The sequence below is a fragment of the Gasterosteus aculeatus genome, chromosome 14, assembly GCF_964276395.1.
Source record: "Gasterosteus aculeatus chromosome 14, fGasAcu3.hap1.1, whole genome shotgun sequence".
Classification (NCBI taxonomy): domain Eukaryota; kingdom Metazoa; phylum Chordata; class Actinopteri; order Perciformes; family Gasterosteidae; genus Gasterosteus; species Gasterosteus aculeatus.
The window spans coordinates 8,630,803-8,860,469 of record NC_135702.1 but is presented as its reverse complement, the minus strand read 5'-3'; the positions used below and the strand labels follow the sequence as shown (position 1 = coordinate 8,860,469).

At 43.4% G+C, this 229,667-nt stretch overlaps 18 protein-coding genes across 30 annotated transcripts; 9 read left to right on the top strand and 9 right to left on the bottom strand.

The window, feature by feature from the left end:
- Window positions 1–3,588: 3,588 nt before the first annotated feature.
- On the bottom strand, window positions 3,589–7,871 carry LOC120832255 (zinc finger and BTB domain-containing protein 6-like). Its single transcript, XM_040198412.2, has 3 exons — window positions 6,116–7,871; window positions 5,478–5,802; window positions 3,589–5,231 (listed from the first exon to the last, which is right to left on the bottom strand). Exons 2-3 carry the CDS (start codon window positions 5,784–5,786, stop codon window positions 4,215–4,217), a joined length of 1,326 nt encoding a protein of 441 aa, XP_040054346.2. The 5' UTR covers window positions 5,787–5,802; window positions 6,116–7,871; the 3' UTR covers window positions 3,589–4,214.
- An 11-nt stretch (window positions 7,872–7,882) lies between these two features.
- jak2a (Janus kinase 2a) lies at window positions 7,883–26,834 on the top strand. Of its 2 annotated transcripts, none has more exons than XM_040198324.2 (24): window positions 7,883–8,092; window positions 12,219–12,477; window positions 15,758–15,881; window positions 16,000–16,120; window positions 16,724–16,869; window positions 17,163–17,457; window positions 17,680–17,799; window positions 18,179–18,336; window positions 18,424–18,535; window positions 19,115–19,301; window positions 19,541–19,665; window positions 20,357–20,491; window positions 20,588–20,675; window positions 21,266–21,393; window positions 21,521–21,659; window positions 21,860–22,011; window positions 22,378–22,528; window positions 22,629–22,762; window positions 23,171–23,360; window positions 23,764–23,888; window positions 24,620–24,792; window positions 24,908–25,025; window positions 25,245–25,358; window positions 25,489–26,834. In XM_040198324.2, exons 2-24 carry the CDS (start codon window positions 12,243–12,245, stop codon window positions 25,594–25,596), a joined length of 3,378 nt encoding a protein of 1,125 aa, XP_040054258.2. In that variant the 5' UTR covers window positions 7,883–8,092; window positions 12,219–12,242; the 3' UTR covers window positions 25,597–26,834. The 2 variants fall into 2 exon arrangements, with proteins under 2 accessions (XP_040054258.2, XP_040054259.2); XM_040198325.2 differs by lacking the exon at window positions 7,883–8,092 and adding an exon at window positions 8,129–8,247.
- Window positions 26,835–27,248: 414 nt separating this feature from the next.
- On the bottom strand, window positions 27,249–28,865 carry rln1 (relaxin 1). The gene is made up of 2 exons (XM_040198467.2): window positions 28,183–28,865; window positions 27,249–27,783 (listed from the first exon to the last, which is right to left on the bottom strand). Exons 1-2 carry the CDS (start codon window positions 28,376–28,378, stop codon window positions 27,434–27,436), a joined length of 546 nt encoding a protein of 181 aa, XP_040054401.2. The 5' UTR covers window positions 28,379–28,865; the 3' UTR covers window positions 27,249–27,433.
- A 793-nt stretch (window positions 28,866–29,658) lies between these two features.
- Window positions 29,659–35,739, top strand: LOC144388215 (uncharacterized). The gene has a single exon (XM_078087885.1). The coding sequence runs from the start codon at window positions 30,475–30,477 to the stop codon at window positions 34,978–34,980; it is 4,506 nt and encodes a 1,501-aa protein (XP_077944011.1). The 5' UTR covers window positions 29,659–30,474; the 3' UTR covers window positions 34,981–35,739.
- Window positions 35,740–37,264: 1,525 nt separating this feature from the next.
- On the bottom strand, window positions 37,265–44,889 carry plgrkt (plasminogen receptor, C-terminal lysine transmembrane protein). The gene is made up of 5 exons (XM_040198480.2): window positions 44,757–44,889; window positions 44,286–44,384; window positions 38,756–38,886; window positions 38,126–38,235; window positions 37,265–37,881 (listed from the first exon to the last, which is right to left on the bottom strand). Exons 2-5 carry the CDS (start codon window positions 44,364–44,366, stop codon window positions 37,754–37,756), a joined length of 450 nt encoding a protein of 149 aa, XP_040054414.2. The 5' UTR covers window positions 44,367–44,384; window positions 44,757–44,889; the 3' UTR covers window positions 37,265–37,753.
- Window positions 44,890–47,192: 2,303 nt separating this feature from the next.
- On the top strand, window positions 47,193–53,525 carry LOC120832246 (uncharacterized). 4 transcript variants are annotated; one of them, XM_040198398.2, is made up of 10 exons: window positions 47,193–47,523; window positions 48,327–48,387; window positions 48,595–48,857; window positions 48,992–49,088; window positions 49,342–49,611; window positions 50,548–50,658; window positions 51,641–51,706; window positions 52,017–52,067; window positions 52,515–52,635; window positions 52,861–53,525. In XM_040198398.2, the coding sequence occupies exons 1-10, from the start codon at window positions 47,287–47,289 to the stop codon at window positions 53,336–53,338; spliced, it is 1,755 nt and encodes a 584-aa protein (XP_040054332.2). In that variant the 5' UTR covers window positions 47,193–47,286; the 3' UTR covers window positions 53,339–53,525. The 4 variants fall into 4 exon arrangements, with proteins under 4 accessions (XP_040054332.2, XP_077944010.1, XP_040054330.2 ...); XM_040198396.2 differs by having other exon boundaries at window positions 47,272–47,544; XM_078087884.1 differs by lacking the exon at window positions 51,641–51,706.
- Window positions 53,526–60,831: 7,306 nt separating this feature from the next.
- mrrf (mitochondrial ribosome recycling factor) lies at window positions 60,832–73,533 on the bottom strand. Of its 4 annotated transcripts, none has more exons than XM_040198450.2 (7): window positions 73,204–73,533; window positions 70,448–70,621; window positions 70,161–70,313; window positions 66,175–66,293; window positions 63,035–63,126; window positions 61,683–61,842; window positions 60,832–61,467 (listed from the first exon to the last, which is right to left on the bottom strand). In XM_040198450.2, the coding sequence occupies exons 2-7, from the start codon at window positions 70,617–70,619 to the stop codon at window positions 61,390–61,392; spliced, it is 774 nt and encodes a 257-aa protein (XP_040054384.1). In that variant the 5' UTR covers window positions 70,620–70,621; window positions 73,204–73,533; the 3' UTR covers window positions 60,832–61,389. The 4 variants fall into 4 exon arrangements, with proteins under 4 accessions (XP_040054384.1, XP_040054385.1, XP_040054383.1 ...); XM_040198451.2 differs by having other exon boundaries at window positions 73,196–73,330; XM_040198449.2 differs by lacking the exon at window positions 73,204–73,533 and adding an exon at window positions 72,377–72,636.
- Window positions 73,426–84,584, top strand: rbm18 (RNA binding motif protein 18). Its single transcript, XM_040198462.2, has 6 exons — window positions 73,426–73,668; window positions 74,376–74,489; window positions 78,665–78,791; window positions 79,391–79,471; window positions 82,011–82,111; window positions 82,633–84,584. Exons 2-6 carry the CDS (start codon window positions 74,383–74,385, stop codon window positions 82,814–82,816), a joined length of 600 nt encoding a protein of 199 aa, XP_040054396.1. The 5' UTR covers window positions 73,426–73,668; window positions 74,376–74,382; the 3' UTR covers window positions 82,817–84,584.
- A 613-nt stretch (window positions 84,585–85,197) lies between these two features.
- lhx6a (LIM homeobox 6a) lies at window positions 85,198–98,297 on the top strand. 3 transcript variants are annotated; one of them, XR_013452495.1, is made up of 9 exons: window positions 85,198–85,593; window positions 86,514–86,585; window positions 86,785–86,967; window positions 88,684–88,805; window positions 95,385–95,605; window positions 95,873–95,973; window positions 96,130–96,225; window positions 96,533–96,687; window positions 96,789–98,297. XR_013452495.1 is itself a non-coding variant. In XM_078087882.1 (9 exons), the coding sequence occupies exons 1-9, from the start codon at window positions 85,516–85,518 to the stop codon at window positions 96,866–96,868; spliced, it is 1,125 nt and encodes a 374-aa protein (XP_077944008.1). In that variant the 5' UTR covers window positions 85,198–85,515; the 3' UTR covers window positions 96,869–98,297. The 3 variants fall into 3 exon arrangements, 2 of the variants coding, with proteins under 2 accessions (XP_077944008.1, XP_040054362.2); XM_078087882.1 differs by having other exon boundaries at window positions 95,388–95,605; window positions 96,513–96,687; XM_040198428.2 differs by having other exon boundaries at window positions 96,513–96,687.
- Window positions 98,298–99,112: 815 nt separating this feature from the next.
- morn5 (MORN repeat containing 5) lies at window positions 99,113–107,568 on the bottom strand. Its single transcript, XM_040198466.2, has 5 exons — window positions 107,226–107,568; window positions 106,991–107,138; window positions 106,340–106,451; window positions 105,247–105,378; window positions 99,113–99,533 (listed from the first exon to the last, which is right to left on the bottom strand). Exons 1-5 carry the CDS (start codon window positions 107,270–107,272, stop codon window positions 99,427–99,429), a joined length of 546 nt encoding a protein of 181 aa, XP_040054400.2. The 5' UTR covers window positions 107,273–107,568; the 3' UTR covers window positions 99,113–99,426.
- Window positions 107,535–112,971, top strand: ndufa8 (NADH:ubiquinone oxidoreductase subunit A8). The gene is made up of 4 exons (XM_040198472.2): window positions 107,535–107,760; window positions 109,378–109,541; window positions 111,316–111,481; window positions 112,481–112,971. The coding sequence occupies exons 1-4, from the start codon at window positions 107,713–107,715 to the stop codon at window positions 112,616–112,618; spliced, it is 516 nt and encodes a 171-aa protein (XP_040054406.1). The 5' UTR covers window positions 107,535–107,712; the 3' UTR covers window positions 112,619–112,971.
- Window positions 112,972–133,922: 20,951 nt separating this feature from the next.
- LOC120832259 (keratin, type I cytoskeletal 18) lies at window positions 133,923–141,237 on the top strand. The gene is made up of 10 exons (XM_040198419.2): window positions 133,923–134,060; window positions 135,399–135,673; window positions 135,803–135,928; window positions 136,402–136,484; window positions 136,715–136,871; window positions 137,992–138,156; window positions 138,259–138,384; window positions 138,944–139,161; window positions 139,559–139,587; window positions 140,662–141,237. Exons 2-10 carry the CDS (start codon window positions 135,410–135,412, stop codon window positions 140,775–140,777), a joined length of 1,284 nt encoding a protein of 427 aa, XP_040054353.1. The 5' UTR covers window positions 133,923–134,060; window positions 135,399–135,409; the 3' UTR covers window positions 140,778–141,237.
- A 1,707-nt stretch (window positions 141,238–142,944) lies between these two features.
- rbp4l (retinol binding protein 4, like) lies at window positions 142,945–144,833 on the bottom strand. Its single transcript, XM_040198463.2, has 5 exons — window positions 144,673–144,833; window positions 144,317–144,434; window positions 144,095–144,231; window positions 143,557–143,669; window positions 142,945–143,468 (listed from the first exon to the last, which is right to left on the bottom strand). Exons 2-5 carry the CDS (start codon window positions 144,431–144,433, stop codon window positions 143,245–143,247), a joined length of 591 nt encoding a protein of 196 aa, XP_040054397.1. The 5' UTR covers window position 144,434; window positions 144,673–144,833; the 3' UTR covers window positions 142,945–143,244.
- A 3,677-nt stretch (window positions 144,834–148,510) lies between these two features.
- Window positions 148,511–158,001, top strand: LOC120832225 (rod cGMP-specific 3',5'-cyclic phosphodiesterase subunit beta). Its single transcript, XM_040198356.2, has 23 exons — window positions 148,511–149,060; window positions 149,145–149,456; window positions 150,635–150,787; window positions 151,623–151,712; window positions 151,810–151,950; window positions 152,034–152,108; window positions 152,211–152,275; window positions 152,467–152,533; window positions 152,637–152,684; window positions 152,769–152,918; window positions 153,011–153,154; window positions 153,308–153,373; window positions 153,467–153,616; window positions 153,711–153,818; window positions 153,953–154,062; window positions 154,350–154,437; window positions 154,522–154,622; window positions 154,751–154,858; window positions 154,943–155,006; window positions 155,099–155,173; window positions 155,544–155,627; window positions 155,847–156,000; window positions 156,278–158,001. Exons 1-23 carry the CDS (start codon window positions 148,902–148,904, stop codon window positions 156,322–156,324), a joined length of 2,559 nt encoding a protein of 852 aa, XP_040054290.1. The 5' UTR covers window positions 148,511–148,901; the 3' UTR covers window positions 156,325–158,001.
- A 523-nt stretch (window positions 158,002–158,524) lies between these two features.
- Window positions 158,525–160,434, bottom strand: atp5mea (ATP synthase membrane subunit ea). Its single transcript, XM_040198490.2, has 4 exons — window positions 159,843–160,434; window positions 159,136–159,190; window positions 158,721–158,819; window positions 158,525–158,617 (listed from the first exon to the last, which is right to left on the bottom strand). The coding sequence occupies exons 1-4, from the start codon at window positions 159,876–159,878 to the stop codon at window positions 158,592–158,594; spliced, it is 216 nt and encodes a 71-aa protein (XP_040054424.1). The 5' UTR covers window positions 159,879–160,434; the 3' UTR covers window positions 158,525–158,591.
- Window positions 160,435–160,660: 226 nt separating this feature from the next.
- Window positions 160,661–171,115, bottom strand: fyb1b (FYN binding protein 1 b). Of its 4 annotated transcripts, none has more exons than XM_040198376.2 (19): window positions 170,635–171,115; window positions 167,593–168,478; window positions 165,551–165,668; window positions 165,367–165,425; window positions 164,897–164,916; window positions 164,326–164,387; window positions 164,067–164,199; window positions 163,785–163,944; window positions 163,544–163,664; window positions 163,405–163,418; window positions 163,210–163,258; window positions 162,963–163,049; window positions 162,518–162,549; window positions 162,107–162,185; window positions 161,881–161,977; window positions 161,619–161,781; window positions 161,495–161,528; window positions 161,381–161,412; window positions 160,661–161,271 (listed from the first exon to the last, which is right to left on the bottom strand). In XM_040198376.2, the coding sequence occupies exons 1-19, from the start codon at window positions 170,635–170,637 to the stop codon at window positions 161,249–161,251; spliced, it is 2,172 nt and encodes a 723-aa protein (XP_040054310.2). In that variant the 5' UTR covers window positions 170,638–171,115; the 3' UTR covers window positions 160,661–161,248. The 4 variants fall into 4 exon arrangements, with proteins under 4 accessions (XP_040054310.2, XP_040054311.2, XP_040054312.2 ...); XM_040198377.2 differs by having other exon boundaries at window positions 163,210–163,255; XM_040198378.2 differs by lacking the exon at window positions 162,963–163,049.
- Window positions 171,116–173,029: 1,914 nt separating this feature from the next.
- Window positions 173,030–178,400, bottom strand: ccdc80l2 (coiled-coil domain containing 80 like 2). Its single transcript, XM_078087881.1, has 12 exons — window positions 177,808–178,400; window positions 177,638–177,726; window positions 177,368–177,541; window positions 177,131–177,282; window positions 176,644–176,964; window positions 176,241–176,481; window positions 175,915–176,071; window positions 174,817–174,953; window positions 174,502–174,653; window positions 174,229–174,332; window positions 173,705–173,785; window positions 173,030–173,504 (listed from the first exon to the last, which is right to left on the bottom strand). Exons 1-12 carry the CDS (start codon window positions 178,079–178,081, stop codon window positions 173,170–173,172), a joined length of 2,217 nt encoding a protein of 738 aa, XP_077944007.1. The 5' UTR covers window positions 178,082–178,400; the 3' UTR covers window positions 173,030–173,169.
- Window positions 178,401–180,435: 2,035 nt separating this feature from the next.
- Window positions 180,436–202,401, top strand: nnt (nicotinamide nucleotide transhydrogenase). Its single transcript, XM_040198331.2, has 22 exons — window positions 180,436–180,550; window positions 182,249–182,465; window positions 183,724–183,956; window positions 184,174–184,391; window positions 184,629–184,716; window positions 184,808–184,896; window positions 185,094–185,281; window positions 185,486–185,619; window positions 185,705–185,896; window positions 186,997–187,150; window positions 188,106–188,267; window positions 190,414–190,524; window positions 192,587–192,732; window positions 192,897–193,092; window positions 193,653–193,886; window positions 194,707–194,867; window positions 195,069–195,248; window positions 195,505–195,664; window positions 197,558–197,639; window positions 198,651–198,769; window positions 199,200–199,315; window positions 200,160–202,401. The coding sequence occupies exons 2-22, from the start codon at window positions 182,312–182,314 to the stop codon at window positions 200,307–200,309; spliced, it is 3,267 nt and encodes a 1,088-aa protein (XP_040054265.2). The 5' UTR covers window positions 180,436–180,550; window positions 182,249–182,311; the 3' UTR covers window positions 200,310–202,401.
- Window positions 202,402–229,667: the final 27,266 nt, after the last annotated feature.

Below are 229,667 nucleotides of genomic sequence, written 5' to 3'. Positions count from 1 at the left end.
AAATAGGAACTAATAAACACATGGACACATACACACGCACACACATGAGTGGAATCTGGTGGGAATGAATCTGCAGTAATATGAGGACTCTTTCTCCCTGAATTAGAATATTCTTTGTAGCGTGTGTGTGTGTGTGTGTGTGTGTGTGTGTGTGTGTGTGTGTGTGTGTGTGTGTGTGTGTGTGTAGGCATGTGAGAGACTGTATAAGAACGTGCATGTAACTCTGATGTCAGTAGATCAGTAAACCCAGTGTGAGACACAGACTTATGAAATATAGACGTAGACTGGAGGCCTTCATGCGCAGATTGTACCTTAAGGTCCCAAAAGTCAACATTTACTGTTTCATTCAGTAATTGAATGTGCCGTGGAAACAAGCTAATTCACTACCAGGTGATAGCGATCACCCCCCCCCCCTTCGGGGAGTACCTCCATCAGTCTTCCATGTTTGTATTTACAGAGGGACTCCTGCCAGCGTAGGATTGTTACTAATGTTGCTTTAGACTGACGTAAAGGCCGCTAGAGTTTAGATACTTCTGTTTGGATGATCTGATTCCAGGTAACTTGTTGTGTTCAAAAGGATTTGAGTTGCATATGCACAAATAAATCAAATTTGGGCAAAAACAACAACAAGTGAAAGCGATGAAAAACAAACCCCCCGTAGGAGGCAGCGTGCGTGGGCTTCAGAGTGAAAGCACTAACACTAACCACAGCGAGCGGAGAAATGACGAAGGTTCAACTTACTCACTCACTCACAATGTTCTTTTATCTTCCAGAAGAAAAGCTACTCCGGCGGGCAGCACACTGGAAGTGACACAACACTAGTGCACACGCAGTGTGCAGCGATGAATCATATCATGTTTGGCGTTATCACACACGTAGAAATTTGAATCGCGTTTTTTGAGTGGAAGCTCAAGGTTACGATGGTGCAAGACCAGCTCTTTTTGTTGTTGTTGTTGTTGAATGTTTTGTTTCATTATTCATTACAGGGTTACTAAAGTTGTTTTTGAGTCCACTCGCCTGTTTTGAGCGTAGTGGGTCTGTGATTATTTATTCATTAGGACTGTCATCACAGTGTGTGGATGGTGGGGGCAGCTCACAGGCTCCTGTATTATACCAAATACATAACAGAGGCCCTACTTTTTTACCCCTCCGAGATGTGGCTGCCGCAATAGGAGCTTCGAGTCGAGAAGTTGTAGTTTGTAGCAGCCGTGGATGGTATTGTTAAGAGTATCAGGTTGCTTCCAATTGCAAATCAGCAGGTTCCAGTAGTAACTCCAGTAGTAACTCAGAAGGCAATATGCAACAACCTGAACTTGAAAACTAGCTGTGCTGTAACTCAGGAGTCACTCAGAGGGCAAACCTGATCCTTCATAAATATCACGTCTCCACCATTGCGCCATCTTCTACAATCCCATGTTGCTTTACAACACGCAGGGTCAACTTTTTACGGAAAACCCTTGTTTGCACAATCCAGCCATGACCTGCGGGCCCATCGTTTTAATACAAGCAGCCTTCTTATGGAATTGATGATGAACTGGTAGACAAACAGTTCCAGGTCTTACAACTGCATTTTGTGTATTTCTGCAAATCCTTTTTTCAAATGAGCTCATATTTTCAAAAAAATGTAAAAAAAAACGCAGCAAGTCTGACATTGAAATGTCAAAAGCTTTGCGCACAAGAAAACACACAAATCTCGATTGGAGGAGCAGGCGAAAGTAGCGCGCACCTCTGGATAAGTCACTTACCTCACGCACTACACCACGAGCACCAGGATAAACACATCCATCCAGCGAAGCGCATCAATATAAGAATTCAGAAAAAAAAAAAAATCTTCATCAGCTGCAAAACAACTGCAGCAGCCAGCCCGGGGAAATAAATGGCTTTGCATTTCAGCGCATTAAAGGCCGGTCTGTGGGTCCAGTTTGGATCCTCTGCCCCGCTTCTCGGTGGCGCGTGACGGTGGACGTTCACTCAGGTGCGGTGCGGCGCGCGCTCTCGCTTAGACGAACCGGGCTCTGGGAGGAGATGCTGATATCGCTCCGCCGGGTGACGGGCGCCCGAACTGCGCCTCATCCGACTCACGACGGGGGCCGCACGGGAGGAGAGCTGCCGCACCGCCTATATGCGCATCTCGCGCGCACTCCGAGCGACTGCGAGGGATCAATTAAAAAAAAAATTAAATAGAAGGGTAAAAAAAAAAAAAAAAGCTTGCGCGCGACGGTCGGCGTCGGGCACTATTTTGATGGCGTGAGCAGTGATAAATGAAAAAGACGTGAAGGGGCAAGCCGGAACAAGCCGCTTTTCGAGGCGTGGGCGGTGTGGTTTTAAAGCAACACACCGGCAGAGGATGCCCTTCGACAAGTGCGCCCGGCGAGAGGAAGTTCCGCACGCACGCACATCCCCCGCGTTTAGTCTGTCTTCCTCGTTATTTGCAGTTTATTCCTAACCCATATCCATTGCCTCCAACTAATTACAACACGCCGAAAAATGGCTTTAAATGTAATTATTAGCATGAGGTTGTTACTACATTTGATGGTAACTATAGTAATTTATCTATTAAAATCTATTTTTATGTCATGTAATTTCGCATTGAGAGTGGGTGATAAATCTCTGGGCCATGTTAGGATCGTGGCCTACTGAGATTAATCCTGTTAGTTGGATACCTAAGAATAGATTCAATCGTTCATCTCAGTAGCGTTAAAGAGATTTTGGCGACTTGTGTGTGTTGTTGTAGAAATAATTATATATATATATACTATATATTGGGCCATTGTCCGCTAGGGGAGCCACACAGTGAGAGGGAGATATGGTGTTCTTCTGCACAGATGGAGACTTTTAGTCCCTTTTGCCTCTGATCGGCTCATTTTCCAATTGATTTGGGACTACTCTTCATCTTCAGAGAGATATCAAATAAGCACATTTTTTTCACTGTAATACTGTACCTTACATACTGTTTTGCTGACATGACGTATGTTCAAGGAATCGCCTCACACGGTTACGCTCATGCTCCCTTAGACGCATTTGGGATGCAAACGGCCTTGCTCAAGGGCATTTACGCAGCGGTGATAGAGGAGGAGGGACAGTTGCACAATAAGCAATCAACTACTGTGAGAACCAATATTCAAATGACATCCATCCCTCTTTTCATCACTGTCTTTGTATCTAGCACTGCTCCCCCATCTTCCCCATTTCCCTCACCCCCCCTCAGACACTCATTCATAATGGAGGTGCCCAGAATGCCACAAATACTGTTTGTCTGTCTGTGAGGATGTGGACTGCAAGTCCACACAGACGTGCGCGTAGCTAACTATTCTGATGAAGGTCTGTGTGGGGGATGCTATGGTGTGTCTTTGACCATATTTACGTGCATTCTCTGTCTTCATTAGTCAACACAAACAACATGTCTGAAGGAGAAAAGAAAGAGTGGATGGAAACCCTCTCAGCTATGCGGGAGCACCTACTCACTTGCAGCTAACTGCTCAGCACGCTGCAGAAAATTTCAGTCGGGTCAAATTTTAAGTGATTGTTGTCTGTGGACCCCAGCAGGAGTCGGGACTCAGTCTGTGCAGAAGATCCAGCAAAGACATGTTCACGCCACAAAGGCATTTTATTTCTTTTTATCAAGTCAACCGTTTTCTCTGCATTGTTTTGCATTAATTAAAGCAGCGTTAACTTCACTGTATAACTTCCAGTCTTAAAACTCATTCTAATAGTTTATTCTGGAACATCTTCTTGGTAAAGCAGAAAAATCAGACGGCACAGAGACACACACTTAGTTGTCAGTACAACCTATAAATTATAATAACATTCTAAAATCAGTTTGAAACGATTACCAACTCAGCCAGTTCAAGCATAACAGAACTTATTCATTTCATGCTACAGCACTTAATTCAATGTTTTGTGCCGGCAGTTATCGGGAGAACACCGCAGATGGCACAGAAGGAAATTTACTTGTAAATCTACTTGTCCATTAGCCAAACGTTACAGGGGAAGTGCATTAACTCATAGATTTGAAAACACTTATGTAGCACTCTGTGATCACCTCTATTTTGCCATTTCTTTAAATCCTCTTATGAGTTATTTCGCTGAAAGTTCCGGACGATAGACTTTGTTTGACATGCTCCTAAAGTTATTTAGATCTCTGAACTACAAGTAACCCCATGATAATGACAATAGTGTCGCGACTGCGGCTCTATCGTCAGTGCACAGCCTCCTCAATCATTGTTCTGCGGGCCACTACCATGAATGTCCTTCAGGTGGCGCCTCAGGCCGACCTTGTGTTGGAAGAGCACGCCACAGTATCTGCACTTATGGGATTGATCCCCTGTGTGCAGATTGAAGTGGTCTTGCAGCGTAGCCTTTTGGGAAAATGTCTTGTGGCACAGCGGGCATCGGAAAGGCTTGACCCCGGTGTGCGCACGTATGTGGCGGACCAGGTTGATCCTTTGGGAAAAACCCTTCCCACAGACCAAACACAGGTACTGTCTGTGCGGCTTCAGGTGGCCCAGGTAGCTCTCCAGGTGCTGGAAGACTCTGTCACACCTCCTGCACAAGTACGGCCTCTGACTCGATGTGCGGTCCGAGCGTTCCTCCAGCTCATCTCCAGACAAACAAAAGCTCTTTGGCAGATTTTCTCCAGGGATGGAAAACAGATGGGTGTCCCTCGGCTCGCCACATTCTTGCGGTTGAGCTTCGAGCAAGAACAATTTTCCCTCTTCGCGTTGTCCTTCCTCGGCGTCCTTCTCTTGGTTCTGGATATTGGGCACCGTTTTTTTGCATCGAGCAGAGCTTAAATCAGTTGTTGGGGATATATGATCTTCAAAGGCTGTGGGAGAGTAGCATCTCAGAGCACCTGTAACCTGCTGAGCTTGATAGGGTGGCTGGTTTGTGTTCGCAGGCTTCATGTCTCCACCTTCTTCTGACATCAGGCTACCAATCATTGCTCCCTTACCAAACCTTGACTTGGACTTGACTTCTTCCTCCGTACTGGCTTCCCGGACGCTAATGCTGGCCAGCGCCGCATCCTTCTCCTCCTGATTTCCGGAGCTGGTACCTGGCTGGTCGCTGTCTTGCTGCTGGTTGTCCTTCTCCTCTGAGTGTCTCTCTGCAGGTTTCAAAGCCAGTGTGGGGCCGAGGTACTGCGAGATGGCCTGGGAACACCTCTCCACCACCTGACTCATCTGGAGCGCACTGGCGGCAGTCAGGTAGCTCACCAGGTCTCTCAGAGGGACCTACAATCAGCCATGTTTGATGAAATGCATGGGAAAAAAATAGAAAAAACACTTTAAATACCAAACGCCCGCTATAAATGCACATAAAATACACAAACACAGAAGTACAACCAATAACCACAGTCCTACCAATCATCTTTTATCACTCCATTTTCTTGTTGCAACAACAAATGTTCCCTATGTCTGTTCATGTACTACAACCCTTGATGTTACACTGCATTCACAGACGCTCTAATCATATCGCACCTCTAGGAGCCCCGTGTAGCATGACAGCAGAAGCCTCTTGCCAACCTCCGCACGGCAAACCACACCCACGCACAGCTTGGCCCGGCTTCCGTGGAGCAGAAATTGGTCCCGTAAGAAGTCCGAGGAGACGGCAAGCACGGCTCTGTGAGCGTGGAAGTGGAGCGGCTGACCGGTGGCGTCGCGTGGATCCCCAAGGAGGAGCGTGATATCACAGAAGCGCTGCTCCTCCCTTAGAGCGTTGATTTTGCTGAGGATGGAGTCCCCGTGGGCGGGGAAACGAAACCGCAGGGTGTCACGGGAGCTCGACATGATAGTCTGCGTGGACCTATGGAACATTATGGAGTTTTGAGAGGTCAAATACAGGAATCGTGTGAGCTGCATGAAATGCTTTTTCACTACGCTGCCTTTTCGAAAAGGTTCTGGACCTTTTTCTGCTGCTTTTGGTTGAACAGTGTGATTACATATCACATTGGAAATGTGATAAAGGTTTTGGAAACCCTGGTAGAACTATGTATTAGGCCCATTGATTCACAGCCAAATCACAATTTTCACATCCTATTAACATATGGACTGCACTCATGTGCCACAGTCAGTACAACACAGAGCGATCACAGATGGACGTGCAGAGCCACCCTCACCTTTTACTGTAGACGCGTCGCGTGATGACGGATCCGGCGGGTTGAAAAAATAAAAATGAACTTTCAAGAGAGCAGGAGTCTCTGTTGGCCAGATGTCCGACAGTCTGACCACAACCACTGACACATGCAGAGGGATGCGGTCATCCTCCGTCTTCCCCGGGTTTTCTACTGAGACAGCAGTGTGTGTGTGTGTGTATGTGGGGGGGGGGTTGCGCAGGAGCTTGTAAACTAATTAACCCCTTGAGCGGCTCAATTCCACCAGCAGAGGGCCCAGATATGGAACTGTGAACATTGGGCATGCAACACACTGAAGTAATGTAATTTAGTTGCCAAAATACACTTTATTTTCTACTGTGGATGGATGGTCCATTTGGTACGTAGGCCTAAATATGTTGGAAAACTTTTTATTGTTACGTATTATAGCTTAAGAGGAATTTTGTGCTACAGAGAACGAATGGACTGAACGAGACAGATGGATGGATTGTATAAAAGAGGGAGAGAGTGAGGAGTGATCAGGTGATTTATTAATTTCTCTCTTGAGTAAAATATTATATCTATTATGGCCTCCTTTTTTTCAAACCACACCATAGTTGGCTCTGTCAAACAGATCTTGACAGATTACGTACTGTAATCAAATGTTTGGTTGAGGCTGGTTGGAATGTGAGGTCTCCATAAATGTTCTAAAAAGCTAAACATGACGCGAGTTTGACACGTCTGTTTTCCCAGCTGAAGGGGAAGCTCTGCTCTCAACAGAGGCTTTTATTGGAGCAGAACAGAAAACCTTGTCCAAGAAATAAGACAAACTAATCCAGTAACGCTATCTTGTATCAAAACCTTTTGGAAGACAATACTGTACTTTTCATGTAATGTGCTCTGAGTGGATTATTCATGTGGATATTAAAAGATATGCACACAATAATAGAAGGAAAATGCAATTTGTGCTAAGTTGTAGTCAAACAAAAAGTCAAAATAACAGGCATTTCACAGATCTCTGGGTTATCCAGAGGCTTTTGCATAAAAAATGCACAAATATAGAATATTTACAGCATAAATAAGAAAGTGAGAGCTTCAAACTATTTTATGGTAAGAATCCAAAAATAGGTTTGATCTCCAGTCCACATTTTATATTGAAGCAATATGTTTGCATGTGTCATGACTTTAAGGGACTTCATTATCTGTCATATTGGTCTGTCTTGTTGCTTAGTGCTGTGTACAATTAAAGGGTCATGTTTGCAAGTGTTATTGTTGAAATTCTCATTTCTGCAGAATAGTTCCCGAAAGTCATTTTATTACTGTTTCATTAGATATTATATGTGCTAGTATTTGTCTTCACATGCCTTATTGCTTATTGCACGTTGTGCTTTTTACCTTTAAAAGTCAATATAACTGTCATACAAAAGCGGATTGAAGACTATAGCACACTTCCACATTAAATATTGCGTGACCATAAAGTAAAAGTACAGATAAGAAGAAGAAAAGAAGCCAGCACCTCTCCGGCGGCCCCCGGGGCCCCTCTTCACGGCTCCAACACTAATGACGCTTCCGCATGAAACACGGAAGAGACCGAGTCGCTCGGGCAGAAGAGACCCGTTAAGAGGCGCCCCGCCCCGCCCGCCCGCGCGCTCATCTCTCGGTGCCGCGTACACGTTTCCACTTGGACGAGACCGTCGAGCGTTTGGGGAGAGGAGGAGGAGGAGGAGGAGAAGGAGGAGAAGGAGGAGTCCGGCGCCATGTGAGCTGGCAGAGGGGTTCGGTCAACGAATACGATCGTTCGCGGGAACGGAAGGTCAGGGGTTCGGTCGCCACCTACCGAAGCGACGGTGACGTGAAGTCCGGGGACGCGCGTCCAACCCGCGGGGAGGTGGGGCGGAGGGAGGGGGGAGGGGGGGGGTTTCCATCCGCGCTGCTGTCGGAGGCACGGAGGACTTCTTGGACAAGTCCGCGCAGCAACAGCACAACGGAAGACGATCACACGGGGTAAGTTGTGTGTGTGCGTGCGTGTGCGTGTAGATGTTGAAAGCGATCGCTGTGTCTTGAGGTCCCTGAAGAACAATAACGGTCCAGTTCAGCAGAGAATCAGCTGGTCTCTGTGGCGCGCTTGTGTTTCATTCGGGCAGAGGAGCCGATCTGAGGTATGAAGTTCAGGTTTGGATGTACAGCTGCTTTATAAAGGAAGGCCTACAGCGACCTGAAGCCATGTGATGTTTTTCCCTGCAATAAAGGTTCTGGTTGAGGAGAGTTCTCCATAGTGGACATCTGAGGGCAATGGATATTTAGGAGTTTGAAATGACAATATGTTACTCATGTTTTTAAGTGTAACGCGTAACATAAGAGAATCGCCAATTTACTCGAGCTAGAATTAAGATGAGGTCACACAAGAGAATCCTGTTCAGACACCTGATGCAGTGGGACACACACTTAAATTCACACCTGTCAGTTGGGAGAAATGGAAAATTGTGGGTTTATTTGCACACTCTCCAATGAAGCTGCATTCGTCCAATTAAGTGTACATAGTAATAAACTGGTAACTGCTGCCTCATCGTTTATACAGATATTTCAAAATAATCCATTTGAAAAGCCAAGCAAAGTATTTCTCTGCACAGCCGTCATGTCATTTTCCCGTTAAAGCTCAGTAACGCGGCCAGTGTTCTCTGGTTAAGAGAAGGGAGGCAGTGTTGTTCGAAACGTTTGAGTCACGCCACAACCGGCAGTACTAATATTGGTTTTTTAATCAGGCGCGTTTATCACAACAAGGTGAGACTCACGGGCGTCTCTATTTCGGGAAAGTCGAGCTGCGCATCTGTTTTTCTAACACTTTTTTTTTACACACACAAATACATGTGTGATTAATTAGGGTGCTTGCCGAAGCACAGCAACGTGGAAAGCACATCATTCTGGTGCTGATATTCAGGTCACATACAAAGAACTGCACAGTCAGCTGCTGAAATGGAGAGGAAAGCAGACGGAGTTGGCCCATTTAAAAAGGGAACACGCAGCAACAATAGAAAAGTTACAGCTTCACATCATCACACGTTGGCTAAATAACGCGCGGCGCTCGTCTTTGAAGTACCGGATCTTAGAGTGACTCCCGGGCCAGATCTCAACCCAAATAATAAAAAAAAACATGCCACGCTGTGACGATGTGAGCCTCGTGCTTCTCTTTCCATCTAGTCGTTAAAGTGAACTTCACCATGAGAGCCGTGTCGGAGCGATTCACAGTTTACCACCGTCCAGAGCCGCCTCGGATGAATCGCTTGAGAAGAAGCATTAGTAGTGTTGCCTTTCCAGATAGAAAGCGCACTTTACCTACTCGCGTGTTTTTGGCAGAGCGTTTTGGGGAAGTGTTACCCCACTCAAACCACTCCAACTGCTGCATCAGTGTATGGGAAGTGGGTGAGCAGAAACACAATGGATTTTACACACAACCGTACTGTTATTCAGAGAAACAAACCTCCCACGGACAAACAGTTTCGGCAGTCCTTCCCTGCCTGCGGTCTTCTAAATCAATTATTTTTAATAGCGTCGGACAAAGAAATCATCAAAGATCAAGAATGGCAAAGAGGGAGAACTGGTGACTTCAACTGGAACAACCAGCAGGCAAGAGATGCTCCTCTTCACCATGTTTCTTTACACAAGAAACATGGTGAGTTATGCGGGTTCCTCAGAACCTGTAGTCATCGGCGGAGTTTGTCACCCTCAGCTTTGCGCAGCTGGGCACCATGCGAGGAATCTCAACACAGCGTGGTGATGCTAGAAACAGGTTTCATGCTTAGGGGTCGATGCGTCTGTAACATCTGTCGTCTCCCGTCACGCTTTAATTAAGCGTTTATTCCTGTGTGGAATGGCTCCACTGTTGACTGTTCGGACTGCGCTCTTGTCCAACTAAGACATTAGGCGTATTTCTTTCACTTAGTACATCCGTCCGGTGTCTGGAGGGATGTATCACTCTGTGGTTTAGCTGACGCTTTTATCCAAAGCAACACATACGTTACATTTCGAAGCCGTGCCACACAGCGGGAGTAGTGTGCAGCCGCGAGGTCGCCCGGGGAGCAGTTAGGGTTCCCAGGGCGCGTTCTCTGTACTCCGTGGCTTAGTGAGCCGCTCCTATTTTTGGGAACTTGAAGGGAGGCCAGAGAGCTGTTCGGCAAACAAACTGCTTGAAGGCATCGGCAGCCAGCGTTGGAGCTCAGCCGCCACCGAGGCCGGAATGTGTCCCAGTTGATAACTGTGATCACAACCGGCAGCAAGTGCCTGATAAGGAGCTGGTCGAAGTCTCTGCTACATGATAATAGTGATGGGCGTGTAAACACGCTGACAGAAAGCACGCGGGCAACGTTCCCGCCGTCCCGCTTGTTTATATGAAAGAACTAACTGCCTTCAAGAATGTTCTGCCAGCCTGCGCAGGCCTCTCCTGTCCATCCTGGGTTGCCTGTCTTGCCAAATACATCCACATGTCGTGAGATTTCCTGAGTGAATATACAGATGGTGTTTGTTTTTTTTGGTTGTGTTGACGTTGGACCAGCGGCCGTCACGCTGATCCTTGAGGAAATCTGTGGATACTGAATGTGCTGCAGGTCCAGAAATGACCAAATAAGAATAAAACATTCAGGGGAACCCAGTTTAAGTTCAGTTGTTGCAGAAATGGCCCTGACGCATGAAAGTTGCAGTTACCCAATAGTAGTGGTGACGGTGGAGTATGTTGTTGGTGGCGCTTCCATACTTTTGACTCTTATCAGCTGATAGAAATAACAAAACAAAAAAAAGGAAACAAAAACAATAAATTATACTGAGACCAGAAAGGAGAAAATAAGAAATAAATGAATACACACTTCACAAAATATTGTCATTGTTATATTGTATAATATATATTGTAATGTATAATATAACACACAAACATGTTTTCAGTCAGGTCAATCTCATATTTTATGTTGTATGTAGACTTTGATCAAGGGTTATATGCATAAGTAAGGTGTGTTTTACAGAAAGTGAACAACTCTGTAGACAAAAATACAAAAATGATATGAGATGTATGAGACCGTTCAACCATAACACACAGTCTGTTTCAGAAGGGAACAAGGACACGTCTGACTGGTTGCGTTAAACACAAAGCACATGACATATTGAAAATGATGCTGCAGAAAATCTGCCTCCCAAACTGTTGTGACTCTCCGGTCAGCCTGTCATCAATAACTGACCAGCGGCCCAGAACCACACGCCAGAGGAGTCGATGTCAGTATTTGTGTGGATGGTGGATTTAGTGCACTGCAGTCTTGTGATGTGTATGATGTGTTCTCATGAGTAACGGTGAATTGACAAAGCATCTCAGCCACTGTTCAAAGCGGATGTGTCCTGGAAGTTAAGAGTGTGCTGTGATTGCCGAGCTTCACACTGGATCTCATTCACACGAGCTGCTTTGTTCTACACGTCAACTGGTTTTCATTGAAGCTTCCAAGAACCACGGCACAGCGCTGATTGCATGCCAGATAAACGGAAATAAACTCTCACACATTTCAGAGAATGCACAAGCTTTGTTTTTGTTCAAACACTAAAACACGAGTGGAGACAAACCGTTCCTGTGATCACTGATGGAAACCTCTGATTGTGCATTAAAGTAAATGTGGTGATTTTGACATGTGTGCAGATTTCAAGCATGAAGTCGTTTTCTCATCCTCTGAATCCCCAACTATATCTTGTTCGACTCTTATCTGTCACACAGGTGGAAATACGTCGTAGATGAGAAAACAACAAATACAATTCTTAGTTTTTGTGGTTGATAGTGGCTGAACTTGCTGATGGATTGATTATTATCTTATCATATTCACTCACATTCACAAAGCAAGCTGCTGTTTCCTGTAGCTGCCCTTGGTCCTTTATCTTCATAGGTTTTGTGCATGAGGCTCACAAGCAACTATTGAATAAAAAGCCTTAACATTTGGTTCAGACCATCAAGCGCTCCTCGCAATTTGCTAAACATCAGCATGTTTATTTTATCATCATCGGCAATCGTCACGTACGAGGTCCGGCTGCCGGTACGCGCTGTACAACATCCTCTCACCAATCCCTTCCCCTGATGGTACTTTCTATCTCCTGTCTATCTGTACAGGCGGATGTTTGTTTCACGCAGCACATGGCCTGTATCCTGCTGACCAACATGGACCCACCCGTCCACGGCCCCGCGGCGCATCTCCACCCGGCCACTGGAGTGGACTCCAAGCAGGACGCGGACGCCACCTGCCTCACTGTCCACCTTTACTACGTGGGGAAGGATGGAGGAGGGGGCAACGGTTCAGAGAGCGTGCTCACGTTCCCGCCCGGGGAGTACGTAGCAGAGGAACTGTGCATAAGTGCAGCGAAAGCATGTGGTAAGTCAAAAGAGGATTTCAGTCTTCCTGTATGCAAATTATAGTTTGGTCAACTCATATGAACTGTAGAGCAGTTTTTATTCTGAACATCAGTCTAATAAGGGCTTTACATGATGCGAAAAAAACTGAGGGGAGAAAAGAAACAGCATTAAAAATACAGTGTGATATTGTATCATATGGTTAACATGGTCTTGCAACACCAAGTATGATTTGAACAATTCTTAAATTCTTTGTTGCATGTTGAACCCCTTCAGTGGGGCACTGGATGACAAGGATGAACTTGTTTTTATTGCCACATATGTGGTTGCTTGAGCAACCGTGTGAAGTTCTGGTCCGCATTGTGACCATCTCTAAATGGGTCCGGCTAAATAAACATTGTTTGTTAGAAACATTTGGATGTGAAATCCACATGTGTTGAACATGTCTTTACATGCGTGAAGTGAAATAGAGAACGGGAATGAATACTGTCATGTGTATGTGAAAAAATAAATAAAAATAGAATACTTTTAAGTACCAGAATTCCAAAATGGTCAATTAAAGGCAGCAGCAAACAGAAAAAAAGAGTTTTTTCTGTGCTGATGTGAGGGTTTCGAGACCGAGGACGTCACACGTGTAAAGACTGTAAAGTCCTCTGAGGCAAATTTTGGGCTATGGAAAATAAAATTAATTTAAAATAAACAAACAGAACTTTATCAAGAGCACGACATGCAGCGGCTTTCCCGATATTCTCTGCAGAGCAACACCGTGTGAGAGACAGTCTGAGAGACAGTGTGAGAGACAGTGTGAGACAGTATGAGAGAGTGTTTGAGACAGTGTGTGAGACAGTGTGAGACAGTATGAGACAGTGTGTGAGACAGTGTGAGAGACAATGTGAGAGAGTGTGTAAGACAGTGTGTGAGACAGTATGAGACAGTGTGAGAGACAGTATGAGACAGTGTGTGAGACAGTATGAGAGAGTGTTTGAGACATTGTGTGAGACAGTATGAGACAGTGTATGAGACAGTATGAGACTGTGTGTGAGACAGTATGTGAGACAGTATGAGAGAGTGTTTGAGACATTGTGTGAGACAGTGTGTGAGACAGTATGAGACAGTGTGTGAGACAGTATGTGAGACAGTATGAGAGAGTGTTTGAGACATTGTGTGAGACAGTGTGAGACAGTATGAGACAGTGTGTAGGACAGTATGAGACAGTGTGTGAGACAGTATGTGAGACAGTATGAGAGAGTGTTTGAGACATTGTGTGAGACAGTATGAGACAGTGTGTGAGACAGTATGTGAGACAGTATGAGAGAGTGTTTGAGACAGTGTGTGAGACAGTGTGAGACATTGTGTGAGACATTGTGTGAGACAGTATGAGACAGTGTGTGAGACAGTATGAGACAGTGAATGATCGGCTGCGGCGTGTGGTGTCCACCGGCTCGAGAAGGTCTCCCTGTAAATAAATGATTCTTGTCTTCAGCATCGATGGCGCTCGTAGGACGTCATCGTGACGTCATAACGGATCTTTGTGATCTCGGAGAACTCTCCCTTCATAAATCTGATCTCGCTCCTTCATCGACGAGGAAGACAGGTGCCTTTGTTCCGTTGGAGTTGATCCAGCCGGGTTCAATGAGCCTCAGCAGGTCACGTTCCTGCGTGTGTTGCTACGGTGTTTCTTATGGACGCACTGTTACACCGTGTAAACACGTCCGCAAATCACTTTCCCACACTCAGGAAACACATGGGAGGGCGTCTTCAACCGACATGTGCGTGTACTTCCTTCTCACGCTTTTTGTTTACTCTAAGACAAGTTTTTGAACCAAACATCCATCAGCCATCAAGTGGCTGTGAGCTTTAATTTGCTTAGTTTAAGATAGTACATTATCAAGTGGAATTTGCTGTTTATTTCCAAGGCATCGTCCAAGTTAATCCAAGTTAATCCACCTTCATTCCTCACCAAGAATTTCCTGTTGAAGGAATTGCAATGGGCGACTTCGCTATCACAGCCGACGCAGTGTTTATTTTGTGGAAACAGAACTACTGGCTTTTCTCTTTCTGGCAAACACAAATCAGGAAGTTGTTCGACTGTTGTGTCTATTTTCCTCTGAACCCAAACTCTATCTCTCTATGACACACTCTGTTCCCCAAGTGCCCCCGTGAGCCGATAAGGAACAACCTCTCTTCTCAATTCTTCTGCGTATGGCCCCCCAAATCCCCCCCGTGTTTCTTTGTCTGTCTTTACACTGGCTTTCTTTATGTGGCTTGGTACTAAGATCATAACAGCCAGTCAGACGTTGCTGTGTCGATCTGTCGGGATGAAGTCAAACGTTTCCTGTCTTCCGTCACAGACGATCGGCCTTCGAATGGCAGGAGAAGTTCTACGCGTATTCAATCATAACTTGTACCGTATTCAATCAAGAGAAAGTTTGAAGTTCACATCATTGTTTGAAGAATTGCCCCAGGGAACGCGCTTGTAGATCCACCCTGTTGTGGTTGGGCGTGTTTCCTCTGACGCGCCCTCGTAGCGTTGCCTCGCCCCGAGTGCTTCCTGCTGCACGGTGTCTGCCAATGACTGATGAAACACCTCGTTCCAAGAACACGTGACTTAGCAGGAGGTCTCCGGTCTTTAAATATGGTTGGAAACGTGGTGAAGCTTAATCCCATATATGATGAAACAACACGTTGTCAAGCAAACAAAAAAATGTTAATGTGAACCGAATGAACAACAACAAACAGAATGTCGCCGAGGAAAAGTCGGATTACTTCCACCAAAAGACCATAACTCAACTTTTATACAGCCAGTACAGAAGTTTGTATGAGACCGTTAGAAGAGCTGGACGGGACATCGTCCTCCCATTCCTCCGGCCATTTGGAAAGGAAGTCTCTCAAAGACTCATTCCTTCTCACGTTCAAATTGATAACAACTGTTGGAACAAAAACACATACAGATGTTCGGAAAAAACAGAAATTAATAAAGTTATTTTTATAACTTGTAAAAGTAATTCACTATAAACAGTCATATAACTGTTCATGGGAACTTCCCTTTTTCCTCTGCAGTGTGACTTATTATATTATTATAGTTTGTTGTAATCCTGAATCATTGTCAAAGCGCAACTGCTTCCAGTCTACGCGGCTACAACTATACGAGTTGTGTGTGTTTGGCTATTCAGAAAATGTATGCAAAACTTTTTTTTATTGTCAAATATTGACCAGCCGCCGTTGTTTAGTGGCAGCTAATCAGTAACGTGATGCAAAACTCAGTAATGCATTACAGTACTGATCTGATTCTTCTTTCGTAGGGATCGCTCCAGTGTACTGCAGCATGTTAGGCCTGATGAGGGAGAGTGACAGGATATGGTTTCCTCCCAATCACATCTTTAAAATGCAGCAGCCAGCCCGTGAGGTCCTGCACCTCAGAGTCAGGTAGAACTTTGTGTTTTATTCTCTTCTGCTTGACCGGTTTCCCACTTTCTGCGTGCCGTTTACGGCCGTGTTCACTCTCTTACTGTAACCGAGTCTCCGATTCTCTTATTCTACCCAGATACTATTTTACCGGCTGGTACAACAACGGCAATGCGTTGAACGCCCACCGCTACGGCGTGTCCAAGGGGGCCGAGAGCCCCGTGATGGATGACTGCATCATGGCGTACCAGTTCCTCCAGGTTAGTCTTTACCGCTTGTATGACTTCCTATGACATGATCACTCTCCCTCTTACCTGCTCTGCTCTTTTAAAACACAACTACTCACATTAATGTTGGACTTCCCTCTGTGTGTGTGTGTGTGTGTGTGTGTCCATCTGTGTCAGCAAACAGGAAGTGGGGTAGTATGAGTGTAAGAAATACAAATGGGGTTCGATTTTTTCTTGCCTGTGCGTGTGTGCGTGTGTAGGTTTGCATGTGCGTGTTAAATAGTTTTTCAACGCACGCCGCTCTGTCCTGCTCTGTTCAGCTTTGTTTTTATCTCCACTGTCACATTTAAATGATGTGGCGTGTGTCAACAGATTGACCTACGGGCTGTTTCTAACAGACGCCTGTAGTCGTAAAGCTCGACTTGTGAACAACGTCTTGCAGCACTGAGTAAAATCAAATGAAGTTCCGCCTTTAAAAAGCCTTTTTTTGTAATTCCGGCGCACATTTCCATGTCACATAAAGAGACTTAATCCTGACCGATCGCCTGCTCCTTCCCCGTCTCTCACCTTATTCTTCTGCTCCTCAAAGATCTGATTCATTTCGTTTGCCTCGTGTGTTTCTCTTTCCTCCTCCAGAGTCGTAGTGACTTCTTGAATGGACGGGTCGATATCCCGGTGAGCCACGAGGCCCAGGAGGAGTGCCTGGGCATGGCGGTGCTGGACATGATGAGGCTCGCCAAGGAGAACGCTCAGTCACCGCTGGACATCTACAACAGCACCAGGTAGGAGGAGGCGACCCGGTCCAATCGTCACTTAGACAAAAATGATGGACGGTTTGAGTGTCATATCTGCTGCACACTCTCTTAGCCAAACAAAATGTTGGGCTGCTGTGCATGTTGTGCAGCACATGAATAACAGTTCAGCTCAGAACACAGAGAGCATCTACATAGTTTCATTATGCGTGTTTGTGAATTAGTTATCTCTTTGTAAGAGATTATGTTTCAGTTGATTAGGTGTGTTGCACTTATTGCAAATAATAATTCTCCTGAATTGTATGCGCTGTTTCGTCTTTCAGCTACAAATCCTTCCTGCCAAGATGCATGCAAAGCCGCATCCAGGAGTACAACATCTTGACTCGGAAGAGGATCCGCTACCGTTTCAGGAAGTTCATCCAGCAGTTCAGCGAGTGCAAGGCCACGGTGTGCAACCTCAAGCTGAAGTACCTGATGAGCCTGGAGATGCTGCTGCCCTCCCTCTACGCCGAGCGCTTCCAAGTCGCCGACCTCTCGGCGCGCCAAGTCACCATCGTCGTCACGGGCGACACGGGCATCCAGTGGTCAAAAGGGAAAGAGGAGGCGGGAGCGGAGGAGGTGAGGGCTAAGAGACGGGGGGGGTTCGTGTTGCCGTGGTGACGCCACGGCATCCACAGTCTGCCACAGTGTGAAGCAGCCACGGCTGGGGGTTTTTACCAATAGATGGAGCTCTAGGAGTTGGTTAAAATTGCCAATAACGACAAGAGCGCATGAGTGTGCACGCTTTCTTCGTGGAATATAAATGTAAATCACTATTTTGTCCTGTTGTTGTGCCTCCAGGAGCTACAAACATACTGCGACTTCGCCGAGGTGATCGACGTCAGCATCAAACAGGCCAACAAGGAGGGCTCAGCGGAGAGCCGCATAGTCACCCTCACCAGACAGGACAACCAGATCCTGGTAGAGAACTCGCTCAAGTCCTCTTCACGCTCTGCCCTGCATTACTATCGTCACTTTAATAGTGATCATTTATTCCCTCTGCTTCATTCCAATTTAGTACAGTCTGTAAGTCAGATTTTGGCAACATTAAACCCTGCGATGTGTTTAAATGAAAACACTTGTGGCCGAGGGCAAATTAGTTACAGAAAAAAGGTTATAAATGTTGTCAAATTATTATTTTAATCGATATAGTTCATAGTATTAAATTAAATGGATTCGCCCAATGTCCGTGTTGCCTATTTGATCCTTTCATGAAGCGTGGCTGAAGTTGTACTGTTTACTTTGTGTCTAAAGTGAAGAGAGAGGCACTGAATGATGTATTTCTCTCTTGCCGCAAAAGGAACTGGAGTTCCAGTCGCTCGCCGAGGCTCTCTCCTTCGTCTCATTGGTCGACGGCTATTACAGGCTGGTCGCGGACGCCCACCACTATCTGTGCAAAGAGGTGGCTCCACCGAGACTTCTCGAGTGCATCCAGAGCCACTGCCACGGCCCCGTGTCGTGAGTATTGCACGGAGATAACGCACGTCATCCGTGCGCCCGCAACCGCAGAACCATTCACACACATCTCTGCCTCCTTGTTCACAGGATGGAGTTTACCATCGCTAAGCTGCGTCGCTCTGGTAACCACCAAGGTCTGTACATCCTTCGCTGCAGCCCCAAGGACTACGACAAATACTTCATTTCCTTTGTGGTCGGGGTAGGTTGTTGTTGTTGGGTCACAATCAACGCGAGGTGCTGCGTTTCGCACACGTCAGGCTCCTTCGACGCAGCCTATTTTCTAACCCATCGCAGTCACGTTCAGCCCGCGACCAAATGCATCACTGCAGACCGCCAAAGCATCTCTTCAGCTGGTGCAATGCGTCGCCACATCCAAGGCCGTTACACTACAAGTTAGAGATAAATAATTGCGTGAAATTGATGGTGGACTAAATAGACGAACGTCTGCATCCATATTAATACGTTTTTCTGGAAAATAGTGAGACGCTTCAACAGTTACAGTGTATTTCCCACCAAATTCCCTTTCTGTGTTCGCTCCACTGCAGAGCAGTGAACACCTTTCCCCGAGAAAACAAGTGTAACTCTTTACTCTGACTAATAATTAACACCTCTGGAATGAAGTTATGCGGACGTCCTCTAACCAAGTCATGAATGGGTATTTTTATGGCCAGTATTGAGGACTGAGAGGGAAACTCATTGTTCAATGTGTAAACAATATAAAATAATGTCTAGAGAACCTACTTCTTAGTGCTTTTAATGATGCTGATACGTTTTTCAGCATGAAACCATGGTGGACTATAAGCACTGCCAGATAGTGAAGACGGAGTCCGGAGAGCACATCCTGAGTGGTGCCAAGAGGAGCTTCGACTCGCTAAGGGAACTTCTGCACTGCTACCAAAAGGAGGCGCTCCGCACCGACGGATACACATTCCAGCTGTCCAGGTGCTGCTCACCCGGCCTCAAGGGTAAAAGAATACATATACACTGTATGTAAACATGCACACATGGTATCACACTCAAAAGAACATATATAAGTAAAAATGCTGACGTTCAATGGACCCAAAATGTATTGTGGATCTTTCGCAATTTCTTTCTTTGTACATAAGGTTGGAAGAATGGGCAACAGCATCCTTAATTATATATGGATTAACTGTTTATTGAACTGGATAAATGACAAGAGTTTTCTCAATTTCTAACTCTTCAGATAAATCCAACCTTGTGGTGTGTAGAAATAATCAAGGAGCCGATGTCCCACTGACTCCATCGCTGCACAAACACAACATCAGCCAGATGGTCTTCCACAAGATCCGAAAAGAGGACCTCGTCATCGTGAGAAAACCCTCCTCGCTTTCTTCTCATCTGAAGAAGGCGTACAAACAATCATAATCAGTTCACTTCCAGTTCTTTCAGCGGTATTAGTGTACATGAAGCGCTGTGGAAGCTTCTTATTAAACAGTATCCAAAGGCTTTGCATTACGAGTTACTTAGCAAATGAGATTATAGACCCGTAAAGAGGATCTGAGTTGGTGACAGATGTTCAGGCCCTTTTGTAGAAAGGGTAACAAACATGACATCACAATGAGACTTCCTCTATTGATCCCCCCCCCCAGCATCCTTAGCAGTCCCGGCGGACATGTGAGAGTACCTAATTGTGTCTGCCATGCTCTCCCCTCGTCGCTGCATTGCTGTCTCACCATCTTTTAGTTGAGCAACCAGGAAAAAAAAAACACCTCGCTGTTTCACTCATCAGAGAGTTCAGAGGTTTTTTTATGCAGTATTGTCTCCTCACTCATCCCGTAATAAATCAGTTGTTTTGGTTTGTGGGATAAAATTGTGGAAGCTTGTTTTGTTCACCAAGTCTTTGATATGTCATGTTAAGCATCGTACGCAATAGAGGCCTTTCCAATTATAGAAATATGCTGCTTCAGGTTAGAGAATATTGCCAATAGTCAATGTACTGCATCTTTAACTCAGAGAAAGCAGCATAATTCAACACAAAACACCACTCTTGTGTTTTTAGAAAGAGAGCCTGGGACAAGGAACTTTCACCAAGATCTTCTGCGGCGTGAGGAAGGAGCTGGGAGACTACGGAGAAATACACACGATAGATGTCGTCATCAAGATCCTGGACAAGGCTCACCGCGACTATTCGGAGGTCGGCTTGCTGAGCGGCTGGATGGATACGGATACGCTCTGGGGTCGAAAGGGGGAAATGATAATCGGACCTCTTCCCTTATTCTTTTCCTCACAGTCCTTCTTTGAAGCAGCCAGTATGATGAGCCAGCTCTCCCACAAGCACCTGCTCCTCAACTTTGGCGTGTGTGTTTGTGGCAATGAAAGTAAGTCTGCAAAACGCACACACACACACACGCACACACACACTCTCTCTACCAGACACTGGAGGGAAGGCAAAAGAGCGAGCTTTCACGGGACAAACAGCGTGAGGTCAAAGGTTGTCCCCGTTGGGAACTGAAGCGATTGAATAGAGGCGCATTAAGGCTTCTGGGCGGCGGCCTTCTGTCCCACGTCAACTGAGCCCTCGGGAGCCGCTAATGCTCTTTACCGATCCTTACGTATTGTCATTCGGTGCCATTTTTTGGGCCATTGAGACGTCACACATGACAGCAATGGCCCCGTGAAATCAAATTTGAAAAAACATGTGAATTAAAATAGCTTCGTCTGTGGGAACTTGACTTCTGGTGCGAACCAACGAGTCGCCAGTTTAGCCCCCTGGCAGCCGGGTAAGTGGACTGGGTTTTATGACTACAAGATTTTTAATGTGGGCCAATAAAAAAACGCACGGCAAAATGACGAGGAAGACTTTAATGGAGGCCAAAGGTTTTCTGCCCAGAAACTACAGGAACCACAAGAAAGAGTTTTGATTTTCTGTATGGATAGTAGTGTATAAAATGTCACATCTCCCTGTCAGACATGATGGTGCAGGAATATGGTAAATTTGGTTCACTGGACACCTACCTGAAAAAGAATAAAAGCCGTGTTAACATCACCTGGAAGCTAGAAGTGGCCAAGCAGCTGTCCTGGGCGATGCACTACCTGGTAAGACTATCGACACAAGGCATTACCAACTAACACACATATACAGGAGATAAAGAGAAATATCCCATGTGCAAATGAAACTAGTAGGAAAAAAAAAGTAATTTCACTTTGTCGTGTCTGCACGCAGGAGGATAAGAACCTCGTTCATGGAAATGTTTGTGCCAAGAATGTCCTTCTGATCAGAGAGGAGGATCGGATGACGGGCAGCCTGCCCTTCATCAAACTCAGTGACCCGGGCATCAGCATCACCGTGCTGCCCAGAGAAGGTGAGAGAAACGCAGGGCACTGACCCCCGATGGGAGACGACTTCCACCTCACGCCCGCGTGGGTCACCACGTCGCGTCCACACAGTTCTGCGTTGGTGTGAATCCCTTCTTGTTTTTCCCACCTCAACTCAACGTATTAATCCGTTCACACGTTTCCTTCTCCCCGCGCTTCTGTGCCGCTGTCCACGTCCGCTCATCAGTTCTGGTGGAGCGCATCCCGTGGGTTCCCCCCGAGTGCATCGGAAAACCCCAGAACCTGAGTTTAGCCACGGACAAGTGGGGCTTTGGGACCACGCTGTGGGAGATCTGCAGCGGCGGAGACAAACCGCTCAGCACGCTGGACTGCTCAAAGGTCAGAGACAAAGATCCATTGAAAACTCTGTCTTTTTGGGAAATGTTGAAATCATTTGGTCGCGCTGAAGTCACCTGGAAGTCGCCTCGCCCCAGCGAGAAATAGTTCCGGCGTCATTTTTACACCGTGGTGTTCAGGCCAGCTGTTTTAACCTGTTTCCAGTCATTATGCTAAGCTAAGCTAACCAGCGGCAGCTTAATATATGGTGTACAGACGTGAGAGTAGTATCAATCATCTCATCTAACTCTTGTCAATTGTCATTGATTACTTTAAGAACGTCTGCCAACGTCGTCGTTATGGTTTCTGTGCGTATCTGACTCCGTTTGAAAGCAGGCAGGTTCTGACTCTGGTTCTCGTGTTCTGCAGAAGAACCTGTTCTATGAGGACAGGCACCAGCTGCCGGCTCCCAAGTGGACCGAGCTGGCCAATCTGATTAACAGCTGCATGGACTACGAGCCCTCCCACCGGCCCTCCTTCAGGGCGATTATCAGAGACCTCAACAGCCTCTTCACGCCAGGTAGGAGGAGAAAGGCAGCGCGCAGGCCACGAGGAGACGCGACGCACCTGCACGCTGCATCGCAGTGTTTGATCACGCTGTTTTTCTACCACCGTCGCAGACTACGAGCTGCTGGTGGAGAGCGACATGGTGCCCAACAGGACAAGAGGCGTCGGGTTCCCGTGGGCCACGGAGAGCCAGGAGCCCGCCCAGTTTGAGGAGAGGCACCTCATCTTTCTCAAGCTGCTGGGCAAAGTGAGACACGCGGACATGAGGATTTGGTTTAAGCAAAGACTGTTTGCTTTCACCTCCTTCACAGTATTCAGACATTGTCTTTAAGTGTGCATGTTTTTAATAACTAATTTGCTTGATATTTCTTCATTATATCGCCTTTAAGACATTTAAATACTAATATCTGTTTAGCATCTGACCAGAAGTGTAACCAAAATATTATACCAAAGTATAAAATTTCATTAAAAATAAAAAAAATAAAATGCAAAGCATATATAATATACAGTGGATACGTATAAATACATATATACATTCTGTATAAACAGTAAATATATAAACATTAAAGGTTAATGGAGCAATGCAGATATAATGAGAATTAGGAAAAGCTCATTTGATGTCTCTAATGGGCTCCCCTCTGACCCCACATTGCAGGGGAACTTTGGCAGCGTGGAGATGTGCAGGTACGACCCCCTGCAGGACAGCACGGGGGAGGTGGTGGCCGTGAAGAAACTGCAGCAAAGCACCGCCGAGCACCTCCGGGAATTTGAGCGCGAGATCGAGATCCTCAAATCCCTCCAGCACGAAAACATTGTTAAATACAAAGGGGTTTGCTACAGTGCAGGTACAGACGACACGTGATTAAGTGTGCTTTTGCTCAGATGATAAACGGAAAAAGAAGAAAACATCACATTTTCGAAGAGAGAGAAGCAAATTGTGATAAAATATTTAAAATATGCCTTGTTTTGGCATAAAGCATAATTTTCTTTGCCTGATTAATCTCAATTCTTATGTTAGACCCAGGAATCGTTGACCAATGACCAGTGTTTTTCTTGCACTCTCCTGCAGATTTACCTGTGCTATTATCCTCTGGGCACATTGTATAAATACACAATGATGTCGTTATGGTTCCAACATTCGCCGCCTGGTGCGCCTGTGACCATAACCGTTAAACAAACGGATCTGGATTTTCTCCAGAGGCCTCATATTTCCTCTCTTAAGTATCACACTTAACTCTGTTTATGCAGGTCGAAAGAACATGCGGCTGATCATGGAGTATCTCCCCTTCGGCAGCTTGAGAGATTATCTCGTCAAACACAAGGAGCGCTTTGATCTGAACAAACTGCTGCACTATGCGTCACAGATCTGCAAGGTAATGCAATGCAGTAGGTGCCGCTGACTCTAAGGACATTGTTTAACCCCCAGCTTTTCATACATACATAAAAATGCTACTTTTGTTCATATTTCTGGGTATTTCCTGTCTTGTAAACCATAGAAATGTTTTGTTTTTAAAAGTGGACGGACTGCATAAGGACGGATTTTATAGGCAGACAAATGACTGTGAGCCGTCGGCAATCACAGGAGGTCTTTTTTTTACAGCACTCGGCAAGTCGGCTGCACGTGAATAGTTAATGTACGGAATAAGAGATCGACCCCCGAAAAATATCATTTTAAACCAGGCCTATAGAAATGGAGACAACCTGTTTGATAGTGTATAAAAACATGCTCGCCAAAGAGCAATATGATTATTAGGAGGTTGTCGGGCTGAATACGGTGGCTGGAGGTTATGATTAGAGGCGCATTTATCATGGCGGGGTATGTATTGTGGACCCGGCCTCTCATTAGGACATATTATACTTGCGGGCTCATATTGCAGAGCTCACACTGTGTAAGTGTGGCTGCGCAGCGGATGCCCGAGACGGGTGGGTACACATTCAAAAACACAAATTGAATCAACTTTACTTTAGAAAACAACAAAAGGTAAATTAAGCCAAGAAATCGAATGAAATGACTTTTTATTTGAAGAATTTATTTACCCCTTTGACTTTTCTTTTACCCTTTTAAAGAAGACATAATCAATGAAACAGTGACGTCACATTTCAGGGTATGGACTACCTCGCCACCAAGCGATACATCCACAGAGACCTGGCCACCAGGAACATTCTGGTGGAGAGCGAGACCAGGGTGAAGATCGGGGACTTTGGCCTGACCAAGGTGCTGCCGCAGGACAAGGAGTACTACACCGTCAGAGAGCCCGGGGAGAGCCCCATCTTTTGGTGAGGAAGACACGCGTGGCCGCGCGCTGCAGGATCAGTGTTAACTCTTTAAAGGCGCACGCATGCTTGTGTGTACGCTGACGCACTGTTTGTATCTGCCGTGGTGTTTTTCCAGGTATGCTCCGGAGTCGCTGACGGAGAGCAAGTTCTCTGTGGCGTCGGACGTTTGGAGCTTCGGCGTCGTCCTCTACGAACTCTTCACTTACACCGACAAGAACTGCAGCCCTCCTGCGGTGCTGCGCGCTATTTATTATTTTAGTTTGACAGTTTTTTTCTTATTCTACCCTTAATTGCTCTGTTGGCCTAATTAGGCTACAACAATTGGCCAATATAATGACTTGGTAGTGTTTATTTAAATAAGTCCGTTGACGTATAGTGGAGCAAAGGACACAAAAACACTTGTTGTAATTGCTTTTGGGGTCATTTTTTACCAATTTGTTTTTGTGTTCCAGGTGTTTATGGACAAGATAGGGAATGAGAAGCAAGGCCAGATGATCGTCTACCATCTGATAGACCTGTTGAAACAGGGATATAGGCTGCCAGCTCCTGATGATTGTCCAAAGGAGGTCAGTAACTTTTTACAAGCCATTTAAAATAAAAACTGCAAAACAAGTTTTCATTATTTAAATAGAAAGAAAACAACAATTGTAATTGAAATGAACTTCATTTGTTAGTTAATGCTCACGTGTCCTTCAGGTTCTCAGGATCATGGCAGAGTGTTGGAGCAGTGAACCGGGACTACGTCCTTCTTTCAAGACATTATTCCACAGCGTGGACACCGTACGAGACAGCAAGGACAGATGAGCCACGTCGACCCTTTGACCTTTGACCTTTGGCTGTTGACTGCTGGGAGTCTGTCCTCAAAGATCCGCTATGTCCGGGTCTCCAGCAGCGATGCACTCACCAGTCAAGACATATTGTTGTTGTCTTCGGCTCCGTGTGCCTGTCAGACTTTCATTTGTATTCAAATAAGGATGATTAAGAGTGACATCCACCTGGCAGGGGAATACACATTATTTGATTATTTGTACACTACCTCTTGACTCAAGGGACCAAAGGGCCAGATGTCTCTGAGAACATTGTCGTCAACATTATTGTGAGATTTCTTCCCCATTTTTTTCTCTTGTGTATTTTGTACAAACCGAATGTGACGAGTGAAAGAAATGTGATTCTGTGATTCCAAAGAGCAGCATTTCATCAGTTAATGCTCGGCTCTTTGATTTTGTACTTTTGTATATTAAACAAAAGGAGCCGGCGGATTCTTTGCGGCCATCGGGCCGCACACCCGCACCTCACTGCTCGTGCTGCGGCACTTTTAGGGACTTGTTGAGCCGAGCCGGGTTCCTCCAGCCGACACCCGGGCGGGACTTCTGCTCAATAGTTCCACAGACAGCCGTGGCACATCGAGGAGGAATGTGTGGAGGACACATCGGGGACCGGACTTGAAACAAGTATACGGTTATTTGTCTATATTAATTATGGAGATGGAGGAGCAATAACTGCTCCGGAATCTTTTTTAAAAAGCCAAATCTTGTTTGTCATTTCATTGATTCATTCAGTGTAATTCTTGTTTTTGATAAAATTGATGTTTGTCTCGGTGGAGAAAATAATAATGAAGGGAGATTTTCTGCGGTAGCTTGTTGTGGCAACTTTAGTTCATATCTTTGCTTCTCGACCGGCTTGTGTAAATGTTGGTGTGCGTGTGTTCTATGATGTGCATTAAATGGATGGATACTAAGTAAGTGTCCTTGTAAAAAGAAAATCTGTGACCAAAATGCTCTTCAAGCTCCAAAACATGTTATGTTAAACCAATAATGTGATATATTTATGTATATTGCTGTGTACGACCAAATATGATTATTTTGTAAAACATGAATCATTTTTTATCCAAAGATTTTCAGAAAAAACGATTAAGCCCGTGATTTGTTCTATTTATTTTAAGTCAGTATGTATGCCCAGTTCTGTCATCTCATGCAAAATGCAGCTACCTTTAATACACATGTGTGTACAGATGTGAAAATAAAGTATAAGCATAAAATGGATATTTAGTTTGAGTGTGTATACGTTTATTAAACCAAACAAATTGCAACATTATGGATTTGAAGGTTGTACTCAACATCTAAATGTGTATTAAGAAATATTATATTGTATCTCTAATCAAACAGCTTACAGGTATTTCAAAGGTTGTGGGCCTATTATACAGGAAGGATGATTTAAAGATGAAAGATGAGGACGGGTTTAGATCAAGGGGATACATTTATTTATTTGTTTGTTTTATGTGCATTATTAGGAGCTAATAATCCTGCTCTTGCAGTAGTGCCCTCGGGTGTTAACAGAAAATGATCAGGCAGCCGTAATGTCTCTGCCACAAGTCCACAGCAGCCTAAATGACATTACGTGTAATCTTGGCTGGAGTTTAATGCGGCATAAAAACAAGCGTGGAAGACAACATTTCATATCAACAGTATTTCAAATTTATTTGCAATGATGCTGAGGGAGTGAAACACACGGGACATGAAATAATTTTTGAAAACAAAATAATCAAAGTAAAGGGAACATTTTAAATTGTAAACTCTCCTTCTACGTCCCTCCACACATGTCCATCACACCGTCTTCATGCCCCCCCCATCCCCGCCCCCCCTTAGCACAAGCGTCCGATATCGTTCTTGGTGCAGCCTTGGTTGCAGCACTTTCCCGCCACACCCAGAGAAAAGTTCCTCTTCTGCTTGCTGGTGATGCCGCCGCCGTCGGCTGCCGCCGCCGCCCAGTTCCCGTCCCTCTGGCCTAAAACCGCGGTCTGCTGAAGGGCCAAGTCAGTGAGCGACGGCGTGTCCCCCGGGGCCCCGTAAAGAGCCAGGAGGTCTGCCAGGGAGAGGGAGCGGCCCTTTTGGGGAGGGGAAAGGTCGTTGGCCGCAAACTCGGCGCCCGATTGCCAGGTGTGCTGGTTGTCCTCCACTGTGACGTCACTGAGGGAACTCCACTGGAAGGGATCTGGAGAAACAGGAGGGACGCGACAGGATTTAACGGGGGGCGACGATAAAGATTACAACAAAGTATTTGTCGCATAATATTCAATGACATTCTTACTCGCTAAAAGAGTTTGTGGGAATATCAATGAGCGGCAGCTGACTGCGATCGTGTGGCTGCAATAAAGGCAAAAACCTACAGTCCGTCCCCTGGGGACCCTTTTGTCTTCCCTTCAATCATCCTCGGCCTCAATGAGAAAAAGATTTCTCAACCTATAATCAGAGTCCAGAGTTTAAAGACCTTCTTTCAACGTGTAGGAAGAAGTCTTTTTTTTTTTTTTTACAAGAAGTCTTTTTTAAATAAACTAATTTTGCACAAATGAAGCGATTAGCGAAAATAAAAAGCCAGTGTTCCTGAACTCACCTCTGCCCCCCCCCGTGGATCGTCTCCACCGGGAGCCGCCGCAGGTGAAAATGACCGCTCTGATGAACTCTCTGCCGCACAGCTTCACCCCGTAGTCCCTCGGCATCATCAGCCGGCTCATCAGGTCCGTCTTCATGCAGCTGCATATGCCGCCGACGCTCACCACGGCCACGGCCAGAGTCAACCGCCACAGCATCTTTCACTTGGGGACGAGCAGAGCCGAGTCGGGTCGGGTCGAGGTCCACCTCGGATCTGAGACGGGCGTTTCAAGTCCGGTCCACTTCTTCCTCGTAGTTGTTGTTTGTCCTTCTGTTGGAGCCCGGAGTTGCCAAAGGTGCTTCCTGTGTGTCGGTCTCGTGCTGCAGAGGCTCGGCTTTCCTCTTTTTGTTCCCTGTATGAAACCTCGTCACTGGTTCACTTCTCAACCTGTGCATTCGACCCTAAGCCCTCTCCCTCTCTATCCCCTCCCTCCTTCCCCCTACCTCCCCCTCCCTCGCCCTCCCTCTCACGCACGTCACTTAGATTGATGACAATGACGTACGTGCAGTTATTTCTTTATTGTAATACTACCTTTATTTCAATGCTGATTTGAGGACAAACGATATGAAGGCATGTGTGACGTCTTGCACACGTCCCCTGTGACGTCTTGCACACGTCACTGGGGGGAAAAAAGTACTCCAGGTTTTAATGCAATATCTTTGTCAAAAAAATAAAAGTTAGTGGTTTTCTAAATGTTCATTGGATGTCAAAAAAAGATGGTTGTCGACGAGTGTTGGCAATATTTATTTTGTCCAAATATCATTTCCATGATGTTGAACACGAGTCAAAATGATAAACAATGCATAAATATAATATTTTACATAATGAGTAAGAAGGTGCACCAATGCTTAAGCCATGAAGCTCCTGAGCGAGAATCAACGCTTTACGAAACGATGACCGAAAGCTTCAGCGACAGTTTTGGAGCAACAACAATCTTCCGCTCTCATGACAAATGTCTGCAGTGTTTAATACTTTTCATATTAACAATTTCATCGCTCTGTAGCCACTTTTGAGTACAAGTTACCAGGTGGCAAGAATATATACACAACAACACTTCAAGTGGTTCTGTTTCTCCCTGATGTGAAAGCAGGCAAATCGATCGAGCCTCGATCAGACTCTGGAGAGGTTGTGCTACTTGGACAGCGTTTTAAACCCTTTGTGCCCTCTGCTGGGCAGAATCTCAATGCGTCTTTCATTTTTCCCCGATCTGTTAACTGTTATCACACTGTGGAGGTTTACTGGCCTGTAGAGGTCAAACCAGCAGCGTGAGTACAGAACACGGCTCGTTGGCAAATGAGAGGTACTCAAAGGACACCGCCGGGGCAGCTGGGTAAAATGCACCGTGGGAGGCGGCAGGTACAGCTCAAATTTTGGAAAACTGACAAGTATCAAATCCTTTAACACTGAGAAGCGGTTACACACCAGGGGTCTACTTTTGCTGCCGATTCATTCACATGTCGGTATATTTTATGCGATGAGTACTTTCATACTGAAGGCAGACAGGATGAAAAAGAATTATTGTTATTATTAATTGTTGCGTCAATCTCCGGTCACAAGCCGCACAGAAAACTCAAGGCCCATATCCACCCCGGACAGTCGGAGCGCACCCAGACTGCAGGGGGCGACGATGCGGCTAATGGAGATTCCACTCACAGGAAGTGCCTGCGTACGAACAGGAAGCGCATGGCATAAAATGTTTGTGGAGAGCTCGGATGGCCCTCTCACTCGGCCCTGAGGAAAAAGACACTGTGGCCACGGCTCCTAATCTCCCAGAGACGCAACTGGTAGGACAGTATGATTTATTGTTTGTTCATGCTTTGCTGTACTTAGTGAAATGTGTCATTTAAATTAAGTAATGGGGACTTATCCTAGGTTTATCTGAATAATTTGGGTTTGGTTTGGGAATTCAGTCGCATTTATTTATTATTACTTTAAGAAAGTGATTATCGAAATGTACTCGACTAATTCATGGGTTTTGCTTTGTTTGAAAGGTTATCAACCTGCTCTGTTCTTTGTCTGATCCACCAAACCACCCTTAAGAGGAATAAAGGATCATAAAATAAACAGTTCTCGAGTTGTCCTTTGTGTCCACCGGAGAGAAAGCTCTTTTCAAGTTTGGGCAGAGCCGTGATTAATCAGAAAAAACACACGAAACTTGACAGTTGATAACCACCGTGGCAGCAAGAACAAGGATCAAAGGCCTGAAGTCAAGCTGTCGACGCAAAGGAAGAATTGACTGGAAACGTTTTCACCATGGCAAAGGAAACTCTTGGGGAAACGGTCAAGCAACTGAAGCAAGAGCGAACCTTGGCTAAATCTGCTTTCACTAAGCAAGCAAACTACCTGAACAAAGCTTCAGATGGGATGATTAAACATGAACTTCTAGAAGAGTTCAGCAAGCTCAGTTCCTTGGCAAGGCATGTCAGCGATGCTAATGAAGACTACAGGGCTAGACTACTGGCTGAAGTAGGAACTGAAGAGGACGAGGAAGTAAAGCTCAACGAGCACCAGCAGGCTGAGCTTGAAAGGACAATGGAAGAGTGCGACATGAGACTGGGGAACATCCGTGAAGCAGTCCAATCCAACCTCTGGCTAAGATATGGTAAAGAGGAGGTAGACTTTGCAATCCAAGAAGCGGAAAAAGCCTGTGACAGAGCCCAAGCAAGCCCCATCACTGCTATCAATCGGGACGGCTATGAACTACAGCTGGAGAGAGCGAGGAGGCTGATCCATAATACAACTATAAGCCTGAAAGACTGGGAAAAATGGATCCCACATGTTCAGGCAGCAGACCTGAAGGGCAGATTGAAAGACCTGAGAATATTTGGGAGCAACCTTGAGGCCAGGAGAGCAGAATTCCTCACCGCACAAAGAATTGCAGAAGACGAAAGAAGAGGTCCGGACCAACCGCTTCAACCAACAGCAGTCCCACAGCCTGTGGTGAGAATAAAGCCAACATGTCTACCCAAATTCACTGGGATTAGGAGAAATTTCCATAGATGGCAGAGAGACTGGGAAAGTCTGCAAAAGCAGGGAGAGCCGACTGGATCGGTGGAAGTGAAGAAGTTCCAACTCCTTGACAGTGTGGAGGAGAGGATATGTAAAGACCTGGGTTTGTCAACATACAACAGTGCTGAAGACATTTTTAGAGTACTTCAAAACAGGTATGGAAATAAGCAAACGATTGCTTTGGAGGTAATTGAGGACCTAGAGAGGATCCCTCCCTTAAAGTCACACCAGCCAAGGAAGGTAATTGACCTAATTCAGGCTGTGGAAAAGGCCCTGAATGACCTCACGGAGCTCCAAAGCACAGGAGCCATAAAGAATCCCCTTGTGATCAGATCCATAGAGAGCAAGCTCCCGGATAATATAAAGAGGGACTGGCTGGCGTTCATGGTCAATCCAAGAAATGGAGTCACCCATGATAATCACTTCGACAGCCTTCTAACATTCTTAAAGACACAAGAGGAGATTCTAGAGAGGCTAGACCAATTGGGCGTAGGTGAAAAACCTGAAAAGAAAGTTACGTACCTGGAGAAGAGGTATGCCTTCACAAAGTCAACAAGGAAAGGAGGATGTGTTGTCTGTGGAGAGGAGAAGCATCGTGACAAGATCTTCTTTTGTAAGCAGTTTAAAGAACTGGAACCTAATGAAAAGCTGAATGTTATTGAAAGGCTGGGAGCATGCAGAAGATGCCTCCGATGTCACGCAGATGATGGTGAATGCACCGACACTTACCTGTGCAGGAACAGAGACTGCATAAGAGGAGGCTCTTCAGATCACCATTTCTTTCTCTGCCTGAAAGGAGGATTCAAGGGGAAAAATCCTGCGAAAGTGGGAAAACCCAGCACCAGGAGGCAAAGATTCACGGAGGAACAAGAGAAATTGATATCCGAGCTGACCCCAGACATGGCAGGAAAAGTCAGGAGAGCCTTCTCCAACATGGCTGCAAAATCACAATGCACTGGAAGAAGCCTCCCTGTAGTGATGGACTCAAGGACATGTGAGTTACCAGTTATTCTTATGCTTCTCGAAGTAACTACCAACGCAGGACAGAAAATTGGAACTCTCATTGACTTGGCATCAGATACCAACTACACCACTCATGTTGCCGCCAAGAGACTGAAGCTTCAAAGTGAAAATATCACGCTTGTCGTCCATGGAGTTGGAGGCATGGCCATGAAGGTGGAGACCAAAAGATACTTACTCAAGGTAAGAGTCAAGACACCCAGAGGCACGGATAGAGCTCATGAGTTAATCTGTTATGGGTTGGATGAAATTGCAAATGTTCACAGAGTAATCAAAGCACAGCAACTCAAGAAGTTCTTCCCTGAGACCAACCTGGAAGATCTTCACAGACCGGAACATGTTGAGCTTCTCATAAGCCACCGTGAAGGAAGACTTGCTCCACAGAGAATAAAAGTAGTAGGAGATCTCGTCCTGTGGGAAGGCCCCTTAGGAAAAACTGTTGGCGGAGCACATCCAGACCTCTGTGAAGTAGTGGGTATGGCCCTGCACAATTCTGAGACTCACTTTGCACGGTCAATGAGGGTCACAGCAGTGAAGTACCAGGAAATTGCCAAGATGCAAGAATCCAGAGCTCAAACCAAAGCCACTGTTATTGGCAGGGAATTCTTGGACTGGTGGAAGTGGGACAGCATTGGTGCGGCTTGCGAACCCATGTGTGGAGGATGCCGGTGTGGTAACTGTCAGCCAGGAGGCAAAGACATGACTCTGAGTGAAGGAAGAGAGCTTGAGATGATCAGGCAGGGCCTCAGCTATGTGAAGTCAGATGCGCATAGTCGAGAGCCTCACTGGGATGCAAAATACCCGTGGATTGAAGATCCAAGTTCCCTGCCCAACAACAGAAGCGCAGTGGAAGCCACGTTTCTGAGGACTGAGAAACGGCTCAAGAAAGAACCAGAGTGGCGTACAGCATACTCAACTCAAGTCCATGAGATGGTCGAAAGGAGGGCAGCGAAGAAACTCACTAGAGAGACCATTGCTGACTGGAAAGGACCAGTATGGTACGTCAGTCACTTGGTGGCGCCAAACCCGAACTCTGTAACGACACCTGTCCGACTGGTATGGAACAGCAGCCAAAAGTTTAGAGGAATCAGCATGAATGACCTTCTCCTGAAAGGGCCTGATGTGCTTAATCCCATTCGAGCAGTGCTACTAAGGTTCAGGAGAGGAGTCCATGCTGCCCTCGGCGACATCAAAAAGATGTACAATTCTGTGTGGCTCGAAAACCTGGAGATGCACCTCCATAGATTTCTCTGGAGAAACAGCGAAGATGAAGAAATTGAGGAATTTGCCATCACCAGGGTCAACATGGGCGATCGACCGGCAGGGTGCATCGCACAACTGGCCATGAGAGAGACAGCAAGGCTGCCCATGTTCACTCACCTGGAAGAGGAACGGAGAGTCCTTGAGGAGGATTCCTATGTAGATGACATTCTGACATCCCACAATGACCTGGAAAAGCTAGACAGAATCACCAAAAAGGTCGAAGAAATTCTGAAGGCAGGTGGATTCTTCCTAAAGCCATGGGTCCGATCAGGCCAAAGTGGGAGGCAGACGTCCACATCAGAACGTCCAGCATCGTTCGAGGAAGTCTTCATTCTCCCCAACCAAATGAGGGAAGGGAACAAAGCCCTGGGAGTTGGTTACCTGGTCGAACCAGACAAACTATACCTCACGACCTCGATAAACTTCTCAAAGAGAAAAAAGAAGATGAGAATCGGTCAAAATCTCGTCGAGGAAGAGGTGAGGAGAAAAACTCCAAACCCATTGACTAGAAGACAACTGCTTAGCCAAGTAGCTAGTTTATATGATCCAATAGGCCTTGCAACACCTGCCAAACAGAAAGGAGCCATTCTGGTCAGGAAAGAATTTCAAGAAACGGGAGGCAAGAATCTTCTACGAGACACATGGGACACACCGCTGTCTGAAAGACTCAGGGAAGATGCCATCCACCTGTTTGAGGAATACACACGCCTCAACCAAATTACCTTCCATAGAAGCCTCACACCAGTCAGAAGGATTGGAGAACCCTGGGGAATAACATTCTCAGATGGTAGCGACCAGAGCTATGGAGCTGTTGCATACTTCAGGTGGGAGACCAAGCAAGACATTCTGGTCCGGCTCATTGAGTCCAAAGCCAAGCTCACACCACTTGACCAAAAGGGAGAAGCAGTGAAGGCTGAGGTCTGTGGTGCTGTATTTGCGGCAAGACTGAGAAAATACATTGAAAAGCACAGTCGGATACAAGTCAAACGGTGGCTCCATCTGCTGGACAGTCAAACTGTGCTGGGTGCCATCCAAAGGGACAGTTATGGGTACCAAACCTTTTTTGCGAACAGAGTGGGAGAGATCCAGAAGTCCACATCAGTTGGAGATTGGAGATGGATTCCAGGTGAACAAAACATTGCTGACCTTGTTACAAGAGGAGCAACGCCAGAAGACCTCAAAGAAAACTCTGTGTGGCAGAATGGCCCAGAGTTTCTGAAACAACCTGTGGAAGAGTGGCCGACAAAGTCAGCCAAAGACGTCGCTGCGGATGCTAAAGAAGGTATAAACCGGCTCCAAAGGAAATGTTTTACAGCAGCACTGACCCGAGCGCAGTTGGAAAAAAAAGCGATATGCTCCACCTGCCACTGCAATGCCCCCACCGTCAAACCAAAACAAGGACGACTTGCAAATCCAAATCCAAGTCCGGAGGCCACCTTCTGGTTCTTCAGTGAGGAAATTACTTAACATCAGTAAGTTCAGCTGTTTAACCAGGTTGATAAGAGTCATTGCCTGGGTGTGGAGAGCTGCCACAAAGTGGAAAGAAATGCTGGCCAAGACCCCAACCAGAAGCAAGCCAAAGAGGAAGGAGATTCTTTCAACTCTTGAGATCAAGTCCAGAGTCAAGGAAGCTACACTTACCGTCATGGAGTGTGAGGATGCGCTCAGGGATCTCTTCCTTGCAGCTCAAATGGAGGTAGTCTTGCCAGACACCACACTCAGCAGGCTTGCCGTGGTCAGGGAGGAAAACACTGGACTATTGCTCTGTGGAGGAAGATTCCAAATCTTTAATAAAGAAAAAACTGCAGTACCAGTCTTGCCCTGCACATCATGGGTATCCACTCTTCTGGCTCAAGAAGCCCACAAGGCAAACCATGAAGAAATTGCAGGCACACTCCTCCGGATGAGAAGGAAAGCATGGGTGGTGAGAGGCCGGAAACTAGCTCAGAAGATCGTTGATAACTGTGTGATATGCAGGAGACTTAAGGCCCGAAGGTGCCAACAGATCATGAGTGACCTTCCATCGGAGCGAATAACACCAGCCAATCCATTTGAGTACACAACGGTGGACATATGAAGTGAAGGATGAGGTAAGAAAGAAAGTGAAACTCAAGGTGTGGGGAATCGTCTTCTGTTGCATGGCGTCCAGAGCTATGCACACAGACCTAGTCAGTGACCAGTCGGCTGAAGGCTTCCTGCTAGCCTATCAAAGATTTACGGCACTGAGAGGACACCCAAGGAAATTGTGGTCGGATCCTGGGAAGAACTTTATCGGAGCCAAACCTGCCCTCAAAGAGCTCCACACGTTTCTGGACCGAGTGGAAAAATCAGAGCTTGGAAATGACTGTTCCAAGCATGGCACAGAGTGGAGCTGGAAGATCCATCCAGCAGACTCACCTCACAGAAACGGAGCTGCTGAGGCTGCTGTCCGGACTGTGAAGCGGGCTTTGCACAATCTGGGAGGTGGAGTCTTCACATGGGGTGAGTTTCAAACTTTCCTCTACATGGCTTCCAACCTTGCCAATGAACGACCTATCGATGCCAGGACTCAGAGCCGAGAGGACTGTATTGAATACATTAGCTCAAATGCACTTCTGCTTGGAAGAACTGGATCCAGAGGGGATCCAGGGACCTTTGACTTTGAAGGCTACTCTTGCAACAGATTAAGAACCATCCAAACAGAAGTTGACAGGTTCTGGAGGAAATGGAGCCAGTTAGCCGGACCAAACTTGTTTGTCCGGACTAAGTGGCACACAGCTCACAGGAATGTGGCAATTGGAGATGTCGTCTGGCTGGCCGACCAGAATGCCTTGAGGGGTCAGTTCAGGCTTGCCAGGGTCATTGACGTCAGCACTGACAGGAAGGGAATTGTGAGGGATGTATATCTCCGATCCTTTCCCAGCTACCCAGTCGCAACTGTGAAACTCACTAAAAAGGAAAAAAAAACGCTCAAGCAAGATACCTGCAACAATTCTTCACAGGGATGTCCGGCGGATAGTTGTCCTACTCCCAGTTGAAGAGCAGCAGTAGCAACAGGATCAAAAGTGGAGTAATTAAATCTGACACTACATAGGTACTGGTGTGACCTCCTTGGGTTGAGGAACCAGGAGGTCAAGTGGGAGGTGTTGCGTCAATCTCCGGTCACAAGCCGCACAGAAAACTCAAGGCCCATATCCACCCCGGACAGTCGGAGCGCACCCAGACTGCAGGGGGCGACGATGCGGCTAATGGAGATTCCACTCACAGGAAGTGCCTGCGTACGAACAGGAAGCGCATGGCATAAAATGTTTGTGGAGAGCTCGGATGGCCCTCTCACTCGGCCCTGAGGAAAAAGACACTGTGGCCACGGCTCCTAATCTCCCAGAGACGCAACTGGTAGGACAGTATGATTTATTGTTTGTTCATGCTTTGCTGTACTTAGTGAAATGTGTCATTTAAATTAAGTAATGGGGACTTATCCTAGGTTTATCTGAATAATTTGGGTTTGGTTTGGGAATTCAGTCGCATTTATTTATTATTACTTTAAGAAAGTGATTATCGAAATGTACTCGACTAATTCATGGGTTTTGCTTTGTTTGAAAGGTTATCGACCTGCTCTGTTCTTTGTCTGATCCACCAAACCACCCTTAAGAGGAATAAAGGATCATAAAATAAACAGTTCTCGAGTTGTCCTTTGTGTCCACCGGAGAGAAAGCTCTTTTCAAGTTTGGGCAGAGCCGTGATTAATCAGAAAAAACACACGAAACTTGACATTAATAAAATATGGTATATTTCTGAATACTAACCGGTAAAATTATACCTTGTAGATAACTTGTAGATTAGATATGGTACGTAGTATATAATAAGTTTATGGTCTGGATTCGGGGCGCAGCTTTCATGATTTGTCACTATGCAATAATCTTTTTATAAAGGTTCAACTGATTTACTCAATGACTGAATACAGTGATGACAGCGTACTACTTACCAACTTAGATATTTAGTTTGACCTACATTTACCAACCAAATATATTCAATAATAATATCGCCCGAAGTTGGCTGGGATGGACTCCAGCCCCCCCGGGACCCTGTGTGCAGGATAAGCGGTTTGACAATGGATGGATGGATTGAGACTTATTGAGAATATTTGACACATCCCGTGAAAATAAATTTGGGAAAAAAGACGGTTGGCTTCCGCGAGTTTTTTGAAAGCAAAAGCCGAGCGTGTGAACGCATCGACTGGACTTTTGCGACAACCAACACGTCAGTTCTCCAAGAAGGAGGCGAGGCTGCTTCTAGCGCGGCGGGCTTTCTCTATGCTTTCGAAAGTTGGAGTCCCGTGAGGAAGGTCCAGGCGGTCATGTTCAGACGTCATAACGCTCTCAGCCTCCCCTGAGTAGAACGGGGAAAGAAATAATAACAATAATACAATGTCTGATAGTGTGTGAAACCAACTATTTTCATTCTGTTTGTGTCATGCACTTATATTAAATAATTCTGGTAATTTATTACGTTTTCGCTAATTGACAGTTCTTATATATATATATATATACCCTATATATACCCTAACCGATATAATAAAGTCCGTTTTCTTTGCTTTGTGATGACGTTAATGATGAGACGGGTTCAGTCGTACCTCTCATGCGATGAATAAGTGTCCCGTAGGCGCTGTCCACCTGGAAAGCCAATATAAAGCTGAGAGGGATGATGGGAGCCAATAGGGACGGGTTCCTTCTTTTAAGGGCACTGAAAAAAAAAAAGAGATCAACTTTGTATTCCACACTGTAATTATGTGATAAAAGGAGAACATTTTAGCTACATAATTATATTAAATTACAGAAAATTGAAGCCCAGATTGGTATTGCAATACACTCAGTAATACAGAGGGCCATTATGTTGACGTTTTAAAATGTTTGCAATACTTAAATCATGGGAATATTTAATGATAAATTATGAAAATTGTCATATGTATCAAACCTACAACATTTGATTTACAGATATTTAAATGTCATGTTGCCGTGGCGACCACCTATAGGTATTTGTCAAAACTGTCACTGCCGCACAGTTAAACTTTGACTACGTTGGTGAACCCTTACAAAACGTCATACATGAGTAAAGGCTTGTGCACACCGTGAAGACGTACAGCTGTGATAGATCTTGTTGTTAACGGGTCTTTGGTTCTACGTGTTAGAAACAAGTCATCGTCTGTGGGGGACGCTCAACACCTTTGAGCTGACCTTTATGAGCCGTTGTGCACCAAACTCACCCTAATGTGAGTCCGACTGTAGTGACGGCGTAGAAAGACCCAAAGTATTTGAGAAATTCTCTGGACCAGGCGACCTGCATCGCCATCTGTCTCTCCCTCATCTGGTTCTGCATCAGGAGCTGGCGTTCCATCTGCACACACACACACACACACACACACACAAAACACGTTATTCGTCATAATGCACCTTTAAAGTCAAATATGGCAGCTGCCTAGTGGCTTTCAAGGTTTCAGGTTGTAACATGAACTATGTTATAAGGAATACAGATACACAGTAGATATAATAGAAATAATACTTACAATATAGAGCCTGATATATTAACTCTGGGCAGATCTATATATGAGCATTTAAGTTGGTCAGTTAAAAAATAAAATGCTGAATTCTGCAAATGCCAAACACGTTTGATACAATTTAGAAAATGTAGCTCAATTACATACTTGGCTCAGCAAAGCATTGACAACTTAATTTTTATTTCCACTTAGCAGACTATTACTGATGACTCAAAGGTCAAAAGGAAGACATTCCGTGGGTGGACGACCATATGTCTCTGTCCGTCCGCCACCTCTCCCTGTGTTATATGAGCTGATATGAGTTCAACATCTGTGAACAGCAAAGGCATTTTTAACCAAACAGTACAAACAGTTAGTGGTTGTCATTATGGGCCAAAACATTTTCAATGAATCTCCCCCCAGAAAATAAAATAATTGTCAGTATAATTGACTGAAAATGAGAATTAGTTTGAGCCCTACATGTTGGATATAGTTAAACAGCCATCATAAGCTGAAAACCCCAAACAGAACTTGTGTGCACATCCGAGAAGTTGTCGTGTACATTTGACTGACTTTGTAGTGAAACTTGGCAAAAACTTTGGAGTACGTTACTGTAATGTACAAGCTCACGACCACAGCTTCTCCAGGAAGAAGGAGGCTACAGAGCGGCTGTAACACTCATCTGTGTAGAGTGATGGGAAATTACAATGACGTGTGACGAGTTCCTGGCGGCACAGTTCGAAAAACTCGTGTAAAGTCATGGCTTTTCTCATACGAGTCACAAAAACAGGAAGGAAACAAGTCGTACTGGATGTCTCGAGTACCTGGAAAGTACCTCACTCCCGACGATTACATGTCATTCAGCCGGCGCTTTTATCCAAAGCGAATCTCATTTAACCAGAACCCACACAGTGGGAGCAGTTAGTCTCCTGCTTCTAAGTTCATTTTATTTTAATGGAGACTAAAGTCGCTCATGAAACGACCTCCCTCAGAAATTGGCCTGTGAATACAATGGTGTTATTAGTGATGCCCCCCCCACCTCCCCCCCCACACCTAACACTGCTCTAGTATCAGAGCACCAAGCAGCCGGTGCTCCTTCATGGCTGCATCCCTCCATTGCAGACGTGTACACACAGGCCGCTCACATCCAAGTGACCCGATATCTGGCATTATGCATAGATCTTGGATCATTTTAAGGGCAATAATATAATATATATATATGACCTACAATTGAACTTAAATCCAGAACTATTACGTAAAAGAAAAAGTAATGGGATACAAAATCCGACTGTGGACGTTCACGACGGCCTTTGTTGCTTGTTGAGACACATTTTGATTGAAACCAAATAAGTGTTGGCAGTCCCGGAGCAACACAGGGTTCATGTTTATGCTTTAGAAATAGGATGAGCAATACCGTGGATTTGACGGCTAGCTTGGGAAAGCAGGGGGGGAGACAGCGACCGGAAAGAGCAGAGAAGAAAAGAAGTGAAAGAAAGAAACGAGCCGAAATGAGTTCACTCGGAGGGTGACGAGGTAAGAGCTGAAACCCAAGAGGGAAATGCACTGACATTTAGTCAATTCTGCAGCACGAGCATTCAAGGAGCGGAACGAATACCTGGAAAAGTGATACACAGGATGAGCACAGTCTGTGTACCGAAAGAAGTGGAAGTCAAGAAGAAGAACAGTGAGGGAAGAAACAAATTGCTCGGCTCTCGGCCGCCATGGTGATGCAAACCGGGTGAAGTGAAAGATGCTCCAGTTTGACGGCGCCTACGCTTGGCAGTGTACTTGTAATATAATATTTGCGACTGAGAAGCCGTGTACTTTATCAATGCATGTGTGAATATGTAAACAGAAGTAAAACCTGATTCAAAATGAAGGATCAGCAAAAAGCTCCATAAGCTTCACTCAAGATGTTAAATATATCTTAAATAAAAGCACTGGGCCTTTATCCTTACAAAGAATTGTATCATAGCACTTCTAATATAGTATTTGCTTTAATACATTGCAATTAACCTGCGTTTTACTGTACAACTTTCCTTATTTATTTTCCTTTTCATGCATCTACGAAAAAGAAATCTGAAGAGAAAAACAGCTTTTTGTTCAGTATTGTTGTTGCAGGATCTAGAAAGTGAGGATTGCAGCGGTCAAACACAAAATAAAAACCAATCAAAGGCCTGGTAAGAAGCCCTTACCTCACCCCTGCTTCACGCTGAAACCTCCTCAAGTCCAGTGACTCTATGAGGAGCTGAACCCTATCATTAGCAGCCAAGACCCCAATTAAATAGAAAATGAACGAAAGCATCGCCAAGCAGCCATTTAAAACCCGTATCCACAAAATGTTCAAGTGGTGTTAAAGAGACACTGTGATTCGAACACAAAGCCCAATGACTTTGACTTGAGAATCCGCGAGAAAAAGAGCGTAGAAAGGAACAATTAGCTCTGACCGATGAGACTGGGAAAAAAAACTGGAAAGCAATCATCTTTGACATGTTAATGCGCGGGGAGGCGACGGCGTTGCTGCACAGATGTTCTGACATTGCCGGGCTCAATCTCATCCTCATTCATTTGGATGATGGAAAGACGCAAATGCCTTATCAAAGACAGTGAGATTCGACCATTAGCGATGCTGAGGAATTTTGTTTTGACTGTGTGTTTTGTTCAGTCAAATTCTGGGAAGGTTCTATGACACAAAATTGCCGAAAAACTGGAACTGTCTTGTTTATAGGTATTCAAAAGTAAAGAATGAATGCATTGTTAACACAACACTGCATGTGGTAAAGATGCATAAACATTGTGTATCTAATATTTACCTGTGAGTCATGGTCACAACCCAAATTAGGGCTCTCTGAAACTCAATTTCTAAACCGTTAAATAATAATAATAATAATAATAACAATAGTCATCCACTACACAACCAACATTTTGGGGGCAAGTTGGATAATGTCATTGGTGTTATGACAGTCACACATCCCACCTGCTGCTCGGCAGCTTGCAGGCATGAATAAATCACACAGATTGGACCCCCCAAAAAAACAACACTTTGCTTTGTTTAAATGAAATAATATGCAATAAAATATGTGGTCTCTAAATGAAAATGCTGAGATTCTAGCTGAGGTGTTTATCGCTGGTTTATCGCTGGCTTTCTTACTCTTTCTTTCTCTTTCTTATTGTGATTCAAATAAAAAATACAGAGCACCAGGCTGACGACATATGGGACGGATCCACGTGAAGGTCAGATTGATGGCTGCTTTCTTTAAAAAGAACTAAAACTGTTAAATACCTAGTTCATGTCTGCACAGGTGACAGATTACGCTGAAATATCGCACAGCCCCGTATTTTCTGTACAGTAATGTAATTACATTAGAATGATTATTTTCATTTGCATGTTTGCCGAGTATTCCTGGAATATGCACAATATATGCACAGCATCAATGGGGTTTGTGTCTTAGTGCCAGATTCTTACTTTTATTTCTTTATTTTTTAACTAACCCATAGCCTCATATGTTATTTGATGGTATTCCTATTGCATGTTGTCTTTTTGTCCATTGTCGTACAGTCTGCTGTTACGCACCAACCGCCAAGTCAAATTCCTTGTATGTCTGACATATTTTAGTAATAAAGGTTTCCTGATTCCTGAAACACAGTCAAGGCGGGCTGCACGGTATTTCGTGGTACTACACTACGGTAGTGGCGAATAAGAACTGACTGATGTACATCAGCCAACTTCCTTTAAAATCTCATTCACAAGCAACTCAACCTCTGTTGAATTTCAGATGGCATTTAAAAAGAAATGGTGCATAGTTACATAATAATTCCACTTCAGGTAGATAGTAGATGACCTTGAAGTGTCACTCAGGGATAATTACGACATTCTGACGTAGCATAGCAAGTTAAAGCCTGTCAAAATGTAATACATGAGCCAACTTGCTTTAAAATCTCATTCACAAGCCAACTGTGATTCCGATGTAGTGAGTTAAAGCCTGTCAAAATGTCATCCCTGAGTCATACTTTTATGTGGTATACTATCAACCTGAAGTGGAATTACTATGTAAGTATCAATTATTTCCTTTTAAATGGCGTCAGAAATTCAACAGAAGTTGGCTCATGATGAGATTTTGAAGGAAGTTGGCTCTTGTTTTAGATTTTGAAGGGCTTCAATTTTGAAATGCTACATCAAAATGTAGGGGTGTAATGATTAATTTTAACAATTACGATTCGAACCGCGATTCATAGTTGCCGATTCGAGTCATGGACAATCTGGGTTAATTTAGAACGATTCGATTTGATTCAGTGACTTGAAATCGATTCAGTAACTTTACTGGATAGTGCAGGCAAAGTTCCTGAGATCCCTGTTGTTTCTTGTAAGGAAATCAGGTTTAAATTAATTATGGATATCATAAACAAGCAAACAACAATTAATGGCAAATGTATTGACCTTTTATTTGAATCAAGTGCCATTTTCAATGTAAACATTACACACGATAAGTTGGTTTGTAAATGTCTCGCTCGCAGTCGTCTCCTCCACGCTGTGTTTTGTTGTTGTTCAGAGTTTCGCGCGGCTGCCCCTGCGTACTGATGACGTCACAGACAGGCAGACTGAATCGAGTAACGTTTAACGTGCAGTTTCCGAGTATCGATACAATCGATTATGTATTTCAATCGATTTGTAATCGATACATGTCGTCCGGAATGTCGATTTGCGGAGCACAGATCGATTCAGTTGGATCGCAGAAATATAAATCGATTAATCGATTGAGTGAATGAATCGTTACACCCCTATCAAAATGTCATTATTATCACTGAGTGACGCTTTGAAGTTGTGTACTAACAACCTGAAGTGGGGTTATTATGTAACTATGCACCACTTCCTTACAAATCAAATCTGAAATTCAACAGAAGTTGGCTATATATTAGAATAAGTAATTACAGTAATACATGAGTAATTACAGTAGTAATTGAAATTACATTTTTCCTTCAATACTTTGCATGCAGTAATTATTATATTGGGTTTAAAGTTCATCATTTATAGACTGTAGATCCAATACATCGTTTTTTTCCCACTGTTTTTTAATGTATTATGACATTTCTATACGATTTACAGACTTGAAGCGGATGCTGTCGATATTATGCATCTTTTGTGTGTCGCAAATTCACACCAGCAGCTTGCAGACACTTTGGCCCGCGCATAATACACGAGATACAATCCAAGCTGCAGAACACGTTTCTCCATCTTCCATCTGGGTGCAGCTTCACTCACCTGCAGCCGTGAAGTGTGGAGCATGAATTCTTGTTGCTTTTTAAAGTTCGCGTCCATGGATTTAGACAGTAGAAACCCCATGGCGCTGTTGTCGTAGACCTAACGACACGGGGAAAGAAGCTATTAACGTTCAGTCGAAATTAACTACACTACATTACACCTCTACTATTTGGAAGTGACGTTACAACGTCCCCACTTGAGTGACACTTCGACGTGGAACGTTAAAGGCGGTGTCGGTGTTTATAATGCTGGAGAGCAGCGTCAGTAATGGCACCGTGTAGCGCCCCGGGGTGCTGCCAACACGCAGGGTCAACTAACGTTACACGTTAACTTTCTGTCGGTTCAATTAATTAGCTGACGGTGTGTGTGCTAACGTGACGTGGAACATACGAGTAGCTGCTTATTCTCCGCCCTCGGTTATCAACTCCAAGGGGTCGCAGGTCGGAAGTGAAAAGCTTTAACGTCGCATACCTGATGTGTTTTGAAAGCGGTGGGCTAAGCGGAGTAGTGACAACCGTCATCAAAGTAGCTCTGACGGTTTTTTTTTCAAGGGCATGCGTAGTGCGTCACAACCAACTTCCGGTTTACTGTGCGGCCAGTCCTGTAAAACGGAAATGATGTAGTTCCGATTAAACTTTCAAAATAAAATAATACCACATTCACACCCGAGTGATGTTTTCTGGACGTCAAAACGAATATTACAGTACACTACAATGACGCTGTACTCTATAAAGTCTGTAAGATCACTTAGAAAATTAATATTTTCTGTTAAAACCAATCTTAGATTCAAAGAAAGTATTTCCAACCAATGTCTTAACACCATTTGTTGTGAAAAAGTGAAACAGTTTGTTTGAGAAATGAATATTTCAGTCAACCCAATGCCGGTGATCGACAGTGTCCATTTGCAGGTGACACTGCGTGGTTCCAGTTCCATGAGAAATGGCTCCCCCTGTTGGTGTTTGTGGGTTAAAGGCCTTCATTCATTATTTCACTATGAGGCTTGTAATTCATTTAAAATAATATGTCCAGAAAATGAAGGATTTTAACAAATATGCTGAATTTAGGGTCTGGATTACAACCAGCCCTGGGCTGGATACCACATGGTCATTGAATATCATACATTTTCTCTTACCTCAACTTAAATGATACTATTTAGTGCATATACAGATATAGTACATTGATAGATGGGTGGATAAAATGTTAGACCTTGAGTCTAACATTAACGCTTAAAAAGCGGAAGGATACTACTGTAATGTTATGGGAGAGTTAACATCCCACGCTGCTGTTGTTTTGTTCGGACATGAAATCTGCCTCGGTGAACCAGATCAAGCCACGCTATCTTTTCATCAACGCATGAAAACAGTGTTGGACTCTTGGCTAACTTTCCTTTACATGGAAAAATAATACCTGATATTCCACCTCTTTAGGTTAACAACCAACCACAAAATAAAATAGTTGTCGGTTATGTCTTTTTCAATTTTGAACACAATCATTCTCAAATGAAGGTAAGATTTCAAGAGCAATGCTCAAAGCGTGTAAACTCAACATTTAAATTGAACTAACAAAAGTAAACAAATAACAAGCATTGAACAACACCAACCTGACTTAGGCCCATCATACTCAGGGCGCTCAGGGAAAATAAGGTGTTTAAGCAAGATCTGTATCAATGACAATCTGTTTCAACGTAGGTTGTAAAATCCATAGCAAGGTATGATTTCCCAGAACTTTCCGAAAGGAAGAAACGGTGGCAAAAAAGAAACCCTTGTGAAAAAAACATGATGATAAGATCGGCTAATTATTTTAATTTCTGTCCAACAAAACATAAAGTGCGTGCCAACACATACACGTGGAAGCTGGTCAGTAAATTGATGGAAAGCCCATGAAATATTTCTACCCGCTTGTAACCTGAACCAACATGGTATAGGTGAAGCGGTTGGTTTCATCCTCATCTGGGAATTCCACCTAACGTAAGGATGTATGAGTGCTAAACGGCAACCCGATACCTACTTTTCAAACAATCTGTAAAACAACAGAAAATCCCAGTTTACCTGCCGGTAGCCAAGAAGTGGTGGTGGTGTGATATGATCACGGATGTAAAGAAACTCCTGAGCCCTATGTTGTGGAACGTTATGTTATTGTATATTAATATTAATCTGATAGGTTGTGTTATGCTGCATAATGACTATGTTATCTTTTTATACCCTAAATTCATTTGAATGATTTTACGTTGGACTTTAAGTAACATTTTACATTTTTTACTTGTAACATTTCATGCAATACATGGAAATAAAACAGATCTAAATACCACCACACATTTTGCCAAAGTTGATGCAGTTGCATTGAATTCTCAGCCTCACACCGTCCCGACGTCAACTAATCAGAATCAGGACCAGAAGTCTTTTATTGCCACGTATGTCACACATACAGGAATGTGACAAATTCCTGTATGTGTGTGTGTACATTTTTTAAATCTTATTTTCATTGTGATGAAAATACGATTAAAAAATGTACAGATAAGTACGTTAAAACACGCGTTTCCACCGTGAAAACACATATGAACACTGAACCGTTTTGTGTGTGTTGATGTTTTGTGTAGGTGGAAATGATTAAACCTCGTATTGCTTATTGATTTGGTTTGTGTACCGCGTGCAGTGCACGAGACCATGAGAGGAAACTGATCAATGAGAACAGAGACAGAAACAGAGACGGGGGGGAAACAACAAATGATTCACCCTGTCCGATTTACCGATTGTCGCTTGCTTTGATTAAGAAAAGTCCTAACCATAAAGTAACATATCACCGATGCGCAACAACTGCAACATATCTGCCAACAACTGAGAGTTTACCGTCAGTTAGAGCAGTTTTATGACTTATTAGGTTCAGCCATATACGTTTTCCCCTTACAGTAAATTCACTGGTCCACTTCCTCGTCTGTTTCCTTGAGCTGGTATTCGGTTAAACTCACGCGAGGATACTTGTTAATTAGTCGAAGTCATTGAACATGTTTTTTTTTAAACCACATTCGAAGTCATTTCCTCCTTCCAGTAATGGAACTCGAGGAGCACGTGGTGACCCGGCGGTGTTTGCCAGGACTTCTGTGTCAGTGAAAGCGTCGTCTCGTGGGGGCGGTGATCATAACGTGGAGAAGTGCCGAAGCTCAAAACACGGCCGACCTCAGATCAGCCCGAGAGAGCAGGAGAGACGCGCCGCGGGGAACAAGCCGCTTGAAAACCAACAGGTAGGAGGACACGGTTTATCGGTAGGCTACTTTTAAACTTGATATTTATAATACGGATAACACTACAACAACTTAAGCTAATCAGAATCATTATTTGTTTAAATTAAATTCTCATTATTATTATTACTATTATGGTTGGAGTTATTATTAATTGGATGATTGTGGATATTTTTTGATCATTAACACAGTATTATCATTCGCTGTGATGACTTATCTTTTTTTATTTTTGATTAGCATTCATCTTTTTTTTTCATAAATATTAAGTTGTCATGTACCACTTCTGTGTGAATCCAGCTTTGTGGCCTCTCAAGTCATCTCAATCATCTCAATCATAGTAAATATTTCACAACAAGCTTGTCGAAATAAGAGCACGTGTAGGTTATTAGGTTAAGTATACTTAAACATAACTTAATCATGTTCATGTAACACACCTCTGTAGTTAATATTTTACACTAAAACAGGTGTTATCAAAATTGCCAGATATCATTTGTTTACAAAGAGAAATACAGCTTTGTGCGTGTTTGTTTGTTTGTTTGTTTGTGTGAGTGCTGACAAAGCTCCCAAAGGGGTTTCTTCACTAAGAACAAACGAAACAAACAGAGCTGAATCAAGCTGATATAGGAAATAAGATATATTTCTCAACGACATGTGAAATGTTTTTAGTATGAAGTAAATTAGATTAAACTAGAACTAAACTAGTTGGGCATTTGGAATTTACATTGGGCTTTTTTCAGGAAAATGACTCAGACATTGTGAAAAAGAGTTAAAATCTTAACCTCTCCCTTTCCATTTCTGTCTTATAGATCTCGATGGACTGGTCCCTAATTGTATTTTTACAAGTGATGTTTCAGCCATCTCTCTCAGGTGTGTAATAAAAATCTCTTATTTAGTGTAAAGTGTCCAGTAGTGTAAGAATTCCTGAATAAACAAGGGAACAAATTGCATCTGCATTAAACATTTCTATTTTCATACGACACTCATGTGTGTGCAATAACTACAATCATCTAGTGAGAGTCATACGATGTTGATTAATGGTTCACCCTAACATTAATTTGTCTGGTTTTCCCGCAGTGTTGTTCACTGTTTGGGCCGGGAAAAGCACATACGAGGCGCAGTTTGGAGGAGATGTTGTGATGAGCTGCAGGTTTAAGCCTAAACCGTCGAATCCTCAGGCTGACCTGAAGGTGACCTGGAACTGGATCAGCTCCACCTCGGTTCGAGAAGTGTACCGTATGGACAACGGGGAGGAGGTCAGTGCGTCCCGAGATCCGGACTATCGGGGCAGAGTGAAGCTTTTCACTGAGGAGCTGAAGGAAGGCGTGGCCAAGTTGCAGGTCAGTGATGAAGACGATGGTTTGTCTCTTTAATCTAACAGATTTTGGTTTATTTGAACCTCTGAGCTGTTTGGGGCATATTGTGGAATGTGGCTAAAAGCACATCTAAGGACTCTTCTTCTGTCCCCTTATAGGTCTCAAGGCTCCGGATCAATGACTCTGGGACCTACCAGTGTTCGGTGCAGACAGAACAAGGAGCTGATTACAAAGCGATAACTTTGTCCGTTGTAGGTGAGTACAGATTCTGCTAGCGCGCAATTGAGTAATCTCCTTTTTTAGACTAATGCTTTGGAGATTTCCGGGCAGATACAAAACGCGTAAAAATGAAAACGAAACCAAGACCAGTATTACTCAATTTGGTAATAAATGATCTTGGCTCATTTAAACTTTCCCACAGATCTTCCCCCTATCATACAAAATCACTTGAACGTAACATGTTGTATGACGGTATTGATGTATGTTTCCTGTATGTTGTTTTTCTCAGCACCTTACAAAGCTGTGGCTAAACGCATTCAAAAGGCTGCAGATGAGGGATGGTTGCTGCTAACCTGCCAGTCTCAGGGATACCCCGAGTCCTCTGTCACGTGGCACAACGGACACCTGCAAAGACCCCCGGGACCCGACACCACCGCTGTATCAACCGAAGATCTGCTTTACACAGTCACCAGTCAGATACGCGTCCGATCAACAGACAAAAACAACTACACTTGTTCCTTCGCACAGGATGGGAATTCTGCAACGTTTCACATCCCAGGTACATTTTGATCCCCTTTAAGGCTTTTGTTTGTGGCGTGACAGATTTCCACCGGAGAGAATATGCAAACACACTGGGTTTTATGTGTTGACCATTGCAACATCTGCAAGTTAAGCACGGCCATTGAACTTTAGTCCATCACTCCCTTCTCATGTCTACTCAGCTCTCGACTAGAGACAAAGTGATACGAGAAGCAAGCAAACAGATTAATATATTAAAGTACGTTACTTAAAAGTCTAGCATTTAATGCTTTTTTTCATACTATTACTCGACCAAATGACAGAGAAATATTATACTTTGCGTTCTATTTGAAAACTTTTGTACTTACTTTGGGGATTTAGAAATAAAGTTCTATATTATTATAGATATACCGTAAATACTCAGTAATCAGTTGACAAAACCATTTGCCCTCTTATCACTGCAACGGTTTCCTGTGTTCACATATTCTTTCTGATGGAAATACATCTGCTACCAAACTGAAGTTTATCGGCGGTCTACGACCACGAGACATTCTGTCTTGGGTGGGAATGTGTTGCTTCTTTGTGGGTGTTTGTGTAGGCTGCTTGTTTTTCTGCTAACAGTGTGTGTTTCCAAAAGAGCATTCGCTATTTCAAATGAAGTATGTTTGAACTTGACACGCTAAAAAATGATCAGGTTATTTCAATGGTAATTAAAGGAAAAAGGGCAAAAAATAAGTAAGCAGCACAGCTCATCAAAAAAAACATTACACAAGCATGAGTCGGTTGAGCCACATGTTTTTAGTCCTTCACCACTAAAGGGAAGTTTGAAATAGTTTGGTACCTGGTATGTGTGGTTATTTCCATTGCGGTCCAACATTTGAAAAGCATAACTCACTTAATGCCAACACGTGCCTGTGTTGTGTCTACATGTTGTGCTGCAAATCTTAATAGCAATCCTTTTTCACCCTCTCCACAGATGAGATTCCTGTTCTTCATGTCCAAAAGGATGCTCTCATCGTTGTGTTGAGCATCGGACTGATAATGGTTGTCATCATCATCGCAGTGCTCGTGTACAGACGACGAAAAGGTAACCTGCCATTCAATTCCTTATGTGCACGACATATTACAGATCCCCAGCTGATTCGGGGTGTTACAACATGTAGGTGTAGATTGGAGACACATTTTTTATTATTTATCATTCCCTTATTGCAGGTAGACCTTATTTAAGGTACACCCTTTTTAAAAAATATTTTTTTAACTTTATAGTCCTGAATCTCAAACAACTTAGAGTCCTGAAGAATCCATTATTCAGCCCACAATGTGCATCCTTCCTGCGTCCTTCCTGCGTCCTTCTGGTGTCAGCACTGTTGTAGTCTGACTGTGTTAATTTTTTGTTTTTGTCAAATGAGCAGGGAAACAGCTGTGTCATTTTAGTTGGAAGTCTCTCAGGCTGCAGAAGGTGATACGTGGTCGAGTTATTTTTGCCACTGAAATGAGGAAGTATTTGAGAAACAGTATGTCTTTTAGATTTGAGATAGGTCACCTCAATGTGTGTCATTTGACGGGGACAGCATGTGACTCCATGCTTTTAACATGTAAGCATGACACAGCTTTTTGTGTCATCACAAGTTTGGAAACACCCATGCGGGGATTGTAAGTGTGACAGGGGAATTTGAGATTGGTTTGTGCGTCTAGTTTTTTTCGGCACAGCGCGTGTGTTGTTTGTACAATCCACAAAACAAACACGTACATTATTTCAATGAATGTATGAAAATGAAAAGAAGTGTTGATTCAACTACAAGTCTAGAAGTTATCTTTAAGATGGCAGGTCATAACTTAAAAAATGGGTCATGGTCACCAAAAATAAAACGCATTAGAACCAACAGTATGAACCCATACCGACTAATATATTTCGCCGATCAAACATGTAGACATTTTTGAAACAAATACTGTCCTAATTCATTTTAACATAATTAAAAAAATAAAGAGTGTTAAAACAAACATCCAACTGATCACCCTAAAATTCTCGTGCAGCATCAACATAGTCACAGTCTATATTATTTTACTAGGTTTTCGGCTTGGTACCAGGAACCTTCTGGTCTGTTGTCGGGGGAAGTCTATTCCTGCTGTTGACTGTAAGTCTAAACCGTGCTGAACAAGTAACTTCACTCACACAAACCCTTAACCAGTAAGAAATATAACACTCATTACATGATTTATTACAGCCGTTTAATCAGAACAAGTTACAGCCACGTTAACCGACAACAGTCACAGCAACACAAGGAATAAGTAGCCGAGCTCAGGTAGCTCGACACTGGTCGTTGTGTTGTGCATTGGGATGTATTTGAGTGGATTTGTTCAGTGTGGCCACATTAGAAATAATGACTGATTATCAAAGTTATTCTCCTCTGTGTCGTTCTGACAAACCTTGTTCTTCTCCACCAGGCCTCAAAAGAGAAAAGGACAACGAGGAAGAGATAGGAGTTTTTAATGAAGGTACGTGACTCTAAGGACTAAAGTTTACATTATTGCCATTTTTTCAGACGGTGCATAAAATTATTGTTAATAAAATATTATCATCTACAAAATTCAGTATATTAACACATAAAAACATCAAACCTTAAATTAGCTAGTAATTCAATTTCATGTCAATCAACTACTCAAGGAATCAACAGCGTTAGAATCAGTAATTTGGATGTGCATTGAATGACAACCTGCTGGTTTAAGAAGACAATTTCAGTGATACGACTTGTTCCCGTTGTATTTTCTTACTGAACTACATTCATGTGAAAAAGTACTGTAAAAATCATCTTTTTTTAGCACTGAAAGAAGCATCATTCTTACTTAATGTGTCAGACAAAACGACATTTTACATCACGCCTTTGCTTCCATTTCATGAAATAATGTGTCTTTATAATCTGGTATCTTTTCTGTTGTTTGCAGTTTCCGAGGAGGAAAATTTGGGGGTGTTTCTGAAAGCAAGCTATGGTGACTTCAGCCCAGAGGTGAGACACCACTGGAATTCCTTTGTTGTGGAGGAGCTGCCTCACAAGCTGAGTAACAAGTGAGTCACATTTACCATAAAAAGGAACAATAGGATTTATTTTGGTTAACCATTAAGTTGAATTCCCCCCCCCTGCCATTTGTGTTGCTTTTTGTCACACTAATAACTAATAGCCTTTGTTAAATGTCTTCGCTGTACAAGAGCTGAAACTTTGAACTAATCTAGTTGACAATATTTATTTGGGTTTGTGTATCTTACAATCTCAATTGTGCTTGTGGTTATCAGTGAGGGCCAACCTGTCAATCTTCAAGCTTTACTGCCGGAAGCAGGAGAGACACTTTTCCTTGAAGGACCCCCAGGAAGCGGCAAGACGACCGTGGCCCACATCCTGGTCTCTTCTTGGTCTGAGGGGTCCGCACATCCACTCTCCAAATTCCTCGATCTCAGCACTCTTCCACTTCTCTTTTACGTCGACTGCGGAAAAGCGAAGGGTGACCTGTTTCAGGAAATCACGATTCAGCGCTCTCTCACGGAAAGGATGTCCACGGAGGACGAGCTGAGGACGGTGTTGACCAGCTCCCGCGAGGCTCTGCTGCTGTTGGATGGCTACAGAGAGGGGAACCCACTTTTCGACGCGTCCTTGAGGAAGTTCCTAGTGGAAAAAGGAGGGTGCAGGGTGTTGGTCGTGGCCTGCCAAGGACACTGGCCCACAATCAAGGACACAGTTGAGCCAAAGAGGGTGCTGCAGCTGCAAGCAGTATGACGCACAGAGGACTCGCGTGTACGTGAATAACAAAGACGTTGAGCAGGTGTTACATGTAAAACAAACACAAGTTTTTGTATGAACCCAAATATGCTGCGAAATGTGTTGATTTATATGTGCTGTATATACTAATTGTGCATTCTTTACATGGCAGCCCTGATATTTATTAAAACTTTTTACAATAATATGTACCGATTCTTCTTCTCAAGACATTTTAAGAAAGAACATCATTTTGCGCTACAGTAAGAATGGAGAAACTCCACGATATCATCGGTAATCCACTCTAGCTTTGTTTGTGCTTTTCACGAATCCCCGAAAGTGGTTTCAGATGCACCATCAAACTATCTGTTTCCACCATATCCGATATTGCTTAATTAATAATTGCAGTATTTTCAGTTTCTGTTCAGTGTCAGTTCATTGCAAAGCCGGAACGGCTCTATGGGCCATTGGTGAAAAGGGAAGTGACTGTAAGAGTATTCCTGGCAAGAGAGCTTGCTGCTTCCAGTAATGTTTGATTTCAAAAGTGTTTCTTTCGTTTCTGTAAGTACATTGTTCAGTATTTGGAGCATCTAAGTATCTAAGAAGAAATGAGTAATTCTTGAGTCAGCATGTATGAACTCTGGTATGACTAACTCCCCGCTTGGTCTTTGGCATTGTGCAACCAAACAACTGCAGCATCAGCCGTCAGTTTGAGAGGAGAACCTTCACTGAATGCCTGACTGTGTTTTTCTACTGTAGTCAGCAATAATCAGCCTGTTCTTTCCATTGTCACACTTAAATACACAAAACATGTTGATATGTTAGATTTACCTTATAAATCGAGAGGGATGAGCAATTAAAGACTCTCCTTAAAGCAGAAAGGACAGTTATTGTGGTCTTCAAACATTTTACAATAGCACAGGGTCTAATCATGAAAGATTTTTCTCAGAATGATGAATCCAATTCTGAGGCCCTGCATGTCTCATAAAAGTTTCTCTCTTCGCTTAACTCAAATTATCACCCTAAAAACACAAAGGAGTTGTCATTATACTGTGCCGGCCATAATCACAGCTATTCAGACACAATCACAAATGCTATACAGAGTTTAGTTAGGCCAAATCTCTTGTTACTATATTTTGCATAATTTGAGGATCACAGTAAAAAATCTGAATTATGGGAAATACAAATGTGTTGCGATATGCTGGAAGTGAAGACAGTTTGCAATATTCTGATGGAGGGAAGGGAAGTGGTTTGTGATGCAAGATTGTGTAAACTTCAGGAGATGCTTCCAAAAACAATCTGTGGAATCAATTGACACTAACAAACTATTGCTATTATTATTGCTATTGCTATTATGACAGCTGCTAGTTCTTCAAGGAGAAAACAGCCACTTCATAGGCATATTGTAGGGGTGTATTTGCTATTAAAATACTCATTTTGGGTAAAGTATTGGCGTTTTGTTACTTCCCCTTTCAATTGGCAAACAAAAATGTGTTCATTTTGGTTGTTATCCATACATAATATCTTATAGCGCTGAACTTCTCCCGTTACAACACCAACAGAGAAGGGTGTAGTTTCAGTCCCTGCCTACATCCTAGTTTCACTAGATGGTGCCATCCTCCTTTTCCATGTAGTCCCACTGTGAGAGCTGACTCCGTGTCTGATCTCAGCAGACTGTGAATCCATGAAATTACGATTTCTTACTTTGAATTTAAAAGCCACGGGGAAAATGATTTTGAAGCCAAACAAACCAAGAGCTAGTATTTGATAAAAGGGAAGAAGGGAACTTCTGATATTTCACGGCCTATGATTTTAGTCAATCCTACCTTATGACCAACATTGTGAGCTCTCAGTCAGGCTAAGTTGTAATGTGTGTGGTTGTAATTATCACATCCAGGAGTGTCCTTGCCAACGTACCAGGGGACCAGCACATGAACAAGAACATCCTTTTTGTCTCTCAGATTGAGGGAAATGGATAAAAAAAAAAATAGTCCAGCTGTCCAGGATATTCTCATCATCTATTCAATCTGAGGAAAATGCTTCCCCCTGAAACTCAACTCCCCAAAAGCTACTTCTACACCCCCTCACCCACTACCTCCCAACGGCAACACACACACAAACACAGCACACACACTCAAAATGAGGGTTAACCCCATCAAAAAGGACGGTCTCCGACATGCACGGCCCCCATTTCCTCCTTCAACGTCAACCTCCCCAGACCAAAGGGGCGGCTTCGTCCTTTGGTAATTAATATTCTAGGGAAGAGGAGAGCATCGGGAACCAATTATTCAATAATGTATGGATGTAAATGCACGTTGTGTCCACACAAAAAGACAAGCACTCACAGATGCATATACCTCACCGTGATCTACCCTTCCAGATCCGGTTACTCACCAACATGCAACACAACTGGAGTGAATGTGTTGAATGTGCTAGATGGAGGGTGAAATCTTGCACGTTAGAAATACACGTGAAGCACTTCAAAACGCCTTTTAGATGAAAGGTGCACATGTATAAACTTCCCTTACCTAAATTAAACATGCAGCACATCTGTACTGTACAGAGCAAAAAGTATAAATGCATATGTGTATTATCACTATGCACTGAGTCTAATAATTCATCTTAATTACAGAGCAGGGTGGCGAGGTGTTGATCGCTGAAAGGATGCCACACTTGTTGTTTTCACCGGAGTCCAACGCACGAGTCCAGCCTGCGTCCGCGTAGTCTCTGCCGGCCCCCGAACGAGTCTGTCTGGTAATTGGGATCAGATGAGTGGCAGCGAAAGCGAGGCGACCTGGGTTCTCCGGGACCCACGCTAACCTGGAAGCATTTATTTTATGGAAAAGATGTTTAGTTAAAGTGCAGCGCTGCAGCCTGCAGCCCAGCCCCTCTAATGACTCTCCAGCTCTCCTGCTCGGGCCTGGAGACAGAGTCCTGTGATGGATACGACTGGTGAAACAGGGACACACACACACACACACACACACACATGCTTCCATCACCGTGCACTGTGATGGATATGACTGGTGAAAGGTCTGAACACTGCTTCCTGAGTCCTTCACTTCCTTCCTCGCAGGCCTCGGTCAGCCAAGCCGAGCCGGGTTTCGCCAGACTCGGGCCGGATTGGATTGCAGATTAACTGGCTTCCTGTCCAATCCGCTGGCCGCGTTCATCTGCTTTCCTAACGGTCACTTTTATTTATGAGCAAGCGGTGACGTTATTGACGATGAATGAGCCTCTTCAGGATGGATGAGATCCTCGGGGGGGGGGGGGGTTAAGGATTTACTGAGGGACATTGTTGTTTAGAATTGTATTGTGGAAAGAATTTAAGAAGACGATCAGCGATGACTCAATAACCAAATACCAAATACTGCTTTTCCTGTCATGCAACAGCCTCCACCTCTCGTTATGTGCAGCTGAATTTGAATAAAGTCCTTGTTGTCTCCTAATGAGCCCTGAATGTCTTAGTTCTTTTATTTAGATTTATTTAGATTTTACAACCTAGCGAGTCAGCACTGTAGAACTTTAAGAATACAATGCAAGATGCGACATGAAAAAAAAAGGAAAACAGAAAGTGGAGAAAAGAAAAAAAAAGAAAACAGAAAAAAAGCTTAATAACAACAACAACGGGGTATTGTATCTCGTTCGCACAGCAGTCAGACATGAGTACATTTCGATTGTTTCATCAGGTTGAGTCAGTATCATTACAAGTGTTTGTTTTTTAAGTTAAGTCTTATTTTCTTAAAGCAAATGAAAAAAGCCACCAGTTGGCGATTGATTATTGTTTTTATTTTTTCTAATGCAGCCATCTGCATAAGTCTTGTTTCAATAAACTTGTATCTGAAAAGAATTAAAACTGATCTTTACCCAAAAGCCGATTTAAAAGAATACTTTCACCGAATGAAAACTGAATAAAAGAAGGAAATAGTTCTTTGTTAGGGCTCGAGGGGATTTTTTTACTTACACCCTATTCTCTAAAACTAAAACGCTTAACAGTCATTTTTTGGCAAAAAGCGAGGAAAATCATTTTTGAAGACGTTAACAAAAAAGGACACAGGATTTTTTACTTTCTTGTCTGATACCTTCAGTATTTAAGACGTAGAGATATAATCGTGAATTGGGTCCATTGTCATTCGCTTCACCATCCCGTCACCGCGGGGCTCCAACAGCACCCACCACCAAAGCTCTCATCCTCTTCCCTCCCTCGCTCCCGCTGGCAGCCCTTGATTACACTCGTCTCCTGGGGGAAGGTTTTAACTCCTCAGAGATAGTAATATCGAGGGCACTACTGGCTAGTCACTTCAGATCAGGACAGGGGGAGGAAATGGCGACGGACATAAAGCTAAATATATAATTCCTCCCATGCCGGTAATCACGATGTCCAGACGATGTGAATTGACAGTTTAACCACTTTAGACTGAGGAACGCTTTGTTCCGATTTGAGAAGTGTGTGTGTGTGTGTGTGTGTGTGTGTGCTGCAGCGTCTGGTTGCTCCCTTCGATGGTTGGAGAACCACCTCGTGGGTATAGAGGATATCCAAAGGGGCCCGTGTGGTCCTCCCTAAATGCACATTTGCGGGGGAGGGAGTGGGGGGGGGGGGGAAGCGCACGTTCCACCGAGTTAAAATGGCTCGCAGACCAGACAGGAGCAATCGTGCGAATGACTGACGTTTCAAGAGCTCCGGAAGGAAACACTCTCAGCGCTTGGTATTAGTTCACCTGATTATTAGGATATCCAGCTTCCTCCTAAAACGGCCGGCCATTTCCCCGTTATGGGGCAGTGAGAGCGCCCAGCTGGATTAGGCCTAAACACCGCATTACACCAGGTACAATAAGGCCTCCTGCCACACAGCTCAACCAATTACTTCTATAAATATGAATAGGCCAATCTGCACGTATTCTCTTCCCGTGAGCCTGTTGCTGCGTCCCTGAAAGGGTCGGAGATACATCAGAGAGAACATCAAACCCATTAAAAATGTTTCTTCGATTTGCATATGCTGAGATCTTTGCTTCATACAGCCTCTCTCGATGGCTCACCCCCCTCCCCCTCCCTTCTCCCCCATCATCACGCCGCAAGAGGGGAGTGAATTTCGTATTCACGCGCTGATTGGATCTTTGATGAGATCTTCAGGGTGGCTTCTCTCACTCTCGCACTCCAGAGGTGATGAGAAGAGGGAAGAAGGAGGTGTGTGTGTATGTGTGTGTGTGTGTGTGTGGAGGGGGGGGGGATGTCCAACTTGTGTGTGTGCTGAAGTGGTCGGCTCAGTTGCCGCCCGGCTGCACTGCCTCCTCAGCGGTTCAGTCGCCGCACGAGCACCACGGCTTGACGTTTAGAGTGTAATCACAGGCGGAACAATGGGAATATATAATACATATAAAATGTGTGTGTGTGTGTGTGTGTGTGTGTGTGTATGTACGTATTTATTATATATATATATATATATATATATATATATATATGAAAACACATTTTTCATCTTTTGTACACACAGTGGCTATACGATACGATGTAAGATGTAAAACTAGTATTAGATGATTTCTTGAATACAGAAATCTCTCAAGAAAAGCAGAACAATGCAAAGAGGGGCAGAATGAAGTAAGAGAGGGACTGAGTTGGATAGCAACACTCACAGGATTTGCATTATCTATTTTTAAAATTGTACTATTTTGGATATTTGTGCTTTCTGGAAAAGAGGGATGAAACGGATTAAATCGAATTTGGTGCGATGCAATAAATGTTTCTTTCACAGGCAATTCCAATTTGATGAATTCAAGTGGGACCATGCAACTTTTAAAAGAATATATTCAGAAATTCGCTCTTACAAATGAAAACAGTAATCCAAGAAGTACACACAGCAGTTCCTCACTTGGTGCGGTGCAGGACCAGCACTTATTGGTTACGTTATATTTAGCGTTATCACCAACTTTACTGACTCTCTACTCGTCCTAAGGCTGCGTATTCGTCACCTGAAAATCTAACCTTTACAGTCACCTTTGCGGCTGATGAGCAAAATCTTCCAAGTACGGCTCTAATTATTGAGATAAACGGATGCCATCCTGGTTATGTTCCTTGATACGATTACATTCTGATTCGAACATCTCATGTGCTTTTCTGTCCTGAAAGAATCAGACATGGGTGATTTTGTGTGCTTTACAAAGAGCGCGTTGTGAGATAAAGCTGGAAGCTGTAATTGGTGTGTAATCTTTCCTTAAATGCACAAGCAACGTATAAAAGGCCAGACTAACAAATCAAACATTTACTAAGCTAATTCAGACTTGTATATTTTAGTGAGGAAAACGCCAACGGACGCAGCAGAACTTCCGTGAAGATAAAGCTCGATCGCTTTCGTATTACCACAAAGCAGGCATGCACGCACATGTGCACATGCCCACACAAACACACACACTCAGTCAGAAGGAGGTGCTCTTAGTAGTAAACATTTGAAAGGAACAGGGTAATTCACTTGATAAATGTCAACCAAAATGAAGCTATCAGCTGAAAGCAATTTCCTCGTGCTTGCCTGCGTTCTGCGCCAGGGACTTGGGAGATTTTCACCCCTCCATCGATCATGAAGCCTCTGTTTTAGGCCAAGGTACACAATGCCCTCAAATTGCTGACATATGGACCCAGAATCACCGCAAAAAACCTGCCATTTCCACCCCACCCCTCCTCTGCCCCGACTCAGCCACTCCTCCGCTAAACTCTTGTTTATCCAACGACTCTGGTCTGTTTAGGCCATTAAAGTGAAGCCATTCGGGGAGACAGAGGGCCAAGGCAAATGCAATAAAGCCACAATGCGTAGCGTGCGACTCGGAGCGGCTGCCACCCAACGCCGAGGACGACAGATTAGAAACAACAACGGGGAATCTGCATCGTCACAGTCGCTCAGTTCACTTTGTCCATTTGAAAAGAGGTCGGACGCGAGAATCGGAATCAAAAGCCGCGTTTGTTACGCGTGAGACGGAATCGGGAGTTTGTGATGTTACAGCGCTGTGATCATCAGGCGACCGGGTGGTGATGAGAACAAGTGTGTGGGCAAACTTCCTAAATTAAACCTGTCTGCCATATGGGCTTCCTGGGAAGAAACAGAAACACGGTAAAGAGTAAGACAGCGACCACATAAGAGCAGAGTAATGCCTCGGCCTGGTGTAAACAGTGGAGAGATGAAAGCAGAGATGTGTGTGTGTGTGTGTGTGTGTGTGTGCGTGTGCGTGCGGCTCGCTGGGTTTCCCGTTCATACATTTCTTGTTATTGATCCACCTCGAACAAAACTGCTCCGCCTACAGTTCTTGTCCGTGGCTTGAAAATTGCAGTTGTTGAAAGACAAAAAGGGCCAAGTGCACAACATGAAAAGCCTCTTTCCCTAATGGGCAATTGTGGGGCCGGCAGCCAGGACCTGGAGGTCTGTGCACAGGAAAAGTCCATTATCACTCTGACTAATGCAGGAGGGCGCGACTTCAAACCAAAAGTGGAGGAAAAGAAAACAAGAAAAAGGAGAAAGATGACGCATATGGTACAAAGCAGTGTTTCTTTAATGGAGTCCATCAATAATGTTACTTTTCCGGCTTTATTTTCGAGAGTAGCCGTATTATCAATCGTAGACATGGGACAAAATTAAAGCAGCTTTTTTATCAAGCGCATTCTTTAACAGTCTTGGAATCAATGTGAAACAAATGTTTGGCAACACGCTAATCATATCCTCTTTTCTTTGGAACGAACCCTCTCTCCCCTTTCTCCCTCGCCACCAAGTCCAACCCGCAGCCAGTTTACACTCAGACGGGTGCGCTTGTTTTACGTAAACAGACGGTCCTTGTGGCAAAGGGTTTGATTAGGAGGCGGCCTACAAATCCTATTAAAAGTACATTCGTCCCTTGCTCGGTGTTTGTTTGAAGACCGGAAGAGTAACAAGGGAGGAAGGAGATGACTGGCAGTCTGTCGTTGTTGTTTCCATGCCAGTTTCTGTTATTTAACTGCTGAAGGAGTCACTATTATAAAAGACGATGGGGTTGACATGTTGCTGTGTTCACCTGTAGGTTCAACTACAACCGAAATGTCATCACACATCATCACAGTCAGCCTAACAACTCCTTGGTCTTGGCTACCAGCTGCTTGTCAATGTCCACTGCAATGTTGTCCGCCATCTGCTGAATCTGTGAAGGGGAAGACACATTTCCAGCTCACTTATAAAAGACGATGAGAAGTGAAGAGTGACTTTTGCTATTTCGGCTGCAACGTGACAGAACAATGAAGGTCTACTTGTCTCACTTATCATCAGTTACCGATCATCCTTACATGAAACCTCGTCAGTATTATCTTTTAAGATTCTCTACGTGCAGTAGCACCGATGGCCTTTTTTTTATCCCACCTGTTTTTCCACAAGTCGTACGGTGTCCTCCGAGTGTCCCTCCTTTGTCTTTTTGACCTGTGTGACAGCATTAGAGCGCACTTTCCTCAGCGAGTCTTTAGCCTTGTTGGTGAACTGTTTGGCCAGCTTGGCGAGGTTCTCTCTGTGCTCCCGCGTTACTCTGCAGGAGAAGAGGAGGAAACGGTCAGATTCTGCACCCGAAACAAGAAAAGGTAAACTTTTTATAGAGTGTACTATAAATGAAGCACAAAAAAAGGCAAAATAACTACAAACTGCACCAATGAACTAAAAGAAAGGGTTGGTCAGACACACAACTGTGTGTGGACAAAATAATGAAACAAAAAAATCCAATGCTTAAATGAGAACCTTAAGTGCTCTTAGCATGAAGTCTAATTTTGGTTCAGACTCATAAGCAACAAACTAACTGAGGTCTCCGACTGCAGCTGAAACACACATCAACGTCGAATTCACTTTGCAATTGTTAATCACTCAGAAAATCCTACTTCCCATTTCACTTTCCCTCTTTGTCCTTAATTGACCATTTTCCTTTTTGCCGTTTCTGCCTTTGGGACTATTTGCAAACAATCCAAGTGCAGCGTCTATTTACCACAAACAATACGTCCTAATTACTGATTCCAGGGCCAATCAAGGAGCGCCTTCTCCTTGGAAATGCAAATGGAGGCTTGGAGCGTGCCGAGACTGATTGCAGGGGGGAAAGCAGTCTGACTCTTGTGTCCCTCCTCTGCCAGACTAACACCTGCTGCTCAACGCGTGCACACACACGTGCATGCGCGCGCACACACACACGCACGTAAACACGGGCCGGCATTTATACATGCAAGTACACTCGCATGCACATCTGTGTATATGTAAAAAGCACGCAGCGTATACACGCAGAGTGGTTTAGTGAGTGAGGGATGGATAGTTGTTTGTGAGGTTGTTTGACTTGGCAGAGAGAAAAAGAGAGAGTGCGAGTGAGAGAGGTCTAGTCACAATTGAGAGAAGGAGAGAGAGACCCGGCCCTCACATCAACATACTCGGGGCATCCATACATGTAGCAACAATCTACTTTACTAACGGGGACACATTCAAATCCTACTGCGAGGTTTAGCTTTATGCTAAGTTACCGTATGTATGAATAATTTCATTTATTTATTGGTTACGTGGCCTAATCAGAGAGAACCTAATCACCTAATGTTAAGTCCTGTGTTTAATATGAGAGACGGAAAACTGAGGAATGAGAAGAAAGTAAAAGGTATAATGAAAATAACGAAGAGAAGGAAAGTTTTTCTGTTCCTGCCCCCGGGGTGTGTGTGTGTGTGTGTGTGTGTGTGTGTGTGTGTGTGACTCACTTGGGAACAGGCACCTTGATAATGGTACCATCCACCTCTGGGTTAAGGTTCATGCTACTCTCTCTCAGGGCACGGGTGGCAGCCGCTGTAGCCTGGGGCACGCACACACACACACACACACACACACACACACACACACACACACACACACACACACACACACACACACACACACACACACACACACACACACACACACACACACACACACACACACACACACAAAAGATATATGAATGTGTGCCTTTGCAAATCGAAAAGCAGCGCTACAACTGCAGGTAGTGGCCAACTTCCAGCTGGCAATAATTAAGGTGTTGTGTTTTCACTGTGTGTATCTGGGTGGTGTGTGTGTGTGTCTGGGGAAGCCCTTGCAGTGTGGAAGTGCCTTGGGCCACTGTCAGCGCTCGGCCCTGTGGGACGGGACTGAGAGGTTGCAGGGCGTTGACCCACGGCGGTTTCACAGGAGAGATTGCTTGTGCATGACACACACACACACACATACACACAATATTCTTAAATTTAACAGCAGATAATCGATTGTTTATGAAGATGGGAAACCGTAATTGTCTTCTGGTGGGAACATGTATGCATGTTCACTTTAACTAAACTAAAAGGAACACAGATAGAGAAGAGTTTACATGCTCACTTTAACTAAAGTGAGCATGTAAACTCTTTTCAAACACAAGACTTTTACTTTTCAAAAAGGGTATTTATATTTGTTTTGCAGGCCAGCAGGCACAAAAAGAAGCTTGCATTCGTCTTAATGGTAAATATTAAAACCACATTCACTTATGCGAAACACAAAAAGTCATTGCACCGTAGACGACCCAGTCTGGCAAACACTGCATTAGAACCAGATCAAACGGTGCAAACCAACAAGGGGGAGGAAGTCAAACTCCTCAAACAAATTCTGCAACTGCATGACAATTCCCTCGGCTGAACTTCACAAAGTGTGCAAATGTGTAACGCTAGGAAAAAGAGCGTATCATTTTCCTCTTTTTTCTACTCTACTTCCTTGACAGCTCCTTCTGGCCTCGTCCACTGGGGAGAAAATGGCAGCGAGATTAAAGGAATTTATTTGTGCGCGGTACAATTAATTCATGAGGTTTCTCTTCGTTTCCTTTGTCAAACTCATACGCAGCCCAGGCCCTCCGGTTCTCCCTTTGAGTGCGGGGTGATAGATTCAGCCCATACCTATGTTTGATTGTTCTCAGCATCAAATTCATCACCGTTTCCGCCGACCACTCCGGTGGTTGAGGAAAAAAAAAAAAAAAACGAGAGGAATTTGTGTCTGAAAAAAAAAAAAAAAAAAAAAAAAAAAATGCTGGCCCGGTTCTGGTTAATATGTTGGAGGGGAAGAGAAATCACACTGAAGTTCAACATCAAACGCCTGACGGCACCGTTCAAAGCACAGGAGGCGGAGCGCCGAGGAATGTGTGCGTGCTCGTGTTTGAATAGTCCTGAAAGAAAGCACTTTATGGACAAAGTGGCGGGATGCTTAATACGTGCACTTACACATTCATCCTAAAAACACACACACACAAAGCTGCCCCCTGATCTCAGCATGCTGGTGGTTGCCGTTAGTTCCTCAGTGCCTTCCCAGGCTGCTCCTAATGAATGAATGGAAAACAATGGCCGGGCCCCTGGAGGGCCCGGTAATGGATAGGCATCATTATAAGCCTATTAGCTCTAGGTGCTGAGGACTCACCTCTGTGTGGGACACGTTGGGCATAACGGGGTAGTGTGTGTCTGCCAGTGTGTGTGTGTGTGGTCTGTGGTTGGAAATAGACTCCGTGAAAGACCATTCAGCCTTAATTTACAGATTCAGGACACTGATACCTGCTTCGATGGGCTTGACGTTTTGTGATATCAGTTTGAGACGAGAACAAAAGGTGCGTCGTCATGCTTTTCAGGTTCAGAGGGTGACCGGCAGGAAAATAAAAGGTTGGTGGAAGAACGTCTGTCGTAGCAGACAGGTGGTTACAGGTTGGATACAAAAGCAACAAGCTGCCTTTGAATGTCATTTATGTCGAAAACAGGAAACCAAATAATGTCACAATGGCTGGTTTGGACTTCTTTAGAAATCCCTTGTATTGTCCCCAAGATCTTGAATCGTTTGTTTTCCCACGCCTACTTGTTTCCCTTTTAGGCCATGCGGGCAGACTGAAATATCACATCAATCTGTATCTTGTAATGCCAGTGTAATGATAGAGGGCGTCACATCCAGAAAATGGTACGAACAATAACTGCATGTTTCATTCATCGCGTTGAGGTACTGTACTTGCAGGCATCACTAGAAAGCCGGTATCATTGATCATTCCCATTGATCAGAATTTACAGGATTATTAGGTGCAACCTATCACTTCATTCTGCATTTCACTCTTAGACTCTTCTTTATTCATATGGAAACAATGCACTTATTTAACTTTTCTTACGGTTGCATCTCCGGAGAGACGGAGCAGATTTGAATCTCTTTACATTTTAAACAACGTACCACATTATTTCACGTACCCATATTTATATCTATATTTCAGCGAATAATATCTACGAGAACTAAATCTCCAATGAGCACCGTCTGTGCGTTAATTTGATCGCATAATGTTGATTCTCAAGACCACCAGAAAGTCAGGTCTTGAATATGTGAGTTATTCCTGCAGACAATATTTATTTGTGGAGCTCTGATTAGCACAGTGTTGTATCATTCAAGAAGAAATGGAGGGAAAGAAAAAAAAAAAAAAAAAAAAGAAGAAAAATAATCCATTCCTTCCTAACCTGGGGGTGAAATGAGGTAATTTCCTACTCTGCGACAACTCGTACGCAGACATAACCACATCTCAGTGCACGCACAGAGTTTGGGTTCATGTTGCCATCTTTCACCTCAGAACAAAGGGCTCCCCGAGTGATCCATCAATTAGCATCTGAGACACGGCCGGAGAGAAGGAGGCAGGTCGGGTTTCATTTGGACAGAGATGTGGGCTCGAGAGTTCTGGTCTGGCTCACTTTTCCTCCCGCCGAGCACCGTCGACCCGTCGGTGCTTTGGATTATTTTCATAAAGCTTTCGGTTACGCCGTGCTCGTCTTTCACGAGACGCACGCATACAGGTCCGAAGGCCCCGCGTTTGTTTGCGGGGGCGTCTTACCTCTGGGAAGCTGCTCATGTTGACCATAATGAGCTGAGGGGATTTCATGGAGACCTGTCCCAACTGGTTGAGGGGGAACTTTCCATCTTGAGTTGTCACCACAATGTGATCCAGAGCTCCTAAACAGACGTAGAGAAATGTTAACGGCGATTTACTGGATTCAGTTGAGTATTTTAGTAATTCAAGGTGACGATGTAAGCTTTCCTTACTTTCAATACTGTCATACACAATATCTGCCAATATCTAAAATATCAGCCTTCACTCCAGTCAAACGTTTGGACACGTCAAGTTGAAATTTGCTTTTTAGTTTTCCGTGTTTTAAATGTATGAATCCACGTTTTTTAACATTAAAGTTTTTTTCTTAGTGCAAAACATCTCTCTGTGGTCTACGATGTATTTTTCAGACAAAGCTTGTTTATACAGTACCAGTCAAAAGTTTGGACACATGTTCTCATTCAATTCAGGGAGAAAGTGTCCAAACGTTTGACTGGTACGATACGGATGAATGGAAGACAAATGAGTGTTAACCAATATATGGCTATAAAAAATGATTCTCAAAGGACATATTCGGTATCTGCCTCAAACAAGTGGTGAATAAAATCTTTTTCTGTTTTGGTGACAGTTACCATGCCGACGGAAAGCTTACAAACAGACAGACGGAGGTATGGACCGACGTGCAGCGGAAGTCACAAACGACACAAGTAAAAAAAACATAAAGCGAGACCACTGTGGAAGTGTGAAGAGTCTCTACGATGTGCCGTCCCTCCTCGCTGTCAACACCGAGGAACAAACATCGGCGGACTTCTGTCGGGTCTCCCCCCCCCCCCCGCCGCCGCCCTCCTTCTCCCACCCTCTCCCCCCGGACTCCATCCATCCGCCCCTCTCCTCCATCTGGCTAACCTCAGACGCAGTTGTTTCCTCCTTCTCCACCTCTGCCTTGCATCACTCGCTCCCTGCTTACCCGCTGCAGTCCTTGCTGGTGGTGTGTGCAGGAAAAAGGGCGGGACATGGGTTGAAGTGGGGGTGAGCCAATAGTGCAAGTTTAAAAAATCAATTCATCATACAAATTCAAGTGCGTTTTCATGAGGTTATTGGGGTATCAGTCGGAGAATAGACGCCAAACAAGGTTGGGGTGAAATGGAAACCTTTTGTTTGCGGCGCGACTGGATCCATGACATACCGTCTACCTGTCGACCAATTATTCTGTCTCTTAAACGTTTGTTCTTTCTTTGACAACAGAGTGCGAGGAGGGGCGCCGGGGTCCAGAGAAGGCTCAGGGGAGGATGGCTGGATTGTTCTTTAGCAAAGTATGTCTAATACTGATGATCTCAAACATGAAAACGAATGAATGATGAATATGCTTTTGTAGCTACATTGTTTTGCCCTGCAGGCCACATTGTTGTGAACTTCCTACGGGGATGTAGGCAATAAAAACCACACAATATTCTTCAGACTGAGATAAATGCAGTTGTTCCGTCTGCCACAGAGCTTGAAAAGCATTGTAGAAAACTGAACTGATTGTCACATTTTCGGTTGATATGGCAACGAGTTGGTGCGCAGCGGCTGATTGTTACATGCAGCAAACATTTTCATTCACTCCGAGTCGTCTTTCAAGCCACCTGGTAAGCTGCTAGACCAACTCTCACTCGGTGATTAGCGGCTTTTGGTCACCAACTTCTCAGGAAAAATGTCCGTCCTCCTCGCAGTAAAATGCTCAGTTGTGGTCATAGTGTTTGCTAACTTTTAATCGGTTTGGTGCTGAATAGGTAGCGGACAGTTGGATTTTAGTAGCTCAGGAAATAAAAACTAATGCCAAGAGAAGAGTGTGTAATGAGAGTGAATAAAAAAAATAAAAAAAAGATTTACCAAAAGACGGCGGTCCTGTGATTCATCAAACTTTATAGTATCGGCCGAGGAAGTAACCGTTTGAGCAGATATGAGGCACAGGGCCCATCCACAAATTATTATTACCTTCCATTAACATTACCAGATGGAGGTCTGTGCTCCCTTCAGGTTATCAGTGGCTTTGTTTCTACAAATGGCTCTATTTCACAATTGAATCCATTATTAATAAAGGCACATTGATAATAGCAGATTTTGTGTGCTGGGGTGAATTCTAAACAACCATTTTGTTTTAGGATTTGCTCATGGGAGCGGCGACTCTGCGGAGTCTTATTGTGGGCGTTGAAGTTGCCAGGCAACCAGCGGACACTCAAAACACCGGCACAGCAAAGAAAAAAAAAAGCAGTAACGTGTCTTTAATTGTATTTAAGAGGTAAAACAAATCTAATAGAGGTTTGAAATTAACTCTCTGCAAAAAAAGGAGACTAATTGTATGTTATTTATTTTAGGACAACCTGTTAGTACCTGAAGCTATTTTAAAGTAGTTTAATTCCAAGTTGGTATTTCTTTCCCCAGTAATGTTGTTATAGTTAAATGCCTCAGTCCCCCCGGTATTGACAATGTTTCCATGGATACAGAACTTGTTTTGGGGCCATCTTTACCCATCTGTGACAAACCACAAGCTGGTGGTCACAGCATTGATCCATTCTGCCTGCATCCGTGTACAACCTTCTGCTGCACACAAACAACAACATACAACGCGGATTCATGGTAGCACACACACACACACACACACACACACCGGCACATACAGTTATATCCACACACACACACACTCATAAGCTTAATGAGAGCCAGATGAGAGGTTCATGGAACAAACGTACAAGACACATACACACATTTGAAGCGCTGACGTCATCCCATTCCACCATCTCATCTCCCCTGTCAGCCTTTAAGTCCGCTGCCTCCCCGGATTACCGCGCAGCTGGAGCGAAGAGGGGTGGATGCGTGGAGCGCAGGGCGGCAGTGAGGGGGTCGGGAGACGGAGCGAGAATGACGCGACGGAGGGATGGAGGCAGAAAAAAGAAAAAAAAACCAAGAGGAACGGAAGGAGGACTGAGAAGATGGAGGGCGCGGAGGAGGGAAATCTCGCCATGTGAACAAATGTGTCCTTGTGGTCAAAGAATAGTTCTTTCATGGAAAAGCATGAGACCCAGTTTGAAAATATCGCTTAAGGCGAGGTACAAAAAGGTAATGCCGTGTGAAAAAGAGACAGACATAAAAAGGAGGGATCCAAGATAGAAAATGTCTCACAGCAGGACATTTCGGATCGATGAGAGAAGGGACGGTGAAGAATGGACAGATGTATTAACAAAGGATAATGAAAGGTTTTAAGGAGATCTCCCGTTTAACTCTCCTGCATGTTGTGCAAACTTAGAGAGACTGCACATGCTGCGGATCAAATGTCACTTTCATCTGAGGAGGAAAAGCTCAGACAGTTCTGCCTCTTCCCTCGGGAGCCTCCATCACGCACCCCACCTCGGACCACAGCGAGCCCGGCTCCCATTTGTTAGAACCCAGAGGCAAAGGAGTCGTGACCTGGATGTGGTCTGGGAAACCGAGGCCAAACTGGGGTCAAGGTGAGGTCACACCGGGGCTCGCTCTCTGCCCTCAGGCGCTTTTTCAGGCAGATGCAAGTTGGAAACAAAAAGAAAGGGGAAAAAAAAGACTTGACTAATTTTCAAGTAGGAAAATTAAAAAGTAAACAGCTCCATTATGATACATCTGTGTATTTAGAGTCATCTGTTGGATGTCATGGCAGCTTATTCAGATCAAGAACTACATGCTGTTCATTCAGGGCTACGACAGACCACAAAGCCTGTGTAGAGAAGAAGAGAAGCCTTGTTTGTAGATGATTCAGAAACAGATTCTTTGGAAAAAGTGGAATCGTACTTTGGTTTGGCTCTAATCGTTTTATCATTCGGTGTGTCAACTGCGGATATCCATTAGATCACAGAATAAATCTACTGTTTACATACATATCCACCCGTCGGTTTTACATCTAATGAGTACCTTGCACTAAGAAGGAAAGAGAGGACAAAAAGAGAACGGGAGCCCAAGAAAAAACTCAGAGATAAGCTGACCTGGCGAGGTTCGGATGCTGAGGTTGCGTGTGAAGTCCTCTTTGAGCGCGTCGAGAACAGCCGTCATGTCCCCCTTCACCTCATCCAAAACGATGATGTCTTCCACCAGAGCCGAATTAATATTCACCTTAGCAGCCTGGCCCTTGGCCTTGGCTTGAAGGATGAAGAGAGGGAAAGAGGCAAATCACAGAGGGAAGACTCAAATCTTAGATAGATGACATCCAATCCCGTATCCCAACGGCAGATGTACTCATGTGAACTCCAGGCTCCGCAATCTCCTCACTGACCTTTTGCCTTCTTCGTGGCGTAGAGTCTCTTGGGTGCAGCGGGGTAGAAGGTGGTGTTGGGGTGCGGCAGCGGTTCGGGGAGCCCATATGTGGCCACCAGAGGAGACCTGAGCTGTCGCGACAGGGACTGACACAGCAGAGGCCGCAGCAGACGCAGGTGATTCACAGACATATCTGACACCAGAAACAAGGGGGAAGGACATTGTTTCAATAGGAGAAAATTTAGAAAGGCACGTCAGAGTAGATTACAAACACAATGCCGGTAGGTTTGAAATAACTAATAAAAGCATTAAGTTGTACACAAATCAGTGGAAGGCACCACTGGGCCGGGGATCAAAATGAAGTAATAGCTCATTTCAGCCAGTAGGAGGTAGGCATATGTCTAGTACTGACAATAAAGAGCCATCATCTATTTTTTTTCTTGCCAACTAGAAGATGATTTCTGAGTAAAAATAGAAACAAAATGAGAAAACAGTAAATGCACATTTTATTTTGCAATGTTAGCCATATATTTGCTAATGCAGTATAAGTAGTTGTACCCTACAAATTCAAATAACATACAGTACTTTAAAGAATCATCTTACAGGTAATCATCATTGGCCTATTTAACCGTTTAAAAACCTTAAAGACGTTAAGAAAACGGTCAAATGAAACTGAGGGATATGGATATAAATACCTAGAGGAATTTTCTTTTCATAATTGATTAATCTGCCAAAAGATCTAATTCACGGATGCAACAACAATGGCAGCTGTGGTATTGGCCCTTGCCATTTTCAGGTGTAATGGATAAATTCATTATTTCCCTGTTCAAATCCAATGAGCCAATATGGACTAAACCTTGGCCTCTGAAATGGAGCAGGGCCATAATCAGTATTATTAATTACACCCGGGTTCGCCCTTCATCCCACGTGAAAAGGCTGAGGTTTAAAAAGGGGCCATTGTGCTCGCCAATCCGAGCCGCCGGTAACGTCATTTGTTTCACCTGCGCGTCTCCTGCCGTGACAAATAGAGCTCCCCGCTGTCGAAGAACGCTCTGCACTGAGCTGCACAGGTCACGTCGCACGCAGCTACACTCCGCTCACAAACATGCCGGCTGTCCTCCTACTACACATACAAATCTAACTCCAACGCCAAACGTCCACTCCCGTCCACTCCCCACAAACGTGCGTCCGCGCACGTTTGGGGCATTCCTGATGGGAAATCTCACAATGTGAGACCAACCAACTCCTTTTCTATGGAACAAACCGCCTCCCACCGCGCAAACCGGCTGCCGACTGTGAACTGTGCCACTGAACCTCGGAGTGCACAAGCACAGACAAACTGTTGAGGTATCCAAGCGTGCATGCGAGTCTCACAGACACGCACAGTCAGTCAGTCAGTGGCTGTGAGCAGCGTGCGGCGCGCTGCTGCCTGACTGGCATCCCCCATTGTCTGGTGTCTGTGAAGGGAAACAAACTGCTGCATTTAAAGACAATTTGGGCAACATTAGAACTTTCCCAGATTGCATCACAGCACAGTGGATTTTCTCAAATGATGAAGTAGGAACTTTTTAGCCGTTAAATAGTGTTTGCATAATGTAGCAAGTACGCCGCTCACTCCTGGTAACATATGTCCATAAAACACACCCGAAATGTGTTTCATTGATTTGTTCAGATTACTTTTTACATCTGCAAGATCATGCATCACCACTAAATCATTGAATGTAATCCAAATTTAAATGTCCTGTATTTACGTAAATGTGTTTACAAATGTGTCAGAACAAACCTTAAACCGTAATGTTTCTTTTTTGTTTAATTGTAGATTTTAAACTTCTAACACAACACTGATCCCAGTGTCGGCAATGGCTACCAACCAAAATCCAAACATATTTCAATGTCAATATTTAGGCTAGATCGCAGACCACCACCTACAAAACAAACAAACCCATACCAGGCATCCACGGCTGGCAGGTTTCCTGACTGATGTGATAGGGCGCACGGTGGCGGGGCAGATATGCTCCGATGTGGGACGGTGACGGATCTCTTTAGAGTGGAAGTCAAGCAGAAAAGGGGAAGCACAGGTGTTCGGTGGGATACTGTAGCCTCACATCCTGCAGATTTCACACACTGCAGCAGCTGCAGACACGCCGCTCCTCCTTCCAGTGGCAGGAGACAGCTGGTGAAGCCCGCATGATCTCTCCTCTGCACACTCTGAGGCAGAAAAGTATTACCCCAGCACTTGGTTTGGCCTCCTGAAGAAAATTCTTCAGACTTGAAGAATCAGAACTGTCAATTCACGTAAATGTTTATTTGATTATCTGCTATGACGTAAAATGTAGAGGGGGGGGGGGGGGGGGGGGGGATTAACCTCAGCAGCCGTTAGGCAGCCATCGAAGGGAAAAATAAACGGGGCAATTTCCAATGTAACATCCCGAGATGAACGGATACAAGCTCCTGGATCCGACATGCCATTCACTTTATACAGTGTTGATGTTTTTAAGCCGAAAACACAAAGTATAGGCCAAACACTGAAGAATTAACCCAATAGTAGCGTGTGAACATCTTTAGGACAACGGACTAATCCGAGCACTTTGTGTAATTCTGGTCTAAGTGAGGCAGTGTGAAGGTCGATGATGTTATGCAGGCGTACATGCAGCATTGTTATGCACAGGCTAAATACTGAACATTAAAACGTCACCACGTCGTAACGTAACCTTAACGACCCGGCAAACCCCCAAACTTAAACTGAAAACGACACCAAAAGACACACCTACTTACTTTACAGCATTTACAGAAGCATGTTAGCTGGGTGAAAGCCACATTTGGCATCTACGTCGTCATCACCGAGCGCCGACGGTTTAGAATGTTCCATTGTGTGCTCGAAACCACGTACGGCGTGTCCCGAATAGGCGGGGTTCGTTTCTGGAAGACCAAACCAAGGGCTCGGAGTTGGGAGGAGTGAGATTGCGGGACATGAAATAAATAAAAACGAGCCTCTCCTCTCGACTCCGCGGACAGTTAAACAAACTACAGCATCATCCTGCGCCTTTGTTGTGAGGCGTTAGCAAGGCGACTATTTATCCTTCAGGATAGCTAACCCGATACATCTTATTAGAGGAAAACGTACCAATTGCGTGAAATGATTAGCGTTACGTTTTGACGTAACTGAATCGTCCCGAAGTGGGATCCCTAGTAGGTTAAGTTTCAGCCAATATTAGAGAAGAAGTTCGACGGATCCGAGAGGTAAATTGATTCTATTAGCTGTCTTACTGATAGCAACCCACCCTTCTTCCAAAACGGTGTGTTAACCGTTTAGTGGATACGTGTTGCCTTCTCTAATATGTTTAGATTTGAATGGCACAGATTCATTTAAACGTAAAGTAACACAATCAACGTTAACCGGCAAATGATTACAACGCTTGAATAGTAGTTTATCGATCAACCTACAGTTAGCTAAGCTATCGTTAGCTTGTAGCTAGACTTTAGCTAAATGTAACACTAGATAAACTGTGTTGACAGCGGACTGACGGTGTGTAACGTCTCTAATGCGTTTGAGCACAAACCACTGCTTCATACACGTAACGTTAACTATGCATATAAATCATATAAAACAAAACAAATATCAAAACAAATTAACGACAAAATGACGTGAACTGACAAATTAACTGCTTTTATTTTATTGAAGTACAAGTGCATCTACTTGGTAGCAGTTTTGACTCAACCGTCTTGGTGTCATTAACACCTTCCTATGAATCAGTCCCAGAGTTAAATGTGGGACAAATATTTAGGTCATATCTTTTCTGACAACTTTTTCTTAATTTTCTAACTTTTCCGAACAATCATACAGGCCAAGGTGCTAAGACAGCTCCCATGCTGAGTATCCGACACAACTTTGATCTCCCTTCTGGTGTAAACTGGATTTCTCTTCCCTCTGTTGTTGCCTCCCACAGAGTCCACATGTCTTCTGCAGCGGAGTCAGTGAAAAATGCCTCCATCGTTTCGGACAGTGGGGCCCATGATGGAAACCGCCTGTGGATAGGCAACATTGACCCCAAAATTACTGAGTGAGTAAATCCAAACGTGACCTCACCTTTTAATAGATTAAAAGTTGTTCGAATTGAAAAAAACAAACATATGGATTTCACTACAAAGGTACACATTTCTAGAATCAGACACCCAAACGAATAACAAAGTTACTTTGGTATTTTAGTAGCAACAATTGTTGCATTAGAGGTTATTGTAAGCCAGTCCATGTAATGATCCTGAGGTATTACTTTTAAACTTGCCAGGCTCTACCTCATAGAGAGGCAATGCACTGTGTGTGCGTATATGATTGATGAACTGTGTGTGTGTGTGTGTGTGTGTGTGTGTGTCTGTCACAGGCTGAGACTGAGCAGACAGGGCTGGGTGTGTGAAAGAGAGGCAGTGAGCCGTGGCGACCTGCTCTACTAAGGAGCAGCCATCATTCCTTACTCACCTGCCCTGTTTACTCTCTCTGTGTCAACCTGGAAGTGTGTGTGTGTGTGTGTGTGTGTGTGTGTGTGTGTGTGTGTGTGTGTGTGTGTGTGTGTGTGTGTGTGTGTGTGTGATGCTTGGGTGGCAGCTGGTGGCGAGGCAGGCTTCTACACACTGAGGTGTCTGCGTGTACATGCAAACCTTTCATTGTTGCACTTCTGTGTGTAGTCGAGTGTCTACATGTGCAGAACTCATATAGTGACTGTGAAGAACACCCTTACATGTATTATGATGCAGCGGAGTGAGTTTTCTGGGGGGTGAGGGGGTGTGTCAGTGTGCCTGTGGGGGATGCTGGAGAATATATAGGCCGCAGCTCTGGTGGGCGTCTAGACAGGCGTTTCCTTCCCTTTTCCCTGCTCTGCTCTACCTCTTCTTAAGTAGCTCACTGCCCAACAGGAGAGAGGGAAAACAAGAGCGATGGCCGTGGCCCCTGGTGCTGATTGGGAAGATTAATTAGCTCCTGGGTAGCATACTTAGTACTCTCGCTTTGTCCTGGTAAACCAAAGCAAACCTCCTGACTCCAGACCTGAAATGCAAGGTGCTTATTATGAGTACATGAAGTCATAAATATTAGCATTAGTTTTTGTGGGGGGTTCATTAAAACATTCTCTGCCACAAGTTGCTTGCTTTATTTATTTGAAGATTCATGTTTTGAGGCATAAATGTTTCATTTGATTTACAGCAGTATAAATGTTTCACACTCATGTGGGACTCGTGACTTACAAACCTGTGGGACAATCTATTCCAAGTTTTGATTTTAAAAGATGAACTTCTTTTTCTTCCACTTGTTCCACCTTGTTCTGTGCATGCAGAAACTGTTCAGAGAAAACTCGAATCATCTGTCCCTTTTAAAATGCTCGGTAAAAAAGAAAAAAAAGGACCATTTTGTGGTTGAGCACTTTTGACCATTCAGGTCAGATGAGCATCGTACGTAATTCAGATGTCTTCGCCTTGCACACAGCGCAGAGACTCAGCAGGTGCAACTGGAGCTTTCAGCACATATTCATGTTTTGTGCTTTTGGCTGCTCAGAGGGGGGGGGGGGGGGGGGGGATTTCTCATTAGTGGTAATCCATCACCGCGTCTCTTTTTGTTCTCTCTCTGGTCCCCTTGTTACATTTTAAGTTGCGTACCTGGAAGTTGACATTATGTTTTATTAAAGAAGGTTATAACCTCGCGGTGTAGGCCTAGATTTCTTAAAATTGCAGATATTTGCCTTGCCAGATAGTCCAAAATTCTCCTCTCTTGCCTTTCCCCCCTTCTGACCTACTCTGCGTCCAACCTTTTGTCCTGTCTTTTTCTGGACTGGACTCTCGTGCCCTGTTTTCACTTCCTTCCTCCTCTTCGCCGGCCGGCCCTCGCGTCTCCCCTACCTGGGCTGCTCACCTCCTCTCTTCTTTTGGCTTCTCGTCCTCTTCCTTCACCTTTCACCTCGCCTTCAACATCCTCTGTATGAACTTTACTCCCCCAGTCTCCCCCCACCTTTCCCTCCCTTTCCTCCCTCCCTCCCCTCTCCTCCTCTTCCTCCGGTGGTTTTTACAGCCCCCAGGAGGAGCGGTCCATTGTGGTTCAGCTCGCCAGCATCCAAAGTATGTTCTTAGAGTGTCAGCCATTTAATCTCTCTCACATTTGCACGTATGCACACACCCGTGTACATGTGTGTTGTCTGACTCTACAGCAATATGAATATTATTGCATTACAACTGTTTTCACTTGACTTAAGTGACCTTTTCGCTCTCTTTACCGGTGTTTCAGAGGCTCAAATACAAACTATTTGAATATAAGAGTGCAGAATAATGTCATAATAAAGTTTAATATGATATAATCTTTTATTTGTAGATGAGCCTGCGCTGCTGGAGTAGCCACCTTCACATGAGACGCTTGCAGGGTGTTGTCTGGGAAAAACTGAAATTCACATTGGCCAAAAGCCCCTCAGGGAGTCATAGAAGGTGGAAGACATTACAGCAACCTGTTGCTAAGGCGCACAGTTCCCGCTCTGTGTCCCACATTCACTGCCATTCATGCACGGGACTGCGTGTCACACAATCCTCTTTGTGGTTACACACAGACACACACAAACCACTTCAGAATTACCAATAACAATCAACTAAACAATAAAAGGCAGTCACACAAAACACGCCACTGTGAGGATTGAAAAGTCCCGCGTGGCGAAGACTCCGAAAAACCAACAATACGGGAAATTGTTTGTTGGTGTCTTTTGTTTGTGCATTTAGTTTTAGCTTTTTATGGTTTGATAGACTAAACACAATGTTGAACGAGCAAATTGATGCTGACTGACTTTCTTTTGGCGGCTTCAGTTTAAGGGTCCTGGGGGGTTCACGCTGGCTCACCGCCTCAGGAGCCACATGAACAGAACAGAACCATCATCAGGTTCAAATCCTCTACTTAAGTAAAAGTGTAAATAACACTCTAAAGAAAATACTGAGGACAGGTCCTTCATTCAAAAACCTTACGCAAAAGGATGCAACTTTTATCAGCAAAATGTGCTTAAAATATCACGTACAGTAGTAGAAGGTCGCAGTAGTATTCCATTAAAATGGTCCTTGTCAGTGTTTTACCTTTTTAAATATGATGCTTTAGTCTAAATATTGATGTTATATTAAAATAAATGTTGCACTTTACAGATTTTACTGCTGCCGATGTGCAAGCCGTGGTGCTACTTTTAATTCTTGTATATACTGTAGTTTAATCTACAGTAATGTATCATGAAGTCATGTTGCGCTGCTCTCCTGTAATAACCACCACCATGACAAGTCAATTGCACAATGAAAGATGCCTGTTGAGTCAAACTAATGTCCGTCAGTTACATACATCTATCATAAAGCAATATACATGAGCAAATTGTTCAGGACATTTGGTTAAAGAACACGAGGAAAATGAAAGCGTTTTTCTGAAGTCATTTATTGTTTTGAATCCTCAGTAGCTGCTCACAGGCGGTTTCAATACCTAATCAATCAGGAGTACACCGCGTGCTGCTTTTGGACTCGCTGGCTGCAGACTCGCCGTATTGCCTTTCAGAAGAAGAAGAACAGGCCTCATCGTTTATGCTGCACGCTTTTACAATAATGAAAAGAATTTCACCCATATAAATCCTGTCCTGCACGAGAGCTTTGAGAGCTTTTGCTGTTCAATCAGCACTTGGGTGTATACAGCGTTGTTTCCCCCCCCCCCCCCCAGGGTCCGCCTGAGGTCTGCTACACGCGAACCTACAAATCCTCGCGCTCCGCATAGCTCCACAATGACCACATTTCTGCGTACTCCGGTCAGCCTATGCCGGTCCCAGGCAGCTCCACGCGGCGGGTGGATGTTGTTCGTGCAGAGCTCGGTGCTCAGGGGGGGGGAGATTATAGGCTTCCTCTCTTTTATTCCCTCATTGTCCTGCTACTGTATCCTCGGCATTGTCTCAATGAGAGATTTACTGTCGCCGCGTTGCCACACCAGCTGGCCCCGCCGCTAAAAAGGTGTCGGAGCGAGAGAAAGCTGTCGTTCTCATTAGCGGCCCTTGACAGATTCACGGACTGCAGGTTGGCAAATGGAGTGAGCTGCAGATCTTCACAGGGTCCATCTATGAAATACTGTGGAGTGTGTTTTGCAATGAAAGAGTTCTTTTCCCGTGTGATATCTTCGCTAAATAAAAGTTACACTGAATAGAAATAGGAATAGAAATTCCTGCTGTAAGTTGTCGTGACTCCTTTTCTCCGACAGGTATCACCTGGTGAAGTTGTTGGAGAGGTTTGGCAATGTGAAACAGTTTGACTTCCTGTTCCATAAGTCGGGGCCTTTGGAGGGACAGCCGCGGGGCTACTGCTTCGTCAACTTCAACACCAGAGAGGTATGTGCAAGGTTTATGTGCAAGGTTTATATTTATATATCTTGTACAACATTATTTTCCTTTTTCTGCAGTATGTATATTATCCACCACATACACATCCTGTGTTTCCTGTGAAATATTTATATGGGTCATTGTGGGCACAGATATGGCATTTTCAAAAAATCAAGAATATTTCAGTCAATGATGATAGAATGCCAACATATTGCTGAAAAAACCCACACTTCAGAGGCAGTACTTGTTTTGGAGTGAGCAAGTGTCCATCAGCAGGAAATGAAGCCCTCCCGAAAGGAATATACGGAGGATGTGCGTGTTTACGTTCACACTCTCACATGCACTTAGATATCCCATTCTGTCACGCTGCCTCTCAAGCACACGACACAGACACGCATGCATATACACACACACACACACACACACACACACACACACACACACACATGTCAGTTATCCTCCAACTGCAGGCAGGGCGGCAAATCATCATCTCTCAATTGTAAAATTATTTGAGGGTACCGTTGCAATCAAAAAAGGCATGTTTTTTCTTATCTTATTTGCAAAAAAAATTCAGTTTCCCTCTGTTATGTGTGTGCCGCTGTCTGCAGGAGGCAGAGAGGGCGATCCAGTGTTTGAATGGGAAGCTAGCTCTGTCGAAGAAGCTGGTGGTGCGCTGGGCGCACGCACAGGTGAGGGTAAGTAACATACGTCCGTGCATGAGGAAGAGCTCATTGATGACTTTCCGCAAACAGAAATATAGCTGCAAATAATTTCGATTTTATGAATACATTTTAAGTTGAAGGTCATGCTTGATCGCTGAGTGTCCGTCTGAGCTGTTGCAAAACATCACGAGTGTCGTTTAGTTTCCAATATCACGCTGCTGCTGCAGTGGTTAGATCATGGAGAGCAGATCCCAGCACAACCTATGCCTGTCTCTTAACAATGGACCGCCTACTGGCAATGGGTGAAGGGATATCCTGCATCGAGGCGAATCACGCCCTACACACACACACAGACAGCCGAGGGAGGTCAAGGTCGTTGCTGCCGCTACCAAGACAACACGACTAGGCTAAATCCACCACCAACCAAAAATAACTTTGGTTATTTATACCATTTTAAGTTGTTCTCATCTTTATATCTCCCTATTAAAATGAGTCGTTCTGTCTCATCAGGTGACTCAAAAGTAAACACGTTAATACTACTTTACTCGCCGTGTCCGTCGTCTCCACCTTCATGGCCCACCTTCCAGTGCCCTCCTATCATTTATCCTACCAATGCTTCAACAAATGTAATACCTGACTAACACTGCGAGGGTCTGGTGTCCACCGTCCTCAGTGAGAGGACGTTTTGCTCCATTACTGAGCTACGGCACAATTAATGCAAGGGTTCAAATGTGAAAAATATATATTTTTGTATTTCTTTCAAATTTGTCCTTGTGGTGTAATCCTTCTGTTCTCCAAGATATAAAAACATAATTTTACAGTGCAATTATTATTAATCAAGTAGGATTTGAGCATCTCTCTGCCAATCTATATATACCATTCTCAGGTGCGGACGGATGTGATGCGTATATTCCCAGGACAGATTTGACGCGCTGGGGTGAATGAGTCAGAGACAGTCAGCCTTAGAAGTCGTTGTCTCATTTCCAGACTACATCTTGACTTTATTACACGGTTTTAAAAAAGGGGAAGTACATGTCGATGAACGTTTATTGAAATGTTGCCGCAAACTCTTCAAAAACATTCATGGCTTTCCAAATCTGCTTCTTTTTTCCCCCCCCAACAGTTCAACATTATTTCTGTATGTAGCCAAGGTGCGTGTTCGGCATCATAAGTAACATTCCTTTGACTGCATCCACAGGGAACTTACTTCCATCCTTATCGAAGCAGCTGGGTGCTCATTGTAGGCTATTTCAAGCCAGAAGTGCAACTACCTTGAGTAACTGGAACATTTTGACTTTTATTTTATTGCTCCACGCTGGATTTATGAACAGAGTGGGTATGGCTATGTGCTGGATGTGCACTGGAGATCTACATGCATTCCAGCTACACGGGTTAAGGAATAGGTGGAAGGGAAGGGTCCTGGCTGCTGCAATGGGCATTGTTTTAGACCTATTCTTGGCTGCGCATGTTGTGTATTTCTCAGTATGTATGACAGTATGTGAGACCTTGTTTGTGCGTTCATGTAACTTGTTTCAGTCCTGCTTCCAGTTTACTCATGCTCCATCATCTGATTTGTTCCTTTTTGTTTTTTCTCTCTCTTCTTCTTTGCAGGTTTCAAGAATTCTGTGTTGGCTGTGAGATGTTTGTAAGACTGTTTTTTTTTTTTTAGTTGAAAGCAATGACTTCAGCCGCTCCCTCCCATTTTCTCCACATGCCTTAAGGTGTGATCACACTCCTGCTCGGTTACCGTCTGTTTGAGTAAAACCAAACGTACCAATACGTCAGGTTCACAACGTTGGTTCTTTGTGGCAGGAAGCTGGACTCGGCTCCCCAGACGACCGCTGTCAGCGTTTATTCGGTCTGATAGTTTCACACGGGACATTTCTTCTTATTCTCCGTCGGCTACTCTTTCTCCTCATGTCTCGTTCCAACACGGCCACTGAAATGTTTCCTAAATGTAGTTGAGACTGTACCCGAAAAGGAGCCGAGAACACGTGGCTGTCTCCTCCCTTTGACAGTATCGTTTTGAATTTGACACAAGCCCGAGTCTAGTAAGGCACACATGATGCACTATGCACACAACGTGCACTAAGCACACGTGATGCACTATGCACACAACGTGCACTAAGCACACAACATGCACTAAGCACACATAATGCACACAACGTGCACTGAGCACACAACATGCACTAAGCACACATAATGCACACAACGTGCACTGAGCACACAACATGCACTAAGCACACATAATGCACACAACGTGCACTAAGCACACAACATGCACTAAGCACACATAATGCACACAACGTGCACTGAGCACACAACATGCACTAAGCACACATAATGCACACAACGTGCACTGAGCACACAACATGCACTGAGCACACATTTTTTTAGGAGGTTAAGGTGCGACCATCCAAGTTTCTCTGTCTTTGCACGCTTCCACCATTTTTTATTTATTTTTTACCCCTCGTTGTCTCTCTCCGTCTGTCCGTCCACACTCGTTTCCATCACTGTTTGTGTGGCTGATTTTTTGGGGGGTTTTGGCCGCGTGTCTCGTCTGCAGAGGTTTGAAGGTTTTCGCAATGACAAATCGATGCCTCCGAGCCTGGAACCGTCGAGCAGCGGGGGAGCAGAGGATGGAGCCGTGACCTCCAACCACCTCAGGTCGGTACAGCAAAGCCACGCTGCAGCCCCCTCATCACTACGCGTTGCTGTTCTGACCCTTTTTTGTCCAGTTGTTCTAACATGTTGTACTACGTTCACGTACACAAACACACTTTTTAAGCACGTCAGGCCTATAGAGCACGAAGGCATGTCAAGAGGAGGCAATCGAGTGGGTAGCAAGTTATCAGCTGTCAGCGTTCAGCCAAGTCTCCACACTTCAGTTCTAGTGAAATCTCCAAAAAGAGGCGATGCACTTGCACCTTCAAATCCAGTTTAAATGCAAGTTTTCCTCTGCTCTTTATGCAGCACAAATGGTCTCTCTTACTTTTTTTTTTTTTCCTCCTCCCGCATCTGTCCCTCCCATTACAAAGAGTGCTAATATCGCCTCTACTTTTCCCCCTCAGCCAAGGGCTAAGATCTGTCCCATCACTCAGTTCGCACACTCAGCACCAGCACTAGTATTTCCTCCTCAGCCTCGCGCGCTAACATCTCCTCTTTTTATTTCCCCCTCCTGCCTCTAGCACGAGTGCTAAAATCCGCGCCATCGAGGCCAAGCTCCAGATGATGGAGGAGAACCCGGAGGACGACTACTCGGGCCCGTCGGCCTACGTTTACAACAAGCCGCCAGAGAGGAAGCGCTGGGAGCCTTACTCCAAATCACACCACAACAACCAGAGCAGGCCCTTCCGCAGGTTTAGGAGATGACCCATCGTCCAACTCATTCTGGAGAGCCCCCCCCCCCCCCCCCCCCTTCCACCTACACACAAACAGACTCTACACAGGATACTTTAAAGACTATACACATCTGGGATTCAAAGGTTTTGACAATGCTTTCAGAGACCCGACTCTTTGCGAGTACAGCAATCACGGACAAATACCTCAGTTATTTTGGTTTTATGGTTGTCTGTTATTATTTAGTTATAACATATGGCACATACTTGACCGATGTGCAGGTTGGAACCCTTTTGTGTCTGCCTTCTCACTTTTGCAGAGATGTAATATAGGTGGAACAGCTGTCAGTCACATGATGCACAGCTGCAGGGAAAAGAGAAAGGCTGTTATTAAAGAGTCTGGATGCCCATCCTCTTATTGTTGATATTATTCAAAGGTGAACTTAGAGGATGAACACTGAAGAGGATGAAACACACCGATTCATAACTTTTTTGTATTAATGGAGTTAAACTTACCTCCCCTTTCAATTTTGATATGTCTGCTGTCGATGTTTTTACTGGCTTTATTTGTGTTGTGTGGAGTTTTGGGTATTTACCATGCCACCATCTCATTATTTTAGTTTCACAATTAAAGACAACGAAATGTCAAATGCGCGGCATGTTTTATGCAATTTTCTAGGTTTCCTGCGTTGCTCGTAAAATGAAGGCTTTGTTGGAAGCGTCAGAATACTCTGGCCCACGCTGTAAAGCCGATTGTTTCACAATACGTTTGGTAAATCATCTGCAGAACATTGAGGGGAGACGCCACTAATTAAACCTATTAATCTACCATTGGTTAAGAAATGCAGTCCTGAATTATAACAGATTTTCAGGTGTAACAGAGACTAGCACCGTTCTTACTTCTAAAAGTCCAAATGTTTTCTGTAATAACTGTTCCTCCCATTTACTATAACATGCAATGTGTTTCCAACCCCAGTAATATTTTATTTCCCCACGATTGACTGTTTTTTCATATTTTTTTCTGAAGTCTACCAAAAATTTGCCAAAAGTAATTTTAATAGTTTGCAGGCCTTTTGCCTATATGGGTTTAAAGTGGAAGCAAAAATCTTAACATTTGGATTGACTTCTCTGAAGCACTACTGTAATTTGTTTTCCTGCAGGTGAGATAATAAAAGGCAAAAAGAAGAACAGATTTTTTTTTAAATTAAATTTCACCCTGAATGAGTTGGCATTGAGAACGAATTTTCCCGTTGAAGGTTCTCTCCAGAATTGAAGTTGTAGAAGTCCTGGAGATGACGTTGCAGCATGCAGGAGATCGGTGGACTTGATTGTACAAGACGAGACAAGAAGCAGGGGAGCAGAATTGTGTGCGCACGGAACCAATCAAATCCTACCTCTTGACATCTGTCAGCAGTTCTTTAAAATGTCTTCGTTATTGTAAAAGCAATATTTCTGATGGCCATTAGAAGAGTTTGATGTTTTCTTTCAAATGTGCGTATTTATCTGTTTTAAAATTAAAAGGTCGATTCGTGCAAATGTATTTTTTTTACTTTATTAAGAATTGCAAATGCATTTCAAGGTTCTTAATTATTATCTTAGGTCCGGATTATTTTGATGGATTTCTGAACAATATATTTTCTTTTCATTTCTAGATCTTTGGGATCGATGATCCCTTTCGCTAAAGGACTCGTTGAGTTGTTGTTTTCTCTTTCAATGATTTAGCAATATGTCAAATTCACAATTCGTCTGTTTCGGGGTAATTTAGTTTGTCTCAATAAAGTCAAAGCTATCTGGTTTTTAAATGTTTGACTACGTAAATTATATATAAATCCAAAATATGTGGTTATTCTTATAGTTTTTATGCCGTGTAAATTATTGTCGTCTATACATCCACATTTACATTATTATACGCATTTCAAATATATTTGAATGAATATACTGAACGTGTTTTTTAATTTTATATAACAATAAAAAAGGAAAGTTTTAAATGACGAAGATGAGAACGAGCAGATAATATATGATTACACCATCGATGGATTCAATCGCTTTTGTCACAACATCCCCTAGTTTCATCGTGCCTACTTGGTTGTTTATTGTGAGGCAAATAAACGGCAATGAAATCACATTTTGGATGGGATTTTTTTTTTCAATGTTCTGACAGCAGAAGCTCGGTTTCTGTCACAACTTCTTCCAAAGTGTGTCCACTCTTCTCACGCACGTGGAACTCTTCCTTCACCCCCCCCCTTCTCTAAATCCCCCCAGAACCACGCTAGTGAGTGGCGCAAACCCTCTGCGGAGGCGCTCTGCTTCTCCGTCAGCCTCCGCACCTTTATGAAGCCTTGGAGTAAAAGCTGCCAGCCCCTCAATTTGATTCACTTCCTGTAGTCGGACTCCTTCCCTTAAAGTGGGAGAGAGAGGGGGGGGGGGGGGTAGGGGGGGGGTAACAACTCTTTCTGTTCTAAATAAGGCTCTCCGAGGAGCAGCGAGCAAGTCTTCGCCTCTGCTGAGCTTCAATAGTCCTGCAGCTCGTGTCGGGATCGATCGGAGAGGAACAGAGAGAGAGGGGGAGACATAGCGGGAGCATTTCTGCGCTAAAAACAAAGCCGTGCGCCAGTTACGCTACGAGTCCACGCACGGCACGGATGGTACAAGTTTTTGACGCCCATCGGCCAAGTCTCCCGATTCCACGCGCCGAGTTTGGACTCACTGAACGCTGTGAGACTCCAGGGCTTCATGTACTGGAAAAATGAAGTTTTGTCCCCTCTTTCTGAGGGAAACAATATTCTGTCCGAAGGAATTCCCACGAAGAAGGTACACTGACACTTTGGAATCGGCTGAACTTCAACTCGCGTGCGTAAAAAAAAAAAAAAAAAAGGTTCAAATTGGAGAGGTGTCCCCGCTCACGCACCGCGCGGGCCTTCAGCTGAATGAGTTTAAAGTGTCACGACGCAGCGCAAACGTTATCTGGTGTAACGACGCAACACGCGCGTGGTCCTCAATGTGATTTACCCAACTGTTTAATCTCCTTTCGCTGCGCGCTCAGCGGGTCCATCTGCCGAGAAAGAAGAAGGTTCGACGCGCCGTTTATTTGCTCGCGATTTGGTTTTTGTTTTTCTGTCTGCGTGATGTCACCAGAATCCCTTAGCTTGTGTCCCGAGGATCAGCTGCACGCGCCAGCCGCCGTGAAGAGGCACGCGCCTCTCTGTTATGAATAGCGTGATTTGCGGTCCGCGAGCCTCTCGAGCCAGTTCGCCCGAGAAGAATTAGATTTTAATTACAGCCATTAAAAATCAAATTTGCAATTCTTTGGGGTGACCCGCTGCCTCGCTCTGATTGACAGCTGAAATTGACACTCCGGGTCCCTCTTATCCATATAGCGGTAATTACAGGTAGTCCCCCCCCCACCCCCCCACCCCCCCACCCATCCTCCCCCACCAGCCCCAACCTCCACTCTCGTGTCCTGGATTGCGAAGAAAATACTATTATTCCGAGTGGCGCGGGTTAAGGGCAGAGAGAGAGAGAGAAAATCAATCCAAATTGAAATAGCTTCATTAAAACGTGTGCGTAAACGTGCCTTTTGTCGCGAAGGCCCCCTTTTTTACCGGGTTTAACCACTTTATATAGGAGCAGCCTGGAAGAGCTGTCTGCAAATGTCTCCCGGGGACTTGTCATCCGAGGATGAGACGGGAGAAGTGATGAAGACTTGCCGTTTACTGAGCGTTGTCTTGTAGGTGATCTCCACCGAGCATCAGAGTGCGCCGGGAGCCTCGCGCTGCAGTGTGGACTCTAAACGCGCTCCAATGGTGAGAGACTTTTTAATTTTTTAATTTTTTTAGCAAATGCATTGCATGCCGCTTTTCACGTCTAGCTCATGTAGTGCGTCCATCGCATCTGTGCAAGGGGGGCTGTGGTGCGTGTGCGAGTTATGTGCACGCCGCTGCACAGGCGGCGTCTGGCCCCTGTGGGGGATTACTCTGCTGATGCTCCCCTCTCTTGACGCAGTCTCACTCGGACGGAGAATCCCAGCGGTCCAACATGGAGCCGGAGGACACTCGCTCGTCCCCCAGCACTCCGTCCACCCCCTCCGTGTGCTCGCCGATCTCCACCAGCAGCTCGGTGCCGTCAACCGGGAAGAACGTGTGCGCCAGCTGCGGGCAGGAGATCGTGGACAGATACTTGCTGAAGGTGAGAAGCTGCGTGAATCAGGATCGAAGTGACCTCGGTCAGAGTTTAGGGACTATTTGCTTCTGGGGGTGTAGGATTTATTTGTTTAGCCTTTTTCTCCCTCGCTGGCATTCACGTTAACAGCAAGTGACTTGTCTCTACAAGACGCGCAGCAGCGGGTGAAGAGGGGGTGCCATGTTGACTGGGGTCCTGTTTTGGGTTTGGACAGGCCTGCTGTGTTACGCTGGTGCAGCGGAATGAACGGGAGGCCCGGGCAACTTTTAGTGGTTGCAACCCAGGCACATATACATTATAGGAATAAGAGAGAAACAACACCCATAATTATATTTATAGCCTATATATGTGCGTATCGAACCACTGTTCGTCTGCGGAAATATCTTGTTATAAATCATTTTATGATCATTTGTTTGTAAAATGAACATCCGTTTTCGTTGATTCTAAACCTGCATCTGTTTATCTGCAAGGTGACTTGGGCATCAAGATAAAGTGCAGATAGGATACACAGCGAGGATGTTTTCATTTGTTTCCCTCTTTCACAGCTCCACTGTCAATACGCCCTGACTGGTCGCGTGCGCCCGCTTGCTCATACCCAAAACAGACCTCCCCCGCGCGCAAATGGGTGTGTTTGTCAGGAAGTGCAGATTGACTTTTATTGTTATGTCAAAGACTTTCAAATGTTAAAAAAATAGACAATTATAAAAATTATTTCCCTGTAAACAAACACACATCATAATTCAATAATTGAATAAATTAATATGAGACATTAAAAAATATATTTTGTGCAGTATTTTATTTGATCTAAGATTAATTATTTCATTTAATTTTCACTCCTTTTCTTGTGTAAATGTTCGTGCTTATATTTATTTGTGCGACTTGCATATTTCCCACTGGCTGATTCTATAACGTGATGATAAGGGCCATTTTTTATTTAAATATTCCTAAACTGCTTATGAAAATCCATTTTTAGGTAAAGTTGCTATAATAAAAATACTTGTTGAAATGAATATGATTGCATTTAGATTGTAATTTATCTGACAGCTTATTCTAGGCCGGCCTCATGACCTATCCCTGCAAAATAATTGGGTTTATTTGGATAGTAATATTTGGAATATTAGTATTAAGCAGTGGATGTTTTGATATCTGTAACATTTTAAAATGATTCTAATAATTTTCGAACCGTCAGTAAAAATGGGTCAACTGTTTTCATCGCCTGGCAATTGAATTGGACTTATTTATTTTGATAACATTCTATCATAATTGCTGTTGAACGAAATGTTAGCTAAGACCTCCACAGGGGTTTAATATTTCTGTTAAGAATTGATGCAATTGATATCATTTTAGAGGCTAAATATTTCATTTCTAAACCAAACGAGGTCTTATTACGAAACCCACAAAATTAAGCGTCAAAAAGATGAATTATAATATGCCAATCCCACGATAAACTCCTTATTGACCATCACAAGATTTACAATTTCCATATTAATAATAATTATTCATATTTTTAAGTCAGAATGTTATGAAATATTACAAGGCGACATCAGTCGATCAATCGGGAATCGGTCTGTAAATTAATATAGTCATTTATGACCCTCAGCAGCACCACATACACACACACACACACACACACACACAAACACACACACACACACACACGAGGGGGCATTTTAATGCAGTAATCCATCATCAGTTTGACACGGATTCTGTCGCGTTTTGCAGGTGAACAACCTGATCTGGCACCTGCGCTGTCTGGAGTGTTCCGTCTGCAGGACGTCGCTACGTCAGCACAGCAGCTGCTACATCAAAAACAAAGAGATCTTCTGCAAAATGGATTATTTCAGGTAGGGTAAGTTTATGACCGTGTTTTCAAAATAGCACGTCTGCTTTCTGTCTCTCTCTCTGTCTCTCTCTCTCTCTCTCTCTCTGTCTCTCCCTCTTTCTCTTCGAGGTGGATGCGGGTGTCCTTATCTGTTCTTTTAAATACCTTTTGTAAAAACGTCTCAAAGTGTGTAACCAAACAGTTGAGTGAGGCGATCCGCATTTTTATTATGGCTACCCAAAACATAACATTTTGCACAAATGTATGTTGGAACGGAGCAGGCTGGAATATTTGAGCTTTACAGGCCGTTAATGCACCACGTGCCGGGAAGCGTGTTATCACGTCGGGAGGAACGTGTGCAAAACAAACCCAGGTCACCGGAAATGCCCGTTTGAACCGGCAGCTGTCCGACTTTACTCATAAAACACAGAGGAAAAATCCCAAATGATATTCTAATTCTGTACATTGATACGGTGCCTCATCATCCACACATTGTGAAAAAGGAAGTATATGTCCTAATGAAATATATCACATTCGTATATTCATTTTCAAAGGACCAAACAAAGCTACATTTAAATGAAATCACAACATTATTATTAATAGTAATAATACTAATGATAAATCGTATCTTCAGACTCAAGTTAAATACATTTTGCTTTTTTGCTGCATGGTTTTTGCTTGACATTTCCTTTTATTTGAATGTAAGATTTTATGGAGGTGCCGTAAATAAACAAATGGAGATACTGTGACACAGCCTACGAATGCACACATGCAGGGTGAAATTCAGAGAGAGGGACGGAGACAAACATATAGACTGCATTCATTTATTGTAATTTAAAGATACACTTCACATCAGTTTCATTCATTCAATACATTTGAGTTCATTTGATTCACTTCGACCAAAGTGTGTGTGTATTCTACTCTTTGTGTGTGTGTGTATGTGTGTGTGGTACCTGAGGTGAAATGGGGTTCAGCAACAGTATATAGTAGAAATTCTTTGCTGTAGCCTGAAGCTGGTGGATATGTAGTATGGAAACGCATGCACATCAGTTGTGTGTGTGCACATGTGTGACTGCTTGGAGCTGTGTGTGAGCTTTGGTGTTTGTCTGATCGAAACCCGACACCGAGCCCCCGCTCTGAGGTTTATAATCACCAGCAATTAGTCTTCCTCCAGCCTAGACCCTTAGGCCTCCAGACCAGCAATTAGACCGCCCCGAGTGCCTGGTCAGCACGATTCTGTCCTGAATGTAACTCCTATCCAAAGTAAAACACACACACACACACACACACACACACACACACACACACACACACACACACACACACACACACACACACATACAAACATAAAACAAATATGTGAACACACGCCTAAATATGAAGAACCATGAATATGAAACGTTTACGTATCTCAAGAAACTGTACACATTGCCTCCATTTACAACGCTAAAGACCGCACTTCCATACTGAAACAGCCACACACACACACACACACACACACACACACACACACACACACACACACACACACACATATACATTCACTCCAAAACACACACCAAAATCTTGGTTTATTTATACATGTCCAGCAGCTGCCAATCATTTTGCTCATTTCTTTCGCAAAATTGAGTTTTTTGTGTTTGCTCTAGTAATTCCTAATAATATTTTACCTGACCCGTCCTCATCTGAATACTCTTTCGCCGTTTACTCCTTCTGCCCTCAACACAGCTCACTGGAGCCTGAGCCGGTATTCAACCCGAAGAGACGGTTTTAAATATTTCAGATCTTTAGAAAACAGAACTGAGAGGTGCAGGTGTAGATAAGTTAGACACTCTCATTATAAGGAATACAGTTATTGTGATTGAAAAGCATGCCTTGATATGAGCGATGTGTTCACAGTCGACCCAACAAGGAGTTTAACCATGCGACGGTTGTGGAGTGCAGTTTTTGAGGTCTTTATCATCCATTAATATTTTTTGCTTTTGCCTGTAATCACTGCGGAGAATCAAGATGGAGAAGAAAAAAAAGGCTGAATCTTGTCGGCCTTGCTTAGCGGATGAGCCAACGACTCCAGCCAAATTAATTTAGTGCTGTTAAGCTACATTCAAGTCAAATTTATTTAAGAGGGTTTTGTTCGAATAGACGAGAAAACTAAGAACGTGATTAGTTTTCGGACGCTGTGGGTGTAAATCGAGTTTTTTAGTTGCCTTGGAACTTCAAATCCTTTTTTTACTCTGTGTGCTCTCTGGCGTTTGCACAGCAGTGTAGCCGTTTAGATAGATAGATACTTTATTGATCCCTCAAGAGGGAAATTTCAAAGACTTTCAATAAATGCGTAGCCCAGAGTAACCGTTTCATATATCAACAAGGAAGATCATAGCTAATGATTTAATTGCCTCAATAATACTTAAGGCCAAACTGCTACAAATTTAGCCTATTCTACTAACTATGGCTACAATCTCTGGAGAACCATCCTCATTTGCATAATAACATTTGTAGGTTTAGAGATGATTTATAAAATCTTGCAGCAACAGTAAAGCTCTGCTGCGGAGTCTGGGCCTACGATGCTTGCCTCTGTAAATATAAACTGTAATCTGGGTTCAGGCCACATTCATATAGGCTAAACACCGCAGTGGGTCCAGATCCTCTGGGCTGAGTTCAAACCTCTGGAGATATTTCCTCATCTGTGTCAGCCTCTCATCTGGCTTTGGACTGACAGCTGCTTTAATGGGGCGTAATAGCAGGAAATCAGAGTGGGTTTCCCTCCACATACGTGTGTGTGTGTGTGTGTGTGTGTGTGTGTGTGTGTGTGTGGAGGGGGGAGGAAGGTGGTGTGTGTATCTCGGGATAGGGGGCTCAGCACAGAGCCCATGCTGTGCCTCTCAAACCCATGTCAGGCCTCAGGGGCTTGTTCTTAAACACACACACACACACACACACACACATACACACGAAAAAACATTTCTTTATCAGCCTCCTCCCTTGACCCCCCCCCCTTGCCTCCGTGAACCCCTCCCTCGCCTCTCTCTCTCTGCCCAGAAACATCATCCTCGTCCGTGAGCTGCAGGCCACACAGGAAGTTGCGCTGCTGCACTAATCAGGGGCACCCTGGGATACTGACAGTGTAACCAGAGTCCACGTAGGGAACTTTGTGGGTGTGCGTGGAAGGATACATGCGTATACGTGTGCATGTTGTAATAAGAATTATTCATCAACCCACCTCTGCTTTGCTGATTGGGTCTCCATAGCAACAAAGACGAGTAACCCAGAGCAGTGATTTGAGTTTTATTAAGAGCTGAATGAATTTAAATTATAATAGGACATCTGCCACACAATGCTTGGCATTTAAAGAAAGACAGTGAAAAGAAATGAAATATATTATCTATTTTGTAAAGCGAAGCACTGAGAAAACTGCCTTTGTTCGCGGCTAAAGGGAATAAAAACGTTGAGTTTTTTTCTAATGCAGGCTTAATAGGGAAAAGCTCGGTAATGTTTAAAATCTGTTAAAAGCTGTTTTCTGTAAAGTATTCAGATAACTTCCCCATCTCAGGATTCCCATACAAAGGCCTAACAGGAACCTCACGTCCTAAAACCGCAATAACTCTCTCAGGACAAATCTAATAGAGATTATGTTCTCATAGCACATCAGAAAATAATCCCCAAACACGTGTACCTCCTCAAGCTGCTCTCTCAGCAGCAGGTGATTTACTGTAAAACAAAGGGTTAAGATAAAGGCGAAAGAAGGGGAGCTAATAAGAGAAGTCCGGTGGTAACGGCAGTTCTGCTGTGATTATCCCTTTTGTGAGTGATGCAGAAGGCTGTGGGGGGGGGCAAGAGGGGGCATGAGGATTGACATTGCTCCAAAATAAACACCAGGTTTTTGGTACAGAGACCAAACGACACACATACACACAAGAAAAAAACGGGAAAAAGACAGAGGTGGTGGGAGGGGGGGGGGGGGGGGGGGGGGGTCCAAAGGGGGTGAAGATGGAGGAAGAGGACGGAGGTTAAAACATGGGATGATTTGCAGCTTTTCTGGGTTCTGTCTCGGAGCATGAAACTGACAAGCTGTCATGGCGGATTAGCAAAAATGTTCCACAAAGTTTTGCTCTTTTATTGTAGAAACAGTCTAGAATTCTCCACACACACACACACACACACACACACACACACACACACACACACACACACACACACACACACACACACACACACACACACACACACACACACACACACACACACACACACACACACACACACACAGTAAGCAATGGAGTTGATTTGTCTCCGGAATGGCTTTATTGGGTTGTAAGAGGTTTGTTGGTTAAGTTCCACGTAGATGTGACAACTTAAGCGCTGCGTAAGTGCTACACAGCTAATTGTTTTTCAAGGTCACCTCAAATACTCCCCATCTCACAGCTCAGTTGCCGAATGGATTTTTTTTTTGTTGCAGTGAGGAACAGCAGGCCTGCTGCTGTAGACTCTGTTTTTGTATTCAGTCATTGTATTATTGCTGCTAAGGTAAGGAACCAATCTAGGAAGGCCAACAGATGGAGAGCGAGACAGTTGGATCCTCAAACAGGCATTTAACGATTACCTATAATCATTCTCCACCATAATACGAGCAGGAAAAAAAAACGTAACTTCTGGCCAACAAGCTCGTATACACGAGGAGTGGGTACGAGTTTGTGGCATGTCAGGGCTATAGCACGCTTTCATCCCAGATAGAGTGGACTCGAGTGCACTGATACGCTGCCAAACCCACTCACTTGGCAGCCCTTGTGCTCCCCGTGCCCCTGCTCGCTCGCTCGCTCGCTCTCTCTCTCTCGCCATCTACTTTGCTATTTCCCTCAGCCACTTACTTCCCCTCTCCATGTCTATCCTTTTCATCATGCCCCCACCCCTCTCCACCCCCCCCCAAGTTCTTGCCTCCGCCTTACCTTTCAACTATTGACAGCTCTTTTGAATCTGGCTCATGTTTGTGATGCTGCTCTTTGCGTTGTGCTCTTAGGCAGCGTGCGGATGAGACTAAGCAGCGGATACGTCATAATGTCGAGTCTGGCCCGTCAGCTCGTAACATCTGTGCCGCGGGCCTGTTTTTAGGACGCAAACCCGTCACTGTGTAAATGTTTCCTAATTTGAGCTGAGAACCAGTTAGCCGTTACGCTCCTTGTCCTCGGCCTTACCCCGGCGGCAGGGCCTTTCTCGCAGGCTGCTTACAAATCCTCCCTCCTTCAGCAGAATTGGCAGCTGCTGACCCTGACAATGGCTCTTAACCTAACCATGACATCTCAAATGTAAAGCGTTTCATACCCATTAAGTCCACAATGTGTTCCTAAATGAGGGGCTTAATGTCTTCTGATTGGGGTGTAAAACAGGAAATGTTTATAATATTTCTGTGGATTTTTTTGGGGGGGATGCTCCTCGGTGCCAGCTGCTCACTACACACAAGCTCAGTTAAAGGAGAATAGTGGTATTCCACACTTGGTATTTTTCACCAAATCCCATTAAAAGACCAAACTAAATTTCTTTCTCCCGCCGACTATTAAAAACATAATAAAGCCCCTGTTTTTTTTTCCTGTTACTGTAAAAATTTGCCACAACACCAAACGTGTAGTAATCCGCAGCTAAAAAAGGTCCCCATCAAATGCATTGTTCAGTGTTTTCTTATTTAAAAAAATGAATAGAATGATGCCTTTGTGAGATTTACATCTTTGGAATGAGGCTGGAGGCCACAGACAAGTTAGTGAATTCACAAATGAGTGTCAGAGTTAAATGCACGCTCATCTGGAGAGATTATGAACGCTGGGGTAACAATGTTTACTATCCTCTTCCCCCCTTGTATCATTCTGTCCACGTGTTCGATGAGTTCCAATGAAAAGAGCATGCTTATTTTACACATTCATATCATGTTTTGAGCTCATTTAGGAATTGTCTTTAATCATTTACCACCTCTCTCTCTTTCCATAACCTGCCGTCCACTTATCACCCCCCCCACCCATTCAGAACAGTAAGTCAGGTGGTTTAGGTTTATGTGGCGCCTGACCTCACTGTTGCTATCAGTTACAGCGGGGCGATCTAGAGTGATGTCATCCAAGTCTCTCTTCATCCTCCGCTATGTGTAAAACCGCCCCCCGGTTTACATGTGTGTTGCTTTGTTTCCCCGGTGTGTGTGTGTGCGCACATGTGTTCTTGTCAGGGCCTTCATGCATCATGCAGGAAATTGCAGGTGTTGGTTTGTTTGCATTCACGGCTCGGCTTGCAGCCGCAGTCGGGGGTCTTTTCTGGAGGCCACATCCTCCTCCAAGGTTTCTTCCTTAAACCCTTTGAGCTCTGCCCAAAACTTCAACAATAAAAACCCACATTTTTTAATTTAAGCTCTCTCAAAAAAACGAGGTCTCTGCATGTTTATTTCTTTATTTATGTCTAATACTGTGTGTGTGTAATCTTGGAATGGTCCCAAGATTAGATTTAAAAAGATGATCCCCCCCCGCAGCAATTTTCCGCGCCAACATTTTGCTTTTACCCAATCAGCGATCCACTAATTCCTCGTTCTGTTTCTCCTCCTCTGCCTGTTCTCCCTTTCTCTCCCTCACAGTAGGTTCGGTACTAAGTGTGCCCGCTGTGGGCGGCAGATATACGCCAGCGACTGGGTGCGCCGCGCCAGGGGCAACGCGTACCACTTGGCGTGCTTTGCGTGCTACTCGTGCAAGAGGCAGTTGTCCACGGGAGAGGAGTTTGGCTTGGTGGAGGACAAGGTCCTGTGTAGGATCCACTACGACACCATGGTGGAGAACCTGAAACGAGCGGCTGAGAGCGGTGAGTGGGTTTCCCTGAAGCCGTCGAGGTGTTTGCTCAAGGGGCCGCCCATACTGGGAATTTCTTACAATATCTTATTCCTCGTATATCCTTGATGTGTATGTCTGGCCTGCTTCTCTTTGATTTCACGCTTGTCATGTTACAAAAGCTCAATAGATCCCTTTGTGATATGGTGTCCAACACCTGTGGCTCAAGTACATCTCACAGGACGATCTCAGTCATTTAATGCTCATATTAAACACATTTGTCTGCTTTGTTTTTTTTTAGGCAATGGTATCACGTTAGAAGGGGCAGTGCCAACAGAACAGGACAGTCAGCCCAAACCGTCTAAAAGGGCACGGACATCGTTCACTGCAGAACAGCTGCAGGTCAGACACGCCGCTCTCTGCCGTACCGATGCAAGGCAATGAATCTGAAGCCCTCTCAAATACACATCAACCCCAAATCCGACGTGTAACGTTCTCCGCAATCATGGGATTTCTGCAGCGTCTGATTTTGTGTCAATGTTTTCCCTCCATACGCAGATCATGCAAGCTCAGTTTGCCCAAGATAACAACCCAGATGCCCAGACGCTACAGAAACTAGCCGACATGACGGGCCTCAGCAGGAGAGTTATACAGGTCAGTGCAGACATATCCACTTTCTTCTTACTTACTAATTCATCTACTCACGTAATGGCCCGGTTGTATTGAAATAGCATAATCCAGCAACATGCAAACACCATATAATGACAAAAATAAGGAAACGTAAGATCACGTTTACTGTGAATAGACTATATATAAAATGTATTCATGTGCACATTCAGGACCAACAACATGATTCTTAAAATGTTACACTTGAAATAAATCAACCTGTTGTTTTTTAAGAATATAGCTACATGATGCCTGGTTACGTTGCGTCTTCATAGGTGTGGTTTCAAAACTGCAGAGCAAGACACAAAAAGCACACGCCTCAGCACAGCGGGGCTCCCCCAGGTCACCCGCAGTCCAGGATACCCTCGTCGCTGCCTGATGAGCTGCATTACTCCCCCTTCGGAAGTCCCGAGCGCGCGCGCATGGTGGCCCTTCACGGGTACATCGACAGTGAGTCGTGGTTTGTGCAGCGTGTAGTCAAACGAATGCTTTTAAAGCAGCAAGTCCTTTGTTTCACTATTTCACTGATTTCTTGTGTGCGTGCTCTCCAGGTCATCCCTTCTCCATGCTGACCTCCCAGAGTCTCCCTCACCAGGCCATGTCGTTGCCCCAGCTTCCCCTAAGCCGCTAGCGCTCCGCCACTACGACCCCACGTGACCCCACGTGACCCCCCCACCCTGCAAACCTCCGGATCCTCACCTTTCATCTTCATCACTGTCTGCAAACCTGACCCGGAGGTCCTGGTCCCATTGGAGCGCATGACGTGTCTTTACGGGAGCCCTGCCAAGGAAAGAGCAGTGGAGGAATGAGGAAAGACTAAGATGCATTCGTCATTCTGTTATTTTACTTTCTGAGGACAGGAATATCCCTGACTGTGTTTTACACCACGTTAAAGGACCCATTCGGCTTCATATGAACAGCTTTGTCCACTCTGCCAATCCGTCGTCACCGTGACAGAGGAAGTATGATGAAACTGACGGCTACAGGAGGGAAGCCCTCATGAGTGCTCAAGATAAACAAAGAGGGGAAAACTTATAAAGGGGGACTGTCATATTGGCTCAAAGGCCCGTCGCACGCTGTCGGCCACGTTAGAGGTAAGACTCATTCTCTCTCAGCAACCATGAAGGAAACATGTAAATGAAATAAGTTGACTATTGGAATATTTTCTTTTGGATTGACAAAGTGACCATACGGCCTCTGAAAGACAGAAACGTCCTTGTTTTATTCTAGGTCAAAGATTTCACTGAAATGTGGTGCAGATTTAAATTTTTGTTTTTAAAGAATGAAATATTTTGTGCCTTATCGTTTCAATTATTAATTACGCTAAAACAGTACATTTCTTCAGCTGTAATTTGTCTCTGAACAAAGATTTGAGTGTTTTTAAGTTTCATACAATGTAGAAGGAATAATGAAGATTTTAAATGGGCCATCGGTAGAAAAATCAGCATCTTCATTATTATTCACTCAATAATTGCTGTAATATTTAAAGCAAATCAATATAGGTAATCATGTTACATGACACAAAGGGAAGTCTTAGATGAGCATATTAGTCAAACTACAAAATCTGTTACCAGTTACTCATATTTCCAAACAATTGTATTGTCATTAATTTATCATTTCTGATGTTGCTTGTTCACTCTGTATGCGTGTTCCTCTCGCACAAAGAGAGAAATGGAGTGTTGGTGTCTTGGTACAATATGGACAAAATGAAACAGACTGGGGTTGTACATAGTAAGGTGTGTGTGTGTGTGTGTGTGTGTGTGTGTGTGAGTGTGTGTGTGTGTGTGTGTGAGTGTGGGTGTGGGTGTGTGTGTGTGCGTGGCAGGGGTAGAAAGTGTCCATCTGTATTTTAGTGCCATGGCCATTGTGTGAAGAACAGGATCCAACAAGACCTCAATGTCCTTGTATTTATTGAGATGTTATTTCCCTGTAAAGCACTTTTTTTCCCCCTGAAATTGTTTTGTTTTGTTAAAAAACACGAAATGAAATTCAACAAAAAAGTTTATTTGATAGACTGTGCATCATAAGTGTTTTGTGTAATAAAATGCAATAAAATAGAATGTGATATTTCTGTGGTTTTTAATTATTTGTGGGGATAAATTAGGAAAGGATTTAGTTGTCTGTTATCATATTTTACCAAATATGACAGAGCAAAGAAAATTTAGCACCTAAATTACGCTTAACTGGACAGGAATTTTGCAAATAACAAACATGAATTTAAATAAATAAATGTTAAGCAATGTTGTAGCTGTTCCCACAACCGAAAAACATTTCTTCGATTGTGGGCATGTGTGCTTCCTCCTATTTCATGAATTCATCAGTGTGTGTGCGTGTGTTTATTATTATTTATTTTTTATACATTTTTGTGATTGTGTATTTGCAGCGAAGCAAAAAGGCTGCATAATGGGACACATCCTGTTGGTGAAAATAACTGCTGCTTTTTAAAGACTCAACGTTTTCTTGATTTTCTTTACATCATCATGCTGCAGATGATTACATGTTAAAGAGAATGCATGACCATCACAGAGCGGAACTGTGGCCTTAACGTTGCCCGCTCATTGGCAATAATTATATTTCTTAATTTTGTTTTCCAGACAATGACCACATACTACACTCAAACACAACATTTAGTATCAAGTCATGACATTGCTCCTTTCATTGATGACCTGCGGCATGAAGACAAAATGTATATACCGATACATAAACTGTCATGTTTGCATAATTGTATTTTGTATATAACTCATATCTGTGCTTTTCTGCGGAAAGTGATATTCCCTCATTGATGCATGGACCTGCTGATGACATCAGATGGACTTAATATTAACAATGAATGTTTGCACTACTTACAACTTGACTCAAATCAACATCAAGCACATTTACATTTTTATTTATTTATTTGACCTTTATTTAACCAGGTAAAATCAATTGAGAACCAATTCTCATTTACAAGAATGGCTGAAGAGGCACAGTCCACACAAGTGACACGAACAGCACAGAATAATCAATTTATACTACAGACTCCATTTAAAACAAAGTCTAAAAATAACACAGTGTAGAGAGAAAGACAAATGCAGCTAAATACTATATATACAAGGAGGATTTTTTAAACGTAAATAATCACATCAATAAACATAACTTTCGTTTTCTTTTTTTAAAATTAATTATACATCTGAAACAAAACGAAACAAATCAAGACAGTTCCTGTGGTTTCGATATGCTACTCATATTTTTCATATAACTGTCCTCATCCCGAGCTTTCCGACAGGTCCGCACGATCCATTCATGTTCCGAGTCATCTGGTGGGAAAAAAACTATTTCAATATGTTGATATTAATGCTTACAACAAATATAGAGAATATTTTTTTTAAAGTCTGACCCATGGCTAAATGTGAATAAAAATACAAACGACAGACTGGGGGGTAAAGGTAAAGCGTTTTATTGAGAAGACAAGAAGTCTGCATAATTAAACCACAGGTCATTTGGTGTCGCTCAAGTGCCATTCAAGTCTCGGCTAAATTCGTCAAATCAAGATAAGCCTGACAATTAAGAGAAAATAACTTCTCGCAACCACTTCAGACACCACTAAATCGTACCCCCCCCCTTCAAAAAAGTGGACGCCAATTTTGTTTAAACTGAAACGACTACCAGAGGAGCTGATAATAAACCAGTTTTTCATTGTTAAAACTGAAACGAGTAGCTAATTGCGGGGGAAGTGAGCTTTCTCTGGAAGCGCACGCAGCTGCACGCACTTGAGCGGCGCGCGGGGCCTCAGCCCCCCCCCTCCTCCTCCCCCCCCCCCCGCGCCAGGTTCCACTGCACGCGGGGCTCCATTGTACCGGGGGAGCAGGTCCGCAGCTCTCGGACTGATTGTGTGTAATTGCAAGGCGTCAACACCAACGGCCACTTCAAGTATAAAACCCTCTCCTTCGCTTTCTGCGGGTCCGTCTCTCCTTCGTACCTGTTCTGATCGGGGGGGTGAGAGAGGGAGGGCGGGGGGGGTCAATGGAAGGCGCCGGACACGCGGACAGCTGCGGCGCAAACACTCTTTTGTCCCGCGTTCGTTAGCGGCAGACTGTAATTATTGACGCCCGGACATGAATCTGTACGTTTAGTCTGACCTCAATTAGCCGCAATGCACAACCTTCACTAACGATCATTTGATTGGGGGCATTTTCATATCTGCCCTCCGCGTTTATCTCCGGATTGATGTAATTGGTACCTCGATCGGGTTATTTGAGGCCACTGGTGGCTGGTTGTATTTGTTGGGCAATCTCCTACAAACTAAGGACAGTATGGGACATTTTTGTTCGTTACCTGTTTTCGCAAGTCAATGCATTTTATTTCTAGTTCTAATGACTTTTCATTTTTCTGATAGGGGATATTGCAGTTAAAAAAATGCCAAATTGAGAGAAACGATGAACCTAAATCGTGTGCTCTCTGCACTGCTTTATTTGCGTCTGGACACAACGGGCTGCATGGACAACCTTTTTGCGACATACCCAGGCGGGGGAGTGTGGAAGCGATAATGGCACCTTGTTAACGCTCTGTTTATCTTAATCCTTAAAATACACTCAGAGGGAAAAGTGTTTCCTTCCAGCCTAATGGCTGCGAATTAACACGCAGACGCACAGACAGACACACTTAAGAAAACAAAAACCTGCGTTCTTCTAGTTTAGTGATTTGCATAAGGCGTGATTGCATTCTGCTGGATTATTATCCACACACAAAAAAACCTGAACCTGGGTCACTGACAGTGACACGGAGTCACGTCTGCATATATGGTGGGCTTTTTCAAGTTCGAAAGTCAAACCGAGTCGGACAGCTCATACAAACATTAAAATATATCTGTGTCCAAATCTACGCCACAGCTTTTTGTCTTCATGACATCACATAAAACAGCAGCGGTTTTCCTTTCTAGATTCCCATCTCCGTGAATATTAAACCATCTGTCACAGCTCACAGGATTAACATGTGACTCCTGTTTCATGGACATATATATTGTTTTGCTTCTCAAATTGAAAAAAATGGGGGGAGTTTCGGGAAAGGCGTGCGTGAGGATATGTTCCATTCCCTATCTGGCCTCGGCGGACTTTATCTGCTGGCGAAACACCTCAGCTGGACAAAGGGAGGCGCCGCGGCCTGGTCACCAGAGGTGTTTTCCTTGGCGGCGGAATGTTTTCTGAGTGGAGCTCTCTCTGTGCGGGCTTTCAAAGGGAAGCCGTTATTCCAGAAACAGGAAAGCGCTACAAACAACATGGCAACACATGGCCCCCCGCTGGAGGAGCCGCCGCCGCCTCCGCCTCCTCCTCCTGCACCCCTGCAACCGCCGACCGGTGCCAAGAGAGAACACACACAACCGACCGTGCGTGTGTGTGTTTGTAATAGCCGCTCAATGAGTACGTGGCGGAGGTTTGATTGTGCAGATGTGGCCTGTGTGTCTTTCCTCTCATTCTTTTTTAATGGCAGTTTCATGCATTTATGTTTTATATTCTACCTTCAAACTCGAGGAACAATCTTCATCAGCAATGCCAAAAATAGAGGGCAATTATAGGTGAAAAGAGGATGGAAATAGGTTTGTTGATGATGTGATTTGTGTTTCAGCTTTAACAGTAATCGTTTCATTGTGTGGAAATCTGTTGACTTCATTTAAGTCTTGCTGGTCGACTGTTGCACGATGAGGCGGTCTTATGTCACAATGAACGACAGTTCTTAGAAACACTCAATCAAATCATACTTCAAATCTCAATTATTGACCCCCCCCCCTCCCCGTCCCTCCTCAGTCAGGAACAAAGTCTGTGATCCATGAATGTTAACCTTTCACCACCTGCATTCACTCATCAGTGACACACACTTATACCGCAAAGTCACACACACACAGACACACTCAGACTTTCCTTTCTTTCCATCTTGTGTGAATTGTAGAAGGTGTCAGACTCTTCGCCCACAATACGTCTATCATTTGAACCAGGCAGAAGATGCAAACCCAGGTGCACCTTGGAATTCTAGATATGAAATAAATCACAATACTTAAAACACACAGACATTTGTTAACAAAGAATGTAACGCACTATGAGACAAATCTTTTTTTCCCCCCCAATTAAAAAAATATGATCTTCTGTGTCTTCTATAATAAACAGAGGACTGGTAGAAAAGAGTCCGTTTGGTCAACGCCCAGTGACAATTCTAATCAGTGTAAATGCTTCCTGTTCTTTGCCCAAAACCAATAAGGAAAGAGAAGCACGTTGGATTTTAAAGTGCTGAACAAGCCAGAAAGACACTCAACCATCCCGCCTTTGTTGGTGTGGTTGAAGTTACATTTCAACATGTGGGAGAAGGGGGAGAAAGTAACTCATTTTACTAAGCAATGTAAAAACCTGCACCAGTGTGCAGCATTGGATGTGTTTCAGTGATCAAATGTTTGAACTCATCTCATACTGGAGGTTCCTAACAATCACAAATGCCGCCACAACTCCATCACCGCCCTCCATTTCCTCCACCGTTTCTCCACCGGTCTGTAGTATTCTCGGCACTTTGCTCCATACAACAAGAAATCGGTTCAACTCCAAGTTCAACCTTTGGGGGAATATCAGCAACAGATCCTGTTGTTTTGCTACCTGGCTCTGTGCCAAGGATGCCTGTTTGTCCGAGTTAGCAACGGTAACTAAGGAGGGCAGGACTTTCGCAGAAGGTCAAGTTTAGACTGATATGTCCTGGCAACGGCGTTAGCAACAGACCGCTGCAGTCTAAACTGGATGCGAGGCCTCCGTGTCCCACATCCACCAGTTGTACCGGCTACGTGGGGAGCTCCTTCCTCCCCCCCCGCAGCCGCCAAAGTCCCATCTGGGAGGGCGGGTCTTCCCTGCGTCCCAGCGTCCCTGCAGCCCTCATCCCGGGCGGAAGCCATGAGGCAATGAATTCTATCTTCACACCCACTCTGACCGACGGGCCTTCACCTCCCGGGGGTTGGGACATAAATCCATGCAGGATACAGGAGCATTCTTCTCAAGAATTCCACACCAGGACAAGACATATGGCTGTGTATGGGGTATGCAATGTCAGCCACATGTACACAACATTCAACAGCCACACAACCATTGGCCAGTTAAATCAATCCCGTTGGACTCCATATTTATTTTAAAAAGGAGGTCCGGCTCTTTTTCATCCCTACTTGCCCCAAATATCTCCTCTTGTCTCCCTTTCCCTCCGTCACTCCACTGATCAATACCAGAGCTGCAAAGATGGTGAACAACCAGCATCGTGGAAACATCACAAAATATATTTTTGTCTTCTGCCGAAGATGCAGATCTTCTCCTCTATTTCCTTCTCTCTCTTTCCACATATTTCAATGAGATATATTTGTGGGTAAAACAAATCTGCATTGCAAGTAGCTCATCTGAACACAGATGATCTGCTCAGGTGTCTGTCACCTCTGGAAGCTTGTGGCGCTTAACTTCTGCCAGGAATGATATCAGGACACATTTCTGCATTTATTAGGTTCAAAACAATACAAATCATCAGATGAGGATCCAGACATTGATGCGGCACTTTGTCTGATTGCTTTAAAGATGACAAAAACAGCACGCGTCACATAAGAAGGGGAATGTCAAACACCTTAAATACACAGCGATACAACTGGAATAAACCATAGCGAGCCAAAACATATCTATTTAGAGTGTAATTCATAACCCGCTGCCTAATGCACAACATTGTCCAGTGATGTAAAATTACAGGAGACATGACGAGCAGAGGACGTCAGAATTAGGGAATTCCTGTCTGGACACCTGACAGATCACATTCACTTCAAATCAGGAGCCCAAGAACTGGGCACTCGTTCAGTGGAAAAATGTGCTTTGAATTTTCCACTTTTGACAAATAACAAACGAGGGGGGGGGGAGCAGGGCTTGCAATAGCACAAGGAAGGATGCTTATCAGATGGCTTGTAGCAATAATCTTACATCAGAGAACCCAGGGATAATCCATTTAGCATCACTCCGTAGGTTCATTGCTATCAAATCTTTCACATATGGCAATATGCTTTCAGAGATGCAGTTATTAAAGAAATGATAAAAGACAAAGCGTTCTTCCTGGGACAAATACAAGATTAGTTGCATGTTTCTGAATATTTTCATTCTGCTCGTTCTTGTGCCGGGTGGAGTTGTTGCGAAGTTTTACACAGAGTTACTATCTTGTTTGACAAGGCAGCAACAAAAGCTCCCTCAGTACTTATTCAGCTGATGGCTTTTCACTCACGAGTCGTACCAATGTTTCGGCCTAAGCTGGCATTACTTTCTTTGAATAGCTCATATATCAAACTATGAGTTTGGCATTTACATGAGGATCATACACAAAGCCCACTGATTCCAGGTATGCTATGATAACGGATGGGCAAACAACCACAACGCATTACAAAGTTTATACTCTGTCCTGGAGTCTTCTGCCTGAAATAAACCATTAGCTTGACCATAGGTGCGTTGGACAGCACACACTGAAGCAGACTCTGGAAACATACCGGACTGTTGCGCTTCCCTCTTAAATTACTATAAAAACATGTTTAATATACAGCAATCTATCACTGACAAGGGGCTTTATTGGACATTAAACCCTGTGTACTTAATCTAAATTGGAAATTTCTGCTGCTTTTGACTTTCATCTTTCTAATTTTCTTTGGCACGAGATGACTGGATGTTACTCAACGCTCAGATGGAGACAATCTGGCCTCAAATTAATTTGAGGGGGAAAAAGTGCAGGAACTACAGCAATGTAAGCCATGAGAAATGGAGGTAAATGAATTATTTGATATAACAAAACACGAGTTTCATATCTGGATTATGGTATTATTGTTAACCTAACGGTAAGCACGTCGTTCACACACCATGGCCGGGTCGGAGGGTCTCCATTATTTAGCAGCGAAGGATTGGCTTTATGAATCAAAGTGACGGTTTACTTGTTAGAAGACGCGTCTCCTGTGGGCTGCAGCTGTAGGTGTAGCAGGATATTTAATGTCTTTACCTGCATTCCTGCGGAATCTTCCAGTGTGAGAAGTGACAACTCTGGTTTTGGTGTCATAGAAACCGTCGCCACAATCGTAGCACCCATCAGGAATGACGCGTGGGGGATGCAGATCAGTTAGCTGAGATTCTCCTGCAGGAACAAAACAGTTGTTTCGTATAAAACAGCAATCCTACGTTGGTTTGAAACTACTAACACAAGCTCTTCGTTAATAATAATAATAATAATAATAATAAAGTGTGTTTCACCTATTGTTTAGAATAGAATAGAAGTACTTTATTGATCCCCGAGGGGAAATTCAGGATCCAGGTACCTCCTGACAATATACAAACATAATATACACATGCAGTTAAACTATTAAAAAGGGTTTATCAAAAAAATAAATAAAGTTAAAACACACATGTTTTTCGCATGTTAAAATGATTTGCTCATACATGTAAAGGGGGGAGAAGTTTATGTATTTGTCAAGCCAGTGATGGACATGGATCACCACTCATTGAGCAGTAAAGTTAAGAAGTCTGGTTAGATTCTGCAAGCATTCGGAGCAGGTTGGATTATTAGCATACGTATTACCGACTTTACGAAACACAACAACACCGTGCGTATAAAGCACAGTTAAACAAAACAACAGTGTTAGAAACACACTATGACTTCCTTTTAGATGACTCGGGTACTTTCTGGGGTTCCCGTCCAATGAGAAAGCAGTTTTTGTGTTTTTGTGGTTGAAACCCAATGTTGAACCCAGGTGAGATTTTGCCGCGCGATGGGTATTCCCCAAACTGGGATCCCAAAATGAGACGCAGGCCTCTCTTTGTTTCAACCACACGGGGAAGTCCTTACACTTCTAAAGCCTCCAACGTGGACTGAAATAAAAGCAAAGTTTCACTCAAAAAGATGTCGAACTAGCTTTGTTTTTTCTCTTTTTTTTAAGACACATGGTCGGAACAGCAATACAGAGAAGTGAATCAATGAACACATGCGGTTTTTAATGTTTTAAAAAAAAGAAGCTTATTTATGTGGGGTATCTGAGAGTGGGAAGTCCCAGTCATCTGATCAAATGAGCGATTACACAAACAAATAAATGAATTTCAACCTGCAGGTCTGAGTCCGTTGCACCTCTCACTGTAGAAGCGCCTGTCGTATCCGTCACAGTAGTCCCAGTCCTTCTCCTGGTACTGCAGACCATCGGCGAAGGTGAATGACCCCTTTCAAGGAAACACAACGGGGAAGTCATCCTTATTCTTTCATTTATCGGGTCAGATAACCACATTAAAAAAAGAAAACACAAAATAGAATTCTAAATGTCACTACCTGGAAGGGAAAGGTGCGTGTTCAGATTGATCATAAACTACCAGATATAATTTCAAGTCTGTTTAGCTCTGTTTTTTGAGCCGGCATGAATGCAGGTGCAGGATAGTCCTGATCATGTTTAGTCATGGTTCAGAACTGCTATTGATTTCAAATGAGCCGCAAGTGAAATCCTGACAATAATTGGAGTGATCGCTGTTGTGGCAAAAGCCCACGAAAGATTGCATCAGTTCAACTGAGGTGGAAGTAAAAAAACAGGAGAGAAACCTAATAACTTGCACAAATATGGTGAGTGATTGCTAAAAGGGACCAGATGTAATATAATCTATAACCAATGTGAAACACACTGCATGGGTGTGGATGCATATATTCTAGCATGCATGCAGGGACACACACACACACACGCACACACACACACACACGCACATGCATTCACCTGTTTAGCTTTGCCGTTTTCCCAGGTGGCCTCATATTTACTTCCATTAGAAAAGTGTAATACTCCTTTGCCGTGGAACATCCCATCTTTCACCTCTCCCTCATACTTGGTCGTTGTGGGAAACGTGTACTCTCCTTTTCCATCCATCCTGAGGTATAGAGGAGGAGGTCATCTCGTGCTAATTACAGTCATATTAAAGATTCACCGAAACATTCATTTGGTTGTGCGTATTTACCTGCCATTTTTTGTACCTCCATTATAACTGCTTCCGATGAACTCCATTACTACATTTACTTGACAACACGCTGCCCACTTAAGATAAACAAAGTACGAAAACCTTACAATGATTGTCTGGTTACCATGGTAACGTGGCAACAGAGCAGTAACGCCAGGCTACGTCATAAACTGATCCGGGTGAAGAGCAATTAATCGTTTACCAAAGTTTATAAATTCAACCGTTTCATTTTAAATAAAAAGAATAAACACAACCGACAAACTTTCACAGCTCCTTAATTCACCGATGTAAATGCGCGTGCACACGCGCCTCCTGCGTGGTCCGCGCTGTCGATCGCGTCATCAGAACGCGCCTCTTAGCCGATAGCGGCTCTACACCAAACTGACCTTCCTCTCGCGGCCTCGTCGCTCGTCCTGGAGACAGCCGAGGACCTTGGAGGTTTTGCATTTGATCTGCTGCGTTGGTTTCGTCATACGTACACGCAGCCATGTCCACGCTGGACGTCCCCCAGCTGCAGGAGCTGAAGGTGGATGAGGTGAGCAGCGGTTATTCTTTTTATAAGCTTGACTCGAAAACACAGCAAGGTGGAACATGCTAGCTAACTAGCAGCTTGCTAACGCTAGCTGCTGTATGTTTCAAAACATGCTAAGTAGTTCAGAACCTTTGCCACTGTTACCTGCATTTGCAATGCTAAGCGGTAGTCAATTAATCTTATTCATCCACCAGCATTTATTCCCGAATCCCACGTTAACTGGTGAATGTTACGAGATGTACCGTGACAACATTTACCCCAGTAGACTTTTTGCACTTCTTTAAAGTCCGCTCTACCTCTTGAATTCGGTATCTTGATAGTCATTTTACAGCGTCTGCCCCAAACTAATCTGGCCGGGTTGTGTCATGTTTAACACATTGATCTCGTCCTTGGAAGTCAGGTTTCAGCTGGCAGCACCTTGTTGTGTTTTTCCAGAAATAAAACGGATACGTCATGATATAATAAACAAAAACTATTTCTTTTAAATTTAAAAATACATTGTAATATTTGATGTCTATACTTCGACATTCGCAACCATATGCTATTGTGCTAAAGAATGTTTGAAGTGGTGTAGTATTGCCAAGGACATTAGACAGTGTTTCACCTGTTCCTCATAAAGATAATAAGCAGTAATGGAATATATATATTGTCTACACACATTCTCAATGTTGATTATGGTGTGTTAGACTGGACTGGCTAAAAGTACAGTCTGGCTTTTTTTAAAAGTATTTCCTTATCTGTCCCTAAATTAGTATTAGTAGGCCAACACAATACTTGCCCCTGGCATCACTCCTTTACTTATTAGATCATTCAAAGACATGCAGGACAGAATAGTACAGCGTTGTCCGCCAAGAAATAACCTGGTCTGTTTTTCATTGTTTTCTAAATAGACAAGTGAAATCAACAAATGGGCCAAAGCAGGCTTTCAGCAACCTTGTTTCAAGGTGTATTCTCTACTGTTTTAGCTGTCCGACTATGTGCGGCCCGACTACGATCCGACTAACACCCCTGGATAACTCGATCCGATCCAGTTGATAGTTCGACTATTGCGGCATGTAACGGTGAATCGGATAAGAACCTGGACTTTGCGTCTTTGCGCATGCTTGAGATCCCGACGGCGTCTTCTCTCCGTTATCAAATCAGCCAATAGCGCCATTCGCATTCGCTGTGCTCCTATTAACATCATGCACAAATAGTAGAGGGATGTAGCTTCACCTTGCTCTCCGCTCGCCATCTTTCTCGTAATGTTGTTGTTGTTGTTGGTAGTGGTGAGGAGGTCAAGCGGAAATGGCTGTATCACGACTAGTTGTAATGAAAACAGCGCCACCTATCGTATCGGATATGACGATATGCTTTCGGCCAATGATTCGATTTATTCACTGCCATGTATATTGGGATAATAGCACTTGCCCCGAAAGATAGCATAGTCCGACCAAGCAAAGATTCAAATTATACCATCATGCAAACACATTGACGTAACTTTACTTTACTTTATTTTATTACTTGTGCACTGCTGTCTTGTCTGTCTACGGTCGCGCACTAACCGCCAAGACAAATTCCTTGTATGTTTGGCATATTTTGGTAATAAATGTTTCCTGATTCCTGACTGTTTCCGTCCAGATCAATGTGTCCTCTGCAGTGCTGAAGGCTGCTGCCCACCATTATGGCTCCCAGTGTGACAAGGCCAACAAGGAGTTCATGCTCTGCCGCTGGGAGGAGAAGGACCCGAGGAAGTGTCTGGAAGAAGGGAGGAAAGTCAACGAGTGTGCACTCAACTTCTTCAGGTAACTCTCAGCCTTGATGACAAATACTCTTGGTGTGTGTGTGTATATGGAATATGTAAGTCATGGTGTGTGTGATTCAGTACTGAAGACTTAATGAACCAGAAATGAAGGTTCATTTATATGTATCAGAAAATATACATATTCAGAGATGAACTCTGCCACAGTGGTATCGTCTGCAAAAGAAAAAATCAGCGAATGGTTGAAGACGTGGCTGAACTTTGCCACCAGCTAGAGGTTGTAGAGTTCATTTGAAACCTTGGTCAAAAAAGGTTGACAGCAAATAATATGAATTATTTTCCTCTTTAATGGACACGTGGGTAGAAAATGAGCCTTGAGGTTGCAAATCCTGCTGTTGGACAGCGGTTCTTCTTATTGTTAGTTATTAAGTTTACAGTTTCCCGGCCTAAAAACTCTCCTGCTCATAAGCTTTCCATTCCGTTGGCGGAAGTGGGATGTCGATCCAGTAGGCCAACTGTAGATCTCAATCTAACGCCGCCTAAGGATCGCAAAGAGAAAGTTGATGAAAATGAAGTATCAGTGACTGCGTCATCTGGGATGCAGAGAAGAGACCAGGTTTTACTGCAGAGCGAAAAGGGACGTGTAAGATAACTTGTTAATTTGGGTACAAGATTCATTCTGTTTGAACTACGTGCACTGAACCGGAGGTGTTAAATATTTGGATCTATATGTTAAGATTTTCTCGTTTTTAATAAATTCGAGGTGCCATGTCGTGTATGGGGTCATTAATGGTCCAGTGTGTATCTTAATGAAAGAAAAGATTAGTGATTTAATTAACAGAAAACGTCTAAATAAAAAAAGAATTCTCCACAATAGCCCCAAAATGAAATTAAGGGCCTTTTTCAAACATGAATAAACATGGGATATTGCCATATTTTCAAAAGAAATTCCTTCAAGCTTTGCAATCAATATATCTTATTTTATTTTCATGTTTTACCTGCATTTTTTTTTTTTGTCAGTTTAAAGTATGTCTCTAAATTCTCTTATTAACTATAATACTAAAATGAAAGCAACAACACTTAATTTCTCTCTTTTTTTCCCCCTTAAAACAATGATCTGAAGAAGAAATGACTTGTTCATTTTAAAACATAAACGAGTTAATTACAGAGTTTATTGTTTCTATAAAATTGCCCGTGGGGGCTATTTGGGGAAGTGGTCTGGGGTTCCTCACTGCGGCGTCTGTGTTTACTGAAGGTTTTTGGACTGTGCTTGGCTTATATCCTGATCTGATGCCCGTACACAAACTAAGATGCGTGTGTGTGTAAAACAGACCGTTTCTGGTCTTAAAAACAACACATGACCTCTAATTTTAAAGCCGAAAACAAACAACCGACACTCTGACCCCAAAGATAAACTGAGCGTTACGGTGAACCAGCAATGCCTATAATTAATGTAATGAGGAAAGATTTGAGAAAAGCTGTAATTGCGCCCAGGACCTGGTTTGATTCTATGGTGCTTCTGGCAACTGCCAGACACCTTTTAGAAGAACTTCATCCACACAATCAGCCCAGAAAGTTCTCGTCATTGAGACCTCAGAAATCTTTTCTCTTAAACCACGAGGGGTCCTTCAAAGTAACCCGTGACATGGATGCAGTGTAAACTTTGAATCTATCTATTCATGTATTTCAAATATCAGGTTTCCTCTTTTCAGACGTATTAATTTGAATCAACTTTGTTGAGGGGACAATTTCCAGAGTTTTCAAGACTACTACACTTTCACCCATGCATCCTTTTTTTTGTGCTCCGTCCCTTGTAGGCAGATCAAGGGCAGCTGTGCCGAGCCCTTCACAGAGTACTGGACCTGTCTGGATTATTCAAACCTGGCGGAGCTGCGCCGGTGCCGGCAGCAGCAGCAAGCCTTTGACAGCTGCGTCCTGGATAAGCTGGGGTGGCAGAGACCCGAGCTGGGAGAGCTGTCTAAGGTGAGCCTTATGAGTGATTGACTGCATTCACAATGCTCTCTTCTGGCTGATTATGGGCTGCGCAAGAGGCTCTGATTGCATCTGCGTCGTGGTCTCATTCAGTAGTAGTTCTGAGCAGACAAATGCATTTTGTGTTGCTTTTTTTGTGTGTGCTTCTTTTCATTTAATTGCCATTTTTAAAGGGGCTTTCATAACCATGCTGGCAAGCACTAATTAGGTAGCAGGAGTGAAAACACGGCCGACAACTATTTCAAACATTATAGTCTTCGAAAATCCGTATGGGCAGAACTAGGGAGGCTGTGAATGGCTGTAGTCAACTCTCTCTCGCCAGACAGAGCTGTTGTTCATGCTATGAAATCACAAGAGCAGGGAAACAAAAGAAGAAACATCTGACTTGAAATGTCTCTCTACTATCCACCCGAATACAAGACTTGTTTGAGATGATGGGAGGAGTCAAACGAATTTGGAACTCATTCCGATTGAGAGTCGTCCACTTGTGGAGAAAGAAGGTCATGGAACAGGAAGAGACCTGACCGAGAAGTCGCACACAAAGAGCAAAGTAGGGTTTGAAAAAGCAGGCGAGAGGATGTAAATCATGATTTAAGGGGAGAGCAGAGGGGAGAGTTAATGTAGGAAAAAAACAGGTTTATTGATCAGATCATTATTGTTTTTTTTAAACCTAGCTAATAGGAAAAGTTTGATTGCTCTTTCTTTGATTTTACTGAACTGATATTCAGTAAAAAATTATCAGTAGATTGCTGTGCTAAGTCCTCGTTAAAAAGTTTCATCAAATTTAATTTCCAACATTATTTTGTAGTGTTCATTGTCCTCTTATACTGTAGTTTTTGTAGACAATTAGTTAGAATAAATAGTTTTTTTAAAAGATTTTTTTCACAGCAATGTAAATGAAATCTAGATTCGATGCCAGCAACTAATTTTGGATTTTTAAAATGTTGGCTTTCATCAAAGCACATGATGCATGCATTTTTTCTTTCAAAGGTGACCAAAGTGGCGACCGAGCGCCCCCTCCCCGAGAACCCCTACCACTCTAGACCGCGTCCCGAAGCCAACCCAGCCATCGAGGGAAAACTGGAGCCTTCCAAATATGGCAGCAGGTTATTCTTCTGGAGCTGGTGAGGCAGCGCCCAAAAGTCAGCCATCCTCCCAAAGACACGGGCTCTGTCCAAAAACATCTGGACTACGTGCGACCAGTGATGCATCGGCAACGCTTCAGAAGGTTTTCAATCTCTTGTGATGCAGACGCCAGGAATGGGCCTGCTGGTTTTGGCACGTTTTTCCACGTGGTTTTGGACGGGGCTTGTGTCCTAACGGTCTCCTGCATCGTCAAACAGTTTGAAGGAAGGAAGATGGATGATTGTGTGAGCAAAGTCCATGAATACACCTTTCCTGACCACTTCTGTAAATGTAATGTGTGAACAAATGCAACATGCTGATATTGTTGTTGAATAATAAAAAAAATATAGAAATTATCATCCTGGAGTTTAATGTTTTCATTGATCTATTAAAGACTAAAAGAGAATAAAAGGTTCTTTGTGTCCAAAAGTTTTGCTATTTGGAGGACGCGTGTTGCCAGATGCAATATCTGCAAATTATAGCCAACACCATCGCGTTTGCACATCTGTGTTTTGTCAGCGTGCGTATCGTCAGACTTACGAAGGGTGAGGTTGGAGGTCGAGGTTCAGGGTCACTACCTGCAGCCACAGAGAGCCGCTTCAGCTTCCTCTCTTCCTCCCGGCTCACTTCCTGCCTCCGACCTGCGCCGGAAGAAGCCTGCCCGAGCTTTTTTAGAGATCCACAGCCGAGTGAGATACCGCCGCCGGCACACGCGTGTACTCATGACCTTCAGTCAAAGGAGACGAGAGGCCAATTCAATGCTGGCCGGTGGAACATCGCGACTTCTGTCGGTCGCTTTGATTTTCTATTCAGAATATGCACAGATACACTTTAAGCTGCAGAACTGCACGTCTATCATTTTTCCCGACGTTTCTTTTCATCCTGCGGACAACCTTTCAACGCAATCACCAGCGTGTCACCAGAAACAACCACGTATTTGAGGTGTGCACAGATAGCTGTGTGTGGGCACGCAAATGTGCGCGTGCACGTCTCCTGGTTTCTGCGGGGCGGCACTGACAGTTGCAGAAATCCCCTCACAAGGTGTGGTCTGGACCTGCGGCTTGCACAGGAAGCCCCCGACAGACCCGGGTCTGACCCGGACAGGGGGACAAAGGGAGGAGGGAAGGAGGGACGCAAAGAGGAAAGACGGTGGGGACTGAGGGAAACACGGAGCAAGGACAGACGAGGCTACAAGTAAGAAAATATTAAAAGAAGGAGCCGGATGGAAAAGGTACTTGGTGTAAAATAAAACAGGCATTTAAAGGTTGAAAACTAAGGGAGTGAGGGTTCAACCAAAATGTGAGATGCAAAAAAAAAAAAAGAGGAAAGGTGGGTAATGACTTGAAAGCAAGCAGGCCGACAGAGAGGGGGTCTAGGAGGAGGGGGGGGGCTTGGCGGTGAGGCCCCGGGGCTCGTGGCGGGCCCGTCTCCATGCGACTCGCAGGAAGCGGAGGGTCATCGTTTGACACCGCACCGCCACAGGAAACGGGCTCTGGCACAGGAAAGAAATACAATACAGCGCTTTCACGGAGCTACAGCCCGCCTGGGAGCGCTGGATTACTCCAACGACCCGGCCTGTTCGTGACACGTGACCGTCAGCGCTCCCATTGTTCAGCGTCAGGTTGGTCATAATAATAAATGGTGGCGATGAGGCCCATCTTTTTTTCTGTTCCTCTCCTCTTCCCCTCACCTGTGTTCAGACACAGGAGTGTATTTCTATTTCTATGTCAATTTATTCATTTTTATCAGTAGCAGTCTGATTTGTTTCCCAGAGCATATTTGTGGTACGCCTTTTTAAATGAAATAAAATAAATGGATCAATATCTGCACATTTCCATTGGGTTCCCACTTGTTGGAGTATTGTACCAATGCGTTACTTTAGTATCTTATCGCTTCAGTGAACCTCTCTGGCTGCATTAAGAGCCCCTAACATGTGGGTGCACTTGATTCGACAAACTCTACAATGAAGGTGCGTTCGATTTGTTTGTGTTGGTGAATCTTCCTCGCCATCCTGCTCTGTGATCTTCCGAACTGAACATGTCTTTGAGTGCTGCTTTCATGTCTCCTCCCGTCTCCTCGTGCTGAACCGGGTGGCTTTGAACTGACATGCAGGTTGCTTTCTGCATAAAACAACACCCACCCACAAGTACCACCAGCGCCACTCAGGGAGATTATTAATCTGAGACCTTCAAAAGGGTAAACACACTCACACGTGCACACGCGCTCACTTACACGGCAGCTTTTAATCTTTGTGCTTTCTGAGAAGAGACACGCAGGCGCGTGCACACGTGACGGAACATCTCCACTTATTTTGTGGGGATGTGCAAATAAACCTTTCTGTCTGGTGCACAGTATTTGAGCTGTTTAGATAAAGATTACACAAAACAGACTCAAGACTGCGGCCCGTTTGGGGTAAAACACTACAATACTACATTTAAGAAGAAGATATGTGGAATCTTAAAGGGCCTGTGCATTGAATTTAGTGGATTTTAGCAATTAGGTTGCAGGTTGCAACCAATTTAAACTACTGGGGGGACTTTAGGTGCTGCCGTGCATTCCGTCATCTGGTTTGTCCATTCTGGGCTCCTGGAGAAATATGCTAATACAACATAACCGACTCGAGGAGAACACGTATGTAAAAGCTTCCCCTTTTCCAGGTAACTCTGCATTAAAGAAAACATGCATTTGTTGCCAGTAGGTCCCTAATGGTGCTGGACAATTTTTTGTTTTAAACCTGCAAGAATTTATCAACCACTTGGGGGAAGTGGAAACGAGCTCTCCAAAAAGCACTGACGTCTCACCTTTTATGTGGTTACGGGGAACTTGTTATCAAATTGTTATTTGCGTGTCCAATGAAAACAGAGCTTCAATTGGAGTTGTGCTTGTGGCCAACTGACGAGTGTAAATCCAGTATTTTGACTGCTGATCTCAGATGTTTACCAGCACACCGCTTGCTTCATCTGTCTGGCGTTTTCTGCTGTGCAGGAAGTGTGCAGTCTAATCATAAAGCTTTTTTCTCAAACAAACAGCTGCGGCTACAAACAAGGTTGACAGGCGAGAGTGAAAAAAGGGAAGAAAAGTCGGGGCAGGAAAAATAACCAGATAATAAGTGTAGAGCTCAGGTGAATTGCAGATGTGGTTCATATTTGTCATCTTGTACCTTCTCTTTGGACGTGTTATTTTAGAATATGTTGAGTTTCGCTAACCTGTTAACCTGCACCAATTGACCTCGGAGGGGATTCTCTTCATGTATAATCCTGCTTCATCCTAATAACACATCCATGTAGCCATCGCTTAAGGTATCAGACAAATGAATAACACGCACACGTAGACCATCAGAGGCTTCATCTGGATGGTGACAGAGGGACGACCGCGACTCGTGTTTTGCATTCCAGCCAGACGCGCTTCACAGCTGCTCCTTAATGCTGCGGTTTTGCAGAATGCCTCTCAATGCGCCGCTTAAAATAACATTGAGCCAACTTGAAGGCCTCTCTCGAGGTGTTAGTCGGTCAAAGACAAGACAGAGCAGGAGAGCTCTCGCCTCGCGGCGCGCTAAATGATGATGACACTTGCAAAGGAGATACATGCTTTCTTCATGGTAAAGAACAGGAGTAGTGTTTTAAAAGAATCCACCAAGACAGTTAAGAGGGATTATTTCCCCCCCCCTGGGCTCAACTAACTCTGCCAATGCCATGTGTTTAAAAATACAACTCCAAACCATTTATTTCACACTGGATGTTTACTTTGCGGTCGTCTTCGCAAATGGGCTAATGGCAAGTTCGTGATGAAACGAGACGTCCAGACGACAACTCGGGCTGTTGTCACACAGCTTGACGCTGGAGAAGTCTGAGGTCTGTGTGTGTCTGCATGCATGCAGTGTGTATGATGAATATAAAGTGCTCCATGCAGTGTTGTTTGGGCATTCATACATGTGTGTGTGAGTGTGTGTGAGTGTGTGTGTGCGCGTGCGTTTGTGGTGCTGCAGCTCCAGCTCCTTCTGGGCTGGCTTGTGTTTATCTTGGCCTGATCCCAGACCTTCATCACTTCTCTGCTGATAGCTCCATTCCTCCATCCCTCTGTCCCTCCGGCTATTTACAAGTCTACCGCAGACTGCTTTTCCCCTCCGTGCCAACTTCCAATCGTTTTCTTCTGCGTCCTCTCCTCAATGCTGTCGTCGTTTGCCTTATTTCAGACTGTTTCAGTGCCGTTCAACGAAAAAAAGAATAGAAAACCTCGGCCATCTTTTCCCAGACAAATAGGTCAAATCCAGGACATTCGTTCCTTTGACTCATTTATTTGTTCTTTATGTGCATTTGTCTTGCACTGCTCCTTTTAGAGACCAAACAAATATATGATTATTTTGGACCTGAAATAAATGATTAACAGAGTTCCCATAATTAGATGATTTATTTATCTTCCATCAAAACGTGTGAATAAGAATAGTAAAAAATATAAATGTAAAGTTTTTTCCCCAACGCCATAACAGAAGCTATTAGCCTTTTTCAAAGCAGACATTTTGACTTGTCAGAGCAGAAGTGTAACTAGTAACATAAATTATGGACTTCAATGCATTGAATCAGCAATTAAGTATACAAGCTGTGTTACTATGCAAGGCCTGCCTGAAAGTGTCTCATTTACCAGGTCATGACTTTGTACTTTGAAACCTTTTTGTTTTCTGGTCCTAAATCAAATAAGCTCTCTGGTCTCAGGTCTCGCGGGACACGAGTCCGACTCGCGTCCGAGTCTGGTGAGTCTTGTGAAGTCGCTCTACTCTGCTGAGCGAAGAGTCCCTTTGCTCTTGTCAACCCTCGTCTTTCTGACACCACTAAAGCCTCAAAGGGACCTTTTTAAGGGGACATCCAACAGTATGCACACTACCCAGTGCATAGACCAGCTGACATGCATTCTCACACACACACACACACACACACACACACACACACACACACACACACACACACACACACACACACACACACACACACACACACACACACACACACACACACACACACACACACACACACACACACATCTTGCTGGTAGCCAGAGTGGACTTATTCCCATGCGCTGGGAAGCTGATGTCGGCCCTAATGCTGTTGTGCTTGTGGTTTTCTGCAAGGTACACCGAAGCATTCCTCGGGCGTGCGCTCATCTAAACAAAGCTAGTTAAAAAGGACGCGCGGGGGTCTCGGGCTACACGGCTGTGGCGGGCCTTCACCGGGTGGCTCCTCTCCGACAGAGGGCTCAGAGAGTCTTGGGTTTCCTACGCATGTCAACGTAGGTTAGCCGTTGCCGGCGTCGGGCCGCTCCGAGGCCTTGGTGGGCCATCAGTCACAGCGGGCCCTCCCGTCTCTCTCCATCGCTGGAAGCCCCCCCAGTCCACGACGTCCTCCCACCCACCACCGCTCCCAGACTGACGCACCGCCTGTCTTGTGGCTGTCGTCCCCGGTTTAGGCTACATGTCAAGTTTCGCCCTTTTCCCCTCTTGTCTGTGTCTCTCAGACCTTACGTCCCCTCCGCCGTGCACTTTTCTCTCCGCTTGGATCGCCGTGCGTCACAGCGCACCGTGCTCACTTGTCATCTTTGATTTTGCTCTCAAGCCCATCATGCATTAATTAGAGCAAACTCTAATTGTCTGCAGCCCACAATAAGCCGTAAGGGGAAGAGCGAAACTTCATTGCCGCATGTTTTTGGACTATTTTTGTTTATTCCATGGAACAGCAGCCCAAGCATTTTTATATATATATATATATATATATATGTATATATATATATATATATATATATATATATATATATATATATATATATATATATATATATATATATATATATATATATATATATATATATATATATATATAGCAAACAAGGCCAAACAAGGCCATATCTCTCTTTTTATTTATTTTCATCTATCTACAGCTGACACTTTATGTCTCCATGACGAATTGTCCTCGGGGACAATAATCATCTTTCTACCTCGCAGGGATGCTTGCGGCGTTGTCTGGTCTGAGTACACAGACACATGATCAGCCCATATCCAGGTTGAGCGCGCTAACAGGGTCCGGCTCTGGCCTCCACGGGCCACGCTACAACTCTGTTGCTTATTTGTGAATGCAGGCAGTTTGTGAGTCAAAACTAAAATAACGTTTTGCAAAAGAAAAATAAACTGACAAGGATTTTTCCTGGGAGGAAACCTTTAGTTTACTATATGACATGTTTCTTAATAGTGCTAAAGTGTTCAGTGTTCTTTAAATAAACAATGTGGAGTTTTGCATAGTGGGGCATGAAAGAATGCAGGAGTCTCGCTGCACCTCTCACACATGTCAGCAATTTGGCTGCCTTGTGTGTTTTGGATGTTGAAAAAAAAAAAAAAGCAGCATTTCAAAGTAAATGAAAGAAGGAAAGTCTTATCCGCCTGGCAGCTGCACTCTGGACCAAATTGCTTTCAGCTGATGCGCTGCAGCTCAAACTTGCTTGGGTAATGTCAAGTGATGCATTGCAATACTGAGAAAACAACGCGGACAAAAAAATAAATAAAAGGAAAAGAAATGCTGGAAAGTTCCAGTGCTTATTCAGGCAAAGCCCACAAACCCTCCAAACAAGCAGCCATGCTAAGGAACATTTTATTTTTATTTACAGTTTGTACCTTTTTGATCTTCATTTAGCCGTTAAGGGGTCAAACATAGATCATGAATGAATGAAATGAAAACGTTTTATTCATTCATAAAACAAGGTTAGCAATTTTTAATTTCATTCAATAAATAAACAAAATAATACAAATGTCTACAGTTATATGCTGGTTTAACAAAACAGAAGTTCTTCATGTACCTCACACACACTGGACATCAAGATATACATGATCCATACTCTATGTTGTGTATATCTACACGCCTGCTCCCACCTTCACATGTGCTGAATGCCAGTGCCAATAAATGTTTAAGCAACAAAGGTACAAATCAAGCATTATGTAAGATTTATTTTTCTTTCGGCATGCAGGCGTGTTTGCACACATATACAAATGTGTGTTGAAAGTATACGCTATTCATTCACAAACAAACACATAAATAATTCAAATTATGTTACAAGGGAAAATTGTTGAAGGTTGTTCAAGGGATTTCTAGAAAATTGAGATTTTCACAGGATTTTATATTTACGCCACGACATTTACACTGTCATCAAACTCATTTATAGTTTTCGTTTTTCACTAACACATTTTTCACATTTGATAAAACCTCTTTTCTTCCTCGATAATGGCTTCTCTGTTTGGTGTTTCAACAGTACAACAGTTCAGCACATTTTTACTTAAGTGCATCTCTCAAGAGCTTTAAGGAGCAATCATTTATAATAACATTAATATGCCGTGAAAGGATATGTGGAAGTCTGCATCGTGTAGAAACATAGGGTGGAAATGAAATAGAATGCATATAATAAATAGGCTTATTTTGAACTGGAATGTTGATGATAAATATGAGCAGCCCACTGTAACTCCTTTTAGCAAGTGTTTTTTTTGTGGTGCAAAAAACTCCTTTACATTCCTGGGTATTATTATTATCCTGCTATTACCATGTTGGCCAACATTTTACTATAAATCCTTCTATTTAGCATGTTAATAGTTTATTATGCACTTATTTGAAAGCAGTCTTATAGTTTAGTTAGTTTTCAACAGTTATGACTCCTCATATGGACATCTGTAAGTGTAATGCAACACATAATAAATAACAATTAAACACATGTAATGTTTTATTAATTTTATTAATGTCTCCGCGGTAGAAGTTATCCATCAACAGCTACTTCACATCAATACTTACTTGAAAGTCCGTTACAACTACGTGAGCAGTAAAATCAAATAAAATGTCTCTCATTGGTCAATCTCATAAACAAGCCTCCCAAAAAATGATCTTGTACATCCAGTACAAAAGATGATTTGTCTGCGTTAGAATATCACTGGCTTCCAAATAAGCATCTTAACAAGGATATCTTTCAAATATTTCTCCATCAAGTCTCCACCTGCACACAACAGTAACGTGTTTGCTAACCAACAAACTCCACTACTAGACAACAGGTTCACACCCCCCCCCCCCCCCCCCCCCCCGGCCCTCCCCGGCCCTGTTTACATTCTGCAGGCCGGGGGATCTGGAAGTGTTTGGCTCAGCTCTGTGCTCACTGGGAACTATCAGACGATTCAAATTTTAAACTATTTTGATATCAGCTCTGTGGAGAGTTGGCGTTTCCCTGAGAACACGACCGGCCTCTGGGCTCTGGGGCCCGTTGCACCGCCAGAAAGAATAAACAGAGGGAGGGGAGGAGAGAGGCGGGGAAAGACAAGAGAGGACGATGAGAGAGAGAGAGAGAGAGAGAGAGAGAGAGAGAGAGAGAGAGAGCATGTGTGTCCCCAAGCAAAAACAAATAAGTAAAAAGAAAAAAGTGTAATCACCCTCTCTGCTGCAGAAAATCTCACAGTTGTGAGGATGAAAGCAGCGTAATCCGACCGTTTAGGATGAGGCACCGAAATGACAAATTCATTCAAATTACAATTTCAAAGACCGCATTTGACGAGGTGGAAATATTTGTACTGTATTTGCGGCCGTGAGCACCGGGGTCAAGACCTTATTCCGAGTACTTGCTTCTTATGTTGAGGTCAAAGGTGCCGGAATTAGAGGACGGGACCTTCAGCCTGCGTTAATTAGTTGAGTTTCACCCTGTTTAAGCAGCGCCTGAAGCTCTGTGTGTGTGTGTGTGTGTGTGTGTGAGAGTGAGTGTCTGTTTGTGTATTTTATAGTCTGGTGTTGCTATTTTTACTATTCGTAAAAGACCGTAAAACTTAATCCTGCATTGTTACACTATGAATGTAATACAATGTATAAAATAAAATAAAACTTAATATTCCTTTAACAACTCTGCCATGAACCTTTGTACATGTACATTTAGTGCATGTTAGCTGGAATATGTAGCGGTGCATGTCTTTAGATAAATTGCTGTGTGTATGATGTGATATCTATTTTTGATGTCTTTAGAGATCTTTTACAAGAAAAAGTATGGATCCCCATAATAGTCAATAGCCAGTAGTGTAGACTTGCGGCATTGTGTATTTCTTAAGAACTTGCCTTAACTTGCCTCATGTTGCCTCTATCAAATCTGACACACACACGCTGCTAATTGCTGGTCAGTTGGACGACACACGTGATTTACTGCGTGCTGCGTGATTTACAGTAGTTGCTATAATCTCCGGTGACAGTATTCCTAACGCAAGAACTTAAACCCCCCTGTAGCCAATCAACAGGCCCACCTTCCACGCTTCAGGTTCGAATGACCTATTAGCCAAATGTGTTTATTCAGTGTTTAGTCACTATTACCCTCAGTATGATCCCTGCACTAAAGGGCTAATGGCTGAACACCCCCCCCCCCTCCCAGCCCGACCTCAGCATAAAATAATTGATCACATGTGAGAGTAACTGGCACGCGTTTCCTCTTGTTTTCCTTGAGAGGTGATATCATGTGGTCAGGCCGCTTGTCAGAGATAGCGTGATTGCTTCCGGTGCGGAACAAAAGAAAAGAAAAGAAAAGAAAAGGAGACGTGTTTAAGCGGCGAATGTGGATCGCAGTGAAGCGCGGCGGCGGATTCAGATCACACATCCAATAATTTGGCGTCAACGATCCAAGAACTGCCCCCCCCCCCGGGATGTGTTTATGTTCTTTTGTTACATCAGCATCTAAAGTTACACCATTCAGCTTACAATTTCTGGTGCATTGGTGCATTTTGTGGTTTTGTTTTCCTGAAACAGAAAAGGTAGGTAAAATGAATTTCTCAATTTTCTATATTTCAGATTATTTTAAAGCACTTTCAGTTGTTATATTTTTATAATCTGGTCTGTCCTATAACATGTATTTTTGCATTAGCCCCTGTACTGGACATTTCTTCTACCTTAAATGTTGCAAATTAATAAATCAAAAATTGATTTGCACTTTTTAAACTGTAGTTAGTCTGTTTAAACCCTTAATAAGTTCTTTGTAAAGTGCCAACAGAAAGTGTGTGTGTGTGTTTGGTAAACTTTTTCTCTCTTTGAAACTGTGCTTATTTGTGATCATTCACAGTGTTTATCTCATGTAACAGAAAACTACTCCAAACGTGATGTGTGTGAGTGTGTGTTTGAAGTGTGCCCATGCTGCAATTGTGTGTTTGTGTGTGTGTGTCCTATATGTTAGATTTACCTAAACTGCTGCTCTCTCTTTTTCCTGCTTCATTTTGACAAATTTGCCTTTCCAGGAAGCCTCTGAGGTCAGCGCAACATCTGTTGATACTTAGGTCCAAGATGCAGTCATGAACACTTGATAACATGCACACACACACACACACACACACACACACACACACACACACACACACACACACACACACACACACACACACACACACACACACACACACACACACACACACACATACACACGTGCACAATGCAGGAGCTGCATCGTATGAGTTGCTGCAGAGCTGAGACCAATCAGACATGAAGGGGTGTTTAAAGTTCCCAAAGTGACTTTGGAGAGGAGTCTAATTCTAGACCTCCAGATTTAAGTCCAGGTCTAGACCTCCAGATTCAACGGGGAGGCTGAGCGGGTGGATGTAAAGGAAATGGATTTTCCTCCTCAAGGGTCAAAACTAATTTTGACATTATAAACAACTGGCTAATTAAATGATACAATCAGAAGCTTAAGTTCAGACTTCCAGGTGTTCTCTTTACATTGTAAAGTTTCTCTCTGTAAGTATATGTGCACGCACACTTTGCGTACTGTATATGTGCTTCCTTTATATGAGATTACTGACATGCAGACAGTTGTTCATTTCCTCAAAGCTCCAGCTGTAATGACCAGAACACCTGGAGTTACAGTTACATCGGCTGCATCGGTCTGGCCAAAGCCTTCCACCGCATCAGCCCTTCACCCTCAAATATTTCACCCTGTCAGTTTTCATTCCCTTTCATTTAAGTCTGTTCGCCCAAAACCACATTCATGACCAAACATGGCCTGATCCCATCAAAGGGAGGCTTCCGAATAGTGAAAACCCTCTGATACTTCAGTGGAAGAGAAGAAGAAGAAGAAGAAGAAGGTTTCTGGAAGGGGATCGAGGGAAGCCAGACATTCAGAGGTGAACTCGGAGGAAAAGGGGTTTCTGTTCTTGGTGTGTTCCACAGCCGCAGAGACTGTGCATTCACAGCCAAGTCCCCGAGCAGAACCCGGAGCCACAGAATTGCAGACCTCTGTCTCGGTATGCAGAGCGCTCTGGATTGCAGTTGGACCTCATGTTTGTTTTTTCACATTCGGGCCATGAAGAGAAGCGAAGATGAAAAACATACACGATGAGATTAACTCATTTTACTCGATGATTCCACACAAACAGAATACATTGCACCGTTCATCACCTGCGGACATTTGGTCTGAAACACTTTATGAATTATGAACTCTCGTGTATTTCATTTAAAAAAAGGCTTGACATTAAGTGCTCGCTGTCTTATTTTCTATCTTATCTAAAGTTGTGCATTAAACATCATCAAATATCAATATATCCATCATTACTTAAATACTCGCACAATTTTAAACGTGGCTCCATTATTCTATTGTAAATAACATTACTACTACATTCCCTTCCACATATCACAACACTTTTCTTATTGTCTTTATTGTTTGGGACAGTGGCAAAAACAAATGAAATGGAGCCAACGCTGTGGGAATTACTGGCCGGATCTTTTTTTTTTTGTAATGGGCTCATATTGTCATTTTTGACACTTCAGGATTTGTATGTTTGTCGGTCACCTGGCTCTTGGCGATGAAATGAACAAACACCCTAAAGGTCAAACTGCCGAGTCCCACCGGCTGCCGGGGGTTCGATGCCGGGCCTCTTTGTTGCTGCTGTTTGCTGCGCTGAGCTGAACCGCACAGGGATGAGATGTTAAGATGTTAAGGTTCAGCCCCACAGGGGGGGTCGGGGGGTCGGGGGATGGACTGTGTGCGGCCCGCCGTGTTAACAGGGCGGACCTGTTAGAGGAGCGAGGACCACCCCAAACGCCGCTTTCCTCCATAAAACTAAACCAGATGTGTAATGAAGCCCGTGCATGCGTGAGGAAGGTGTGTGCATGTGTGAGCGTAATCATTCTCACCCGTGCTGATGCACACCCCCCCCCCCCCCCAGGTTAATGGAGCAACCTCCCGTGATACCCTATTAGGTTTGACCGAGTTTCTGCCCTTCTCCATGTGCCCCCCCCCCAACCCCACCCCACCTTTTGGCCCCTCCCTGTAACAATTCCAATAACCACCTATCTCTGTCTTTTTTTTTTTTTTGTCCTGTCCAACAATTTGTTTTTCTACTTGCAGCGTTTTGGGATCGTTTCCCCCTCAGGGCTTACATGCCGAATTCATTTTCATATTCCCTTTCCATAATTCCCCTTTCTCACAAAATCCTCCTCCTTAACTGACAGCTCTCCACCCCTGCTTCACCTCCTGTGCACCACCCCCTACCCTCCCCTCATCCTCATCCCTACCTTACAGCTGTTGTTTTGGATTAGTCAAATAGCTCCTGTCAGATCCAGTGATCCCTCTCCTCTGCCACCCACAGAGCAGCACTCCACTCACCCGCGCTCTCTGTCTCCACCTCTGCGTCTCCCCTGTGCACGTGCACACAAGCCATATTGACGTCTTTGACAGGTGCGTGTCAAGGTGTCTCTGTGGGCGGGGCCGGGAGGTCCCCGTGGTCTCGGAGATCTCCACGGGCTTTGTTTCTTTTCAGGTCCAAGAAGGCGCGACGGTGCTGGCAAGCCGCTCGCACCTCTCAGCCAAAAGAAGAAAAAAAAAGAGGTTGTTGTTCTAAATCAGACAAGGAGGGCCATAAGTTTCAGTACCCTGGAATTCACTGTACCTTTCAACTGCTCCTCTCTTCCCCTTCTTCTTCGTCTTCTTCTTTTTCTTCTGGGGTCTCAAGGAGTCTTTATTATTTTTGGTAAATTCTGACAGCTGCAGGTCCGGTCATCCATGCTGGGCGAGACAGACTGACACTGAAAAGGGTTTTGACACGATGATGGCAAAGGTAATAGTGTTATTTCAGTCATTTGGAGAAAGGGAGTTTCTGTGTGTTTTGCCTCCTGTGTGTGTGTGTGTGTGTGTGTGTGTGTGTGTGTGTGAGTGACAGAAGAGAGAGTCCAGTTGCAGTAGCACAGCAAAGATATGCATCGAAGCCGAATTGGCAGAGGTGTTACGTATGATAACAACAATAAGGCATAACGAATCAATGATGCTGTTGCAGTGATTACAGTGTAGAGTTTCAAGGATACAGGATCGGGGTGTGGTGCAAAGACAGCAAAGGATCGGCCGTCACTGCTGTAAATGATCGGCAGAAATCTGTCTCCTTATGGCCACATAAGATCTAAATGATCTGCGGCACATTGGGGGATTTTTTTATGTTTTAGTTGGAAACAAGATCAAGCAAACAAACATGTACATAAACGTTCACAGTTAGTTTGTTAGCATGGTAGGAAAACGAAGATGAGGCTGAAGGAATACTAATAAACCAAAGCATCGGATAGATATCTTAATTATAGATGAATCAAGTGATTATAAATAGGAATCGTGTTTGCAAAACATGTGTCAATTTTAAGGTGGAGCTAAAGGAAAGAAGGGGCACAATAATTGAATGCTGAAATGACAAAAATAAAAGCTAGCCAGGCCCAAATACTTAAAACCGTCAATAATATTGTTTTAATTAGACTACTGTCTGCTTTGTTTCAGCCTTCACGTATAAATCACTGCGGCTGTCGGCGCATTCTGACCATATAAATAATGTATCAATCACACACAAACACTTCTACACACAGAGATTGATGTGGTGGCTTTAATCAGTTAAATAGCTCCTAGCTAATTAAAAGTATTTTTATACAGTTAGCAGACGTCATTATGAAGCCATCAGGGCTGATTGATGAGTGTGTGTGTGTTTGTGTGTGTGTGAGAGAGAGAAAGACATTAATGAGCTATGTAAGATATCAATTGACATCCAAGGTTTCCTTTTGAATGATCTTCAAAAAAATAAATATTCAACCACAAGAAGTTATTCAGGTTTTAAACAAAAAATGATTCTTTTCCTTAATACATGTTTAAATGCATGTGTAAGTACAGCCTCACCTCAGATTCAACAGCTGGTCAAACTCTGTGTCAGTAAAGATCTGAGCTTTTTGGGAAACAACATCGTGCCTCCTCCTCTTTTTCCTCTTCCTCTTCCTCTTCCTCTCGGCCTCGTCTCTCCATCCTGGTGTTTTCTCTCCACCTGCCCCCTCTTGCCCTGCGTACTCCTTCAGCTCAGGACAAGATCCCACCTCCTTCTCCACTCGCAGGCTTCCTCTGCAACACAATGGCAGGGCAAAGGAGCTGTGTGTGTGTGCAGAGAAGTGTGTGTGTGTTTATTTGCAAACGCACAAACGTGTGTGGGAGTAATATTAGTCATTAGCAGCATCTGCATGCATATTATTTCCTTTTGATTTCTGCACATGTTCGTAGGTTTTGTGCATTCAGTAATCGTGCGTGCCGCGTTTCAGATGATGTATATTATTGTCTGTTGGTGTAGATTTATGATGCAGGAAACAGCGACTATGTCACTGTAAAACAATAGAAGATTCACAGCACACACACGCACACGCTTTTGGCACTCACTTCTCCTGAAACCCCTTCGCTTCTGCCACCAGGAACTCCCTTCCTCCCTTCCCACACACACACACACACACACACACACACACACACACACACACACACTGTGAGCGATACATCCCCTGGGCTCACATGTTATCAAGATGGAGCTTTAACAGTTCTGCACTCTCTTTTAAAAAGCAGGTAAAGTAATGTGAAATAAAGCATATGGGACTGAATTAAAGTGAGAATTCCTGTACGTCCATATTTGAGCCCTCACATAATCTTGGCAAATTATGGCTCATACAGCCGCGATGTGTCCTCTTCTTCCCTGATAGACAATGTCATGTGCAGACACACGCTGCATGTCGGACTGGAAACAACCACGTTATTGTTGCAAAAGAAACGACCGTGGCCGGTTCTTCACGAGACAATAGCCTTGAGTGTCAGTGTTCACTTATAGAGGAATAATAAGCTTTCTTACATGTAACCCTGCCCCCCTTCCCCCCCCCTGTGTTTCGCCGACGGCCCTGTTGAGACGACCAGACATGTCCCAGTCCACCGTCCCCCCCCCCTGCGAAACGCAGACCCTGAGATAAAGGTGATATAAAATACAGGAGATTATGGTTGTTTCATTGAGCCTTTCCCCCTATTCTCTCTCACAATGCAGTAACAGCCAATCACCTGCATAACACAGCCTAAATACAGGCTTTAAGACTTGTTACACCACTACCCGCAGCCTTGTAATTGAAACTTTTCAATTCAGTTTTTTTTCTTCTTTTTTTTTTCAAATGCTTTGGCTGCCGAGGAGAGATTGGCAGCTCTGAGGGGCCGGCAGATGAAGCGGCTGGCGCGCTAATGAATAGAACGCTGATTGCAGGATCCCCAAGATGCAAATTACCGTGGCTGCCACCCCTGACGACCGGCAATTACCGGGCCGCCGTGGCGGACGCCTCGTGCATATTCATCGTACCCGCTGGGCATATTGATCAACAACTTACTTTGAGCAAGAGGCACTGAGATATATCACGTCACTCAGTCAGTGCGAAAAAATGTATATATTTTTCATTTTACTGTTGTTAAATGTGACACAGTAACATCCAGCAGGACGAGGCCTTTGACTGTTTATTTGAATCAAGGTTCAGGCTATTAGCTAACATGTCACATTCAAGAAGAAGTGACAAAACATGTCATTGATTTGAAAATATCTTTTACTTTTTACTTTTCTAATTAGCTGCACTCAAAGTTCACAGCCACGGATGTTGCCACTCGGCTTTGAGCTTTGTCTTGAATTGTGACAGACTTTTCTTCTCTTTCATTCACAGTGGACTGAGTCATTTAAAAAAAAAAAATCAAAATTCCCCTCAGACATGACCATTAAAGATTAGTTCAGTTTCATTTAGTTCTAACACGAGTCAAAGGGCTTTGTAAATTAGAATTATGTCATTAAACTAATTGCAGTTCATTACTCCGATGTAACAATGACAGGCTTTTTTCATGCTGTTAATAAGCATTGAACCCTCAGCACGCCGGTTTTAGTTTAATTTGTGTCTGTTTAACTCATATTTTGGGGACTGTACTTCTTAATGGAGTCATTCCTGAAAACACAAGAATTAAACACACACACACACACACACACACACCCAAACGCACACAAACGCACACACTCACACACTGCAGCGCATGCTTCAGAACATGGAATATGAATATGAAAGGGCTTCTTTCAACAACAACGGAAAAACAAGAGTGCTGCCAGCGGTTAATGGGACCAAATGAAGGAAAGATGAGCAACATCAGATTTTGAGCTCTCTCCCTCAAAACAAACATCCAATGATCACATTAGAGATGGATCACAGAGATGTGTCATTTTGACTTATGTGTTTTGTTTACTGCCCCAGCCTCTGTACGTTGAAAAAAAAAATATATAAAACAAAAGATTTGAGATTACAAAAAAGCATTTTTTTCTGGATGCTCTGTCTCATTTAATTGAGACCAAAAATAATGAATACAAGAAAATTGAGCATTCTTTTAACTTAAGTTGTCAACATTTATTAAAGGACGTGTGTAATTTAATGTAATTGAATGTAATTCACATGATCGTAGTCCCTGATCATCCAGTAAGATTGAGTATTTTTTAACAACAGTGTGAGTCTTAAATCTCCTGAAAATTTGGTGTGAGTCTTATATTAAGTCCAAGCCTAAAAAAAAGATAGACATCAGATAAAAAATATTGCGTTATCCTGATTGGTGCACAGAAACCTAACTTAAAACTTAAAAAAGTTAAAAACGCACAATATTGTTTCTACTTTGGCCAAAAGTTGTAGGTCCATGTAGGACCCCATCACTTGTAGAAAGAAGGGAAAAGGGCCTTTAAATTTAGATGCACTGCCACAGTTTCAGCTAACTATGAATAACCTCCGTCAGTTGATGTTGCACAAATGACCATTTCAAATGAATGAATCCACAAAAGCAGGTAGAAAAGGTGCTTTTGGGGGCGGCTGCTTTCAGTCGGTAATCCAGCTGTATATGGTGAGCTTGAAACTGGAGCCTCACAGGGTTTGTTGCTCCGGGGTGCAACCGGGCCCGACTCCAAACTGCTACAGCAGCCCAGCTGTCAACAGGACTAGAGCTTCACCACAAAACAGCTCCCAATGGCGCTGCCCCCACCACCCCCACCCCCTCTGTGCTGCTACTTCCCCTGGGCCGTGTACAGGATCAGAGCGTGCTGTTAGGGAAGTTTTCCTCTCATATAAAGATAAACACACACACACACACGTCTTTCCCTTTCAAACGTTTCACACACTCATCAGCTCTGCATATAGATCCATATCATAAATAATACCAACCCCTCTGATAACAATCTCCACACACATACTGAGCGGTCTGACGTGTTTCCGTCACACAAAAGCAACCTGCAGTCAGGCAGCGGGGGGATGGGGGGTTTGGACTCTAATGTAGGAAGAGGGGGGGGGGTGAAAGTATAGTTCAAGCAAAGGAAAATAAGAAAGAGCGAGTGCAGGTGCTGACCTGCTGAGCTGCTCACATATGTTGTTATCGGTGTGTAATTTCTTCGCTGCGGATTCTTATCTCCTTATCAGAGAACGGCTGGTGTGCTGACGTCCGCCCATCAAACGGGGACTCCGGGCCAAAACTGCATCAATCATGGTCTGCTTTGAGTTCCTAAAATTGCTGTAATACTGAATCTACTTCCAATTATTAGCCTCTATTTAAATTTCTGCTGGGAAACTGTGAGAAACAAAGTGGAGGACGAAACTGCAGAAATATTGGGGGGGGGGGGGCAGACTTTACTGCCTCAAAGAATCCAGCCAGAATTTCTGCAAATATACTTATGCAAAATGGAAAAGTTGACTGGAAGAAATGTACAAAATCCATCTTGTCCAACATGCGTCATTGAAGGCCTCAAAGCGGTCTGAAGAAGTCGGGTAGGTCAGCCAAAGGACAATCTTCATGATATGAAATCATTCTCTGTGGTCTGCCGTGATGAAATATGAATCATTGCAAGCTACACCTGTAGATCAAAGCCTGAAAATCCCAAAAGGGTTTATTAGCCAACAGCAGTCAATTGATAAAAATATCATTGACATTTTGGAGTCACGTTATTCGTTGAGTATCATTGATTTTTGCTGGCACGACACACCAAAAAAACTGCTGCATTATTTCCTGGGGATCTGCCGGCTATCTTTCAGACATATTTTCTGGACCCGCAGAACCTCTGATGAGGACAGTGATGCCGCAGACGAAGAGCGAATGCACAGTGGAAAGTCGCGTCGTGGACCGACTCTTTCTCAGCTGCTCGCTCATCTGTGGCTCAGTCTGTTTGTTTATCTCCGTCAGCCAGCCGACAGGAATGCGAGTGACTGCTGCCAGCAGCAGAAGTGTAGCAGGAAGCAATCGCTTATAGGAGCGAAGCGCCTGCTGAGAAGCGTCACTCATGTTCGTGGCCACGGCAGCAAAAGGATGTTGCACAGAATGATGCTGAAGCGATCTCAGGTTGTCAGGAAAAAAAAAAGAAAGCTTTCACATTCAAAGCTGGCTCTCACGTTTGCATTGGTGCTTTGTTATGATTCTGTTGTCTCAGCAACTTTCACTTCAATTTCCTCCCTGAACTAATAAAATTAAATCACAAGTGGATTTTTTTTTCAGTCGTGCCAATATTAAAGTGAATTTTCATCGTCCAAATAAAGCACATTATTTTGTCGCTGTGAAAGTAGTGAGCTGTCTTTGGTACCACAGTGTTGTCTCTGTCCACCTTGCTGGTGCTCGCGGTTTTACTGCTGCGGTCACATGATCGCTTGTGACAGGGGTTCCGAGGGGTCAAGTGGGGTCATGAGTAGTATCCTGACATCCTGCCAGTCTAATCACCTGTTTATTTCTTTAACAACCAAACTCTGCCCGGCTGAAGGAGGGAGAGCGAGAGGAGGGAAGAAGGAGAGAGTGAGAAAGTAACAGTAAGAGGAAAGGTTGATCATATTTGATCTCATCTTATATTTAGCCCAGTTAAGGTACCAAGTAGCCTTTTTGTTGTTGTAGTTTTACAAATCCCTTTATTTAAACGGAGCTCCACGGAGGTGCAATAGTAAGTGGATACGTTCTTACAAACGTGGCGTGTAGCCAGAAGGTCTAGTGGAGAGCAAATGTGTCCAAAATGTAACGTTGTTTTGGGAGAAATGTGTAAAGAATTCTAACAAGATTCATATGTAATCCTTGTTAAATTGTGCACCACAAAGAAAGCACTCTGGAGACAGATCTGTCCGAAGAGGAGCAAGAAGTGGGAGGAGCACGGCTTGTCCAGAGCCTCCACGTGAGTTCAGGTTTGGGCCTTTTAACCTGCAGCAGAACTCTGGATGTCTTATGGCAACAGTTGAGTAAAACTCCAGCGCTCCTTAAACACAACAATTAATTAATCCTTGCATCAGAGTGGCGTGTGATAACACGTGATATATATTTTCAATTGCCCACATCCATGTGTTGCATCCGAGTACATGGTAGCGAGTTTATCCTCATACAGTCCGAGTGATGAACATTCACATATCTGCATTCTCTACAATATTATGGAACTATATGGCACTTTTGGTGATCAAAACAGCCTTTTAAATTGATTGACAGGTTGTTGTTTTTTTCCTGATGGCAATGTCATGTGTAGAGATGTATCAATAATAGTTCCACCTTTAAATCTCTTACAACAGCGTCTGGGGATTATGCTGCGTAACAGGGTTATGATTTCCTGGAAAGATACATCAACGTTGAGCCTTTCAAATGTTCTTTTTTTTTAATGCCTTGACACAAGGCGAGCGTCATCTAGCCCCATTGTGGTCGTAGGCAAGCAAAAAACATTTGTTTTTCTTATTCGGGGCTCTTCCTTTGAAGCCAATTAGACGTTATTCAACAGTATTAAACGCTAAAGGCTTAAAATGAAATACAGATTTTTCATTTAAAGATGCATTTAATATACCAAGCATTTCTAGACAGGATACATCCATTCACTTAGTATGTCGGTAAGACACGACTGGAGCTAGCACAGCTTGTTACTGCCCTCTTCTGGGAAGAAGTGCCTCCTGCTTGGGGGTGAATTTGACTCGTATTGACTACTCTTCACCACCGAGTGGAGATATATCACAGAGTACTGACTAACCAATGCCGTGTGGTCCAAAAGGATATTTTTACTAAGGGCACCGGACACATTTTGCACCAAAATGAGCAATAATATGATGCATTTTTTTATCCATACGGAAATGAATAAATGTCCATCTATTTCCATCTTTTGTGCTTGATATCTTACACTCTATAGAATATTTATATTCATTATGCAGAATTTCAACTTGCAGAAAGTTAATATTTGTGGATGCAAATGGGGACATTTACATGCTGGGAAAAGAACAGTTCCTCCTCTTGTGTTTGGATTCTAAGAATGGAGTCACCCACACGTTCATATTATCAGACCTGCAGCTCTGTTCATATATGATAAGCTACAGTAACCGCAAAGTTTGAATAATAACGGCAAAGTGTGTTAGTTTTGTGTTTGTGTGCATGTGTGGGCGTATGTAGATTTAGGTGTGTGTTCGTACACATTGATTAAATAAACCAAAAGTTACTCCCAACTTCTCCAGTATTTCCTCCAGCTCAAATACATCTTTAAAGTCAAAACCTGCACTATTAACTAGTGCACATTTTTTCGTTTTTGTTTAAGGGGGTACAACGCTTTTATTCTTGTGTTTTGCATGTTAACTACAACGATTGCATATCATGTTTGTCACAAAGTGCTTGGGCGAGCATGCCGTCTTGTCAGAAACTTATTGAATTATTTATCCCAGGTAAGAGCATCAGGTTACAACGAGATGACTGACTGTAAGACAGGAGGAGAGCGCACAAGCACTAAAGGGCAGGTGATGATAATGAGACACATGAGAGCACAGAAGGAAGAAACTGCTTTTCAAAGTAAGCTGATGAGCAACTTACTCGAGGGAAATTTCCACGGTACATTACTGTTTTATTATTCCAAACATAATATTGTCTGACAGGGATCTTAAAGTAGACAAAAGGGGAAGAGTGTTGGACAAACACACGGACGGTTTTCGCAAAAGATTGCACACATGAACACCTTCAGGTGCTGCAAACACATGCACCTCCTGATCAGAGTTAGCCCCTCCCACATCCTGTACACCTGCATATAAGCTCACCTGTAGCATCTGCAGCACAGATCCTCCGGTGTTCCTCTGGACCCCACTTTTCCTCTATCTGAACCAGAACCAGAACCCGGGTGAGTAGGATGTTTTTATGCTGAATAAATTATTTATTAGAATGAGCGATTTAAATTGTTTTCAGCAAATCCACTTTTATTTAGAACAACTTTGCATGTATCTGACTTAAAATGATGCGTTCTAACTTTCAACGAAGTGAATCTTACTTTCTCAACAGTTGTCGACAAAACTATTTGTCGGCTAATCAAGAGATGATTTTTTTTCCAAAAATGAAAGTCGCATTTACCTGCACAACAAAGTGTTTCTTTGTGTCACCGGAATTCCTTCTGAATATTTTCCCAATCACTTTCCCAAGATCTATATTTCACCTGAACAAGGGCTGTCTGTCTCCTGCTGGGTCCTTTGTACTTTTGTGGGAACGGTGCCGCAGGGATCAAGTGACCGGGACGGAAAGGTTCCCCCTGACCGCTAATCCACAGAAACACACACTCAAACAAAGACTCACTGTTCATGTTTGACTTCCGTACAGTAACTAGTCACACTTGAAGGTCCGGGACGTAATCTAGACACCTGCTACCATCAGATTAGGTTAATGAGTAGGACGGAACAAACGTTTTCATTCAGTAACGCTCAGAACGTTTTTGTGAGACGTCGCTGTCATAATCTTTTCTACATTTAATCACGTCACCAATGGTCTTTATCTAGTTTCTGGAACCACATTTTATCTCCTCATTTTTTTTTCCTTCTGTTGAGTGAATCCATTAGTGTCTTGAATGTAAAATGCACCTTATTATCATAGTAATAGACAATATAAGAGCGCTTTTTTAGTGCGGTGAGAGGCTCTTCTTCGACCCAGGGTTGAGCTGTGCTCATTTCCATTTAGATTTTACAATGACTTGAGTTGCCTCCGTATTTGAATAGAGCCGAGATGGACAGACTGAAGAGGCTGTGACAATAATGAGTCAATGTCTTCCATGCAGATGGTTCAATTGAAGAGCCACTAGCCGGCCAAATGTACACTTGTGAAAAAAGACTCCTTTCATCATTTTTAGTGGTCTCAAATATGAGGCCCTAGTTGCATTGAGCTGCCGAACGCTGGAATAAAACTCATTTATTTAAGGGCCACAAAAGAGCTTTTCCACAGCGAGATCTCGTGTAGTTTAAATGACTGCAATAAATCTGGTGTTTTAAGTATTTTCCTTGTGACACGTGTAATTTGAACATCCATTCAGTGTCCATGCAGAGAGGTGAGCCCTTAGCAGCCGTGATGGATGCAAACTTGCATCCATCACTTGTACTTGTTCGCTTCTCTTCTCTTGCATTTCCTCCACTTTGACTTTTAAGAGTTCACCAACGCTTCCACGAGTTGGTCATTGTTGCATGTTCTTGCCCCACAGCGCCCTCCATCATGACCTCCAGCATGTCAGTGAGGAGCTTCTCCGTGAACCGCCAGCCCTCCTTTTCCAGTCGCTCTCTGATCGACACCGGCCGCGCCCGCTCCCGCGCCTCCGTGTCCTTCACTGCAACCAGCCCCCTGAGTCGGTCGGCCTCCATCGGCCAGGACCTCAACGGGCCAGCAGGCCTGCAGCTCAACGGCCTTCACGGCAACAGCATCAACGACAAGGAGGCCATGCAGAGCCTCAACAACCGTCTGGCCAGCTACCTGGACAAGGTGCGACACGCACCGAAACCAGCGCCGTTAAGCTGCTGGCCTGCAGCCGGATTGGGCCATGTGACGTGTCTCCCTCTGTCACAAAAACACTATGATCATTGGGGTGTCTCTTTCTTTGTCTTCCTCCAGGTGCGTTCACTAGAGCGCTCCAACGCAGACCTGGAGATGAAGATCAAGCAGCTGATGCTGGACCGCATTCCCAAAGGTCACGACCTCGATTCTATGATGGCCCAAGCTCATGCTGTTGAGCAAGAGGTGCGCATGAAGGGACGTGCAACCACAGCAGACATACAGTATGGAGGCCGGCATTCAGAGGGCCGGCCTGTGCAAGGTCACAATGACGACAATTGTTATTTTACATACTCAAAACATCAATGCAAATGTGGACATGTGCAGTAGTTGCAATCACTTAATCCATCAGAGGAAGAATTCGCCCTACCCATGATATTTGTGTTAACATGTTTGCAAACCGAGCCTGGACAGAGTTAATTATTATTTTTGCCTATTTGGAGGGAAAAACAGAAATGTAATGTGTTACCTTTGGGTGATGATTTACCCAAATGCTTTGTCTTCTGAAACATTGGTCCCCCCACTTCTACTGCCAGTATACCACATAAAACACACCAGTGTAACAAATGAAGCTTTAAAAGCCCATGCCGTCCGTGTGAAGTGTGGCTTTAATGAAATGATGTTAAAGTCTATCGTTTCTCTACCTCGACATTTGGCAGGTGAGGAAGAGGAACTTGGAAAATGCACGTCTCATGTTGGAGATTGACAATGCTAAACTGGCTGCCGATGACTTCAGAATCAAGTGAGTGATTAAGTACAAAGGTGGAAAACTGAAACGATCATATCATTTTGATTTACTCCGCTTTAATAATTTATTTGCCTTTTTTTACTATAGTATTTAGTCAGAGGGACTGAGATTCTTCAGTATTCTGTTTCATAAAAGTTATCGATGTCACTTCATGAGGCCTTCATGCAAAATAAATAAAGTATTACATTTTCCGCCGTGCTCTCTGTTTATCTGGACCTTGCCAGGTGGGAGACGGAGCTGGTGATGTGTCAGTCCGTGGAGCGCGACTGTGTCGCCCTGAAAAAGGCCAAGGCCGACCACGAGCAGATCATTGCCTCCCTGAGAGGGGATCTGGACAGCCTGAAGGAAGAGCTTTACTTCCTCAAGAAAAACCACGAGGAAGTGAGTCCGATCTAACTTTGTCTTCACTGGTTTTCTTATCTGCTTCTCACACATTTCTGTGGTGTCCGTAGAACACTTTAAACACGCCGCTTCATCACATTTACTTCTCCATTACTCGATATTGGCCTCATCTCGTTTTCATTTGGGGCCCCTCCCTTATTCTGCCGCTTGCCCTCACTAACAACTAGTTGTTTATCTGTGTGACCCAGTTGGATGGACTTATGAGGTCTTATTTAATGCCTAAGAGGACAGGGGGGGGGGGGAGCATTGTGGGGGGTGGTGCTCTGGTTACTATAGACAAAAGAAGCAGGTAGATCTGGTTTCCCCAACCTGCTATTTTGGCCCAATCAGCTGATTCCAGGAAACCGGACTCCTGTCCTCTATGGATGAATGAGAAGCTAAGATTAATTTACCCAGTGCCACCAAGAGAACAAGTCCTCTCAATGAAACGCAGTGACACACAACTGCATCAATCCAGCATATTTCACTAACTGAGACAGCATTATCAAGGCTTTGTTTAATCCTTTAATACATCATGCACATGTATCGGGCATGCGCATAAATTATTTCTACTCAATTCAACAGTTGTTTTTTTGTCTTATTTGACCACGCGTGAACGTTCACCTTGTCCAATGTGAGGAAAGTGGAATGTTGCTTTAGTCTGCGTTCCGCAATACACTCTGGCATCTCCTCTGTGTCAAAAACTGTAGACCCCCCCACACTTCCCCGCTTCCAAAGCAAGGAGACAACTTCTGTGCAGAAATGAAAGTACACATTTCAACTTAGTTCTCCAACAGAGGCCTGTTTGTTGGCTGTTTGTATGCGTTTGTGTGTGTCACAAAGAAACGAGAGTGACAGAGATCGGGTGGATCATGACTAGAGGTCAGTGTGTGTGAGCGGAGGAGCCAGGAGTAAGGTGAGCTCTGCCCCATCAACTATTGATGGAGAACATCTAAATTATGAAGAAGTCCTCCCCTCCTCCCCGCCACCCCGCTGTGAAGGATTCACAGTCTCTATATTCAAACAGACAACCATTAGGTTCTTTAACATTAGAAAATAAACACATGGACGCTATTATATAAGGATATAATTAAAAAGTCACCGTGTTTCCGCCCCGCAGGAACTGGAGCAGATGAAGTCTCGCATTGCCAGAGATGAGGTGAACGTCGAGGTGGACTCGGCCACTGGGCCCGAGCTGGGCACCGTTCTGTTTGACCTGCGTTCCCAGTACGAGGGGATCGTCAAGAAGAACAAGGACCAGACTGAGCAGTGGTACCGCAAGAAGGTGAGGGGAACAATTGCGCGGAGAAAAAACGACGGAGCGAGCGAAGGGAAACACACTTCTTGAACTGCCACACGCGTCCGTTCTTGTGACCTTCTCATCCAGCTGGAGACGGTGCAGAACAACGTGAAGGAGAGCAACGAGGCTCTGAGAGGAGCTCAGAGCGAGCTGGTTGAGAGGCAGCGCTTCCTGCAGAACCTGGAGGTGGAGCTGGAGAGTCTGCACAAACAGGTGAGCTGCTACGACCGAGAAGCGGGGGGGCCAAATGAACACACAGAATGAATGGATGAAGCAAATTGAAGGTTGATGTTTACAATTTAACAGAACAATATGCACAATGCAACACAACAATGGGCCTGATATAGTTGTTCTTTGGATTAACAATAATTGCATGTGCTGTTTCTGTTCAAAACCTAATGAAAAAAGCAGCAACCTCCATCCGACACCAACTGTGAAAGACTTAATGAAGACAGGACTCACAGTTAGTCTCCACACGCGTTTATTTTAACATGCCATCAACTTCTGAGAAAGATCACTTTGTTTCGGGCTCATCTAATCCGTATTGACAGTAAACATGTTCTCCCACGCTGGCAAGTCTTGCGAGACATCGTGGAGCAGTTGCTCAATGGTCTGGGGGTGAGTTTCGGCAGTGAGACGGGGGTAATCACGTCTGAGCAGCGATTTTGTTTTGGATGCCAAGGCCCTGCCGGTTGACAGGTATTTGTGGATAATGGTCTGGGAAGTCATTTTAGAATCGGCAGACACAGCGGCTTCATTTTTCTCTCTTCAGGTAGCGGCGCTGGAAGGCAACCTGGGCGAGACGGGCCACAAATACTCCTCCGAGATGGAGAGGCTGCAGGCCACCCTGAGTCAGCTGGAGGACGACCTCTCGCTGCTCCGGGTGGACATGCAGCGCACCAAGACCGACTACGAGCAGCTCCTCCGCATCAAGCAGAACCTGGAGATGGAGATCGCCACCTACAGGCGCCTGCTGGAGGGAGAGGAGACGTGAGTTCCACTCAGATCGATCAATCAATGCCGCTCTCGCCTCAGGCCGCAAGAGGCAGAAACCTGTTAGCTTAGCATAGCTATGCCCAATGCAAAGGAAACAGAAACCCCTGTGAAACAAGTCGCCTTCTGACTGCACCATGTAAATCTAGAAATCTTTCTAGCTTTAGAGATCCTGGTTGAGGGGTTTTGTAACATGTTACTTTCAGCAGGTCTAGCGGTCTTTATGCTAAGCTAACTGGCTGCTGGTACCAGTCTCATACAATTTTAAGTGTGGTGTCAAACAGCTTGAAAGATAAAAAGGACATTTCTTGAACTATTCATTCAAACCTGTATATGTGGGTTCCAGGTCAATTTAAAGATATACTTGTTAACTTGTTTCCTTTCTGCCCCTCAGAGTCAAGGAAGTTCCTCCTCCACCGAAAAGTGAGCATTTGGCTTTTAATATCTGACTGATGAAATAAAAATATAGCATAAAGATAGCAATGTATTTGCTGGTATCTCAGAGCAACAGAATGGCCTTCAAGCACAACATTGTACAGCATATTGACACATAGAGTACAAAGAGTGAAGCACTGCTCACTCACTTATTCTTATCGGGACATGACGCAAACAAAGAAAGCATGGAGTGACTAAAGCTTTAATGATGACGTAGATAAGTACAGCAAACTGTTCACATGTGTTTATTTTGTCATTTGAAAGTGAGGCTGACAGAAACTTATAAATTCACACACCCAATCGCATCAAAACAATGCAAACACAACAGTCCAGCTCCAATAGCAACCAAAGTGTGTGTGAAAACATTCATCCCAATGCTGTGCATATACGACATCGGCATGGACGCCTTCACACCCACCGTTGATTGAGACACAGAAATGACTTGGAAATGTGTCTTAATCCGACTGACTCCTGCTGCCGGATTAACAAACTGCGAGGCATTTTGAGTAAAAGCAGCCCAGAGGCAAAGACTGACGTCAGGGGGGTTTGATGGTTAGAGCCCTAATGTCTTATTTAGTTATTTCATACAAGTAGAAGTTCACTGAGCAACAGATCAAACCACATCAGGTGAATTGAACCAGCAGTGACTGAGGAGGTGATACTCGGGCACACGGTTGAACAAATTACAGAGGAAATGTGAGATTAAAATGTTTTACCACGTTTGAATTTTCCTCTCATTTCACTGCCTCTAATGTTTTGTCTCATCTCCTCCTCCCTCATACCACCTCATTGCATCTCATCCCTGCAAATCACATCGTATTTCCCTCTCTTTTCCGCTCATGTCATCAAACCTTTGTCTCCTCGTGATTTAATCATCTCTTTTCATCGCAGCTTACTTTCTCACAAGTGTAAGTCTGTCGTGCCCATTCAAACTAGTCCTTTCAATTCATTTAATCAAATCTCATTCCAGATCATCCCATTTGCTCTTTTTCTCATCTTCTGTCTCATTTCATTTCATCTCATCTCATCTCATTCGATCTCCTGTCGTCCGTGTCTGTGCAGAAGAGCCTGATGTTCGCACCAGGAAGATTGTGAAGGTGGTCACCCAGACGATGATCAACGGCAAAGTGGTGGACGAGTCCAGCGAGGTGGAGCAGATCGAGGAGACGAAGAAATAAACAGGGGAGACAGAGAGTGGCAGAAAGTGACACAGCCGGGGCTGTGCAGCATCCTTTATCCTTGTGACTGAGGAAAGGTGGTTTCTAATGGAGGATTTCTTGGGGAAGTTGCATGACCATTAATGTGCTTGTGCTTTCTCACAGTTGACTTATCTGTGATGCTTTGATCGATTGTTTTGTTCTACAGTTAACATGCAGTTTATGTTTAGCACCGCTGTAGCTATGCATGCTTATATCAATTTAGAATAGAGATGTCTATGTTTGTGAGTGAGAAATACTGACTAATCTTCATACTGTCTTACTAATAAAATGTTGTGTACTTAAACAAGATATTTATTACTTAGAATGGAAAAGTTGACTTATTTTAATGTAATGCAAACCTTTACTCAAGAATATTATTCAATTGTCTTTACCGTTTTTTTTTTGTTTGTACTCTGACTAAATAAAATATTTAATCCACTCCGTGTGTACACTTTTATTCATACTTACAATAAACACACCTTTAATTCTGAAATCAACCAACAGCAATATGCATTGTCTTCAGAGGACTGCATGAATGAAGATTCACGGAGCTCGATTCACAAGACAAGGCTTCACTTTTCTTGCATCTTATGGGGGCGGGGAGAGAACACAAGCCGCCTCCTGTCTCTCCTCTGTTGTCTCCACGCAGAGGTAATGACGACATGGTGCGTAGGACACACACGGATCATTGGATTAAGCAGTCTGGTGATGTTTCAATAACAAGCTCACCTCCTGAGTTCAGATGCTGCATTCAGGAACCATTTATATTGCTGCTCTCTGGTGTTCCATTCATGTTCACATGAACAATGTTATGATTACTTTAAGTAGTTATGATGGGTATTCAAGCTCATTTCTTTGTGCGCAATGTGGCTAGACTATCCTCTAGTGGCCACTTCTAAGATGAGCAATTAATACACAATTCATTCAGTAAAGGTAGTGACCGTAAACACTCCCTGTGTACCGGCCCATAACTCTTAGCTCTCCAGACGTTGGGTATCTGGCGTCACCAGACTCAAGCAGATCAATCCACTAATATTCTTACCTCAAGTAGCCTATTTTAAGTGAAAACCATCTGGGGTCCAAACGGTCTCTGTCTGCAGTAACGGTGACACGATGTTGAGTGATGTCTACGTAGTTTCCTCTATTTTCTGTGTTTCAAACGTTGCATATTAAATGGTCTCATTTCCAGGAAGGTCAAACAGTTGATCCCATCAGAGCTGCACTTGTTTAAAGGCAGACTGAGTCTACGGCAGCTTTTTTCCGTAACACCCACAAAGATAATTCGCGCTCTCCTGTCAGGACTTTACACAACTGAACAGCCATCTATAAATATAACTGAGCAATCCCACAATATCTTTTAAGACGTTAGATCGCAGAAGAACGTTGACCTGGTGCAGTAACCTACTGAGATGTTTAAATAAACATCTGAGGGTGCATGTTATCAGTCAATCTAGCATGCTTCCAAGTCATATGAGGAATATAAAGTGAGGTTGAAATATGTCCACATCGTACTGTTGTGGTCAACTAGCATTTACAGCCTATAATCCCCCTAAATTGTTATTTAAATAACAACAAAGTTCAATGCTAAGTGTAACTAAAAGTCGCCGGTATAAACTTGATAGAAGAAATGTTATCGCTGTTCTTTATGAGTTTATGTGTCCAAGCGGGGGACACTGTTTTGCTTGTCTTGCACAGAGTAAGCCGGTGCGTGAGGCTTCTTATACTGGGTTACAGTAATGCTTGACGATACTTTGCTTCAGTACATTTCTTTCCATCGCGTTGCATAACATGGAGAGAACCGTACACCAGCGATACGAACATCTCTACGTTTCCCCAAACTCGACAACGTTTTACTGACGGTGTAAGCTTTTGACATGATGGTTGACCCCTTGGATGATGCTAAGTAGCCAAACAGGTGCGTTAGCATGTGAGAGGACTAAGGTCTCTGGGCATCAGACCACCAGTAAGCGTATTACTGCTCAGTGTGTGTTGGGTTGGCTCTGGCTCAGGAGGGATCACAGCCACTTACATTATGTTTTCAAGCCTCAACTGCTGACAAATGTTTATCTGTTCATAGATATTTATGAATGAGAGATTTATGCACGTTTACGTGTTTTTTTTTACAAAAATGAAGAAATTCAGGTGGTGTTGTTTAGAAAAATATCTTTTATTTCTTCTTCCAAAGCAGCAGTAACATTTTCCTTACAAACAACGGATGAACACAGAATGACAAAACAACACATGTGAATCTTTGTCCACCATCGTTGCTCAATTGTATCCTCCTCTCAATCTCTTTTCATGTTTCTGTGTCCGTCCACTCGCATCATCACTCTCACACACAGGCCTTCTTACACATATACCCTCCACCCACCCCCTTCTTGATTCCAGGGGCTCCTGACTGCACCTGGCCGGCTTCACGCTCTCCTGCTCTGCTCTCTCTTTCTCCTTAGCAGGCTCCAGACTGCAGCACCGGCTGGAACTCTCCCGCCAGGCAGATGTCCTCCTGTTTCTGGCGGACGATGCGCTGGATGGCGGGTGGGAGGCCGCGGGGGTTCCTGGAGAAGATGAGGGCGTAGCCGTCCTCGCAGCTGCCGTCTTCCTTCAGGGTGCGGCAGGCGTAGGTGATGGCGTAGTTGTCGTAGTCGGTGTCGATCACCCAGTAGTTGTCACCTTGGTTGGAGAAATGGAGGAGGAGGTTAGAGAGCGCGCGGGGAGGCAGGACAGAGGGTTTGAGAGGAGGTATGTGGGCACAGCTCACCTCCGCTGGAGAGGTAGCTGGCCAGTCCCTGGTAGTTCATGAACATCTTGCCGGGGCTGGCGGGGTCGGGGACCGAGTACTGGGCGGCCATGTCGGCACACACCACCCAGAAGCTGCAGGACACACGTGTCAGTGGACAAAGTAGTCTTTGGCTAGTATTGTTGTCATTTTCTTGCAATTTTACAGAACATCTCTAAATATGTACAGTATTGGTTTACATTTCTCATAACAAAGCCTAGATGTATTTTGGTATGCAATGGAATACTTGTATTTGTTTGGGTTTGGGTTTGCATCAAAGCCCACATTTCACTGCAAAAATCAATTCTTCATTATCCCCATAATCCAGAGAAAACACAGTTTGTTGCTAACACTGAATCAGAATGTGTTTTTACAGAATCCCACTTAACTGCCGACACCAAAAAACGAATCAAGAAGGTTTATCAATTTAGTTTAAAGAGGCATCCACAGATGCAATTGTATCTGTAGATGACTATTAGTTAAATAAAGCTGTAATTCCCCTGCTGGCCCTCTGACTCACCCGAACAGAGTGACGCGTCCCTTGGAGGAGGCGGTCATGGAGCCGTCATCATCAATGGTGTACTCAGCCGAGATGTTGTCCTGCAGGAACAGGCCCTCCGGATCTTTCTTCTGCAGTGCGTACCACTTTCCTGCATACTGCAACGAAAAAGAACCAGGAGCGAGGTCAGAGAGGGTCTTACTTTTCAACACGCATGCCGTCGATGAGTTTGAATTCACTCACCCTCTTGGGGTCAAAGTCCCCTTTGACTGTGAAGCTGTCGACGACACAGGAGGCAGAGAGGCAGTGCTGCACGCAGGACAGCAAGACCAGCAACAGGGCCGTTTTAGAGGATGTCATTCTGAAAGGAAGCAATCAACAAGTGTGTTTTCCATTTGATGCAGGATGAAGAAAATAGAAACATGACAGGCTGTTACATTCTGGAAAATTGTAACGTGACATCGGTGACAGAAGAGAAAGTTTACATAAAGAGCAGAGTAAAAAAGGACAAAGGCGTTTGCTGGTCACCTCAAATACAATTTGAAGAAAATTCCCAAACTAGTTAGTAAAAGGTCAAATAAATGATACGGCAATCTCACCTGTTTGAGTCAAAGAAGCGACACCAACACCTGAATGTTCTTTCTTGTGGTTATCCACTTGAATGGGTCTTGTGTGTGAGGGCCGACCTTTATATACACAGTCCACAGACAAGCTTATGGCTGATTTTCATTGCTTGGTCCTAAATAAGGTGCTTAAATCTAGAGGTAATCCTGTTGGGCTGAAATACTTACCGTAATCTGGCTTCTATGATGAAACCTGGCCAGGACTTTCGATAAAAACAATCAGACCTTTATGCAACTGAAACAAAATAAAACAGGCAAATATCTGAGCAGGACCACGCGCGCATAAGCAGAACTTGAACACTTTGAACAGCACAGATAGAAAATTACTGTTTGGAGTGTGGATTTTCTCTACTATACCAAACATTTGAAGTGTCATAAAACAAATTTCTGGTAAATAAAATGGAATTTTGTATTTTTTTATTTTATTTTATTAACTACTAAGTAGCAACAGAAACGTTTGATCATAGTTCAGTAATGTCTGGCTGATTAAGAAAATATTCATATGTGTCGTACGATATTAATGTACTTTTGTAAATTCAAATATCTGCAACTATCATACAAAGAATAACTTTTGTGCTAATTAAAAATGATAGACGATTTGATTTAACACGTTTGAATAGTTCCATTTTTGCTGCCAAAAGAAAAAGGTATGTTGATGAGTCTTCCCGTAGAAGGACTGGGTATAACCGCGTGGACGAGCTCGGTTCAAAGTCAGGCTGAATTAAAGGGGAATGTAAATATCACACTAGAAACAGCTTAACGCTTTACTCTTGCTTAGGGTTATACATTCTCTACAGGCGTGCATCCAAACCCTAACAGGACTAAGTGTCACAATAAATAAACACTGTACTGTGTACAAAAAACACCCACATGACTGTACGTGTGCACAACTGTAAATGCAGATAATTGCATTGTATGTACACAAACAAACACATATTTCCTCACAAGGTTATTTCGGCACAGTAAAGTTTAGTAATGTGGTAAATATCACCATCAAATCTGCTTTTAACCTTTAATGGTTTGTGTATTTTTGTTTCTTACTGTCTACCTGCCTAGTTTAAATTGTTATCATTTATTTGTTCCTTTTTCTACCATGTGAAGTCCCCTTGAGTTCTTTCTTAAGTGCTATACAAACATGTTACAGCACTATTTGCATGATTACGTTCAGCACAGTTTAAGGCTGAGAACATTATCTCACACCAGATGAGAGACAACATTGAACAACTTGTTTATGTTCTCTTCTTGTGGTTGAGTAATCAGTGTGTAATCCTGGAAGAAGTAGCCTGTAAGTCTGTCCAGACATTCCCAACAATGGGATGATCCGCTTAATAACACGTATAACACAGTTAGATAAGGGCTTGAATGCACCATGTTGGAGAAGTGTTTTACCACACAAAAGATCACGCTGGCACAGATATTAATCTTAATGGCAAGAGGAGTAGAAATCAACAGATATTATTTTGTATGCATGCAGGTTTGCACTTACACACACACACACACACACATAAAGAACACACACATGCGCCTACTTTCTCACACTCTCTGCTGTGAAATAATGAACTCATTTCGTGGATTAGCCCTGATCACATGAGATTACTGTCGCCATAACACTGTTCAAAGTCTTCTTCGGGTGTCGATTTGTTTTTTTATTATTTGCTACTTAATTTTACGTATGCATTAAATTTGTTGCATTTACACAAAAAAAAATAAAAAAAATTACAAACTGTCTCCTCAGCGAGGATACATACAGGCCTGCCAATCAAGACAGACAATCGATATTTTCATCTGGCTCATTACTTTTGCCTGGAATTCACTCAATAGACTCCATTCTTAAAATTGTGAAGAAATATGTGAACTACGTACTTTGATCCTCTAACAACGTTTATATGAATTAATTTATTATGGGAGGACACCCTTAAGCCCAAACGTGGCTTATTCCACAGCGCATGCTCCAAGCCTCCGGTCGTTACGGACGTGCTTTTGCCCGGTAACCTGGACGGACCCGTGACGAGGCTCACGCAACGATTACATCCTCTGTGGACCATCACGGCCACGGTATTTATATCTATTTAAGTACAGTCACATTCAGGGACTGTGCTGACACACACTGGCTAAAACCGTAAGCTCAAACTCTGCACCCCGTCCACAAAACATGGAGACATTTCCTGATATTTGGAGTTTTGTTGTTGTATTTTGATGTGAGAAAAACAGTTTTTAAGTCCTTCGGCTGGAGAAGTTTGGGAAGATCCGACAAATAATTCCAATTGCTGTGTTCATCCATTTACAGACAAGACATTGCTGTAATTTGATATACAGAACACTGTATGCTATTACTTGAAGATGCACAGACTGTTTCCTCACAGGTGTCCTGCCAGACAATGACCGTGAAAAACAGCGCCTCTCTCCTCTTTGTTGCATTGCAATTCCTTAAACTACCAGAGTGTAATAGGCAGGACAGTCAACACGTGTGTGTCGATCTATTGGTTATAATGTACTTCCTCTGGAGGTCGAGGAGTGTGAGATGGCTTTGAGAGTACAGGTGGTATTATATGGGTCTGCTGGCGCCTTGTGGTGAGTGTCAGCACTGCAACACGTACGTTTGTGTCTGTGTGTGTGTGTGTGTGTGTGTGTGTGTGTGTGTGTGAACGTAAGGATAGAATAGTAGTGATGCGTAACACTGAATCCATATAAACTGTAACTAAATATTTGGTCATCACATATCGTATCATACGCTCCCATCATTTCTCTAGTCCATCCTTAAACAACATTCACATGCACGTGCGGGCCGTTGTAACGCTTATTGGGCGCAGAAATTATTTATTTGCTTATCTAAAACATACAAATGAAGGTAATTCATTGGATTTGTGAAATAAAAACCTTACACACACACACACACACACACACCACGTGGACCTGCGTTAGTCTAATCTGTTATAGTGGAAGCAGATTATGTATTTGACCTTTTGTTTAATGTGGAACCTTATTATAGAGAGGTCCTCCCGGCTCCGTGTGACAGAACTTTCTAACAGAAGCACTAAAAGTCTCTCTTTCGCCACGTTGTGTATTGGTGGGTAGTTGACAGTATTCGCTCCCTATTGTTTAACTAAAGGTCTGACTTTACTATCTCAGTCTTATCAGAATACCACTGAGCGTCAGTCTCTAAAATGAAGTAATGGTTGTCCAAACCGGGGAAAAGGGCACTGCAGGTAAACTAACACGCGGATGAAGACGGAGAGTCGGGGTGCCGAGATAATCAGCTTCTGTCCCAACTAAATAGGGCTTATGCCAGAGGAGGCCTTGTTTAATAAGGACTTAAAGAGCTTGAACAGGTACCGTTAGACCTGCAGGTGGGTGAGCGACAGACAGAAACATTATACTCCAGTAGACCACTCGTACACTGTAAAGTATTATGCAAGCTACAGGATAAGAGCCCATAATGTTTGTCACATGGGAATGATTGTATAGCAAAGTAACACAGACAACGATTACACAACACAGTAACACAGAGGTCTTATTATCTAAGTACCATTTATAAAACTGGCACATTTAATTAAGAATAAGAAAGGTATATGAACTTAAATCTACATATGAATGACTTGCAGTGAAACAAAAGAGAGGATAAAGTTCATATCAGAGCGTTCGCTTGAAAACAATGTGTATTTCATCTCCATTCGATCCTTGTGTCCCTCGAGGGATCCTACAGAGCGTGGCGTAGCCCGCCGGGCGATGCAGAATGTGGCCCGGATATCCGATACCAGGTGATCAGCTGACGAGTTTAGCAGAGGCCGATCCCTGCTAACCTTCAGCGCTGTCTGCTGATGACAGATGGATTGTTTCGATTCAGCCCTCCGCCTCCTCCTCAGGGCTCTCCCTCACTTAGTCCGCTCATCCCACCTGCAAGGGGGGCAAAGGGGTGGGGGAGGGGGGGCGTTGATATCTTCTACCCGGATGTGGTCCACTTTAGTTTCCCCCTTTTGCGTTTAATACGTACGATTTATTTTCTTGAAGGGATTTACTGGACGAACCGGTAACTATGTGCTTTGCTTTTGCTTCGTCCCATTTGATTTAATTTCTGTTGAGAGAAGTTGGAAGTAGCTCACTCGGTGGGGGGGAAGCGGTGGAACCGAGCGGGAGCTCCATCACTGAGCCGAAGAGCGAGACGACGGGAACGTTTGGGGCGAAGAGGAGGAGGAAAGTAGTGGACCATGGGTTCGCAAAAGGAAGATGTGGAGAAGTTCCTCAAGGAGAACCCTGCGTTTGCGAAAAAGTACTTTGACAAGAAGATGAGCCCTGCCTCCATGTCAGAGCTGTCAGGACTCCCAGAAGAACAGATTGACTTCAGCCAGTTCAAAGACCTCACTCAGGTACATTTCATTGTTTCATTCTTGTCAACCCGCACAAACCAATCCGATAGTATAATAACATTACCCCTTTGCTCTTGTCTTCAGCTTGAAGAAAGCCAAATCATGTATGAGCTGATCAAAGACATGCAAGAGAACATCAACGTGGAAAAGGTGGTTTTCAAGATCCTGAAGAGAATCAGTTCCCTGATCCACGCGGACCGCTGCAGCTTGTTCATGTACCGCCAGCGGAACGGCATCGGAGAGCTCGCCACGCGGCTCTTCAACGTCAGCACAGAGGCACAGCTGGACGACTGCGTCGTGCAGCCGGACTCTGAGATCGTCTATCCGCTGGACATGGGAATAGTGGGCCACGTGGCCCTCACCAAGAAGACCGTGAACGTGAGAGATGTCACGCAGGTGAGCGGTGCAGTGGGAGGGAAATGGCAGTGATGACCGAGGAAGTCCTTCCCGTTTGCTATTTCGTCTTAATCTCATCGCCAGCAGGTTTTAATTCCGAACTGAATTACAGTTCATGAGGTTAAGTTACCAACTCGTTAATTGGATACGACTCAGCCGAGCTTTAGCAGGCAAAACCATTAAGGAATTTTGAAATATACTCTTCAGCTAAACTAAGACGAACCAAAACCTGGTCATGTTTTTCACACTGTGATAAAGTTTTTTTGGTTTGACTACAATTGGATAAAATTTGATTTTTACATCAACTAGACTGTAGTTCTATGAACAGATGTGGATCAAACCTACAAATGGCAGTTGCAGATGAACCAACATTGATTATTTCAATTTTGAAAATGTTTTGGTGTATTATTATTATTATTATCATCATAATATTATTACTCCAAGCCAATTTGATTTTTAGACACTAAATTACTAAATCTGTATGTTTTCATTAATTAGTGATGAGAGCAGACAAGTAAAAGAAGCGTTAATGACACGTGTCCATGGGAATTTAAATCCCCTGGTGAGACATAATCCATTTATTTCTAGATCCCATCAGCTTCTGCTCTATCTGTGGATTAGACGCCTCTGGCATTTAGTCAGCAGGAATCTAAAACAGATCAAAACCAGCTCGCTTTGCACTGCCTCCTTACAGACAAAACTAGACACTAAATATGTATTTTGTCCATTTAGCCAGTAAGTACTGTAGTTTTAAAATTAACTCACCATGACAATCAAGCAGTGTTATATTCTTTTTGAAAATAAAACATCTTCTTGTTTAATAGTGATTTTAGATACTTTTTTTTCTTGTTTTTGGTCCAAATTATAAGACAGAACTACCTACCATGTGATATCTAAACAAGAGACAATTATTCTGAACTCTACAATATACTAATGTATACATATATATCATATTTCAACCATAAGAATACAAACTCAAAAGAACAAGCAAGTGCAATTTCATTCAGTAAGCCGATTTACAACGAGCCGTTAGAAGTCAAATTTAAGTGCTACAATTTTTTTGTCTTTTTGGTCAAGCTAAAGTCTTATGAGGTGTGTGAACGGTGAACGTCAGTAATAGTCATGATAATGACAATTGAGAGCGTTCTGAACATTTACGTGTGTTTTCTGTCCGGTAGGACGAGCATTTCAGCTCATTCGTCGACGAACTCACCGAGTACAAGACCCGGAACATTCTGGCTACGCCCATCCTCAACGGCAAAGACATGGTGGCTGTGATCATGGCTCTGAACAAGACCACAGGACCACATTTCACTGCTGAGGATGAGGACGTGAGTCCCGACCGCGCCGGCACCCACGCACCAGTATTTCAAATTGCGATTACAACTCTGAAAGACAACTGCCACAAGACGGTGGTGGGAGAGGGAATCCCACACGAGATTTCATCATGTCGGTCTGACGCCGAAAAGATTACTATCACTTATATTTAGACCTGGTAGACCATCGAGGTCTTTACAAGTAGGCGTGTGTTCAGTATACGTTAGGTCATTAATCCTAATTAGAAGCAAAGTAAGCTTCAAAATGGAAATAAGCTTGAGGTGGTGAAGTGCGTTATGGACTTGGATCTGAAGCAGGTTACTCACCAACACCATGTAACATTGAAACGATTAAGTTAAGCACAGAATATTGTCTTATCTGTCTTTATCTGTCTTTATGTGACCATTGGCTTTTAAATTCATTCGAAACATATTCACACATGTCAACCTTTTTTAAACATGAAGACTGCACTTCATTTGAGATTCTTGGCTATAAAAATGGACTATTCAGCAACATAAGAACCACAGCAGGAGAAAATAATCCAAAAGTAGGAATGAATCTAAAAAAGAATGACCTTAAATCACAGTCTTGTCAAAATGCTCAATTATAATTCTAATGACAGCTTTAATTTACAGCTGTTTTGTCGTCAAACAAGGTACTAGCTTGAGAGTCCCAAACTGAAGGGACATTTTTGTACTCCTGTTTTTAAACAAACGCACCTTGTCGTCTCCCGAAATGTCTCTCCATCCGTATTCTGCGCCTCCACATCTCCACATCTTGTACTGAGTCACGTATGAATACCCTTATTTACCCGCCATGCTTTCTCATTCCCTCTGTTTGTCCTTTTAGCTCTTTTTAAAGTATCTGAAAATAGCCACGTTGAACTTGAAGATCTACCACCTGAGCTACCTCCACAGCTGCGAGACCCGCAAGGGACAGGTGACCCACCTTGACCTCGGCCTTGCGCTCACATGCAGAATGAGCCTGCGTCCGCTCTGCTCGCACTGACCGCTGCATGTTTGCCGTGTTCCTCCAGCTCCTGCTGTGGTCGGCCAACAAGGTGTTTGAGGAGCTGACGGACATCGAGCGACAGTTCCACAAGGCCCTGTACACGGTGCGCGCCTACCTCAACTGTGACCGCTACTCTGTCGGCTTGCTGGACATGACGAAGGAGAAGGTACGCCGTCTTTCCTGAGTCTCTTGCCCGTGTTGTCGCGTGTTTTGGGCTCACGCGTTTGCTTTAAACCATCTCCCCTCCAGGAGTTCTTTGACATTTGGCCAGTGTTGATGGGGGAGCAGGCACCGTATTCTGGCCCGGTCACTCCTGACGGCAGGGTACGCTCCTTTCGTTTCATTCATCTCACATTATTATCAACACTCTGCTTGGCAATGGATACGTCCTTATTTAACCATTTCAAACCACATTTCAACCCCCAGGAGGTCATTTTCTACAAAGTGATTGATTACATCCTTCACGGAAAAGAAGACATCAAAGTTATACCGTGAGTAAATCTTTTGGCTTCACTCCGAAAATTGATTCAAAATGTGGTCACGGATGAAAAGGACAAGAAAATACCAACGAATCAGCCTTGAGAAGAACTCGCTCCATGTTTGGGAACTGGCCTTGAAGTCAATATGGTATATTTGACAGCAGAGTGTTGCTAACTGGCCGACTTGCTCTTGGGTCACACAGCAATCCGACTCCGGACCACTGGGCCTTGAGTAGCGGCCTGCCCACTTACGTGGCTGAAAGCGGTTTTGTGAGTTTCTTCTCATTACACTACCACAAGCCGTTGAATCATTTAGAGACCAAATGAATGCACTCTCACACCTCCATCCATCGGTTTCATTTCTGCTCCTCAGATTTGCAACATCATGAATACAGCTGCTGACGAGATGTTCAAGTTTCAGGTAAGAGACGTGAAGAGGGCTGGAGTCCGCTGAAAGCTGAAGGAGATGACTCAAATTTGCATCACACGCTTTTGCTTGTTTCAGACCGAGCCGCTCGACAGCAGCGGTTGGACCATTAAAAACGTCCTCTCGCTGCCGATCGTCAACAAGAAGGAAGAGATCGTCGGCGTGGCCACTTTCTACAACAGAAAAGACGGAAAGCCTTTTGATGATCAGGATGAGCAGCTCATGGAGGTTTGTTGACGCTGAATTTCTGTCACTTTGAATAATTCCTCATCCTCCAGCATTTGGACTGTCTGTGAAATACACATATCTATTTTTCTCAGGCTTTGACCCAGTTCCTCGGCTGGTCCGTTTTGAACACGGACACTTACGACAAGATGAACAAGCTGGAGTATCGGAAAGAAATTGCCCAAGACATGGTGCTCTACCATATCAAATGCCGGGATGACGAGATCCAGAACGTCCTGGTGAGCGCGCTGATTATGAGCATCGAAAGGTTTCAGCTGTTATTGAAAATGTCGCGCACTAGCGCGTAGCTTTTCTAGAACTTATCAGTATCAGTGTCCCTCTGCTTTTTATTTCAATTCAAACTTAGCCACCATGTTTTTCTCCCCTGGCAGAACACCAGAGAGGTGTACGGCTGTGAGCCCAGTGAGTGTGAAGAGGAGCAGCTCCTCGACATCCTGGTAAACACGTCTTCAGGCCTAAGGGACACTTTATTGAAATAATTGTGTCAGTTACCTAAACTCTTTCTTTTGATGTGTTCATACCCCTCTCAGAAAAAAGAACTACCTCCACTCGTTAAGAAGTTTGAGATCTACGAGTTCCACTTTTCGGATTTCAACTGCACGGAGATGGAACTGGTTAAGTGCGCGGTGCAGATGTACTACGAGGTCGGGGTGGTCAAGAAGTTCCAGGTCCCTCAAGAGGTGATCTAGGCGCGCCTGCAGCGTGGTACTGTAGACCGTGTCATGAACCCCCCCCCCCGAGCATGAACGTGATCACTCGCTTCTCTGCACTCAGGTGCTCGTTCGCTTCTTGTACTCGCTCAGTAAAGGCTACAGAAAAATCACCTACCACAACTGGCGCCATGGCTTCAACGTGGGGCAGACCATGTTCACGCTGTTGACGGTATAGTGCTTTGATTTGTTACCATTTGAAAATGGAATATTTAACTTTACGTTCCGTATCGTCGACTCGGGCCAAGAAATCTATGTGAAAAATGTGCGCTTGATTTGTTGTGACCACCTTGTCCGAGTGCTCAGACGGGAATGCTGAAGCGGTACTACACTGACCTGGAGGTGATGGCCATGATAACTGCGGGCTTCCTCCACGATCTCGACCACAGAGGGACCAACAATTTGTACCAAGTCAAGTAAGTGCTCCTTTCCTAGTGGAAAAAAGAATCCTTCCTATGACATCCAAAACTGAAAGGAGACATGACAGCAAAGTGTTCATTTTAGGACACAGATTTCAAAGCACATGTTAACACTTGGATTTTGGTTTTTGTGAACCTGATTTAAATGTTGTTGGTAATGAGCGACATGGTAACCCAAATGAGAAATAGGCTACTTTGAAAGAGGAAATGTTGGAATGGTTGGAATGTTGTGTATAATTCACTTAACATCTGAGGGATTTCCCTATTTCCCCCCCCACAAACAGATCTGGCAACCCTCTGGCCAAGCTGCATGGCTCCTCCATCTTGGAGCGGCACCATCTAGAGATGGGCAAGTTCCTCTTGGCTGACGAGGTGAGAAAGGAGAGTCAAACTCCACCTGTGCGCTACCGCGTCACCAGCTTTGACCGATGCCCATCTCTCTCATTTCATCCGCAGTCACTGAATATCTACCAGAACCTTCACAGGCGACAGATAGACCATGTGATTCATCTAACGGACATCGCCATCATCGCCACTGACCTGGCTCTTTATTTCAAGTCAGCACAGTCTCTCATTCACTCACATCTACTTGTTGATTCCCTCGTTTTTTAGCACTTTCTCTCATCTTCACGCTTTAACGATGATGATAAATGGTAAAACAGCTCCTCTCCTCCTGCCCTGATAGGAAAAGAACCATGTTCCAGAAGATCGTGGACCTTTCACACACATATGAGGATGAAAAGAAGTGGGTCGATTTCATGTCTCTAGAAACAACCCGCAAAGAAATCGTCATGTGAGTACAACGAGCGTGTACAATGTACTGTGTCGTTTTATATTTCTTGATCTTCTGAATATAAATACATATTTATTTTTTTAGGGCTATGATGATGACCGCATGTGATTTGTCAGCCATCGCCAAGCCTTGGGAGATACAGAGCAAGGTGAGAAGCAGGAGAATCTTTATGAATGGGTGTCTCACTGAATGTGATCTGCTTTTCTACCGTCTGTTTACTTCTCCGGTCGTCTCTTTCAGGTGGCCTTGTCCGTAGCAGCAGAGTTTTGGGAGCAGGGCGACCTGGAGAGGTCGGTACTGGAGCAGGAACCTATTGTGAGTTGACAAAGGGCCGTTGTGTTTGCCTTTGAATCCGTGTTAAAAGTGTGCATACGTAGAAGCACATAAAAAAAAATGTAGGCCGTTAACGTACGTGTGGAGTTAATCATTTCCTCCAATTTATTTGCTTTGCTATGTCTGCTTTACTATGACCGACTTTCCAAAAGACAAACATATTTAATTGCAAATTTTATTATTATTATATGATATATTGAAAGGCAGCAAATGCTGAAACTAGAACATTTTGGTTATTTTTGCCCACATTTCTGTCTGCCACCTAATCATTAAATAAATTAAATATATATAACTATATTCCTGTATGTGAACACGATCAAGTGACACGTGTACTTTCTTTCCCTCCCACCAGCCCATGATGGACCGGAACAAGTCAGCAGAACTACCGAAGATGCAGTGTGGTTTTATTGACTTTGTCTGCACGTTTGTCTATAAGGTAATTTAAATGAATGCTTTTAGCTGATTGCATGTTTTTACAAAAAGCAAATATTCTATTTAGTATATATTTAGATGTTTTATTCTTTGTCTAATTTTGTACATAAACCAAAATAAGAGCACAACCGCTCAGTTACTTTCATCGGAGAAGGAACCTCGACTGCTCTTTTTCCATCCTTGCAAACCTATTTGATTTAAATTTGTACGCTTTTCTTCTCAGGAGTTTTCACGCTTTCACCCACAAATCCAGCCCATGCTGGACGGGATCCTAAATAACAGGAAGGAGTGGAATGCTAAGAAAGAAGAGTATGAGGCTAAACTCAAAGCCATAGAGGATGAGAAGGCTGCAAAAGGTGCACCCGCTGGCGGTAAAGGTGAGGTACTTCTTTGAAATAACTAAACTGTGAAGTTCATCAGAACTGCTGCCATGACGTTTGAATAATTTCAGTCACTTGTGTGCCATCGGGTGTCCCCTGATATTCTGTATAATGTAGAGCAAGTGCCACCATCCCAAAGGAACACTACAGATAACTTTTTTAAATCGGTTGTTTGAAGACTGAAATTGTGCAAAGGTGAAAGAACAAAACGCCTAATTATGTTACTGATCCACAAATATATTGACTCTTACTTTGTTATGTTTTCGTTTATCAGGTCCTGCAAACAGTGGTGGAGGCTCCAAGACCTGCTCGCTGTGCTAAAAGGGCAAACACGTACACACAGACGGCTCATGGCGGACTGACTGCAGAATGATTTGGGCGCCGCGGCTGACCAGACGTTCAGTTTGACCGCAAAGAAAGTCAGAAAGGCGGACACGAGGGTGAATGGAAAGCGCTGTAGTATTTCTCCAGGTGAAATGGTTCCGATCAAAAAAGAGGAAAGAGAATCCTCACGGAGAAGAGACGTTTTATCTTTAAAAGACATTTACCAGGTGAGCCGAAAATTAGTTGAAAAGCAAAGCGGGACACCGGCACATGTTTACTTTAAATCATGACAACTTTTACTTTAATTAAATAGGAATCAAGAGTACAGATACATTTTGAATCTCAGGTTTCTACTCTCTCTCTCATACAAAGCCGTGTGTGTGTGTGTGTGTGTGTGTGTGTGTGTGTGTGTGTGTTTGTTTGTTTTATATGTATTAATACGGTTCCTTTAACTTAGTTATAAAGTTATTTGTACATAAATCTGGTTAGGAACAGCTACTATATCCACTACATAAAATGTATAAGTGTATAAACGTTATCCAAGTAATTATTTGCTGCAAAGTCTGTCTCAGTGTAGATTCTATATCATGTTTCAAACTGTTTTCAAACATAGTTTATATTGTATATTCATGTAATAATAATTTAGGGGTTCAGAATGTAAATTTATTACTGTACATATATTCAAATTTGATGTCCCCTCCTTCCAGTCACTTACCATTTACACATGAGAGTCTGTTTACCTTGATTGCAGAGAGCCAAAGGTAGAGGAGGAGCTTGAGATTGCTGCAGTAAAACATGTATATATTTTAGGAGAAATGGGCAAAAGAAATTTTCTGTAACTGTCTGTAAATATGCCTTTAGTTGCTTAAGCACGATGGCTTCGTCCTGAACATACATCTGAGAGTAGCTGAGAATGTTATAAATATAAAAAAACATGTATTTTTAAATTACAGCATATTAAATCCCAAAAATTGTCTGGTTCCTTAGCAGATTAATTAGCCATGACCTGAATGCTTGGACATGAATGGCTACTTTTTAAGCCATTTCTCTACACAAAAATGTCCCACTTATTACTTATTAATCCCTGATGGGAAATCGTCTGCACTGGTCCATCCTATATAGGAGGTATTTACTGTAGCTATCAATGATGGGTTTAAATGAGAAAGGAAAGGGAACATAATGTACAAATGTGGAGGACGCATCAGCTCAATAATCTGAATCAAGGTCTGTTGGGAGGAAACCTTGCAAACTATTTGTGTTTCATCATCCAGCAGCTTTAAAGTACGGCAGACGTCTAAAGCTGATTGAGACAAACTTCTTGTAACGATTTGTACATGCTTCGTTCCTCCTTGTAAATACAAACAAAAATATTTTTGTAGTTCAAATAGAAATGCTTAATTTTTGAATAGTGAAAGTGTGATTTGTAAAATTGGCAAATTAGTAAAAGTAATTTCTCAATTACGTAGGGATTGAAATACTGTTTTTATTTTGCTTGCCTAAATAAAAAAGTATCACCAGGTAATATTAGGTAAAACATGCACCTTCATTTGCTGCAAACATACCGATTAACATGTTTAGGTAGACTTATTTTATTTCATGCAGTGTTTTAAAGCTTGCCACTTGAAAGGTTTTGTGTGAAATAATCACAAAAATAAAGCAAATGTCTTTTTTAAACGGAGTGAATTGATTTCCTAGGATCCAGAAATGGAAATTTAAACCAAAGTGTATGTGCTAATACAGACTGTTAGTGGTAACTATTTACTTAATAATATTTTAGTGAGTATGAAATGTACTGTAAGCTCTTCGGCTGCCACTTGGCCATCACAATTACAATAGCGCTATACGGTGGGGGAGAGTTCACGATGAAGGTTACAATATGACACAACTCACAGGGACATTGAGGGAACGATTCTGTCCACACTGCACTCTCTACTACTGCTCCCTGACCCCAATCCTGGGATTGCTGCTAAACCAGGCCAGGATTACTACCATGCTCATCTCCTGCTGAAGGACGGGTACACACTCAAACTCACACAGGGTAATCACAAGGTGGTTCTTGTGTGCTGCAGTCTATTCGGTCTTGTATTACGTGCAACTAACAAACTAAACCTGAAGACTGACTTGCAGAGGTTGATTGTTTAAAATATTTTTTCCATTTTATTGTGAAGACTGACTAAAAAAAACAACAACACTTTGATTAATACATAAAAAATATGTTTTTGTTTATTGAGTTTAGGACATAGTGCCACAGGTTTGGAGTTCATTCATTTCAAGATGGAGTCAGAATTAGCTGTAGAGAGGAGAGAGAGAACAGGAGAGGGAAATAAGTAACAAGACATGGCTTTGGAATAGTTGTTGCTTCATTGACATAAACAGGAGGAAAGAGACTGTACCTTCAGCCAGTTGTTTGTAGATGCGCTCCTGCTCCTCTCTGATCTTCTTCTCGGCTTCCTCAACCCTCTTCTCCTCCTCAGCAATGGGCTTTAGGTAATCTGAACAACACCATTTCAAAAACAAACCCCAATAGACGGTTAAAAGTTTAACACTGTACAATCTATTCTTGTACGTAATTATAGTATACATCTATATTCAAAAAATATATGTTATTGATAAATGTACTCAATCCAGGCAAATGTACAACAAATCAATTAAACGTATCTCCTTTCTAAAAGTAAGTCTAGCCTATGTTTGTTTGTTGAGTTATATGAAGACTCTTAAAGGGCTATAAATGCATTCCTTTGGATATGAAATTTCATTTTAGTTTGGAACAATAACGCTCGGGCGGCGCATGCGCAGACATGAACTTACCGAACCTCTGTTTGCCATAGAACATGCCGAGCAGCAGAGCGGACCACCGGGCCGTCTGAAATAAAAAGGTTATTTAGGGTTAGGCATAGGTCATTTAGCATAATCTGCTGAATACGTGTTAATAGTTAAGTTTTATTTTCTTTAAAAACGTTCTAAGTACCAACTGCAATGCACCTCGTTGACGCGACTGTGTTCAACTTGCTGATATATAACGTTATATGCAGTTTCTTCCCTCAGTTGTGTCCTTGTCAATGTCACGGGGTGCAGTGCTGCTCATCCTATAATAAAATAACGCCCAGTGGACGTTACAGCAATAAGAGGAGCGAAGTTCGCTCTCTGACCCTTCTGCTCTTCAAGTGGACAAAGCTAACGTTAGCGGAGTTAGCATTCATTAGCCGTTAACTGAAATGCCACACCGGGGTCAGTGCAGCTCTACAAAGAGTTAACTTAACTAAGCTAGAATCACGAACTCCACATCAAACAGATGTGGACGATTTCCCCCAAGTTTGGCCTCCAGCTGTTTGTCCTCGGAGAAATGCTCAAGCCTGTCAATGTCACTGCTAGCATTAGCTAACATGCTACTCTTGCAAATGACATTAACGTTAACCTGCACATGCAGGAAAGGTGACGTGTTGAATCAGTTAATGCCTCTTAACTGGACAAACTCCCAATAATGGCATTTTAAGGGGGACAAATGTTATAATTACCTTTATGAGCGGCGACACTGCGACTGGAGGAACCATGGTGAAGCTGGGAAGTGAATAACTTCCGGTCAGAGCGGAAGTACTTGTCTATTCGTTGTTTTTTTTCTTTGACACCACCGGGGCTAATGAGCTAGCTAATGAGCTAGCATCACTGTTAGCCACACGTCATTCTGAAACCTAACATTCCTAACGTTTTATTTCATCAGCCACAGATTGTGATAGTTGACTAACGTTAGCTGCTGGAGAGAATAAGCTCATCGATATCAATAATTAAAGATGGACATTATTCACGATTGTTGTTGTAACTGTTCTATGTTATGTGCTTATGTTTTTATATGTTTCTTGTGTGGAGGGCAATGGAACAACACGAGTGGAATTCCATGTATGCGTAAGCACACGTGTCCAATAAAGCTGATTCGGTTTCTGATATGGAGTCTTATTTAAGGCGATACAATCTATTTGAAATATGTGCCAGCTACAGCCTGCGTACCTCTCCTCTCCACACTGAAAGAAAATACTTTTTCTTAAATTCCAAAATGCCAGTATGTGGTACAAATGACTGCCACCAGATGTCCCTTCTTCCCATTCTTGCACTAAACTGTACAGAGAAGTGATGATTGAGGCGTTGGAATGTTTCTGGGAAAAGCCTGTTTAAAGCCGGTCTTAATTTAACCTGCGCATTTAACACACATCCTAAAAATGTACATGCACCACACGACAGTAGATCTATTGTTGATGAACTGATAACAAATAAGGCATTGTCTTTATAGCAGACAGGCTCCTACTTTAACAACGGGACAAACCTAGATGTAGAGAAAAACTTTATGTTTTATGTTATGTTTATCACATTTGTATGTAAAGTATTATACAGGAGCATTCACACTAGAACAGTTGTTTAGTCTGCATGTTGATCTTTTGACCCCCCTGGGTGAGTTTGGGAGCAACAGGTTGAAATGGAGTATACACACAGTTCCATATCGTGGACATTAACTTAAGACAAAATAGCAAGTAATGTTAACAACTTGTAGCTATTATTATAAAATTACAAAACACAGTACAAGGTTACAAGTAAATGCTGTTGTGGTTGAAGGCAGACTGATATGCAAATGCACTCCAACAAATGTTTCCCTCTTGACGTACTGCTTGAAATAGGAACCCATCAAATTGTTTCATTTTGTTGTTTTTAAGGAAACAAATGAAGAAAGAATCCAGTTCACTGAATCATCGCCACCTTGTCCATATTACGGAAACAATTCCAATGGTCATTGATAAATAAAATGACAATTCTGTATGATGATCAGGTGCCAAATTCCCCCAAAAATGAGTCCAAATGTATTATTGATAAACATAATAAATAACAAGAACAATATCAATTTAAAAGAAAAAAGAAAAACCATTGCAAGATGTTTCTAATCGTTGTCATAGATGCAATCTGAAATGAAAATGTGATTTAAAAAAAAAAAATTAAATTAGGTCTGGAAATTCATCAATAACAAATGTATATCAAATGACAAAAGATTAGCAATGAACCACACCGTTACCTTCTCCAATGTCATCGTAGATGTCTCCATCACTGTGAACAGAAACAAAACGATCAGCACCGTCAGCGCATCGTTAGTTGCTTTTGGGTTTCTCGTGTGAATGTCGGTACTCACTTCATATCCACGTGGCTGGTCGATACGTAGCCAACTGTAAAATGTACACAGCAGAATTCTGAACACGTGTTTTAATTGTATTTTCTTTGCTAATACAAACAAGAAACAGGCAGAAGACACTCACACTTGCCGTCCTCGTTACGGCAGATCAGCTTGTTGTCCTCGGCTTTCACAATGACGTCAAGTTGCTCTCCTGCTTTGACTGGAAGCTCTTTGGGACCCCACTTCTTGTTGGTAAGTGTCGGGGAGATGGTCACCTGGTACAGCGCCTGTATCTCCCCGTCATACTGAAAGAGAATGACATCATCCATGCAGTTTGGTTTCAGCGGGTGGGATCCTGGTAACACCGACATGAATGTGATCTAAGATGTAATAAATTAACAAACTTTAAACTTTTTTCTGAAGTCCTTCTCCTCTTTCTCAAACTTTTTCTGCTTCTTCGGGTCCATCTCTTCCGTCTTGCTTTTTCCTCTCAGTGGAATGCTGGAGAACAAAAGCAAACTATTGTTTGTGTGCTTCATATTTTTCTTTGAAACAAAATGTGTTGCCTGAGACACACTTAGCATCTATTCATCTATCCTATCTTTAATAAATAAATAAATTCATCTTAACCTGCTGATGGGAGGAAGCGGAGGAAGATTTTGAGAGTCAACATCGTCGTATATCTCATCGATTGCTCCTTCTACGGGATCTGTGACAAAGCGTGTGAGAAGTCAGTGAGTTTTTACTTTAAGACTCTGGCCATACATTTAGAGGGGGAACATTTGAATCTCACTATATGTATGTAGCCTAAATATGTATATATACACATAAATGTATACAAACATTACTTATTTTAGATCAAATGCAAAGTATAGAAAAAAAAGCTAACCACTGTGAGTGAAAAAGGAAAACAAAAACAAAAGAAAAATGAATTAAAAATAAATAAATAAATGAGGTTGTTAAAATTGAAAAGAATGTGGTGTCTTTCATTTAAAAAAAAAAAATCAAAAACAAAGGTTGTATTATCACGGAGATCAATACCTGAATTCCCTTCTGCAGGTGGGGGAGGCAATCTGGCACAAAACAAACCATTCAAATGTTACAGCATTTTTATCATTAACTAAAAGTAAGATAATACGATTCACAGCAACCGAAAATTAATAATCACATTCATGATTTGACAAACAATATTTAAATACTTGAAGATGTGATTTTTCTCATGCATGCAGGCAGGAAAATTAGAAGATTCGTTAAATCACAGATAATCCGTTGCACTGATTGTAATCACTGAAACAACATCAATTTAACATGCTTCGCTGCTGTTATTCAGTAAGGTCTGATCTGGGGAAAAAAATCAACATTAAAAGCGACTTCATCTGAGAAGAACCGTCAAGCCGGTCGAAGGGGGGCGGCGGTTGAATGATTAGGGGGTTAAAAAGAGTCGACAGTCGGTCTGTGATCGGTCTTACTACTGAGTGTATTTTACACTTTAGTGCTGACAAGACGTCTGCTCCGCTCAAACATCCGTAGGAAGCTACGAGGCTTCGTGGGAGAAGACCTAGAGTCCAGGGTACTAGAGAACCAACCAAGAATGAAAACACCTGCAATTCTTTCGGCTTTACATTAACAAAAAATTCCCTCCTGTCTCCAAGAATTCTGTACTGACAACAACAACAACAACAACAACAATGCCCATTCACCAACTATTTGTAAATATTCAAATCAGTTCCCACCTGTCTTCCGCGTTCGGATCAATATCGTCATATATTTCTTCATCAACTTCTGGTGGCAGAGGAAAGACAGTTACTGGACAACAGCAAAAATATTACATGGCTGGTGACATGTTTTGTCTCAGTGAAACAATCTTGAATTAAACTGTAACTGGATATGATGGAACACATGATGCTATTGAAAGCTTTGAAGCGTACCTCCTGGCATCCCACTGGAGAGAGAGAGAGAGAGAGAGAGAGAGAGAGAGAGAGAGAGAAGATTTTAGTAAACCTACTAGTTCCTCACCATAGATTATGAGATATATGTATACTGTATATATCATATATAATTCAAGACCTTTTATCAGGAACGGTCACGTCGATGTCATCGTATATCTCTGGCTCGGACGCCAGCTGAGTTGAACGATTCTTCAGCGTGTTAAAGTCAATTTCTACTGAAGTGGTCTTCACATAACCGACTGTTGGAAATAAAGCGAAGAGTTAATATAAAATGTTTTAATGTAATTGATGTCATTTAAAGTAATTCATGCCGTATTTACAGCTTGGACTGAAAGGATGAGATGATTATGTGAACTTACTGGATCCATCCTGCGACCGTCCCAACCACCTTCCCTCTGGGTTTCCCTGCACACGTATGATGTCCAGGTTGTCTCCCTGCTTCAGAGCAAGGTCGTTCTTACCGCCCCGGCAATCCACAAGAGCCTTCCCTTGGTGGATGACCTCCAGGAAGCCGACCAGCTAACACATGTGCAAACACACAGATAAACAAAACGATCAAAAGAAACATTACATTCATTTCAGTCCTACATCGTTTTCACAAAGAGTCCGAACACACATTTAGTTTTGTTTTGTTTTCTCACTTTGAATTTCTTTTTGGCGTCTAGTTCCTTCTTCTCACGTTCCTTCTGCTCTTTCTTCTCAGCCTCCAGTCTTTTTTTCTCCTCCTTGTCCTCTTTGTCCTTCTTCTTTTCTTGTTGCTGTTCGACCACCTCCCTTTTGAAAACGAGAGAGAGGAGACAATGGCCGGTGATTCTGAATGTGAGAGATTGATACATAAACACCTCCGCTTACTGGTCGACACAGGTGAAGATTTAATGAGGAACGCTCTCTCTCTCTCACCATCGCTCATCAAGCGCCTCATACATGTCTCCGTCACTACTGTTACCATCGTCCTCCTGGGCCTAAAAAAAGGAAGCAACATATATGTATGTATGAATCTCATGACGTTTGTACTGGACGTCCCACAAATGCAAAAATGTATTGCACATTTTTATATATTTACATACATTTGTACAGCTACACTTCAGTATGTAGCGTGAAGCATCACCTTTCATACGACCCAAAGGTCAGCAATGGTTCTGAATGTGCATATTGTCTGTTGTAGCTCCGATGCATGGAAGCTCATTACCGCCCAAAAAGAAATGAAGGGATGGAAAGTCAAAGATGACTTACGTTTCTCATAATTTAGATTTTTTAACTCATAACTTCCTCTCAATCCCTTCCATCCCTCCATTTCTTTCTTTTAGTGGCGGAAATGAAAAGATGTTGCGTTCAGTGGAGAGGAGTTGACATTTTATGCTGCACAGCTCCAGTTTCTTCATGTCTGTTTTTATCTGAGTATGTTTGTGCATCTGCTCATGTGACTGTATTCAGATCTGCATTTATGTAAAAGCAAATCATCATGTCTCACCTTTGCCCTGGATGGATGACCTACGGAGAAACAATGAATCCACATTAGCCTTGTGCAAAACCCACGAGCATCATGATCTGACTCATCCTTTAGATTTGACAATTCTTACTCTGGTATTTCATTTTCATTTCATTCATTAACATTCAGACATTTAGAAAATGGCTTAAAAAATGTCTCTTCCTTCTGAATTATGTAAACAACATGTATGTGCAACGTATAAGTCAATTCATACAAAAAGAAAAGTTGTGTTATGCAAAAGTATAGAAAACAACCACCCCAAAGCAGTTGGTGAGACTAATTAAACACTAACAGGATATGCCCTCTGTAATAGCTCCGTCTATGTGTGCCGTAGATAAGGTGCGAGTTTCAGCAGTCCTCGTCTGTCTTCCTGTTGTGCAGTTAACATAGAAGTCTTGCCGCATCTTCTTATGACTCATCACATTTGATCAGACAGTGGTGGTATACCGGACCTGCCGATGGTGGCAGAGGTGGAGGAGCGGGATGGTCAATGTCCTCATCCTGCTGGGGCCTGAAAAACAGAGTCACGGTTCAACTGGAGAAGCATTCTCTAGAAAGCACACAGCGTGTCTGTGTACATTGTATGTGCGTGTGTGTGTGTGTGCGTGCGTGTGTGTGTGCGTGTGTGAGTTTTACATGGCTCCGGGGTGTCGTGGGGGCAGAGTGGGTTGAGGTGGGGTCACATGGTTGCTGTGGTTACTGGCGTTAGAGGCCAGAGGGGTGGAGGTGATTGGTTTCTTAAAGGCGCCTGGAACTGTAACAAAAACACACGGTGCCAAAAGAGGAATTAGAGCAGGTGTACAGATGAATAAATAAATAAATAAATAGATTTATCAATCCTCAGAAGGTTGATTAGTTGCCTGCATGCAAGATGAGTCCAAACAAACACTAGATGACAGCGTGAGAGCAGTCTATTATAAAGAAAAAGTTTATTTTGAATTTAATTGTCATAGAAAATGTACTAAAATATTTAAAAAGTGGAAATACTCAAGATGGAGAAGAAGTCTCCCTTTCAATGTTGCTCTATCTAATATTATTGCATGATTATTAGTGATACATTACTGTATAATACATGTTTTACTGGTGGAGATGGTACTGATTTTACTGCTTTATAAATCAATATCAGTAAAATCAATAAAGTCAAGTCACTAATGGAGTAAAAACCTTAGCATGTTATAAAGTAGCAAGTATAAAGTAGCCAAAAAAGAAAATAGAAATATAGAGGACCTACAAATTGTATAGTACTTAAGTAAATTAAATGTAAATCAGAAACTATACTTAAATATCAAATGTGGCGACAACAAACGTGTTATTTTTGGTCTTAAGTCTTCCAGCATGTTTTGACGTGATTCAGCCGCAGGGATTCCTTCACCTCGGACTGGGAATCGATTCAGGTCAGGTGTGTGTTTTAAAAGCAGAGCTCTCGTTCGAAACCATCCCTTCTTCGCTGGGACTCACTTCCTCATGTGGTGAAACAAAACTCTTCTGTCAGAGCAGAAAACGAGGGGGGAAGAGAAAGGAGAAACTGGACAGGGAACTTGGCCGGACCAAATAGAGGAACCAAGGGTGTTACTGTGACTTAAGCCCTGAATAGTTTTACTGCAACTTCGGTGAGACTTTGTGGCCTAAAAGAAATGTAAAGTCCGCTCTTGTATGGACATTTCTTGCTACGAATAATCTACTTATTGCTGACGTCATCAACACGCACCACATCAACTTGTAGAGCAAGACATTTTCACCCGTTAGTGGTGATTGTGATAGAGATATTAATTAATCCTCTTCACAGCAAGCGCCTTCACGCCTTAAGAGAGAGTGTTCGTATGATTCTGAAACAAATAACGCTCAAACCGTGTGCGCTGTTTGGTTTCCTGCATTTGTTATGCTTATAAATTGTGAGCAGACGTAATAAAACATCAGATGGAAAACAAGGGCTGTGGATGGATCTGGATGGAGTTGAAGTGCTTCTTCTTGTGGGTTTACATACGTGTACCTGCGGCAGAAATACTCTGCTCAATGCCCAAACTCAGGTCAGGTCATTTCCCTGCTGTCACGGTCATGAATTAGATGGGAAGTAATACCAAATGCCTCTCTTCAAACCGTTTGATGATTCTCATTCCATTTTAAAAATTTATAGTGTTTAATTAGTTGATAAGTTAGTTACGCTGTATTTATTTAAGTCTCATTACTTATATTAATGGCACCTGTCATCAAAAAAGAGACGAGCACTGAAAGAGGATTTACCGTGTAACCAATTCATTCCTCTTATGAATTGTCAGTTGTTGTTTCTTTTCAGCTGACATCTATTAAATTTCACGGCCCAGACAAGATTCATAAAGCAATCGTTTGGGTTTTAACTATAAAAATACTATTTACTAGATATCAATAGGGCAATACCGATGAAGGAACCCACTAAAAGACTTTTTAGTGCTCAGATAAAGGCGCAAAAATCAACCTGTAAGAGCCCTTCACAGTAAAAACAGGTAAAAGTCAGTTAAATAATGACTGCTTGCTGGAGTTTATCCGTGACACCAAATGTGTTGCCAGAGTCAGTTAAGCTCGTATCATTTCAGTGCAGCCTGTGTGTTTACCACACAGAGACAAGTGATTTAGTTTGTGAAACATATTCATTCATTACGAGAAGCGTCATTTTTCTTTTTTGGAAATTAAGCCTCACTCACCATGTTCAGAGGCCACGGCGCCTGTTTTGAAGCTCTCCAGGTTGACCCTGATGGGTCGGTTGGGCTTGGCTGGAGGGGGGCCCAAAGCCAGACTGTTGGGCAGGGGGTTACGCTTGGGGCCTGAAGCATCATCGCTGACGTTGCTGCCAGGCGAAAGGTTTCGAGGTTTCTTCAGGCTGGGCTTTTTACTGGGTAGTGGTTTCGGAGGAGGGACGGCGTTGGCGACACCGGGGGGCGGTTTGTTGGCCCAGTCTGCTTTGCCGTCGCTATCCGGCTCCTTGTTCGAGTTGCTCTGAGCAGTCCTGAAGTTGGACGAGGGCCTGAAGGTGGAGCTTGTCGGTTTGTTGGCGGCGTCCGGGACGCCCTCGGCCGTCTCCTCACTTTGCAGCCGCAGTTTTACAAAGCTGCTGGGTTTCTTCTGTAAACCCCCGCCGCTGTCTTCTTTCACCCAGCCGGGCTTGGAGTTGAATGTTGGCGAGGGTTTAGGAAAGGCGGGTTTGGAGTCCGACGGAGTGAGCGGGGGCTTCCAACCAGGGCTTTTAGCTTCATGAGCCTGTGGAAGGGGGGCCTTCAAGGGTTTGTTACCAAGGAAAGGCTTTGCGCCGCTGTCATCCTGGATGTTTCCAAACCTGCTAGCCAGCGCTTTAGCTTTGTTTGGTTCCTGTGACTGTGTAGAGAGCTGAAAATTGGGTTTCGGGAGAACATTTATCGCACTGCCTGACTTGCTCTCCAAGGCGGGTTTCTTGGTGGGTGCGGCCGGGCCGGTTGAGAGGGTGGTTTTCAGGGGTAGTTTGATTTGCCCCGCCGGTGAGGAACAAGTCTCATCGACGCTCGCCCCGGCCGCCTGGAAGCGAGCCATCATGGCCTTCACGTCAGCTTTCTTTTCCTGGAGAGGAGCGAAGAGAGGGAAACATCAGAACACACGACACAAAGTGAGAATATTATCGAGTGAAATGCTTTCACCAAAAGAAAGTACTAAAACCATGAGCTGCTGTAAAAGGAGAAAGAGGAAATAAAAGAAAACAAACATAGACTGATGTGAAAGTTTACATAGGAACAGAAAGTTTTAGAATGCCTTGTTTCCCATCTGGGCATTTCCTTCTCTGATTGTTTATCCTATTAGTGCTACTCCTGCTCTCTCTCTGGTTACTTATTTAACTTATCTATTTGTATGTTAAGGGATTCTCTATGATGGAAACTATTAGATAAAACTTTAACGACTCACAGCTAAATATTTTAAATTTTATGGTTCTATAAAATAGATTGGTCATTAACCAGGGACACAAAGAGCTGCCTTACTTTCAGACCTCAGTTCATGTTGACTTCCTGGCACATTCTTCAGCGTAAGGTCAACAGAAGGTGCTTTCGTCAAGTATTTGACCAGAGACATTAACGATATGCCTGTTTTGAGGCTGAATGAACTTTAGCAACTAGTTTATTATGTGTTCCGGGTTGACTTTTTTTTATCCCGCTTTAGTTTATCGAAAGAAGTCTAAAATGTCGCTCTTGTCTCTGGCATGAATGAATGAGCCATTCAAACACCTGCAATATAAAAATCTGCACCAAATGGGGAGCAAAATGGCCGTCATGCCAATGCAAGCAGGTTTGATCAAACTCATGCAGCTGCTTTACAAAGTAACACAATAAACTGACCAAGTAGCAGCCACACATTTTGTAATAAGGCAGGTTTAACTGGAGTTAGCACCATACAAGGAAACGGAGATAAGCGCATGCTATTATACTATAAATGCACTGCATGAATCTAAATGATTAGTTGAACGTCAGATCTTGACGCATATTCAAATCACCACCGAGCTATAAGAGTGTAAAAACATTGACATCGGAGTCACAATGTGTTACTGTAACTAGAGTGATCTCAGTTATGAGCAATGAGTCAATATTATCAGTCCGCTGTGGAGAAATGTTTGATGGTTGTAGGTGGGTTCCCTATAGCAGTAGGCCTACAGTTAGCCACACAGCTAACTGGTCCAACTGAGTTGCTGTTTTTTTGGCCTGTAAACAGAAAGGCTTTGGTCAGAGTGGCACCTTAACGGTGCCAGTAACAACATTTGGTGTGGCATAATGAAGTGTGTTCACATGATCGGGCTGCAAATGAAACCGGGGAAATTTCCCTCTGTTTCTCAACTCAAGATAAACTCAAAATGACACAATATGTTCTCTTAAAGACCGTTGCAATTACCACTTCTCTAAATGTTTCTGCAGTTGCAGTTTTGTAAAAATAGATTAAGATTTTAACGGCACATCCTGCAGCCAAAGTGACTGTCAAGTACATTTTCTCAAAAGAAACACCAGCTATAGTTTCACAAAGGTGTGAATTATTACTGGCCTGTTGTTGTAGACTGCATCAGTTTCAGGGTAAGCAGGTTTCAATATGCTTTATGCAGTCTATTGTTGTTGTGTGTGCTCATGGGGAGATACAGACTACAGCCAAGGGATTGTTAGACGTTCAGCTAGTTTCCATGTTTTGCAAATATAAATGAAAAACCTGCCACCTGCAGGACAAATGTACTGTTATTAATAACAAATACATTTACAGTCAAATTAGCTGCTGAGAAAATAACGAGAGAGGTCGTCTAGTCAAAGCAAAGAGGAACCTTCATGCCATCGTGATCAAAATGAGACAGGAGACAAGTTGTCTTTCTCGATCTAGTTGACACCACCACTAAAAATACTACTCTAATTACGACCACTTTTTAAACATATCTATATGAAGACATGAAACAATTCATGAATAAATGGCTACAGTGACTTTGTATTCGAAGTACTGTTGATGCGAGCCAAGTATTTAAAGATAATAGATCCTCTCTAATCATACGTGCAGAAACATTTGTCGTGCAGAAACATTTGTCAAATAAATAGATACGGCAATGGCTGTTTGAGGGTGTTGTTAGATATAATATAGAATTGTAATCCATTCATAAAAGGTTATTGTATTAATTGAAATTTTAAAAATGTGGTTAAAGGGAAATGTACAGTTATTGATCTTGATATATTTACAGTTGACAGTTAGGTTGTACTCACCATGTTGATGGCAGCAATCCACGCGAAAGCTGCTTCGTCCGAACGGGTGCTGTCAAAAGTGGTGCGAAGTGTGAGTTTGTTCAGTGTGAGTTAATGTTGCTGTCAAAGAGAGAGAGAGAGGCAGAGAGAGAGAGAGGAGGGGGGAGAGAGGCAGAAAGAGAGTGAGGGAGGGAGGGGAGAAAGAGAGAAAGAAAAGAAGGTGACCGAGATAAAGTGAATAAGTGACAAAGAATGTGACAAAGCATTAGGTGTATCCGTCTGCATTTGTATGTAGTTGGCGGGTGGACACTTCTACATTAGACGACTACTTCCTCTATCAGTGGTATGTGTGTGTGTGTGTGTGTGTGTGTGTGTGTGTGTGTGTGTGTGTGTGTGTGTGTGTCTGTGTGGGTGGGTGTGAGAGAGCCTCAGTCTCTGTTATCTGTGTGTGTTGATCCCATGGATTTGCCTAGACCTGGAAGTTTCCCTGCAGTCTCCCTCTGTGCTTCCCTATCTACAGCCCCCACGCCCCCCCCCCCCCCCGTCCCCCCCCGTGGCACGGCAGCAGAACGGAACACTCTTAGACTGGTTCCTTTACCGAACACTTCAAACACGCTGACACATTTTGGGGCAGAAATCAAACTGTGACCGGACTAAAAGCTACATGTCCTTATTTAGCAGGAACCACACACAGAGCCTGAGCATTAAAATGAAGTAGCTTCACCTTGGGGGACTTCCTGTTGTCATCATGGTTGTATTTTCTTCACGTGATTATTTCATGCGTGTTGGCAGATCAAAACAGAATGAGCTTTTAAGGTTTATTACACTGGTGCCGGTTTAGTCCTCTGCACGTTATCGTCACAGGTATTTTTTGTTTGTAATTTCATTTTTTTTAATTATAGAGTAAAGTAAAGTGTTGAATTGTATCAATATTTGTTTGTGACAGTCATTGTGAAAGCTAAAATTTGTTTGCGAACAAAACAGTTTGCGATTGAAGGTGTGCTTCTGAGGTCATCTGGTATCGATTCAAAATGTATTACTTTTTAACAGTAAAGTACACAACCAAATAAAAACAATCCATCGAAATAAAAACAGTAAATAGAAAATTGTAAAGAAAGAAAATTGTATGTCAGTAACTTTAGCGGTGCTCTGGGTCGCTGACAGCAAACGCCAGGAGACTTTCATCATTGGACTCCACGTGAACCTGCTGCATTAAGGCTCACTGTGGGTGGTAGCTTGAAGAATCTCACCAGGACCTTTTTCCCACCGCATCACAAAGTAATCTGTCTCCAATCCACCTGCCCGCCGTCTGCTGTGACCTGAGGGAGGGGCCTGCAAACCTGATCGTTCCTGTTATTCGGGCGAAGCAGCCAGATCGTCAGTCTGACGCTTCAAGACATTTGCAGCATCAATGCTGGTTATCGTAAAGGTTTCCGATGTTGCAGAACTGCTGCGCTTACATCCAAATTTAGGCCTCTGTGTTGTACGCTTTCACATACAATTCCCCCTAAACCTAAAATTCCCCTAAACCAAAACCTGTTGGTAAAAAATGTATACAAAAATCTTGAACATACAAATTCGTAACAATACATAGGAACTGCGGTGGTTAACCACGCCCCTTGAGTGAACAACATGGCGGTCCATGTCGGATTCTTGAGTGAACGTCTCTCTGCCATGTTGGATTTTTTGAGGGGGTTAGGGTTAGTATTCTATTCTTACAAGTTAACATTGATTTCTCGTTAAAAATGCAATTATAACACGTTTTTTTTTACATCGTTAGACTTCACGAAGTGTGTTTACGGGGTGCAGGTCCCCATTCACTTTGAATAGGGTGACGTCATCAGTTGCAGTATGTATTTATTTCGTATGTATCACTATGAATTTGTATGATTTTCGTATACATTTTTACGAACAGGTTTTGGAGATCAGGCTGCCTAAACAGCATATGTTCGACTCTTGGTTTCACTGAGCATTGCCTTAGGATATTTATGCCGCTGCTATGTCGTATTCACTATTTTCACTACTACTGGGCTTGGTTGGTCCTTATGAAACTGATCGCTCTAGTTACAAAATTATATTTGTGTTTTGGGTGTTATTTGATTAAAAAATGTAGAAAATCTCCAAAAACTGGGAAACTTGCAGTAATATTTTTTTCCCAAAAACTCAAACCTTTTGCAGAAAGGACAAATTGTAATATACCACAGACTAATGTTCTAAAGCATACAAAGAGTCCAGCATCAATAAATCATTGTTTTACCAACCTTAAGGTGGCGCGGTTGTTTGAACACTCAGCGTTAAAGAAAAGAACATCTGTTTTGTTTGCATGGCATCATTTCAACAAGGGGACCATTTTTATACGTTACACAGTGAATGTGCTCAATAAAGATTAGAAAGAAAAACTAGAAGGATGCACACATTCTTTTGCTGATTTTTTATTAAAAGTTTCTGCCCTACATTTGAAATGTACACACAATTTACATTTGTCTTTGACAATGTGATTCCTGAACATGTTTCCTGAATCTCACTCCATTGCATCTTCTATCTCCTTCTTGCTCATCATTCCTCTGACCGGCGGTACGAGTACGTGTCGCCCGCCCCGTCTTCCCCATAGCCCGGATAATGCCCCCCCTCAACGCCTCCCGTTCCCCTGTCCTCGGGGCACTGGATCCCGAGTCTCTTCTGCAGCTTCTCCTCCTGGAGCCGCAGGTCCGTGGAGTCCACCAGGTCGTAGATGCTGTCCAGGGACCACATGGGGGACGGGAACCACGCCTCGACGTTGCTGTCCTTCCCCACCACCAGCATGCTGAAGTAGTCCTTGCTGATCTTCAGCTGTTCCCTCAGATCGTTCACCGCGTCGCCGGATAACGGCTCCACTTCACTCTGACTGTGACCTGGTGACGAGGAGTTTGTGTGCTCAATTAAACAAAAGAACAAGGGGATTCCAAAACGCAACTCACAAAATCCTGAAAAAAAACAGTTTAAAAAGTTGCTAAATCCGCATTAATATATACAACATTAGCAATAAATTCCAAGTTGATGTTTCCATTACCTTTCGGGGTGCATTGAACTGCTCCACATTACTGTGACTCACCATTTAGGGGAAATAGCTCAACAGCTCCTGAAGCTTTGTCTCCAGTTCCAGTCAGCTTCAACGTGGCAAAGTGGCGAATACCTGAAGAAAAAACAACAAACCACTCGTGGGTAAATCTGATAGCCAGTCTTTGACGAAGTACTCAGGAAGTACAAGTCCTTCTTTCAATATTTGAAGAATTGCCATAAATGTAAACTAAAAGTAAAGATGCTGACATTTCAGAATAATATTATGTTGAAGGATTATTATAATTGATACATTAACCCCATGTAAGCGGGATTTTAATGTTATAACTAAATCTGTGAAAAAAATGTAGTTTAATTAAAAAAAGTAATGGGGAAATGTAGAAAGTTGAAGTATAAGGAACTACGCAATATTGCACTCAAGCACAGTAGCTTCCCCCCTTTGGTAAATTACTGTGTCAGGCAGCGAAACACAGATTAGTTTTGCATGAATAAGAATGTATCATGAAATACAAAAAGATGCAACACACGTCAGTTACATGTTTGTGCTGAGCGACTGACCCAGGTGACACTCCTGTCCGCTGAGCGCTGAGAGCTGCTGTTGGAAGGAGTAGTCGTCCTCTGAGGGAGCAGAGATGAGCAGCAGCCTCCTCTTAGACACAAACCTAAACATCAAGACACAATGGCCATGTGACTTTAAAGGTTGTGCTCCAAGTGAGTGTTATGTGACATCAGTAACATGTTGAATACAACTGAGAACATGGCTATGTGATATCTAATTCTAGATTATTCTAAGTAATGTAGAATTAGTAAATTATGGGCAGTGAAGAGTACCTGAGTAGTGAGTTCTGAGCTTCGGGCTTTTGCTTTTCATCAGAGCAGGTCGGGGGACTCCTCCTTTCTTTTTCTTTTTCCAAACGCCTTGAGGGAAAGTTGTCTATGTACTCGAACAGGGCCGGGCCTGAAGGAGGAGCCTCAAATACTTTCTAGGGGAACAATAAATGCTTATCAGACATACCCAGAGAGCGTGGTCTGGTTAAAGTTGTCAGTATTAGGTAGAATACTGAAGGAGAGTGGTGCTAAAAAACAAGCGCGCATGCTTACCAAACCCACATTGAAAAATAAAAGAACAACGCACGGATGTCTTACTTTGGGTTTCATGTCGTAGTCTGTGACGGTCATGGAAAAGAGGTCAGAGGACGACAGGCCGAGCTCCGCTCTCAACAGGGAGATCAGGCCCGAATCGGAGAAATGTTCCGATTGGCCCCTGAGTGCCGGCTCCGACTCTGAGACACAAATAATATATTAATGAATATGTCTGCATACAGAAGGAAGCCGACAAACTATCCGGGAGATCTTATGCGATTACGCGATATAATCTTTGATTCAAAGCTACCATAAAGATGAATTGTCACCTCTTAACAACATCAATGACTATTTAGATATTTATTGCATTGGGTGTTGTGGCATTTTAGTAGTTCGGTTTACGACCAAATACCAACAAGACAAACGTGTTCCATTCAGGCACGGGGATAGTTTGTGTTTGTAAGCATGCTAATGCACTAAGCCACTAATGGTATGTTGTTATGTATGTATGTTGTTAGCGTGCTAAAAGCAACACAGCTGATAAAAACATCGGAGCATGAGGTGTTGTTTTCCTTTGAAACAGCCGCTATCAGCTGTTTGATCATTTCATCATTTAAACACCCCACAGCTCAATTACAAAAGTTGGAAACACAATTACAAAGCTTGGAGCTCAATGTTTAAGTACTTTAAGTATCATTGAAGTGGAAAAACATTTTTTTATGATTCTTATGTCCAAACAAATCCCCTCTTTCTGACCTTTGTTCTCTTTTCCAATTTTCCATTCTTTAACAACTTGACTTTTTCCTACACACGTCATATGTAAAAAGACTGTATATCATTTACACATGATTTTCTGATTAGTTGCAACACAGCTCGCTCACAGTTGATCTGTTAAACAAAGTCCGTGTCCCCCATTGACCCAAATACTTCCCGGAACATTTGCACAGTGGTTTCTCCCAGCATGGAAACACATGGACAGACATACGTGTTTTAACAAACTTTTATATTGTTCATTTTTCTTCTTTCTTATGTCATTCTCATATTTTATTTCTATATTGCACCAATGCACCAAGTCAAAATCCTCTATATGTAACGTACGTGGCGACAAATGGCTTCTGATTCTGCCACACGATACACAAAGGTGTAAACAGCCCTCCTCACCCAGCTGGTGGTGTTTCAGCGTAAGCGTGGCCTCACTTCCCTCCCCCACAACGCTTGCTACGGTGACCTTCCTAACAGCGAGACCGCAGCGCTGCTTCTCGCTGGCGTCTCTCTGCTGCACGTACAGTGTCGCGTCTCTGCTGGGCGTTGAGATCAACTAGTGCAACACACAAACAGACACGTCGCTCCGAAACGGATAGAAGTTTCTGATCAGGTGCAGATTTGTCTTATAGGAGTGACATTTTCTTTCATGCATTCATAATGTGGACGTAGGTCAGGATTACAGATTAAACGCCATGCGGAATTAAAAAATAGACAGTTCTCACCATTAACCTTCTTGTCCCCTTTAAAGCGTGCAAAAAGTCCTTCAGAGCTTTTTTATCCTTCTCACTTGGCTCTCTGTTTGATTTTTTCCCTCGTCCTCTCCCTTTTTTCCCCTTTTTCCCTTTACCCTTCTTCTTGGTTGCATGTTCTTCCTGTGCGCCATCTTTTACGTTCTGCTCCTTTTTATCTTCATTGTCTTTCCCTTCGTTTTTTCTCTTCCCTTCTTCCACGGTGGAGTCCGGCCTGCAGTAAAACCAAACAAAAAAGGACTTTGATGTTCATCCAGCACTAAAAAGGCACTGAGGGGGGCCATGACCTACCAGATGGGAAAACAATATCTCAGCAGGGCTGTAACCTCTACTAAGAATGCTTTGAGAAATGGACCAGGAGTGTTGAAGATGGTACCTGTCTTTCTTCACTTGGTGGTTAGTGCTGGACACAGATGGAAGCCTGTGGACTCTTTCCAGTTCGTTAGAAGACGTGCGACCCCCGCTGCTCGAGTCCTTTCCCCTCGCGGACCCTTCAGCGGGCACCTTACGGATAACGAACCTCGAGCGTCCACTCAGTATATCCTGGATTTTGCTCTTCAGGGCAGCTTTTACGTCCAGGGTAGGTTTTATTTGTGAGGCCACAACGGAAGTCAGATTACCTCGCCTCTGAGGACTCAGGATCTTCTTCTTCATCTTTCTTTTTTTCGTCACAACCTTCTTTTTGGTGGTTTTACACCTAAATAATCAAAAATAATAAAGAAATTGTATTGGAGAGGATTTGTTTAGATGTTTCTGTTATAAATAACTGTAATAATAGGAAGAAACATCAACATCTTCTATCTTGTTATGTCTTTCCTCCATTCTCTATCAGTACAGGGAATGTCATAGTAGTATAATGAAACCTCAAGTTTGATCCTTTTCTGGTCATCTTCTCCAGCTTCCTCACGGGAAACTGATCAATGAGCTCCAAAATCGCATCGACGCGGACCGGATAAGGGAAGCGCTCACTGACTTGAAGGTTCTTCTTCAGAACCAGCATGGTGAACCCTTGCTCCTGAAATGATGGTCGCAGTATAAATACCAAAGCACAGGTACCGTCATGGGAGGATTAAGTTCATATGGTGATAGTAACTGGTTACCTGGCCGGTAAGCTCCAGGTAGTGCAGCAGTTTGCTCACTGTGTCGGGGTCCAGGCTCTCCACTGTGGCGTCTCCTTGGAAAGTTGTTTTCTGGATTCGACCTTCCATCATTGCATTCTGGATGATGGTGATGATGAATGTGTCTCTTTCTGCCAGACGGCAGTTCAGCCCTTTCTGAAAAAAGAGACGGAGAAAGACAAAGCAGTTCCAGAAAGAGATAGAAAGGATGCTTTCGCCCCCAAAATGAGTATGAAAAAGTCTGTACAGTACCTGCTCCATGTCTTCCAACTGTTTTTCCATCATACGAAGGTAGTGGTCATTGTGTGACGGGGCTGTTATCACCCACAGTCGCTTTATACCTGCAGGAGAAAAAGTGGGTACCATAAGTACTGTAAGCAGGTAAAACATAAAAAGACACGTCAGCAGTTAATTCGTCTCGCCTGCAAAGTCTGTCAGGAAATCCAGCTCCGGAGCGAGGCTGACTGAGGACTTTCCGACCCCTCTGTTGCCTGCGTGATCTTCCTCCAACTCCGACCCGTGCTCGATGCCCGGGGGGAGGTCCGAGTAGTCCCCCCACTCCTTGACATTGGGGTCCAGCTGACCCTTGGGCGGCTTGCTGCGACTGATGCCCGGCCATGCGGTGAGCCAACCTGGGCAGCTCCACAGAACGGCCAACAGCAGCAGAGGCGAGTGGAACTTGTGGAGACGAAGCATCCTCGCTGACTCGGGTTGATTGTGGGTTGGCTGTAGTTGGTTAGCGGCGCTCAAGTTCTTCAGTGATTATAAAAAAACATTTGTGCTAGATCGCATGGTCTGCGTCTTGCATCCGAAACAGACTAGAAGGATTCGGGAGTAAAGAAGGCGATTTAAGCTCATTAAAGGCTGAAGATGACTCACAGGTAAAAGAACAGCAGAGACGGTGGCCTTTTTCACCAGCAGAGAGAGACTGAGCGGGGAGACTTTCCCTCCTCGCACACATGCGGTCCTGGTTCGGATTATACCCGGGATCGTTAACAGGAAACTCATGGAATCTTCTGGGACTTCAAAGCATTTTCTCTCTCTCTCTCTCTCTCTCTCTCTCTCTCTCTCTCTCTCTCTCTCTCTCTCTCTCTCTCTCTCTCTCTCTCTTTCTCTCTCTCTGTCTGTCTCACATTCTCTGTGTGCGGTGCCGCTTTGTACCACAACTGACTGGTTTGGTTTGTTTGTTTTTAATATAAAAAACAGTCACATCTGAACCAGAGACATTGTTTCACAGCATTAGTCAGTTCCATTGTGTTTTTGATCAAGAGATGAAATGCCTATTGACTTCAGGGCTGCTGCTGTGAGTCTGATCCTGACCTCTGAGAGCCAAGCGGAGAGACACTATTAAAATGACTTGTGTTATTGCACCTGGTGACAATTGTATTTGACCATTTTCTATTTCTACATGTGTCACTATCCATCAGTGACTGGTGACGGATGCAGGCTGCCTCCCATGCAGGAGGAGGAGTGTTGACAGACTAAGGGGGTCAAAGTGGGATTTTTTCAACAGGACAAAAGCTTTTAAATGAATGTGAACATAAATAACCCGACCCCAGACAGAGGCTAATAGATGCCCCAGTCGAGGAAAGTTCACAGCAGTTCAACGTTGAGACAAATGTTCCCTCAGGCGAGTTAACCTGCAAGGCTCTGCCAGTAGTCATCAAACTAAAGCCTTAAGCAGCACAACAACACAATGCGACCTGTAGCCATAAACTTGACTATTATACATTTTTTTAGTAGTTTATCTAATGAGGACTTGTCTCAAATGGATGGCTTTCTGAGTCTAGACACACTTTGAAATGACTGAAAACCTTGAGGGTCTTTGGCATTGTGAGAGGTTCCACTTCTTGACCTCAGAACACTTCGATTTGTATTTTTATGTCACTGAGGAGGAAGACGAAAAGAGGAAGGAGTATAGGAAACGCAAAAAAAATATTCAAGAGTTTTGAAGCAAAGCAAAACAATTAAAGAAGCTATGTATGGAGAAAAGCTCAAATGAGAACCAGGCGTAGCAACAATGCATTCCACTCTCTGAGCGGGATAAAGAGAACCAGATGATCAATATGTGTCCGGGAGGGAGAATATCTATACACTACTATAAGGGAGCTAAGTGTCAATGCAAGTTCTGTCACAATGCCACACTTTAATTGGGAAAGAATCTCAGTTAATAAGCCAATAAGCTTTTACACGTCTCTACAAGCACAGAAACACAGATCCTCTGCCCCTGACAAGCACAGGCTTAGAGTTTAAGGCTCATGTGTAGTGGATGACAGAGGTAACGTGATGTTTCAAAAAAGTATAAAAATCCAAAGTACTTGGCGGAGATTCAACATAACCTTATTGTACTGTACTTATATAAACTACATAAGTGTCCAACAAACGAGGAGTAGGTGACAGCGTTCCACATAAACGGACAAACATTTTCAGGAGATGTTTGGCATTTCAACATTAGCAGCGACTTCCAGATATGCATCCCACCTCTCTCCCAATGTGAACTGGTAAAGAATGTGATGGCCCGTGCCCCCTTGACAGGAATAGTCAGCCCTGTATGACAATTGCATTCAGATCTATGAGTGTTAATTCATTTGGAAGTCCATTTCATTTCTGTTTGGCTAGAAGGAAAATTAATCTCTTGATAGTGGATTTATGGTGGTAAAAGAGCGCCCCTCAGTGGAGGCATCGAGAGTTGCATCATTAGTACGTTTTGGACATGGTTTTGTGACGCCATTTCTAATATAGCGGAATACACGTAAATGTACAGCTCATTAATACTAATACTATTTTTTCATTATTGCAGGTGTTTATGCATGTTTTTTCTACTTAGAAATGGACTCGTGCATATTGTTCCTGCAAAGAGGATCAAACAAAATGTCAACATAAATGATGAAAACAAAAAATAATAAAGCTAAAAATAAAACCTTAATGTTACTTCCAATCAATGAAATATTTGGTTAGCTGTCGGCAAAACGTGACCTAAACTACATCGGGCCTGTGAATGACATTGTTTTGCTTCGCCGGTGACAGCGCATCAAAAGTCTTCGGATAACCTCTGACGCGTCGTCCCGTATGAGCCAATAAAACGCCTTCCTCAGCCCACCTGACGTCTTCTTCCGGGTCGACAGCGAGTTCCTCTGCTGCACAGAGCCAGGACTGTTGGCAAAGGTCAGTCGAGTTGTCCTCCGCTAACTCCAACCCATTCTCACTTTCCGCTGTGCATTTTGGTTCGTGGTGCATTTCTGCGCGTCTGTAGGGAGATGTTTTTTTTTATTCATACGTCTCCTTTGCGTCTGAAAGATGAGCGTTAGCTGGCGGCTAAAGCGCTAGGTCTGCTAGCTTATGTTAGCTTTCATCCCCGGCTACATGTTTGCAGACAAAAGGAGACCAGTGGAAGGCACAATAACTCTCGTTTATCTGACACTCACGGATAATATGAAATAAGCACTATAAATGCATTAAATTCAGCCCTTTTTACTGTACGACACACCATTGTGAGGGAAGTGTTGCTAAGGAAACCCTAACCCTGATTTATCGGTTTATTGGGTTGTGAACGTTAAAGAAGCCGTTAGTTTGAGGCTGAGAGGCGTTCAGGGTCCTGACCCCGGGTTTAATCTGGATTTTGGACAAATCATAACACGTTTGCATTGAAATCCCATGTTTATATGAGTTATAATTATATAAAAATGTTTTGACCTTTGAATGTTTTGACTATTTTTTTTTAAAGCTCGTCATACTTTTTGATGACGTGGTAGTTTTCCTCAAATGAATTAAGAGTCCTGACCAGACGCACACATTATTTTCCACCTTTTCAAATGTTACTCTGCCGATGTTTTTGTGATGTTGAATGACATTTTTTAGTTTTTGTATTGTTTGTTGGAAAATATGTGTACTTTACAACATCAGCCTGGTCTCCCTTTAAATATATCTGTAAGACTAAAGGACTAAAAGTGGTTGACATGACACTATAAACCACATTCAGCGCAGGCGAGAACTACTCTGCTTTATATGCGTAAGCTTTTCCCCTTGAGTTTATTTTGATTGGAAGCAATGGCATATATTAATACAACATAAAAACTACATGTAGTACAAGTGTACTAATAACAGGAACTTGTTTTTTCAGTCAAAAACCCAAAGATAATTTTCAATGACACAAAGGGAGAAAAGCAGCACATCTTCTTGTTTGATCTAATGCAATCAGAAAATGACGCACGAAGCATTTTACCTTAATAAATGACAAAGGTTGTAATATTATGCTCCTCTTGTATCAACACTGATGACTTTTTATAATTTATTATGTTTTAAATTGAGTTTTCCCCCTCGTATTGATTTGTTTGACCTGAACTAAAACAGCCTCTATGATCTTTATTGCCAGTCTACTCCAGTTTAACCTTCCCACAACTAAACTATCCCAGTTGGTCTCAGTTCCTTTATCTCTCCTTTTACAGTAAACATGGTGCGTCCCCCTTTCCTTCTAGCGCCTCAGTCTTGTTCAGTAGGCTGTGGTTTAAAGTGGTGGCGTTTGTCCTTGACGTTAATTTACAGATGTGTCCGTTTATGTTCATCTTTGGAAATGGGACAAAAGTGCACATATGTCTCGTGTCCACAATGTGCGCCGGATTTAGCTGCAACGGCATGTTGGAAAGTGTGACTTAAACGTAGGTCATTAGTGCGTGTTTGATCCACAAGGGAACGGGGCAGGACGCGTTTCTGTGAAACTTGAGCACAACTTAAAGTCCTACTTTTTCAAGAGCGTATTTGCAATTTTGAAAGTTTTCCATACTTGCGTCCTCTTATTTACCTTTCACCCATAACCCCCCCCCCCCCTCTGCTGGTGCCCTTATCGCTGCCTCGTCTCTTCCCCAGGAGGGGTGTTGTCTGTCCCGCTGAGCTCCTCCTGCTGTGTTCGTGTGCGTGTGTGTGCGCACCATGGCGAGCCTCCTACGCGTCGTGGCGGCCAGCTGCTCGGCCCCTGTTTTCAGCGGAGTTTCCTGCGCGAAGCTGCAGAGCGGCGTCGCCATCAAATCCTCATGCCTTCGCTTTTTCAGGACCCATCAAGCTCTCGGGCGATGCGCCGGTCCAGGTGAGACACTCGACACATTTGGCACAACAACTTGAGACATTCGTCGTATTTTAAGGATCTCCGCGGAGCACACGACGAAAGGTCAATAACAACATGAACCGTATATATCTACAACATTTACGTGTGTGCTCGTGTAAAAGCCAGCAGCAGCTGGATGCAGGAGCTGGGGGTGGTGATCGCGCCGACGTCCCTCTGTATGTGCAGGTGGGGGTCGGTGAGGGGCGCTTGTGACCGGTTCATGCTGACATTCCAGCAGATCAGCCAGTGCCAATAACAGCTGGCAGCCTCTATTCTGGACACACAAGTATCCGCTTACATACAGGCTCGTAAGGGGGGGGGGGGACAGCACAAACACTTCATATAGACGTGCTTATGAGCTGACCTTTAGGAAGCCTATAGACGTCCACTAGAGCGAGGCAGTGCGTCGGTGTGAACTTTGTCATGGACCAACTGACTGCTGCGGGCCGTCCCAACTCATGAAAGCACTACAGACTTGGCTGTGCTTGTATGTCGGTCTGTTGGACCAGCGTTATGACATGAGTACAGTAACCATGCCTCTTGGTTTCTCACACACCTTCCGCCCAATGGAACAGAAAACGGGGCACCACTTTGCATCAGTGGGGTCGAGCATTCTATCCACGTTGGCTTGAGTATTGTTTTTAACGTTAAAACAGCTGCTGTGCATGTGCGTCCTCGTGGCCGAGCATTTTTCTTTGACGTTGACGCGGGGTTCATAAATGTTCATGGTAACTCTACAGGGACATCTAAATCAACCGCTAATGTGGCAATATGCACGGCCGAAAAAAGATAATACTTGTTTGATGCTGCACTATTTTCATGGCTATGTTGTTGTCTGCCCAGCTCTCTGACTCTAATAACATTAACTGCTCCGGAGTTACATTTTTGGGCAGACACAATGCACTCTGGGGTGTTAAATGATTTTGCTATGCTTTTTCACAAAATTAAAGTTGTTTGAGGACGGGTCACCACAGCAGGGAAGAGACTCTTGTGTTTATTTATAGTCAAGAACACTCAGAGAATGAGCTGGAAATTTTTATATAAGCCGACACAACATGTGGACGGACTGTTGCCTGGACTCTAAACCTGAATAAGAGTACTAAAAAAGACACTGAACGAACCGGCTGACAATATTATTAGCTCATTGGTGTATTCATTGTATCTCTCTTGACTTGAGTAAAGGAAAATATCTATATAGAACCCCCTCTAATAATAATAATAATAATTTGTCTTCCAACAGCCGGTACTCCGTACAAACAACTCACAGTCGGCGTACCAAAAGAAATCTTCCTGAATGAGCGTCGCGTGGCGCTTTCCCCCGCTGGTGTCCAGGCTCTCATCAAACAGGGCTTCAACGTCGTCGTGGAGACGGGAGCCGGAGAGCCTTCCAAGTTCCACGATGAGCACTACACCCAGGCTGGAGCAACAATTAAAGACATTAAGGATGTCTTGGCATCAGATGTGCTGGTTAAGGTAGGACTTCTTTTGGGGCGGGGTGATGATGATGATGATGATGAGTGTTTGTTACTTCTATGGGAAGGATGAAACCTAGGATGTCCTTTCACACCCGCTGCTTCTCTCACTCTCTCCTGAAGTTGAATAGAGTGGGATTAACATTCTACCTTTTTTTTTTTTTTTTTAACCTGCACCGATCTCGTTCTATTTCAATAATTATCTTGTGTGCTTCCAGGTTCGCGCTCCCGTTTTCAATCCTGAATTGGGCGTCCATGAGGTGGAGATGATGAAGGACGCGGCCACTTTAATCAGCTTCATCTACCCAGCTCAGAACCCTGAGCTGATGAACATGCTGTCCCAGAAGAAGGCCACCGTCGTGGCTATGGACCAGGTGCCCAGGGTCACCATCGCCCAGGGTTACGATGCACTGAGCTCCATGGCAAACATTGCAGGGTGTGTACATGATTCCTTCAAGGGAAGTCGCTGTGTTAATGGCTTCTCCTCTGGAGTCACTCACTGATGTGATTTACTGTCAATTTAACAGTGATCGTGCACTTTCACATGTGTTCAAACGATTACATTTAAAAACAAATTCACAGGACATGTTAATTGCTTACAGTTCATATTACTATTAATATTGCATGACGTTTAATTTGATCATTTCCTGTGATTTGCGCTCCCTCATTTCAGGTACAAGGCGGTTGTGTTAGCAGCCAATAACTTTGGTCGCTTTTTCACTGGACAGATCACAGCAGCAGGGAAAGTGCCACCTGCAAAAGTGAGTGTTCCTGCATTCTAGGTTTCTTTTGGCAGAAAATAGTTTTCTTTTTGTAAGCTTGAATTCATTTTCATGTATTCGTTCTATTTAGGTTCTGATCATTGGAGGTGGAGTGGCTGGATTGGCTTCAGCCGGTTCTGCCAGAGCCATGGGAGCCATCGTCAGAGGATTTGATACCAGGTTTGTTTTGTTTGTTTTTTAATGGCACTGAAACAAAACTTGACTACAAAACACACTTGAAATCCGGTAAATTTCAACAGAGGTCTGTGCGGTTTTAAGGGCAATGTTATTCCTTCATATGCAGTCCCTCGTCGAGATTTTACCTGACAAAAAATCAACCTGCTCTCCTCCCATGCCACCCCGTTTCTCTCTCTCAGAGCTGCAGCTTTAGAACAGTTTAAATCTCTGGGCGCAGAGCCACTGGAAGTAAACATAACGGAGTCCGGGGAGGGTCAAGGAGGCTACGCCAAGGTTATGTCGAAGGAGTTCATAGAGGCGGAGATGAAGCTGTTTGCCAAGCAGTGTCAGGAGGTGGACATTATCATCACCACTGCTCTTATCCCTGGTACACACAAACCCATAACTACTGTACATTATGAAAAAAGGAATGTGTGAAGTAAAGAACTATGAAACCAACAAAGTAACATGTGAAACCATTCACTAATTTTTGATTAAGATATTCAGTTTTTGAACACTGCATTTGGCCATGGTGATTATGTCTTCTTGGCTCAGTGTTTAATGTGTGTGCGTGTCCGTTATGACATTGTAGGAAAGCGGGCACCCATCTTGATCACCAAACCGATGATCGAGAGCATGAAGGATGGGTCTGTGGTGGTGGACTTGGCTGCTGAGGCCGGAGGAAACATTGAGACCACAGTACCCGGAGAGCTGACGGTGCACAAGGTCAGCTCTCTCTCAAATGACAGCCTCGTTTATAGTATACTGTTTTGAAATGTATTTGTATTGACTCATTTCCCTTTTTGATTAGGGTGTAACCCATATCGGCTACACAGACCTGCCCAGTCGCTTGCCAACGCAGTCCAGCACGCTGTACTCAAACAACATCACCAAGTTGATGAGGGCCATCAGCCCCGACAAGGAGAACTTTTACCTCGACGTCAAGGAGGCGTTTGACTACGGGACCATGGATCACGTCGTCAGGGGATCTGTTGTCATGCAGGTACAAAGTGTGATGAATAAATAGGATCCATGAAGTCATTCATGACATCATGCAAAACAGGGCAGCAGGTCCGTTTCATGGTCACTAGATGTCACTCTAAGACAAAACGGTCTATTCTCTTTACGTCTTATTACCAAAAATGTCTCAAAACAAGTAACCGTTACAATTTAAACTTTCTCTCTATGTGTGAATAAATTACTTGTCAAGCTTTCATTTGTAACTTACATCTCACCTCAATATGAAGGTCTGCTTATGCTGCTCTAATAATCAGATTTAAGTTACTTTAATCGTTGACAAGATCAATAATAATGGCCTGCTGTCATTGACCTCTATTTGCTTTTTCGAACTATCCTTTTATAAGTGCACGTATCAAGCGATAAGTAATTAATCCAGAGCAGCTAGTATATTCCCTTTGTTGTTTCTGCATTTTTACGATTGATTATATATTAAGCAGATTAAATTTCCTCACTTTTCTACATCAAAAGATTTCCCTTATTTGTTGTGTAGTAATTAAAGTGTTGCTCGAGTAATGTTTTCTGCTGTAAAATGACCTGATAGCTACAGATATGGGTCGCAGTTCTGGAAATTTCAAGTGGATCTTTACTAAAACATTTGTTGCTATGTAATATGTCGTTGTAGAAAAAGAAGAAAAAAAAGTTCTCCTGAATTTGGATATTGGTACTTGTCTGGAGGACGTTTACATTTTGCGTGTCTTAAATCGTAGATCATTTAGACATTTTTTAGGAGAATCTATTTGCTGTAATCAATCTAAGGGGGCTTCATTTTTTCTTTCCTTTTTAAATCAGTTTTCTGAGGGTAATATGACCTGTATCTGATACAACGGTCCCACAGATGAGGCCAAACTGCAGATATTACTTACTTTGCTTACCAATCATTAGTTTGCTCGCTTTGATCTTGACAGCGTAGTCTAATGTTTCAGAGATTTACAAATGCAACAGATATTGTACAACATCAGGGGATGAGATCAGGGAATACAGTGTGCAACACCGAGCCATTAATATCCCGCATAGGAAAGCTTATTTGTTTCCCCTTCTCTCTTCCAAATCATACCTTTCTGTCTCAAATCTTGTCCCCTCCAGGATGGAAAGAACTTGTTCCCCGCTCCCCAGCCTAACAATGTGCCCGTTGCAGCTCCTCCCAAACCCAAATCCCTCCAGGAACAGGCGAAGGAGAAGGCTGCGCTGGTCTCCCCCTTCAAGGCTACACTCACTACTGCTGGCATGTACACTGGAGGTTGGTTGAATGCGCCATTAAATGTAGATTTTCTGGTGAAGAAGAGAATTCCCCAAGATGCTTCACCTGAGAACCTTGCTCATATACAAGAAATGTTCTTGTTAATTGTCCGCATTGGTGTCGAGGAACTTCAAGGTGCTTCAGAAGGTGACTCATAGGGTAATAATCAGTTTTTTAGACCACTGCTGGAATGTGCACAGGAGGCGAGAAGTGACACACACACACACACACACACCCTGTTAGTGTCAGGAAGTGTGCATTGTAAAAAGAAAAAGTGTCCCGCTGAGTGTGTGTTTGAAGTAGGGCTGTTGTGAGTGGTTCCCATGGTGCCACACAGCGCTCTGTGTTAAGCGTGCCACATGCAGTTAATGTGGTTCACACATTGTTTAGGTGCCGGAGTAGTTTCCTACTTAATGGCAGCACACCGCTGCTGGTTTGAGCTACTCTTTTTATTATTTGAGAGCTTGCTTCATGCTGGTTACGTGCTTATTAGTGCGGCAGGTAATGCAGTAATTTTTTATCCTAATCGATTGGCCGCCATGGAGACTGACAGCTCCTTTTGCTTCACCAGACAGTTTGCTTCATGCCCCCAGACAAATTGCTCTTTGACTGATAATTATACATGTCTGAGGGAGTAACAGGAAATAAGGCAGTCGTGGGTGGTCAAGTGCTTAACATTTCTCGCAGTCAAATAAAATGTGCAAATAGTAATAGTGCAAAAAGGAAATTCAGAGCTAATTTATACTAATGAAGCTATTACTGTTCGATCAGAGGGGACAAAAGATGATAAAAAAAAATGAAAAGAATGTTTCCAAGATTGGGCACCAACGCCCAATTTTCTTTTCCTAAATGTGTTGTTCACCAAATGTTTAACTATTGAATACCCCCCAGATGTACGGTTTTAAGTGTTCTTTAGTTTTTACAGTAGCTTTTTTTTTTTTTTTTCTGCAAACAGGTGCTGCCACCCTGCTGGGTCTGGGTCTGTCCGCTCCGAACGCCGCCTTCACGCAGATCGTCACCACCTTCGGTCTGGCTGGCATCGTGGGATACCACACGGTGTGGGGAGTCACTCCTGCTCTGCACTCTCCACTCATGTCGGTGACCAACGCGATCTCAGGTTGGTTTCGGTGTCTTTTACAAACGACCTTCGGTGTAATGCCACCTGGGACTAGACCGCTGCAATATGATGTGAAAACTTAATGCCAGATTAAGTCTCGCAGTCATTATTTAAGCAACAAAACCCCATTGAATTCTAACCCATTGGAATAGATAAAATATATAATAAAAATATATAATATATATATAATATAATATAATAAAATATAGAATTAAAACCAAGCGAGGAGATCAAACGTACAGCCGTCCTGCAGGTTTCTGAGTCCAAATAAAAACTTAAGAGATTGTTTCCTGATTGTCTGCTGCAATTTAACACTGAGGGGGTTAAGAGGTTAGAGAGGCGTGTGTGTTCTTGTGGCTTTGATCTCACTTAATACCCACACTGAGGTAGGAAGTAACACACCGTCGCTGATCTTTGGGGGTCAGGGAAGTCATTGCTCATTTAATCTCGCACACAGCCGGACATGAGGGCTCAATTGTGGAGCTAAGCAGTGCAAGAGACCGCTGTTCAAAACGTTATTACTTAAACCTATAATCTTCACATTATAACACTTGTTCTTCTGAGTGTTTTGTGCTTTTATTTTCTATCACATTTGGTTGGTTTGAAGGTCTTTCTACTAATACTCTACTCTCTCGGTGTCTGCCCTCCATTTGTCCTTGTTTCCCCGTTGAGATATTTTCCATTCATATTTGGCGTTACTTTATCAGTTTCTTTTTCTTTCCCTTACTGACTGTGGGGATGGAAACAGTGAGATCAACATAACTCTTGTTGTGCCAGGCATTGTAAAGACGCACACTCAGACATTAGGGAATCCTATTGGAATTCAAGGTTTGAGTAAGGGACAGTTGTATTCTTTGTGTGAAGATTAGTGACTGACTGGTGGGTCATCTGGATGTTCTTCACACACTCGTATCCAGTTGCTCATTGAGGCACAATTTTATACCTGGTGTCTGATAGAAATTCTTTAATCTACTTGAGCGCACTGATTCACTGTCGCACGGTGCCTGTAGCCTGGTAGCTGATGTTTATCACAGCGACATTGGCCCACCCACTATATGGATGTTTCATTTGGTCTGTGCACGGATGCCTTTTGGCTTTCTTTCTGGCTAATCTTAGTTTATTCTTGGTTTCCTTTTTTTTGGTTCAAGTAAATCACAATACAAAGTACGCCAATTCTAGACGGGTACAGCTTTTATATAATCTCATAGTGAGAATTATTTCTTAAATAATGAAAAGTTATTCAGTTAGATCCAGCCAGACATTTTGATTGCCAATCTTTTTCAATAAATATAAACTACATATTTTCCGGCAAGAGGTGTCTTTAAGCAATAGTTCCTTGGCAGTACACACTGTCTCAAAAATGTTTGTTAAAATCATCAAGAGAGTAGCCTATTCGGTAGTCATAGGCATGGACTGACACTGAGGACAAAGAACAAACGAATGCACAGCCACAAATACTGTGATTTATGAGGTCACTTACCATAAATAAATGTATGCAATATATACAGTATACGGAACAAGATTGTATCTTATGCATGCGTAGATTTGCATGTATGAGTTGGCCTTACGGTCAATGGGCATCAAAGGCATCCCAACACACTTTAAGGTGTAATTGCATCTATAAAATAGTTGGAAAGGTGTCCTCAAATGTTTCATTTAGTTGTCTCGTTCTAATCAGATTGATGGGTCAAACTTCACATTTGTCTTTTATTTAAAAAAAATAATAATAATTCTAACCTACACTATTGATTACATGCATGCAGACGCACACTCTGCCTGCTAGTCAACATAAATTGCACTCAAACACAATTTCGTGTGACTGCAGGCTCACTGGCTGCTGTGTGCGGCATCCTACCGCCTGTAAGTCATTACAGGGCTGATTGTTATCAAGGTTTCCTGAGCCTCTTTTGGTAAATCTCTAAATCTTTCTATTTCTGTCTTTTTTCCCCCAATATGGGAAGCAGAACAAGAATTCTGAGCTTAAAAAACAACTGCAAAATTCCATTGCTGTTACACAATGCAAACTTTTACGACTGAATTAGTCTGTTGTTGTTGTTGTTGTAACACCTTAACCAGGGCTCACTGTTTGGTATAACGAACTATGAAAGCGCAGGATCCTGAATACGACACTATCGTTGTTCTGCAGGTCTGACTGCTGTGGGTGGTCTGTCCCTGATGGGAGGCGCCTACACCCCAACGAGTTCTGCCGAGACACTGGCTGTGCTGGCGGCCTTCATCTCCTCGGTCAACATTGCTGGTGAGTCACCCTGCATGTGGACGCCTCGCGGTGATCGCTGCCAGTTAGTCCCCTTTGGCCAATAAAATATCATCTCTGGCTGGAGATTGATGTGCTTTTTATATTGATTGTACAATAACATGCTGTCAAGTCAGGTTTTGCAGCAGCCGTCTCCACCACCTGCTCAGAACGGAGACCGTGGCTCTGGCCTGGACTCCAGACGCGTGTACACACACACACACACACACACACACACACACACACTCCTGCTATTTCCCTTGATAATTCCCATCATAATGACAGTGTTCCTGGAGTCTTTTAGAATGCTCGTCACTCTCTAATAGTCCTGGGAAACGGCGCGTTCCTCCAGGCCTGAGACATGAATTTGTTTTAACTTAACTAGTTCGCTCACTGCTTGACATCAGGGGAGACTTCGACACAAGCAAAGAATTACAGTTAACTTACACTAATCGATCCTTTTTCCCATGTCGAAATGCAGCCAAGCTTCTTTGAGTGTTTGTGTGGGAGACCCCGGCCACCACAAAGTTTTTCTTTTTGAGTTCATTCAGCCGTAATTCTCCGACCCGCTGGGTTCTTGTGCCAGCGCTGTTCAAACCACCCATTAGTTTTTTTAGATTTCCCTCAACGAAGGCATGCTGAAATACCACAGCCTTTATAGACCTACCTAGTTTCATTTTTGATCTCCTACATGGGTTCGTTTCCACACGCACATTTCTAAGCAGTTGACCGCATTACCCATAAACCCCTGGGAACAAGTGTGGGGGGGGCGGGGGAGAAACATTCCATGGAATAGGACAAAACACAATAGTGAAATTTAGCTCGAATAAAACCGACCCTGACATTTTTCAGTCTTTTTGGATGAATAGGTCCCTGGCCGCAGCTTCTTGTTCCCTTTGTGGCTGCGCAGCTGAAAGATGTGGGAATGCATTGAAAAACACCTACAAGTCTGAGTATCTTTATTTAAATATGTTCAGTTTCTCACAATCCATCTGCTAAGGTTCAATATTAAATTCCGTATGTTCCTTTTACTGGAACTAGGCCACTAATTTCAGTCAGCGCAAAATCTTATCATTCACTTATTCAATTTATAAATGACTTGTAACTATGTTCATGCACCAGAGGCCTTGATTTTAGCCACAACAGTTTTGTAGCTCTATTGATGCCAATGTTAGTTGTCCAGAATAAAATATCTCAACCACTATGAGACCAAATGTCTCAACTACTATGAGACCAAATGTCTCAACTACTATGATGAATCCTATGATGTCTTTTTTTAAAATTTGTTAGCCATTCTCGTCCATCTCAGGCTGATTTATTTCAAATCACTTTGCCAATCCATCATTGGGTCAAAATGTGCAGGATAATGATAGTTTGCTGATAAAGAATTATCTAATTGTCTAATTATTAGGCTGTGTGCCTAACTGTGGAAGTGACTAGCATGTACAGTAGAGCGTCTTTAATCAATGGCCTTATGTTGGCCAGTGTCACTGATGCTTTTTTTCTGTGAAGCTTTCTAAATATAGTGTCAGCAGACCCCTTCTGGGTTAGAAAAATAAAACAACCAAAAGCAATGAGCGGATATTGGCTTTGCGTTGTTAAAATACATGAACATTCCTTCATGTTAATATATTGACACAAATTGGTCGGCAATAATATTAGTCAGATTTGGTTTCACAAGTTTAATGCCAGGGGGAAAGAGACAGAAATGTGAACTCTTGTAAAGCAGTGAGACACCGTCTGCTCCCCGGTTTCACGTATTTGAGGTTTTCTACTTGAAATATTTATCTTGACATAAAGTAGACTCATTAATGTTCGAACATTGGTTATTAGGCTTGGCAACATCATTTTTTTGCCATTGACTGTAACACCTGTTGCCTAAAAATAAATATGCACCATGTTCTTAAAGTGCCTTTAACTCACTGCCTTTTAAGTGTTGAGTTTTCTTAACATTACCGGTGTTTTTTGGTTCCGTAAACCTTCCCTTCTGGTAAAGGAGATTTTACACCCATTTTACTGGTCTTTTAAGTACGAATGCACTAATTTGCCTTGTCTGTTCAACCAGGTGGTTTCCTGGTGACTAAGAAGATGTTGGACATGTTCAGGCGTCCCACTGATCCTCCGGAGCATAACTACCTCTATCTGCTTCCTGGCGGCGTCTTCCTCGGGGGCTACGGTGCCGCTCTGCAGTCTGGGTACAACATCGAACAGGTGCGAGAGCATGTCTGAAATGCCGTGACCACTGTGCTTTCCCGGATGAAGCACAGGCCTCCAAAGAAATCACTTGGCCTCATTTTTCATCCCGTGACCCCTCAACCGTGTTGTCTATAAACCTCCATTTTACCCATGCTCTGCCTCCCTCTTTCTTTAACCAGATGATGTACCTGGGCTCGGGTCTGTGCTGCGTTGGTGCCCTGGCTGGCCTTTCCAACCAGAAAACAGCCCGTCTGGGTAACACTTTGGGTATGATGGGAGTTGCAGGGGGGATCATTGCCACTCTAGGCGCCCTCAAACCGAGTCCCGAGCTCCTGGCGCAGATGAGCGCGGCCATGGCTGTAGGTGGCACCACTGGTGAGTCAATATGAAGGAATGTCCAAAGAAGGATGCAGCAGATTTACAGATACTTTATTCTTATACTCACGGTGTTGCAGCAAATGTAGATTTGCTTTGTCATTTGTTTTGCATTGTTTGTGAGGATCTGCATGTTTTGAAAGCCGGGCCTGATTTAGCCGCAAGTGTGCAAAGGGCATCGTTCTCTGATGTTTACATCAAACACCACATGAGTAACACTCCGACAGACACAGGAGGTCTGTCAAAATGGTCAGCAGCACGCATTACTCACATCTTCTTGCTGACTCACAACAGTTTTATCACTTAAATGCTAATTATTCCGAGACTAAACTATCCAAAAAGATAGTGTGCACACACACACTATGCGTAGACTTCCTCACAAACAAGGAATTTCCCCAAACAGGCCTCTTCAAACACCTGGTTCCTCAGATGGACCCACTTCCCAGCAGTCCTCTTGAGTGTGTTTGCCTGCATGTGCTTGTGATTTGCATGTTATTAGCATGTGGGTCTTGCAGGGACGCTGCACTTTATTTGTTATTTCTCTCTCTTCCCCCTTTTAGGCTTGGCCATTGCTAAGAAGATCCAGATTACTGACCTGCCCCAGCTGGTGGCTGCCTTCCACAGCTTGGTGGGGATGGCCGCCGTGCTCACCTGCGTGGCCGAATACATGATCGAGTACCCCCACTTTGCCACAGACCCTGCAGCCAACCTCACCAAGATAGTCGCGTACCTCGGCACCTACATCGGCGGAATCACTTTCAGTGGCTCTTTGGTTGCGTACGGCAAACTGCAAGGTGAGAGAATCAGTCATGTGCGTTTTAATATTCCTGTGCAGAGTAAACCATTACATTTCCAGTATGCTGGGAATTTTTATTGTATTTAAAAATACAGTTGATGGCAGAAGTAGACAAAGAGTATGTCTGAACTGCAAAGTGTCTTTGGGATTTGACCCACCTCTTTAAAGTGAGTTACTTCACATAGGATAAGTTGGGCGAACTTTTTACGGGGGCTTAAATTGGTAGTAGTTTGTCCAGTCCATGAAATATGTTCACGTGAGCTGTATACCTTGGTCCACCTTTTCAAACATTTTCATAACATTTTCACCAAAACCTTTTCCCGATATGACATTTTATCTTTTCTGCGGTACAATCTAAAGTTATTTTCTAAATGCATGGTCAAAATGTTAAATGTTTTAGAGGATCAGTATAATATAGTTAATGTCAATTTTACCCAGATTAATCGTGACATCAAATTCTTATATTGTCCCAAGCTCTGATTTTTCCTGCCGACTTGGCTGAACTGTAGCAACAACGGGTCATACTCCTGTATGCTGTAAAAGGGGAAAAAGAAAAAAAACATGGAGTGCATCAGGTTCATGTGCTAGCATCGGCCCCAGCACCGCTCTCCAATTTCTGTGTTTACTGCAACTGTTTCATGAGGGCAAATTATGGGTGAACATGACATTCAGCTAATTGCAAGTCTCACTTGGTAATCCTATTCAACCCTTTTTCCACTGCTTGAATTCATGCTTTTTCCAGACAACGGTTACAGCGTTTTGATGAATAAGTGCAATTATTATTGGGATTTTATTTAAAATCCCCCCTCTTTATGCAGGTGTTCTAAGCAGTGCTCCCCTGGTGCTCCCTGGTCGTCATGCTCTGAACGCCACTCTAATGGCAGCCAGTATTGGTGGGATGGTTCCCTACATGATGGATCCCAGTTACATCACAGGCATCACCTGTCTCGGATCTGTCTCTGCTCTCTCCGCTGTCATGGTATGGCGCGTGCAAAATCAGCTAATTGAATTCATCATCATCAATCTTAAATAGAATTGAATGTATAATTTATTGTGCATCTGTGTTCCTTCCCTTCAATCTATAATGCTCACCAATAAAATTACATCTGCTCCATCGTTCGCTGTATTTAAGAGCGAATCTGATGACCGTATTGTATAGAACTCCTCCTGTCTCCTTTAGGGTGTAACTTTGACGGCAGCTATTGGAGGCGCTGACATGCCGGTGGTGATCACCGTGCTGAACAGTTACTCAGGCTGGGCCCTGTGCGCCGAGGGCTTCCTGCTCAACAACAACCTGCTGACCATCGTCGGCGCGCTCATTGGGTCGTCCGGAGCCATCCTGTCATACATCATGTGTGTGGTGAGTGGAGACAAATTTTTATATATTTTTTTTAAATTCCTAAAGCAACTGTAATTGTTGAGCTGCCGCACTGGGTCTCCGCAACACTGCTGTTTCATTTGATGAGTTTAACGCGGTTGTTCCTCCCTTTTCCACCAGGAGGGACTCTAACTTTACCACAGCAGAGTCCCACTTGTAAATAAATAAATCTCCGGTCACAAATGTGTTTTTTGAAGAAATATTAAGGTAATGTAAGGAATTCTTTCTCCACTCTCAGGCTATGAACCGCTCACTGGCTAACGTGATCCTGGGAGGCTACGGCACGTCCTCCACCGGCACGGGAAAGCCCATGGAGATCACAGGGACGCACACCGAGGTCAACGTGGACCAGACAGTCGACATGATTAAAGACGCCCAGAGCATAATCATCACTCCAGGTACAAGCAGACACACCGACGCACATTGCAGGGGCTTGTGCGTGAGTGGAACAACATGGTACTCTAACTTTGCCAGTCATTCCTTAGCATTAGCAAAGTGTGTGTTCTGCTTATTTAACCTTTTCTTCACCCATGTTACATCACCTTTTTGTTAGGCTAATTAACAAAGTCCCGGTAGAGTTGAAACACACACACACGTACAAGGTTTCTGTGTGGTCGTCCCTCCCAGGTAAATAGACATTCTACAGTGTGGCGTATATATGCAAGGTCAAGGGAAAATGAGGGTATGCTTGGTTTATGTAGACATTTCAAACCCTATGTTCATAATTGGACTCTAGCTCTTTTTTGAGGGGGTTAACTTGGGGTTCAACCTTTTGTTCCAGGTACATGCTTTTCTTTTTTTTCTTTTTTCCACGTGTCTTCTATAATGTTGGATAATAATAAAGACGCGTCTGAACCTCCCACTTGTAGTATTGCGATGGTCCTCTGTGCTGCTATCCTAAAAACCGTGATTTGTGTGGCCCGGCGATATCTCACTCCCCTCCCCAGACGGTTTCAAGTTCCCAGGAGTTGTTTTACTCACGTGGGTACATGTAAACACAGACTAAAGGCATCCAGCCTGCAAATTGCCGATTCCAGCCACACTGCTGGGTTCCTATAAACAAAAAATAACTCTTCAGAGAAAACCCTTGCAATTTACAGGAATTAAAGTGGTCACATGGTTGAGAAGTGGAAAATAAGTGATCCATGTAGCATGTAGATTAAACCATCTTTTTTCTTACTTTTTCGAGACCAACAGAAGACAAGAGCAGATGTAAAAAGATTTTTGTTTTTGTTAGACTAGTTATATGTAGACATAAACCAGTGAAAGGTCAGGGTTAGTAAAGTATAAAACCAATCACCATAGAACTTGTAAAAGTAACTTCATGAATGGAGGATCGGTCTATTCAGTAATCCTTCTCTTTCCCTTTTGTAGTGATCAAACCAGATAGTTTTTGTCCCCAGTTCGGGCCTTCAGTCTGCCCGCTTGTTTCTATTTTGACCAATCTCTCTAATTGGAGCCGTCAGAGTCACTTTGCCTGATTGCCATCTGTGGAAACTGTTAAGAGTCGGCCTGATAAACATTGTTTTCCTGGCTTCGTCTGGCCCATCTCCGCATGGCCTGGACCCACTTGTGTTTTTGTTTCAGGAGAAACTCTACAGAGAATGTGGAAGGAAAGAACCATAATGGAGAGAACAAAAACCATTAGATTTTTTCTAGCTGGACTGGTTACAGTCAATAAAGTTTTATTCCTCTTTTCTTTTCCTCCTATGCTGAAGTTGAAAATGTCTGTTTGACTGGTGTGCTGTAACAAGACAAGTTTCTGACTGGTTGTTGTGACAAGGCTCGTAAACGCCACTGGACCGTTTGACGTGTGTTTGTGTGCGTCTGATAAAAATCAAGTCCCACACACCAGCAATATTAAACACAAAGACGGCCCGGCTTAGAGAGCAGAGCCTATATTGCGTTTATGGAAATCAACTAAAAGGCAATTAAGATGAATAGCAGCTACATGATTTAAATGATCAGTTATAGTTTGGAGGGGTTTTTCTAGCCATCGTTCAACCTGAAACTGCTGAAACTCGGCAGTGAAATAATTATTTAAAAAATAAAAAATAAAGGCGGTCAGAGAGTTGAGCCACAGTGTAGAGCGTAAACTTGGTTGTCCAGTTAAAGGTTGCTTTAACTGTGGTTCCTCGCTCTGTGTGCGTTTGGCCATTTTACTCTAAGAATGACTGGGAACTGTGTGTACCAGAAGATGTTCTTTGACAGGTGAGTTGCAGTAAAAGCTGTGCGGTCATACCCCGCTTTAAAATCATCTAATCGCCTCCTTGTGTTAAACTGTCTTACAGGGTATGGACTCTGCGCTGCAAAGGCCCAGTACCCCATTGCTGAGTTGGTGAAGATGCTCCAAGAAGCTGGCAAGAAAGTCAGGTAAATGGGTGATGAGACTAACGATACAGATCAATAGCTTGATCGATAGACTGACGGAAGCCCGATTTAAAGTCCAAAAATTGCACACGATGAAAGATGTAAACCGAGGTGTGGTTTTTGAGTTTGATGACAAGGAGATGGGGCAGGGCGGATGGGAAGAGACCTGTGTGCGAAGAAAGAATGAGGAAACGTAAATGTGAGGGGAGGGACGAGGTACAGCACGCATAATAGTCCTGCCTCTGCTGTTTGATCCTGGATGTTGCAGCTGCTGCTACTTAGAGCATTTGTACTTGATTAGTGGAAAGTGGGTGGTCAGAAAACAAGCCTTTTACCTTGATGTCTTTCCTCTTTTTCTCCATTCAAATGCCCTCTCGAATTCTTGTCGTCTTTTTAGCATTCGTACCTGCCTGTGGAATCCCTCCGTACATCCACCTCAGTCCGGAACATGCAGTTTTATTCCTCATTTTGCGTTTCATATTATTGAGTCTGCAAGCGTGACACTTGTCTCTATGCCCTTTTTAATGGATGTTGTCTGAATGGCATTAAGGGCAGAAAATAACTTTTCCATTGGCAGCCGCGGTCACTAATTGATCTCAAAACCCTCTGATATCTGAATCCGTTCTCAACTCGCCCCGAAAACTGAAGAAATAGTCTCCAAATGGTGAGAAGGAGACATCGAATTGAGTGGCTGGTGTTAATTTAGTACCCTGATTACATGACATGCCTAATTGAGTTTGAGAGCTCTGTATACCCAGTCACACACGTGCGTAGACACTCAAGCAATAAGGCACAGTTGAGGGTTGCAGTGGGAAGTTTGTGTGTGTGTGTAACCAGCCTATAATCACAACCATCTCTCTACTTCACTTGTACAAAGCCTCCATTTTACTGTTTCTCTGCCCAATGTGATTCATTTTGATCCCATCTCGGTTGAGATTTGAGAAAGCCAGATTATAGTTAATGTAGAGCAGTGACTTTTGCTTTTAAAGTGCTCGTTCTCTTATGTTGTCACAGGTTTGGTATCCACCCTGTGGCCGGTCGTATGCCGGGTCAGCTCAATGTGCTGTTGGCCGAAGCTGGTGTCCCGTACGATATTGTCCTGGAGATGGAGGAGATTAATGAAGACTTCTCTGGTAAGATCCAGTCCTTTCTGTCTTTGACTCTACATGTGATACCATTCAGGAATGGTTACGTAAAAAGCCTGTAAGCCCGGGGGAACCTGTTGGATTAACTCTGCTGATAGCAATCTGCCGACCAGAAACTCTGAAGCTCAAAGCTTATCAAGATGTTTATCTCCTTAGTTCACAGTAGTGGTTTCATAGTAACTCAGGAGGTGACTAAATATCTCTTGTTCACGGGTTCCTGAAGTCTCAGCCGGTCGCCTGGCAACCTGATGGTGATGGCTTGACTGCAGTTAAACCACTAGATAACTTGAGTTGATAAGAAAAACATTGGAAAAGATGCATCGTCATGGAGACAAAGGCCGATACAAATAAATGCACTTTTACAAGGTAGAAGTATAGAGATAAGTTTCCTGACTTTAATTGTTGGATGTCCAACTAGAAACTGACCTGGTCCTGGTGATTGGGGCCAACGACACAGTGAACTCTGCCTCCCAAGAAGATCCCAACTCTATCATTGCGGGAATGCCCGTGCTGGAGGTCTGGAAGTCTAAGCAGGTGAGACATCTGGCACATGTATGTGTGATAATGAGGTCGCCCTGAAGCCCAAAAAGATGAAGAAGACTGCAGTTTACAACAACTGGAATGCTTATTTACCGCCACAAACGAATATTGGAGCCTCAACCCGTAGAGGGGCCTCCTATTTGAGAGCGTGCACACACACACAATTGTAATCGCCTTCTCACACACACACACTCGGGCCCTCATGCATAGAGGCAGATTGTTACAGTTCCAGGTGCAGTCCCATGCTGATCCCATTAGTGGTGACTGTGTCGCTGTGGAATGACGACACTCGGAGCATCCCACTGGCACCGATCCGAAATCTGGGATTTATACAGCGCTCCCATTTGTTTCCACGCTTTCCTCCAGGGGAATCAAAGTGGACATTCCACCCAGCCACACACACACACACACACTAATATGGACGCACACAGAGACTCTCATACAGGTGCACAGATACATTCACGCAACAACAAAAAATTGGCGTTTACAGAAAATACACACAAATGCTTCAAATTGTGCAAACACAAGCTAACAAACATTGACATACTTTACTTTTACAGATGTTAAGGCCATCTTTATCGAATTAAACTTCCACATCATTTAATCATGTCTCCTGTTGGATGAACAGTACTTTTAATGGAAAACAACATTGTTGAATATGTAAATCACCGAGCAAACATCCCGGCTGCAGCTCAAGATCTAATGTAGCTGGACAGACGCCTTCGTGGACGAGCGAATGCCAGGAATAACTGGAAATGGATTTTTCTTTAGAAAATTGGGCTTTTCTGTCCAATCTGAGGCTAATGAGTGCACGTGACTGTGTCTCCTCCCGCTCTAGGTGGTTGTGATGAAACGTTCCCTGGGTGTGGGATACGCAGCTGTCGACAACCCGATCTTCTACAAGCCCAACACTGCGATGTTGCTCGGCGACGCCAAGAAGACGTGCGATGCCCTTCAAGCCAAGGTTCGCGATTCCCAGAGCCAGTGAGGCGGACGTCTCGACCAAGAGCACACGTGGAGCGAGGAAGGTGCAAGACGATGAGTCGGCGTTTTTCCCAAAAGTATCTCCACATCAAGATGACCATTGTCCGGTTGTGACTCCGCTCGTTGAGCAATGACGATTCAAACGTTTTTGGCGCACCCTTCCTATTGTCTATAAATAAAATAAGTTTCGATGCTGTAAAAAGAAGCACGCTTGCGCGATAGGAGCCAAGCAGGCATAACTTTTATTTCTAGATATTAAAGGAAGGATGGGTCAACCATTTACTGTGGAATCTGGGGAGCAACCGACGATGTCATCTTCATCACACCGGTATTAATGTAAAGCAATGCAACATCAGAAATGTAGATGCAGACAAGTAAAATTTCACTTACGTTTTTAGGAAATTGTCAATAGATGATAAATGTTTAGAGTAATTGAAAATGAAGAAAAGCAGTGTGATAAAGGTGAAACCCAACAGAAAGAAACATAGGCACCAACGGGTTTTTTTCCTCCAATTTTCCTGTATTATTGTACGGTAATTTGGTTTTCCCTTTTTAAATACAGATCATACATACAGGTCATTTTACTGTCGTGCTAATGTCTCACCGTTTACTGTTTAAGTAACTACAAAAAAAGCAGAACAGTAGAAACATTTTTGTAAAGTTTGATCATTTCCACTTTTATAGGATACTAAGATTTTTGTATTCGGTCTAATATAATAATAATCATGTTTAGAAGGCATCGCCAGCCACTTTTGTCTTGTCACGTCCACCTATGCCTCTAGTGTAGCAGTCGCACACAGATTAAAATTCAACCCGCTTCTATGGAGCATTTATTGCAATGAACCAAATGGATCTGACCTTATTAAGCATGACTCCACCGCAGTAATGTAATGCTAAGAGAGCCTGCACCACTCCTGCATCAAACACTCTTGTGTAGCTGAATGGATTTAATCATGTTTTTGAACCAGGTGCATCAAATCATCCTGTTCTGATGTTACAGTACATGGGATGCTGGCATTTTGGCCTTTACGGTAAAGAAGGATGTTATTTTTATGAAGTCTATGTGGCTCCATCCCCTCCAATTTGACTGTCATTATGTTTCTAAAGGGAAATGAAGGATTGTTTTGTAAACGTAAACCTGACTTGTGCGAGGAGTCAAAAGCAAAATTTCACTTGATTCAAAATACATAAATTGTTTAACATTGTCACCAAGAATTTCCAAATTGTTTATCATTTGCTGTAATCGTAAAGCCCAAATGTCCCTTTTGGATTTTACTATTATAAAGGGAATAGTTACTGATAACCTCCAAAGAAGTTTTGAAAGATCACTAACAAAATGACCAGCTCCCACTCTACACTTAACTATTCTGAACCAGAAACTCAGTCCTTGTTTGATTAGTAAATAGTGTTCTCTGCCATCACCTTTTTCATGCATTTCACGCTTTTGATGGTACACGGTTGGAGGAACAAATGGTTACCGGTTAGCAGTCTCTAGTGCTGTAAGAAGTTAGATGTAGTTTCATCCTGGGACCTGATGCATTGACCAACTATCCTACCTCTACCTAAAACGACCAATAACAGAGGACTGTCATCTGACCAATGATGGTTGTTTAAATTTCCCACAGGACGACTAACCGACAAGTCTTTTCCATCCACACCCTGAAATTCAACCAGTCGACTGTCACGTGTCTTAAACTCGACCATTTGCCTCTTGTGTTCTCATCGCGTTTTCAACCATCAGACCTCAGCCTGCGGCTCAATAGTTCAGTGTGTGTGTTGTGCACGAGGGGGTTATTTTTCTCATGAATACATTCTCTTACAACTTGAGATTTTGCTTACTTGCTGTACCTTCTTGCCATTTTCAAGGTATTGATCAAATTAGAAAATATTAATAGTTCTGCCAATGTGCACCCTTATGCCCTCGACCTTTTTGTCTTCAAAAGGAAGTATTTTTGTAAAGCGGCACCATGTTTGTGGGTTTTGAGGTTGTACAATGTTTCAATGCAACGTTTAGGAGAGGACATGTACTGTAAATGTTTTTTCCCTAGTTTATCATAGAACAATTTCATCCCTAATAAATCTGTATTTACACTCTTTTTCCTGAGGCTCTTATTCCTTCCCTGACACACACTTAAAGTTGCGAATGAATGAATTTTTACAACAAACAAGTTGATCAAGAGTATTTCCCTGATGTGCACCACTGCTTTGATGGTTATGTTACCTGCCCGTCTTCCTACGATCGGGTTGAAAACTATTTGTATCCCCTGGGTCGTTTAGCATTCTTTCACAGTGGGTTCACAACATTTAGTCAACACTTTGTGCTAAAAATCTGCATTTTGATCATTTTGAACATAGTTGAAGCAAGCGGCTGGGTGCAAGAGATGAGAAAATAACAATCATTTTTTATTTGTACATTTCCATGCTGCGGTTTCCACATTTTTAGCACACTTGAATGCAACTGAAGTGCTCAGGGTATCCTTGCATCCTATACATCTGCATAGTCTTCAAATCATACCTTTAATCAAAAGGCCATTGAAAACTCAAGTGTGTTTTTACTTTTTAATCATCTTTCTTCTCTGCTGTCATGCAACGAGCTTCTCTTCTACTCAGAGATAATCACAGCGGCTCGTTGTTGATGATGAGCGACAACACTGGTTGGTAAAACCAACTCCGCAGCCTCAAAGTGCCAGTGTGCAAGCGAATGAGATCGCATGATGCCATCATGAGGGTCAGGATAATGACCGAAGTGTAAGTGCATCAGTTTGTGAGATTATTTTTCACCTACAAGCGGCACTTGATTGGCATTCATCAGCGGGGAGTGAACTGGAGGTACTTAGCAGAGGAGTGGTGCACACAGATTTAGAGATTGGGCGCTAGATAGACCATTAAGATGGGGATTGCATGTGTGCGCCATGAGGGTTGCTTCATCGTGCAACAAGAAGCACTCAGACTGTTATCTAAAGAGAGCTGTTACTCCCACGGCAGAGGCGAGTTGCTGCGATAGATAAGAGAATGATTTGAAGTCCGACTTATTTTTGTTCTTGTTGTGCGTGCGTGTGTGTGTGTGTGTGTGTTTGGTGCACAGCCTGATAAGCGATACAGTGACAGCCTCCTGAGCTTGAGCCGCTCTATTGTCACACTGCCATTATTTACCCAGAGTGCTGAAGGATAGCCAGCATGTTCCAGCCACAACAAGCCTCCATGCCTCCTCCCTACAGGGATAATCTGTCCTCCCTGAACAAAAGAAAAACAGCTTGTTTGGCCTTACCTTGCATGCTATTTTATTTGCAGGGTATCTAGTTAATGTGAGGAGAGCCTGTTTTGCTGGGTGAATCGTTTTTAATCTATTTGATGATGAGACTGATATAGATTGCATGTTTGATAAGGTCACTGAGCGTAAATTAACGTGAGAAGAAGCAGTTATACATGAAGCATTTAAAAACACATACAGAAGTCAAAGAGTTACGTGTAAGCACTGAAGTGTATAGTATAAAAATTCATCAACAATACATCAACGGACATCATTTAAGATGGCAGTCAATGGTGCTAAATTTTTTTCACAATTTATAGACTGCATCACATTGTATATAAAAACTCAACCCACATAGTTTTTCTTTCTGAAGAAGACTAAAAGTACATTAAAAGCATACCTTTATACTTCCAGTACAAATTATCCAAATAATCTTATTTTTTAGATAATTTGCAGTCTGTTGTGCAACACGGATCTAATATTGTTTCTCAAACATAACTTAGATTTTGGTTCCCACTCGCTGAAGCGGTGTGATCTTCTACCGAAGGACAAAACAAACCAAATGACACTTTCACTGTTAAACCAAGGGAGGCTACAATGAGCTCATGTTGTGGCTTATTGATCAGACACACCTTTTTCAAAAATGGCGGCCATTTTAAACTGTCATTGCTCCGCACTATTACCGGTGCCGCTGAATGACCTATTAAGTAAGCTTGTCACCAGCGTTACATAAACCGCCCGGCCTTTTTTTGTTTGTTGGTTTTTATTTACCACTTTAAGGATAAATAATGTGTTTCCCCTCCCTAAACCAAAGAGAGGACGTATTGTTGTTGTTGTTGTGGGCCTCAAGGCGAGTTTCCTGTCCTGTTCCTGCTGGTCTGAGACATGGATGTAGCTCTGGGACTGCAGCTCCTCTCACTTAAAGGACTTCCTTGCTGCCTGAGATGCCGAAGGAGGCGACCGTCTTCCACTTCAACTGGCTAAGTACCTTAAATCACTGCTAACCGCGTGTTTCTGTGCGCACCCGTCTGCAGCTTGCTGCTAATGCTGCTGTATTAATTCAATACGCTGAAGCAGGTGTGTTCCCCAACACGCCCAATGTTGTTTTTAGCTGAGAGATTAGTGCTGTTGTTTTGAGCGATTATTGTATTATGGAGATTGTGGGAACATCCAATTTTGGCTTTAGGGGATGTACCCAGTTTTGTGTGTGTGTGTGTGTGTTTGGGAAGGAGTCACATGCTCTAAATAGGGCTCACCTTTGTTTGTGTTTGCTGGTCCTGATGCTGCCAAACATTGACTTTGTATTAAATCCCACCAAGCTGTGGACGAATGGTAACTGAGCACTATGGCAACATCTCACCCTCTTCTCACTCGCCACGACAGGAACCACGCTGTTCGTCCAACTCGGTGTCATGCAGACAGGCTTGAGTCTGTGCAGGGTTTGATCGTGTGTTGAGCACCAACCTCAGACCCCGCAGCCCTAAAAAACCATCGACCGCTCCAAACCCACAGACCCAAGTTGACTTATTGTGTGCCTGATAGAATGCATGTCCATGTATGCATGAAGTGATCCTTGTTAAAAGGCGAGCATATGAAACTGTGAGACTTGTAGCTTGGTCCCCCACCACGTGTGTATGTGCGTGCGTGCCCGGAGGATGTAGCTGTGCTACGGGATGAGACGCCTTTATACGAGGCTCAGCCTGTTTAACATGTCTGTCTTTTTCTCTGTCTCTTTACCACATGTCAGCGTGAACATGAAGTGGGTTTGGTACCTGCTGGAGGTTTTCTTTAGGATGAATATGGTCCCTAATGACTCACATTTGTTTAAGCTCCGTCTGTTTGTCGCGTGGCTGGTCTGCTGTGGGATTTCTCTGACCCAGGAGTTCCCTTATTAAATAAACGCTCCATTTATTTTTGCCAATGTGTACATCTTTGAAAATCAATCGACGCTGGTTTTATAACATGATTTCTTTCATCCTTGATCTTGAGCGAGTTCCCCCGGTTTAATGTCTAATCTGATCATCTGAGCAGCGTGTTTGGAGGACCCGTGTTATTAAGTGGTGTCTTAAAAGCCCCCGGTTCTGGCCCTCTCCGCTTCATCGTCCCGTGGACACACACACACACACAAGCGCACACAACGTTTGGCCCGGAGTGGCCGTATGTCTTTTTCGACCGGTACAGCCAGAGATAAATGTAGACACACAACCTTGTCCAGTGAGCAACGTAACTGAGCTCTTAACTACTCGGGGCTGGCTAACGTAAACATTGTGTGAGTGTGTCCTTTTAAGCTGCTTTTATTGTCCAGCTGCTTCTCAACCTCTGGGTGTAAATTGTTTGAGAGGTTTGGATGGAAGGAGGAGAGAAGAGGGGGGGGAACAAGAGGTAAGGGGGTGGTTAATGTGGTGGTATGAAGTGAGTGGATGGGATATCCTCTGAAGTACAGTGGGATCATTTATGGAAGTTTCCATTTGTGTGTGTGTGTGTGTGTGTGTGTGTGTGTGTGTCTCGGAATTGTGCACTTGTGTCATTAAAGCAGAGGCATCACAAAGTTCAGAGAAACAAAATGTTTATTGAAAGATCTTCCCAGACCACTTAGCATCAATTTGTTATTGTCTCGAGGCCAGGCGCGAGTTTGAGGAGCAAAAAGGAAATGTGAAGGAAAACGCGTCATGTTCACGCGGATCGCTCAGGAAACCTGATATGCAAATGAAGGAAGAAGTACAAATTTGCCGCGTGTCCCTGGATCTGTGCAGTTTGTTTCCTACGACGGGATCGGAGACGTGTTGTGACCCACAGGTGGGTCGCTGGACATTATTTTTACGGTTGCCTAATACATTTGCAGAGATTCTTTTTTTTAATCTATTATATCTCCACACAACATTGAGTGACATGAAGGACCCTGAATGTTTGTATTGTTGTGATAATTGTTGCTTTTTTATGAAAAAGGAGCGCTTCTTAACCGCATTGAGTTTACCTAATTTACAACATGAAATATAGTTGTGATTTCTATCTAAATCTCCTTTAAATAGCTGGTTTATTTATTCAAGGTAACACAAGGTGATGATGAAATGGCAGAAATACCAGCCAGCAACATGTCATTATGTTCTGACGATTTATACATAAGAATGTGTTTTAAATGAAGATAGTTGGGTTTGTTATTTTGAAAAGTTGGTTCCCCAGGAAAAAAACAACCCCTTAAGCTCATCTGTGAGTGTCTTAGTCCATAAATGACCTCCATCCATTGACACGAAGGTTGACTTAATGTTCACTTTCAAGCCTTTTATGGAGCTTTTTCCTCCCTCGCTGTGGATTAGGTTTAAACGTACAGCTTTGGTATATAACGGCATGCTTTTGCGGCAGTGCAGACGAGGACGATGCTTCTGGCTTCTGCGGGTCCCTTTTTAAGGGTCCATTCAAATTAAGCATTGCACCTTTTTTTTAATCATTGTGCAAAACCCAGGTTCTGAAAACAATTCGTAATGTACTCGGGATATTTTTTAATCCATGTTTGATTTATTTCACAGTCATTTCCATAATGTGCTTCCTGCACATACTGACTGTTCATAGTTTACAGGCCAGCTGTTCACTGTTTCACACACACACTGCTTCCCTCTGTCTAATCAGCCCCATAAAACACACCCAGCCCTGTCTTGTGACATGGTGGACGTTTCACTCCGTAATCTGAGGTGTCTTTTATCTTTGGGGGAACTCCGGAGCTTTCCGTGAGAGTCACCGAAGAAACAACTGAAAAGGAGTTCTGGAGTGTAGCTCGAATCCCGCGGGATCCGACCCGGCGAGGCGTCCGTTCTCTGGCTGGCTGGAACATTCACCTTCTGCTTTAAGGCGATGAAACGTTGCTTATTTCTCTTAATGATGTAAATATGGTCAAAGGAAAGATAAATAAGAGGTCTTTCAATATCACGACTGCACTCGAAGGGTGGAGAGAACAAATGATGCACAGGAGGCAGGAGGCAGAGGCAAAGGACCGATGGTAGCAGATGATCTCCCTCCATACTCCCACGCCTCTGTCCTCCTCTCAGCGGTGATGTAAGTGTTTTCCATCACTTCTCCCCTGGTATCTTTTGTGCTAAGACCCGTGTGTCTGTGGCGGAGAAGAAAAATAAAAAAAAAATGAAACAAGAAATTGAGAAACGGAAGCTTGAGTGTATATGAAAACTAAAGAAAATAAGGCAGAGAGGCGTCCACCTAAGTGTGTGTGTGTGTGTGTTTGAGAGAAAAGCATCTTCAATGGGAGTCAGGTATCAGCTGCATGACCTCTTCAGTGTCAAGGGGGCCTCATCAGCAACGTATACACAAAAGAGCAACTGACACAATGAAAGAGGGAATGAAAGAGAGATAGGATTTCACAGGCAAGCTAGGAAAAAGAAAAACATCACACCCCCCCCTCGTTCTGCCTCTCTCGCTTTTTGAGTCTTTCTTAGTACAAAGAGGGAAACATCTGAGCCCCTTATTTGAGCAGTACTATGTCATAGAAGGAATGTGCCACTTGTTTGAGACTGTGTGTGTGTGTGTTCGGAAATCTTGGATGACAGCGTCCGGCCGCAGCCTGCATGCCTCACTTACCTACCTGAGAGGCTTTGAACGCTCCCCAGCTGTATGGTGGCCCATTCAGTGATCAGTGGCTCGCGTGTTTGATCCCACAGTCTGAGTGGGTATCTGATGGTATCTGCCTGTCGTAGAAACCAAAGTGTTGGACTGATAATGGTCTTGTCCCTGAAGTCGTCAACACGCTCTCTCATTTTGCCGGACGAAACGCATCGTTTTTATTTCTCGTCTGGTTTTTAACATTATTAACATTAACCTTATGGCTGCCCCCCCCCTCCCCTCCCTCTCCTCTCCTCAAGGTTGAAGTAAAATTCAGGTGGATGACTTTTGGGCTTTGCTAGTTTCAGAACCTGTCACTGCGCGTGCTGTGATGAGGATTACTGAGACCCTTTAGTTTTTAAACCCACCCCGTCACTCTGCAGCCTTTTACAGCCACTTAGACGTCTTGAAAGCACGGCGGAGCACTTGCTGTTGTGGGTATTACGTGTCTATGTGAGGCGTTTGAACATGGATGTAGAGTGAGAACTGAAAACAACGTTTGAAGCGATGCCTCGTTCGTTCTATGAGAATTACTCCGCGCCGCTAGAAGCAACAAAAAAAAAAAAAAAATGGATGACCTCCGAGTGTAAAATGACTTCCGGCGATCTTCTGTAACCGTGGAGCCCGGAGAGTGAGCGGCTCCCTGCCCCGGTTCGGCCTCCAACACATGAACAAAAGAAGTAAAACAACTCTAATTAGGACTCATTAATTAATATAAGGGCTTTTCAAGGTATTGATCAAATTAGTAAAGAATATTAATAGTTCTGCCAATGTGCACCATTATGCCCTCGACCCTTTTGTCTTCAAAAGGAAGTATTTTTGTAAAGAGGCACCATGTTTGTGCAAAGTTTGTGAAGAAGGGCTAAAAAAGTGAGAAAATGATAAAAAAAAAAATGCCACCAATGGGTTTGTAGACTCTATTTTAGGGAACTTTCCCCCCCCATTAATTATCACACTACGTGATGGAGACAAGGACCTATCGAGCGGCGGCACGCTGACCGTAATAAGGAAAAGCTGTGAATGTCCTGCCAGCTGAGCAGACATGAATAGTACATGACGGACTTTGACAGAGTGAATGGATTCTGGAAACACAAAAATAACAGCGGTTACATTGTGCCAGACGAAGAAGTAAGTTTTAAATAAATGCCTCAGATTGGAGAGATGTTCTGCCTTGCAGATGTTTTCAGTTTTTCTTTTTTTTTTAAACATAAGCCTGTCTGTCTCTCCCTCTTTGTTGGTTGATCAATTTTTCATTTTTTATTATTTCTGCTCTCAAAGGTTACGTGTTCTCTCGTACTCTGTGTAGCTGTCTTCCACTTTATTGTCATAACTTCTTCATCCGTGTTCAATGTGAATATTAGGAAGCCTTACGAAGTGTTTGTGTCGAATGCAATCCAATCCGAGGAGAACGCTTCGATTGCAAACGTGTTTGAAGGCGTCCCAAAATTCCTCGCAGCCGAAGACGCTTTGTGGCTTTGGGGTTAACGTGTGTAACGTCACAGCGCTTCAGCCGTTGCTACTTTGAGAGGAAGATCTTTCCGGATGTGGTTGAAAGAAAAAAGATGCTTGAATGAACAATTGATGCTGTCGTCTTCTGGTGAGGATGGTCTGGCACGATCACACCGGGCTTCTGAAATGTATTAGATTGTTACATCGTGTGGTATTGAACGAGCACGACAACGACTAAGGGCAAGGAAATCTCCAAGACACACACACTAGCATGAAGAAATAAACGCACATAGATTAAATAGGTGGGGGGGGGGGGGGCTTCATTAATGTAACCACTTAATGAAGCACCTCCTTAAAAATGTAATAAAACGTAGTTATTATTATTATTATTTTTTTACTTTGTTCAAGTCTGTTTTTGCAGCCGGGGCCACGCACTGCAGCAGCGACAGCTCAGTCTGCCAAGAAAACCAACTATTCATAAATGTGAACATGACCTGCGTGTGCACGTGAGTTTGATATTGTGCGCGTTCAGTTGTGCGCATGAGTTGGGTGGAGGTCGCGCTGAATATGAGCTGTGGAGGGTTAAATTGCACCCAGAAATGAAGGGCAGAGATTGATTGTTTTTCTCTGCATGATTTGTTGCCTGGACTACAGTTAGTTCTTCGGTTGACTTCTTTTTTTTAAAAAGTGGACTGCTTAATAGCAAGTACAACCTTTTGATTTCAATGCAGCAGATTTAAGAAAAGCCTGATAAAGCAGGTCTGTTTACTTGTAAGGGCCGTAGTTTGACGGCTTGTTTTGGTTTGGCCGATTGTGGACCCAGAACACAAAGTACACCATAACTGATCGCTGGTCGGGCTTGAGACTGAAAAGCAGTGATGAGTTCCATAACTCTGTTTCTTTCCCTTACAGACGAAATAATGCTTGGGGTCAGGAGGGGTCACATTTGGAGTGTGGCTCAGTCCACCACTTTTTTGTACAGATGTTCGTGGTCCGCAGTCCTACTGGCTGTTAATAATTTACAACCATGACTGGGATTTTCAATGCGGTTTGTCTGGATACCCGATAAGATACACACAGAATCACTCAGTTCCATCCATTGCCTTTCCTTCTGATGGACTGAACCCAAAGACCACAATCAATTCTTGAGCCCACAGCTGGAGCTACGGTAACACTTTTCGATATAACCTTTTTCAAGCACGAAAAAAAAGAATCTTACTATTAGATCTTGAGAACCAGATGCAGAAGGGATCCTGCACACAGTCTGCATGCAAACCGACAGCCGCAGTGAGATAAATGATGGCAAAGGAAACCTGTGGTTTGTGCTGTGATTGTGGACGGGTGTGTGTGTGTGTGTGTGTGTGTGTGTATATTTCAAAATATGGAGTCCCTCCAAAAGTTAGAAACAAGATAGGCATGACTTGTTAATAATGTTTATGAGAGGCAGGTTTTGAACTTGTGTAACCAACGGTGATCTCATAATACACCGTACATGATCATGGAATTGATGTACTGTACAGTATGAAGGCTGTGATGGAGATTGTACAAAAACTCCAAGCTTTTAAAGTTATTTTTCAAACTGAACTCGCATACTTGCGTCAATATTCCATATTTATGAAATGCCTTTAAGCTTTTGTAACTATTAGGACAATCAATCAAGTAGAATAACTAATAAGACCAATGTTTATTATTTGCTGCCAGATACATAATTCTTCCATCATCTGCTCACATTAGTTCTGAATGTTTATACCAAATCTTCCACACCTGGAGTTTTATGTGTTTTTCCCCTCCGTGCAGATGTGTCTCCCTGTATACGGGTATTTCATCTTCAGCTTTGTTCCTGAGTAGACTTGGCCGTGTGTTTTGAAACGTTACCCCTCACACCCGAGCCTGCACATGGATCGCTACACTGGCCAGCTCATCTTCAGGCCAGGAGTGTGTGTGTGTGTTCCTTGATTGCCCTGTAGTCTATGGAAGTATGAGGTTAAATAATGGCAAAATCATCCAAACTGAACCCACGTTGTGATTTTGTCGGTCTTTATCTGTTCTCCATTGATCCATATTTATACATTTTTTTTCTGTGGGATATTTTTTAGGGTGTCAGAGGTGTTTGAAACCTGTTTTCATATTCTCATAGCAACCACTTTTCATACCGTTAACTACACGCTTCTGGGGACATAACAGTGTTGTTGTGTAATTTGGGTTTGTTTCAACTTGAGTTTACAAGGAACACTCCTTGCGGATTTCTAAAAAGGATCATTTGGGTTTTATAGAAAGACACCAAAGTGGATCTTTAAACTCAGTCACACGTTTGTCTTTAATCTTTAGATTCAGATCCAGAGAAGCTCAACACAGCTGAATTTATTGCTTCAGTCCTTCCAGTTCGAGCACAAGCTGACCGCAGATTTAATACCTGAGATGTTACGATAACGAGACGGTTCCACTCCGCGTTTTACCAACACCAACTGACTCACTACATGAAGCAATGTCCTCGTTCTCGTGTGCGTACGAACAATTTGTGTGTCATTCATGAGCTTGTGCGTGTTTGTGTTTCCCTGAACAGCTTTGAATAGTCCCAACTGTTAAACAGACAGACAGACAGAGAATTGTTTATCCATCAGTTTACTGCCAGTTCATTTGTTGCATCGTTTGCTTGTGCATATGCACATCAGCAGTATTTGGTTATTTTCACGCCCTTTGTGTATGTTGTCAGTGGGAGCGTTGCTCTACGTTGTTTTTTTGCTTCAGCTACTTGTTGCGCTCTGGCTTCGGGTTAAAAGAGGATCTTGAACTCTGCAGGTGATTAAACCGGAATAAAGCATTGTTTTGTTTTCTCACTGTACTTTCTGGTTGTCGTGGCTGCCGTGTGACGTCAATACTTGCTCGTAGGTTCGATTCCAGATATTTAGATCATCCCAAATCTGGATTTTTTTTCTTTGTGTCTTGGATTGATATTTGTCCATCACCATCATGTGGATTTCGTAGCAATGATTACGACATCACTCATCATCATCATCATCATCATCACAGTCTCCCGATTTGTTTTTTCAAGTTGACTTGTTTAAAATGCATCATCATACTGTATGTTCAATCATAGGTGCTCATTACCTTTCTGCTACATTCCAGATTAGTCTATTCTGTATTTGCCTTCCATCAAAGCTCCTGCTCTCAAAGGTCAGGGACATGAGCAGAAAGTGTCCCAGAAACATGTTTGGGACCCTTTTTTTTTACTCACGTTCGTATGTTTCCACGTGGTACAGAGTAACTTTGAGGTGACTGTTAACAAAGGTTGAATCATCCCACCCTTAGCTTGCCCCCCCACCCCTCCCCTCCCCTGGGGACTATTGTAAATATTTGAGAGGAACTGTTGACATGAAGATAACACTGACTAATGGATTTACAAGCCTGGACTCAGAAAGGCACTGATGGGACTGTGGGAGTGACGGTGAAAAAAGGATGGTCGGGTGGGGGAGACATTGGGAGGGAGACGGGGAGAGAAGAGGGAAGTATGGGAATGTGGTAAAGGGCCAAGAGCAGACAGGGGAGTGGGCAACGTGGAGGGGAGTGAAATGACATAACCACAGAGAAAGCCTGGAATGGGAAGAGAGTCGACGAGGAAAAAGGCAGGTGGAAAAACGTTAAAGAGGAACTATCGAAATGAACACTGTCGTCTTCACACGGCGGGAAACGAAAAGGACGCTCAACCGAAGATAAACAAAATTGGCCTTTTTATCAGTCTCCGGCCTTATTTTCCAACGTGCTGCCTTCTGAATGTGGGTGGGAAGGAAGAAGGGTCGGATGCAGGCTGGAAGCGGAACACTTTCCATTCCAACACTGGTGTTTAGTTTGAGATTATATCAATATTGATAAAACTGTCCGTAACACTGATTCCAGGCAGATTACCTTTTACTATTCTGAGAAGCGAATAACGCTAAGAAGGAGGCGACTGCCGCTATTAAATACACAACTACAATAGATGAATACAAAGCCTGAATTCTCCTTGTCTCCAGGACAACGACACACCGCGTCATTCATCTTGATTAAAGTGTTGGAGATGTAGCAATGTTTACACTTTTGGATGATAATGATTACGACTTTTATTAACAAGAGAAAGGTCAGTGCAGAATTTAGCCACGAGATTAAATTAACACAAACAAATGGTTTCCAGCGTACCTTTTGAGTTAAGTCTCTATTTTTCTTTTCTTTACACAATGTTGGTTTGAGTAATACGTTACTGGAAGCAGCGTTTGAATATTAAGATGTTTACGCCGGCGTCAGGTGACGGTGACAATTCTTCCAAAGCACAGCCGGCAGCTTGGTTATCAATTTTTCTAGTTCGGTGCGCCGACACACACGTCCGTGCACTCCATATATCCTATTAAAGTCGCGGATGATACTCTGCTGGGAGGGAAAAAAGCCTCCGGCGCCGTGGGATCAGTCAAACAAGTCCTCTTAAGGGAAGGTTCACAGAGTTTAGTGGAGCAGCAGGTTTTCCGGCTAAAAAGTGAAGGTGACTAAAAATATGAAAAAAGTCCAAATCTTGCAAACGTTTTAACAGGATTGTCAGAAAATCCACAAAAAGGTCACATTATTGAACATTTTCATCCACTTATTTTTGTGTCTGTCACTTGCTGAATCAAAGTTAAAACCGCCTCCTTTGAAAAAAAAAAAAAACAACGTAATTTTTATTGGAGTTTTCTGATGCATGCAGCTTGACGCGGCTTTTCCAACAACAAGCACTTGCACAATTAAGACTCAAACTATTTTCCCTTAGAAGGAGAAATCAAAGGCTATTTGTTCATGCAGGGCGAAATTCTCATTCGTCCAAAACTAAAATGCACATGTGACATTTGTGTTCCACATCTTTGCATTTCTCGTGGTGCTGCTTCTGTTCCGGCCTGTTTGTGTTCCTTTACTGTCACTGAACTCGACTGCATCCAGGCTTGGCCGGAGTGTTTGTCTGCCAAGTCCATATCAATGCACGTTGGTCTTACGCTTTACTGCACCATGTCTGTGGTGTTTGTAAAGAAGGTTGTCAAGCTTTGTGTCTTGGCTGATTCAGCTATTCGTTCATCACTAAATAACTGATGGTGCGTCGGTTTTTAACTCTGTAAGTTCACAGCAAGCCTCCTTCATAGGTTCTCTGTGACGATGGAAAATGAAATCATTCTCCGACGCTGCGGCCTTGGAAAGAGCATGTCAGGAATTCAAAATGGCAACAATTCCAAGTTTCAGTGAAACAATCATCCACGACATGGAATCTCAACAGGCCATGAAGAATGTTGAAAAGTGAGACTCTTAAATAATGAGACCAAACGTCTACAGGGAGACGGAAAGGAGTCTTCGGATGGGGTCTGGAGGCCCGTTTCACACTGACACCTCAACACACGTGTTGGTTCAGAGTTGAATGTTCCTTACAAATGGAGAGGAATCTCCCCGATGTTGCCCCAACACACACACACACACACACACACACACAGTGGTTTTCAACACTCTTAACACTTCTCAGACATCATCGAGACCTCTTTAGACATATTGGCATCGTAAAAAGTAATGTAAATTCGCAATTAGTGCTGAATTAGAAATGATAGTGAATTTACTATATCAAATTTTTATTAGCAAAGGGATGAAGAAATCATATCAACAAATTATTTCTATTGAATGAGAGAAATCAAACAACACTATTTACTAATTTGTATTAACTTTGACTCCCAAACAAATGATGCTTTAGTCCTTAGTGACCAATAACACATTTGAAATAAAATAAATTCATCCCCACATTTTCAAATAAACCCACATTATTGTAAATCAGCAGCTCAAGCAGCAGACTTGTAAATCAGCAGCTCAAGTTCCCGTCAAAGAAAACGTAATAATTTCACCATGAAATGCAGATTTTGCAATGCTGCAAATTTGATTAAAATCAAAGTGACATTTGCGTAGTTGCCAGTAGATCCGAGAGGGAGTAAAAGTAAAGTGAGTGTGTCACTTACCGCTTTAACTGAACACAGCATTTGAGCTGTGGCCCAACTTTGTTGTCAGAAAAGCATCCATATATCTAGTGTGTGTGTGTGTGTGTGTGTGTGTGTGTGTGTGTGTGTTTTTAATGTTTGTGTGAGTGAGCGAGTGCTGATGCATGCGCAACGTTAAGTGTTCCAGGAATCAAAGTAAAATGAGAGGGGGAAAAAAAGCTTGAGCTCCAAAGGAGCTTAACTACGCCCCGAAGTGCAAGAAACCCCCTGTCCCCTCCACGTGGACTCTCTCTCTCTCTCACACACACACACACACACACACACACACACTGCGATCTAACCTGTAGGCCATGCGAGAGCTCCAGAGAGAGAACAGAGCTGCCAGCTGCCTGTTAAGAACTGAATGAAACAAAGTGACCCAAGCAGATTTAAGCCATTTTAATTTGGCAGTAGAGGCGACATGAATCCAGTATTTTATATGCGCTCTTATTTTTTTGTGAATGTATGTTTTGACTGTTGTAAAAAATACCCAGAGTGAGATTAATAATCGAGTGGAATGGTGTTTATTCCTTAGCAAAACAGCACTGCTTGACCTTTCAGTTGTTAGAAAGTTTAGGATGATGTGGCACAGAAATAGCGACGAGAGCTTTCAGATCCTAACAAACACTTTGTAGCTTAGTGAGAAACGTCTTGTTGCATAATGGGGAATGCTGCATCAAGAATGTAATTTCTGTAATGAAATGACTGATTCGATGTGTTTTCTGCCACATCAAAGAGTGACGCGGAGGTCCTTGTGGTCCGATTCAAGATGTCCTTAACTCACAAATGTGTGTTGGAGCATGCATGTGTGCAAATGCTTTTGTGTGTCATATGTGTGTGTGTGTGTGTGTGTGTGTGTGTGTGTGTCTTTTGGTCAAGGTAGGAGTGCGTGAGTCATGCTGCGTACAGCTGTGGTCCAGATGAAAGAGGCCACCTGCTCCCTCCCTTTCCTTCATTTCCTTACCTCCATCATTTACACGTTCTACCAGACATACAAACAACCTCCAATTAGGGCAACCTTGACTCACTCAATGCCTGTACTCGAGCGCACACACACACACACTCTCACCCAATATGAGCTGGCAGATTGTGTGTGTGTGTATGTGTCTGTATAAAATGTATAAAGAAAGAAAGAAAGAGGGGGACATTGATTGATTTCCTTGGAAGTGCTGCATTTAATTTATTTGTAATATTTGCTTCATACTGTTATTTTGCTGAGAGTAAAAGCAGGACTGTGGAAATCCCAGACATAATTCTCTAAAAATTCACCACACCGACCCGGCTGACACCAGTGTGGTTTTTGGCGGGGATGGGAATCAAACTTGTGATCCAAGTCGTATTCGTACAAACAAGCCAAATAGTGGATATAAAACTCAGCAAGGCAGTTGTTTGACTCCACCGCCAGATGAGACCTTGTACTTCCAAAAAGTCTGAAGAAAAAGTGAATACATTTTCTCCTCCTGTCAGTGTGTCATATATGTAAATATTTTTGCTTGATCATAGTATTACGAAACTTAAAAAAAAAAAAAAATTGTTTAACTATTGCAATCAAACAAAAACTGAGAAAGATGAGTGTGTTTGTAAAGTAAAGGTACATTACAGCAGTTAACGGACCCACTGTGTTAAATCACTTTTTTGCAGTGTACAAAATCCAACTTGACGTGGACATTTTCTCAGTCAGGACCGACTGGATGCTTGTGGTTTGTGTGTTTGTGTGTTTGTGCCTCTCTCTGTCACGGTGGTCGTTGGTTGGACCACACTAGGTGTGCGTTTGTTGCTGTGTGTGTTACTCGGCAGAGCCCGTGTCAACCAGCCATATCAAATCTGAGGATGAATGAGGAACAAAGCTTTGGCTAATCAACTAATCAAACTAATCAACCTGAGTTCAGTGTCGGCCCTGATTGGAGGAGCTGAGATCTGAACTCCTGGGAATGTTCACTACCCAGCGTGTTGTTCTGCTCGTCGTGAAATAAATATATGTGAGGGAAACAAAGCGTGACGGTTTGAATAAAAACCCTGCAGCAACAATCATCAGCAAATCTTCTCCTTTATGTTTACCACGTGCCTAAATTCAACCTCAGTCATCATTACTTACACAACTTCCATCATGAAGGAATTGCAGGAAAGTCTTTCGTTGTGACTCGGGGCTTTTCTTTATCTGCTGGATGTAGTTTATGAAATCATCTGCCACAAACTGACCAATACGCCATTGTTCAAGTTTTTACAAATTTCTAATATCCAATAATTTTATACTTTACAGATTATTTCTTCTGTAATTTTCAATGATTTTTTTCTTTTTTGGATTTTCCAAAAGCAAAAATTGGACACAATCTTTTTAAAAACTAACTGCAGTTGTATAAAGAAACTTTTTTTATTTTTAGTATTGCTGCTGTGGAAGATTTTTGATAATAAAAGCATATGAAAACGCCTATTCTATAAATGGTATTTCTGTGTTTATCCCTGTTCTCCATTTCAGCCTCCATACATTCCAATCAAATGAGGCCTCCCATTGGACCCAGTCAGTAATCAGCCCACTGGCTGGCTGCTGCTGTTCTGTAATAATATTCTAATAAGCAGTGACTGCTGCTTTGATGAAGGCCTGCTACTCCTACTGCTGATCTACTGATCTACTGAACTTACTCCTACTTGGGTAATTAAATTTGCGGAAAAGAAGGAAATGGACCACCGGCTCTCCTGGTTTCTGCCTCTGTCCCTCCCTTTCTTTCGTTCACCTCTTTTCCCTCAGTCTTCCTCCTCGTGTTCTAACTTTTGAGCTATTTTCTGCCTTTTCATCGTGCTTCGCTGGTTTCTGGTCTTTCCTAGCTTGTCTTTGTTTTTTTTCTCTCTCTCGTGTCTTTAATTTTCATATTTGTTGTTGCCTCTCAGCTCCGATAAAAGCCTGGTGCTGAACTGCTGCTCTGATCTCACTCCTACCCGGGCAATTAAATCAAGAGAGTCACCGGAGGGAACATGGACCACCAGTGGGAGGATGGGGATGCAGATACCTTTTGAATCCCCCCTTTTATGGTTTTTTGTTTAGTTTGTCTGTGATCAACCATTTCGCCGTTTTCTCTTCGACATGTCGTTTTTTGAATATCTCTCATCCTTTCCATTGCATCTTGTTCAGTATTCTACCCTCTCTCTGTCTGCCTGTCCCTCCCCCCTCACTCTCTTGATTGACTTGAGTGGGTGAAACGGGCCAATTTGTTCTCCTGGGGTCTAAAATTACCTGCCTGTCTGTTTGGATGTGGAGAAGCCCAGATGATTGCTGCTCTCCCATCGGGAACCGTGGTTCAAGTCGGTCAAAATCAGCGTTGTTTTGCAGAGGCTTCTGCACAAGGTTCCTGCCCAAAGAAACCCAAAGAACTGTTGGGACTGATGTGAAAGTTTGTTGCGTTAACTTAAGCGCGAAGGGCCAAACTTCAACGGCTGAGCGATTTAAAGGCCAAACAGCAAGATCATAAATGTAGCTTTCTCCTCACAAGTCAATCCTGATACAATCCAAATTCTAACTGAATAGTTGTACTTGGAGGATTGGTTGCTACTTTGGTAAAAGCATTGAAGAGGGCTGCGTTTAAATGTTGTGCTTCTGGATCTTTTTTTCGACAGGTTTTGACATGAAGGTGCAATAAAGTCTCGTGATCATCTTCAAAGTGTAACTTGGTCCGGGAAAATTGCAATGTCCATGATGTCATGGTTCGTATCAGGCCATGACGCGAACAACGTCTTGCTCAAGGGTCAGGTTGGCTCTCAGAGCTTGGCTCGCCGTGGAGAAAAAGCTTCTTTTTTTTACGGGGTGAATAATCAAATGAATGATGGCTGCTGGAGATTCAGTGTCCTGACATGACATGCTCTCTCAATGTTATGGCTGGCTGGGACATTTCAAGTGTCCGTGCTATTGAAAACACCTGGACGTTTCATGTTGTGACGGTTTTTATTTAGCACTTTTTTTTTGGTATCCAAAGCGACTTACAAGAACTGCGTTCAAGCAAGAGGGTACAGACTCAGAACATTAATAATAAAAAGTGATTAATAACAATTTTCTTGAAAAAGCCAAACTACAGAGTGCTAAAGGTGCCATCATACGTGCTAATAAAGTGCTCTCGGGTCAAAATATCTTTTTTGAGGGCTTTTTCCCTGATGAAGGTCTCATGACTGAATGTGTGCTGATCGCCTTTACCGATACAGTTTATGACATTTCGAGGCCATCTGGCCTTGTTTTTAAAAGATCTTTTATTTCACAATGGAATAGATTTTCTCTCTAATATTCCAGTTGTATCCACAACGTTGGGCCAACGTTATCAAACACCCCCACTTTTTGAGCATTTTTGTATTCGACCCAAATTTCATCTTAACTGTAAAAGTCTGTAGAAGATTACGCGTTTCTGCAATGTTATATTCCCCTTTTGCAAATGTTATCACTTCTACAGTTTAGGGCATCACGAAAATACCCTAAACCAACCTTCTTCAGTGTAGACCAGGCTTAGAAAGAAAGCTCTGTGGAAAGACGGCTTAAGATTGCTTCGAATATGACGGATAAAGTGCGCCTCAGCAGAGGTTTGTGAAGGTGTGAGTGAGTACGTTTTGGTCTCATTCCTGGCGGTGTCTGGCGCTTGTTCAGCTCCTGTTCCACTGTCTTGTCTGCCCTCGTACTGGGGGTCTGGAATTAAAACAAAACAAAACAAGCATAGTACAGATTCCATTGTGTGTGTGTGTGTGTGTGTGTCTGTGTGTGTGCAGTTTTTGTACTTGGCTTTTTGGGGTCACTTCAGCTATTCCTAGACGTAATTTTTGCACACACGCAAACATTCTCGCACACATACTCAACATCCAGATGAAATAACATTGCCTCCGTGCTCTAAGAGGTGTATTAATATTGGCGCTGCTCTCCCGGATTAAGAAAAAAACGGCAGATATTCCAAGACAGACATTCTAATTTTACTATTTTGCATTAAAACCCATTTGGAGCAGATTTTTCTAGCCTGCAAAAGATCAACAGTTATTGTTTTTTATGTGGTTTATGGAGCCAAGGATTTTGTGGTCACATCTCCGAGTCTCCCTTTTGTGCAGATTCTATGTGTGAGGAGTTCTTTTCCACCTCGCTTGCCTGTTTTCGCTGTTCATTCTTTGGATGGAGAGTGTGTTTTTTCTTAGTCAGTGTGCACTTTACTTCATCTCTAACCCGGTCTGTGTGGTGAGCTGGGGAACTGGACACGGCTTTGTACATGTGTTTTATTGGGGCCGTTAATTTATTATTATTATTAAGTTTAGATAACATTTAAAACTGAGAAAATTCATCCAATATCCATAAAATGAATGCGCAAAATTCACTGTCACTTTTAAACTACTGCACTTATCAGTAAACTTTTATCGTCTTATTTTGTTAACGCAAAACGGCACGACAAATCATCAGCCAAGTTATGTATGAACTGTTGTATTCGACACAACTTTGTACACAGCGAGAGGAGGTCTTTATATTTAAATATAATAAATAGGTTTTATTCCTTCATTTATAATGTAATTTTATAACCGTAAAATCATAGTTAATCTTTTGTTTGTTGCTCAAATGGTAAAAAATGTAAGCACTTTTCTGTTTTTCTGTGTGCGAGGGAGCTTATTTTGTTTAAAAAAAACAAGTTAAGCAGCTTAATCATTGTTTTTGCTGAAAGTCAAATATAATCCTGGAAAGCCGTTTTTTTTTTGATGCATTTGGAATTTTTTAAGGCTTCTCATATGTCTAAACAGCAGTGATTCATAATACGATGAGACAAGATTTCACAACCTGCGTAAGTCATCAGGGCCACAACTGTTTCCTCCATTGCGACGACCGCAGTAGAAAAACCCAATAAACCTGACACGCGTGGATGACGTTGTGGATGACGTTGTGGATGACTTTGCACTGCGTTGTTGCAAAATCTTCAGTTTTTTTATGAAGGCATATTTTGCATATTGATTAAAACTTTTCTCTTTTATTTCCAGTGCATCAGCAGCTGAAATTCGAACGTATTTTTGTGCAAATCTTTGTGTTTAATGAGGTGTGATGGTGACTCTGTATGTGTGCGACGAGGTCTTGATAAAGTCACTTGCTAAAAAGTTTACTAGTCCACAGAGCCGCTGCAAACTTGAAATATTTCACAAGTGACTTGTTATTGTTTTTAAAGCTCTGTTTACACCACACATAAAAATAAAAACCAGCGCCTCTCTGGGCTGCAAACCAAAAGCTTTATTAGCTGGATAAATGATGGGGGGCCCAATCAGAACGCTTGAGTGAGTGTGTGTGTGTGTGTGTGTGTGTGTGTGTTCAGTGCCTAACTGTTAAGAGAGTTAATATATATCTGCTTGTGTTTATCATACATGTGCGTCTGTGTGTGTTCCGACCTGGTTTGACCAGCTGCTGCGGTGTGGTTGACTTCACCTCTTAAAATGTTCCCGGGGAGGTGATTATCACTGTATTTGTTTGTTGTTTTACAGAGTTGCAACGTGGCAGGTGTGTATCTCAGCCAGATACGTGTTCACCTGCCGACACGTGCAGTGCAGCGCCACACCAATGTACATGAACACATTAGTAATGCTATTTGTATTACGCTGAAGAGACCGATCTTTGTGTAAAGTCAAAAAGTCACGCAGCTTGTTTGTGACGTGACCAAGTGATCCCTGGTAACTCTGTAACTTTAGAAAACGTGGTTTTCCTTATTCACCCACGTAGCTTGGCCGGCTCTCTAAAGGCTCTCTAATGGCTCTATTAGGCACATACTTTGAGTGGGCTTTCAAACATGGCATTTTTTTAATAGTTTATATAATCCGTATGTCTACTATCTGTTAATAGACAGATCATACGTTTTTCAGTAGGTGACAAACTTAAGTCAAGAACCTCAAATTTAGTTTGTCTGATATCAGCCACTATGGTCAATGGAAAATGTATAAACTTTATTTGAGTTTCAACTAAACCACAGACCCAACCTAACCAGATGTTTATGATGCATTATTTCAGTTTACAGTATATTTAGTTTCCCATTCTTCTTGATCAGTTTCCAAATTATGGATGAATGCGCCCGGCCTGTTTGGATGAGGAGAGAGCACCCAGTTGTCTCCGTACTATTGATTGTTGTATCACCGTCACAAGTGTCTGCTGGTCAGCTTTTCTCCAATTAGACTTTTAGCTCAAACACACTAAGATGACAAAACATGACGCATTTAATGTTCAGTCAAGAAGCTTTAGCTTACAAAGACAACACTTGTTCCCGTGACAGATAATGAAAAACTGACTTCACAGGCCTCGACGGGACAGAGGGAAATATCCATGTGGCTATGGGCCCGTTTTCTGGAACATCCCAGTGAAATGAAGGATGCAAAGTGAAGTTGAAACATACACACACTCAGCCTTGAGTTCTTTTTTTAATTTCTCTGGTTTCAAGAGACATCTTCCTGTTCACGATGCGTGCAAGATCTCCCGAGTAACGCATGGTGATTGTGTTTTCTCTTTTGTGAGGGGCTTATCAAGAGCGATGAAGATGACATTTGCATCCCAGCGACGGCTGCACGGGGATCAGACCGCGCGCAGTAATTCACTTGATACTTCAGAGCACATGGTGCACAGCGAAGTATCTGTAATCTGTTGGCGCGTACACAGGGTTGTTTGCTTTGTACTGTCCTAAGTCATTCAGCGTGCGACCGTCCTCGTCTTTCCGTCTCCCTGTCATCCTCTTTGCTCTCTCGCTCTGTTTAGTAGGTCAACATGGTCTGTCTCCTCTCCACATTAACCGTTGTCCCGCTGTATCACGCACCCATCGACACCTGAGACTTATTAGACCAGTGTCTGTTTTCTCAAAGTGTGTGCCTTTTTGTGTGTGTGTGTCGGTGGGAGGCCTGTGGTGCTCGTCGTGCCGGGAGACGCTCATGTCTCCTGTCATCAACTCTCTGTCCTGTCAGCGCCGTGTGACGGGCGGTTTGTGCGGTTCTTCCACGCGCTGCCGAGGCTCCTGTTTTGTTAAATCAGTACATTGTTACATTTATAAATTGCCATTATGTGTCGTTTCCCCAGAGACTCCGACCATCCAATCCACCAAACAACCCCAAACAAGAGTCAAAGGCAGATGAGATTTGGCAAATCTTTCATGGGCGCAACCCTCAAACTCTGCTGCTCATCACACACATGCATGTTCCTTACAGATGTGGCATTTAAAAGGGAAATAAACAGGCTGTTCCAAGAGTTTAATATTTATTGTGACTGATCATTGTTTCCAGAAATACAAAATAGCGCAAACACAAATCCCCTTACTTTTTGTGGCATGTTTATTTGCAAGCGGCCTTTTGGAGGCCTATCAGTTAAAGAGGTCGGCGTGACATCTTCCTTTTCTCACTGTTTCAAATAGATCTTTTCCACAATGCAGAAAACACTCAACCAAAGATTCTGAAAAAAATGGTTTCCTGCCGGAAAAATCTGCCTCAAACCTGGTAAAGAAAAAAACAGCCGGTTGATTCTTCAATCACTCGATTGAGGAGGTCAATCAATGAAGGTTAAAATGTTACTCTAATGAGAACTTGGGCTGCGAGACGTATACAAGTATATTATTATAATTATTTTTATGTACCTCAAACACAACAACAGCATGGCCAGAATTGCACCATTTTCATTCACCCTGCCCCATTTAATGATCTTGTATTCTTGCCAAACCTTGTTTTTATTCCCTTTAGTGAGCCATTACTTGATATCAGGTATACATATTCATTTGTACAATTTGAACACATCAAGGTGTACTCGGACACACATCCGAACGCACATCCAAACAGACAAAACAAATCACAAAAATAAATATTCCTGGCTTCCACCAGCCAACATGACGTTGGCCAGATGTTTGCATGCAACGGGTGCATGCAAACATCGGAGCTAAGAAGACGGAGCTAAGAAGCCTCTCTGCTTACCTGCTGCAGTCGGACGAAGTGCGCCTGTGTTACTCGGCGCATTAGTGAGGACTTTGGGTTTTAAGTTGGCCATCAGGCTCTCGGCCCTCGGTAATCATCTGGCTGCGCGGCTGTTGTGGAACCGCAGTTTAGATTTATGCTCAATGTGGAGCGGCATCGATTTACAAGTAAATGTCAATTTTCCATCTGCTATCTTCAATATATGAGGATTTATGAGGGTAATTTGGAGACTGTTAATGTTGTTTTGTCTTCTTTCTTTTATTGGTTTTATAAAAGGAATAAAGGATGAAGTTTAGCGCGTAGAATGAGGTAATAAAAGCCAAACTGCGCAACTCTCCATCCACTTATTAAATTGCATTAGCTAAGAGCTCGTGGCAGCACCTTCTTTGACACCTGCTGAAATATAGCATGTCGTCCCCGAGCATTAAATTCTGACTGGACGTTTGTCAAATTTTTTGGAGAAGCCTGCTTTTCGCTCCGGTTAAAATGCATGAACCTGCCAGTAGCTCTGTGTTTCCTCTGTGTCTCCTCAACCCGAAGCTCTAGATTGAGGTTCAATGAATCCACGCCGGCCTCGCGGACAGCGCTCAGAGGCGTCGCGCTACATGAACGAAGCGGACCAGCCGCCGTGTCATTCGTTCCTCCCGTGATCAGCCTTGCTTCCATTCCGCCCGAACAACCAGTTCTCAAACCATGAATCAGGAGCAGGACCGCATTCCCACCCAGACTTTCACTCGTTCACCCTTCGTTGTTCGATTATAGGTCAAAGACACCTCAATGTTTGTGGCCGTATACATGCAACGATCGAAAGGGAGGAACGGTAAATAACCGGATCCGCCCAGTTTCGCTGTCCTTCATGATTCATAAGAAGCCCCCCTTTTAACTCTGGTAGTGCAATACCCGTTTCCAGTGTTGTTCTGCGTTTTTGAAGCAAGTGACCTTTCACCTACTGGTGGATTAAGCGTGCTTAATAAACTAAACGCTGGGTATGCTCTTATAAATACTCGCCCTTCTATCATATTCTGTATCAACAAAGGGACACTCACTCTTTGTCCTCTATGGGGCTGGCGAACAGCTTAAGTGAACGAGGTGGATTCACGCGTAAAAATAAATTGTCTTCATGTAGTCATTCCTCTCGTCCTCTCCCTGTGGGTCCCTCGTCCCTTCTTTTGAAGTTTGCTCTCAGTCCCCCGACTCTTCTTAATCATGTGGAGGAGCCGAGCTTTAAAGCCGAGGAAAGGTAAACTCCTTCTGTGGAGTACATCTGTCGGGGAGAGCTCTGCTAGTAAAGCAACGGGAGAGAGAGCCGGGAAGGAGTCAGGCTGAGGACAGCGAGGGGAAGAGGAGCACAAGGAAGCGGGACGAAGAATGAAGGCGTGAATAAAACTAGAAATGCCAGCCAGTGTTTTGGACCCCACTTCTTAAGCAGGATATTCTTCAACAGAAATAAGGTTCATTTTAGGGGGGAAAAGATCTTTGTACCGTGAGAGGGCCAACACGCAATTTTCTACTCTGAAAGAAAATGAAATCAAGGAAGCTGGTAACTCTTCAGTTTAAGAGTTGGGAAAAGTATCTGGGCAGTCAGGGAGACACAGGAAGGGGTTGGTCCAACTTATCCAAATACACATGGGAGTGAGCACGATGAGGCCAAACCTTCACCAAACGCTGGTTGGTCCCGTGTGTGTAGAAGTCTGTATTTTAATACATTTGTTGTGCGCTCATGTGTCTGTATCTTCTTCTGCATCCTGTACGTGTGCCTGTATTTGCAGGCTTGTGAATGCAGGAGACCGAGTACTCTCACACGTGCGCATACATATGCACACTCGCCAAAGAATATTGGACAGCGACCAGAGAGAATCTTGGTGGAGATAAAGAAATTGAAGAGTCTTTTTTTTTCTTTCTTTCCCCTCAGCTTCATGCGGCTTGTTTCCTCTCCAAACAAACGGCCTGCATCGCCGCAGCGTTCAGGAGCCCTTTATGAGATCGGCTGACGGACACGCAACCGCGCACGGACAAGTTGCAAAAACAATCCCGAGAAAATCTAATTCGACACGTTGGTGCAACGCAGGTTGACTAATTCCAGAAGAAGGACCCTTCCTGCCAAATTCAGCAGCTGCAAAACTGAAAACACTTTTAACTGCTGGCGGTCCCCCGTCAAAAGAGTCGCTGTGGGTTGCTAGTTATCTCACATCTGGATCTGTAGGTGAACCGGGGCTGCTGGCGGGAGGCGGGGGGGGGGGCGTGAAAGACGAAGAACGCTAGTCCTAACCACCTCTGTCCTTCCTCCTCTCTCGTTCCGCAGCGATCAAACGGCGACATGATGAGTCCTTCACTTTTGACAGCCTAATAAAGCCGAATCTTTCAGGAAGGGCTTTTCCTTTTTCGTTTTTGCTTGTTTTTAAGCTCAAGCTAACGTCTGGCGCTAATGTCCACAACGTCTAGAAAAGTATGAGCGGGAATGTAGTGTGGAAGGGTTTGTCTTTCACTCCGTTGTTTAAAGCTGGAGCAGTGATGATTTGTGTGTCCTTGTGCGAGGTGAGGTTGCCAGACTGTGTGGGGGTCCACCCTCGGGGCGCTGCAGTCTGCTAAGGACACAATATGGCAGCACGTGCACACAACACATCGCCCCCGAGTCACCTGCGTTTAAAATGTAACGTCTGGCTGCTATTAAAAAGAAAATGTATGAAGATCAAATGGTTTTGGTTGGTGCTGAGCGTGACATTATTGAAATATTTTATAGGGCGTCATGACTACTGACAATGTTTTAATACAAATACTGTATCTGCTCGTTACTAAAATGCGCTAAGCTTTCACGCCTGACAATGATTACGATTTCAAGCTGGGTGATTAATAGTTAAAAGCCAGTGTCTCGTAACCGCGCGGACTTGAAAGCACCGTACTAAATAATTAAATGCAATAAATGAGTTTTTTGGGCAGTCATCAATGCTATTATCTACACTGGGCCTGTATGGCGGCTGGAACTGGTGACATGGGGCCAGAAGCTGTTTATTGCTTGCGCATGGAGCCAACATGTGTTCCACATTTGGCGGGAGAATGTCTTTTACAGTAGTACGTACGATCTGGGTGCTCTAACCATAGTGACACAATGGCGCTGCTTCTACTGCACTGCCACCATTTGTCATTTAAACTGGATTTCTCCTTCTATTTTTAGTTGCTAAAGTCTCAGATGACATTGTCCTCTCGTAAATGAATTAGTGCACATCAGACGCAACAAGTGAAATCCAAACAGTAACAAAGTTATAATGTAGAATTACATCCCTGGCTCACCTGCTTGAGGATGGCTGCGGATTGTTTATAATTCATCAAGTTGATGTATTCGGCTGCACCTTTGATTGCGGTTTGACTGTTTGTGTACACAATTCTATTTCAGTGTCCTGAAGTAGCCAAAACATTCTTTCCTCACAAATGACTTGATTTGGAGCCGTATGAATTAACTGTTTGCCTTAACATGTTGAACCTGTATACGGAGAGAAAAAGGGGTGGAATTACCTTGTTGGGGCCGTGGGCTGAGATTAGTGTGTTTGAACCTGACATTGTTGGTAAAAGCAACAGGTGTTTCATGCTGAAATGGGTCATTTATTCAGGGTCACTACACAACAAGTCGGTTCCAAGGCAGGTTATCTTGACACTGTCATCCAGATTTATTCAAATCTGCAGCCTGTTGAAGACGATATTGTATTGATATTGTGTTGGTTGTCTTAAAGTGTCCCAAATCCAATCCTATCATTTACTATTTATAACTAATAATGGAACTTATGTTATCAACAGAAAAACAAATAGTCCATGTGTCGCTGTGGCTATGATACTAACGTCTCTTTTTGACAGAACTGGAAGCGTGTGGTTTGCGGTCCCACCTAAAAGTTCCCAGCAACCCAGCAAACGAAACGCTGCCTTGAGAAGACGCTGCCGACACTGATGACGTACTTGCCCCACCGTCCTAATACAATACTACAAAAAATATGCTGCGTGTATCTACTGCTGTTAACCCGTTAAATCTGGTTTCCTTGTGACACTGTGCTGGACTTCGGAGGGGTCGTGTTCGTCCCAATATTGAAGAAATATCAATATGTCCCCTCTAATATGTAAGCCATGGTTACGACCTTGGCTTAGACCTTGGAGAGAAAGAGCTTTGCTCTGAGCTCGCTGTTCGTAGCACCCCAAAGCTGATGTTCCTACAGACCGTAGGATCCAATCTAATATCTGTACCTCCTGATGTGCTGAACCCACTTAGTGCGAAACCACATTGCCGAATACCACCACACAAACTAAACCATCAGACTTTTTTCACGCCGATTCCAAACCGGACTCCTGACATCTCCAAACGTTGAGCTGAATCGGGGATGCAGGGACACTTGGGCCCAACGGTCTGTGCAAATGATCATGTATAAAAGGTTAAGACTCGCCAATTGAGTGTCTTTTTTTTTTTTTTTTATGTGTTGATTTTCTTGGCTTGTGTGTCATGAAGTAGTCCAAGAGTCTCCAAGAATGAGCTCAATTGTAGTGAGAGCCAGCGGGAGTTTAGCTCAGGGGGGAGTAAACGAGCACCGACTGAAAAAATAAATCCTTTTTAGTAACTCACACAGACATTATTGAGCAGTAGAAATTTCCAAAATCATGATATGTTTGTGCCAAAGAAAACTAATATATTCAATTTATTTGGTCCGTGACTAATAACCTTTTATTTGAGCATGGTTCATCAAGACTGTAAGATTTTTATTCTTATATCTATAACCGTAAACATTAAAAAGCGGTTGTGTATAAAATAGAATATATTCCCCTTTATTATCCATCGCTTCTTACATGTTTCCTTTTACATCATGTTCACATGCTTGTTGAGCCTCAGCACACAAACACACGCAGCCCCCCATTTAAAATAGCTTGATCCATGCCAGCCCCCTGATAAAGACCCTCACCCATCTCCCCCCACACTGCGGCAGGAAGATAAACCTTCCCCTCCTTTTGCCACCTCGCCTCACGTCTGTTCTTGCTTTAAAACTCACTCTCACCACACATAAAAACTCACCAACCACCAACCTCAGCTGCAACCCCTCACATTACCGACGCTCTGACCCAAAAAACGTGTTGGGCTTCGGCTGGCCCTAATTCA

What these genes read in the sequence shown, in the direction of transcription:
- LOC120832255 (XM_040198412.2), bottom strand. Translation starts at nt 5,786, where the DNA reads ATGTCGAGCTCCCGTGACACCCTGCGGTTTCGTTTCCCCGCCCACGGG. An exon ending in GCTACACGGGGCTCCTAGAG is followed by an intron (nt 5,232 to 5,477) that starts GTGCGATATGAT and finishes GGCTGATTGTAG; the next exon opens with GTCCCTCTGAGAGACCTGGT.
- jak2a (XM_040198324.2), top strand. Translation starts at nt 12,243, where the DNA reads ATGGCCTGTATCCTGCTGACCAACATGGACCCACCCGTCCACGGCCCC. An exon ending in AAGTGCAGCGAAAGCATGTG is followed by an intron (nt 12,478 to 15,757) that starts GTAAGTCAAAAG and finishes CTTCTTTCGTAG; the next exon opens with GGATCGCTCCAGTGTACTGC. An exon ending in CTGATGATTGTCCAAAGGAG is followed by an intron (nt 25,359 to 25,488) that starts GTCAGTAACTTT and finishes CGTGTCCTTCAG; the next exon opens with GTTCTCAGGATCATGGCAGA.
- rln1 (XM_040198467.2), bottom strand. Translation starts at nt 28,378, where the DNA reads ATGCTGTGGCGGTTGACTCTGGCCGTGGCCGTGGTGAGCGTCGGCGGC. An exon ending in ATCCACGGGGGGGGGCAGAG is followed by an intron (nt 27,784 to 28,182) that starts GTGAGTTCAGGA and finishes CTGTTTCTCCAG; the next exon opens with ATCCCTTCCAGTGGAGTTCC.
- LOC144388215 (XM_078087885.1), top strand. Translation starts at nt 30,475, where the DNA reads ATGGCAAAGGAAACTCTTGGGGAAACGGTCAAGCAACTGAAGCAAGAG.
- plgrkt (XM_040198480.2), bottom strand. Translation starts at nt 44,366, where the DNA reads ATGGGGTTTCTACTGTCTAAATCCATGGACGCGAACTTTAAAAAGCAA. An exon ending in ACAGTCGGACTCACATTAGG is followed by an intron (nt 38,236 to 38,755) that starts GTGAGTTTGGTG and finishes TTTTTTTTTCAG; the next exon opens with TGCCCTTAAAAGAAGGAACC. An exon ending in ACTTATTCATCGCATGAGAG is followed by an intron (nt 37,882 to 38,125) that starts GTACGACTGAAC and finishes CGTTCTACTCAG; the next exon opens with GGGAGGCTGAGAGCGTTATG.
- LOC120832246 (XM_040198396.2), top strand. Translation starts at nt 47,287, where the DNA reads ATGTTTTTTTTTAAACCACATTCGAAGTCATTTCCTCCTTCCAGTAAT. An exon ending in GTCTATTCCTGCTGTTGACT is followed by an intron (nt 51,707 to 52,016) that starts GTAAGTCTAAAC and finishes CTTCTCCACCAG; the next exon opens with GCCTCAAAAGAGAAAAGGAC. An exon ending in GATAGGAGTTTTTAATGAAG is followed by an intron (nt 52,068 to 52,514) that starts GTACGTGACTCT and finishes TGTTGTTTGCAG; the next exon opens with TTTCCGAGGAGGAAAATTTG.
- mrrf (XM_040198449.2), bottom strand. An exon ending in ACATGAGCAGCTTCCCAGAG is followed by an intron (nt 63,127 to 66,174) that starts GTAAGACGCCCC and finishes TGCGTGCCCCAG; the next exon opens with GCTACAGCGGCTGCCACCCG. An exon ending in TACGACTTGTGGAAAAACAG is followed by an intron (nt 61,468 to 61,682) that starts GTGGGATAAAAA and finishes TCCCCTTCACAG; the next exon opens with ATTCAGCAGATGGCGGACAA.
- rbm18 (XM_040198462.2), top strand. Translation starts at nt 74,383, where the DNA reads ATGTCTTCTGCAGCGGAGTCAGTGAAAAATGCCTCCATCGTTTCGGAC. An exon ending in TCAACTTCAACACCAGAGAG is followed by an intron (nt 78,792 to 79,390) that starts GTATGTGCAAGG and finishes CGCTGTCTGCAG; the next exon opens with GAGGCAGAGAGGGCGATCCA. An exon ending in TGCGCTGGGCGCACGCACAG is followed by an intron (nt 79,472 to 82,010) that starts GTGAGGGTAAGT and finishes TCTCGTCTGCAG; the next exon opens with AGGTTTGAAGGTTTTCGCAA.
- lhx6a (XM_040198428.2), top strand. Translation starts at nt 85,516, where the DNA reads ATGTACTGGAAAAATGAAGTTTTGTCCCCTCTTTCTGAGGGAAACAAT. An exon ending in AAGGAATTCCCACGAAGAAG is followed by an intron (nt 85,594 to 86,513) that starts GTACACTGACAC and finishes GTTGTCTTGTAG; the next exon opens with GTGATCTCCACCGAGCATCA. An exon ending in CCTTCACGGGTACATCGACA is followed by an intron (nt 96,688 to 96,788) that starts GTGAGTCGTGGT and finishes CGTGCTCTCCAG; the next exon opens with GTCATCCCTTCTCCATGCTG.
- morn5 (XM_040198466.2), bottom strand. Translation starts at nt 107,272, where the DNA reads ATGGAGTTCATCGGAAGCAGTTATAATGGAGGTACAAAAAATGGCAG. An exon ending in GGAGGTACAAAAAATGGCAG is followed by an intron (nt 107,139 to 107,225) that starts GTAAATACGCAC and finishes TCTATACCTCAG; the next exon opens with GATGGATGGAAAAGGAGAGT. An exon ending in AAGATTCCGCAGGAATGCAG is followed by an intron (nt 99,534 to 105,246) that starts GTAAAGACATTA and finishes TTTTCCCACCAG; the next exon opens with ATGACTCGGAACATGAATGG.
- ndufa8 (XM_040198472.2), top strand. Translation starts at nt 107,713, where the DNA reads ATGTCCACGCTGGACGTCCCCCAGCTGCAGGAGCTGAAGGTGGATGAG. An exon ending in AGGAGCTGAAGGTGGATGAG is followed by an intron (nt 107,761 to 109,377) that starts GTGAGCAGCGGT and finishes GTTTCCGTCCAG; the next exon opens with ATCAATGTGTCCTCTGCAGT. An exon ending in TGTGCACTCAACTTCTTCAG is followed by an intron (nt 109,542 to 111,315) that starts GTAACTCTCAGC and finishes CGTCCCTTGTAG; the next exon opens with GCAGATCAAGGGCAGCTGTG.
- LOC120832259 (XM_040198419.2), top strand. Translation starts at nt 135,410, where the DNA reads ATGACCTCCAGCATGTCAGTGAGGAGCTTCTCCGTGAACCGCCAGCCC. An exon ending in TGGCCAGCTACCTGGACAAG is followed by an intron (nt 135,674 to 135,802) that starts GTGCGACACGCA and finishes GTCTTCCTCCAG; the next exon opens with GTGCGTTCACTAGAGCGCTC. An exon ending in TCAAGAAAAACCACGAGGAA is followed by an intron (nt 136,872 to 137,991) that starts GTGAGTCCGATC and finishes TCCGCCCCGCAG; the next exon opens with GAACTGGAGCAGATGAAGTC.
- rbp4l (XM_040198463.2), bottom strand. Translation starts at nt 144,433, where the DNA reads ATGACATCCTCTAAAACGGCCCTGTTGCTGGTCTTGCTGTCCTGCGTG. An exon ending in GGGACTTTGACCCCAAGAGG is followed by an intron (nt 144,232 to 144,316) that starts GTGAGTGAATTC and finishes TTTTCGTTGCAG; the next exon opens with TATGCAGGAAAGTGGTACGC. An exon ending in GGACGCGTCACTCTGTTCGG is followed by an intron (nt 143,670 to 144,094) that starts GTGAGTCAGAGG and finishes TGTGTCCTGCAG; the next exon opens with CTTCTGGGTGGTGTGTGCCG.
- LOC120832225 (XM_040198356.2), top strand. Translation starts at nt 148,902, where the DNA reads ATGGGTTCGCAAAAGGAAGATGTGGAGAAGTTCCTCAAGGAGAACCCT. An exon ending in TCACTGCTGAGGATGAGGAC is followed by an intron (nt 150,788 to 151,622) that starts GTGAGTCCCGAC and finishes TTGTCCTTTTAG; the next exon opens with CTCTTTTTAAAGTATCTGAA. An exon ending in AGCAGCTCCTCGACATCCTG is followed by an intron (nt 153,374 to 153,466) that starts GTAAACACGTCT and finishes TACCCCTCTCAG; the next exon opens with AAAAAAGAACTACCTCCACT.
- atp5mea (XM_040198490.2), bottom strand. Translation starts at nt 159,878, where the DNA reads ATGGTTCCTCCAGTCGCAGTGTCGCCGCTCATAAAG. An exon ending in CAGTGTCGCCGCTCATAAAG is followed by an intron (nt 159,191 to 159,842) that starts GTAATTATAACA and finishes TTTTTATTTCAG; the next exon opens with ACGGCCCGGTGGTCCGCTCT. An exon ending in CTACAAACAACTGGCTGAAG is followed by an intron (nt 158,618 to 158,720) that starts GTACAGTCTCTT and finishes TCCTCTCTACAG; the next exon opens with CTAATTCTGACTCCATCTTG.
- fyb1b (XM_040198376.2), bottom strand. An exon ending in GAGGCGCTTGATGAGCGATG is followed by an intron (nt 164,200 to 164,325) that starts GTGAGAGAGAGA and finishes CGTTTTCAAAAG; the next exon opens with GGAGGTGGTCGAACAGCAAC. An exon ending in CGTCTTGTCAGCACTAAAGT is followed by an intron (nt 162,550 to 162,962) that starts GTAAAATACACT and finishes GTTTTGTGCCAG; the next exon opens with ATTGCCTCCCCCACCTGCAG.
- ccdc80l2 (XM_078087881.1), bottom strand. Translation starts at nt 178,081, where the DNA reads ATGCTTCGTCTCCACAAGTTCCACTCGCCTCTGCTGCTGTTGGCCGTT. An exon ending in GCTCAGAACTCACTACTCAG is followed by an intron (nt 174,333 to 174,501) that starts GTACTCTTCACT and finishes CTTGATGTTTAG; the next exon opens with GTTTGTGTCTAAGAGGAGGC. An exon ending in TGAGCTATTTCCCCTAAATG is followed by an intron (nt 173,505 to 173,704) that starts GTGAGTCACAGT and finishes CCTCGTCACCAG; the next exon opens with GTCACAGTCAGAGTGAAGTG.
- nnt (XM_040198331.2), top strand. Translation starts at nt 182,312, where the DNA reads ATGGCGAGCCTCCTACGCGTCGTGGCGGCCAGCTGCTCGGCCCCTGTT. An exon ending in TCCATGGCAAACATTGCAGG is followed by an intron (nt 184,392 to 184,628) that starts GTGTGTACATGA and finishes CCCTCATTTCAG; the next exon opens with GTACAAGGCGGTTGTGTTAG. An exon ending in GAGCATAATCATCACTCCAG is followed by an intron (nt 195,665 to 197,557) that starts GTACAAGCAGAC and finishes ACTGTCTTACAG; the next exon opens with GGTATGGACTCTGCGCTGCA.